We start from the raw sequence: 288,358 nt of genomic DNA, 5'->3' as shown, positions 1-288,358 counted from the left end.
GAGGAAATTTTGGTCCCTGGTAAATACTGGTATGCCAGATCCCAAAGCTGCAATTGAGCCAAATATTGCAGCATCTATATGGGAGGCCCATTTCGGCCAATTATACCAGGAACCACCCCAAACCGATGGTGGGAGCGACATGGTCTCCATTGTTGCTCCTGCCTTAGAACCAGCCCTAGAATTTACTCTTCCCGAGGTGGTAAATGTCATTCTAGCCCTTTCGAGGGGGAAGGCCCCTGGCCTTGACAGGTTGCCTGGCGATCTTTTTCGCTCATACGCAGATATATGGGGCCCTTATCTCCTTACACTCTTTAACGCCATTCTGGGTGGGATGGAGATTCCTTGTACTTGGCTGGGGGCTGAGATAGTGCCCATTTTCAAAAAGGGTTCGCCTCTGCTCCCAGCCAACTACAGGCCAATAAGCCTCATAGATGTCCCCCAGAAAATTTACTCGCGCCTTCTCCTAAACCACCTTATGGAGTGGATGGAGGAAAATAAAATTCTCAGCCCCCTACAAGCTGGCTTCCGGAAAAACACGTCCACCATGGATCAGATCTTCCGCCTCGTACTCCTATACTGGAAAACTGTGACCATTGAGAGGGGAAGGCTGTACATGGTGTTCGTGGACCTGAAGTCAGCTTTTGACCTGGTCCCCAGGAAGAAACTATGGGAGACACTAATGGGGCTGGGAGTTCCACCCCATCTCCTAAATGCCATTACTAGGCTCCATGAAAACAACTTTGCACAGGTCAGGTATGGAAAGACGGGTGCGCTGACATCTAAATTCCCAGTTCGTAGAGGGGTCAGACAGGGTTGTGTCCTTGCCCCGACCCTGTTCTGCCTCTACGTTAACAATGTAATTGCTCATCTTGACAAGGTTCAAGATAATGACGCCCCGTCTTTGGCCGGCAGGAGGGTACCTGCCATTATGTTTGCGGACGATACCCTCCTGCTGTCCAAATCCCCGATGGGGATACAACGGATTTTAGATGGCTTTGGTCTTTTCTGTAGCCAATATGGCTTGGAAATAAATACAGGGAAGACCAAATTTATGATATTCAACCCTTCAGCCAAAACCAGACCCAATCCATCCCTGAGTTCAGTTACACTGGAGAGAGTAAAAACCTTTCAGTACCTAGGGGTAACGCTGCATGAGAACCTATCATGGGAACCTCACGTAGCAATCAGCCGTATGAAACTCGCACAACTGTCTGGGGGAATTTTGAAGGTAGCAAATTCCTCCACCTACAAACCAATTAGCCCGGCAGTTGCAATGTACAAGTCACAAGCTAAAGCAGCCGCATCCTACGGTGGAGAACTCTGGGGCTACAAGGCGGGCACAGGAATTATTAATGCAGAAAACAATTTTTTAAGGCGTCTCCTGGCCCTCCCCCGAGGCACACCCCTCCTTCCTTTAAGAATGGATATGGGTTTACCCTCTATAAAAGAGGACCTGGAACTTATGCCACTAAGGTTCTGGCATAGGCTCTGGTCCACTGTTGAGCTTCTACACTATAGGCAAGAGCTTGCACATGTCATGAATCTGAACTCCTGCGACAAAATTACCTGGCTAGTCTCGATAAAGAAAGAACTCTATAGGTTGGGACTACACGAACTATGGGACTCGCCAGAGCAAGGTTGTCTTGGGGTCTCCCGCAAACGTCTTGTGGGTATATATAGGGAACAATGTTATGCCTCCCTGGTCTCGGCATCTAACAAGGGGTCCTTGACTGACCGATTCCTAACTTTCAAGGACCATTATCAGTTTGAGGGATTTATGGACATTATTTTTCCCATTTTATCCAGAAAATTGTTTATACAATGGAGGCTAGGGACTCTCCCTATTAAAACTTTTACCCACAACTGGACAATAAAGAATGATAAAATCTGTCCAGGGTGTTGCAACCATGATGAGGTAGAAACCCACATTCTGTTCTTTTGCCCAGCATACAATAGACCAAGAAGATATTGGCTAGTCCCACTATGCAGAAACCTGGGCATTAGGAGTCACCAGCAGGTGTACAGAATACTGAAAACGAACACTGATCCGCACATAGTGTTTGCAGTTGCAAAATTTTTAACGGCTATGTGGCACATAAGGTCTATCATAAATAAGAACTGTGTTGGTTAATGAATTCCATTTTCTAGATGCCCGTAACATTTGTATATTGATTTTATTGCTTTTATCATGTTTGCACTTTTTGTGATGTTTTAAATGTCTTGTGTGATTCTATCTTTTATGGCCTAATTGGCCGAAATAAAGAAATTTTGGATTGGATTGGATTGGGGCTGTAAGTGGGTATATGAGGGTCTGTGAGTGGGTGTTTGAGTCTCTGAGAGGGTCTGTGAGTTGGTGTGTGAGTTTCTGAGTAGATCTGTGAGTGGGTGAGAGAGTATGAGTGATTCTGCAAGTGGGTGCATGAGTGTCTGACTGTCTATGAGTGGGTGCATGTATCATTTTTCATTTGCAAGCAGGTGCATGAATGAATGGGTCTGTGAGTGGCTGTGAGAGTGTTTACAGTATTTTGTAAGTGGGTGCATGAGTGGGTTCTGCTAGTTTTCTGCTAGTTTTCTGTAGAGCTGGGCAGAGCTTGTGGCGGTTCACTCCACAGAATTATGCAGAGTTACTGAAAAACTCCACCAAATTCTGTGGAGTTCCATGAGCAAGTGAAGTATTGCTCGGCCACCCCAATGAAGACCCCTTCGCTGCTGAGGGTTGTTGGGGGCCAAGAACCTCTATTGTTGCCACTAGTAAGTCACGCACAGTGGGATTACTGAGACCGCATAATAGGCCCCAACCCCTTTCTCTTCCACACTCCAAACATGCACTCTGTTGCATTACTGGCTGGGCATGAAGTCCCCTTGACTGCTGAGGGTTGTCGGGGGCCAAGAACCCCTATTGTTTTTACCAGTAAGTCCCCACAGTGGGATTGCTGAGACCTTGCCCCACCCTCTTCTCAATCACTCAATGAACGCATCTCCTAGTGTGCTACTGGTTAGGGAAAGGAACTCCCCTTGACTGCTGGGGGTTGTTGGGGGCCAAGAATACATATTGTTGCCACAATTAAGACCCCCACAGTGGGATTGCTGAAACCTCATCAGAGGCCTCACCCCCTTTCTCAACAGCCCTGCAAACACGCCTCCTGGCACACTACTGGTTGGGCGATGAACTCCCCTTGGCTGCTAAGGGCCGTTAGGTGCCAAGAACCCCTATTGTTGTCACAAGTAAGTCCCTCACAGCCAGATTGCCGAGACCTCATCGGAGGCCACATCCCCTTTCTTAAACACTTTGAAAATAGCCCTCCTGACACACTCTTGGTTGGGGGATGAAGTCCCCTTCGCTGCTGGGGATCCTTGGGGGTCAAGAAACCCTATTGTTGCCACAATTATGTACTCCACAGTGGAATTGCTGAGACCTCACCAGAGGCCCCTCCCCCTTTCTCAACCACTCTGCAAAGGGGCCTCCTGGCACACTACTGGTTGGGGTATGAAATCCCCTTGGCTGCTGAGGGTTGTGGGGCCAAGAACCCCTATTGTTGCCATAAGTAAGTCCCCCACCGCGGAATTGCTGAGACTTCACCGGAGGCCCTACTCCCTTTCTCAAGCACTTTGCGAACGTGATTCCGGGTGCACTACTGGTTAGGGGAGGAACTCCCCTTGACTGCTGAAAGTCGTTGGGGGCCAAGAACCCCTATTGTTGCCTCAAGTATGCCACAGTGGCATGGTGAGCACGGGACCCATGTCTGGGCATACCTGTCCCACTTGGGGTGACAAATGCAAAAAGAACAGTGTCAAACATTCACCCCCAGTACAGAGATATGGGCCTAAATCCATCATTTTTTGCTCTCCATGGCATTCCAGATTGGACCCAGCCATATGCAAATCAGTCTTGATCCTGCGGCTTGAGGCTTCTGATATAACATGTAGAACCTTCAGCCTTGTCAGTTCTGGTGTCATGGTGCTTCCCTCAGATTCCAGTACCTTTGAGAGTTGCTGCTGGCTGATGAGAGGAGCACGACGTTGTGAAGAGCTTTGCCTAAATAATGCAAATAACTTGGATGGAAGGCTTTTATGGCCTGTAACTTCACCAGGGGCCAAGAACCCCTATCGTTGCCACAAGAAAGTCCCCCACAGCAAGATTGCTGAGACCTTATTGGAGGCCCCGCCTCCTCTCTCAACCACTCTGCAAACGCGCCTCCTGGCGAACTACTGGCTGGCAGATGAAGTCTCGGGGTGAGCATGCCAGTAAACTCTGCTCCACTGGCAGTTAGCGTTCCAAGCAGGGCACGGAGTGGCAAAACTTCACAAACTCCCCAGGCAGAGCATAGTTTACTGCCCACCCCTAGTATTCTGCTTTTTTTCTGCTCACTTCTTGCCTTTATTTTGCCTCTTTCTGCTTGTTAATTACCTTTATCTTTCCTCTTTCTGCTCATTCCTGACCTGTATTTTGCCTCTTTCTATTCATTTATGACATTCATTCTGCTTCTTTCTGCTAATTTCTGACCTTTATCTTGCCACTTTCTGCTTGTTTCTGACCCTTATTTTGCCTCTTTCTGCTCATTTCTGACATTTTGATTGCCTCCTTACGCTCATTTCTGACCTTTATCTTGCCACTTTCTGTTAGTTTCTGTTCTTTATTTTGCCCTTTCCTGCTCGTTTTTTACCTTTATTTTGCCTCTTTCTGCTCGTTTCGGACCTCTATTCTGCCTTTTCTGCTTGTTTCTCACCTTTATCATCCCTTTTCCGCTTCTGACCTTTATTTTGCCTTCATGTTCATTTCTCACCATTATTTTGCCTCATTCTGCTGGTTTCTGACCTTTAGTCTGCCTTTTTCTTCTCTTTTCACACCTGTATTTTGGCTGTTTCTGCTCATTGCTGGCATTTATGGTGCCTCTTTCAGCTCTTATCTGACCTTTATTTTGCCTCTTTCTGCTAGTTTCTCACTTTTATTTTGCCTCTTTCTGCACATTGTTGACCTTTATTCTGCCGCTTCCTGCTAGATTGTGATCTTTATCTGGCCTTTTTCTGCTCATTTCTGACATTAATTCTGTCTCTTTTTGCTCATTTCTGACCTTTACATTCCCTGTTTCTCATCCTTTCCCCAAGGACCTCTAGGAGAGCCTCATGGCCCTGCGGTCCCAGCCGGTTCCCCACCTCCTGAGGGAACCTGTATTGCTCTCACAGACAGGGAACTGCCTAACATGCAACTCCCTGTCTGTCAGAGGTGCGCACCCTAGAACTTGGCAGGAACCGGCCCTGGGGGGTGGCTGTCCCCAGGACAATTATTGGCTCCAGGAAAGGAGCCGCATGGTCCCCCTCCTTTGATCTGCATGGGCCGGCCCTGTGGAGGTGGTGGTCCCCAGGGCAGTATTTGGCCTGGCAAGGGGGGTCCTCTACCATTGTTTGCTAAATATTTGGCCCCGGGGAAGTGGTGGTTCCCAGGGCTCAGTGGGGTCCACACGGCCCCCCATCAAGCCATTCTTTGAGTCACGGGGAGGAGATGGTCCTCGGGGCTTATAGATCTCATTGAGGGGTGCCCATTGCACCAACCTCCTTTTTTATCAATAAAGCCCCGGCGGTGATGGTCCACAGGGTTCAATGAGTTTTAGAAGGGGGGGCCCCGTGTGCCTCCCTCCTTTAAAAATATATGCCCCCAGGACCTCGCCTACTTAGGGGCTGTATTCTAAACAAGCGTAGGAGCCCTCAGTTGTTTTAAAAAAAATATTTTGCCACAAATTCACTCCTTTGACACGTTTTCACGTCAATTTTTGTTTGAAAAATAAAGTTATTTTTGGCCCTGTTGGTGTCACACGGGGATCTCACCACCACGTCTAGGGGTTCAGGGTCTTCCTACCCTGTACCCTTTCTTTTTATAAATGTTTTTGTTGGCTGAAGGCTAGTCCCAAGATGGCTGCCAACACTTCCTGGTTGAAGCTTTGGCAGCCAATCAGATCTTACTGTGAGATCTGTGCTAAGGTTCTGCCCAGCTATCCTTATTTCTGTTCCCTGAAATTTCTCAACAACTGCTGAATGGATTTACACCACATAACTGAAAGCGTGATCTGCGATCCAAAAGCTACCTTCCTACCAAATTTGGTGTAATTCTGTCCAGCGGTTTGGGCTGTAGTCCTGTTCAAAACTCCTAAGGGAATTAACATGGAAAATCATATTTTTTTTACCCCATTTTGTCTTGGTCCCTGCTTAACAGATCACCCTGAAACTTTCCATGCACAACAAGACTTACTATGACACTTTTTTGGGGGAAATTTCATGAAGATTCGCCAAACGGCGGCAAAGATATAGGCAAGTCAAAAAACACTTTTTCTATAGAAACATGGTCCTAATTATAATATATATTCACTGAAAAAACCATAGGTTTCACACATGTTATAGTTAGCTGTACATTTCACTCGTAAAAAACCAATGAAATTCCCCCATTATAGTTAGTGCAGGCAACTATAACTCACGCGACCGCAATCCTCTGCTGATGCTAATACTGTATTTAGACACTTATTTGCCCATGTCTTCTTCCATTAAATTTTAGCTATACATATATTACAAATATTTTTTTTTCATAAAGACACATATGTCATCAGCAGAAGATTGCGGTCGCGTGAGTTATAGTTGCCTGCACTAACTATAACGGGGGAATTTCATTGGTTTTTTACGAGTGAAATGTACAGCTAACTATAACATGTGTGAAACCTATGGTTTTTTCAGTGAATTTGCAAGGTTTTTTAAATGCTAATTCCTAACTATAACGTGTGTGAAACCTATGGTTTTTTCAGTGAATTTGTATGGTTTTTTAAATGCTAAGTTACTTTACGCCATTCGTGGCGTGCGCGCCCAGTTAAAGCAGTTCGTTCCGTGCGCGCACGGTGCGCTGCGCACCGTGCGCGCACCGCGCGCCCACTTTACGCAGTTAGTGCCGTGCACGCACGGTGGTCACGCGGTGCGCTGCGCGCACCCCGTGCCCACGTTATGCGGGATGGGCCATGTACGCACAATGCACTTCGCGCACCGTGCGCACATGGGGGACATATTATGCGCATCTTTGTGAAATGTATTCTTTGTTTATTTCTTATATGTAATAAGCAATGCACAAATGGTGCCCTTCGGGGACCATTTGCACACGGGGTGGGGAGGGAGTGGATAATTTTTTTTTCAAAAAATTTTTACCGTACGCGTACGGTAAGCGTAATCGGCGAATTTCCGAAAAAAACAAAAAATTTTATTTGGACTTGGGGGTTGTTTGGGGACCCCTATATCAATGCTGGGTGGTTAGGATCTCAAGAAACTGCCTCTTTAGACATTTTTTGGCATCGTTTTTGCTGCCCAACTCAGAGAGCGAGAGAGAAAATGGCGGCCACCGCTTCCTGGTTTCGACCGATTCGAATGTTTACTAAGATCTAACAGCCAATCAAAATCGCGCTCACGCACGCCACCGTACGCGTACGGTAAGCGCACCGTAAGCACACCGTACGCTGGCTCAGATATATATATTGATTTAAAGGCTATTTTATCTGAATCTACTGAACAGATTTACACCAAACCTACAAAAGGCACTTCCTTGACCTGAGGACTACCTCTCTGCCAAATTTCAAGTAATTCTGTTCAGCCGTTCGGGCTGTAGCTGTGTCTAAAGGTCCTATGGAAAAATGCATGGAAAAAACGCGTTTTGGGACCCCCCTTTTATCTCAGCCCCCGCTTGACGAATCCCCCCGAGACTTTCAGGGTAGGAGCGGAGCGTAGCGCCCCACCTATTTTGAAAAATTCGCGAGGATTCGTCAACCGGCGCCAAAGTTATTCAAAATAGAATGTTGCGGATTTCCAATGGAAACATGGTCCTAACTATAACTACCTACTGGCGACCGCCAGTAGGTAATCTATATCTATATATGTTTATATTTAGATATAGATATATATATATGAAGAAATCTCGCTCTTCAACACTTCTCATCCACAGGAGACAAACGAGAGCAGACCCAGGATTAGTGCTATTTTCCGTTTATTGCTTTGAAAATAGTGTCGCCATATATATATATATATATAGATAGGTAGATAGGTATTGATAGAAAAGCAGAGGTTGAGGTGAGCAAATTCAGAGTGTCACTGGTGTTGCAGGGTCCTCTATACAGGAGCTTCTCTCCACCTAAACTTGGGACTACCCAGAGTTTTCTGCCTTTTTTTGCATATAACAAAACAAAGGTTAAAATAACACTATGGTTAGCTGAAATGTTCACTAATGGGCATTTGGCCATGTGCAGCGGGCAGTTGGCCACAGGGCCAAAAATAAATGCCAGCAGCGGCTGGTGCAGGTAAGTGCGGCGGGGTGGAGGGGTGTCGACAGATAACAGAATAGGATTTATTTATTTAATTTTCCCTCTTCTGTCGACTTGACCCCTCCCGCCCAGCACCCACCATGCTTACCTGCACCAGCCACTGCTGGCAAATGCATTTGTCGCCCCCCCTCCCCCTGGGCCCTGGCCCACCCTGGGGGTGGTGTTGACTCTAGTGCTGATCTCGTGCTTGGTTTTTTAAAATATTTGCCCTGAATTTTCTTATCCTCTATATATTTGTGACAATATTTTTTATTTTTTATATGGGCACCAAGCATAAGGGGTCAGGGTTTACCTACCCTGCCCCCTGTGTCTTTTTTGCAGTTTGTGTAGCACTCTTGACTGAGTATCAAGTTTATATTCAGGTTCCCTTGAGCCGATGGGGCTGACGAGCTCATGGATACGCACCTGCGTGCCACGAGCGGTACCGGACCTGAGAACATTTTTTGGCAGCCTACGCAGCAACCCTACACACATGCCTATTCCCTGCTGACGAGAGGCAACAACCTCGAAACACGTGTCCAGGGATGGCCAACGCGACATTGATTTTTGCTTAAGACTCTGGCAGAGGCGTACTCGCTGATGCTCACTTCATGGACCACAATGCTTTGGGGTAACACGCTGGTAGGACGAGCAGTGTGCGACCAATTGGATTTTTTTTATTTTTTTTTATTTTTATCAAGTTCAAAGATGGCTGCCACCACTTCTTGGTTGTTTTGGTGGCAGCCAATCAAATCTCACCTTGAGATCTGTCGAATCTGAGGAGGTTCTGCGTCCCTAGGTATACAATTTTTTTACATTAATTGTCAAAACTACTGAATGTATCTACACCAAATCACAAAAGCACTCTTTGTGGGTAAAGATCTAGCTTTCTGTGAAATTTGGTATAAATCCGTTCAGCTGTTAGGGCTGTATATGTGTCTAAAGTGACTATGAAAAAATTAATGGGGAAAATGTGTTTTGGGACCCCCCCCCTTTTCTCAGCCCCCACTTAATGGAATCACCCATAAACTTTCCATGCAAAAACTAGTTAAATACTAGCACTTATTTGGAAAGTTTCATGGAGATTTGTCAAACAGCGCCAAAGTTATTAACAAACACAAAAAAGATACTAGTGAAGCTCCCATGTTTGACTAATTATGGGAAATATATGTTTAAGAATAGTCACATTATGTCTAGACAGTGCAAGGGAATTGACAGCTGTAACTTTGACATTTTAGAGGTTGTAGTAGCAACAACAAGATATCTTGTACTGTAACTTTAAGGCACAGATCACACATCAGCAAAGTAAGATGAAATATAACATTAAAATATATTGATATTAGTATCATAAATATCATATTTTATCTCCGTATATTAGGGTCTGAAATACCCTTCTGTGAGCTTCCTTCCTGAGAATGACGTATGTTAATTCATTCGTTAAAAGTGACTTCGTGTAAGCTAATCAAATGCACATTCTTTTTCATAATATTCTGTTCCTACACAAATGATAATCAAGCTTTCATGAATATATTCGTAGTATTTAATCATAGCTTTTGAGCATTTATAGGTTTCATCAATATTTGTTGTTTTTCCAAGAGAACATTGTCCGATAGATTGGAAATAGCTGAAAGGGCACTGTGACATTTTTGTTGAATATTTATCCTAAAAGTCTTCAACGAAGCATGGAATAACCTGTAAAATTCAGAAATAGAGATCTAAAAGTCAAAGAGGACGTCAGGGGATAATAGGCCTGTAAATTTACAGGTAGTTAGTTTACAGTCACATGTTATGTGTCCCCACCCCCTAATCTAAGGGGGTTGGAAGTACAGACTCCAACTACTTGGTGTAAATCTCCACCTAAAGTTGCTGAATTGCAAAGAAGGATTAATGCCCAGGTATAGATGTAAATCTATGTGTGCGGAGATCCCGATACCTAGATTTACCCTTTTAAAAAGGCCCCAAAATCAGATAAAATATTGTGGTCTGCTTTGACTGACTTAGCACGGCCATACAAAGATGAAGTCATAGCAGCTCCAGTTTTTAAAAGCCCCAGAAAAAGTGGCCAAGTTGTATATGTTATAGGTGGTGCACAGATACAATCTATGAGCTTTACTCAGAACTTGTGATGCTCACACAGCTTATGATTATTTCGTGAACTCAGGCTGAAAAAAGTCCCTTATTTAAAGGGCAGAATACTTGTTATGAATAGTTGAAAACTAGAAGGAACCAAATTACATTTTCATGTAAGAATAAACATATACTTTTTTAAGGATATATGAAAACTTGATAATTTGTAATACTCATGGCTAACTTTTTAAACATTTCATGTAAAATAGCAGAATGATCACTACTTGGTAGGTCACACATCTACCGAGAAAGATTTAACTAATGATGCTCCTTTAGAATTGTATATAGTTGGGCATATTTTCTAGAAACTGAAGGTAAATTTTAGTTCCATTGGCAGGTTACATTAGAAAAATATTTTTAAAGCAATCATGCCTCTTTCTTTGTGGCTGCTGCAGTTAGAGCATGCATTTTGTGTTGAGGTTCAGGGTGGCCTGTTTTTCACAAACTTCAGTTGATGGAATGCATTTCTGTGCTGATACTTTTGAACTGTAAAACTCTGAGCTGTACTTGTCATCTCAGTGCCTTGGTCCTCCACCAAAACAGAAACAAAGCTTTTTTTATTTATTTTTTATCTCATGTTCGTACCACATCCTGACACAATTTCATATATATTATATCCTCCTTCAGTGTTTGCTAGATAAGAGTTTTTTGTGGGTCTTTTGAGCTAAAATGTGAACTAAAGCAATACTCTAACTAAATGGATAAATGAAATGTAAGTAATTTTACACAGAAGAGAAATGCTATTTAAAAAATAAAGAAATCTAAAGAAATAACTCTATGGGTGGACAATTGCCTTTGATAGTGGTAGGTCTTCCAGAGTTAGTTATTTTCCTATGCCTCCCAAACTCCTTAACATACCAACCGAAAGCTCTCATACATTTATTCTATATACTCCATCAATTTGCATGAACTAATGTATAATGTTTTATAAATGCCTGCTTCCTTAAAAATGGGTTTACCCAACCTGTACTTTGATGACATTGAATTGAAGACAAATGGCACTGATTAGGTGCAGTGGGTTCAATTCCGGTTCCAGCAGTGCAAACAGAAGTTTGCAAAGGGATCTTAATTCTGGCCTGTGCTATTATTATCACAGCCCTCTGTTGTTCCCTCACAGATTTCAGCAAGTCATGCTTATCGAAATTTTTTGGGGAGAAAAGTGCAGGAAAAGGGCTAGAAACGCAGATCAATGTTTTAAATAGCGATTTAGCACAATGCATTTATTTTAATTTTCAGTGTGCGATTTTTTAATGATATTTTTTGTGTGGTCAGTGTTACTCGTTGCAGCACAAATCAAGGTTCTTATTTTGTCTTTTTTAGAAAAAGTAAAACATATGTATTTACTTCTACAAGACAATATTGTCTGTCGCAAAATGAAACATCGCAAAATAGCACACCCATACATCATCATGTTATAATGCACCTCCGTATAAAATAGCACCTCTCAGGCGGCCAGGACTTCGGCCACGTCAGTTCTTGGTACTTTACCGACAAGCAGGTTCAGGCATTTTATTTTCTCACATTTTCCTACATTTACTCCCATTTTTCTAGATTTACTCCTCTTGGCTGGGTGTTTTTTTAAAGGTATTCCAAACAATACTAGTAGGTCCATATGGCACCCCTTATAAAAAGTGATCCGCCTCCACAGATCGCTTTTTTCCTCTCCCAAGGCAGATGTTCGAAAAGTAAACATTCACTGCATTTTTCAGCCAGCTCTTGCAGCAAAGGATGGCGTGGCGCGCGCGCAGAACTTCCTAATTCTTGCTGCTCCCTCTAGCACATTGACCGAAAGAGAGTTACATATTTATCTCACGTCCTGCTCCTTGATAGCTACTCACAGCGGCTGGCATGACCTCCGAAGCGAACACATTAATTTCACCTCAGTATTTCAATAGCATCAATTAATAAAAACTGACGACGTCTTCAACTGAGGAACTTGTACTGATAAATGAGGGTCCTGGCATAATTGCTCTGTAAATTAAGAGCTCAGTGTAGTGACAATGGAAGAGTGGGTTTAATATTTAAAAACTCATTAAATGTGTGTATAGTTTGAATCATTTAATCTGTCGGGCCATTTCAAAGGGCCAATTTGAACATGACTTTAAAATAGATTTTTGCACAACATTCCAGCCCTTTTCTGGCTTCTGCATGAATCCTAGATATTTATTAGTGTAAATATCTTCGAAGACCAAATAAGGTTGCTTAGGTTCTTTTTGATTCATATGCGGATGTGGTCGAAAGAAGGTCATAGTGTAGGGCCAAGCTGCAATTACTGCAGACCGGTCTATGGAAAAAATTTGCAGCCCAAGACCAATGGCCACATGCCATGCCTCTCTTTTCTATGTTATTTCAAACCCGCCATCTTTAAATCCTTTAGATCTCTATCTATCACCTTTATTAGATTTGAATATTTAATGTCTTGGGGAAATCGACTTTTTGTGTTTATCACTTGCAGCTGTACCATGGCTACATTCCACGTACACAACTGTGTCTCATTTGAGAGCGCTTGAAGGGTGTTATGCATCCACAGCTTCTGAGAGATTCTTCGGGATTATATAAAAACATGTCCACAGAGGAAAATTAACTCTAGGGCTTGAACGTGCCTTACAGAATGTCCTTGAAGTGAGCGCCATTGTCCCTCATGAGCACAGGGCACACTACTCTCTTCACTGGCTTTGGAAACAATTCTCCTTTTTATGCTAACGACCACACTTGACTTGCTTGGTTGTGGAAAAGCTCTTTATTTGGAAGCAATCAGATCTCATTTCTGTTTAGCCACATAATCAAGCCACATAATTGTTGTGTCGGGGGTCTTATTCACAGTGCTTTTAGCATCGGTGCACCAACAGAGTCTAACAGCAGCGTGTGGCAAAACTTTGGCCGCAATAATAGGAGCACGGAAAATAGTGTGTTAATCTGTGTGACCATGTTTGCCGGCTCTGACGCTGTGTGCACGCGCACAGTCTTTTATTCAACTCTCTCACGTAATGCGAGCCAAACCAAACAACACTCATACTCTGGGGAAGTTGCAGCTTTCCCTCTGACATTGCATCACAGTGAGCACAACCCCCAACAACTTATCGTGAGTAGTGATACAAAATTCCTTGTTTACCACAGAAAGCTGCTCCTAGTAAAGTGTGACCCTACTACAGTTTATAAACCTATTGAGAGTTAGGACATCTCACAAAAAGTAACGGACTGGTCTCACACAGCACCTGGTGTCATGCTTCATCATTGACCAGTCCTCGCCCTCCAAAACCTTCGTTTGATGGAGGGCGGGCATACACCTGGAGACAGGGATGCACTTCTAAACTAAAAAGTGGGGACCGTGAGATGGAACGCGAAGTTAAAAATCATTATAGTTACCAGAAAGGAAATTTTAATGTGGCCAATAACTATATGATATTAAAAACAAAAGGACGGTGGGTGGGGTGTTTAGTGTCCCCTAACCGTCTCGTGAAAGGTCAACATGTTTCTGCCTTGTGGGCCCGAGCGTGTCCAGGGCATTCATCAGGACCTAAGTTTGAACTGGGGGCTCCGTTCTTACCAACAGGTAGCAAGAAAGTACCACTGCGCGGGTGTGGCGAAGGCCACACTCCGCTTCCTAAATGGCTTCCGAACGTCAAGCCCTGGTTGAAACAACTACTTGCCACATGGGGGGTGGGGAGGGGAAACTCCTGTTCATTTGTCTCAGGAAAAGAATCCCCTGTTCATCCTATGGTGTTGCTCCCGGTCCTCCCTACATCCAGGTGGTGTGTGAGACCAGTCCGTTACTTTTTGTGAGATGTCCTAACTCACAATAGTTTGATAAACTGTAGTAGGGTCACACTTTACTAGGAGCAGCTTTCTGTGGTAAACATTTAAGCAATGGAGGCCGCTAGCTCCTAGAACCCCACGCCTCCCGTTCCCCCTCCACACATTGTGGAGTCTCCTTTGTGATTACATACAAAATCCTTCCCAAAATAAGTCTTAATAAAAATAAGGAAAACATCTCTTGAAATAAGGCATCACAGCATTTCAAATGTACACCAATATAAAACAATATATATCACACATTAGCTCACTCAGGGGTAGTCTTAGCAGTGATGATCTCGCAGTCTACTGGAGGGCTCAGGGTTCTTCCTCAGATTATACAGAGTGCATGTTTCACAACAGTAACTGCTTCCTAGAGTGGTCACAGGAACCCCAGACAACTCTGGGCTACCAACTTGAGAGGGGGCAGGCAACTCCGCACCTCAAGCTTGAGGTGCCTCTGACTCACCTTCTGACCAGTTCTCCGCGTCATGATCACCAAACCCTCCATTGCGATGATCGAAACCAGCTGCAGAATGTCCATGATACTTTCTGAAAGCCGACAAATTTCGGGTGGACAGTTCTAGGCCTCTTTTCACGGTAACTTGTGTACCATGAATTTGAGCAAATGCACCATGGATAACTTTAAATAGGAAGCCTGAATTTGCTGCCCAGATGTTGGTCTCAAATCAGAACCAAATCTCCTATTTTCAGACGTGACACTTCAGCTCCGCACCGCTTGCTGATCTTCTTTGACTTCTTCCTCCGACAGTCAACCGCATGATCATTTATTTCATCAGGAACCCATTGGGGATGGTGCGGGATAGAGTCACTCACTACTCTACCCATTGACAGGTGCCTCGGGGCTCGACCAGTAGAGATATGGGGAGTCTGTCGGTAGTCCCTCAGAAAACAGTATATTGACTGTTCCACAGAATCGCCATTGGTCACAGCTATAAGGATGACCTTATTCAAAGTTCTCTTAAAGCGCTTTGCTTCTCCATTTGCTTGTGGCCATCTTCTTGTGTACAGTTCCTAATGATGTCAAGTAAGATGCAAATACCTGAAAGGGAGGACCATTATCAGTTTTTATCTCTCTGATGAGTCCATGAGTGGCCATCACTTTTTCCAATTTAGGTATCACCTCTCCTGCGCTGAGGGACGACAGCACTTCAACCTCAGGGTACTTTGAGCAGTCATTGATTACTACTGTGGAGTGTTTCCCACCTCAGAGACTCCCGAAGTCCATGCTAACACTCTTCCAAGGGCCGTTCGGCCACTTTTCCATGGCAATTGGTGCTGGAGGATTCGGTTCACCAGTAGCCTGACACCAAGGGCACGACCGCACCACCTCCTTGAATTTGTCATCCATGAGAGGAAACCATACAATGGTTCTTAGTCTTCCTTTTGTTCCTTTTGTTCTGACTATCCCTTGATGGCCTGCATGGGCTAACCCAACCACTCGGTCCATCAGGAATCACCAGTCTATGACCTCACAGCAAACATCCATTCGGATCCGCACTCAGTTCATGTCTCACATGATGTAGGCTCTCGATTACTTTCTTTACCTCAGGAGTAAATGTTACCCCTTAACTTCTAAGGACTTGCCACTTGTTGGTTTTCACAGCCTCCAACGGCTTCGGAAGACAATCATCCAGAGCAGTTGTTTGACACACTTCTCCTAAAGATATGGGCAGCGGACGGGAGTGATCCGATATGTAACAGACGTATTCTTCCATTTCTTCAGCATCCTCTACCTCACTAAGAGTCACTTCTCTGGGGTGATGAGACAGATTGTCCCCCGCATTGCTCGTCCCTGGATGGTATTCAATCTTGCAATCATACTCCTGCAACTGCAATATCCACTTCTCTATGCAAGGGGGGACTTAGATGCAGTTCCTGTGAACAACGGGATAAGAGGGTTGTGGTGGTTACCAAGAACGGTTTTCCATACACATATAAGTGAAAATGCCAGCATCCCCAATGCACGGCAATCGCCTCTTTTTATATTTGTGAATACCTTTGTTCGGTGGCAGTTAATGACCTACTTGTGAAGGCCACTGGAGCCCACTCATCTTCTTCCTTGGGCCGTTGCAAAAGAACAGCTCCTCACCCTTTTGGGCCAGCGCCAACAAAAATTTGGGTCTGCTGCTTCGGATCAAAGCATCTTAGCGTGGTGTTACTCGACAGGGCGTATTTTGTAGCCTGGAAGGCAGTTTCTTGTTCCGGGCCCCATACCCATGGGACAGATGTTTTGGTAAGTTTTCGCAATGGCGTGGTTAGTGATGAGAGGTCCCGAATGAATCTACAGCAGTAGTTCACAACAGCTGGTAAACTGCGCATTTTGTTACATTGGTGGGAGCAGGGACTTTTTTAATGTTCTTTACCTTTTCAGGACCTGGAGCAACTCCTTCAGCAGAAAAGATGTACCCAAAAAACTGAAATCTCTGTTTCAGGAATTCACATTTCTCTCGGTGTAGTGTAAGCACTGAGTCCTGTATCCGTTGTAGCACCTGCCTCAGCCGACTATTGTCTTCAGGTATGGATTTGGCATTGACAAGAATATCGTCACTGATGTTGACTACTCCTGTGAGGTCAGCGAGAAGCTCTCTATTGAGATTTTGGAACACCTCTGCTATGCTCGATATCCCAAAACTCAACCTCCTGTATCGTCGCAACCCGACATGCGTGGAAAATATCATGATGTACCTGGACTGTTCATCGAGGACTAGTTGGTGATATCCAGCCCGGAGGTCAAGTTTAGCGAACCAGCTGGCTCCACTCAGTTCCACTATCAGCTCATCAATGGTTTGAGTTAGATGCCTTTCTCACTTGATTGCGGTATTGAGAATGTGCATGTCCACGCAGATTCTTACTTCCCCTGGCTGCTTCGGCTTTCTGGTGACCACAATTGGGGAGACCCTTCTCTGCAAAATAAATGATCCAGAAACTCAATGACTTTTTGTGAATTTACTTCATTAACTATTTTCACCTCAGGCCATTTTGAAAAATAGTCTATGAGGACAATTCCAAAACTCTCACTATTAGGTAAAACATGAAATGGACCAATGATGTCCAAACCTAACTTCCTCCAAGGGCCAATGGGGAGACTAACAGGATGTGGTTCAGCCCGTAAGGGTACCGCTGACTTGTCACTGATAGAACACTGAGGACATAATCTAACAAAATGTTCAACTGAGGAATCAATGCTAGGCCACCAAAACGACTCTCTGATTCGCCTTCTAGTGAAAGAAATGCCTAAATATCCTTCATGGGCAATACTTATAATTGTATCCCTTAAAGCAAAAGGAGGAACAATTTTGTCATCCCTTATGATTAAACCATTTTCAATAGCTAATTCATTCTGAATCTTTGAAAAACTCAACAATTCTCCAGACAACGTCCTTTGTTCTGGCCAACCTTGCAGAATGTACCCCTTTACAGTATTTAATTCAACGTCTTTTGTCATTTCTGACAACCACTCCTCCTCGCAGAAATTGGGTCTTTCACCATGGATCAAGTTAACATCATGAGAGGAAAAAGCTACCTCACAATCATCCTCCTGAAAATTTTTGTCACAGACAATAGGGAGCCTAGACATGCAATCTGCATGCATATTTGCTTTACCTTGTACGTATTCAATGCGGAAACGGAAAGATTGTAATCTTGAAGAGAGTCTAGCTAATCTTGCAGACATAGATTGACCTCCACCAGGTGACATTAAAAATATGAGTGGTTTGTGGTCAGTTTTGATGATAAATTCTGTGCCCCAAATAAAACTCCTGAAATGCTCAGCACCCCATACGCACGCAAGTAATTCTCTCTCTATCACAGAATAATTTTTCTCAGCTTCCCTTAGTGCTCTTGAAGCATACCCTACAATCCATTCTTTCCCATTATCTTTTTGCATTAACACACCTCCCAATCCCAAATTGCTAGCATCTACCATAATAATGCATTTTTTTCCAGATACAAATGGTTTTAAACATGGAGCATTTACAACAAATTTTTTAAGCTCCTCAAAAGCAACAGACATGTCATTTGACCATAAAAATTTTGCATTTTTCTTCAGTAAACATCTAAAACAATTCACTTTAGCTGAGTAATTGGGAATGAATTTCGCATAAAATTCCATCAATCCTAAAAACGCAACTAATTGTTCCTTTGAAGATGGGATAGGTGCGTGAATTATACTATTGATGTGTTTACACTTGAGTTTAATGCCCTCTCCACTGATGTTGTGTCCTAAATATTCTACCTCCTTGGCTCTAATTTTACATTTGTCCAACCGAAGAGTTAGACCTTTCTTGGACAAAGCGGATATTACTTTATGCAAATTGAAGTCGTGCTCTTCTTCATTTTTTCCATAGACTAAAATATCGTCTTGGAATGCTGTAGAACACGGTAACTCCTAAAGTGTCTCTTCCATCAACCTTTGGAATACTGAAGCCGCACTTACAAGACCAAAAGGCATGCGACAATACCTGAATAAACCTTCAGGTGTTATAAATGCAGTTAAATTCCTTGAGTCTTCCGCAAGAACCACTTGATGATACGCACTTGCTAAGTCGATACAAGAGAAAACTTGCGCCTCAGCTAAGGTAGATACCATTTCATGTAGATTAGGGAGAGGGTGAGCATCTACCCAAATTGCTTGATTTAAACTGCGTAAGTCAATGCATAACCTAAGTTCTCCAGAAGGTTTGACCGAAATCACGATCGGAGAAACCCATGGAGAAGACTCTATGGGCTCAATGATACCCTCCTCGCATAATTTTCTTAACATCTCTTTCAACTTTCCTCTATATGAAAGAGGGACATTTCTCACTTTGTGCCGTATGGGAATTGAATTATCTTGTAGTTTTATAACATGCTCAAACCCTTGATATTTTCCAAGTTTACCACTGAACACATTGGGAAACTCAGAGCTGAATTTACTAATGAGGTTTGAACTTGAACCATCAGGAGAATCGACTACAAAAACTGGTGGATTAGCCCTAGGATCAAGTTTAATGCCCAAATGTTCTTGATTGGGCCAACCCAAAAGTGACTTCCCAGACTTTGCTACATAGATTTTACCAGAAGTGTGTTGCCCAGAAAATCGTAATTCAGCTAAGAAGAAACCTATCAGGTCAATTTTGTGTCCAGTATAGCCCCCAGGAGAGACATCAGGGAAAAAAAGTTGCCTATTCGGCCATGTTTCATAAAAAACTCTGGCAGATATGATAGAGCACCATGCACATGAATCAACTAAGAAATTTAACTCTACACCATCTACATTAATAAAGCATGAAGGGAATTTTGAACAAGTATTATCATCGCAAATGTTAATGACTGTGTTGATCTCATTTTCACTGTAATCACATGGAAGTTCATCACTTTCAGGATATTCAATGTAGTTTACACTCTTTGGTATACTCTTACACAGTCTGTTGTAATGTCCTTTCTTATTACATTTTGAGCATATTTTATCCAAGGCTGCACATCCTTTATAATTTGCTAAATAAGTATTGCTTCCACATCTGAAACAGAGTAATTGTGGATTTCTTTTTTAAATTTTTGTATTGGTATTCTTATTTCTGTTCTCAAATCTATTTGCGTTGTCATTTCTTTGGGTATAATTAGTTTTTCTTTTGGTCTCAGTGTCTTTAGTCTCCTTGTTTACACTGAAAACATCTCCTTTGTCATTGCCTCTAATCTCTTTCACAAACTTTTCTGAGTGTTCAATGGATTTCGCAATATCTATAGCGGCATTCAGGGATAAATCAGAGGTAGACCACAATTTCTCTTGTACTTTCCTACTGTTTGTTCTCATTAATATCTGATCTCTTAATACTTGTTTGTAAGATATATGTTCAAAATCGCAAGAAACGGCGTGAATAAAATATGAATCTTTCCATGACGATGTTCTTTTTTTTACCAAAACGAATATTGAGTTGAGAAGAGGCATATTGATACACATTAATTCTTCCTGGACTGACTAGTGCAGGTAATGTTTTGAATTCCTTTAAACCAAAACCTCCTAAGCAATGTTTCAAAAGTGACAACTTCCTTTCAGGTTCACAGTCATCTCCTTCTAAAACCTCTACGTAAGCAAGAAATACAGGTTCCCAAATATTCCATGGCATAGGAGGCTCCCCTTTTGATGAAAGAAAGGAAGGTGGAGGAACGATTCCAGACATATTGAGAGTAATACCAGAATATGTGATACTTAAGGATTGAGAGAGATAAAAACAATTAAAAAAAATAATAATAAATAAATAAATATATGTTTCAGCACGCTTCCCTTAATAAATATAATGAAAGTGTGTTAAAATGTAATGTGACACACTAAGTGTTAATAATGGACTAGTTAAAGAATTGTACTAAGGCATAAATAAATTATTAATGAATAATTAAATCACATTGTGAGCACAAGGTGTGTGCATCACCGATGAAGAATTCAAAATGAGAAGATCAAAATGAGATTAGTATGGTGTAGTAATATTCAACACAGTACCTTATGGACACACGGTGTGTGTGTCACTGATGACTTTAACCTTACTACTAAGGAAAACATTTATCCTTTGAAGTCCGTTGAACGCCGATAACCATGAACTGTGGATCTCACATGGATCGGAAATGCACGAATCTGCAGATCGTAACAAAAAACTTGTTTTGAGTATAATGCGTTACTGAGAAACGTGATGGCATCACACGCTGGGGATTCCGTCGAGAATATCGTATGGCAAATCGTCTGCTATATGTGGCCAGGAGGTACAAGAAATCAGAGTAGTAGGTGGAAGAAAAATAATTGTAATTATATTCTTCTTGTTTTATTTATTCTTCTTTTCTGAAAGATGTTTCAGACTACCCTGGATCCTTTGCTCCTGTGGCAATTAGCGTAGACGGTATCGATGTGGAAGTTCCAGTGGATAATTAAATAATTAGATAATTATTCTTAAAAAAAAAAAAATATGTAGATTTAAAATGGAACGGAGAGGAGTCCGTGCCCGCTCGTCGCCAGTGTAAGAAATAGAAGTACCGGAGCACTTCGGTAATAAATAACTCGTAGACCTTGAAGTAAGTCGCTGATGCCAGTTTATTGCATCCTCACAGTTCCCTGTTTTCAATCTTCTTCCCACAACCCTTCTCGTTCGCAACCACGAGCCAACCAACCATTACAAACGTAAACACTCCCCCGAGATATAGTCACGAGCGCTAGAAGGAAAACGCTTGTGACAGCAATGGACCTATGTAACACTTTCCATCTCGGGGCCTGAGCAGAAGGAGCCCCCTCTACCACAAACGTCTCGATTACTGGGATCTGAGCCATGTTCTGCGCACTAATGTCTCTGGCGTGGCTTCCTGGACAACACTAGCAGTGGGCCACACTGCACTGCAGTTGAGTGGGTGTCTTTGCGCAGGTTGGCTGCTACTCACAGTTGGCTGTGCACTCCCTTGGGTCACCCGTGGCACCATCCACCAGATCCACATCCAGGGCATCATATAGGCACACCCAGGCAGCCTGGACAGCACTGTGTTTCTCTTTCACCATATTTTCACAGTCAACAGGTGTATGTGGCACTCCAGCAGCACGAGCACCATGCATGTGGGAGAATGTGTGCAGCTGCCGCTTGAAACCATGTGGCCTCCTGACTACCCTCGTCACCAAATGTTGTGTCGGCGGTCTTATTAACAGTGCTTTTAGCATTGGCACACCAACAGAGGCAAACATCAGTGTGTTGCAAAACTGAGGCCGCAATAATAGGAGCACGGTAAATAGTGTGTTAATCTGTGACCTCGTTTGCTGGCTTTGACGCCATGCGCATGAGCACAGTCTTTTACTCAATGCACCCGCAAAATGCGGGCCAAACCAAACAACACGCATACTCGGGGAAAGTCGCAGATTTCCCCTTGACACCGCGTCACAGTGAGCACAACCACCCAACAACTTATCGCGAGGAGCGATACAACAATAATCAAGGCCAAAATAAAATTTTGAACTAGCAGTAAACTATAAGAACTAATGATTTCCATCCTTAACTGATATCTGCACCTTTGTTCTCTTGTACTCTTTTTATCAAACATCAACATTTTAATTAAAAATAACTTGTTCAATTTCCATCCTTTCACCAACCCCTCTTTTTCTTCCTCCTGCCTGCAAGAATACCAGACGGCAACACCTTCAGATTTAAATGCTGCTTTCCCTACTTAGCCTTAACATGTCTTCTCCCGAGTTTTCATGAGCACCCAAAAATCCTCTCTCTTTCGGTCACCCACTTACCACATTTCTACAAACCACCATTCCTTAAGGACCTTCTTCACCTTTAGCTGGCACGTCCTGTTACCCAAAACCGATAACTGAACCCCATTGTGCTAAAATAACCCAGGCAAATTGTGGAGTATATCCAGCCTCAAACCCTTGATGAAAGAACAGGTGTCCTAGAGCATTCCCTTATAACTTCACATACTGTTCACAAACTCTCATTGGGCATATGTCACCCCCGCCTTGTCCAAGTCTCCCATCCATTTTGATAAATTCTGCGGCTACACAGTTGAATGTGCAAATGCCCCTCATCCACCATCACATCTTCCACCCCAAATTCCCTTCCCCATGTAGTTCCTACAACCTGAGTCACTCGGAATGCCCCTCAAAAAACATCACTGCAAATATTGCTTAATTCCTAGATAGATTTGCACACAGATGTAGCCTTGACATTATGCCTCCCAACATCTGTAATGCTATTGCTTTCTTTCCAATCTTCCTTCTTATCTGCTCTCTCGTCCATCCTTCTATAATGTGGCACACAAATTCTCCTCCAATCGGTGTGTATCCCCATATTAATTTTCCATAAGTGCCTGCAATCGTCACTGGGGTCAGTCCCTTCTAAGCTAAGGCCATTACAAATTGTACCACATCTTCTCTTCTTATTCCAATCCTCTCCCATTCGAATTCTCTCCGTCGCAAACTGCTCCTTACAAATTTGTGAAACAGAAAAAGTGAAACAGTCAGTTAGACTACGTGCACTTCTTTCCCTAGTGCCCACAACTACTTCAGCACCTCTTCCCCATGTTATTGTGCCTCTATTGGCAAGCCACAGAATCTCAACAAGAACCAAGACAAAGCATCTGCCAGTTCATTTTCTTGGCCCCTTATGTGCAGTGCCTGAAACAATGCATTCCGCACAATCATCTTGGCATCATTTCCCTCCAAAGCCTGAGCATTTTCCAACCACTGGCCAATTGTGAATGACATTCACCACCGCCTCATTGTTAATAATGGAAAATGTTTATCTAATGCTCAGCTCCTAATCCCACAGCCTTACTGCCAGCAAAATCAGAAAAAGTAATGACGTGTGATGGTGAGGTTCTTTCTCTTTCTGTTATTTGGATAGCTCTCTGTGCAACAGCTCCCATTCCAATACAGGACGAACCTACCAGCATCAGAAGCATCCAAGTGTATGCACACACCCATGAAACTAAGATCTGCTGTCATCCACATTGTCACTCCACTATATTTAACCAAAATTATCAACCGTATCTCGATGTCTTGTTGAACTCATGCTGTTATCCTCACCCTATAGTGGTGCTTTGCGAAACCCTTCAAAGCTATTACCATTTGCCTGCAAAATGCCCTCCGCCGCACAATTACCGTGCACACGAAATTCAGACGACCGAAGCTCTGTTGCATCTACCTCAACCCACACTTCGTCCTGTCACTCATCTCCAACAACAAATTCCTCTAAGTGTCCAGTTTATCTTTTGGCCGTTGAGGCAGTGGTATTTTCTATATTTCAATCTTTGGGTGTAATCATTAAATAAACCCTATGACTGGTCATATAGACCTTTGTTCATCGACAAGGAGAAGTAAGGAGCAATCATCTACATTAATCCAAATGACATGAAATAATTAAGAACTTGTTGTACAGTAAATAAAGAGATTTTTGAATGAATTAAAGAGCTTTGTTCTTAGATCTTTTTTTTTTTAATCATTGTTTCAATAGGTATTAGTCTTTTAAGCATCAGCATAAGAAATTAACATAATCCTATAATTGATATTTCAATATAAGGCAAAATAAAGTATTAGTCGAAATAACAGTGATTATTGTTGTAATGCAGCAAGCCTGTTCCATAAAGGAAGTTCCCTAATCTAAATATATCTGAATGAGGTGAAAATAAGATGTCAGTTCGGATACTCAATAAAGAGTTCTGATGAGAAAAATCAATGTATACGCATAAAGCCTCTGCATGTCAAGTTGGGAAGTATTCTCAGCTCAAAATCAGCACTCAATGAAAAATAGACTAAGCAACCTCTCATGTGGAAAAGTATAAAGCTCAAAGATGAGTCCTGTCAGTAAGACGGGGATGGAATCCAGAATTCCTTATGTGGCTGCTACTCTATTAACACAATATTCTATGCTGCAACATTATTTTCATTTGTCTCCTGCATCCTCCAAAAGTGGTTCAGTAAGCTCCTAGGAATAGGCAAACACCATTTTCACACACTTGTACAATAATCTTTAGACATTAGACCTTGAAAAGTTACATCATTTGCATTCTGTGGCACAAACTGTTCTTCTCATGACTAATTCTTCCTGGTATCTCCTCTCCTCCCGCTGAGAACCTGATTATCACTTGTCTAATACAAAGCAAATGCTTATTCACTAGCTAACAGAAGGCTTCTGGAAAATTACAACATCAGCAACAAAAAGAAGAAAACATCCTGTGCAAACAACAATCTAAATGAGAAAACGGGTGTTTGGATGTTAATGCATTATTTTCAGTTAACATGGCATTGATAGTTAGACTAATCTAAGCCAGCACATGTTTATTTCACCTTTAGAAAATGTAAGTATGATTGCATACTGCAAATCTTTGTGTTAGTTTTATGTGCTATTTAAACATAGGCTTTCCACCTTTTGAATTTTAAAAGAATTTGTCTGCAAATAATATTTGCTCTATATACTGTTGTGCACCATCACCACAGAGTCCAGCTCCACTCCCAAAATGTTCAATGTTTTTGTGGGGCCCTCTGCTTTTTCATTTGCAAGCGGGACTCTCAATTCCTGGGATACCCACAGTATCATCTCCAACAGCCTTAAACATTCCTGAGTTCACCTGCCCTGTCTACAAATAATGAACGATTTTGCTACCGTCTTCACCTCCCATGAAAGTATATAAGCATTCAAACACTGTGCAAGCAACAGACTCCCCACGGGCATTGCCTTGTCAAAGCAAAGCATATTCTTCCTTCAAACTGTATCCCCCACAGGGGAAAGTCAAATGGATACACATGAAGGAGGCAAATGCAGATTGACTGTTCATCTTTTCCATCCCTGCCGCCTTGCCACACTACCTTTTTGTTGCCATTGCTTCATCAAGTCCTGTATAAGTCATTGAACAGTCTTCTTTTCCAATCTAGTTATTAACCAACTCCACTTCTGGTCAAAGCATCAATCACCAACTCATTCTGCACTATGCCCGAAGGGCTAGATCATCAGATTTCGTAAGCATGGTTCTAGAAATTGACCAGCCATCCTATCTGCCTCAACTTCCATGTTCGATTTTTGACTCACACCAACCTCCATTCTGTGTATTGATTTCAAGTTGTCAGTCCAGTGCTTCAAACATGGAACAGTGCATAGTATTTGGAACCCACTAGTAAAACCCCCTCCTAAAGTTTTTCCCACGTCCACATCTAAATGGTAGGAATGGCCCTTTCCCGGCAACCTTTCTGGCTCTCTATTCTCCCCATCCCTTGTTTCCTGTGCTGGGGAAACATAGCTCATTGTACACTTCCCAAGGAATATCGTGGATTAAGTCCCCTTCTTATTCTGCGCACCTCATGAAAACTAGGGCTTCCGGGTTTATTAGTTTTCGAACCTTTCATATGAATGTAGTAATATTTATTTTTTGCCCATCTTATCAATATTTAGCCATATTTATTTTGTGGTTTGTGAGTAAATTAAGTTGTAAAATTATGCGTTTACACGTTTTGTTAACTGATAATCATACACTTATGCTTTGATGCTTGTCGTATTTTAGCAAATTAAGCAGCCACATAGAACATAGTGATACACCCACAGGTAAATATTAAAATGATGCTACAAATGTATATTGACATACACCGTTATTTAAGGAGATCTCATACTGCTTTTTTAACTGTCTGTTCTGCCTGTCTGCTCAGCTCTTGGCCAGGGACTAATTTAGGCAGTATGGAAAGTGACTCAACAGATGCCACATATTCTGTATTTATCCGATTTTGAAAGTAAATGTAGACAAGAACTAAATGTTGGAAAAAAACTGCTATGTATGCCCTAGAAGGCTGCACCAAAATGACAAATAATGAACCCTTGCTGAGAACACATTATTGAACATGTTCTTCCTATAAAAGTGGAAAAAAGGTAGAATTTGCACATCTAGACATTTAATAGGATATATTCCTCGAAAAAAATAACTTATAGAAATCCTAATCTTCTGAGAAAATAACAGCTCTCTTGGTAAAATGCTTGATTCAACCAGGGTTTTTCAGCTGATTCAAATGCCCAAAGATTTGAAACTCTACTGCGAAACCTATTTTGCATGCGAAGTTGTGGTTTGATTCATGCAGAAATCCCACTACCTTGCACATTTTCATAATTCATAATACCATTTGGAAAAGTAGCTGGGGTGTGCACAAAGGAGTGTCAGGGTGGTTGATGAGTTAATTATTCAATGCAAATGAGGTGCACACCCACACAGTCATAGCTTTGTGGGTACTTCCAAACATTAGAGAGGTTGTCTTTTTCGTTGTGGAAGTTGTGACAAAGTGGTTGGAGAATAAGGGTTTGCTCCGCCATCTAGATGAAGCAACTCAGAAATCACACAGACCTTCTACAATATAATCCTATCTCTGGTATTGGTGTTCCTTTCGGAAATGGTGCACCACGTTTTCTTTATTCCCTTTTAGATTGTGAATTTGCCTCTGTGTTACAATTTCTTTGTGATGGTTTTGAGCTTTAGTTTTCTGTTTGTTTCTTTACAGGTCCCATGGGGAGGTATTCAAGCTTTTCACGTGCCCTGGACCATCCCATGGGAAGGAAATGTTTTAGCTGCTCACCTCCTAGAAGCTTTATTATTGTTGCTGCACCCTGTGGCTCATTCATTCAAGAGATCTCCTTTTTACAAGCCTCACACTCTCATACTTCTGACCCTTTAAATTCTGTGAATGTTAAGTTTCTCTGAATCAAAGCGGCATGCTTACTGGTTGTCACATTAGCCTACAGAATTCTGACATTAGGTGCCCTTCTCTGTTGGGATACCTTCTTACACACTCTACAAGATGAGATCATTTTACATCCCGACCTGGGATTTCTAGCAAAATTCACTTCCCCTTTGAATAGAACTCAGGATCTGGGGCTATCTGTTTTATTGCTCCTCCTGTTACCTTAGCAGAGGAATTATGTCATTTATTAGATGCACAATAGGAAATATTCATATACTTAGTCAGATGAGACTTTTGTGTGTTAGATATTTCATTTGTAGCCGTTGGAGAAGAAAGTCAGAAGCAGAAAGCATCTCCTTTTAGTAAAAGTAGACAGATTCGTTCCACCATAGCATTGGGTTATACTTTGACTAAACTTGTGCTCTTTTCTGGGATTCAGGTCAGATTTACAAGGCGTTTTGCTGGTCCTTGGGCAAAGGATGAAGGGGTTCCTTTAGCAAAATCTGCAGAATTGTCACTGGATCAACGGCAAATACTTTTGCTCCTCATTACAGACATCAGGCTTTAGAACTTAATGGAAGCAACTTCGGTGTAGAGTTTCCCAGGTTAATATTCAATTCAATATTCAATTCACATTATTTCATTTGTCATAAAAGCACATAAAAACAAAAGCAATACAATTGCAAATCCATGTCATCAAAACAAACAGGTAACAAAGACACATACTTCATGGTCAGAGCTGACGAGGCTAAATCGCATTGAGATAGTGTAAAAATGTTGCCATATACCAATAAAACAGGTATATCAATTCCTGGCCCTCTAACATAGGCACTTATTACTGTAAAATGTCTTAAAATCAGAGGGCTTAACAGTTATAGTAAAACACTTTATCAATAAAACAACACACTCAACCAGGTCTCAATTTATTGGAAGTTATCAGCAGCCACAAATCATTGTAACCCCATGCAGAAATAACTACCCCCGTAAATTGTTCCATCCTGTTAAAATGATATTGATTTCTGTTTATTGAGGGCCGATTTTAGAAAGGAACAAATGTTGATACAGTTGGATGGGGAGTTTAATTGCTGCAGATAAACTAGTTTCCCAGTTCTACCCTTTCCTAGAAGGTTTTATTTAATCAAGTCAATGAGTGAGCTGCTGTGAGTGGCTTTGCTCTATGTGTGGTTGTTGAACTTGGCCCTTTTTGCAGGGTCATCCCTGAACTTTTTGCCTTCCTCCTATACTTTTTCTGACCTGTCTTTGTTGGTTTTATGACTCTGGGCACTTTACCACTGCTGATCAGTGCTAAAGTGTATATGCTCTCCCTGTAAATTGTTGTAATGGATTAGTGATTCCATGATTGGCTTATCTGATTTACTTGTCAGACCCTAGTACAGTGCACCATGAGTGCCCAGGGCTTGTAAATCAAATGCTGCTGGTGGGTTTGTAGCACTGGCTGTGCCACCAAGAGAAGCAGCCTGTAAAATGTGTATCAGGCCTGCCACTGCAGAGCCTGTGTGCAGTCTGGGACTACCATGTCGACTTGGCAAGTGCACCCACTTGCCAGTCCCTAAACCTTCCCTTTTCTACATGTTAGTCACCCATAAGGTAGGCCCCGGGTACTCCTTTGGGCACAGTGCATTGTATGTGAAAGGTGGGACAAGTCCTGATGTGTTTGGCATGTCCTGATAGTGAATTACAGCCAATTTCGATTTTCACTATTGCAAGCCTATCTGTTTCCATAGGCCAGAATGGGCAGTTTGATTATAACATCTTATGATCCTAACTGACCCTAAGAACAAGATGAGAAAATAAAGTTTAGTATGCCTGAACTCAGAATGTTAAAATACATTTTTTAGCGTGGGTGATTTTTACATTCTGTATTTGAAAATACCACTTTTAGAAAGTAGGTATTTTCTTGCCTAGCCATCCTGCATGTCTCTGCTAGGTTTGTATATTCCATGTCTAGTTTGTGAGTGACAGGGGGCTGTAGAGGGCTTTGGCTCCAGTAGTCTGATGGGTCAGGGCTGGGCTAAATACCTGCATTGAATAGAGAGTTGGGGGAGTTTTCATTTCACTTGTCTGAGCCTTCATAGAATAGAGAGTAGGGGGAGGATATTTCCTTTCAGCTACCTCGGCCAGGTCTGCTTTCAACAATGCTGTCTCCACCTCCTGCCAGGAAGCTGCACCAGGGAGGACAGAACTGGTTTTGGCTTGGCACAGACACTCTCTGCCTTCAGAGAACAAAGGACTTTGCAGTAGAAATATTGGGGCCCAGACCCCAGAACTTTAGATCACTTCTGGGAATCAAGACGAACCCTTTGCCAAGGAGAAGAACTGGAGAAGCTGAAGGAATATTACTGCCCCAGTGCTGTTGCTGTTTGGGGTTGGCCTGCAGTGGTTACTTTATTGCCAAGGAAAGGAGAAAAGGAACTTTGTGTGAACTTTTTACTATCTTGAAGAAGATCTCCATGGGCTTAAAGTTGAGCTTGCCTCCTGTTCTGAAGTCTCAGGGACACAAAGACTTCACCACCAGCTCCCCCTGACTTACCTTTCTGGGAATTCTACCTGCAGTGAGGTGCCTGCTGTTGTTTTGGGCCCTCTGAAGACTGTGTGTTGCTGGGAGCAGGAAGCGCAGCGCAACTAGGAAGAAGCGTGTCGCCACTGCAGCAGTTGCCATCGCATTGCTGAAGAAGCGTGTCTCTGCCGCAGCTGTTTGCCATCGCATCGCCGAAGAAGCATGTCGCATCACCGGAGAAGCGTGTCTCCACCGCAGAGGTTGCCGTCGCATTACCGGAGAAGCGTGTCGCAGGACCAGTCGCGGATCCAAAGTTCATCAATTTTGCCGCACGGCTGTCGGGCGTGCACGCATCACATCCACATTGTCGCATCGCAGCAAAGACGCCATTTTGTCGCATTGCACTGGATCATCGCATTGCAGCGGGGCGCCATCTTGTCGCATCGTAACCGGAACGCAGCAAAAAACCGACACATCACCTCCTCTCTGGGAAAAAACAGATGCATCACCTCCCCTGCGCTGCAGTAAGGAACCGACGCATCACCTTCCCCAAAGCGAGGAACCAACACATCACCTTCCCTGCAACCCTTTTGTTTGTATTGCGCGATGCATCCAAGGTACTTTGAGAGTAAAGTGTCGCTTTTACCATCTACATTGAACTAAGCTATTTCTACCATCTGAAAGTCATATTTTCATTAGTGTATTGTGGATTTTTGTCGTTTGGTCTTGTGTTAAGTCTAGATAAAGATTACTTATTTTTCTAAACTGGTGTGGTGTCCATTTGTAGTGTTTTCACTGTATTACTGTATGTGTTCACAAATGCTTTACACACTGCCTCTGAGATAAGCCTGCCTGCTCGTGCCAAGCTGCCAAGGGGGTGAGCAGGAGTTATTGTACGAGTGTAGCCCCCTTACCCTGACTAGAAGCAAAAGCCCCTACTTGGTCAAAGGTACCTACCTCTGCCATCTGGAGACCCCCATTTCTAATAGTGGTCATTTATGGAGTTGAAGGAGGGTTGGCTTTGGTATTCCTCTCAAGTAATGACTGGAGTGAGGATGATGGAAATAGATGTAACATTTTGAATGCTTACCAGTAATCTTCATTACTCCTAATATAATTCATATTCATCTCAATCATCATGACACGCCATGCCATCCAATTATTGGTTTGGCCTTCATCACAGGCTTTGTTTAGCAGGAGGGCGCAGGGATTGTCAGCCCCATTTTAGACACCCAGTATTAGATGGACAGGGCTTTAATTGCGGCATTCTTTACTGGGATGTTCCTGTCTCAAGGAAGTGAGATTTACCTAATTCTTAATTAACACGATCAGAAAGAGGAGCAATGAAAATTGCTAGTAAGTATTTGGGACATTATTGTGGCCTCTATGAATTCTTATAGTGCAGCTCACAATTTTCACTTTCACTTCTATGGACCCTTGCTAATCTTCTGCACTCTTGTCTTATACCGTGAACAACTGTTATTTTTTATTGTGTTATAATTATCGCTAATATCTTTTATAGTCATTGTTTACATTTTACAAATCTCTCGACCCTAGTGCTTCCATCTTATTGCAACGGCAATGGAGTTTACATATTGCCAAAAAAAGATCCGCCTGCCCAATTTTAACGTGTGCTTACCTTAATTCTGGCTACAGCTGTGAGTACTCCTTCACCGCCATAGCCACTCTTCTCCAATGGCCTGACAGAATAAGGCAGTTGGAGAAGAAATGGATATTTGTCCACCCACCCAATTTGGATGGGCGGACATATAGGCATTTTTTTACAATCTGTCACGGCCACTCAAACTCTGGTGAAAGGGACAGTAAAAAAGGAATATCGCCCCCTTGCCATGAGAAATGACTCCAATGGCAAGGGGACATTTTCTCTTTTAATTTGCAAAGGAAATCATGTTTCGTTTTTGAAAAAGAAAAAGAAAACTGTGCTGCCCAGGGCTCTGTAATGTAGCTAGAGCCCTGCAACGAACAGCGAAGGGCATTGACAGGAGCCTCTGTTTCTTGTATTATTTATCTGCTAGCATGTTTCCACGCTACACCATCAGCTGGATTTCATCATTTTCTGTTGGCTTTACCTATATATATATATATATATATATATATATATATATATATATATTCACTGAATAGCAAAGGTAACTGGGATGTTATAGTTAGGCTCACATTTCACTTGTACAAAACCATAGAATTCAGCAGTTATAGTTACCTGAGCTTCAGGTATAGTTACCTGAGCTAACTATAAATGACGCCCCTGCAATGCACTGCTTATGACCTCACGTTTTAAATCACTTATGACATGGTTAATGACACCACTGACAACATCACTAATGGCATCTCAAATGACATCACAGATGTCATCTTCCACAGAACCACTTCAGTAAGTGTAAGGGTGATATTATTTCTAGTATATTTCATCTGACTCGCTGTGAGACATTCTGAATCTGGCTGTGATTGGTTGTAAGCATTTGTGAGTGGCTGTATAGGTGACTATGTGGGTGTGTGAGCAGCTGCATGGGTGAGTGAGTGGCTGTATTGATGAGTGATTGGGCATGTGAGTTGTATGTATGGGTGACTGACTGGGTGAGGAGTTGTGTGTGTGGGTGAGTGGGTTTTTGAGTAGCTATATGGGTCTGTGAGTGGGTTTGTGAGTGGCTATATGGGTCTGTACAGTGGGTAGAGAAAGGGGGCAGGGCCTCTGATGAGCTCTCAATAAGCTTTCTTATACATTTTCAGAAGTGTATAAAAATACAGAGTTTTTGGGTTGACAGTAAAACGGAATTTCGCCTCTTTTTTTGACATTGATTTAATTGCTTCTGCTTTGGTTATGAGTTTTTAACTTTTTTACAGTTGTTTGTATTGAACAATTAATAGAGTACATCATGCTTAATTGCTTTTCCATTTGCAGAATATACATTGCAAAAGAATGTGTTACAGTGTAGTCAGCATGACCAATAGGACATACAAAAATTTAAATGTGTATACAATAGTAATCAATACATTCAGACATAATCCCAACAGTAACCCCAATCGAGCTCTTATGGTATCATATACCCTTTCGTAGATGTCATCGAGTATGTCCTGTATATGCTCCAGTTGTCCCAGACCTTCTCCCCTTTCTTTTTTTTAGTTACCAGACTACTGATGCTCTTTGACTTGGTGTGCCCTGGGCTCCTGCCAATCAGGTGCCCAGGGCCTGTGTTCCTTCCCTAAAACTGCCTAACAGCCAAAACCCAATTGGCATCTCTGGCCACATGTCAGCCCCTGGTAAATGGTACCCTAGGTACCCAGGGCCCTGTGACCAGAGAAGGCGTCTAAGAGCTGCAGCACTTATTGTGCTACCCTAAGAGGGCCTGTACCCTGACACACACACGCTGCCTTTGCAGGCTGAGTGTCTTGGTGCAGAACAAAACAGAGAGTCGACATGGCATACATCCCTGGGTGCCATGCCCACAAACACACTGCCCTGGCATACCTCAGTCACCCCTCTAGCTGGGTGCACTATGCCAGTGGTGTGGGTACAGGTGCATGAGCCCTGTACCCCTACAGTACCCAGGTCCATTCCGGGGCATTGTAAGTGCAGTGCTGCCATTAAGAGTATATGGTGCTGGAAGGTCGTCAACACAAACTCCATAGCACCATGATGGCTACACTGAAGACTGAGAAGTTTGGTATCAAACCTCTCAGCACATTAAACATATTCTGATGCCAGTGTGGGATTTAATGTAAGATGCAAAACAGAGGGCAACTTAGAGTTGCCCCCTGAACCTAACCTACAGTCCACGTCCTGTCTGAGAGGCTGCCTAGGCTGCCACACAGCAGACATGTTGCTGGACCCCTGGCTAGAGAGCCATCCGCTCTCCTGGGCCTGCAACAATGCACATCCTGGGCGAGGTGCTAGGTCTCCTCCCCCAGGATGGGCAGGGGAAGCTTCAAAGGCATGCCGCCTTTGTGAGCTTCTCCAGGTCACTTGCTGTACTCAGCAACTGGCCCCCACCGGTTCTGACCCCCACTCTGGCGGGAAGACTGGTGGGAAAGCCCAAGGGAGGAAAGGGGATGTGCCAGCCTCTGCCAACCCCACCCCTTAGGTGGGGGAGGAGAGAGAAAGCACATCTCCGGGCTCTCACCATCTTGAAGATGGGGAGCCCTGCCCAATCAGGACCCTCCCACAGGAGAGTGGCAGGATAGGGGTGTACCCACCCCAGGGAAGGGACCCATTGTAAATACCTGTAACACCCCTACATTTGGTATTTAGGGGCACCCTGAACCTTCCTTCCTCAGATCCCGACTCCGAAACAAGCAAGATCAGGAGACAAGAAGACCTGCCGTGCAGCTGCTCACAAGAGGAAGACACCAACTGATTTGGCCCCAACCCTACAGACCTGTCGACGCTTGAACCTGCTCCTGCTAAACCCCGGCCTCTCCAGTGGTCCGCACCCTCAAAAACCCCGGAGGACCTGACTGCCTTGTGACTCTACAAAGACTGGGACTCCCACGAGCAGTGGTCCTGCTCAACAACAAGCAACAACCCCTGGCACCAGCGAGGAACCGCGAACCCTGCACACTCTGCACCCGCCAAGCCTGGACTGTGCCTGAGTGGACAAAGACCACGAGGACGTCCCCCCGGCAACTGTGACCCAGAATCCAGCACCCAAGGACCCACCTCGACTCTCCTGACAACGCCTGCAGCCTCAGAACCAGAGACCCCTCCAACCGTGATTTCCTGACGCCAAAAGGCACCCCTACACCCGGCGCCCTGCGGCCCCCTGTTTCCAACTCCTGGGTGCCTACCTATTCTCCAACTTCCCAACTTGCCTCTCGGAGTGGTGGTCGCACCTGAAGAATCTTCGTCCCCGACCTTGCAGCCTTTGTTCGTCATTGAGCCTCTCCATTGAAATCCATTGAGCGCCCGACAGCTCAAAAGCACACTGCACCCAGCCACCCAAGTGCCCCTGGGAGTGCAACCTCTATCCTAATCTACTTCCCCATTTGCCCTGAGCAAGTGACCAGGAGCCCAGCTCCCACAGCCGTGTGGCCTGCTTGCCAGCAGCCACCAATCAATGGCCCCCTGCCCACCATAGGATAACATTGGGCCTAACTCTCTCTGCACCCGACTGCCCCTGTGCCGCTAAGGGTGTAACTACTGTACCTACCTGACCCTGGGAGACCCCTGAGTGAGTCTATGTCCAGAACCTTAACTCTGTCAGTCGAGTACTTACCCAAAAGCCAATAACTCACTTTTCTCCCATAGGGTAACATTAACTGGTTTCACTTGGAAATTCTTCTAAGTGTTGAGTTTTGAAACTTTAAAATATTCATCAAAAATGGGCCGAATAACGAAAACGGAATTACTCACCTGTTATCAGGAGAGATCCCAGTGCTGGATCTTGGTGCCCAGCACTGACTCTGAAAAGTAATTACAACTGTACTTACCGCTAACTTGATTTTCCTCCATAGGATAACATTGCCTGGTTTTCACCAGAAACTCTTCTGTCGATTTTTGAAACTTGCAAATATTCGTTAAAAATCGCCTGTATAAAAAAAACGTATTCTTTCAACCGTTTACGGGTGATGCACCAGTGCTGCATCCAGGATCCAACACTGAGTAAGAAAAAGTACTGATAACCCTACTTCCCTGCTAAGTGAATTGCCTCCCATACGATAACATTGGTGATATGTGAAAAAGTTTCTGTGTCAACTTTTAAAATACAATTATATTCCTTAAAAATCATACCTGTAACCAAAACGTTTTTACTCACCTGTTTCCAGGAACTGTCCCAGAACTGAATCTAGGATCCAGTCCTGTGGTAAGAATAGAAATCCAAAAAGTAACTAATTGCATTTACTTAGAAATTCCCATTGAGATCAATGTATAATTGTGTTTGAAATTGTGTTGCCCATTGCAACAACTGTAGCTACTGTAATCAAAAGTCTATTGCCCATTGAAAGCATTTATCTAAAGCATCTCATTCTGAGAAAGTATATTTTGATACCTATTGTTGGTTCTAAAATAAAACAATCATATAATTTTATATACAAATCATTGGCCTAGAGTTCAGTTCTTGAGTGTGTGAGACCATTTGCTGACTGAGTGAGCACAACAAATGCTTTACACTGTCCTCTGATACTGCCTTACTGCTCGACCAAGCTACCACTTTAGACAGTAAGGTTATATCTAACTTTAGCCTCTGCCAAACCTCTGGGGACTGTGGACTTTACCTATTTGGGAACAGTATATACAGATCCACTTTCTTACACATAGTAGTTAGGAAGTACACGCTGGGAACTGCACAGAACATGTCTTTTCACTTTCCTCTTTCTACGTAATGGAAAAATCTAATTATTTTCAATCGCACTTACAAAATTTTATATTTTAAATGGGGAATGTATAAAATAATACCAATAGGATGGACTTTAGTGTCATTGGCCATGCACAAGTATCTGTTTGGAAGTTGACGTATTATTATTATTATTATTATAATTTTTTTGTCAATTCACTAGTGCACTGATTCCAGGCCGGAGTTGGTTATGGTAAAGAGCTATAGACTGGATTGGTGCACTTTGAAAAGTTATGGAAAGTTATATCCAATGCCATAAGTCTGATCTGCTTAATATGAATAGTTGTAAAAATGTTTGTTAAAGCCAGTATGCCATTAACAGTGTTTTAAAGTATTAGTATCAAAGGGAGAGTGAGGATGTATTAGAGCTAGTATATATCCCCAAGGTAATTATGTTTTTTCAATGAAAACTAGTCTGTCAAGACGTGGTGAAGAAACTCAAAGCTGTGTGTTCTTGCCAGAGGGAAGAAATCTTCTTTCTTAATGAAGCCCTCACCCACCAACATAGTTGGTGGTATGCTTCATCATCGGGCCCACCTGGTGACACCGAGTGTGTCCCTGGTGTGCTACAACGCCTGTATTACAGCGGAGCAGGTATAATTGCTGAGTGTGCAGTGTGGGTGGCGTGAAAGTGAGATTGGAAACTGTCCAGTGGTCCCAAGAGATTAGTTTTAATGATTGGGCGTCTGGCAGTATTAAAATGCAAGGCAGCGGATGTAGGTGGAGTTGTATTTAGGAAACTCCTGCATCCTGTGAGTGGTCTACATGTTTTAGCCAAACCTTTTATATAAACTGGCTTTCCTCGGGACCTAGAAACGTGAAGTGTGCGATCTATACTCACTCTAGTGTATAGGTCAAAGTATGTGTAGCACATGCTAAGGTGCTCTATCTGTGAGAAGGCAGTTCCTTCTCAAAGCATTCCTTTACATACAACATAAAACATAGGGGACAAGACAAACACACAGATAGGTAGTTTTTAGGCACAATGGTCAGATCACATCAATGATTAATAGTCGTAGTGTTAGTGATGATAACGATGAAAAATCGTCCCGGGTGATGACTACCGGTTATATGCACTATAGTGTGTGGAAAAGCACATGATAGGTGAGAATAGTAAAAGAAGAGATAATTCTCACTATAGCGATTAGCTACGAGTACCCCATGAGATTCCGGCAGAGGTACTGGCACTGTGGTGGGGAAAAAAAGGAAAAAGGGAGGGGACGTGGTTGCCCTTTGTAAAACCGTAAAGGCAAGATGTCTTACCCAGTTCGTTGCGGGAGAGCTGTGCCTCGGGGTCTACTTACTACATGCATGCCCAGGTCCTGTAGAAACACCTCTTGTTGCTGCTTCGGATCTCCGCTGGTAATGGAGCCGGGAGATCTCGATATTTAAGTACCATCGTGGTTGTTCAGTTGTTTCTCGTTAGCCGGTGAATGTGAGTAGCGTCTGTTGAATGAAACATCATAGACAACAGACTACGCGCATTCGGCTGGGCCTGTGTCAGTGACATACTAGGTTGTCAGTGAGATTGCGGCTAGTGTTTACATCTACCAGTAATAGAGTGCGAGCAGTAGCAAAAACATTTGTGTTGGTAACAGATGCAGAGGAAAATTACAGGCATCTGTTGCGTGTATGAAAGCTGCCAGTGATTTTACAGGCATAGGGATAGTAATAGATGCGGGTTATATTGCGGGCATCTGTCGTGTGTGTAAAAAGCTACAGCTGTGTCGGTAACAGATGCGGGTGATCTGTTGCGTGTATGAAAGCTGCCTGTAATTGTACGGGCAATGAGATGGTGATAGAGGCGGTGGTATTGCGGGCACCTCGAGGGGAGGGGGGAAATATCCACTCTTTAATGGGAATGGGAATGGGAACTGGGATGAAGCCTATCAGAGGTGCGGGCACCGGTCTAGGGTTATTAGTAAAAGTGACACCGGACCGGTTCTAAGGGTCCTTTCATGAAGGCAAAGAGTTGGTGTGATTCAGAAACGGTCTCGCTCACCCGTATAGTACGGTTATGTCCCCGACTGGTCTGTAGGTGAGAAACAGACAGAGAGGTGGTAGTTTGTGTCTGTTTATAGGTTGATGCTGTGCCATGGGATGGAGTCATTCAGTCCCTCCTGTTCAGTGGACAGGGGGTAGATCCATCGTTGTTCTTTAGCAAGCAGGAATTTCTCGTTATTCTGGTTTGTATGATCAAATTGCTCCATGACTGTCCATGACGTCATTCGGAGTATGTCCATGTTCTAGGTAGTGCGCCATGAGGCGACTGATGTTTTTTTTGCATCGTATTATGCTCCTGTGTTCGACTATACATGTCCTGACCTTGCGTGTAGTGATGCCTATGTAGCGGAGGCCACATGGGCATTGGATTAAGTATAGCACATTAGATGAGTTACAGTTGGTGTGTTGTAACTGTTTCCAAGTCTTACCTGGTTCCAAATTGAGCGTTTTTGACTAGCATGTGAGGTGGCATACACTGCAGTCATTACAGAGATAATGTCCCGTTATTCTAGGGAGGCCCCATGTGGTTAGTATAGTGTTGGTGGGTTTTTGGGGAGTCTAAGGGCGTGTGGACACCAATCTGTCCTTCAGGTTACTGCCTTGTTTGTAGGCGAACAAGGGTGGTTCCCAGTTTCTGGTGCCTGAGTTTATGATGCGCCAGTTTTTCCTGATAATGTTGGTAACTTTATTAGAGGCTGTGTTGTAGGTGGTGACACAGGTGATGGGTGGGGAGGTTGTTTATCATGTTGTGTTCTCCAGTAGAGCTTCACGATTTTGGTTGCGGGCTCTTTTTTTCGTTTTCTCTATAATTTTGCTGGGATAGCCATGTTCTAGTACTTTGGAGCCGAGACAAGCAGATTGTTTTTTGTAATCTGTGATTTTGCTGCAATTTCTACGGATACATAGATATTGTCCGAAAGGGAGATTTTCCCTTTGGGCTTGGGGATGAAAACTGTCAAAGCACAGGAGGGAGTTTCTGGCCGTTGGTTTGTAATATGTACTGGTGATTAGCCAGTGTGTTTGGGCTTGATGTGCTCGTGAAGTGGAGGTAAGGGTCTCTGCCAATAAACCACATGAGGAATGATGTCAGGGAGTCTGTGTTGCCATCCCAAATCATGAATATATCATCAATATATCGCCACCACACTTTGATGGTGGTGGAATGTGGGTTTGTGGGTGACGATATGTGGGTCTTTTCGAAGTAGTGGACATAGAGTCCAGCTACACTTGGGGCAAACACGCTTCCCATGGAAGTTCCATTGGTTTGTAAGTAGAATTCACCTTCGTATTCAAAGTCGTTTTCTTTGAAGGCAAGTGTGGCACATTTGAGGATGAACTCTCTGGGGGTGTGGTATTCCCATGGTGTGTTCAAGAGTATTTAATTGAGGACCTGTGAGGTGGCATCTTGGGGGAGACTTGTATAAAGGCTCTCAATCTCTAGGCCCACCAAGAGTTGGGTGGTGGGGTCAAAACTCATGTCATGAATGATATTAAGTAGATGTTTGGTATCTTTGATGTATGTAGGCGTCTCTGCACCAAAGGAATGAGGAAAAAATTGCGGTACCTAGATAGGGGTTCCAGGAGATAGCTGATTCCCGACACAATGGGTCGTCCTGGTGGGGGTCTTGTGTCTTTATGAATCTTAGGCACTGTGTAAAAATAGGGTACCTTGATTTACTTGGTACACAGATAATCAGCTTCCTGTTTGGAAATGTGTTGGCTTCCTAAGCCTGCTCCACTAGGTTTTGGATGGTGACTTGTAATGTCTTTGTTGGATCATTCACGAGGTATCTGTAGTTCCTCGGGTCATTGAGTAACCTCCGACATTCCTTGTAGTAGTCCGCTTTGTCTTGTAGCACGATACCTCCGCCTTTGTCAGCCGGTTTGACAATGATGTTTGGGTTGTCTTGTATAGTCCTGATGGCCTCTCTGTCTTTTTTAGATAGATTGTTGAATGTCTCTGTTGTCTCCATTTCTTCAATTTCATGGTAGACTGCTTGTTCAAAAGTGGAGATTTCCACTGGGATACTGGCAGGTGGGGGTATGAAAGAGGATTTTAGTTTCCTTCCCGTCCCGTTGTTATTTGTGTTGGTGTCATCACCGATGGGTTGATGTTTCTCAAAAAAAGGATTTAAGTTTGAGTTTTCTGAAGAACTCGGCGAGTTCCACATGTAGTTCAAATTTGTCCAGTTTATTTGTAGGGACAAATGATAAACCCTTATTCAGTACGGTTTCCTCATTTGGTGTTAGTGGGGTGCTAGATAGATTGAACACCAATGTGGTAGATTCTTTAGGCTGTGGAGTTAAAGATGCCTGTTTTGTTCGGGTTGTTGTTCCCGTGTCCTGTTCCAAGTATTGGCACTCACTGGTTCTTCTTGTTCTGCCCAGTGTACTTGCTCGTTGTTTCTTCTCTGTCCAAGGGATCTGCAGCCCTATCCTTAAAAAGGCAGTCTTGGGTTTCCTTGATAGAAATTAGGTGGTCCAAACTGGTACATGGGAGGCCAGCCAAAGTATGGGTTCTGTGGGTGATTGGCGAAGGGCGGGGTCCAAAATTGAGTCCTTGTGGTGGGCCCTGCCATGGCTGGTTCCAGCGTTGCTGTCTCCCTCTGCCCCGTGGCTTGGAGGACCCTGTGCTGGAGTCACTGGAAATTGAGCTGTTGTCTCCGGATGCATCACTTGATTTGTCCGATTTGTTAGGGGCCGCGTAGTTGTCCTCAGTGTAGAGGTATGTCTTGGTTTAAGAGACTCTTTTCAGGTCTTTTTGAAACTTGCTTATTTTGGCTTGGGTTAGGTATTCTTTTTACTCCGCCATTTCCTTGTTCTGTTCATCCAGTTTTTTCTTGCATGCAGTAATAGTGGTTTTGAAGTGGGATTCCGTTGCTTGGATGTCGATAATCATGGCATCTGACAATCATTTGGTGGTCTTGATGATAAGCACCAGCCAGTCTCTGGTATAGTGCCAAGCGATCTGGGCCCAGTCCCTCCTGAAGGTGGCATTTTCCAGGAAGATCCAGGGGGCATTGGTAACCAGGAGCCCTTGTGGGGTTGTGTTGGTCCGTAGGTACTCAGTTAGTATGAGTCCATGTAGGATGGTTCTTATTCGGTTGCGTTTCTTTTCTGTTATGGTGTCCCAGTCTGTTGTTTGTGCTATAGTGTTAGAGATGTTAAAGTCTGCCAGAAATGAGAGGAGTGCTTTGAGAAGGAACTGCCTTATCACACATAGAGCACCTTAGCGTGTGCTACACTTCACGTTTCTAGGTCCTGAGGAAAGCCAGTTTATATAAAAGGCCTGGCTGAAACATGTAGACCACTCACAGGATGCAGGAGTATCCTAAATACAACTCCACCTACATCCGCTGCCTTGCATTTTAATACTGCCAGAGGCCCAGTCAATAAAACTAACCTCTTGGGACCACTGGATAATTGTTAAATCTCACTTTCACATCACACTCAGCAAGCATACCCGCTCCGCTGTAATACAGGCATTGTAGCACACCAGGGACACACTCGGTGTCACCAGATGGGCCCGATGATGAAGCATGCCACCAACTAGGTTGGTGGGTGAGGGCTTCATTAAGAAAGAAGATTTCTTCCTTCTGGCAAGAACAAACAGCTTTGAGTTTCTTCACCACATCTTGACAGACTAGTTCTCATTGATTAACAGTGTGTTGTCATCATATTGGGTTACAGACTATAGATCAGTCTTTTGTTACATGTATCATAACAGATTAAAATAGTAGGCATAGGTTTGACGTTCGCTCCACCCACTATGACAAACCATGGGAATCTTCCCTGTGATGATTCTTTTTAGGTCCTATTGAGAGGGATTGCATATTGTTTTGCAAAATGTATTTTTCTACATTATTGTTATTTTCTAACTGTATGCATGATGGTTACCAGTTTATGTGCACTTGAATAAGCCTGTGTTTGTTATGGTGTCAAGTCAATAGTAAAGGCTATAGGCCTTAACAGTTTACTCAGAAAGGATATACCAGATTCCATGGATTTGATCTGTGTATTAGGAAATATCATGACAGAACCAGAAGGCTTGACTTATTTATTGCAAAAAACGTGTGTTAAAGGCAATAGATTTTTAAGGATGTATTGATATTAAAATATGCTGATGACTGTACACAGGTACTTTGTTACATGGAATCTCACAGATTGACTTAACAAGCAAGGGTTTTGATATTGGTGAAATCCCGTGGGGATAGAGGATGTGCACTATGATAATTCTTATTCAGCTCTATTAGGAGGGGTTTTATATTACTTTGACCAATGTAATTTTGCATATATTTGTATTTTGCTATGGTATACCTGATGATTGCTTTGTAGGAAAACGTATGCCTAGCACAGTAGGTCTTAATTGGTTATCGTGGCAAGGCAATGATAAAAGTTATGGGCTTGACTGTTTGGTAGTAAAAGTTATGATAAAGGCAGTAGTCCTGACATGAAAAACATATGTTAAAAGCAAATAACATTTAAGGATGGATTGTTATTACTCTGTATTAAAACCTATTGATAGGTATTTTGTTACATGAAATCTCACAAATTACCATAAGTAGAGAAGACTATTGGTGTTGGTTCCTCCCACTGACAAACTCTGGATATAGACGATTTGCACTGTGAGAATCCCTGTTAAGTACTCTTACTAGAGGTAGTAGTTTGCTTTGCCAACAGCAACTTTATATTCATTTGTAATTTAATGACTGCATGCCTAATGGTTGTCTTGTGGGCTAGCTTAAAGTCAGAACAATAGGCCTGAGTTGGTTATGATGACACTCCATTGTTAGCAGATATAAGTTTTATTGTTTTACTAGGAAAAGGTATTTCCGATAGACCTGATCTTCTTATTACAAAAGGTTAAGACCAAGGCAGTAGGTCAAATGTATATACTAGGCAACACAGATATGGGTGAATTGTTTTGCACTGTGTAAATGTTGCACTGTAACAATTGCTGCTAGAATCTTTTTGAACGGCCTGCTAAGGTGAATTGCCTGGCAGTATCTTGTGATAACATTTTTTTAATTAAACAATAAATTCCTCCATATAGATATATGTATCCCATGCTGCACATTATCATGGATGGAAGTATGTCTCTCAGGCAGACCAATGGCTGAATATATATCCATATAGATACACAGAGGTCCTCTTCTGTGATTGTCTGCCTCAGAGAAATAATTCCATCCATGACAGCGTACTGCATGGGATACTGGGTCAGTCCACATCAGTCATTGACTGTCTTACCCTGTAAATGATTGCATTTTCTGATCACATGTGCACATCTGCCTGAATACGAGTGTGCTTCAGTGTGAGGGCTGGTTGGCCAGTCCTTTAGTTCTCAATTTTCTCCTTTAGCAGTTCTTCTTTCATTTCTTTGTTTTTCATCTTTTCTATTGTATTTTTTTCTGAAGAGGGTATTACCACTCTGAGGCAGTGCTAACGGGCTGCTTGCTTTGCCACTCATTTCATGTCAAGTGGGCCATATCCAGCATAGAAACATCCTCTGAACGAGGTGATTGTTCTGGAGTGCTGTGCTCCATTTCAGTATGGTCAATACGCTGGTTCTAAACATAGTAGCCATGTTGGAACTTTAAAACAGCAATAGACTATGTACAATACAACTGAATGACAGACTCCCACTGCTATGTTCAGTTTCCTTATTCCAAACATATACCCACCATATTTAGGTGTCAACGTGCCAACATGCTTTGTTATTTCTACTTGTATTCTCTTAATATTTCTTGCAAAAATTGTTGAGTTTGTATGTGTTTTATTAGGGTTGTGTCAAAGAGTGAATGCAAGAATGAGTCAGTGGATAGATGAATGGATGTATGAGTACAAAGATGAGTGACAGAGTGCATGCATGATGACTTATTGAGTGCCTAAGCCCATCAGTAACTCAAAAGGCACTTTCATTCATAAACCAGACTTGCTACTGCCAATGCCTGGTGCATAGTTGATCAAAATATGCAACTGAACTTTGCTTTTATATTGCGGTACAACATTCCAGTTACTAAACTGAATAGTCACTCCACATGCAGATAGCAGACTAGTGTCCAGTATCATCAGATGCTTAACCTAGACTTTACTAGTCAATATATCTCTATATAGCTAACTAGACACCAAACAAATCCTCTTCAATGAAAATCTTCTTTGTATCCACCAAATAAACACAAGTACTTACAAGATATGGAATCTGATGGATGGCAACATTTATCAGCCTATATGTCTTTATTAGGATCACATGGTATCTGCCTGTTATGGGTTGTTTGTAACCTAGGGCATTTATTAGCAGACTGGAAGACTATTCATTTTGATGATTGCTAATTAGAGGAATTGGGTCCTTTGCTCTTGAAAATGTTTTGAAGTAGAAACCTTTTTAGGTTTGCGTGCTTGCATCTGTGAATGCATATTTGATTTTTTAGAGTGGAATATTTTTTATAAAGAGTGGGTCATATGGGAGTGTCTCACTAGTTGATATGTGCACACCACACTGAGTTTAGGGACAATGGCTATTTAGACACCTCTGAATTTGGTGTAACCCATACAATCGTGATTTAGGAGGCAGTTTGTAAAATGTGTCAATTCTTACCCACCGTCTACATTTGGCAGCCAGCCAAATATAATATAGGGACCGATTCACAAAAGTGATCTGAGACAAAATCCTAACTTTCCTACTAAACTGAGAAAAATCCTACCTTTACGGCTTTCGGTATTCATAACTCCTAACTTTACTACAGTGAATGAGCAACCTGCACTATTGCTGTGGTCCATACAAGGTGTCTGTGCAAGGGTGAGAGAGGCAGAGCGGAAAGCTTTGGAGGGTTGGTGGAAGTTTAGACAGTGGTTGATGTATGCTGGTCCTTGGTCATGGAGGCTTTGTAGACATGTGTCATTATCTTGAATTGACATCCTTTCTTCATGGGGAGCCATTGGAGGTTCACCCAGGAGAGTACAGTATAATGTGACATGTGTATCCCACTATGTTTCCTTACCCACTATATCCTGCAAGCCTTAAACTTTGGCTTAAATCACACATTTTCCTCACATTCCTTTAAAGGAATGTCTCAGAATCAGTGGGGATTCATGCAATTTCAACCACTCCTCAGAGTTCACACACTTTTCGTAATAAAAAAGCTACCCCACTTGTTGTCTTGTGGGATTTCTATTACCTGAGGAGCAATTTGCTCCCAGGAAGCAGAAAGACTGTTGGGCACATTCAGGGGTCAGGCATGGCTCAATGTCTGGACTAGTCACCACCACCCCTTCTTTTTTTACCATTTTTCCACTGGTGTCTTGTGGGTGTTTTGGCCCACAGGTGGCGGGGTTAGATTTAGGGTGATCCCCCTAACCTGCCCCTGGAGTGGCAGAAAGACTATTGGGCCTGCTCTGGGGTACAGCCCAATGCCTGAGCATGCCACCCCCGGCCAATCTATTTTATGGTATTTTTTCTCTTGTGTCTCATAGGCTTTCTGCCATCCTGGGGAGGAGATTGAAGGTAAAACCCCTAATCTGCCACTTGTGGTGCGCAGAAAGACAGTTGGGGTCATTCTTCAGTGGGGATCCACCCGATGCCTAGACAGGCCACCCCACTCCTTCTTTTATTGTCATTTTTCTGTGGTGGCTGTTGGGCTTTTTACCATCCTCAGAGGGGGGTAGGTAGATTGGAGATAAAAACCCCAATCAACCCTCTGGTGGACAGAAAGAGTGTTGGGGCTGTTTGCTAAGGAGGCCCAACCCAATAACATTGTGGACTGTCCACTCCTTCTTTTTTTCCTTTTCCCCCAATGTCTAATGGGCTTCCTTCCCTCCTGGGATAGACAATTGGAGGTAAACCTCCCGAATTCTAGCCCCCACCCCTGGGGTCCAGACAGTCTGAATACATTTTATTCTGGGGTAGCACTTTCCCACATCTCGGGTCAAATGAGTAGACTACTGCTTAGGGCCACACTCCCAGGTTACATCATTGGAGGGGGAGAGTCTCCACTGTCCAAAGATACCTCTCTAATGAAAGTTGGTGCTCGGAGGTTGAAATGTGCCACTGAGCACTGATGGAAGTGAAAGTAAAATGAGCCAATTGACTCATTTTGCTTTCTCTTTCAGGCTGATGATTTCAGTATGCCACACACAAATGCCAATGTAAAAAAAAACTTTTGCCTTTTTGAACTAATAAATTGCCATCTATTTCACTCTTTCAAACAGAAACAACACTGACCTGCAGCAGCTCACATAATTGAGCAATATCTACACTAAGGACCTTATTTAGAAAGGCAAAGTACCATGTCTTCCAAACTCGCGGTAATCCCACGCTATTTCGAGTTTTGGAAACTTATGTTTTTGGTCTGGCAAAACTTCTATTGCCTACTCCAGAGGAAACCATTGACCCAAGGCAGAACAGACTTTGGGCCATTTGTCAATGGATATCAGATCATCCACTCTATTAAAGGAGGATGTTCCATTGTCATGTTTTCCTGTTCAGAACAAGCCAGGACACCTCATGGTGCGGACAGGAGACAGGATAAATGACCCCCACACACTAGGAGAAAACTCCGATTATGCCAGGCACATTTTTTTCTTTGCTTTTCACATACAACCTCCCACATTGGAAGTTTGTTTCTGACAAACAGATATGTTAGATGTGCAGGTGTATTGAAAATAGTGCCCGCAAAGCAGATCTTCAGTGCCTTGAAGGGAGACATCGTAATGGGGGCTACTGTGAAAAAAGCACTGATATCACCTTGTACATGTTGGAGGACTCTAAATATGACAGGCTGTATTTTGACAAGAACACAGTCAGCCGTATTCTAAATGAGGAGCTCAATATTTTATGCATTGCAAATCCTTATATACAATAATATGCTCATGCTTTATCAGTCTAATCACATGTGTAGTTTTTACTTCATCCACCACCTTTAAATCAAACACCCATACATTATCATCCACACAACATGGGCATCCCCTTTAATAGCCTTTTTTTTGTTGTAAATCTTTTTATTAAACATTCATCGACATCTGACATATAATATAGAGGAATCAGTTACATCATACTCAGAGGAAAAAACATTTGACACCTATTATGCCAGAACGTCATGAGAATATACTATGGGTAGAGGGATCATCTGCGCCAACGTTAAGCGGAGGATTGCAGATATGGCCACGGTAGGAGTTCCAGGGGTCCCACATTTTAAACCACTTCCTGGGGCATCCTCGGGCATTATAAACTGTCTTTTTTCTATACATACACCAGTCAAGGTGTTCCTTCCAAGCCTCCACTGCTGGTGACTCCACCGCCCCCCACAGTTGTGCAATGTGCCTCTTTGCCAGCATAAGCCCTAGTGTGACCCACAGTGTGTGGTGGCTATTTAGGTCCGTGGCTTCCCATATGTTTAGGAGGCATCTACGTGCTTCGGGATGAATGACAACTAGGCCTGGGCGGTAAATTTCTTTCCACTCGCGGAATTTGCGATATTTTGACATTTTCGCGTTCCGCGGAGAGCGTGAAAATGTCAAAACTTTCGCAATCTGCCACGAAACGGAAGTATTTTTCTTGTTCGCGCTTTAAAAATGTGTTCTCGCGCACGCGGTCGCGACTTACCGGGTCCCTGTGTTCGCCGACGCGTTTTCCTATCCGTTCACATGCGCCACAAGATGTTGGATTGTTGGTAGCCGGTCGCGCTATCCCGCAATAGTTTGCGATCGCGAACACGTCATTCGACCTGGAACAGGAAATAAGCATCGTGAGCAAGATGGCCACGCCCATTAGCGACCGCATGGGCAAGTTGGAGATATATTTCCCCGCGAGCACGCAAAAATACATCGCGAACAGGCGGAAAAAGCAATCTCCACATCTTCGCGAAAGTTCTGCGTGCTCACGGAGATTTTGCGCAATTTCGCGATAATTTTCGAAAGTCAATTTCGCAAATTTCACTCACCCTTTATGACAACAGAGAGCACTTCGCTTAGTACTGTGTGGATATTGTGCCAGTATGCCTGTATATATTCACACTCCCAAAGGATGTGGAGGAATGTTCCTTCCTGGCCATATTGTCTCCTGCAATCGCCACTGTCCGCCCTGCCCATACGTACCAGACTGGGCCCTGTGATGTACACTCTATGGAGGATTTTGAGTTGAACTAGTTGAAGTATGGCCGAAATTGCTACTACTCTTGGTGAGGACAACGCTTCTTGCCAGTCCTCGTCATCCAACTTGATTCCATCTCTTGCCCATTTCGCACGTAGCGGCCCAAGGGGGTCTGCCCGATTGTTGATTAGCTTTTTATATGTCAATGAAATGGCTTTCTTCTAACGGAGAAGGTTCTGGAGGGGAGGAGCCGTCTGGGAAGTGGGAAGTCAGTGCGTGTCCGATTTGGATGTAACAAAAGTATTCCGTGGCGGCCATTTGGTGTTGTTGCTGCAAGGAAGCAAAGGATTTCACTTCACCCCTTTCCCACATGTCTCTGACCTGGGAGATCCCAATGAGGTCCCATTTAGCAAAACCCTTTGATTTCCATAGGTTGCCCAGTAATTCTGTGCCCCACAATGGGGTTGCTAGAGTCAGCTTTCGCTCCCAGCCCAGAGTTTTTTTTGCGGTGTACTAGACGCAAACCGAGTGATCAGTCGGTCCAGTCGAGGGGTACCTTTTGGGTTTGGAATAGAGTGCTCTATTGTAATTCCTGCCTGGTAGGATCCATTTATCCATAGCATACCCTGGATCATCAGGTCGACCATAGGTGCCCTGGTTGATGTCTGCTAGATGGGCTGCCCAATAATATCGTTTAATATCGGGGAGGCTAATCCCCCCATCGTACCAATTTAGTGTGAGCCTGGTCAATGCTATACGGGGTTTCCCGTCCCACAACAGATCTCTCTGGAGACCCTTGATCTCTCTGAAATACTGTGCTGGGACAGGGTCAAAAGTATTCTGTAAGGCGTAGAGGAAATGGGGCAGAGACATCATCTTGAAGAGGGCCGCTTTGCCCAGTAAAGAGAGTGGGAGGGTTTTCCAGCTGGTTATGTCGCGTTTTAGTCTCTGCAATGGTGGGAGAAGGTTATGGGTATAGCGGAGGTTGGAGTCCAACGTAACATATATTCCCAGATAATTGAAGCTCCCTTTTTTAGCCTTTTATACAAAATGTCTGTGACCTCCGGGAAACTTAATGCTTAAGCAATATAAGAAACTAGTATCTCTCTTTATCATTGCCTATACATATTTTAGTAGGGATCAAAATACACATGTTGTGGATCAATGAGATTGTCAGATCATAAATAAGATAATCATTATAATCTACAATCAAATGTACTCATGTGGGCAGATAATGATCCTTGTGTTGTTGTTTATAGATAAGCTTCTTCATTTAGGGCTCACTTGCTCCTTCTTTATTTGATTCCTTTTTTACATTATGCAATCAACAAGCAACATGCAAGAGCCCTCCCCCACACACACACACATACACACACACACACATATATGCTCTTTCTTTCTCAATCTCTGCGATTGGATTAGGCTGTTACTTGTGATTCACCTACACTATGAAGAAAGTACCCTCAATCTATGTGCCCCTTATATATCTCTTGCATGAATATCCATGAATGATGGCATTAACGCCACTCACAACTTACATGTATGCACAACTTTGCTATTGCTGCCAGGTTCATGCTGCCAGGCTCATTCTTTCTACCAGAAGTGAAGGTGCGATCATGGACAGAGTAGAAGTAATAGTGCTGGAAGCTACGTTTTTCAGCCATGAACCACAGAATCTGAAAATGTATAGCCACATCTAGTTTCCAGTGTTCCACCAGGGTCACTACCAGGTGACCTGCTCTTAATGTGCCTTCTTTTGTGATTGAAGATTGTGGACTTGCCGGGTAGAGGGTTTGAATTAGTATGCCTACAGTCACTTCAGTACCCAATTTACAACCCATACCCCTCAGCAGGAGTCAACAAAAATCTGTAGAGATTAGAAATGGATCTATTGCTAATACCTTCCATGAGGTACATAGTGGCCCATAAAATGTACATAACAAAAGTGATGATTTTTCACAAAATCTCACAGAAGTTGTATATGTTTTTTTTTACTTAGCTGTTTAAATTATGAAAATACCAATTACTAGCCACTCCCCATTTATGGAGTGTTTATTGCTGTGGGTTAGGTGGTTTAGCTCCCTTTGGAATAGAATTTGAAAGGCTGCACGTCATTGTACAGAAAGCCTGTTACATTTAACCATCTTTGCTGAGTGGTCCTCACCACAGTTGGCGGGTCTGTGCCGTTCTCCCCCCACAGCCTCCCCACACTCTGGCATATTTATAAGGAGATTTGCATCGCTCCTGCACCACACTACGTAATCAGGAGTAATCCAACCCAGTGCAAATTGCTGCGTTGCATTACTCTACCATGGAAAGGTGTGCCATGGGGTTGGGTGGGTGTTCCCATGCAACTCCCATTGATTTCAACACATTCCCAGATTTACCAAAAGTGGTAGACCTGGGAAGGAACCAAAATGCTTCACCTTCCCAGGTGAGGTGTAACGAGGAGAAATATTTGTATTTCTCCTTGTTACTTCCTCTTTCTATGTGTGCTGCATTCTGCAGCACACATAAAAAGAGGAATATGCCTCTCAGTATTGTTTTTGAGCAGGAAGAGCACCTTCCTACACAAAACCAATCCTCCTTACAATGCAGGCACCCTTGCACCGTGGTGCAAGGGTGCCTGCATCGGTGCTCGGCTAGAAAACAACTGCACCAGTGCACAAGCAAAGGCAAGAAAGTGCTGTATTCTTTTAAATACAGCACATTCCTGCTCTTTCCTGTCACACAGTGCAACACAGCAAGGTGACTTGCTGCGCTGCACGACTTTCTTATAAATATGCCCCTCAGGATGCTGTTCAATAATGAGATTGCAAAATTAAATACCTTACTCTCCAAATCATTGTGCCTGTTTTTAATTATATAGTTACCAATGATGACATCCCATTGAGGGGGCAGCACTCTATTAGCCCCCTCCCAATCCTGAACATCCAATAAATTAATAAGTGCATTTTGGAAGCTGTAGTCAAGTCAGTGCAGTCGAACAACCTGAAAACAATGATTACTAAAAGTTGGCAAAATAGTTAGTAAATTGAAAGTTCAACACTGAATAAAATGTGTCCCTGGGACATGGGGTCTTGTAATACCTTGTGAGAAAGTGCCCTTTTGGACAGCCATTTAAATATTTTATCGACTGATGCTGCCTTTTTTTTCACTCTGTGCACTGGGACACTACTATACTAGTCCCAGTGCATGTGCGCTGACTTCTAAAACAAGGGTAAATTGGCTTCTAACTGGCTTATTTACCTTTCTAATAAAGCCATAGTATATGGTGCAGAAAGTTAAATGCCACCTGTGAACTGCAGCACTTATTGAATCATCCACTTGTGCGACAAGGAAAACATGGCTTCAGGCCTTCCATTGTAGCCTGATTGCTGCAGTTTAAACCTTTTATGTCACCTCCATGTAGACTTTTTAGCCCAAAAGATAGGGTGTATGGTATTTAAAAGTGGGACATGTAGCAAATGTAATGTTGCCATGTCCCTGTATTGCCAAATCAGCAAAAGCTATGTTCAAGGTCCTGGTTGTTCTATGAGAAAACCAGAGCATAGACGAAAATATTAGTTATTTATGTCAGGTTTGAGACCAGCTAGAAAAATAATTCAACCACTCTTTTTGATATTTCTAAAAGCCCAATTTAATGGTGACATTAGATTATGATTAAATATTAAGGAAAAGTAACTTTAAGAGAGTTACATTTTTCCTGTCTGAAGGTCCTGGAGGCTAGCCTGCATTAGCTCTCCACCAGCTGTCAATCACGTATTTACTCTTAATGAGATATGAAACCTGGTCCCTCTGGCAACTTAGTTAACTTCAAAGGGGCCTGCCCTGTAACAAGTAAATATTAGGTTACACCTGGAAAGCCCCATCTTTTCTTTCCAAAGTCACGCTGGCAACAAACCCAATGGGAGAAAAGCTACCCCAGAACTGTTTTTGAGTGAAAATAGAGTAGGGGACTGCTCATTTCCCTGATCACACTTCCAGGTGAGCCCATGGGCTCTGCACAAGGAGTGAAGGGTTACCCTGTCTTGGAGTTTGCGAATAAGGTGCAATTGGGATTGTTTGCACTAGGGCAAAGAGGAACTGCCACAAAAGTGGGTAGGGTTGCCCCAGGGAACTATTACCCTGTTGGAAAGGAAAGAGACAGAATTGACCCTCCCACTAGCTATTGCCTGGCAAAAATGTGGCACATGAAGGCACCCCCTCGGACACTCTTTTGGTCTGTGGAAGAACAGAAGAAGGACTGCACTGTCTGTTTGAGACGTGTACAGGGACCTGAAAGGCTGGACCAGCTCCCACTTGTACTCAAGGCAAAGAAATGGACTCCAAGGGCCAGGTAGCTGACCTCATGTGTTGCTAGACTGACACAACAAGATGCAAGAGAACTTTTCCCTTAAGTGCCCAGCTGACAAGTAGGGACTGGACCTGGACAGGACTCTGCTTTGGGCATCTCTGTGACACCCTCTGAATCTATTGGGCCTCCCCTGATGACATAGGAGTCTTAGAAGTGTACTTCTTGGTGTCTTGTGAATCAGAAAAAAGTTTGGAAACTTTAGCAACTTTTCCTAGAGAGCTGCATCCTTCAGCAGGATCCGCTGGAAAAAGTATCTGACCGGCAGTTCCTCTAAGTTGAATTGGAGTTTAGCTTCATCCCTAACAAAGTTCGACACACACCTCCAAAAAGCAACTAAGTTCCTTTCTGCTTTGGGACTTAAGGAAAATTCAGTGACGCCAGGCTCCAGAGCACCCACAGGGCCAACCTGCTTCATATTTCCATTCTTTGGTTCCTACAGCTACAGCAGTGGTTGATTTGTAAAAATAAAAAGTGCCGGGGCTCTCTTCAGGCAGAAGTTTGCATCAGCACATTTCTCCTGCTAGTGCCACCTATAACAGAACCACTACTAATCATGAAAGTGGGGAGAGGATGTGGTGTAATGACAAGAGCTGCAGACTTCGGAGCTCGGGAACCAGGTTTGAGTCTTGGCATCGGCTCAACATCCTCCGATTATGGGCAAATCACGTAATCTCCCTGTAAATGAATGTGTCCTTAACTGGTTCTCATGAAAAGCACTAGTGTTGATAATTAAGTGCTGGTGCTGAGCACCGGAAACCATCGGCTCAAATTAAGCACTGGGCTACAGTTTCAGCAGTGACCCAATTGGGGAAGATTTTACTTCACAAAAAGAGATTAATTCCCGTTCCGAATTGGGACCTAGAAGAAGTTTCAACACTTCTCTCCAAAAAACTTGGTGTATCGACTGGCTTTCATTTCGGTCTGCCTCAAATTGTGACTAGGTCCCAGTCTACTGCAAGCATTGACTACTATTAGCGCATTGTGATTTTTGCCGCTTTTTCTAAAAATTAATATCTGTGGTTGTCCTTATTGGAGTTTTATCATTTAGGTGTCATTTAATTTATTTAATTGCTCTTCATTTTTTGATAAATTGTAGTGGCACTTTTATTGTGTTGTGTCTTTGACTATTCAACTGGTTTGGCACTTCAAAATAGCCTGTAAGCTCTGTGCCATAGTTACCAAGGGTTGAGCTAATTTTTAAGTTATTTAAACCTTTGAATATACACGACAGGTTTGGTACTGTATTGCTTGTGGGGACTTCTATCCCCCCCAATTAAAAACTCACTTTCTTACATACCTCATATTGGTTGAAGATGTAAAACATCACGGCCCCAATACAGGAAGGACTATTTAGCATCCTTTCACTAGCAGCACACATGATAGATAATATGGGCGATGCAATAGAAATTCTCCCTAATGCCTATGCTCTACTATGTGTACAAAATACCAGTGAATGCTTAAACTATACATACATAACAAGCATTGGCAAATCCAATATGCCTGGCGTGTATTTTAAGTCCTGACAAAAACATTAAAGAAAAGTCAGCAGAGGTATAAAACAAAACAAAATACATTGCTGTCGGTATGCAATTAATCTATGCGATAAAGTAAATAATGTATGATGGTGCCAAATAGTCCCTCGTAAACACCACATATGAGTCAGAATGATACATCAAACAACCAGTAGCATGAGGTTAGAGAGTAGTACAGCTGTGGGTGGAGCCAAAACTCACTCTAAGTATATTTAAAGAATTGGCATGCATTGGTCCATAGACACCTGCACTGTCAGCCCACACCTAAAAAAGAATGCATGCTATTTGAGCAGCAAACTTTAGATGGGTATACATCCAGCTTCACAAATCTTAGCGCGGGAGTAGGTGTGATTTCCTCTTATAGTACTCCGGCTTCATCATGAACTTCATAGGTGAGGGGCACTCCTGGTGGTCTTCTGGCTTACTCCTAGAAGTCAGAAGTAAACCAGGAGAAAATCTCATTTAAATCTTCGTCAATCTCGTCCATTATATTTCAAAATAAATATTCAATCAGATCATGTTCCCTATAGGCAACAGGGACAGCAACCATTTGTAACAATGAAAGCATAAGTAAATTGTCAAAAAACTATCTGAAAGAACTGTTCCATCCCCAACCAGCGATTACAAGGGGAGCTAGATGGATGATGCCGCGAATTCTGGCAGGCTTTGTCGTGTTCTCTCAATTCACACGGCCCAGCCACAGCAGAAAGCGTCCTTTAGCAGCATTAAAGACTAAACGCTCTTGGACTCCCGAGATCCTTTGAAGCCATGATTTGAAAGCAATGCCTTAGCGAGCTAAACCTGCAAAGTTTTCTTCGGAGCGTCTGCGAGGTGATTAGATCTGTTTCAGCCTAGGAGTGGTAATGGGCGCCTCTCTGTGAAACTGCTTAGCCTCTGCCCCCCCGGCAGCTGGGGAAGCTGGAATTAATCAGCTCTGCTGGGGGACTTCTTCAGCGTCTCCGCAGGCCAGCGACGCCGGAATCATTTACGACAGGATCTTACTGTCAACTCTTTGTCATTACCGCTTGTGATTGTGCGTCCTTTCTTCTGAAAAATGGAAATGGCTGACAGATTATCTTAATGCGGAGTTTCACTAGTAGTCGGCGGAGGCGTCTATTGTCGCCCTTTGTGCTGCTGACAGGAAAAAAACGGAGGAGTGTGCCAGGCACCGAGGGCGGGAGGAGGAGGGGGCACAGGCACCGACGACGAAGTATGTAGGCATTTCATTCTAATCATGGTTTGTTTCCTTCTAATGACCTGAATACATTGGGAACATTTTGCATCGCGCTGCTGCCGGTTTTGCAATTGTTGTCTTCTTAATGGCAACTCAATGGGAGACGCTCCAGAACATTAAGGTGTGAGGTTTTGGTTAAACAATTATTGCTGACACTGCTGGAAATTGGGAAAAACAGTCCAAACCCCCATAAATTAGGGGTCGAGGTGCGCTTCCAGAAAAGAGGGCGGAGCACAAGTGGTGATTTCATGAGAAACAGGCTCTGACAATAAACGTGTGCGCATTTTTAATTCTGCCCCACAGAAAATTACAACACTGACAAGTATAATAGTGAGTATGTTCTGGCTTACTTAAATGGTCATAACTTGGCTCTTTTGTAGTTCCTAAGTCCTACCCTTCATATTTCTTTTGGTTGTCCTCTCCTCTGCATTAGTGCCAGGACACTCCTTGGGGTAACAGTTGCGCTCTTGAAATACGTTACATTCATACATACTGAAATAGGTTGTATTTTAAAATATTATGCCGGGTTAAGACCCCTTGTGAAGCGACCTTTGTCAATAGAGCAAGCTCTGGAAAATAACAGTGGTAAGATAACTCTGATGGCTAATGCACTTGCTGGAGAGATCTGCCTGCAGTTTTGTCACAATTTGACCCTTCATATAGTAGCATCGAGGGTTAAAGTGTCTACTTCAAAGCACAATGTGCAATTTGCATGTCAAGGGTTAGTATTTTATGTAGATAGGTCTGTGGGTTATTACTGTTTTTGAAGAGTCCCTTGTGTTACCTGCAGGTCACAAGTTACAATCATTGTAGTTTAGTGAGTTATGAACTGGCACCATGGAGAGGTATGCAAATTTGCAAGTTATACGTTTAGAAACATACTGCTTTTTTCTCAGTCTTTCTTTATCTAAAAATTGTTTTTTTTGCTGGTAATAAACACTGAGGGGCTGATTCACAAAGGACCACCACAGTCGTGGCAGAAGCCCTGCAGTCGTGGCTGTCGTGTTCTTGGACCCAAGGAAACACGCAAGAATCAGGTAGGGTTACGATATCCTTTATTTGTCGTGGCTTCTGCCCTGCCCACATGCCCTCCTTGTCCCAAACTGTCCCCTCCGCACTCCCTGACCAGATGTGGTGTCCAGTTCCTTACCTTCCTTGTGGTCCGGAGCAGGGTCCTAGTGCCCTTCACCCCAGGCCACTACATCTCCCCCCTTTGTCACAAAGAAATGACGAGAGAAGAGTAAAAGAGAGAAATATAGAGATAGGGAGAAAAAGAAAGAGAGATAGCTCAGAGCAAAATGAAAATGATATGTATGCATCCCCATCTCTGCATTTCTTCAATAAGTCTTTTCGGCCGTCTGCTCACTCTTCTTGGACAAGCCTCTTTCTGTGATTCTTCTGCTGGTCCTTCACCCTTGTCTGTTCCCTCTCCGTTGTGATCCATCGCTTCATTTCCTTCTGCTGCAGTATCTTGGCCATCTTCATTCATGGTCTTCAGTCCTTTGAAGTGAGAACTGTTCCGTGTTATTCAGTGGTGTTCTGACTCCGTTGTAATCAGTGGCCCCTTCACGTTTATAATAGTTAGCGGGTCCTTTGAGAACAGGCTGTCGGACTTTCTTTGCTGTCGCTGACGCACTACCACTGAGTCCCCTTTTTTGAGGTGCGACAGGGTGGCATGTCGCCTTACATCGGCATATGCTTTCATCTTCTCTTTGGCCTCTTTGTCTTTTGCTGCAATGCTGCTGTGCTCTGGTGGCATCGTTGTTTCTACTTGTGGTAGCCTCGTCCTGCTTGTCTTCCTCAGCACTAACTCAGCGGGACATCTTCCTGTGGAGCTATGGGGGGTGTTTCTTTAGTCTCGTAGTACCTGACATAGTGCTTGGCCTATGGAGATCTGCGCCAGCTTCGCTCGTTGGACAGCCTTCATTATGTTCCCCATGAACCTTTCCACCATGCGGTTCGCTTGTGGCCACAAAGGTGTTATCTTCCTGTGCTGAATGCCTAGGTAGGTCATGAATTTGCAGAATTCTTCCCCTGAGAACGGAGGACTGTTGTCTGTCTTTAGAGTTTCAGGGGAGCCCCATTCTGCATATATCTCATCCAATATTGGTAGCGTCGCTGTTGCCGATGTTGATGAGACGTGGCGCACTATGGGAAATCATGAGTACGCAGATAGTTGCCCGTGTCCAGTGGCCCAAGAAGTCAGCTGCCAACGTTGTGCACACCGCCCTTGGAAGTTTCGACATTTGTAGCTGTTCAGGCTTTGCTGGCTGTCCTGTTGTTTGACAGATGTGACAAGTCACGATGGTTTCTTCCACCATTCTATCTAGGCCAGGGAACCATACTTTCTCCCTTAACAATTTTATTGTTGCAACCATGCCTCGGTATGACTCATGTGCCAGATTGACAGTCTGTCACCTTAGTGAACTTGGTATTACTATCCTTGTTCCTCGCATCATTATTCCTGTTTCTGTCTCCGACAGTTCTTCATGTATCTTCTTTAGCACTAGCATTTCCTCCTTGTTTACTTCCTCTCCCCAGGTGCAGTTGATGTTGATGTGTCTCCATCTCTGCAGCTTTGGTGTTTCTTTGGCCATTTGCATGGTGGCATCTTTCACTGTCTCCTGCTCTAGCTCCGCTATTGTTATTGGCGCAGGAGTGTTTTGCTTTAGCACAAAATTGAGATATTCTTCTGCCATTGATGTGGTCTCTGGTGCCTGTGGTAGAGGGTGTCTCGACATGTAGTCAGCCGGGTTGTGTTCTTTTCCTGGCTTGTGCACAATTGTGAATTCATAGTCCATCAACCTTATACCCCAGCGCTCAATGCGAGGCTGCATTTTTGCAGATGGATTGCCATATATTGTCACCAGAGCCTGATGGTCTGTTATGATGGTGAACAACTTCCCGTAGATGAACATGTGATAGTGTTCACAAGTCCACACCACTGCTAGGCTTTCCTTTTCTGGTTGGGAGTGTGCCTTCTCAATGTCAGACAAACTTTTGCTTGCATACAATCTGTCTTTGTGAATCTCTCCCCGGCAGGTGATGTGCTAGTATGGCTCCTAGTCCGACTGCGCTGGCGTCCACCGTCAGCTCAGTGCATAGCAAAGGGTCAAAATAGGCAAGATGATGTACAGTCATCACGGCCTGTCTGATGGCTTCAAACGCTTAACTGCATTCCTGTGACCAGAAGAACTTCTGACCTTGCTTTGTTAGCTCTCGGAGCGGTGTGCTCACCGTGGCGAAGTCCTTGACGTAGCGAGCACAGTAGTTGGCAAGCACCAGAAATTACCTTACTTCTGCGACATCTGTCGGAGGACTTGCGTTCCTCAGTGTCTCTACTTTGCTGGGATCTGGCCTCATTCCTTTCTTGAAGAAGATGTGTCTGAAGAATACTAATTTACTTCTCCCCAGCTCGCACTTGTCTGCGTTCAATGTCAGTCCAGCTTGTTCCAGCTGTCGGCATACTTGACGCAGGGCCCTATCATGTTCCTCATCTGATCGTCCAAATACTAGAATGTCATCACTATAGTTTAGACTGTTCTTCACCAGCCTTATCACATGCCTTATGGTCTCTTGAAAAATCTCTGCAGCCGATGAAATGCCAAAGCTCAGTCGCTTGTATTGAAATAGGCCCATGTGCATTGAGAACGTGGTAATGTATCTTGACTGTTGGTCCAGCTCTAGTTGGTGGTACCCTTTGCACAGGTCCAACTTCGAGAATCGGCAGGCCCAGTGAGACAGCTAATCATCTCATTTAAATGTGGCCCGAGTGGCGCTCTCGCTCAACTGCTGTATTTGGTACCCTCATGTCCACACATATGCTGATCTTGGAGGTGTTCTTTCTTGGAACTGCCACTATTGGAGACACCCATGGCGTCGGCCCATCTGCAGGCTCAATAATGTCTAATGTCCTGGGCCAGTAGACTTTGGATTTCCTCTTCAACCTGTGGTTGTAGGTGTATGGGCACCCGTCGATGATGTTGGGCTACCGGCTTGATTGCCTCATTGATGTGCAAAGTTATTTGTTTTCCTTTCAGTTTGCCTATGCCTTGCAGTATGGCCGGATGTTCCTGTAGAATGTTACGTTTCTCCAACATGTGGTATGTCATCGCTAGTAGACCCATCACCTGCGCCGTGACGTTGCTTAGCAGGCATGGTGCCGGGATGTCACCATTTGGCACATGTATCTCTTCTTGGCAGGACCTGTCCTTGTACTTTAAGGTCTCTGTGAACTTCCCCATGTTCTCTACCGGCGTTTTAGAGCCCCATGTGAACACATCAACAGTGGACGGTGATAGCGGCGGTCTCACTTTCATTTTCTCGTACTCCGACATGCACATGATGTTGCATGTGGCCCCGCTGTTAAGCACGAACCGTGTATTATGTCGCCCCACTTCAATGTCCCCGGTTGCCGTTTTCTTTATTTGATGCTTTTCCACGGGATGAATGTGCTCTGGTCTTCTGTCTTCCTTTGGGCATCTGACATTAGATACAGTCGTGCCACACTCACAGGTGCTGCCATTTCTTCCGACTCATCGGAGGAGCTGCAATTCGCTGTTTCCATGTGTCTGGCATACCTGCTGGTGATCATCCGTGGTCTTGCCGCTCTGCCACGCCCGCTTCTAAACTGCCTGCTCATACAGGCGCTTGAAAAGTGATTGTCTCTGTTGCATTTACTGCACCTCTGGCCCATCGTCGGGCACGTACCTACGTGCGGAAAATCGAGTCCTCTTCGATAGCACGTTTGTTCATTCTTCTTTGTTGGCTAGGGCACCGGGTATTCTTTCTTCTTGCCGTTTCCAGTAACACGATTCTCTTGTTCCACTCTTTTTTCTTTCCCCAGCTCCATCTCTTTGGCATGCTCCGTTGCTCTCGCTTCCGTGTGGGCCATGGTCAATATCTTCTCCAGCGCCGTTGGTTCCTTCAGAACACGTGCACGGAACCCTACAGACTGACAGCCTTAAATGATGATCGTATTGCTTGCCCATTGTCAAGCTTGTCAAACTCACAGTACTTGACCAATTTTCGCAGTGGTGTTGTGAAGTCGTCAAGGGACTACTCTGCTCGCTGACACGCACTGTTGAAGGTGTACTTCTCAAAGTCAATATTTCGTTGCGGGTCAAATTTCGCTGAGAGGCACTGCTTCACCCCTTCTTTGTATGTCGCTGTTTGATCACTGGGAAATGTTATGAGCAGGTCCTCCACTTCATCCCCTGCGAGATTCAGAAAGAGGTCCAGCTGTTTGCTGTCTACGATGTCCGTGGCGCGCATGTAGCGCTCAAATTGCCGAATCCATCTTTCCCACCTGATGCCGGCCTGTGGTTTCGATAAGCTGAATGGCAGTGGTCTGCGAAATATTGCTTGTGGACTCTTTTTGTCACTTGCTGGTTCAACCATTTTCTTTGACGTGCAGCTTTGGTGCAGGCTTTGTTTATGTGTAATTACTTTCTTGCTAGAGTGATAGAAGACTTCCGTATTTTATTTCTTAATTTTCACTTTATCTTTTGCCTTTAATGCTTTTTTCTTTCCTTTTGAATTTCACCTTTGTACTATTTTAGGTGTCTGCCTGGCTTTAAGATGGCCTTCTGGCCTTGAAATTGACCTTTTGTACTATTATAGGTGTCTGCCTGGCTTTACAATGGCCTCCTGGCCTTCCGCTTTGTTTATTGGCTGAATCTGCCTGCCCTTAAAATGGCCGCCGCCGTCGCGCGAGACCGAGATTTCTGGTGCGTACCCCTTTAAAATGGCCGCTGGGCCTTCCTGGATGCTGATTTGCTGCTCCTGCCTGATCCCAAAATGGTCGCTTTGTTAATGCGAGATTTGCCTTCAAATCTACACGTGAAGCGTGCTCTTTTTGATGCGGTGGGCGGCTGGGACACAGTCTGGTGCACCGCTGAAATGCGCGCGATGCTCACACGCACAGACGGGTGCACCGCTTGCTGTCAGGCAGGTGGGGGCCTTTTACTGCGTATTCACTGCGGCCGGGGTGGGCTCCCGCGTCGGTGCTCCGGTTCTCGGCACTCGGACCAGGGTGGGCTCCTGGCTCCGTTTCTTCCTGCGACTGGGTGGGCTCCGGACGTCGCAGCGATTCTTCTCCTGTTCCTCACAGGCGGCAAGCAGACCAGGGTGGGCTCCTGGCTACGTTTCTGAGTCACAAAGGACCCCGGTACACGTGTCTGGTGCCGCCTTGATATCCCACCTTACTCGTTGCCAGTTGTCGTGTTCTTGAACCCAAGGAAACACACAAGTATCAGGTAGGGCTACGGTATCCTTTATTTGTTGTGGCTTCTGCCCTGCCCACATGCACGTCCATCCTCGTGCCCTCCTCGTCCCAAACTGTCCCCTCCCCACTCCCTGACCGGATGTGGTGTCCAGTTCCTTTCCTTCTTTGTGGTCCGGTGCAGGGTCCTTGTGCCCTTCACCCCAGGCCACTACAGTGGCCAGACCTCTGCAATGAGAAATTGCCATGCTGAGGTCCCACCACGACGCAGGGTCCTCCGCCACAAGGGCGGAGGCCTTTGTGACTTGGGCTCTTAGTATGCGCTATATAAATGGTCAATAATGTAATGGGCCCTATAGAAGGAATAATCTGACTTTCTTAGAGGGCAAGTAAACCTCTTACATACAGGACTTGGAAAAGTCTAAATTTGCAGCTAAATCACAGATTTTCTGGTAAGCTCATGTGAAGCTCCAAGGTGAGTGTCTGTTCTCTTGAAGGCCTTGCCATGAAGGTGCTATGCTTCAGCTAGTTCCCTGGCAGAAACTCAAATGAACGGGTGGTGATTTCTCTTTAAGTTAGGCATTTGTGCTGGGCCCTGCTGGAATTGGAAACAGGAGCTTTCTTTTTTTTAGCAGTTTTATACTGCACAAACTCAACCCAAGGTATTTGAGCACTTTACATGAGCACCAGTTATATTACACAAGGACACATTAACTTTTGGTAGTCAACCCCAGATTGTCCAGAATTACAGGAAGTTGAGCCCACGCAGAAACTCGAACCTAGTTCCAAAGTCAGCAGGTCTGGCCCTTATGCCACCTCTTCATCCCTTGCGGGTTGCTGCTGTGTAAGCAATATTGAGAACAAAGAAGGCTTGGGGCCTAAAACCTCCTGGACTTGACCACTGTAAATACAAGAGAAAAGAGTGTGTCCAGAAGGACTAGTTTGCACACTTTAAAGAGAATACCCTAGACCATCAATTCTAGGGTTCTTATTGCTTTATTCTCCACACACACAGAATTGTAGCAGACATCGGGTGTGTGGAGAATGTTCTAAAACAATTTAATCCAGACTAAGTTTAAAGAAGTGTGGAATCGGAATGGGCGTCGCCTGAGCAGCCTCACGGAGTGAAATTGATTCCCCTGGCAGTGAGGCGACAATTACTGACTACAGTCAAGCCGTCAGTACAACTTTTTAAAGTCTCTGTGGCAACTGGGATTTCTAACTAAAGATTTTTCATCACATCTCATGGCAAATTGAACCGTCAGGCACTTAGAAGAGGTTTAAACTATTCCTCTACACACAGGGCGGACGCACATCGCGCCGCTTTTAAGATATCAACCTTGTCCAAGTCCTGAGGACAATCCGTGAATTGTGTGGATTTGAAACGCGTTGGCTCTTGTGAGCCCAGGGCATTGTGTATATATTGTGCCTTAAGGAATGTAGTAATAATTTTTTCCTCTTGTGTAGGCAACATTGGTTTGAAGACATAACCCCCAGTCTCTTGACCTAGGCAGTACAATTAACAACGTCTAGTTAATAATCTAACGTCCGCTTGGTGGCTTATGTAAAAACTAGGACTGGTGTTGTACTTTCAATGTTAATGTTATTTCACACGATTGTCTAAGTTTGTTTCACTTGTCATTTTTGTCTTTGAATTTTTTCGTTTTTAAGTGGAATATAACATTTTGTATGAATGTGTTTTTGTAAATGTGGTGTTCTGTAAATGGAAGGTTTCTTTTCTAAGACATGAAAAAATATTTAATCTAAATAATTATAAATAAGCTAAACAAAGCAATAAGAACCCTAGAATTGATGGCCTTCCAGCATCCCATACATATGCTATTTCTAATCACTGTAAAGAAAGGCTGCTACTATTACTCAGAGTAACTGTGCTCAATGTGCTGACTTCATAAGGGCAGAAGAAAGTGTACCTTGCGAGGATGTGAACTTGTGACCTTCGTATTATTGCAAATGTAGAAGTGAATCATTAGTTACTGTTATCTTGCTGAGCCAAATTGATGGTTAGTAATCACTTCACCAAGAACTTCTCAAATTTATTGACAGATATTTTTTGCAAATTTTTTTGTGAAGTAGCAGATGCTTAAAAGCTACCCATAACCAATCATTTTTGCGCCACTGGGTTTTCGAATGGAATGATTCTTGGAGACATTTCGAAATGTTACAGTCTGGTGAGATGACATGTTTCTGCGTGGAAAGCCAAGGGAAATAAACAGAAATGCAAAGTCTAAGTTATCATTAAAAAAAATGATTTTTGGGGGGGAAGTGTGGGGATGTAGCATTGCAGTGTATATTTGCACAGGCCGGCTCGGAATACAGTAAAATAAATGAAAGTCAAATATGAAAATTGCCTGACACAAAAGCGACCATCAACAAATGGAACGTTATTTATTTTCCTTGCAAGTGATTTCAATTAAAACTTTAATAGGCCACATGTGGCCTAACTGTATCAGTGCCAATAGGCAATATCATGTAACTTTTAGGGATTATGCACAGATAGCAGGAAACGAGTTTAAGCGTTTGTTCATCCTTTTGAAGAATGCAGTTTTCTTTGGATCTTGTACCATTGTATTTGTTGCTCATGAAGAGGTTCCAACTTCCAAATTTACCCGGATGGTACGGTTAGTGGGGCCAGCACCAAGGAGCGACCGTTGATGTAATATCACAAGAATGGCAATGCAGGAAATGTCATCACAAGAAGTGAAGTACAGTGAGGAGGATTACGTCTTATAACAGTAGGGAGATATGTATAAAGGTTGTTAATTCGGGGCTTGAACTAGGACTGAATGGGATGCCTGAAGGCTGATGCTAAACTGAGTTTTTGCAGTTTAAGTCATTCAAATTGATTTTATGATGCCATGTTTTGATCAAGCCAGAGCAGTGTCATAACAATAGCCCCCCGCAGCCCCGTGGTGCAGGGGGGCTGAACTCCAGGTGGTCTCCTATGGGACTGTGCATGGATGGTTCTGAGAGTTTCTGACTGGGTCTGAAGTGTAGAACCCCCCCTCTAAGAATTTTGCAGAGGGGTCCTTACAAGTTTTGTTATGCCACTGAGACAGGAAAGATTTATTTTATGGAATGGCAGGGAGAGATTATGAGATATAAAGTCCCATCACTAGTGGGCAGGGGAAATGCTGAAAAGGGGGCTACCCTAAGTTTTTGAGGATCTGACCAATAGGCAGTTGAAGGGAAGACCTCTTGAAAAGATAAATGCTGTTTGCCTTTACATACAGAAGCAGCACATTTCATTGGTCGCTTCAACAAGACCAAGGCAACTCCATGACCATGTCAAAACCTGCGTTGTAGCGTGGACAGAGAGTCGGGTTTCATTCTGATATAGCATTGTGTGATTCAGTTATGTACACGTTTAGTCACATCTATATGTAGCTACCGGACACATAAGACACAAACACATAGTGGCTAGATGCGTGTAGGTGCTAGCCTTGATTCTGTTTCACCTGCCTTATTTTAGATTGTCTAAAAGTACTCACAGAAGTAGAGGCTATTTCACAGCATTATGTGTGTCACCCAGGCCCTCATCTTCAGCCTGCTGGACTATGACAACGCTGTCTACACAGGGATCACAGCTCACCTCCTCTGATGACTGCAGGCCATGCAGAACACCGCAGCCAGACTCATACTGGATCTCCCTAGACTAGTCCACATCACTCCTTATCTTGGGAAACTATACTGGCTCCCTGTACAGAAAAGAATGCCAGTTCAACCTCCTGACTCATGCATTCAGGGCCCTACATAACTGCGGATCCCCGAATAAAACAACACCGCCTTAACTTTCATCAGCCCACCAGACACCTCCGCTCTACACCCCTTTCTCTAACCCTCACCCCCCTCAACCTATGTAGCAAATGCAGAGGTCACTCCATCTCCTACCTAGCAGCGAAGACATAGAAAGAGCTGCCCTTTCATCTAAGGACCTCCCCATCTTTTCCAGAGCTCCGAAAGTCCCTGAAGACCTGTTTTTTTGCCAATCAACTGGCACCTGCCAGTGCCTGAATAACCTCAGAGATGACAAGTAGCGCTCTACAAATCTACTAAGTGCTTATTGATTGATTGATTATTATTGTACATACAACTTCATTATTGTGTCTGAGAGTGTAATAATATGCAAGGAGCTGGGCAGTTGTTTAATTTCTCATGTAATCACACTTGAAAACCCGACATAGTGTATATGTACCTAAAGTTAGCCTTGAATCTAGGATCAGATATTGGGGGTGTGATTCTGTGTTGCACTTTCTCCTATTTTGTACAAAAATTAACCATCTGAGCTAGTGCCTTATTCATCAGGTTTTATTTCTGGTGCCTAACCCTTTAAAATGGCCGCCGGGCCTTCCTGGATGCTGATTTGCTGCTTCTGCCTGACCCCAAAATGGCCGCTTTGTTGGCTACAACTACTAATAGACTGCGCCTAAAATTGAGCGGAAATATTTCTATTTCTTATCATTTTTAGATAGCAGCGAAATACCGTATATGTTACAGTTCACACATTGTGGATGCTTTGTACAATATCACTGTTTTTAATTCTTGTTTAAACTATGGTCACTTCAGAGTTATGTAATTGTAATGGCTTATGCTGAAACAATGAAGGATTCATTATCTGGGTCAGATATAGACACCACCTCTTCAGTTGTTTTCAGTTCCACCTGGCATGAATTGAACTTGTTACATGAGTGTTAGCATCAATGCAACAACCCCCCTCCTATAACCATTCAACATATATCCCCACCTCGACTACTACCATCAGCCGTGCATTGCAACCTCCCCTAGCATCAGCCTCCACATATATATGTTAGGAATCCATTACTTGTCAATGCGAGGCAGGTTGCAGCAGAGGGTGTGGTTCATATTAGTAACAAATCAGTTGAGGCAGATTATAGGTATTAGTTAAACATATGTTTTATGTGATCAAAGTAGATAGAATTTTAAAGTCCACAAAAAGATCCAAGATGTTATTCGTTTTTCATTATTTATTTTTCTTTCTTGTATTGTCCAAGTATCATTACAAAACATAACAGCCGACACGTGTTTCGTCCATCCGGACTTTTTCAAGGTTTGCTGAAAAAACAGTGTTTCTCCACGTGTTTGTTGGATTAGAAGTACAGCCACTCCTTTTCCCACTAGTTAAATCTTATTGCTAGGCAGGTCAAAATCCCATTATGATGGATATCTTTCTTGTAAGCTGAACAGTTCACTCAGTCGTAATCGGTTATTTCACGGCCGAATTATCGCCGTATCCAGCAGGTAATAATACACCTGTCGGCGGAATCTGTAACCGCGTCTCAACTTCACCAACTTGCACCGACGGTGTGGTTCATATAAAGGCAGGATTTGAGATTGATGGTCCTTATTTAGTGTAAAGTGTTTAAGGGTGTTATTTCTGTCTCTCTCTGTCCTCCATTCCACTCTTTCTCTCTGTCTCCATTGACCGTTCCTTCCTCTCTTTCATCTTTCTCCCTCATTTTATCTCTCTCTTCCTCATCCACTGGCATCTTTTTCTTCATTTCTTTCCTTAACCTGCACCCTGCCAAGTGTTCTCCCTCGTTGCTTTTCCCAATCCACTTTAGTGGTGTGCAAAATTGCATACCTGTTTTAAAATTATTCAAATCTGCACTTTTCCCAGGAAATATGGTTTTCTGGGTCTCGTGTTTTTTTTCACATGAAGGCATACTTCACATGAACAAGTCATCTAAGATACAATCAGGAGAATGGATTGAATAGAAAATGTCCTTTTGTGAGACATTTTCTGCACAAATCAGTTACCGGATCGTAAGAATGAAACACTGTAAAATCTTGAAGTTTTCCCCCTTTTACATAACGTGAAATTGGCGAATATAACACATTTCATTGGCTCAATTTGAATTTCACTCAGGCAAACTGCACTCTCCTCTTTTACTCAAAGACATTATTTAAAGTTTCTGAGAGCCCTCTATAAGCAACTCATCCATTTCTGGGTTTCATTTCATTTTTGTGCTTGAAGTGACAGATTCACTGATCTATGCTTCTGTAAAGCACGCTGCACCCCACCATTAGATGTCCTTGCACTCAGCAGAGGAGACTCCTCCACAATCCGGAGGAGCGCCTCCCCTCTGGTTTAGAGCCAGGAGCTGAAAATTAAACAAACTTTTATTTTCGTTTTATTTTTGTAGCTACTGGCTGAGCCAGCATGTGCAGAGAGGGGTGGGGCTGGGCCATGGGAGGAGGGAGAAGGTGTGTTTGGTGCACTTTTAAGCACACATGTCAGTTTGGCCGGCTGTCTTAGACCAGCCAAAGTGACATGCGCACTTAGGTTTCTCCAACCCAGCTGTATTGTTGGAGAAACAGCACAGACTCCCTGTTCCTGAGTGAGCGTTAATCCAGCCCACTCATGGCAATCCCCACACTGCTCTCATGCTTGATTCTTGGATCTCATGCTCTCATGCTTTGATGGGAGTCTGTGATGCTGTTCCGGGGACTGCTGGGACCAGGAACTGGATGCAGAGGAGCACGAGGTGGCAGGCAGCACCAGGTAAGTCTTTGATTAAGAAATGTTTTATTATTAAACCCTCCCTCCCCGCGCTCCTCCTGCGTGCTCCACCTGCAGACCCACTGCACCCCCTCCACCTGCCTCATTACTCTTTAGCTTTGTCGGCTGCCACTGTCACTTTTCAAAGGATGAAAGTTTGCTATGAAAAAAGGTTGGATAGAAAATATATTTGTTTAATAGTGTATCCTGAAACCGTGATAGATTAAATTGACCAAAGAGATTTCAGAAGCTTGTCCCAAAGCGAGATAGTCAGATATTAGAAAGAACAGCCACCAACTTTAGACTTTTTAACGTGTAGAACCACAACAAACCTCGCTGTTGAGAATTTCAAGTACGGTGAAAAAACATATCTTGGAAATGTGTCTATGAAGTAGCCACGACTTTAGTTAGACTCACTCAAAAGCAGAATTATAGGGCTTTAAAAATACTTATTTTACTAACTGGTAACCACTATAAGTCATAAAGATGTGCAATTGACTCAAAGTTCTTAATAGCAAGTAAAGGTGAGCGGCTGTATTTTAGATTACAGCATTGCTGTAACAAAACTTGAGGGGGCACCCATGCAAGGTATGTAGAGGGGCCCCTCGGGACTCAATCAGGAGCTCTCCAGGCAGAGAATGGTGCTGATGGGGCCCCATGGAGCTTGGGGCCCCCACTGCAGAGGCAGCAGGGGCCTGTGTGACTCCACTGATTTGTAGATTTAGTTTTTCCAGTAGGCCAAGGAACACTGAGTTGCAAAAGTCTAACACAGAGTAAATGGAGGCTTACGTTATTACCTTCCAGCATATCTTTCAGCATGAAAGAAAATGTCTTTTTTTTAAATCTTTGAGTAGAAACCTTCCGGAAGAGGTCAGATCAGACCTGACCCCTAGACAGTGCACTGATCTAGGAGGAGGTGGTATTGTACCCGGAGAAGAGGTCCACTGCTCCGCATTCCAAATAGAATCATCACAAAAGACTAGGGGGGCGCTTTTGCTTTCGTCAGCCACCAAATTGCTTAATGACTGCCTCGCTGGCTGCAATTTATAAAGCTTTAAAATTAACCACGCCACGGTGGTTCCTGTAAATGTCTTTTGCAATTTTGTGCAGGGCTCCATTTACAGGATGGATTCCTGCACCAAACTGTTTTTTTTTTTATTTGATTTTTTAAAAGAAAATGCTCCACTGCCATGTGAGTCCTCCTCCATGATGAGTGGAGCATTTAGCAGTTTTCACTGCCCCTTACTGCCCGGGTTTTCTCGGTGGTGGCAGGAAGTGAAAACTGACCTCTAATGCCACCCATCTAAATCAGGTGGGCAGAATTCTAGGTCTGCCTCTGAAGGCCCTTACTCCGCAGGGCCGTCAGAGGGGTTAATCACAGTGGAGGCCAAGTAGTATTCTCCTCTATTAAACCTATGGTCTGCCCGTATCTAAATCAGCCAGGTGGACCATCATCTTGGCAATATAGAGTATCTGTAGGGTCAAGATATAAATCGGCCCCTAGGACTTCTTTTTTGTATGAGCTATGAGTCAATGAGGTTTCTGATGTTCATTGTGCTATCCTGGTCATACAGTTTCAAAATCACATTTTTAAGGACAACATATCTATATGTAGCCGGATAATGAAGTGATTATCATGTGCATAAGAAAAGTAAAGAAACAAAAATGATTGGATTATGACCGCAAGAGGAGCCACATAATGATTAACCAAAAAACTGTAGGACTCAGCATGAAGCCCTGTAGAACACCACAGGGAAGATTTTTGTAATCAGATTTAAATGGGGAATGGGCACAGCTTGAGTTCTATTCCTGCAGACATTAGTGACGTCGGTTGAGAGTGAGGCTGCCTAAGCTTGGGGTCTTCAGCCTATGTGTCGGTAGTACCACAAGTACAACAAAAAATGCAAACTTAAAAATGCAAGAAGGGTAAAAAGAAACTGGTGTGAACAGCTGCTCATACCAGATTTGTTGCAATATCAGATTGCTTACACCTGCCTCTGTAACCTTAACCCACCCTCTTCTCTTGCTGTCTTATCTTTTTACTGCTCTTCCTCACTTTTTTTTTTGAATTTTATATAGCGCAAACTTGACCTCAAGATAGCAGAGTGCTTTACATGAGCACCATTTCCATTACAGATGGACACAGCCATTTTTGTTAGGCACGGTTTAGAGCACAGGTACTCATAGTACGGCCCGCGGGCCGCCAGTGGCCGGCAAGCCTTTCTTGGTGGCCCACTGACCTTGCAGACATCGTACCTGTGTGTTTTTTATTTTAAAGAGTGACAACAGACACCGCCGGTTGCAGCAGGGCGGACTCCTCGACACTCTGCTTTATGGGGGCCAGGCGATTCCAGTGATAGGCAGAGTGGAGATGGAGGGGCGCTAAGAAGAGGTGAAAAACAACATAGCCTCATTAACATATAAATGGTCTTTTAAAGACCTGTGAAGTATTCGGGCGGCTGTGTGTGTGCCCGGGAAGCTGTCTCGGGGTGCCACACACGGGGGGAGTGGGGATCCGCGTGGGTAAATCTGGAATCTCGTGCAACTTCAAGTGAGGCTGCTTTGTGTTACTGCTCCGTCACGAGATGGCCTCAACCTAGAAATTAATGTTGCTGAAAACTTGGTAAGATCACACACATCCCTACTAAGTATTTTCAATTAGTGCACGACGTTTCAAATTGTGTGATATGCTAATCGTACGTGCAAAGTATCTTTTTTTTTTAATTGAGCCAAGTTACGATTTTGACAGCATTATTTTCACATATATATGCCCACAATGTACATAGATACTGCTGTGTGAAAGTCTACAAAGCAACAACATCATTTTTGGTTTATTTCAATACACTTTCGACCAATGACCTAAAGAGCAAAACGATGGTCGACTGTAGAATGCCCTTCTCAAAATGCTCCCTGTTGTAATGGCATTAAGTTGTTCCCAACAGTCCACTCTATTGGTGTGCCGAGTTATTTTGCAAATATTTTGGAGCCATCTGTTAAACCCGTGGTACTCATAGTGCGGCCCGGCAGGCCTTCCTTGGCGGCCTGCGGACCTTGCAGGTAATGTACACATGGCCCCCCAGAAACCCAATTTTACCAGTGACAGAAGAGAGTGGAGAGAGAGAGAGGAGAGAGAGAGTGGAGAGAGAGAGAGTGGAGAGAGAGAGAGTGGCAAGAGTGAGTGGCGAGAGAGAGAGTGGAGGGAGTGAGAGATTGGTGAGAGAGAGTGGAGAGAGAGAGTGAAGAGAGACTGACTGACTGAGAGAGAGAGACTGACTGACTAAGAGAGAGAGAGACTTACTGACTGACTGAGAGAGAGAGAGACTTACTGACTGACTGAGAGAGAGAGACTGACTGACTGGGAGAGACAGAGACTGACTGACTGAGAGAGACAGAGAGAGAGACTTACCTCAGCAGTCATGGAGTTTGCTCCAGGAATAAAAAGTAAACTTTTGGGAGTCCTCTTGACTTTTTTCAGTTTTTGGTCTTTGCCTTTCCGCCATTGCGTTTGCAAGAAATTGCAGGCTATTGTGGGGTTAAGGGTGGGCCATAAGCAGCGGCGGTTTTCTGTAACGGGCGGGCGGGCGGCGCCCTCCCTTTCGTGATCGCTGCCCGCCCGTCGCCTCGCTCGGCAGCTGCGCTGCATTTCAATTTAAAATCACCAGCGGAACGGTGCGCACGCGCCCAGCCTACCTGCCAGTGCCCAATTACAGCGAAGTCCTGCTGCTGCCTGCTTGCGACGCTCGGAGTCAGACTCCAGCGTCATTGCATCACGCAGGCCAGGCAGCAGGGCAGGCACAGAATTCATGCAGTGTGTGGGGCAAGTTTGTGACACATGCGCTCTGCGCATGTGTCACAAAAAGAAACTTTCGATCTACCGGGCGGACATAATGTCAGCCCGGTAGTTATATTGACAGCCCAGTTAGGGCCCGCGGCCCCTCCCACTTATGACGCCAGTAAGGTGTCAATTCCAGAGCAGCCTCGGGCGGGTACTGTATAAGCCCGAGGCTGCATTAGTCACCACGTTGCCCTGCCTCACCCCTCCCTTTCACCAGTCGTCACTGGATGGGGTGGGGTCAAGCATAACTGATCCCACCCATCTCTATGACGAGTTGGGAAAGGTAGGGTTTTTTTTATTTTTCGTTATTACAATAATGATTTCCAGCATTATTGTAATAACTTAATATAAAGTGATTAAAAAAATAATAAACTCACACACATTTCCTTGTGTCACAGAGTCATGAGACTTAACTCATGACCCTGTGAGGTGGAGTCACATGATACATGCTGCTTTCACTTTCAGTTCCACTGAACCAGCAGCAGCTCTGATTTGAAGGTGGCAGGAGCAGGTCCAGAGACGCACAAAGCACACAGCAACCAGCATCGAGGCCATCAACTAGCTGACTAAGACAGAAGCAGCTGCCTGATAAGGTAAGTGTGAAATAATAATTTTGTACTTTTAATTTTTTGTGCAATGTTTGCATTGTTTAAATATGCTGCTTTATATAATTATTTTAGCATATTGCCCAGTTGGTTGACCAGGTCTAGTATAATGCTCATGAGTGCATTAAAAAAATATAGCAAGGGTTAAATTTGATATTAACCCTTGCAAGTTTTTTAAATGCACTCTATGGGGCAGATTTATGAGGGACTTGCGCCCCTTTTACGCCGCTGCAGCGGCGGCGTAAACCCTGCGCCACGTTGCGCCACATTTACATCGTGACGCATCTATGGAGATGCATCACGGTGTAAAGCCCTGCGCCACGTGAAACCTGCGTCAGGTTTCACGTTGGCGTTTCGACTCAGGGGGGGGCGTTCCGTCGCAGGAACGCCCCTGAAAAGTGACTCAGCGAAATCTATAAGATTTCACTGAGTCACTTTCCCAACGCTGATGCGTCAAAACCCTGCACCTGCTTGAAGCAGGCGTAAGGCTTGACGCACCATGTTAGGGATAGGGTAGGTTGGAACAGTGCTGGAGTTGCGTCGCGCTTGCGATGCAACTTCATCACTGCGCCAACCTTACGCTGGCAGATGCGTCACGTATCTGCTTGCCCTTGCGCCACGATGCACCGCATTGTAAATGCGGCGCATCTGCGATGGCGCATGGGCAAACTTGCGTGACGCATCTTCCCTGGCGCATCCATGCTGATTTGCAGGGATGCGCCAGGGAACATAAATCTGCCCCTATGTCTGATGCAAAGCGGATCATGTAATATGCAGGTGACAATATTTTTACTTTATGTTGCCAGATAAGTGGGTCACTGCTTTTAACACAGAGATAGTTGTTATCGACAGTTCATAAATCGTAATCCTTCTAATATAGCACAGTGAGCTATAAACAACATGCAACTCTTACACCTTGTGTCCCTCACTCACTTATGTAACACAACCTGTACATTCATTTACACACTCATTTTCATAAAGCGCAACTCCTTACCCATAAGTGTTTCAAGCAGTTTGGGGGTGAGGGGAGCGGGTGAGAGGAGCTGCGGTTCAGTCGAAGAGCCAGGTCTTGAGGTCCTTCCTGAATTGGTCCTTCCTGAATTGCGGACATAATGGTGATTGCCGGAAGTGGACAGGCAGGGAGTTCCAGGAGTTAGGAGAAGGATCTTTCTCCAGCAGTGGTCTTGCTGATACGTGGTATGGTGGCCTGGCCCAGTTGGATGGAGTGGAGATGTCTGGTGTATGTGTAGAAGGAGAAGTGGTTGTTGAGGTATCAATCCATCATGTGTTTGTTAAACGCGACTACTCACCAGTAAGGGTCTCAAGGAGGAGGGGATGTGCAGGTTCCAGTCCATCAAGGAGGGGGTCTGTCGAAAAGCCAAGATTTTTAGGTTTCGCGTGAAGATGGGAGTGATAGTGTCTAAGGTGGAGCGGTAAGGCATTCCAGGCTCTGGCCGCGAGGAAGAAGAAGGAGCGGCTTCCCGATCTGGTTTTTCTGGCATGGGGGACAATGGCGTAGGAGAGCTGGGCTGATCGTAGGGCACTTTTGGGTGAGTGGAATTTGAGTCGGCTGTTTAGGTATGCTGGTCCGGTGTTGTGGCGGGCTTTATGTGCGTAGGTGAGAATCTTGAAGGTGATTCTAGCCTCGATGGGGAGACAGTGGAGTGTGAGCAGGTGCTGGGAGATATGGCAGTGTCTTGGCAGGTTGAGGACCAATCTTGCGGCGGCATTCTAGATGTTTTATAGTTTGCGGGAAAGGTTTTTGTTTATTCCGGCGTAGAGTGCGTTGCCGTAGTAGTATCTGCTGGTGATGAGGGCGTGAGTGACGGTATTTCTGTGCTTGAGGGGGATCTATTTGAAGGTCTTAGATAGGAGGCAGAGGGTGTGAAAGGAGAATGCAACGGAGTTGACCTGGCGGTCCATTTTGAGCTCGGAGTCCAGGATGATCCCAAGGTTGCGTGCGTGGTCCATGGGTGGGTGGGCTTCCGAGGGCGGGAGCCACTAGGTGTCGTTCCAGGCGTCGGGGTGTGGGCCCATGATGAGTACTTCTGATTTGTCAGTGTTGAGTTGTAGGCAGCTGCTTTTCATCCATTTTGCAACAGCTTTCATGCCTTCTTGAAAGTTGTGTTTGGCTGCATTGGGTTCGCTGGATAGGGATAGAATGAGTTGGGTGTCGTCTGTGTATGAAACAATGTTAAGTCCATGGGTTCTGACGATGGGGCAAGCGGAGCTATCTAAACGTTGAAGAGCCTTGGGCTGAGGGAGGACTCCTGGGGGACTCCGCAGGTGGTTGGTGTAGGGTCCGAGACGAAAGGTAGGAGTCTGACCCGCTGTGTTCTGCCGGAGAGGAAAGAGTGGATCCAGTCGAGGGCCTTGTCCCGGATCTCTAAGTCATGGTGGGGATGCACTGCAAGATCTTATGAAGTAGATGGAGCGTGCGGAAATAGGAGGTTGAAACGGCGTTGATTTGGGGGTTTATTGAGAGCGAGGAGTCCAGGAAGATGCCAGGGTTTTGCGCGTGGTCAGTGGGTAGTGGTCATTGTGGGCCCCCTCTGTGTGTATAGGGAGGTGCACTGGGGGGTACCATGAGTTCCATGCACCAAATGGCAGGCACTGCACGGTGCCTGCCACGTGGTGCAGGGATATGCTGGGCATGCTCTTTTGACATTGCAGACGGTGCTGCAGCCAGCAGCACCGTCCGCAATGTTAAAAGGCCAGGATGCACCCGCAGTATGGCTGACACATCCTAATTGCACTGGTGGGACTGCCGCACGTCTGGCGGGTGGTCAAAACCATCATAATGAGCCCCTTAGGTCTTGTTTGAGCTAAGCTTGAGGCAGCTGTCCTTCATCCAGGTGGAGACTGCTTTATCTCCTTGTGGAAGTTGCTCTTGGTGGCTGTGGGTTCTTCTGTGAGGGAGAGAATCAGCTAAGTATTGTCGATATAGGAGACAATGTTGAGACTGCGGTTTCTGATGATGGCTGCAAGTGGAGCCCTGTAGATGCTGAAGAGGGTGAGGCTCAGGGAGGATCCCTGAGGCCCTTTGCAGCTGATCTCAGTGGGTTTTGAGTTTAATGGTGGAAGTCTGACTCTCTATGTTCGGCCGGTGAAGGAGTTGATCCATCCAGGGCTTTATCGCGGATGCCAGCGACGTGGAGTCTTGCTCAGAGGGTTTGGTGGGAAACGGTGTTGAAGGAGGCTGAGAGGTCCAGGAGGATAAGGGCAGCTGCTTCGCCTCGGTCGAGGCATTTGCATCTAGGTGTGAAGCTCTAGATAGCTCCCTGGAACAAAAGAATGCCAATGGCCCTTTAAATTTGGCCTGATAGAATCTGATAAGCCCCCCCACCCCCTTTGCACGTTGCTGCTTGGAATGAAAGCAGACAACCTGGAGACGCTGCTGAATGTGTACCTCTTACAAATGGGGATTTTGGTTGGCTAGGGTATACACCTAATCCAGCAATAACCCACCATTATAGTCAGATTAATTCAGATACACATGTAAGATTACCTCTGGTCATCATCTGGTAGCTTGGCGAAGAGCAGGCAGGCTTATCAAAGAGGCAATGTGTAAAGTATTAGTGCAACACATAGTAAAGTAACACAGTAAAAGACACCACAAAAAAACTTCACACCAGTTGTAGAAAAAGAGGCCATCTTTATCTAATTAAAGCTAAGCCTAAAGGACAACAGTCTAATAAGTGTATTAAGAATTATGCCAGTAGTAAAGTTAATTGCTCATTCTCCAGGGCCATCACAAAGCAAAGATGCAGGTGCTCCCTTTGAGGGAGTCATAGTAACATAGTATCCTCAAATGAGTCCACTGGTCACCTCCGCCTCGGAAAGGTCTTCAATGCAATGGGGGTTGAAGTCAGGCCGTGGGCCCTCGAGAGAGTACCTGGGGCTTGGAGTCGCTGCTCTGGCTGTCTGCGGTCTCGCACACGGAGTCCACGGGGCGGGAAGTTGAGTTGGGTACCAGCATGGCCGAAGGAGCACAGTCAGGTCTATGGCCCCATCCTGCTGTGTTGGAAGGCCTCACACATGGAGCCAATGTTGGTAAGAGGCACAGAGGCAGGCAGGGCTAGGGTTCAGCCACAGTAGAGTCACATGAGGTGTTCCCATGACTCTGCTCACTAAACCAACAGGATTCTAGAGTTCATGCACAGCACCACAGGCACTCACTGCAATGCACACATACTAAAACATACACACACATTGTTTCACATATATTCGTTTAAACGTGTATGCACTTCTTTGCAGAAACCAGCAACTTTACACAAAATTACACAAATCACAATGCTTGCAGAGACCCAGGATCTCACTTGCACTCATGCACATTCTATTAAAACCACCTGAATTTATTATCTTAAATGTTTGTGTTTATTTGTTTTGTGTAAAAGAGTATTGTACAGGTAGCACATTTGCTAGAAACATTACATGAATACAGTGCAGTAATTGTTGGTAATAATTCTTGTTTTAATTCTTTTAGCACATGAGAAATTGGAGTTAAGACTGATCGTAATATAATCACATTCAAGATCGGTACTGCGAGATATCGAAAGAAGACACGTGGTGGCTCCGGCCCTGCGGCGACAGAACCTTTATCGAAACTCAGCTTCCTGGTCCTAGACCTCAGGCCAGAAGGTAGGACATGCTTTTGTATTTCCCGCAAAGGTCCACATTCAGCTATGTATGGGTGCCAAGTGTGTGGTCTTTAGGTGTGGAGGCCTGTTGGTTTATCCTAGCAAAACAGTGCAGAGAGTATGAGGTTGAATTTTAAGGGGATAATTTTGTGTTTTTTCATGATTAACTATGAGAAGTTCAAAAATGTTGATTTTTAAATCTTTTATTATTGTATGCTCTCTTTCATTTATCTAACTAGCCTAATAATCCCTTACTATCCCTTAATGCTTACCGTCCCTAAAGATATTAAACCCCAAACTGCCCATACATTCTGTCGTTTCTTGATGCATAATAAATGGACTACTCTTTAATGCTACCCTGATTCATAATAGCCCTGAACTACTCCTTAGTGCTACCCTAAAATCCCGTAATTATCCATTAACGCTAACTTGACCTGAATCATTACAATTCATTGCTAGTCTCCTGACCCTTATTTTAGATGCTCCTGTCTACTTTGGGAGGATGGCCCTTAGCCCTGCTACCAGTACACTTATGTTTCTTGTATAATGCATGAAAGCCACTACTTATTTTCATTCTATTTTTTCAGTCAACAATGTTTTTCACACCAATGTTTTTCAGTCTACTTTTTCCGTACCATGGGGCAGATTTACGTTTCCTGGCGCATCCCTGCAAATCAGCAGGGATGCGCCAGGGAAGATGCGTCACGCAAGTTTGCCCATGCGCTATTGCAGATGCGCCGCATTTGCAATGTGGTGCATCATGGCGCAAAGACAAGCAGATGCGTGACGCATCTGCTGGCGTAAGGTTGGCGCAGTGCTGAAGTTGTGTCGCAAGCGTGACGCAACTCCAGCACTGTTCCAACCTGCCCTATCCCTAACATGGTGCGTCACGTCTTACGCCTGCTTGAAGCAGGCATAAGGATTTGACGCACCAGCGTCGGAAAAGTGACTGCGTGAAATCTCGTAGATTTCACTGCGTCACTTTTCCGAGGGTTTTGTCGACGTAACGCCCACCCTGCATACATTAAACCTGACTCAGGTTTAATGTGGCGCAGGGCTTTACAACGTGACGCATCTCCCTAGATGCGTCACGTTGCAAATCTGTCGCAGCATGGCGCTAGCTTTGCGCCGCCGCTGCGTCACAAATGTGATGCAACGGCAGCGCAAAAGTGGCGCACAGGGCTTGTAAATCTGCCCCAGAGTTTGTACAGTGAGTAGGATATATAAAATCTATCTAATGTGTTGTGACAGTGTGACTCCTGTCCATTTAGTAATAGGATCACTGATATGACTAGCACTGTCTAAAGGATGTAATTATAGTCTGTCTTGTGTGTAGAATACCTCCATCCATATATTTTTTGAATTTGGAAATAGTCTAACTGCAATGGTAAACTCTTAATTGGAAAAATATACATTTATTTTGCTGTGCTTGGTACAGACGGCTGCTGGATATATCAGAGATCTGCCTAGAACTCTTTTAAAGGGTATTGCTCAATGCAAGTCGTGTGCTTTTTACAGAAAATTTCAACATGTTTTGTATTATTTGCCATCTAAAGTCAAGTCCAAATGTATAAGTACTTTGTTTTAGGTTTACTCCTAACATATACTGATTTTATCCTTCTAATAGTAATTCAAGGACCCCATAATTGGAATATACCCTTTAAATTCTAGGCAGATCACTGAATTGACATGCTTAAGCTTTTCAATCGCCACTTGTGTTGTGCATGCAATGGCACCTAGCCTCAAAGCTTACATCATATTTTAATTATTAACAGGATCCCAGGAGGAATTCTGAACTAGTTACAAGGCTATACCGCTTGGGGGACAGCTGTACGTGCTGCTGCAGTTGCATTCCTGTCAGAATGAGGATGGATGACTAATTGCTGTTACTATTGTGTGCATGACAATTCATATTAGTGTATTCATTATTTTGCGTGATTTAGTTTTTGTGTCTTCAACCTAGGGAATATTTAAAAACAGGTTAGGTTTTCTATTTCCAGTCTGATCTATTGCTAGATACAATGAACACAGTTGACAGTTTACTCGTACACCCCTTTTTGGGCTTGACACATGCTGATAAACTGCAAGTGAAAACATTAGGAGCTGATAAACCTGAAATTAAAATTGAGCAGTCTGCAAAAGATAGGGGACAGGGTTATACACGTCGGTTTACCAGAACATGGTATGATAGGATAGAGTGGCTTACTGGTAGCGCTTCTAAAAATGCTTTATTCTGTTTCCCTTGCTTACTTTTTGGAGGTGAAGTTGCCTGGACAAAAACAGGAGTTACTGACCTAAAGCATCTGGCTGAAAAAATAAAAAAACATGATTCCTGTAAATCTCATTTGACAAATATGTTGAAATTATCTCTTTTCGGAAAATCGGACATTGTACAGCAATTGAACGAAGCATACCGTGTGGGAGTAAGAAAACATAATGCAGAAGTGGATAAAAACCGATACATTTTATCAAAATTGATTGACTGTATTCGTTTTTGTGGTGCCTTTGAATTGGCATTACGGGGCCATGATGAAACTGAAGAGTCTCTAAATCCTGGCGTGTTTGGGGGCCTTGTTGATTTTGTCTCCAGCATTGACAGTGCTATGGAAACACATTTAAGAACAGCCACAGTGTTTAAAGGCACGTCTAAAACTATTCAGAATGAATTGCTGGACTGTATGCTGGAAGTGATAAGAGAATATATTACACAGCAGTTGAGAAGCACTGATTATGTAGCTATCCAAGCTGACGATACAACTGATGTCTCTACTAAGACACAGTCAGTTCTAGTCTTCCGCTACATTGATGGAAATTGCAAGGTAGCTGAACGATTTTATTGTTTCACACATCTAAAAGACTCATCTGCAGAAACAATTGCCTCAGCCATTCTTAATGAATTAAACATTGTTTTCCCTGACCAATGTGCTAAAGGAAAACTAATTGCTCAAAGCTACGATGGGGCCAGCGTCATGCGTGGTGCAACAGGTGGGGTGCAAAAGAAAATCAGGGATGTTTACCCAAATGCACATTATATTCATTGCCATGCCCACCAACTTAACCTAATTATGGAACAGGCTTCCTCCAAAATATCTAGAGTTAAAATTTTCTTTTCAGAGATTGGAGGTATAACAGCATTTTTTGCACGTTCCCCGAAAAGGACTGATATTCTTGAACAAATAGTTTCAAGAAGACTTCCAAGAGGGTCTGCAACTCGCTGGAACTTCAATATTCGAGCAATATTGATAATTTATGAATACAGAGACGATCTTCTTGAATGCATGTCAACCATTGCAAACAGTGGTGATTTTGAGTCAAATACTATATGTGAAGCTAAGGGATTTAGTAGAACATTAGATGATAGAGAGTTTATATTCTTTCTGTTTCTTTTTCACCGTATAATGCCCCAGGTAGACATTTTATATAATCAATTGCAAAAGCGAGACATTGACACTGTATATGTCCAGAAAGCTACTACAGACTTTGTGACAAGCATCACCAAAGTACGGGAATCCATTGACAGTTTGGATTCTACACTGCCACAAGAATGTACATTTGTAAACCGAAGACTGCAAATAAATACTTTGACCCAAGAAGCAAAAGAAGTCTGTGACATTATTGTGGTCCATGCCAGAGAGCGCTTTGCATTCACAAAGCATCTTGTAAGTGCAACACTATTGCGAAGTGACCTTTTTGAAAGACATGACAAATCTTTCCCAGCTGAGGCACTCGCAGAAACGATAGAAGCCTATCCTATGTTAGACAAGGCTAGATTGCGTACAGAACTTTCGGTCCTGTATGGAAGACGTGACTTCCGTCAAACTACTGGTGGTGCCATGGCTTTATTTAGCTTTTTGTGTGAAAACAACTTAGAGAAATCTTTTTCTGAGGCCATAAAGCTTTTAAGAGTTGTCATTACTACACCCATGACAAAAGCAGAGTCTGAGAGATGTTTTTCCACACTAAAGAGGGTAAAAACGTTTTTGCGAAACACTATGACTCAAGCTAGACTTAATGCATTGGCTATGCTGTCAATGGAAAAGGAGCTAATAAAGGAAATACCAGAATTCAACAAAAGAACAATTGAAAAGTTTGTTCATATTAAAGATCGACGAGCAAACTTTCTATATAAATAGAAAATATTAATCTGATGTGTAATCATAGTTTCAGGTGTTTATAGCTCGGTTTGTTTTGTTTGATAACATTAGGAAGTACTGTTGGACATGTACTCATTCCATTTAATATTCATAAAACTCCTGTACAGTTGATATGTGTTTATATATGTGTGTTTATGTATCTGTGAATTTATAGATATTTGTTTTCATATTTTATTATTTTTTAAAATATTTTTGTTGTTAGTGTCTAAAAATATGTTGGTTTTGAGGGTATATGTCTTTATATGTACAACATTTAGTTATTTTCGTAATTTATTTTTATTTAACTGTTTTCTACTGTACTAACAGGGACAAGAACCCTTCTACCTGTGATTGACATGCAAAGTATTTAAATATTATTATTATTTTTTTAATTGTTTAAAAATATCATATTGGTTTTGAAAGTTCTTAAAATGTACATTTATTTATTTTCATAATTTCTTTTAATTCAATTTTTTCTGCTGTGCTGGCTGAAGAGCACAAGGACCTGAGTGTGGCATGCAAAGAATTTATATAGTATTATTTAAAATAATTGTGTTTGTGTTTACAAATATCATATTGGTTTTGAAGGGATATTTCTTAAAATATACATTTATTTATTTTCATATTTTATTTTTATGTAGCCATTTTCTACTGTACTGACAGGCACAAGGGACTGAGAGTGGCATGCAAAGTATTTAAAAATAAAGTAAAACGTTTTTACCAAGCCTGCTTATACATATAAAGTTTGTGTTGTTTCTTTCTAAAATAAATTAAAGATTGTTGATGGATATTTCTTATATTTTAAGCAATGCATATTACACTCATTTCATAACTCATTTTTATTTAGTGGTTTTCTAAAATACTGATGGACCCAAGGGCCTCAGAGCGCTATATGAACTATTTTAAGTACAATATTTACTTCATTTTGCAAAATTGCCTCGCTCAAAAATGCAAAGCTTTTGCTGACTTCCTAAGAATTAAATGTTTGTTTCAAATGGATATTTCTTATACTTGTAGCTATTTAATGTCATGAAGATTACTGGGCAATCAACATTGAATAGCTGATGCAGAAAAGGAAGTGGCCAGCCTTCATTTCGGGTAGGATCAAAATTACAAGTGTGTTTCTTTGCAGATGTTTATGCACCTATGTTAGGTGTTTTCTATTGGAATGGGTAGAGACAAAGCGGTTTTGCTTAGTACCCCTAGCCATCTTCAGAAGTCAGACTTGCTTGGCAACACAGAAATTCTCTGAAATTATGTATGAGTTTTCTTTTATGAATGCCTAGAAGAACTGATTTTTCAGTCCATTTATCACATAAATAGTGCTGAAAATTGCACCAAAAAATGCCAATTTTTAAAAAATTTCTTCACGGGGGGAGAACCCCCCCGAACCCCCCTTATTGCCGTCGGGCTCGCTCCCGTACGTTCATGCCTTTTGAAATACGCCCCACCAGTTTAAAATTCCACCAGCCGCCACTGGCCATAAGTAACCCTGTGATGGAATTGGGGTCAAAGTGTGTATGAAGCCATGCAATGCATCTTAAGATTGCTATTGCCTGCTAATAAAAATGTATTATCAAAATGTGCTCTTTGTAGTTACATCTGGTTTTGGAATACAGCATTGTGGCATTGTCTAATTTTTTAAACAGGTTTGATCTTTTTGGCTCTGGTCCCGCCCCCCCACTGACCCCGCCCCCCACTGGTGCATCCCTCAGCCACAAACTACACTGTACTTTTGGCCCCCCGACAGAAAGTTTGTGAGTACCCATGGTTTAGAGATTAGGTGATTTTCCCAGAATCACAGGATGTTGAGCGTCTCTCCCGAGACTCAAACCCGGTTCCCTAGCTTTGATGTCGACCGCTCTAGCCGTGAGGCTACATCCTCTCCCCTGTTACTTGACCCCACATCCTTATGATCCGCTCCTCAGCCTCTCTGCCTCCTCTGTCTGTCTTTCACTCTCCCTTATGTTTGTTCTCAAGTAGTATTCCTTTGTCCCCTGACTCCCACTCCTTCTCCCTCCATATCCCCTCCTTCACATCGTCTCTTCTTCAGTTTCACTCGCTCCGTTCTCTCCCTTGCTGTGTCACCTCTTTCTCTCAAACTCCGCCAATTTTGCGACCATCAGATAGCAGAAATTCCATTTCATCACATGTCAGGGGTGAGTAGCTCATGCATCCCTGCTAATTCTTTGCATTCTCGGACTTTTAGTCCTGGACAATTAGCAAAACTTCATATATTTGACTTCAAAGGGTTAAAGTGGTTACTCACGCCTTGAATGGATAATCTTTCAGCACTAGAACCAGCTTCACTACGTTAATATTTCCTAAGGAACAGTAAAAGTACTTCAAAAGAATTTTGTTTGGAATTGGCATTGCAAGACATAACAATCGACACAAAAGTCGGAAAAGACTCAATGAAGGTGTTTTTTCCATCCATAAAATAACATCACCTATCATGCATTGTTAGATGTGAGAACGGTCATTGATTAAAACACTTTGCCTATAACCCGTAAAAAAGCAGTTTCCCGCGCAAACTTCCCGCAGGAATTGAGTACTGCATTCTGAGTGGTTCCCTCTCCAAGACAACATTTGAGATGATCATTTAAACATACGAGTATTGGCAAAGTTCCTCTTCTGTCTGTCTCTGCTGTGTATTCTGCAGCTGTGGTAACAGACTAGCCATGCCATATCAGCTGAGCAGGGCAAGGTGCCCAGGTAACCTTCCAGAGTTCAACCTCCCCTTCTCATTACCAGCGACCCCCTCCCTTCACCACAGATCCCAAGCTCCCTCCCTGCACATATTTTTCGCAGTACCGTCACAGCCACGAACACTGGGATTTGGATTTCATGTTTCATGCCAGTTTCCCTTGATCGCAGTTTAATTCACTGTGGCCATGCTGCCATGCCAGCTTGGCATTATCCCTTCTAACAATAAGGTATACAGTTGGCAGAATCAACACGACTGCAGAGGGCCATCGCTAATTGAGCTATTTCAGCGAACCTGGATGCAACCCAATAACTGTACCGTGTACATCTCTGTACAGCTTATCCCTGACTGCTCCAGGAAAATAATTATGAAAAAATGGCAAATGCCTCTTGGTTAAGAAGTGACATTAACTTGCAAATTAAAACAGCTATGTGCTTCAGATTTGAGCACAATATTTGTAACTTTTATTACACTGTTTCCGTTGCAAATAAATTGTCACCCAATAAAAAATTCATTTTTGGTTGATCTTTTTTTTAAATTATGAATCCTTAACATTTTCTCACCAGATGCAGTGGATACCTGGATTGCACAAAGAGGAACAGCTGTTTCCTTTCCGAAAATTAAGATTCAGACAATCCTACCAAACCTGTGACGCTTGTGACAACCTCAATTTCACTTGTTTGTGGGCTCCTTAGTTCAAAATCTGTTGTTTTTCACCTGCTCGTGACTGCCTGATTTTCCCTCCTAGGGGCAGATTTATGTTGCACTTGCGCCACTTTTGCGCCGCCGTTGCGCCACTTTTGTGACGCAGCAGCGGCGCAAATCCTGCGCCATGGTGCGGGGTATTTACAACGTGACGCATCTGGGAGATGCGTCACGTTGTAAAGCCCTGCGCCACATGTAGGCGTTCCAGGGCAGGTGGGGGCGTTCCGGCGCAGGAACGCCTCCTAAAAGTGGCTGAGTGAAATCTACAAGATTTCACTCAGTCACTTTTAGGCCCATGCTGCGTCAAAACCCTGCGCCTGCTTGAAGCAGGCGTAAGGATTGACGCAGCATTGTACAGATAGGGCCCCCCAGAACATTGCAGGGGCTGCGTCGCGCTTGCGACGCAACTCCAGCAATGCGCCACTTTTACGGCACAGATGCGTCACGCATCTGTGCCGTTTTTGCCCCATGGTGCGCCGCATTATAAATCCGGCGCATCCATGGTGGCGCAGCTGTGGCGCATAATAATTGGCGCACCCCTGCTGATATGCAGGGATGCGCCAGTTAACATAAATCTGCCCCCTAGTTTCTACCCTACTCAGTGCTCAGACCTGTGTGTAAGCAATCCACCCAGCTCCCTTTTGTCTTAGCAAGTGAATGAAAGAAGATTACCCCCTAAAAACAGACATATTATATGGTGCATAGGCATAATATTGAGTTGTGATTATCCAACTACCTTAATATTGAGTTGCAAATATTGTGATACAAGAATATCAACTGCAAGAATATTGTGGTCCAGAATATCACAGTAAGGTAAGAAATATTGTTTTTTTTAAAAAAATATCGAAGTCAGTAATATCATTTGTCAAAATATCGTTGTCTATAATCTCAATTTTTATATTAGTGTGATGTATTTTAGTATGTATTTAAAAAATACGTGATCTAATTTTTTTGTATAAAGTATTGCTTTTTTTAATCTCGGTGTAACATTTTTAGAAGTGAATAGTTTTATGTTAATCAAATTTTGCGCTTTTTAGTTCTGTAGTGGGTTGTGGGTTTATAGGGGGAAAGGGTGGTACGTAATTTAATTATAATAAGGTAATTAATATTTTTTATTTATTAGTATTTATAAATAATTGTTTATTCATTAATTATTAATTGGTTAATAGTTTCTATTAGTTAGTTAATTGATAATTATGCTAATTGTGTTACTTTTTTAGAAGCGGGTTGTGGGTTTATGAGGGAATAGGGTGGGAAGTAAATTAATTATAATAAAGTAATTAATAATTGTAATTTATTAGTATTTAGAGTTATTTTTATTTTTGTTAATTATTAATTGGTTATTCATTTTTATTAATTAATTGATAATTAAGTTAATTGTGTTATTTATTTTTAGGATCAGGTTGTGGGTTATAAGGGAATGGGATGGAAAGTAATTTAATTATAATAAACTAATTAATAATTTTTACCAATTACTATTTATAATTCATTTTTATGAATTAATTATTAAGTGGCTATTAATTTTTATGAATTAATTATTTGATAATTATGTTGTGTTAACTTTTTAGGAGCGGGTTGTGGGTTTTTAGGGAAATAGGGTGGGAAGTAATTTATTTAAAATTAAATATTAAATAATTGTTGATTAATGGTAATTAATTAATTAAAAAATAAATATGGACATTTTGTAATTAATTAGAGATGTGCGTTGTGGGGTTTATAGTTGTAAAGAGTGGGAAGTTAATTAATTTAAATTAATGGATAAGTTGTTCTTAATTGATAAATAATTTAATAATGTTAAGTTAGTTGTGAAAATTGTGTAATTATTTTTATGTGTGTGTTGTGGGGTTTGTTGGGGTAGAGGGTGGAAATTATTTAAGGTTTTATTAATTAATGAATATTTCCTAATTAATATTGATTTATTATAAATTAATGTTTGTAGGTAACTTTTAGTATTTTTAACATTATAATATGTTTCTATCTTTTGTAATGTTTAATTTTTTTATATAATTGTTATTTTTGTGTTATTGACAATTTTTGTATTATTGTTCATATTTTGTTTCTTCTTTATGTTGAATTTTTTTGGGGAGGAATATTAATTTTAACTCTCTGCTATCCAACACTTTCCCTACTGTTGCACTCACTGGAGTGGGAATAGTAATTTTTTCCCTTACGCTATCCAACACTTTCCCTACTGTTGCACTCACCGTACTGGAAATAGTAATTTTTTCCCTTACGCTATCCAATATTTTCCCTACTGGTGCACTCACTGGAGTGGGAATAGTAACTTTTACCGCTACGCTATCCAACACTTTCCCTACTGTAACACTCTCTGGAGTGGGAATAGTAGTTTTTACCATTCGCTATCCAACACTTTCCCTACTGTTCCACTCACTGGAGTAGAAATAGTAATTTTTTGTAATCACAAAAAGACTCCACAATGTGTGGAGGAGGGAACAGGAGGCGTGGGGTTCTAGGAGCTAGCGGCCTCCATTGTTAAATAATTACCACAAAAGAGCTGCTCCTAGTGAAGTGTGACCCTGCTACAGTTATAAAACCATTGTGAGTGGGGACATCTCACAAAAAGTGACAGACTGGTCTCACACACCACCTGGTGTCATGCTTCATCATCGGCCAGTCCTCGCCCTCTAAAACCTTCGTTTGATAGAGGGCGGGCATACACCTGGAGACAGGGATGCACTTCTAAACTAAGGAGTGGGGGCCCGTGAAATGGAAAATGAAGTTAAAAATCATTATAGTTACCAGAAAGTAAATTTTAATGTGGCCAACATCTATATGATGCTAAAAGCAAAGGACGGTGAGTGGGGTGTTTAGTGTCCCCTAACCCTCTCGTGAATGGTCAACATGTTTCTGCCATGTAGGCCAGAGCGGGTCCAGGGCATTCATCAGGACCTAAGTTAAACTGAGGGCTCTCTTCTTACCAACAAGTAGCAAGAAAGTACCACTGTGCGGGTGTGGCAAAGGCCGCACTCCGTTTCCTAAATGGCTTCCAAACGTCAAGCCTGAAGGGAGATAAAAATGAACAAACATATATACATATATATGTAGAGCTGGGTCAGAAAAAACATTAAATGCGAGACACAATAAAAAGAAACAGCGCATGCGTGAGTTCCTTAAGGTGAGTGACTATTCACGTGACTTGTGCCACTCTATGTGTGTACACAAACAGATCGAGAGTGATGAGAGTGTGGTAGCTCTCATGGGTCTTACCCTAGTTGAAACAACTACTTGCCACATGGGGGGAGGGGAGGGGAAACGCCTGTTCATTCTGGAGGGAGAGAATGTAAACCATAGTGTCCATCAAACAATGTGTGGGAGAGGATTTTCCACATACGTGTGTAGAATACGCTCATTCACACATTAACGACCCGGAAGGGTACAGTTACAACATTCACTGCATTCATACTCTTATTGTCTCAGGAAATGAATCCCACGATCGTCCTATGTTGCTGCTCCCGGTCCTCCCGAATGTTAGAGTGAGGCCGCGGCGTCGGTGTTTAAATAGTACGCTCGTGACTTAATTAGAAGCAGCGCTGAGTGATTGAGCCTGAAGAGTGGCTCCTGGTGTATGGTTTCCGGTGTCCCGAGCGGACGTGGGAAAGATGCGTGCAGTGCGGTGCCTGGTTTGGTAATGGCCGTGGTGCGGGACCAATGGTATTGCTCAGAGGGCGGTGCATGCCCAAAAAAGGAGGTGAAGGAGGTCTGGACACTCCCAAAGGGGTGGTGTCACGTGTAAGCGGGATGAAGTTCCAGGGGGAGAGCGCGTCTGAGGTCGCCCTGGCAACGCGGGGGTGCCGCGGTGAGAGAGATATGATTCACTCACAGGGAACCAGTGTGGAATTGTGTGCTTCAATCAATCAAACAATCAGGACATTGGGAGCGCGCTACTCATCCATGAGGGTCGCAAGGCGCTGGGGGGAGAGGGGGGGTCCGCAGGACTGTTAGCTGAAGAGCCATATCTTGAGGATCTTCCTGAAGATGTTCATGGAGGGGGCGCATCTGATGTCTACCGGTAGCTCGTTCCAGGTCTTGGCTACGATGTGAGAGAAGGATCTTCTGCCTGCTTTGGCTCTGTGGATGCGGGGGATTTCAGCCAGGGCGAGGTTGGAAGATCGGAGGTTTCTTTTGGGCATGTGGAAGGTGATTCTGTCATTGAGGTATTTGGGTCCATTGTTGTGTAGGCATTTGTAGTCGTGGGTGAGGATTTTGAAAGTGACTCTTTTCTCCACGGGGAGCCAGTGGAGTTTTCGAAAGGTGTTGGCTGATGTGTGCGTGCCGGGGGATGTCGAGGACAAGTCTGGAGGCTGTGTTTTGTATTGTCTGTAGTTTGCGGAGCAGGGACTTGTTGATGCCGGCGTAGAGTGCATTTCCATGGTCCAGTCTGCTAGTGATGAGTGCGTGGGTGACTGTCTTCCACGACTCAGGGGGGATCCATTTGAAGGTCTTGCGGAGGATGTGGATGGTGTTGAAGCAGATGGAGGTGACGACATTGACCTGTCGGGTCATGGTGAGTGTTGAGTCGAGTATGATGCCAAGGTTTTTGGCGTGGTCTGAATTGGATGGGTGGGCTGCCGAGGGCGGACGGCCACCAGGTGTTGTCCCATGCTGATGGGGTGGTCCCGAGGATGAGGACTTCCATCTTCTCGGCGTTGAGCCGCAGGCAGCTGTCGGTTATCCAGACTGCGACATCTTGCATTCCTTTTTGGAAGTTGAGTTTGGTGGTGGTGGGGTCTTTGGTGAGGGAGAGGATGAGCTTGGTGTCCTAGTGTAGGATAAGATGTTGAGGCTGTGTTGTCAGACGATGGCTGTGAGAGGGGCCATGTAGATGTTAAAGAGTGTCGGGCTCAGCAATGATCCTTGTGGGATTCCACAGGTGATTTTAGTAGGCTCAGAGAAGAAGGGTGGTAGCCTGAAGCTTTGGCTTCTTCCGGTGAGGAATGATTGGATCCAGACATGGCTGTTCCTTGTATGCCGGCAGCATGTAGTCTGGTGACTAGTGTGCGGTGGGAGACGGTGTCAAAGGCTTCTGATAGGTCGAGTAGGATGAGGGTTGCTAAATGACCTTGGTCAAGGAGAGTGTGGATGTCGTCTGTGGCGGCGAGTAGGGCGGACTCGGTGCTGTGGTTGCTTCTGAATCCGGATCGGAATGGGTCGAGGATGGCGTTATCTTCGATGAATCGTGTCAGTTCCCTGTTGACTGTCTTCTTTGCAACTTTGGCTGCGAAGAGGAGGAGCAGGATGGGCCTGTAGTTCTTGAGTTCGGTGGGGGTCAGCTGTGGGTTTCTTGAGCAGGGTCCTGACTTCTGCACGCTTCCAGTCATCTGGGAAGGCGCCTTTTGTGAATTGTGGTGTTGATGGTCCCTTGTAGTTCGGGTGCGATGGCGGTCAAGGCTCTGTGGTAGATGTGAGGAGGGCAGGTGTCAGTGGGGGCCCCCGAGTGGATGCCTTTCATGGTCGCTGCTGTGTCATTGGTTGTGATTGGTGTCCAGTTGGGGATAGTGGGCTGGCTGGTGTCTGACAGGCGGAGGGGCAGTTGTGGTGTCCGGTGGATGGTCAATGAAGTTGTCGAAGAGGTTTTTGATCTTGAGGTGGACGTATGTTCCAAGCTTGTCGCAGAGGTCTTGAGAAAGGGTAATATCTGTGGCTTCGCTGCGTGGGTTGGTGAATTCCTGAATGACACTGAAGAGTTCCTTGGTGTTGGTGAAGTTGGTGAGGATTTTGTTGTGGATGAAATTCCTCTTGGTGGTTCTGATTTGGTTGTGGTAGTCTGTCATGGCGTCCTTATAGGTGGAGTAGTTTTCGGTAGTCTTGGAGTTTCTCTAGTTCTTCTCCAAGCATCTGAAGGTGTGCCTGGCTTCTAGGAGATCGGTGCTGAACCAGGCGGCTTTCCTGGGGCATTGTTTGTCGGGGTTGCGTAGCGGCGCAAGCTCATCTGTGCAGTTGGAGATCCAGGTGTGGAGTCCTCTGGCTGCAATGTTTGCGTCGGGCGCCCAGGTGTGTTTGTCTCAGGTGAGGGTGGAAATAAGTTGCTCATCGGTGACCTTGCTCCAGTTCCTTCGTGATGGGCCTGCAGCTGGTTTGGGTGCCTTGGGTTTGTCATCAGTGAAGTGGATGCAGTTTTGGTCAGTCCATGGCAGTTGCATTGTGTGGCTGAAGTGAACGCTGTTTTCTGCGGTGAAGATGGGGTGGAGGGTGTGTCCGGCTCTGTGGGTCGGTATGGTAACGAGTTGTTTGAGTCCGATATTGGCAAGGTTGTCCCGAAGGGCGGTGGAGTTCGGGGCGCTGGGGTTGTCGAGGTGGAAGTTCAGGTCTCCAATTAGTATGTAATTCAATGAGGCGACGGCGTGGGGTGCGATGAAGTCGGTGATGTTGGTGGCGAAGGGTGTCCAGAGGCTGGGAAGTCTGTAGACGAGGGTTCCTCGGAGTGTTGTGTTGGGGTTAGTCTGGATCTGGAAGTGCAGGTGTTCGGCAGAGGGGAAGATTTCGCTCGAGGTGGTGAGGTGGAGAGTGCTCTTGTGAGCGACGGCGAGGCCCCCTCCTGGGTGGTTGGGGCGGTCTTTCCTCTGGAACTTGTATCCGTCCGGGATGGCTGTGTTGATATCTGGGGCGGAGAAGGCATTGGTCCAGGTCTCCGTGAAGAAGGCGATGTCGGGCAAGAGAGACTCAAGCAGGTTCCAGATTTTCATGGCATGCCTGTGTATGGATCTATCCAACACTTTCCCTACTGTTGCACTCACTGGAGTGGGAAAAGTAATTTTTACTCCCCCCACTATCCAACACTTTCCCTACTGTTGCACTCACTGGAGTGGGAATAATAATTTTTTCCTCTCAGCTATCCAACACTTTCCCTACTGTTGCACTCACTGGAGTGGGAATAGTAATTTTTACCCCTACCATATCCAACCATTTTCCTACTGCTGCACTCAATGGATTGCAAAATGTAAGTTTAAAATTTTATAAATATTTTAACAATTTATTTAATAATATCATGTTTTTGTTATGAGACTTTCTGTTATAGGTGTATGTATATATATATATTTAATAGTTAATTTTTATATATTTATAATATTTTTCAAAATATTAAAGTTATTAGTTTATTAATTGTTTTAAAGTAAATATACATTTATATATTACATTTTATATATGTATGTTTAAAGTTTTTTAAATTAAATTTGTTTATTATATTTTTTCAGTGTACATTACATCTATTATTTAATTTATTTAACATTATGTTTTTTATATTAAAAAAACTATATGTTTCACATCTATATTATTTTTTCGATATTTTAGTCATTTACATTGTAAAGCTAGGATGTCGATATTTTGACTATCCATATTTTTGCATCGATATGTGTATAGGAAGATATTTTTGTATTCGATATTATGTCAGTGATTCATATTATACATCAGAGGCTAAGAAGAGTGTAGTAATCTGCTCTTAGTGTTTAAACTGTGTTTGAAATGTGATTGTAGCCCTCGTTTGTTTGGCTAGGAGAGTGAGTTGTTTAAGTGTTGGAAAGGCAGCAGTGTTAGAGGCCTAGTTTAGCCCCTTACCTGCAGTACTCAAAAGTGTAGAATGAGCCTAACTGTTTCCAAGGAGAATCTGAATTTTGGAGCAGCTCTCAGCCCCCTGCCCAGCAACTTGAGCTTGTTGATTGGCTCTCTAGCTCCAAAGCAACCCTGAGCCCTCCTCTCACACTTGCCCAGGCCCCTTAAGGTTTGTTGGGTGAACCCCAAGACATTCACTTCCATTTGGTTAACTGCAGCTTCCCTGTGCCTAACATTGCAGTGAACCAAGGACCAGGAGGTGGTAAGAAGACAGACTTTTTGCTATCTATTTCCTGAAACCTTAAAAGTGATTTTCCTTAACCCATGACTGCCTAATTTTCTCCTGTTCTGTTAGTGGGCTTTATAGTTTAAAATGTAAGTTGTACTTGCCTGTAACTGCCCCAGTTTACCTGTTGCATTGTGGGCTTTATAGTTCACAATCTGTCTTTTTTCACCTGCCTGTGACTGCATGATTTTCCCTCCTAGTTTCTCCCCTAATCTGTGCTCAGACCTGTGTGTGAGCAATCCACCCACAGCTCCATTTTCTCTGGGCAAGGGCATTTGCTCCCTGGCATATTCAGTCTTTCTGCCCCTCCAAGGGAGCGGATAGGGGCAATAGCCCCCAATCTGCCCACCTGAGGGGCAGAAAGCACACTAGGCACCGGGGATTTATTTTTTAGACATATATAGGGGTGGAGGCTGCCCAAGATGGCCATGCCAATGCCCCCACCCCTGCAAAATTCCACAATCTTTCTTCACCCCTGGGAGGCAGATGTGGACACTAGCCACGGATCTGCCCACCAGGGTGGGGGGGGGGGGCAGAAACTACAATAGGCACCAGGGATTTATTTTATGTATATAGGGGTGGGGCTGCCCAAAATGGCAATGTCCTCACCCCCCAAACTTTTTTACAGTCTTTCTGCCCCTCCCAGGAGGCAGATGGGGGCAATTGCCTCTGATCTGCCCCCGGGGGGGCAGAAAGCCCACTAGGCACCAGGGATTTGGTTTTTTTTATACAGAGGGGTGGGGGCTGCCCAAAATGGGCATGCCAATGCCCCTAACCCACCCCAAAAAAATGTCACAGATTTTCTGCCTCCCTTGGGAGGCAGATGGGGCAATAGGCCTGATCTGTCCCCCCAGGTGGGGCAGAAAGCCCACTAGGCACCAGGGATTGTTTTTTTTTATATGTAGGGTCGGGGACTGCCCAAAATGGGCATGCAAATGCCACAACCCACAAAAAGTGCCAGCGTCTTTCTCCCTCCCTCTGGAGGCATCTGGGGGCAAACGCTCCTGATCTGCCCCCCCCCCCCACCCTGGGCAGGCAGAATGCACACTAGGCACCTGGGATGGGTTTTTTTTATATGTAGTAGTGGGGGATGCCCAGAATGTGTCAGGGTCTGACCCTTGCACCTGCTGAGTTGTTAATCAAGACGTCACCCCAGGGACTACATCTCCCAGGAAGCCCCGGTAGGAGGGGCTTCAGGGCATTTGAGGCAAGCATGCACGTTAGGCTACGTGCGTAATCCTGATAGTGAGACACGGAAGGTGTTTCTCGTGACTGCATAACTTTGGAGTTGACAGTGCTTATTTTCGGGGCCTACAGCGGTACACTGTTCCTTTCGGCGGCCTGCTGGGCTCAGCAGGTAGAAGCCGCCTTTGGTCAACAAATTCGCGGTCATGATCCAGACCGGTGTTAACTTTCGGATGTGCACCACGGAGAGCGTCCTTGGAGAAGAGACGATGTGATAGGCTTCAGTTTTCATGGGTTTCGCATCTCCTTTCCCAGGTAGCTACTCTAATGGCTGGTGGGGAAGATTGGCTGCTTGGGAGTGAGTGATCGTGTTCGGAGACTCCTCGACAGCGCGACCCCGCCAGTAAGGTACTGTCGGCGAGCGCACTGGTATTTAACTTATTACTTTGGTGACTTTTTCCTGGAGTTTGACATTCAAGACTCCTGGAGATTCCATTATTGTTTTATTAGTCCTCCCAGAGAAGAGATGGAACTTTGGTCTAGGGATACAGTGTTGGCTAACGCTGCAACCTTTAGGAAACTCTGGAGCAAGGACATTTGAGCCTTTTTGCCAAACTTGGAACTTCTTCTATTTTTGCATTAGTGAGGCACTACATCACTTATTCTTCTGTTGGACTCCTATTTTTGTTTGTGGGGAATTCGAATGACAGGGTATGTATTTATAAGGGAGGTGGTTTCTATGGAAATGAAGGTGGTTTGAATGCAGTAGTAATCTTTGTGCTTTGCATCATAGGTATATCCTCCTCCAGCGGTGAGCGGTATCATTGCTGAGTATAGAGAGTTGATAAGGAACACAGTGGATGGTGGAAACTGGCTTTTCAGGTATTACGCCCTTTAGTGAGACCAATTGAGAGTAGTAGAAACGTTTACCATTATCTAATCTATGTGTTTTATGTTTTCAGGTATCCCCTTCCCTGCTGTTCCTACCCTAATTCCTTTCCCTCACTTGATCACCTCAATACTCTGTGCCTCTTGTGTCAGAGTAGGGGATATCGAGAGGGGGACCTCTTTGAGCATCACCTGGGTCCTGTGGAGTAGTTGTGGTCATGACAGAATGGGCATGCCAATGCCCCCTCCCCTGTTAAAATATAACACAGTCTTTCTGCCTCTCCCCTTTAGACAGATGGGGGCAATAGTCCCTTATCTGCACTTCAAGAAAACCCACTAGGCACCAGGGATTTGTTTATTAGTATGCCAGTGAGAAGCCCCATAGGCAAGTGTTGCTCCCTTTTTTTTAGACACACATTGTGGCTGTTTCAGTGATATGTTTAGTCTCATCTGCACCCAAGCGGGGGCAGAAAACCTCAAGAAATCTGGGAAGGTTTGTGTGTGTGAACACTGAAGTTTGGCTGATGGTCTGCGTGTACTGACCTTTGGCTGGCATTTTGCTGGTGGTGTGTGTGGACCTGCACTTGGCTAATGGTGTGGGTGGACCCATGCTTGATGAAGATGTGTGTAGATTGGTGCTTTCCTGGTCTTGTGCATGGAGTGGAGCTTGGCAGGCGCTGTACATGAACTGGTTCTTGGCTGGCTGTGTGCATGCATGGTGCTTGGCTGCAGGGGCGGACTGGCCATTGTGTGCACTGGGTATTTCCCCAGTGGGCCAGAGGGGCGGGGAACAGTTTTCTTGCCGTGGGGACCGGTTTTGTCACTGGTTTTGTAGCAGTGCTGCAACACTGGCCCGAGTCACAGAAGCAGTAGTGTTGCTTTTCACAAGCACGCCCCCCCTCCCAGGGCTAGCCGAGCAGCAATCTGCCAGGGCTGGTTGCTGTTCCCAGTCCATCGTGCTTGGCTTGTGGGGTGTGGGGCTGGTGCTTGACTGGTGAAGTGTGTGGGTGGCGCTTAGCTGGCAGTGTGCGTGGATATTGCTTGGCTGAGAGTATGCATGGATGGCATTTGGCTAGCAGTATACGCGGATGCGCTTGGCTGGCGGTGGGCATGGATGGCGCTTGGCTGGCAGTGTATGGGGATGGCACTTGGCTGGCAGTGTGCATGGATGCCGCTTGGCTGGTGGTGTGCATGGATGGTGGTGTGCATGTAATGACTCTTGGATGGCGATGTGGCTTGCATGGATCCCCTAGCGTTTTCTTACCCAAAATCCCCAGCAAACCTCAAAATTACTTACAAACTCACATTTTCCTCACACTTCTGTGTGGATTGCTGTGTTTCGATTTAGATGCCTGTACATAGGTTTCCCTGAATCATGTCCTTATATAGACACAATTCGCATTGCCCTTATTTAGGCATAGAATCCCAGTCCTTATTTAGGCATTAGCCATGCTATCCAAATACAGGTATGGTCACCTACATCTGTCCATCCCTACGTCACAATGAGTTCTTAGAAACCAGACCCTTAAGCCATTGGGACTTTCCCTAGCTAGGATTATTGATTTCTCCAAGAACTCATCTATTATGCATGAACTACTATTCCTTAGTTGTTCATTCATGACGTCTTCCTCTGCCCGACTTTACGTCAATGCTAGCATTCCTAAGTACCTTCCAGGTATAAATATACCTTCCCTTACCATGGCAAACCACGGCTCGACATGGCTCAGCTCCATACGGCTCGCCACGGCAAGTTCAGAAGGAATTCGAGTCCCCGCCTGACGCACTGACCAGATGCTGTAATCCCTGCTCGCAGAGAATCCAGCTTCCAGTGTTCTGACTCCCTTCGCGGGGTGTTGGAGTTTGAGATTCGGAAAGTGATTCCCATCTCTCTCATTCTAAGGTATGGAGCTGACTAGAAACCTAGAGGGACTCTTGGCATATAAACTTAGTATATACCATACAATAGAAAACAGCACCTACTTCTTACTTTGTACTACACTTAGGTTAGGTACACCAGGGTAGAACTATTTAGAAGCATCAGAAAAGTATTCGCTTTTTAGCCTGTGTTATTTATGTATGTATATATGAATATATGTCATAGCTAAAAGACAATGCTATTGCAGTATTATTTCCTCTTACAGCTTACGCTGTGCGCATTATATCTTGCTTACTGTCTAATGATTGTAACAGCGCATATCTCTTACATGAGAAACAAGACTGTTCAATAAATTCTTTTATCGAAACGCTCGTCTGTCTATTTCTGTCTAACTCTGAAGAAAATAAGCATGCACGATTGACTGAGTGAAGCTGTTATCTATTGTTTCCACGATTCTGAGACACGTTCTGATTCTAAGGGAAACAAAGTTGTCATGTTTATGCGGTTGTCAGAAACTACTCCCTTCTTGTTTATTCAAGAAGTTTCTAGTGACCTCTGAGTTAGCTGGTACACAAGTAATTAAGTTTAATGTACTCGATAGAGGCATACTGACCTTAGTCTTATGCAAAAACTATAGTGTATATTATTCCAATGCGCAGAGCCTATAAGGGAAATAGGAACTACACTACAGCATAAGCTGTAGGATCACCGCACAAAGGACAAATTTACTACTACCCAGCATTCCCCTTGATTTCCCGAGAGAAATGATACCTCACTTGTGTGGGTGCCCAACGTAGCCTCAGCCTAAAAACATATAAACAAACAGCCCTTTTAGACCCGCCTTGTTCCCCCTGCAATCTCTACATGTTTGTGGCCATTCCATTTCATAGGTACTTGCCCATCCACACAAGTAAGGTATCATTTTTATCAGGAGACTGAGGGGAATGGAGAGTGGGAGGAAATTTGTGCCATGTAATGATCCAGCAACTTTCCCACATAGACATTAGAGGGAAATGTGACTTTTTATCTAAACTTGAGGTTTGAAGGGGACTCGGGGTAGGAAAATGTTGGGAGATCCTCACAAGCCATACCTCTCTGGACTTACCAGCGTGTCTAGTTTTCAGAAATATTGGGGTTTGGTAGGCCGCAAGCCCGGGGGCAAAAGCCCAGGTGACCCCCCTTGCAAAACCAGGTCTTTTTGTGATAGGTAATTTTGATGTCTCCACAATATGTTTTGGGCTCTTACCTGCCGCAGGCACTTAGCCCACCTACACAAGTGAGGTACCATTTCTATCGGGAGACTTTGGGGAATGCTGGGTGGTTCGAAGCTTGTGGAGCCACGTAGATTCCAGAACTTTCCATCACAGAGCAGTGAGGAAAATGTGATTTTTTGCAGCTAAATTTGGGGATTGCAGGGGATTCTGGGTAGGATAACGTTGGGGGATCCAGGCAAGCCCTTTCTCCCTGGACTCCCCTGGGTGTGTAGTTTTCAGAAATAACTGGATTTGGTAAGTTTCCCTATGTGGCCGCCGAGCCTAAGGCCAAAAACCAGGTCACCCCCTTTGCAAAACAAGGACTTTTTGTGATAGATCATTATTAGGGTGGGCGGAATTTGCGTAATCGCATTACGCAAATCTTTGCAAAAACATAAAAAATCTCCGCAAACATCGCGAAGGCGCGGAAGTGCTTGTCCCACCTGTTCGCGATGTTTTTTGAATGATCGCGTTGGAAATGTGTTGCCAAAATGCCCATGCGGTCGCTAATGGGCGCGGCCATCTTGTTTTCACTTGTCCTGCCTGCTCGCAATGCTATTTCCTGTTCCGGGTCGCGCAATGCATGCTCGCGCCAGTTCGCGATAAGTATTTCCTGTTCGGGAACGCGTATTACGTGTTCGCAACGCTTTCTGCATGCTCGGGGGAAAAATATTTCATGAACTTGCCCATGCGGTCGCAATGGGCGCAGCCATCTTGTTTTTCACTCTATTGCTATGGTTCTGGGGCCTGCTTTTCAATCCTCCCTCTATCTTTTCAATCCTTTGTTTCTGAAAACTTTTTTTTAAACTTTTTTATTTATTATCTCTCTCTCTATTTTCCTGATTCTATATTTTTTGATTTGTCTACTATTTGTGTGTTTTTTAACTACTTTTTCACTCTTTTTCTATTACCTGCTTTTTTCATTTCTTTTACTTGCTTTTTTAATTTTTACCTTTTCTTTTCCACCCCCGCCTACCCCAGAACCATGGCAAAGGGCCAGAGCAGGGCTCATCATCGCAGCCAGACCACCACAAGGGGTGCAGGCGTGGGCCTTATTTGGGGAGGTGGAGTTGTTTTTTTTCGTGCAGTGCCACGTCCCCTTAACCCTGGCAGCAGGCGGCAGGCCTGGGTCCGGATGCGGGCTCCGGGAGCATCGGCAGTGGTGGGGAAAGGTGCAGCCAGAACCAGTTGATGCACCGGTGGTCCGATATCCTGGACCGGGAGCAGGACCTGCTGGACCTGCTAGGAGTGGAGGTCCCGGGGCTGGTGAGTAGCTATTTAATTATTACTACGTTGTGTCTGTTCTTCTGCTCTGTGTTATATATTGCGAATATATTTTTTTCACGACCAGCTAGAATGCTGCTGCTTACATTACAGGTAAATTACGTTTAAAAGTCTTCTGTGATTGTTATGACACAGGTGCTCTGCGCTACTAATCTTGTTATTTGCAACTTTGCGTTCGCGCTCGTTTTGCATGATTATGTAAAAGTTTATTTTAGAGAACTAGAGTGACTCTAGTCCTTCCTTTGTCCTGTCACTAAGAGATAGGGGTGGATTGGTACTTAGGTTTAGTTACTTATTATGAGTTTGTAATTTTTTAGTATTCTGCGTGATGCCCCCTCTGTTATGTCACATGCTGCTGAGTGCTGCTAGTGCTTATCCCAGTCCCTAGTAGAACCTTTTGTAGTTTGTTCAGTGAGTGGTAATAGGCTTAGCACTAGCAGAACATCAGCATCAACCAACCAACAATTTGGTGTATGCAAAAATGTAGGCATGTGTCCTCCATTATGAATTTTTGAGGACTAAAAGAAGTGTAAAGGCTTACTTAATGTATAATTGGCATGCCTGGAATAGGTGGGCTAGGTCAGGTGGTACGTACTACTTAGGCTTAGTTAGTATTTTGGAATCAGAATGGAACACTGGATTAGTGTTGATAAATAATAACTAGTCGGTCCGCGAATCCCCCGATACTACTTGTCGACCAGATTAGATAAGTCAATTTTATTGCAATTGTTGTTTACATGAATGTTTTTTGACAGTCTTTTACAAATATTTTATTTGTTTCACACCAATCATCAATGTTTGTCTCTTTCTTTCTTATATCTTTCATGATCAGCAGCCAGGGGTAAGAAGACGGGGTCAGAGTCGGCGGGAGCAGTTCAACACCAAGGACAGGAAGACCAGAATGAGGGCTCTTCTGCTGGCCCCAGTAAGTCTTCCTGTTTTTAATATTAATAATTCTTATTCACTAACTTTTACTCCACTGTATTTTTTCCGAACTATTGTTTCCGTTTCCTAATGCTATTTTTTACCAACAATTATCCTTCGATCTAGATTATCTATTTCTAAATTCTTGTTATCCCTGCCTCTAACTGCCTCTGCTATGACTCTCTGTACTACTACTATTAGTCTGTCTGTAGCTAAGCTTGCCCAGTTGGCCACTCTTTATTGAAAAGGTTTAAAATAAAACTCAGATTCACCAGTAGCTCTAGCCATTGAGTCCAGTCCTTTGGGTTGTCCTCTTGTACTCCTTCTAGCCTTCTTAATCTTGAGGCTTTATTAATCTTGATGTTTTTCGACAATTTCCACCAACAAAATGCCCAACCAGATTTTACTATTTTGATAGGATAGGACATACTACTACTGTTGTAGGGATTTTGCACATACAGAACTTTGCACAAGAAAATAGGATGTTGGTGATGGGAGGTTGGACCTTCCTCACACCTCAATCAGAACAGAACCCACCACAATCCCCTGCCCGACTAGTTATAGAAGTGTTTCATTACTATTAGCGCTCCGAACCCCCCCAAGATACCCAATCAGTAGACAACCCAGAACATAACACTCCTGACCTCTCAGTCGTGGAAGCAATGCACATGCACACCCTTCCTTTCGCTCACTCACTCGTGTAAGTCCATCCACACCAAATACCACAGAGTTTATGTAAGTTCAAAAGTTTTATTTGCAACTGACAAGCTCTGTACGTTGTTCTATAATGCAGCACCAACAGCAAAATGCATAAGATTAAAACTATAAACATTGTTACACTTAGTTACACTTACAACTACAAGTCCATAGAACGAACAAAAGAAAAAGCGAAATCATGATAACTGAACAGTGCTTGAAGCACCACCATCCCCTTGGTAGGAATATAGTTTATATAAAATTATAAATGAAGATCTCTGAGCGAATTCTGGGAACCCCTCACCTTAGAAGAACCTAGTACTGGTTACATCATAAACTCGACAAAGCTCTGGTTCGTAGAAGGGAATCTTCCGTCTGTTATGAGAAAAAATTGTGCGCGTTAGTATATTGCAAGCATTTCTCAGTCATGCCAAAAAGTGTAGCATTTTTATGGATAAGCAATATGGACTAAGACCAGAACTCCATAACAAAGTGGCTTGTTTTGTTTGACCTTGTACGCAGCGCTTAGACAGTAGCAGTATGAGCTCATGTGGGCTCAAAGGCGTCTTTATACAACAAGCTGCGAGGTAATGACGAGTGTGCAAAAATAAAAGTCACAAAGGTAAAATGCTTGCATGGCTCGGGCTAACTAAGCAAAGACTAGAATGACCCTAGGGACCATATAACTACTAGTGTCTAATCTACTACTACCTGATTTGTACTAGTGATGTATTTTGTATATGTATGTATTACTATTAACTCATTTTTCAATCTTGCTAGTGAAAAATAGGGGGAGGTGTATATGACACCTAAAAAATGTGTAATATTTTTTCAAGGCGCACTACCAACCCCCAGTGCCGGGGCCAGCAGCGAAGGCGACGCCGCTGCTGACGGAGTAGAGGATGCAGCAGTTGCAGGAGGAGCTGCAGGGGGTGAGCCATCAGCAGTGGCGGGCGGTGGTAAGTTAGATTCCTAATCCTTACTTATTAACATTACACTCACTGCAAGGGTGTACTGTATACTGTACAGTTGAGACTTACTAAGTAAGAAGTTTTTGTGAACGGTTGAAGATACCCTTTACTTAGCATTAGTGAAAGCATTAGCAGCGGGAGTGTTGAGTAACCAATTGTCTCTTCTATCTGATTTCAACTCAGCTTTGAAAGTTTTATGGAGAAGACTAAAAGTCAGATCAGATGACCTTGATGGATGGGTTGAACGAAAAGGGAAAGAAGAGTGGAAGGAAGAAGGACGGGCGAGATTTATTATTTATGACTGGCAGAGAAGGCTACATGGGATGCATGCATGCATAGGTTGCTGATAGGAATCAGATGCATGGTTGGTTGAATGCCTGAAACTCCCACAAATGTTAAAGTCCAAGAAAGTGGGAGGATAGATACATACCACAAATGTTATGTACTGTGCTTGCTAGTGCTACCGTGCCACTATGTGTAGAATTAATTTGTCTTACTGCTTTGCTAAGAGTATATTTTACAATAGTCTTGTTTTTTCTTCTTGATATAGAGCTACTCCTTCCAAGGGGAAACCTGACAGGAAGGAGTTGGCAGCCAAGGCCCGGCGCTGGAAGCTGGAGGCCATACAGCGTGAATACCGTTGGCTGGTGGTTCTGGAAGAGGAGGAGGCAGCAGCAGCTGCAGCCTCCTCCAATGCCCCAGGCCCCAGCCACCGCCCTCCAGTGGTACGGCACCACCGTCTGGCAGTCGCCCGCCGCCGCCCCTCCTTTAACATCACTGCTGCCCCTCCTGTGGATGCATCTGCCGCACATTGAAGCGCCGTGTTGCCCACCCAGAGGAGCAAGTACGTGTCCTCCAGAGTCGAGTCAGCCGAACATAAGACCCTGTTCATTGCCCCTTTTTTAAATTCTTTTGGTGGGTGGGAATCGGGCATTGGGTTTTCTCTTTTCTTTGGACAATTGGACACTATGTTGGACTTTTTCTTTACGGACATTGGTTGGGGTTAGGGAGAGGGGTGGGTCAGGTGTTGTGGGATTTTTTTTACATAGTTTATTTTTGTTAGGGGATTAAATAATATATTTCTACTTTACATACAATGTTGTTAATGTTTTCTGGGTGGGGTTACTGTTTTACATCACACTGTTTCCTTGCTGGTGCAGGGCCGCCCACAGCCAGTGTTTGATTTTAATAATTGGCTGACTTTGTAAGACACAAACAGATAGATGCAGCACCCCTCACTGAGTGACTTGTCCTACTAGTACTGTCAGTCTCTTCTACTCTATGCATTCTGCAACTGGACTCAAAGGGGTGTGTGAAATTGAATTATTGAAAACGTGACCATTATTAATTATGCCTCCCCCAAACTTCTCTTACCTTTGCTTGATGTTTAACTTAGGCACAGCGATGGCTGCATGGTGATGATGGTTTTCTTTCCTAACATGCCATGGTTTTGGTGGTAGTAGTAGTAGTAGACACTGGCAGCAGCATTTGCAAAAAAAGAAAAAGAGACAGTCAGTAGCCTGAGAGAGACTCTTCGAGGAATAGTACATTGAAGTACAGTACAGAACTTACTGCCAAATAATAATATGCAAAAATACAACAAAACATAATGGTGGTGGGGATAGCCTAGTAGTACACAGAGTTATAAACTCTAGTTGTGTCGAGTCACTTGACTAGGCCTACAGTACACGTGACACAAGCGTAACTGTTAGTGCTGAGTAGGAGGATGACAACAAATCCATTAATCCAATCGATGCCGGCAATTAACGCTGATGTATTAGGTTCCTTTGATAAAAAATGAACCTCACAAATATACTGCTCATGGGTGGGCAAGCAGAAGAAGACATCCCCGACCTGCCTTGAAATTGACGTACTGTTGCTTTTGCCACATCCACTCCAGCAAACGTGTGATAAATTATTGGTGTACATTTAATTTAGTCACACCTCAATAAGTCACACAGCCCAGGGGAAGAGGGTTAGGGTTTGTTGAATGGTTGGGAAGGGGGGTTTGGGGATAGGTTTGAGAAAGAAAAACAGTACGCATGGACAAACAACAAACAACAGAATCTTTGTAGACTGCCATATCCATATCAATATGTTAAGGGAGAAAAAAGAAATGCATGCATGATGACGATAAGGAGACCCGGATTACATACAGTTTGTGCTCAGTGTTACCGGACTTACTTTTACAGATAGCAAAGAGCATTTTAAAATATCTGTAGGGATGAATTATAAACAGAGAGCAAACCTAATAATAATAATAACAACAAGAACACACTGTTGTAATGATTGTAAACAAAAAAATGAATAAAATTATTTAAAAGATGATAAAAGTTGATACTGTTACTATGTTATCCTGGTCAAATGGGGAGTTGAATCTCGGCATTCCTCTTGGTGCTCCCTTCCATGGATGCTCCGTCCATCAATCTTGGGTGACGCCACTGCCTGCCTGGCAGATGTAGATTCATTGGTAAGGTAAGTGTGCATTGTTTTCCCACGTATAGCACTGGGTAAGGCCCGGCCTGTAATCGTAGATGGAAAAACAAAAGGGATATTGAGAAACCAAGTTGAAAAAAATGCACAAGTCATGGTGTAGTGCAACAAGAACACTTTCCGAGGCGGCATGGATGCATCATCTCTACTCTAGTCTGTTTCCAGCATTAACCTACAACACCAACAGGACAGAGCAGGCCCATGGTGACGGCACCCTTTGCACATCCTCCATTTAGTGTACATTTTTTGAAAGAGTTGGACAAAGCACATATCCAGCAACATAGCATTTTACAATTTAGGTGACTAAATAAATGCACCGCAGTCATACCACCGCTACACTTGACTCCACCGCTACACAGACATTTAGGTCTGCTGTGGTTGTTGTTTACTTGTTTACCTTTTATACCACTCATGAAACGCCCTGACTTATTCCATCAATTATCTCCGATCCTTGTACTGAGTGACTGTGAAGATACTATGTCGCTCTGGTCATCATGATGGTGTTGTTCAACTCAGTCTGCAGTGTACCGAGTGAGTCCAGATTCCATATTCAAAAATGCAATGGATCGGCCTGCAGTAGAAGTGCAATATTGTTATTAAACAACAAGAGTGGAAATATTGACTTGAGTCACTGTTAGTGTGTAAAGTAAATACTAGTACACTTTGACTTCACTTCATGCAAAACAAACAACAAAAACACAAACACCAATCACTCAGAGTCGGTGTCCAATGCATGCCATTCATTACCTGTTCCTTCTCATCTTAAGTGAAGGGGCCGTCTCTCTCGCCATCATCATCATGGTGTTGTCCTACTCAGTGTGCAGTGTACAGATTGTGTCCCCTTCCTATATTCAAAACGCAATGTATCGGCCTGCAGTAGAAGGACAAATTTGTTATTAAAAATACAAGAAGTGAAAAAGTGACTTGAGTTACTTTTAGTGTGTAGATTATTACATAAATTACACAATGAAGTAACTTCATGCACAACAAACAACAACAAAATCACTCACTCAGCGTCCAATGCATGGCATCATTCATTACCTGTTCCTTCTCATCTTCAGTTAATGGGCAGTCTCTCTCGGATCAGAAAGGAGGATAGCTATAGTAGTCATCATCAATCATGTTCCACTTCTTTTGGAGGGACTACGAAAGATTTTCTTTTTTCTTCTAGTTTGCATCATTTAATCATCATCTGTCTTCTTGAGGGCAATGGATTTAAGGAGATTCAGGAGGATGGAGGAGCAGGATTCAGAGGAGTGTACTGTGAAATGCAGACAGCTGACACTCGTATATGGCAATAAAACGAGTAGAAGACTGTGGTGATGGATTTGTTGTGATTCGAAGTTTCTAACCAGAAAGACAGACACACAAATAAAAGAAAATAAGGGAGGAAGACAGTAGGAAGTGCAAGCCTAATTGTCAGGGAAGTATAGCTTGTCCTCAAACTCCGGGGGTTCAACCAGAAGTAGGTAATCATCATCTAACACACCACTTCCATCACCTGACCCGCTGTCCTCATCTTCCTCCCTTGATTCATGTATTGTGTGATTGAGTGGTATAAAGTGCTGATTCATTTTGATCATGGTTAACCTCTCCACGTTTTTGGGTGAGAGACTGGTCCTTCTCACTGTTACAATGAAACCAGCAGCACTGAAAACACGTTCAGAAGAGACACTTGCGACAAGGCAAGCCAGATAGTTTATCGCCAGCCTGCTGAGCAGTGGCCATTGGCCCCTTTTCCCATACCAATGCCGCAATGGGTTTTGATCAATGTACACCTCTTTTGGGTTGCCCAGATAGGCCTGGACCATCCGCTCAATGTTCAGCGGTGCTAAAAACAATTCGGGTTCTTTTCTCGTTGCATCAGCACTGGACTTACCAATGCTTTGCTGTAAATACCAATTGTGTAATGATTTTACTGGGCCTAATGATCCAGTTCTTGCTGTTGTCGATAGTGTTGGTGAGTGTTCTGAGCCAAACACACTGCCCTCAGGCTCCGAAGTTGAACTTGACGCCGGATGCCCTGCTGCAGTACTTGTTGTGGGTTTATCTAGCGGGCTTTTAATTAGCAGCCGTTCATTTTCCAACTTACTCGCTGACTCAGCTATCCAAGTTTTGTAACGGGCAACATCCATTTCTGAAAAAGGAATTAATGTCTTTAGTGCCCATTTTGTCCGTGTATCCAGAATTGTGGCACAAATGTAATGTTTTTGTGACAAAATCTTATTTTGCACCCTTGTATTGTCAGCTAAGTGACGGGCTAAGCTCTCCACCAACTCATATGCTTCTTTTTTTTCCTCTACACCTTTGTATGCTTCAGACACCTCCTTCAGCTGATGCTCTAGCATTTGCAACAATGGGAGAGCTTGGCTCATAGTACAGTCCTCCTTGCTGACTTCACGTGTGAAGACCTCGAAAGGAAGAAGCATCTCAGTCAGGCATTTAACTAGACACCATTGGTCCATCTGCAGGGTCATGCCTTTCACAGTAGCATCCCCTCTTCGCATGACATATTCATTGATTGGCCTGTACTGCTCAAACAGATGGTCAAGCATGTAATAAGTTGAGTTCCAACGTGTTGCCACCTCCTGGATGAGTGCTTTGACTGGCATTCTATAGTCACATTGAATGATCCTCAGCTGCTTCAGAGCTTTAAAAGAATGGCTGAAATGAGTGCATATTTTTCGGCAGGTGGTCAGTAAGTTGCTGACTATGGCTTCTTTTTTCAGAAAGTCTTGAACTATAATGTTAATGCAGTGCGCCAAACACGGAACCCTGAAATTGGAACCAAGCTCCATGGCCTTAAGTACATTACTGCCATTATCTGTGGAAACAAAACCAATCTTAAGCCCTCTTGGGCGCAGCCATTCAAAAACCTTGCTCTGAAACTCTTCCAATATGTTTACAGCAGTATGAGATTTCTCCATGGCGAACATGGATACAGTTGCATGTTTCTGAGTAGCTTTAAAAATCTCAGTTGTGTCAACAGCACCTACTTCAGATACCTTATCTCTAACCCCCACAAAAGAGACCCAGTGTGCAGTGATGCACATGTAATCAGTGGCTTGGCAACTGGTCCGCATGTCTGTTGTCAGGTGGATATTGTGAACAGCACTCTGCTGCAAAGCTTGTCCACCCAATTTCAGCACATCATGATGTAGTGCTGGTACAGCAACTCTTGCGAAATAGGACCGGCTGGGACCCTTCCATTTAGGGCAGATGGTTGACACAAATTCAAGGAAACCCACCCCTTCCACAAATGAAAAAGGGAGAAGGTCCAGTGCTAACATTTTAGCCAGCTTCGCATTGTACAACTGTGCCGTTGGGTGGTTGCGTTGGTACTGCCCCTCCAACCTAAGCATGCTGTCTTTGGTAGGCTGGATTATTTTCCTTTGTGGTGCAGTTGTTTTCTTTAACCCAGTTAGGCTCAATGACACACTTTGTTTCATTGCAGTACTACTCGGTCGCCTTGGTGTCTTAGCCTGACTCTGACTCTTACTGCGGTGCCACTGAGATGTTGCTGAGGATGTGGGCGGTACCATTACACTACTGGGGACAGGGCTAGAAATGTCTCCCTCTTGTTCACTTCCACTGCGATAATATCGTCCCCTGATTCTTCATGCCCAACAACAATGGGTTGAGGTTTACTTTGTTCTAAGCAAAGTAGGTGAGCCTCCCACACGAGAGTGTGATGTATTTTGAGATGACTTGTTTGGCCTCCGGTACCATAGTTTGTACCAAGCTTACCCCGCCTAACAGCATGTCAACAAATTGAGCATATAGCAATGTTCTCCTCCTTACTGCTAACCGAAAAGAAGTCCCAAACTGGGGAGGAGAACTTTCTGGTGCTGCTGGATGTGCCACTTTCAAAACCAGATGAACTGGAGGGTGTGCTTGGAATGTGACTCTGTGCAGCTACACTGTGACTTCTACCACTACCTACTGAGGTGGTGTTTGAGCTGGATGTAGGTCCCTGCCTTTCCTTTGCAAATGAAAATATGAAAGCTGGAGGTCGTCGTGGGGTTACCTGTGTAGGTGGTGTCCGTGCTACATCCCTTGCAACCATTTTGGATAGGGTAATAATGTTGGTCTCCATCTCATTTGGGCCGGGAGTGATGTCCACGATGATTGGCTCGTCATCATCATCATCCCCTTCTTGTACATCTACCTCCATAACTCTAAGGCTTTCTGGAACCTTCCTTTTCACTAGCCTTGTTTTGTGCAATGCATCACTCTCAGACTGAGCTGGTGGCTTCCAAGTGGCATCAAGATCATCAGAAGTGGGGCTTGAAGAAGAAGATGATGGACTAACCCTCCTTTTTCTTGCTGGGGGTCTGGAAGACAATGGATCTTCTGAAACAGTGGTTTGCTCCACTTTGTCTGCAGGAAGCTCGATTTACTGAAATGCCCCTACTTCAGGAGGAACAACTACTATAGTGGGCTGTTGTTGTGGCTGTTGTTGTGGCTGCTGCTGTTCTTAGGCGGCTGCTGTTCTTGCGGCTGCTGCTGTTCTTGCGGCTGCTGCTGTTCTAGCGGCTGCTGCTGTTCTTGCGGCTGCGCCTGCTGCTGCACACTTATCTGCTGAGTTTCAGCCTGCGTGGATTGTGTACTACTTTGCGATAATGACATTTCAACATCGCTGCTCGTTAGTAGACTGGCTACCTCTGCGACACTCATGGGCTTGGGCCTAGGTTGGTGGGGTTGGCCCGCTGGTGCGGAGGTGCTGCTCCCAGCTTGGTTCCCAGACAACGCTGCAGCAGGCGTAATTTTTTTGGTCCCAAAAAACACATTTGCTGGCACACCAGTCGTGGTTAGTGCCTCTTCCTTTTTCTTTTCCTTCTTCTCACCGGTAACTTTCTTGGTACTGGAGGACCTGGTACCTTTCTTTGGGGCCATCTACTTCAGATGTCAGACAGGACGCAGGTGCACAAGTTGCAGAGATGTCTGTGGTTACACGTGGACGTGATGTGGTGCGCAGCAGAACTTCTGTCTGGCAGTACAACGGATGATGTTGATAGTTACCTCCTCCTGTCTTTTTGTGCACCTAAAAGTAAATAAGCCAGGAGAAGAACATCAGTGAAATGTTGCATTTGTTGTTGTGGTTCAATTACTACTAGTACAAACAAACAAATAAAAGATATAGTGTAGCCATTTGTGAGACTTTGGCAACAAGGGCCATGGTATACTACTTACTGTGTACAGTGTACACACTACACTTTCAGGAAGGATGGGAAAGAATAAGAACAACAACCAAAATACAAATTTAATGGAAGGGAGCTGCTGCTGGCAAAGGGGATGGATGGAAGCAGTAAGCCAATAGGAAAACCATGCAGGCCTATATGGCAAAAGCAGCACAGTAATAACTCCCACCAGAAAAGGCCACCAGCCACATGGACACTCACAAATCACAAGCAACAAGCAGGAAGCCTGGGAACCAATGAACTGACAAAACGCCTATAAAAGAAGCCAGGCAAAAGATGCATGCTAAACCACACTGCTTTGCCTTTTTAATGCAATAAAATGCAAACACGAAATCCACAGGGCAAAACAAGATCTGCAGGGTGCACACCAACACACCAGGCACACAAAACAAAGGCATTTCTTTACCACACACCCAAAAACAGAAATACCCCCCAAAAAACACATTTTCCAACTCAATCCAATGGCATCCATGCCCTAAATGATGTTTACATTCAACAGAACACACAGAAACACTTGTTTAATGCACCTGTGGCTACCTGCTCTGAGCCTACTGGATGAAAGCAGGCCCGTGGGCAGACAGGGCCACACAAGATTGCAGGCCTAGGCTTCAAAATGGCCACCAGCCGCATGGCCAAGCCCACCCGACTACAAGAAACAGAAGACAGACAATGCAGGCCTTTTACAAAAAGCACACTGCCTGCCTTCAAAATGGCCACCAGCCTTATGGTCAGGCCCACAACAAGAAGCCTAGGCCACAAAGGAATACCATGCAGGCCTATATATGGCAAAAGCCTCACACTAATAACTCTCACCAGAAAAGGCCACCAGCCACATGGACACTCACAAATCACAAGCAACAAGCAGGAGTCCTGGGAAACAATGAACTGACAAAACGCCTATAAAAGAAGCCAGGCAAAAGATGCATGCTAAACCACACTGCTTTGCCTTTTTAATGCAATAAAATGCAAAAACGAAATCCACAGGGTAAAACAAGGTCTGCAGGGTGCACACCAGCACACCAGGCACACACAACAAAGGCATTTCTTTAACACACACCCAAAAACAGAAATACCCCCCAAAAACACATTTTCCAACTCAATCCAATGACATCCATGCCCTAAATGATGTTTGAAAAACATTCAACACACACCAAAGGAACAGTTGCTTCATCATGCACCCACCCATGACTAGCTCTGGGCCTACTGGCTACCCCCAACAATTAAAAAAAAAAGAATGATAAGTACCAAAATTGTAGTTGAAGCAACTGCAATGCACCCAATCAAACAGACACAACACCAACTTACTTGTAAAATATCAAATTCAAAAGTCCTCAAATCCAATGATAATGATGCAGCAGACACAAAGAGCGATCCTTCAAGCTCAAAATCCAAAGGCAGAATGAACAGGAGATGGACAAAGCACTGGGAGGTGCCTGCTGGACATGAACAGGAAGTTTTTAAAAAAGGACTCCTTGCACAAAAAAGGACAGTCAAATGTAAATCCGAGGAGTTTTTTTCATCCAAATCATCATTTACAGAAGGTTTTATGCTGCTAGAGATAATATTCTTCTCCAGATTGAAAATTTGGAGTGTTCGCGATCGCGAGCTTCACCGCACTTCCGCCGAAAGTCGATGGCGCGTCCAAAATGACATGTTCGGGATCTCATGCTCTCTGTCGCGCTGGAGATTGGCGTGTTTGCGACCTCACGCTCTGTCTCGTGGTGGAAAATGTGTGTTCGCGATCTCAGACTCTCCCGGTGTCTGATGGCGAGGTAAATGACGTGATCGCGAACTCTCGCGGGATAGCGCGACCGGCTATCAACATCTCGTGGAGCACGCGAACGGATTGGAAAACTCATCGGCGAACGCGGGGATCCCAGTAAGGCGATCGCGTGCGCAAGAACGCATTTTCAAAGCGCGAACATGAAAAAAATCTTTGCAATGCTGCAAATCGTGGAAATGTGGGCATTCTCGCGCTCTCCGCGCAATGCGAAAATGTCAAACGGTATTTGACGCCCACCTTTAGTCATTATGATGTCTCCACAATATGTTTTGGGCCCTTCCCTTTTGGGGGCACTTAGCCCACCCACACAAGTGAGGTTTGGGGAATGCTAGGTTGGGTGTAAGTTTGTGGATCCACGCAGAGTTCAGAACTTTCCATCACAAAAATGTGAGGATTTTTATTTTTTTTGCAAAGTTTCAAGTTTGTAAGTGATTCTGGATAAGAGAACCTGGTGAGAGCCACACATGTCACCCAATCCTGGATTCCCCTGGATGTCTAGTTTTGGGTTGTTTTCCTATCACAGGCACTAGACCTATGCACACAAGTGAGGTACCATATGTATCAAGAGACTTTGGGAAATGCTGGGTAAGTGGAAGTTTGTGGATCCATGCAGATTTCAGAACTTTCCAGCACAGAAATGTGAGGAAAATGTGTTTTTTTGACAACGTTTGAGGTTTGCAAGGGATTCTGGGTAACAGAACCAGGTGAGAGCCACACAAGTCACCCCATCCTGGATTTCCATGGGTATCTAGGTTTAAAAAAGGTATAGGTGTGCTAGGTTTACCTAGGTTATGGCTGACCTACGGTTCAAAATCCACAGCTAGGCACTTTGCAAAAAAAGGGTCAGTTTTCACTGGAAAAATGTGAAGTGTCCATGTTGAGTTTTGGGCTGTTTTCTGTCGCGGGAACTAGGCCTACCCACACAAGTGAGGTACCATTATTATTGGGAGACGTTGGGGAATGCTGGGTGGGCATAAGTTTGTGGATCCATGCTGATTCCAGAACTTTCCATCACAGAAATGTGAGGGAAATTTGATTTTGTTTTCAGTTAAATTTGATATTTGCAGTGGATACTGGATGGGAAAACGTTGGGGGATCCATGCAAGCCATATCTCTTTGGACTCCCCCGGTTGTCTAGTTTTCAGAAATGTCTAGGTTTGATAGGTTTTCCTAGAGGGTTGCCGAGCTCGAAGCCAAAAACCCAGTTGACCCCTCTTCCAAAACCAGGTTGTTTTGTGATAGGTAATTTTGATGTCTCCACAATACGTTTTGGGCCGTTCCTTGCTGCGGGCACTTGGCCCACCCACACAGGTGAGGTTTTATTTTTATTGGGAGACTTTGGCAAATGCGGGATGGGTGTAAGTTTGTGGATCCACGCAGATTTCAGAACTTTCCATCACAGAAATGTGAGGAAAATGTGTTATTTTTGACAAAGTTTGAGGTTTGCAAGGGATTCTGGGTAACAGAACCTGATGAGTGCCACACAAATAAGCCCATCCTGGATTCCTCTGTGTATCTAGTTTTCAAAAATGGATAGGTTTGCTAGGTTTCCCTAGATGCCGGTTGAGTTAGGGTTCAAAATCCACAGCTAGACACATTGCAAAAAAAGGGTCAGTTTACAGTGGAAAAATGTGATGTGTCCACTTTGTGTTTCGGGCTGTTTCCTGTCGCGGGCACCAAGCATACCCACACAAGTGAGGTACCATTTTTATCGGGAGACTTTGGGGAATGCTGGGTGGGTGGAAGTTTCTGGATCCACACATATTCCAAAACTTCCCATCACAGAAATGTGAGGAAAATGTGTTTTTTTTTTTACAAATTTTAAGATTTGGAAGCAATTATGGGTAACAGAACCTGGTGGGAGCCACTTAAGACATCCCAACCTGAATTCACCTGGGTTTCTAGTTATAAAAAAATGTATAGGTTTGCTAGGTTTCCCTAGGTTCCGTGTGAGCTAGGGTCCAAAATTTTCACTGTAAAAATGTGATGTGTCCACGTTGAGTTTTGGGCTGTTTCCTGTCGCGGGCACTGGACCTACGCACACAAGTGAGGTACCATTTTTATCAGGAGACTTTGGGAAATGCTGGGTGGGTGGAAGTTTGTGGATCCATGCAAATTCCAGCACAGAAATGTGAGGAAAATGTGTTTTATTTTTACAACGCCGCGTCGACTGTTGCAGTTTTCTGATCAATGACTGCTGTAGTTTTCTGTGTCACAAATCATAAGTTTTTTAGTAATGAAATGTATGTTTTTAACATGTATGATTTGTTTGTGTCTTATTTTTAATCATTATGAATAAATTAGTACTTTGAATTTGATATGTTCTTGCATTATTGTCTTTTTATAAAAAATGTTAGTTCTTGTTTGAATTGGTTGCTTAGAAATATCATATTGTCACATTATATGCTTGTAATCAACACATAATCCGTAGACTTGGTTAGGGACTTTCTTTTTTCACTATATTACCCCGTCCCTATCCTTTGATAGCAGGGTTCCTCCCTCCTTTTTTTGACCCGCATATTGTGTTTATGGCAAATGTCATGCTTTGATGTTTATGTCTAATGTGAGGCAGACATAATGCGTTTATGATGCTTGTGATGATGCTGAGTACAGTATCTTACCAGCAGTTACTGATTGTGTACCTACCTGTTCTTATGGTTCTGACAGTGGCCCGATTGGTCCTGTCATGTATATAATCCTCTGTATATTACTACCTGGTGCCAGTTGGCACAGTGTATATGTGTGGTTATGATCTAATGTGTTTATGATAATACAAAAGCAATTTTTTATATAATCTTGCCTGCAGTTTCTTTTGTAGTGTGCCTAGTGTGTCACTGCTTTGTGTGTGTTGCGCAAACGCTTTACACATTGCCTCCAGGATAATCCTGACTGCTCGTGCGAAGCTACCAAGGGGGTGAGCAGGGGTTATCATCAGCGTGTAACTCCCTTGCCCTGACTAGAGTGGTGGTTTCTGCCTGGCTTAGGCGCTTGTCCTAGTCAACCAGAAATCTAATTTCTAACATTGGTTGTCAGCGGTGAGGATAGGACTTGCGTTTGCGTAGTACCACACCGACAACTGGTTGCACTACAAACTCTACAATTTTAGACTAATCACATGTTTGAGGATTTCCCCTGATTTTATTATTTCTGCTCGCAAAAGTCATTTTTTTATTGTGTACTCCTGATGCAGCTATGACTCCTAGGTCTCTTGTGTTGCACTTGTGTCTTAGTGCCTTGCCAAAAATGGAATATGCCTTTATTGCACGTGATCTGTTTGAATACAATGTGTTAGAGTTGAGGGGGTTGTATGATGAGAGAGGCTTAGCAGTGAGTGGGGAAGACACCCAGCTAAACCTAATGAAAGTCCTGCTCCAATGGCAAGAGGATGAATGGAGATGTGAGGACTCTGAGTGGAAGAGTGCCTGTGCCGCACACCAAGAGTGTGGCTGGTCTGAGGGTGGCTCTGAGGAGTCTACACAGGAGGAAAAAAATGACAGGCAGGGATGCCAGTAGATAGTGAGGACCACATAGAGAGGGAGTCCCTTGCTGGGTCCAGTGCCGGGGGCAGTGCCCCATCACTTTCCCTGTACCCAGAGGAGTGGGTGGATAGGAGGGAAGAAAGGGAGCACCAGCTGCCTTTGGAAAGACTCAGGTTGGAGCATGCCAAGGAGATAGTGCAGCTGGGTGTGGAGCAGAAAAAGGCCTTATTGGCTCAGGAGTTGAGACTCGAGGAGTTGGTCCTTGAAGAGAAAAAGCTAGAGACTGAGAGGGTCTTAGTGCAGGAGAGGATGGCAGAGGCAGAGAGGGCCTTCACCAGGGAGAAACTAGCACTTGAGGATATGTCCCCTGAGTGCAGTTTTAGTTGTCTGTATTCACCAATGAGGGTGGGGTCCAGTGGTGGCAGCAATATGGAGTTCAGTGCAGGAAGTTCCACTCTCAGATCCCAGAGTATGGTGCCTGGTTCCCGGGAACAGGGGTACAGGTTGGGTTTCAGGGGTAGTAGAAAACTGTCTCACCAGTCTTGGGGGGAGTTTGTGGATGAATGTCGTGATGCACCGGAAGATTGGGTGATGGGTAGCACGGCAAATGATTTTTAAGGGCTGTTCAATCTGGTTGTCAGAGAGCACATGTTCAGTAATTGTTTTCCGGGGTTACGCCAAAACCTGTTGGAGTGTGAGTTCTCTGATCCCAGGGCACTTGCACAGGATGCAGACCTCTGGGTGAGTGCCAGAGGGTCTGAGGAGGCATTGGGGAGTGATCCTAAGAGGAGTGGCTCAGGTATTTCCCAACCCAGAGTGGTGGGAAAGGTTCGTAGTAGCCCACTAGGTCCCAGTGTAGTGGGAGGGGCGTAGGGGCTCATGTCCTATCTCTGCGGAGAAGGATTGAGAATGGGATGCGTCCCAAGGTGCCCGAAACTCAGTCTCAGGGCCCGGAGGGTACCTAAAGGGAACACCAGGGGTGGAGCCTAAGCTGTACCGGTAGGCCATCTGTTGAGGGAGATCTCCTAGTGTTAGGACAACTTGGAGTGTCTGTAAGCACACCTCCATCAGTTCTAGTGTCTGGCGGTGCCACTCCTAAGTGGAGGGTGCAGAAGTCCAGAGAAAGGGGTGAGAGGGGGAGAGAGTCTCCAGTGGGAGAAGCAGTGGGTCAGGGGCCAGCCATAAGGGCGGAGCCTCCTAGAAGTGACCATGGTGGCACCACTTCTGTTGTGGGGGATCTCCACGCACTGTCAGATAGACAGGGGTCAGGAGCTCAGTGCCAGGCAGACTGTCACCCAACATATTAGGTATGTATTACCCTTGGAGGGGGCATGCGTACTCCCTAGGAAGTCCTGGTGTGCCAGGCAGGTGCTCGGAGAATGACCTTTACAACGCTTTTGTTACACCGCGATAGCTTTACAACGCGGTCATTACAACACAAGTCGTTACAGCGACTTGCGCTGGATGGCGCTCTACACTACGGAATAGTATGATTTACTATTCCAACACTTTCCCTACTGTTCCACACACTGGAGTTGGAATAGTAAATCATACTATTCCTAAGTCCAGCGCTTCTAGCTCAAGTCGTAACGACTTGTGTTGCAACGAATGTGATGTAAACTACCGCGTTGTGAATGTATGCGATGTAACATCATACATTCAGTTTCTCAGCTGCATGGTTTAGTCCCTGGGTTGGGAGGCCAGTTCAGTGTCTGCCTGACCTGGAGGGAAGGATATCTGTAACCAATGTACCTACCGTTTTCTCTTCTGGAGGTACCACTCCAGGTTAGAGGGTGAATAACTCTGGAAGGGGGTGCAGAGGGAGGGAGTCCTCACCTCTTACCCCGGTGCAACCTGAGGGTTTAGATTCTAGGTTGGGAGACCAGTTGCAGGAGAAAGGTCCTGAACTGGTGGGAGAGTCGTGTTCTGAGGGTGCTTGTCCTGGGAGGAGAGTGCAGAACCCCAGAAGGAGAGGTAAGGGGAGGAGAGCCTTGCCCGAGACCTCTGGTCAGCCTGAGGGTGCAGACCCTAGGTCGGAGGATCAGTGGCAGTTTAGAACTGCACTGATGAGAGGTAGAGTGGAGAATGGGTACTATGTATCAGGGGCTACCCCCACTCTGTGTGATGGCAAGGACCAGAGACATCTGGATGGCCTAGGACCTGGTCCTGGCCGCGGACAGCTAGGGAGTACCAGTGGGGTAGCTTTGTTGGTCCTGAGATCTTTGACAGAGAGCACCACCTGGGTTCAGTTTGGTGTAGAACTGGAGTGTGCCCGTGCAGTTGCAGGCCTGCGTCCGTGTTCTATCGCCCTAAGCAGGGAAGCCCATCAAGGTAATGATTGGTCTACCCTGGCTTTTGGCTGGAAGGGGGTTGTGTTGGAATAGGCCCTTTTTACAGGGTCATCCCTGAACTTTTTGCCTTCCTCCTAGTCATTTTTCTGATCTGATGTTGGTGGTTTTAGGACTTTGGGCACTTTAGCACTGCTGTCCAGTGTAAAGTGTGTGTGTTCTCTGTGGTAAACATGGTAAGATTGGTATACACCTGTTTGGCGTATTTAATTTACCTATCAGTCCCTTGTAAAGTGGTATCTCAGATACCCAGGGCCCGTAAATTAAATGCTACTGGTGGGCTTGCAGCGCTGATTGCATCACCAACGAAAGTAGCCTCTCAAACCGGTCCCAGGCCTCTGTCATTGCAGAGCCTGTGCGCGCAGTTGACTGCCGCTGTGACGTGGCACCTAAAGTGGTTTCCACATCTATGACCCCCCTTTTACTGCATGTCAGTCACCCCTAAGGTAGGCCCTAGCTAGCCCTGTTGGCAGGCTGAATGGTAGGTAAAAGGTAGGACATGTACCTTAAGTGCCTGACATGTCCTGGTAGTGACAAACAGCCATTTTGGTTTCTCACTGCTGTGAGGCTGCGATCTCATAGGAATGCAATGAGGATTCCCTGATAAATGTTTCAGTGGTAATTCCTGATAGGAGAGTAGCAGCGTGGTCAAGTTTGGTATGTTTGGAATAGTGATAATAAATGCTGTGTAATGGTGTGCCCAGATTTATGATCACTATTTTAGAAATGCTACTTTTAGAAGTTGGCATTTCTGTGTGCTATGTGTCATTGCCTGCCTGATGTGTATTACATGTCTGGCTCTGAAGTGAAAGGGGCTGGTGAGGTGTGTGGCTCCTGAGGGGCTGGGTGAGTCAGCGCTAGGCTGAATGGGCAGATCTGCATTTGGAGTAGTGGAAGGAGTAGCCCCTGACCCTGAATAGGTCTGTGCCTGCCTTGTTTAATGCTGGCTCCGCCCCCCAGTGGTGTTTCTGAGCACGGAGCCCAACCTGACAAAGGAGGGTGTGAGCACTGTAAACAAAGTGCTTCAGAGCCCCCCAGTACCAGTTGTGACTGGTTCCCCAACCCCTGTGCCAGGGCTGAACAAAGACAAAATGTAGTATAAATATTGGGACTGTGACCCCATGTAAGATGTGCTGTTGTGGGTGCTTATTGTGCCTGCTGGGCCCCAGGAGGAACCGCCACGAGGGATTGCCCCACTGCTGAGGACCCTGTGAGCTGGCCTGCCTGGGCCCAGCTCTGCCCCTGATGGCCTTGGGCTACTTATCCTGAGGAGCGCACTCGGCGCGAGGAAGGCCCCAGGGATCTTGAGGCCAGCAGCGCTGAGCTGCACATTGTCCCTGCTGCTCCAGGACAAAAGGAGAGTGTGTCCCCTGCAGCGCTGGGCTGCCAAAGTGCCCTGAGGGAATCCCGGCATTGGGATTCCCCCGCAGTGCATCAAAATAAAGCGGGAGCCTACCCCACATTTTGGTACTTCCAGAAAGGGAGCGGAAGTGTCAGGCATTGAACAGGTCGCGCCTACGGAGCATGCAAAAAGAACGTCCGCACTACAATACCCAGAAGGCCTTCTGGGGGAGGACCTGACGTATTTAATCACGCACAACGCAAGGAGCGTTGTACGTGATTCTTACGGAGTGCTTGCTTCTGGAACTGCGTTGCTCGAAGCAACTTCGTGAATTGGACCGCGTCCTCCGTTGAAGCACGGAGCAACGTTTTTTTATCGGATTGTCAGGCTCGTTTTGAACCGCCACTTGCGTTGCGCTTGGCTGAGCGTGAGCTCCTTCAGGGCGGTGTTCCTATTCCCGCTAGCAGCGGCCGTGGGATTGCTCGGGGCGTCCGCCCCTCTTCTACCGCCACCTTTCTGCCTCTACTGGTCGGCGGCAATGGGGACAAAGAGGTAATCCAGTCAGAAGTGACGAACAGGAAGCCTCTGAAGGGTCCCTCACGCCGCTGGAACACCGGACAGAGACCTTTACAGTGCGGTAAGCCTCCTGGGTTCTTGGTGCAGAGGTCCCGGCTCGAAGGCCTTTCCTTCTTCGGTTGTATCTGCCTTTTCCGGAAAGTCAGAACTATTTAGCTGGGGCAGCTGATTTTTCTCGGGACCTATTTTGGCCTTGTACGTACTTTGTGTGTTTGTTTTGGAATATTCATGAAACAGAGATCTCCAGCATTTCGTTTTTCCTTTTTGAGTATCTGGAGTATTCTGTTCTGGTGCTGGAGTTGGCCTTATCATTTGGAGTAAAGGGTGTGTGACAGTGGGTATGTATGGAGAACAGTAGCACATATGTAGGGTTGGAATTTGATGTTGGCGGTGAGCGTAATATCTCTTTGTGCTTGCATTATAGATGTATGTGAATTCCATACGGAAAGAGAATTATCTTACCAGTGAAAGAGGAAGGGTCCACCTCAGGGAAGGCTCTGTTTATGGTAGGTTAACAAGGCTAGTGAGACTAATCTGAGAGCAGCCAGAGAGTTATGCGGTATTAACCCTTTGCTTATGTTGTTACAGGTCTCCCTTTTCCACCGCTGTTCCTACCCTAATCCCATCCCTCGCTTGATTGCCTTTATACTCTGTAAATACTTATAGCCAGAGTGTGGGGACGTCAGGAGGTGGACCCCCTGAGCATCGTCCTGATCCTGAGGAGCTCAGTAATCGTGACAGGAAGTCCACCACGCAATTGTGCATGCCGAGAGGTGGCCACACCACGGGCAGCAACCTGGAAGTCAGGCAAGCTGCCTGGTTGTAGGCGGGGCCAGGAAGAGGGAGTTGCTGTCCGGAAGACAGGCAGTGGAAGGCCTGATCGGGGCAGGGCTTTGCCCAGGAAGCCAGAGCCCCGTGTGCTGCTACCGGAGAGTGAGGCGGGAGCCCTGAAAGAGACAGAGCCTTGAGGGCGTTTGCAGCAGACCCAGAGAGGGACCGGAGCCTTGCAGGCTCCATGCCGAAGTCCTGTGTACAGGCAGAGGGGACCAGAGGAGGCAAAGGAGAGCCCCGGTGAGTGGGGACCCACAGTGCAGTGTTGATTAAGCCTGGGCATAGTGGGCGTAGTGGGGCTATGTGGAGCAGCGCGTAGTGTGCCCAAATCTACACACACTCATGCGCTCCGCGTAGCCCCATTACGCGCCGCCCGCCTCCCGCCCACCCTCCTTTTAAAATAATATCATGCATGTTAAAATAATTAAATGTAAAGACTTACCTGCAGCGCGGCGTCTCCGGGGCTCCCTCTTCCTCGTTTCCAACTTCTTGTGACAAATGCGCATGCACGGACGCCCGTGAATGCGCATTTCTTGCGAGCGGTCTTCGTAAGCCATGTCCTCTTTCTCCACCACTTTGCAAACGTGCCTCCTGGCACACTACTGGTTGAGGATGAAGTCTCCTTGGATGCTGAAGGTCATTGGGGGACAAGAATACCTCCTGTTACCTCCAGTAAGTCCTACACAGTGTGATTGCTGAGAGCTGGTCTGAAGCCCCCTCCCTTTCTCTACCAGTCTGCAAATGCACTTCCTGGTGCACTACTGGTTGGGGGATGAAGTCCTCTTGGATGCTGAGGATCCTTGGGGACCAAGATGCTCTCCTGTTACCACCACTAATTCTGACACAGCAGGATTCCTGAGAGCTGGTTGGAGGCCACGTCCCCTTTCTACACATCTCTGCAAATGGGACTACTAGTTGAAAAACCATAGAAATTCACATAAAAAATCAAAGGTTACAGACACGTTAACGTTAGGAAATAGAATTTGAAAAACCTTAGAAATTCACTTAAAAAAACCAAAGGTTACAGGGGCGTTATGGTTAGGGAATACAATAAAAAAACATAGAAATTCACTGAAAAAAACAAAGGTTACAGAGACGATATAGTTAGGCTCAGATTTGACTCGTACAAAACCAGTGAAATGCATCAGTTATATGTAAATTTACCTGAGCTAGCTATAGCTTACACCCCCACAATGCACTGCGTATGACCTGACATATTATATCACTTATGACATGGTCAGTGATGTCATCCCTATTGACATCTCAAATGACATCACTGATGACATCATCCACAAAACCACTTACACCCCCATGTCAGCCCTCGTACACTCACTCAAAAACCCACACAACCACTCACATACCGATTCACATACCCATCCCAGTACTCACATACCCACTCACCCCTCCACAGAGCTCACTCACTCATACAGCAACTCACACAACCATTCACTCACCCATACAGCCACTCATACAACCAGTCACTCACCTGTACAACCATTCACATAGCCACATACTCACCCACACAGCATCTCCCACTCCCACTTATTTACCTCCAGTTAGTGACACAACCACTCACTCACCCATACAGCCTCTGAACACATCCATTCACTCACTCATGCAAGCACTCGACACTAACTCACACATGCAAACAACTATTTATATTTGCATTTACACATCCATACAAGCACTCACATATGCTCTCACTCACCCATACAACCATTGACACAGACACTTACTCTTCAATACAGCCACTCACACTCAAACTCACTTAACCAAACACCCACTCAAACAGCCACTCACTCACCCATACAGCCACTTACACACCCATTCACTCACTTGTACAGCCATTCAGACTCCCAATCACTAACCCATAAAGTCACTATACACCCACTTACCTCATAGAGTCACTCACAACACTACTCACTCACCCATACATCCACTGACACGCCCACTTATTCACCAATACAGCCACTCACAAAGCATCTCACTCACACACACTGCTACTCACACACCCACTTATATACCCATACATACACTCGCACACCCATGCACACAAGGATACATACAGTCACACAACCTCTCACATAATAGATGTAAGAGGTAGTATCTCTCAGTAGTAGTGCAACTAGCATATCAATCTATTTTTTGTAGTAGGTCAGTATATATGTTTAACACCCACAAACTCTTAAAAACACTTTCACTCACATGACGATGTCATCAGTGATGTCATCAGTAATGTCACTGACCATAACATGAGTGATGTAATGTGTGAGAACATAAGCAATGCATTGCAGGGGCGTAAGATATAGTTAGCTCAGGTAACCATAACTGCTGAATTTCACTTGCTTTGTATCAGTTAAATCTGAGCATAACTATAACTCCTCTGTAGCCTTTGGTTTTCTCAGTGAATTTATATATACACCAAATTTGGCAGAAAGAAATTGTTGGTCCAGAAAGCGAACTTTTTGTGAATTGGTGCAAATCCGTTCAGTAGTTTTGGAAATATTAAGGAAAATCCAAATTTGAATATATAGGCATGCAGATCCTCCAAGGATCTGACAGTCCCCGTGCTCAAATCGGATTGGCTGCCAACACTTCAACCAGGAAGTATTGGCAGCCATCTTGTGACTTGGCTTCAGCTGAGTTAAAAAAAAATACAAAAAAAGAGAAGGGGGCATGGTAGGAATATCCTGACCCTATAGTCCTCTTGGGGGGTGTCCCACAGGGACCCCACCTGGAACAAAAAAGCATATTATATTTTTAATTTTTCAGCAGGAGCCACCCTGGATCCGTGGCTCCAGCTGAACTCTTTTTTAAAAAGACATGCAAGCTCCCATGCTACTCTATTATTTATATATATAAACACACGAGGTGTTGAATAGCCCCCCTTGGACAATTGAGAACTGTATGATCCCATTGCGTCGTGTCCAATTCAGTGCACATAGTGAGAATTCCTATTTGGGTTAAATAATGTGCAATACTGTTCCCGCTGCTCATTTCGCAAGTCGATACCGGCACAATTTTACATCAGTGCTAAAAAACACGGGTTGATGTGACAAAATGCTCTGAACAATATACTCAGCGTGCTTTTATCATATGTTTTTGTAAGCTAATGAAGGCTATATTGTTTGTGGGCATTGACGTCAAATTTAATTTTATTTAGCTCAAGTACACTTCGGACTATATATATGGTGTGCGCTTTAAGAAACAGGCTGGTGACTTTGAATTTTTGCGCTAAGCGCAACAGGCTCATGACGGACAATCTTTGGCATATGAAGGCAGTTTCAGTATTATGCTGATATGTGTACTACATTGTGTTGCATTATTGTTTTTATTGCATACCATGAAATTGTATATTTTATCAGCCACATTATTTTAGTGCACGATAGTGCTACTAGATAACAATGGGTTTACGTTATGTTACTGCCTTAAAACCAAAGTATGTCTTCCATGTCCATGCTTATCTAGAGTGGAAAGCGATATAAATACTTACTAGGTTATGGCGCCAAGTAGATTGCTAAAGGCTGCAGCGCAGCCGAAACACACCCCTCTGGTCGCAGGGTCAGGGGAGACCCAAGAAAATAAATAGTGCCGTTTCTTGACAGCCTTGTGTACATGCCTTCTTCATTTGGAGCAGGATTTGGTGTTCATTTAAATTCAGCGTTAGCGGTTCAAATGCTGTCCACGTAACACCAGTTGTTTGTGGCTCTCCCCTTTGACTGCATCTTCTTGGAGGAGCATGGGAGTGCTAGAGGGGGAGCTCCCAAGGAGTATGCCGGGAAGAGAATTAGGATGACAGCAGTGGGAGCCATGCATACCAGAGACAGGTGGTTTTGTCGACTGCCAGTACGGGGTCTGGGGGCCCAAGCCTAGAAAAGCCTAGCTCAGGAGACTTGCTCCCCTTGATGACTGGGCACCGCGGAATGCTGATGCAGATGTGGTGATGACTGTCTGGTTTACTTAATTTTGGTTATCGGTCTTCTCCGACCCTGCGTTTTGTGCCCATTTTTAATCTTTTTTCAATGCTGTGTTTGATGGGCGACATAAAGACATTAAGTCATTTTCCCGTTTTTTTAATACAACTTGTGTTCATAAATGACTTTCTCCGGTTCTAGCGAAACAAATTTAGGGAGCTTTGTTGTTTTAGACTCCTGCATCGGACTTCAATGCACATAAGACTGTCAGGAGGCACTATAGAATTTGTAGTTTTTTCGAAAAGCAATGGTAGGCATTCATGCTGGAGTTGCAAACACACGCAGCATAGCTGAAATGCGTCTCTCTGGTCGCAGGGTCGGGGGAGACCCAAGAAAATAAATATTGCCATATCTTGACAGCCTTGTGTACGTGCCTTCTTTAGTTGGAGCAGGATTTGGTGTTTATATATATATATATATTCACTGAAAAAACGGTAGGTTTTACAGACGTTATAGTTAGGAATTAGCATTTAAAAATCCTTTGAAATTCACAAGAAAACCATAGGTTTCAGGAACGTTATAGTTAGTTGGACATTTGACTCATATAAAACCAGAGAAATTCCCCCGTTATAGTTAGTTGAGCTAACTATAACTTGCGCGCTCACAATGCACTGCTGATGACATCACATATTACATCACTCATGACATGGTCAGTGACATCTCAAATCACATCACTGATGACATCACTGATGACATCATCCAGTGTATGTGTGTTTCTGTAAAGTTCAATTATTTTTCATACATATCTATGCCAAGGTGTATTGAAGAATGAGTGGATTTACAAGTGCCTGAAGGGATTATTTAGTTGATGCGTGACTGACTGTATAAGTGCGTGATTGAATGTGTCTTATTGAATGCATGGGTTAGTGACTAAACTCTGTGAAAGTCTGTATTAGTCTCTCAGTTGGTGTGAAAGCAACTGCATGGGTTGGTGAGTAGCTACATGAGTGTCTATATGGGTTGTTGATTTGTTGTCTGAGTATCTGTATGGGTGCCTGAGTGTCTGTGTGGGTGGGTGTGTGACTCTGTGCTTAGATGTCTGAGTGGGTGATTCACTGGTTGTATGGATTCAAAAGTGCATCTGGGAAGGGCTGTATGGGTGAGTTAGTGTGCGTATGGGTGTGTTGGTGAGTGAATGAATGTCTCAGTGATATATGTGTGACTATACATATGCTTTATGGCAGTATATGTGAATGTTGGAGTATATAAATGACTATACGTGAGAGAAAGTTATTTGAAGAGTGGATGTATAAATGAGTGTCTGCTTGTATCAGTGATTGTATAAGAGTAAGTATGTGTTAGTATCTGCATAAATAAGTGATGTGGTGTGTGTATAAATAACGGAGTTGGTGTGTATAACTGTATACATGAGTAAATGGGTATGTGATTGATTCTTTGCATTACTGACTAGGTGTGTGAGTAAACCCATGGATGAGTGGCGGAGTGTGACTGTATGTATAGGTGTATGAGTGCATATTGTAGTACAGTATTGATGAGTAATTGCATGTAGAAGTGAATGAATGTGTGCGTAGACCTAGGAAATAGTCGGTGGTATGTAGTATTTGGCATTGTTGTGTGTATGGTTTCAAAAATAGTAGTCTGTATTTTAGAGTGGGTGTATCAAAGTTTATATTAGGGCATCAGTATGTGCATCAGATTATCACGCGGATGTCATCTGTGATGTCATTTGAGATGTCATCAGTGATGTCATCAGTGATGTCACTGACCATGTCATGAGTGATGTAATATGTGACATCATCAGCAGTGCATTGCGGGTGCGTGAGTTTTAGTTATCTCAACTAACTATAACGGGGGAATTTCTATGGTTTTATATGAGTCAAATGTCCAACTAACTGTAACGTCCCTGAAACCTATGTTTTTTTTAGTGAATTCCGAAGGTTTTTTAAATGTTAATTTCATATTTTAATATTTATAAAACCTATATTTTTTCTATTTTTTTTGTAATATTTTGGAACTCTATTATCCTTGTTTTTTTACTTTAAAAATTATGTAATGTTTTATATCTTCAAAATAAATCTGTATATCTTTTTGTACCGGTAGTGTACCAAGCTCCATCAGCACGCGAATCCTATCTGCCATATTGCTAAACTCGTAAATGATGCGCATTTCGTATCCGACGGATTCGTGGCACCGCGTAACATCATATAAGTATGAGGTCGCGCCAGCTGCTACTTTGGTATGCGATGGGTACGCAGTACCAAGCCGCGCATTACGTCATGTACGTATGGGGTCGCACCCGCTGTGCATTGCGTATGCGATGAGTGCACGCTGCGAGGCCCTGTGTTACGTCATAGACATATGGTGTCGTGCCGGGTACGCCATTCCCTCATTTTTTTTAAAGTCTCAAAACTATATCTAAATAAGTTTAAAGTGAATATGAGAACAAGCAATAATCTAAAATATTTTAAACATTTATATATTTCTAACTGTAATAAACTTATATTATGGTAAATATATTTTCTCAAAATCACGTCGGGTGCGGCCTCCTTGCGCGCTTGGTGCGCGATTGCCATGTGTCCATAAAAAAAAGCATTTGATTGGTTCATAACATTTCCCATTGTAACAGTTGGAGGACCCCACCCATTTTAGTCATTCTCTCTACAGCGTTTGATGAGAGACACCTCTTCTGCTTAGAGAGGTTTTTTGAAGAGTTTTTTGCTGTGTACACATATCTTATACTACACACAACATGCAACGATAATCTTGATCAATATTCTTGGTCTGTACAGTAGCCTTCCACATGTGATAGCCATGCATCTGAAACATTACATTACAAAACAAATGTGTGTTACACGATGCCCCTGGTGTGTGTGTGTGCGCATTCTTGTGCTGCCTTTCGGCCTGGGTATTGGTGGCACAAAGGGGTATCATCAGCCATGGGCAGAGTGCACATCCTAGATCACATGTGACAAACAGTAAAGAGTAATGTGTATATTTGTGTTGCAGTATGCTCTGTTGTCAGGCTTTACTAGTATAGTAGTGTGTCATATGTGAGACTTTCAGATTCCCGTTTGACATGCATTGGTTGACTGTAATGAGCATTATCACTGTGTATGACGTAGCCTCACTGCTGATCCTCCCTCCATCCGAGCACATTCACATATGTGCGCTTCGCGATAGCAACACTTTCAGTAATACCGCACACCATTGACATGCGTGTCTGCGCATATCCACAAGCTTGACAACGACATGTCATGTTGGCCATTCAATGTTTTCGGACAGCATCTCATTACCAATAGTTGCTGCCCTCCCGGTACATGCTACATTAATGTAAATTGCGGATTGTGCGACGTCAAAACTGCAACAGGGAGACACACATAAGTACATTTCCTGGCCAGGCAGGAACGGAACAATAACCAGGTCCCCGGAATAATTATTCATACCCCTACGCTGGCCTGGTGTACCCAAGCCCAGCCCAATTTTTTGTACGTATAAATAGGATAACGACGACACCACATGTCCCAGTTCTTCCACACTGCCTCAGGTGATATGGCCGCATCCACCTTGCATTTCACAATACGCAATAAAAAAAAGGGATCCAGGAGGTGTACACCATCCTCGCAATAAAAAGTCCATTTGAATTGTGAACCCTGCTGGCCATCGTGTTTGGACACACAACAATGACAGCAGGTGAGCAGTGGGGCCTGGGTGCACAGGGGCTGCAATTGAGCACGGTACTGCGGGAGGGGTGGTGGGCATCAGCCTGGGTGCGCAGGTGCAAACAAGCGATGTTTCCGTGTGTAATGATGTGATCTCTGACCTCATTCAATCACATCTCTGTCTAATTTTAAGGACCTGCTGGACCGTACTGTAGGCCTGAGCCAGCGGGCAGCGCTGCCCTACAGACACGTAGCGTTGGCTTTTGGGGCACAGTAGTGAGCTGATTACTAAGTGTACATGCACACAGGCTTCCGCCACTGTATTACACGTGCACATTATGCTTCGAGCATGCGCTCTGTTCCTTTGTATGTGAACATTGGCATAACATATTATTATTTAACCTTGTATATTCTCCTACACTCCAACTCCTCTTTGAACCATGATTACCACTAACAGTTGGTAGATCGTACTTCAAGAAGGAAGGATGCACTCAACTGGTGTACTCTATTAAGCTTGAAATAAACCTTCATTCACCTCAAGACGCTTCCAGCATTATATTATTTCTCCCTTTTCAGACACTGAGTTAGTTGCACCAAAATGCGCCTAGCAGGTGCTCAGCCCGTGATGATGCCCTGGGCTTTCTGACACCTTCCATCGTGGTATCAAGACACTGTTCCAGACCGGAGACCTGCTGTGCCACCCTGAGAGAGGCACCCCGGAGTCGGAACTTGCACCGGCACGTCGTTGGACACACCAGTGGTGGCAGGTGAGCAGTGAAGCCTCGGTGCGCAGGAGCTGCAATTGAGCACAGTGCGGGGGAAGGGGCTGGTGAATACAGCAGCCTGGGTGCACAGGTGCAGGCAAGTGATGTTGCCGTAGATAATAATGTAATCTCTGGCCTCATTCATATCTCTGTTTCATTTTAAGGAGTTGCTGGACCACACTCTTTCTCGTGGACCCCAGCGTCCCAGACACACGGGTGACGGGAGGTGAACAGTGAGGGCTGGGTGCAGTAGGCCGACGCTCTGTCTCCTCCTCCCTCTGTTCTTTTGACTCTCCCTCCTCTTCTACCTTCCACCCACTCGCTCTCTGTCCCATTCTCACTTTCTTCCTTTCATTCTGACTACCTTCCTTTTTCTCTTGTACATGGCACACATACTTAATATGTTTTTGTTATTTAGGGCAGAGACACTGTGTACATTAAACACACTTAATATTTGTAAATATTTGTATTTAGTAGAAAGCGCGCAGGCTGCTTCGTTTCTTGTTTTTATCTGAACTACGAACAGGAGGGTTCTGGTTGAATTGATCGAATATAGTTTCAAGATGGCCGATTCGTTTAACCTAGGAGAGACCGGCATGGCGCTGGGTTTATAATCTCGGAGCCAGCGCGCGTTCGTTGCTCGACTGACTTGGCGAGTGAGATACAGAATTCGAAGCTGCTAGAGTAATACGGAAAGAAGTAAGTTAATGGCGAAACGGTTCCTTCCTTGGGATATAACTATACAGGTTAAGTAGAACTGGTGGCTGAAGGACTTGTATTGTTATTTTCCTCAGATTACAACGGGAGAGACGAGTGGTGCCGTCTTGTCTGCAAGTAGCAGCCGGTATGTTGAGTAGGAGTGTTCATATAACACGTTGATTGAATAGGATTTCATGCAGTTTTTAATGTATGACTAGTAATCGTGGTCTCTCTTGGATTTCTGAATCCAGTGCTTCGCTCACTGCAGAACGCTGTTAAATCCTAGAACAGGCTGAAATTTTCGACTTCTCAATACAGTGAGTTCTACGTTACCATATGTTTGGTGGTTATGATGTCTGCTATTCACGGGAGATTGTCCTTTTTTGGTTTTCTACACTTTTTGGCTAGTGTTGAGGTGTGGGGTTCTTTCAGACTGGCACATCATTTCGGGTGGTTGGAATAGATCACACCTGTTTTCCTTTCGTGTATAGTCAATATAAATTTGTGAACTCAAAAATTTGTGAACTCAATTAACAGAATATATGTACATATTTTAATAGATTCATGGTGCAACTTCGGTCCTGAGGATGGTCTCTGTGATTGTTCTTCAAGAGTGAGACCGAAACGTCGACGCTACGACATTTTTTTGCATAACTAATAGGCATTTGATGCTGTTAAAAATCTATCTGTTTGTATGGATTAAGTTCAACACATGGCCAAATGTGTGGTTGGCTTTAATTTGTTTGTAAAAAATGTCATTGACTACTGCTAATGTGATTCTAAATAAGACAGTAGTTTTATGTTGCCGTACATGAAATATCAAGTGGATTATTTCACTCGTTTACTGAATAAAAATATTGAAAATATAAATTGATTTTTGTCAAAAAAAGTACTAAAGATGAACTTGGGTCATTTTTTGAAAGTTTACTTTGTGAGTTTCTTTCTTCTTTTTTGAGGTCGTGGAAATTAAGATCACTATTGTGACTGTCTAAATCATTAATCTTAACTGAATAAATCCTCAAGGTTTCTATTGTTATTTGACTGCATCTTTTAGACCAGCACTGACCCTGAAAAGTAATTCTAAGCGTACTTACCAGTAACTTGTATTTCCTTCCATAGTAATCCATTGTGTGGTTTTCCGCAGAAAAGTTTCTGTCTATTTTCACAAACTAAAAATATGCCTAAAAAATCGTCTGTATGACTTAAACACATTCTTTCAACTGTTTACATGAGATTCACCAGTGCTGGATCCAGGATCCACCACTGAGTAACAAAAAGTAACCATAACACTACTTACCTGCTAAGTGAATTTTCTGCCATAGGATAACATTGGTGATTCTATGTGAAAAAATGTCCAAGTGTCAAATTTTAAAATACAATATTATTCCTTAAAAATCACCACTGTAACCAAAACGCTTTTACTCAACCTGTTTAAAGGAGATGTCCAAGGACTGAATCTAGGATCCAGTCCTGTGGTTAGAAAAGTAATCCATAAAGTAACTAATTGCATTTGACTAGAAATTCACATTGAGCTCAATGTTGCATTGTGTTTGAAATTGTGTTGCCCATTGCAACAACTGTAACTACTGTACTTAAAAGTCGATTGCCTATTTGCGAAGTATTTACACTAAAGTAATTCATTCTGAGAAAGTATATTTTGTATTGTAATGTATAATGTAATTATAATGTAATTAAAAAAATATCTGAAACTAAATAGTTTAAAAAATGTAGTAAATCAGTATCAAAAAAATCAGTATAACAATTAATACATTAAAAATTGTCATTTACAAAAGCTTTTAAATTCACAGAAAAAATCATATGTTTCAGGCCTGATATAGTTAGGAATTAGCATTTAAAAAACCTTTGAAATTCACTGAAAAAAACCATAGGTTTCAGGCCTGATATAGTTAGGAAATAGCATTTAAAAAACCTTTGAAATTCACTGAAAAAACCATAGGTTTCAGGCCTGATATAGTTAGGAATTAGCATTTAAAAAAACCTTAGAAATTCACTGAAAAAACAATAGGTTTTAGGGGTGTTATAGTTAGCTGGACATTTCACTCGAACAAAACAATTGAAATTCCTCCGATATAGTTAGTTGTACTAACTTCATCTCGCGCGCCCGCAATCCACTGCTGATGATGTCACATATTACATCATTCATGACATGGTCAGTGACATCACTGATGACATCTCAAATGACATCACTGATGACATCACTGACGACATCATCCACGTGACAATCAGATACACTTCTTCATACACTAGTATAACCTTTCATCACTCATTGTAAAATACAGAGTGCCAGATTTAAAACCATTGACACACCATTACAAGTTTCTAATCACTCACTCAGTGATTCCTAGATCTATACACACATCTAATCACTTACCTATAGATTCACTCATACATGCTGTCAATGATCAATAGAACACTATCAAATATACTTATACACTATATCGACATTACACACCAGCACACATCCTAATCACTTATGAAGTCATCCTACTCCCTTATGCAAACAATGGATCCTACTTACTTTTACTTAGCTATGCACTTATAAAAACACCACTTCATCTATTCATATAGATAATAACTCATACTTAGTGTGTGATAAAAACACTATTAAAAGTATACAGTTATCCATACAGTCACTCATACAATCACTGAGTCTTATGTATACTCATTTATATACAACAACTGACACATACACTGGCTTTTATTATTCTAGTTTGTTGGACATGTACCATTGAGACATATATCGGCTTATCACCACACCCATAAAGATATTCACTCACCCAAACAACTGTTATAACGTAGTTTTAACTGTATATACTTACTGAATCAACTATTCACACATCTTTGGGCAGTCACACCCCCCCACCGAACCACATACACATTCACTCTCCCATACAAATACTCAGTTAACTAATCAATAAATAATATAGACTTTCACGTAGCTAGTAACCAACTGGTGCAGCAGTTTACACAACAACTGACAAAGTGATACAGATATTCACACAGTTGAGTCACTATCCAATATATTTAGTGAGACACTATAAATTAGTCAAGTAAACAGTCAATCACACTGCTACTAAATCCTCTATCCAGATATTTATATTTATATATCCACCAAACCACATTCACTGGATGATGTCATCAGTGATATCATTCGAGATGGCATCAGTGATATCACTGACCATGTCATGAATGAAGTAATATGTGACATCATCAGCAGTGAATTGCGGGCGTGCGAGATGTAGTTAGTACAACTAACTATATCGGAGGAATTTCAATGGTTTTGTTCGAGTGAAATGTCGAGCTAACTATAACACCCCTAAAACCTATTGCTTTTTCAGTGAATATCTAAGGTTTTTTTAAATGCTAATTCCTAACTATATCAGGCCTGAAACCTATGTTTTTTTCAGTGAAATTCAAAGGTTTTTTAAATGCTAATTCCTAACTATATTATATAGTTTGTTCAGTGAATATATATATATATATATATATATATATGCATGTATGTATGTATTTTTCACTGAAAAAAACACAGGCTACAGGGACGTTATAGTTAGTTAGGCATTTCACTCATACAAAACCACAGAAATGTGGCTGTTATAGTTAGTTCAGCTAACTATAACTCGTGCCTCCGCACTGCACTGCTGATGACGTCATATATTACATCATTCATGACATGATCAGTGACAACACTGATGACATCTCAAATGACATCACTGATGACATCATCCAGTGATAGTGTGTTTCTGTAAAGTTTAAATATGTTTTATATATATCTATGCAAAGGTGTATTGAAGAATGAGTGGGTGTATAAGTGTCTGAATGGATGATTTAGTAGTTGCATGACTGTCTGTTTAAGTGAGTGATTAAACATGTTTTACTGAATGCATGGGTTAGTGACTAAACTTTGTAAAAGTCTGCATCACTCTGTCAGTTGGTGTGTAAACGGTTGCATGTGTTGGAGAGTAGCTAAATGTGTGTCTATATGGGTTATTGATTGGTTGTCTGAGTATCTGTATGGGTGCCTGAGTGTCCGTGTTTGTGGTTGGGGGGTGTGTGACTCTGCGCATAGATGTATGAGTGGGTGTTTCACTGGGTGTTTGGCTTCAAGAGTGCATCTGTGATGGACTGTATGGGTGGGTGAGTGTGTGTATGGGTGCGTTGGTAAGTGAATGGATGTCTCAGTGGTACATGTGTGAGTAATTACATATATAAAAAGCAGTATATGTAAGTGTTGGAGTATATAAATGACTATGTGAGAGTGAGTGATTTTGAGAGTAGCTGTATGGACGAGTGTGTGCTTGTATTAGTGATTGTATGAGAGTGTAAGTATGTGTTAGTATATGTATGAATAAGTGAGGTGGTGTGTGTATAAATGTATAGGTGAGTAAATGGGAGTGTGATTGATTCTTTGTATGACTGACTAGGTGAGTGAGTAACTCTATGGATGAGTGGTGGTGTGTGAGTGTATGTATAGGTGTATGAGTACATATGATAGTGCCGTATTGTTGAGTGACTGCATGTAGGAGTGACTGTATGGGTGAATGAGTGGATGTGTGTGTAGACCTAGGAATCAGTGAGTGGGTATGTAGTAACTGGTATTGGTGTGTCTATTGTTTCAAAAATGATAATCTGTATTTTAGAATGGGTGTATCAAAGGTTATGTTAGAGTATGAGGAGGTGCATCAGATTATCACTTGGATGATGTCATTTGAGATGTCATCAGTGATGTAATCAGTGATGTCACTGACCATGTCATGAATGATGTAATATGCAACGTCATCAGCAGTGCATTGCGGGGGCCCGAGCTATAGTTAGCTGAACTAACTGTAACAGCCTAATTTCTCTGGTTTTGTACGAGTGAAATGTCTAACTAAATATAACGTACCTGAAACCTGTGGTTTTTTCAGTGAATTTCAAAGGTTTTTTTAATGATACTTTCTAACTATAACGTCCCTGAAACCTACGTTTTTTTCACTGAATTTCGAAGGTTTTTTAAATGCTGATTTCTAACTATGCCTAGAGGGTAGGACATGTGCAGAATGAGGAGGAAAAGCTCAGAAAGAAGCAAGAGCTATGCAGAAAGAACCAACAGAGGTGCAGAAAGAGGCCTTGTTGTAAAGTCATCCCGTGCCCCCAACATTTTGCTGACTGGTACTGGTGGTAACTGACTTTGACTAAACAAGCCCGGAGCCAGTGATATGCAGAAAGACACTGAGAATACAGTGAAAACACCTACATACACTGGGGTACACTATGGTTTGGGATACCCCTGTGATTGATATTAAGGCCCTAGTACATAATAGGGCAGGGGGATTAAAACTACCTCTAAGTCAGAGGTGCAGAAAAAGGCAAGAAAAGTGCAGAAAGAAGCAACAGAGGTGCCGAAAGAAGAAAGAGAGGTACAGAAATAAGCAAGAGCAGTGCAGAATGAACCAACAGAGGTGCAAAAAAAGGCAATAGGGGTATAGAAAGAGGAACGAGGTGTGCACACCGAGACAAGAGAGGTACAGAAAGAGGCAGGAGGAGAGCAGAAAGAAGGAAGAGAAGTGTGGAAAGAAGTAACAGAGGTGCTGCAAGAGGTGCAAAGGGTGCAGAAAGAGGGAAGAGAAGTACAGAAAAAAGCAACAGAGGTGCCGAAAGAGGCAAGAGAGGTGCAAACAGAAGCACGTGAAGTGCAGAAAGAGCCAACAGAGGTGCTGAAAGAAGCAACAGAGGTGTAGAAAGAAGCACGGGAAGTGCAGAAAGAACCAAAAGATGTGCAGAATGAGGCATGAGACATGCAGAAAGAAGCAAGAGATGTGCAGAAAGAACATAAATATGTGCAGAATGAGGCATGAGACATGCAGAAAGAGGCAAGAGATGTGCAGTAAAGGAAGAAGGGTACAGAAAGAAGCAAGTGAGGTGCAGAAATAGGCAAGAGAAGTACAGAAAGAAGCAAGAGAGGTACAGAAAGAGGGGAGACAAGTGGATAAAGAGACAACATGGGTGCAGAAAGAAGCAAGAGAGATGCAGAAAGAGGCAATACAAGTGCAGAAAGAAGCAACAGAGGTGCAGAAAGAGTCAAGAGGGGTGCAGAAAGAGGAGAGAGAAGTGCAGAAAGAAGCAAAAGAAGTGCAGAAAGAGGCAAGAGGGGTGTAAAAAGAGGCAAGACAAGTGCAGAAAGAACCAAGAGATGTGCAAAATAAGGCAAGAGATGTGCAGAAAGAGGCAAGAGAAGTGCAGAAAGAGGTGAGGTGCAGAAGGAGGCAAGAGAACTGCAGAAAGAAGCAAGACAGCTACAGAAAGAGGGAAGAGGGGTACAGGAAGAGGCAAGAGAGATGCAGAAATTTGCAACAGATGTGCAAAAAGAAGCAAGAGCAGTGCAGACGAACCAACAGAGGTACAGAAAGAGGCAAGAGAACTGCAGAAAAAGGCATGAGAGGTGCAGAAAGAAGCCAAAGATATGCACAAAAGAGGCAAGAAGGGTACAGAAATAGGCAAGAGAAGAGCAGAACGAAGCAACAGAGGTGCTGAAAGAGGCAAGAGTGGTGCACAAACAGGCAAGAAAGGTACAGAAAGAGGGAACAGGGGTGTAGAAAGAGGTAAGAGAGATACAGAAATGTGCACAAGAGGAGCAGAAAAAAGCAAGAGCAGTGCAGAAGAAGCAAGAACAGTACAGAAAGAAGGTATAGAGGTGGAGAAATAGGGAAGAGGGGTGCAAAAAGAGGCATGAGGGATGCAGAAATTTGCAAAAGAGGTGCATAAAGAAGCAAGAGAAGTGCAGAAAGAACCAACAGAGGTGCAAAAATAGGCAAGATGGGTGGAGAAATAGGTAGGAGAGGTGCAGAGAGAGGCAAGAGGGGTACAGAAAGAGGCAGGAGGGGTGGAGAAAGAAGGAACAGAAGTGCAGAAAGAAGCACGGGAAGTGCAGAAAGAACCAAAAGATGTGCAGAATGAGGCATGAGACATGCAGAAAGAGGCAAGAGATGTGCAGAAAGAACATAAATATGTGCAGAATGAGGCATGAGACATGCAGAAAGAGGCAAGAGATGTGCAGTAAAGGAAGAAGGGTACAGAAAGAAGCAAGTGAGGTGCAGAAATAGGCAAGAGAAGTACAGAAAGAAGCAAGAGAGGTACAGAAAGAGGGGAGACAAGTGGATAAAGAGACAACATGGGTGCAGAAAGAAGCAAGAGAGATGCAGAAAGAGGCAATACAAGTGCAGAAAGAAGCAACAGAGGTGCAGAAAGAGTCAAGAGGGGTGCAGAAAGAGGAGAGAGAAGTGCAGAAAGAAGCAAAAGAAGTGCAGAAAGAGGCAAGAGGGGTGTAAAAAGAGGCAAGAAAAGTGCAGAAAGAACCAAGAGATGTGCAAAATAAGGCAAGAGATGTGCAGAAAGAGGCAAGAGAAGTGCAGAAAGAGGTGAGGTGCAGAAGGAGGCAAGAGAACTGCAGAAAGAAGCAAGACAGCTACAGAAAGAGGGAAGAGGGGTACAGGAAGAGGCAAGAGAGATGCAGAAATTTGCAACAGATGTGCAAAAAGAAGCAAGAGCAGTGCAGACGAACCAACAGAGGTGCAGAAAGAGGCAAGAGAACTGCAGAAAAAGGCATGAGAGGTGCAGAAAGAAGCCAAAGATATGCACAAAAGAGGCAAGAAGGGTACAGAAATAGGCAAGAGAAGAGCAGAACGAAGCAACAGAGGTGCTGAAAGAGGCAAGAGTGGTGCACAAACAGGCAAGAAAGGTACAGAAAGAGGGAACAGGGGTGTAGAAAGAGGTAAGAGAGATACAGAAATGTGCACAAGAGGAGCAGAAAAAAGCAAGAGCAGTGCAGAAGAAGCAAGAACAGTACAGAAAGAAGGTATAGAGGTGGAGAAATAGGGAAGAGGGGTGCAAAAAGAGGCATGAGGGATGCAGAAATTTGCAAAAGAGGTGCATAAAGAAGCAAGAGAAGTGCAGAAAGAACCAACAGAGGTGCAAAAATAGGCAAGATGGGTGGAGAAATAGGTAGGAGAGGTGCAGAGAGAGGCAAGAGGGTTACAGAAAGAGGCAGGAGGGGTGGAGAAAGAAGGAACAGAAGTGCAGAAAGAAGCAACAGAGGTGTTGAAAGAGGCACAAAGGGTGCACAAAGAGTCAAGAGAAGTGCAGAAAGAAGCAAAAGATGTGCACAAAAAGGCAAGAGGGGTGCAGAAAGAGGCAAGAGCAGTGCAGAAAGAACCAAGAGATGTGCAGAATGAGGCAAGAGACGTGCAGAAAGAGGCAAGAGATGTGCAGAAAAAAGAAGAAGGGTGCAGAAAGAAACAAGAGAAGTGCCGAAAGAGGAAAGTGAGGTGCAGAAGGAGGCAAGAGAACTGCAGAAAGTGGCAATAGAGTTGCAGGTAAAAGGGGTGCAGAAAGAGTGAACAGGTGTGCAGACAGAGGAAAGAAGGCTTCAGAAAGAGGGAAGAGTTATACAGAAAATGGCAAGAGGGGTGCAGAAATTTGCAACAGAGCTGCAAAAAGAAGCAAGAGCAGTGCAGAAGAACCAACAAAGGTGCAGGAAGAGGCAAGAGAACTGCAGAAAAAGGCAAGAGAGGTGCAGAAAGAGTCAAGAGAGGTGCACAAAGATGCAAAAGTGGCACAGAAAGAGGTGAGAGGGATGTAGAAAGAAGCAGGAGAAGTGCAGAACGAAGCAACAGAGGTGCTGAAGGAGGCAAGAGAGGTACACAAACAGGCAAGAAAGGTACAGAAAGAGCAAACAGGGATGCAGAAAGAGGTAAGAGGGATACTGAAATGTTCATGAGAGGAGCAGAAAGAAGCAAGAGCAGTGCAGAAAGATGTATGAAAAGTGCAGAAAGAAGGACAAGAGGTGGAGAAATGGGGAAGAGGGGTGAAAAAAGAGGCATGAGGGATGCAGAAATTTGCAAAAGAGGTACAGAAAGAAGCAAGAGACGTGCAGAAAGAACCAACAGAGGTGCAAAAAGATGCAAGAGGGGTTGAGAAATAGGTAGGAGAGGCGCAGAGAGAGGTAAGAGGGATATAAAAATAGGCAGGAGGGGTGCAGAAAAAAGGAAGAGAAGTGCAGAAAGAAGAAACAGAGGTGTTGAAAGAGGCACGGAGGTTGCAGAAAGAGTCAAGAGAAGTGCAGAAAGAAGCAACAGAAGTACAGAAAGAGGCAAGAGAGGCGCAGGAAGAAGGAAGAGAGGTGTAGAAAAAGGCTAGAGATTTGCACAAAGAGTAAAGACGGGTTACAGAATGAGGCAAGAGGGCTGCAGAAACAGGCAAGAGAAGTGCATAAAGAGGCAAGAGAATTGCTGAAAGAAGCAACAGAGGTGTAGAAAGAAGCAAGAAAAGTGTAGAAAGAGGCAAGTGAGATGAGGAAACAGGCAAGAAAGGTAGAGAATGCGGAAAGAAGAGTGCAGAAAGAGACAACAGGCTTCCAGAAAGAAGCAAGACAGATGCAGAAATAAGCATAGAAAGTGCAGAATGAAGCAACAGGGGAGCAGAAAGAGGCAAGTAAGGTGCATAAATCGGCAATAGTTGTGCAGGAAGAGACAAGAAAAGGGCAAAAAGAGGCAAGTGAGGTACAGAAAGAGGCAGGAGAGGTGCAGAAAGAGGCATGAGAAGTGCAGAAAGAGGCAAAAGAAGTACAGAAAGAAGGAAGCGAAGTGCAGAAAAAGGCATGAGAAGTGCAGAAAAAGGCTAGAGGGGTGCAGAAACAAGCATGAAAAGTGCAGAAAAGAGAAAGAGAAATGCAGAAAGAGGCAAGAGAAGTGCAGAAATAAGAGGGCGAGGTGCAGATAGAGGCATGAGAACTGCAGAAAGAGGCATGTGGGGTGCAGAAAGAGGCAAGAAAAGTGCAGAAAGAGGCAAAAGAAGTGCAGAAAAAAACAAGAGAAGCACAGAAAGAGTAAGAAATTAGCAGAAAGAAGCAAGAGAAGTGCAGAAAGAGGCTAGAGAAGTGCGGAAAGAGGCAAAAGAAGTACAGAAACAGGCAAGAGATATGCACAAAAAGGCAAGAGATGTGCCGGAAGAAGGAACAGAAGTGCAGAAAGAGGAAATAAAAGTGCAGAAAGAGCCATGAGAAGTGCAGAAAGAAGCAAGAGAAGAAAAGAAAGACGCAAGATAAGTGCAGAAAGAGGCAAGAGAAGTGCAGAAAGAAGCAATAGAAGTGCAGAAAGAAGCAAGTGAAGTGCAGAACGTGGCAAGGGAAGTGCAGAAAGAGGCAAGTGTGGTGCTGAAAGAGAGGTACAAAAGAGGCAAGTGATATACAGAAAGAGGCAAAAGATGCACACAAAACAGCAAGAGATGCGCCACAAGAAGGAACAGAAGTGCAGAAAGAGGAAATTAAAGTGCAGAAAGAGCCAAGGGAAGTGCAGAAAGAAGCAAGAGAAGAACAGAAAGACGCAAGAGAAGTGAAGAAAGACGCAAGAGAAGTGCAGAAAGAAGCAAGTGAAGTGCACAAAGAGGCAAGAGAAGTGCAGAAAGAGGCAAGTGAGGTGTGGAAAGAGGCAAGAGATGCTCACAAAAAAGCAAGAGATGCGCCACAAGAAGGAACAGAAGTGCAGAAAGAGGAAATAAAAGTGCAGAAAGAGACAAGAGAAGTGTAGAAAGAAGCAAGAGAAGAACAGAAAGACGCAAGAGAAGTGCAGAAAGAGGCAAGAGAAGCACAGAAAGAAGCAAGTGAAGTGCCGAAAGAGGCAAGAGAAGTGCAGAAAGAGGCAAGTGAGGTGCGGAAAGAGGAAAGAGAGGTACAAAAGAGGCTTGTGAGGTGCAGAAAGAGGCATGAGAGTTACAGACAGAGGGAAGTGAGGTGCAGACAGAGGCAAGAGAAGTGGAGAAAGAGGCAAGAGAAGCGCAGAAAGAAGCAAGAGTGATTTTCACACCATTAGTACCAATTTAAAACCCATATTTAGCAATAAGTAACAGTTGACCATTCCAGCTTTGCAAAGGACCTTCCAACACGCCGCAACACTTGTCGCTGCATTTTTGGTAACGTTTGAGCTCTTTGAACTAGAAACAAGATTTTTTGTTTAAGTCTGCAGATTATACAGCAGATGATGGATTATGCGGCAAATGTGGAAAATTGATAATTATGCGAACATCAGTGCAGTCAAAGAGTCGCATAATTCCAGTGGCCTTGCTCATACCTCTGATTAGGTCCAGAAGTGCTCCTCAGTGGTTCCTTCTTTTTTTGTCTCATTGAGTTTATAGTTTAACTTCTATTGGGACGAGGAAGACTAAACCTGAGGTTACCACTCCACAACACAGACTACCATACCACTTATTTACTCACTTTAACACATAATCCCACTCTATATAATTCCTATACACTAAATACCACATACTTTTTTCCACATAATTTCACTGCACACCATACCACCTAATTCCACCTCATTCAACATACATTCACTCGACTCCAAAAAACATTAGTAAAAATCTTTTACATTTACAACACCAATAGCTCTAACTCTTGCAAATTCGAAATCTATTACATTGCAACTGCTTCTTTAACTACTAGTGGCGTTTGTAGAGTGGTGGAGAAAGGGGGCTGGGCCTCCGACCAGTACTCAGGAATTCCGCTGCAAAGGATTTACAGAAGGTACCAGGAGGGCTTCTTGGCCCCTAAAGTCCCTCAGGAGTAAAGTGGACTTCATATACCAACCCATGGTGTGCCAGGAGGCACATTTGCAAAGTGCTGGGAAAAGGGGGCATGGCTTCCAAAGACCTCTTAGCAATACCACTCTGCGGGACTCACTGGAGGAAATAGGAGGGGTAGTTTGCCCCCAAGGACAACATAGGGGCCAACTTCCCCTCCTATTACCTCCAGTAAGTCCCATACAGCAGCAATGGTAAGTTCTCAAAGCATGCCACGCCCCCTTTGCCCACAAGCCTGCAGACACACTCCCTGGTGCACTCTTAGATGGAGATTGAAGTCCCCTTCGCTGCTGGGGGATGTTAGGGGCTGAGTAGCCTACCTGACACCTCCAGTAAGCCCCAGAGAGTGGGATTTCTGAGAGTGGACACAGGACAGACCCCCTTTCATCGCCACTCAGCAAACGCACCTCCGGGCATGCTCTTGGTTGGGGATGAAGTCACCTTGCTTCCTGAGGGTTCCTGGGGGCCAACTAGCCCACCAGATACCTCCAATAAGCACCACAAAGCTGGATTGCAGAGAGGTGGTCCGAGGCCATGCCCCCTTTTCACACCACTCTGCAAACGTTCCTCCTGGGGCTCTGCTGCTTGGGGGATGAAGTCCACTTGTATCCTGAGGTCCTCAGGACACAAGAGGACCTCATCACCCCACCAGCAGTGCGCCAAGAGGCGCGTTTGCAGAGTGGTGTAAAAAGGAGCATGGACTCGGACCACCTCTCTGCAATCCAGCTGTGTGGTACTTATTGAAGGTACCTGGTGGGCTACTTGGCATCCAGGGACCCTCAGTATTCAAAGGGACTTAATCCTCCAACTCAGAACGCGCCAGGAGGCACGCTTGCAGAGTGGTACAGGGAGGGGGCGTGGCCTCCGGCGAGATGCCAGCTTTTTTCTTTTTTTTTATAGAAGGGGGCTGTGTGGCCCCTTCTTTTAATATTTTTGGGGCCCTGGTGACCCCATCCCCTCAGGGCCTGACCCCTTTTTTAAAAACAAAATGAAAAGAAAACAGGAAGGGGGCTGCACGGCCTCTCTCCCGAGGCTGATTTCGGCCCAAGGAACCCATCCCCTAGGGCATGCCCTCCTTTCTTTATACATATTTAAAGGGAAGGGGGCCACTTGGCCCCCTTCCCTGGGCCACTTTGGCCCAGGAACCCCATGCCCCGGGCATAGCTCTTACCTGGGTCACTTTTGGCCCTGGGATCCCATCCCCCGGGCTTGGCCATCATATAATTTTTTTAAGGATGGGGCCACGCCGCCCCCTTTCCCAGGCCGATTTTGGCCCCGGGGACCCCATATCCCAGGGCCGGCCCTTTGCATTCGGGACCATGGGGGAGCCCCAATGCCCCCACGGTCCCTGCCAGCCCCCCCCCCGGGAGCCAGCACTGCTTTTGAGAAAGAGGAGCTGCTGACATGCAGCTCCCCTTGCTCAAATGCAATCCTGCTTTGCTTTATTGAAACAAGAGCAGGTTTTCCAGATCTTGCTTCAACAAAGCAAAGCAGGGTTTGCTGCCACAGGGCAGGAGTAGTGCTCCCACTCTGCCATAGCAAACAGCAATGTCCCGGGGTGGGCACCCCAGGACATTGCAGTAGCCAGCCTTGGGGGGTGGTGGTCCCCAGGTCCATTGAGGAGCCCAGGAGAGGGGCCACGCAGCCCCCTACCTACATTTTCAAAGTGCCAGGGAGGTGGTGGTCCCCGGGGCTGGGAGTCTGCAACGGACACCCGCATTCAAATAATTAGTTCCCTGGGGAGGTGGTGGTCCCCGGGGCGGTGTGGGGGGCAGGAGCCCCCCAACACATTTATAAAACAAAGCCACGGGGAGGTGGCGGTCCCCAGGGCTGCGGGGGTGCCACGTGCCCTCCGGCATATAATCAAAGAAAGCCCTGAGGAGGTGGTGGCCCCCGAGGCTGTGGGAGCCCCTGCGGCCCCTGCAGCCCCGACTAATTTATTAGGCATAACCCCCAGGACCTGGCCCACCCAGGGGCTTACGAGGCGCGGAAGCCCGTGCTTCACTTTTTAAAATTTCCTCTGCAGGATTCGCGCAAATTCTGACGATTTTTCATTTTTTTAAAATGCTTTTTTGGGACCTGGGGGTCCCCGTGGGACCCCCTGACATGGTCTAGGGGGTCAAGGGGTTTTTACCCTGCCCCATTTTCTTGTTTTTTATCTTGTTTCCACTGTTTTCTTGTGACTCGGTTACCAAGTCACAAGATGGCTGCCAACACTTCCTGGTTTGGAGTGCTGACAGCCGATCAGATCTCATGATGAGAAATGTGGTTAGGCTCCGCCCAGATATCAGTATTTTTTCATTTTTGAATTTCTTAGGAACTACTGAATGGATTTATACCATTAAAAAAAAAAAAGCAAACTTTCTAGACCAAGACCTACCTTTTTGTCAAATTTGGTGTAATTCCGTTCAGCAGTTGGGGCTGTAACCTGTTTCAAAATTCCTATGGAAATTAACATGGGGAAAATGCGTTTTTGGACCCCACTTTTTCTCAGTCCCCGCTTGTCGAATCACGCCGAAGCTTTCAAGACAGGAGCGGACCGCTCCGCACCATTAGTTTTGCAAATTTCGTGAAGATTCGTCAGACAGTGCCAAAGATTTTGGTAAATCAAAAAATGCTTTTCCTATGGAAACTAGGTCCTAACTATAACTACCTACTGGTGGTCACCAGTAGGTAGTTATGGTTAGGACCTAGTTTCCATGGGAAGAGCGTTTTTTGTTTTGCCAATAACTTTGGCATTGTTTGAAGAATCCTAGCAATATATTTAAAGCTAGTATGGTGCTCACTTCAGCTGCTGTCTTGAAGGTTTCTTGGTGATCTGACAAGTAGTGGTTGAGAAGAAGGTGGCTTTCAAAATGTGATTTCCCCATGTTAATTCCCATGGAGATTTTAGACATAACTACTGCCCAAACTGCGGAATGGAATTACACCAGATTTGACAGAAATGTAGCTGTAGGTCCAGAAAGTGACCTTTTTGTAAATTGCAAAAACAACAATTGATGGACAGAATGCAGAAAAATGTCATACATTCCCCCCAGTACAGAGATCTGGGCCTAAATCCATCTTTTTTTGCTCACCATGCCATTCCAGTTTGAACCCAGCCATATGCAAATCAGTCTTGACCCTGTGCCCCATGGGAACAGTCCAGCCCGTACTGCCAAGCCAGGTCCTCCCTGGACTGGAAACAAGCATCCTAGGACCGGTTTCGGGCTTTCAGCCCTCGTCAGCCAGGATAGCTTGATTCCAGTGGCATGGAGAGCACAGGACTCACGTCTGAGCATACCCTTCCCACTCGGGGTGACAATTGCAAAAACAACAATTGATGGACAGAATGCAGAACAATGTCATACATTCACCCCAGTACAGAGATCTGGGCCTAAATCCATCTTTTTTTTGCTCACCATGCCATTCCAGTTTGAACCCAGCCATATGCAAATCAGTCTTGACCCTGTGCCCCATGGGAAAGGTCCAGCCCGAACTGCCAAGCCAGGTCCTCCCTGGACTGGAAACAAGCATCCTAGGACCGGTTTCAGGCTTTCAGCCCTCGTCAGCCAGGATAGCTTGATTCCAGTGGCATGGAGAGCACGGGACTCTGTCAGCATTCCGTCCATCATTTGTTTGTTGTAACGCTTTTCGCCCTAAATGGGATGGGTATTCCCAGACGTGGGACCCGTGCTCACTACGCCACTGGAGTCAAGCTATCCTGGCTGATGACGGCTGAAAGCCAGAAACCGGTCCTAGGATGCTTGATTCCGGTCCAGGGAAGACATGGCTTGGCAGTTCGGGCTGGACTCTTCCCATGAGGCACAGGGTCAAGACTGATTTGCATATGGCCATGTCTAAACTGGGGTGGTGTAGTGGGCAAAAGAACGATGGATTTAACCCAGATCTCTTGACTGGGGGAGAATGTATGCATTGTCAGCATTCCGTCCATCATTTGTTTGTTGTAACGCTTTTCGCCCTAAGTCGGATGGGTATTCCCAGACGTGGGACCCGTGCTCACTACGCCACTGGAGTCAAGCTATCCTGGCTGATGACGGCTGATAGCCAGAAACCGGTCCTAGGATGCTTGATTCCGGTCCAGGGAAGACATGGCTTGGCAGTTCGGGCTGGACTGTTCCCATGAGGCACAGGCTCAAGACTGATTTGCATATGGCCATGTCTAAACTGGGGTGGTGTAGTGGGCAAAAGAACGATGGATTTAACCCAGATCTCTTGACTGGGGGAGAATGTATGCATTGTCAGCATTCCGTCCATCATTTGTTTGTTGTAACGCTTTTTGCCCTAAGTGGGATGGGTATTCCCAGACGTGGGACCCGTGCTCACTACGCCACTGGAGTCAAGCTATCCTGGCTGATGACGGCTGATAGCCAGAAACCGGTCCTAGGATGCTTGATTCCGGTCCAGGGAAGACATGGCTTGGCAGTTCGGGCTGGACTGTTCCCATGAGGCACAGGGTCAAGACTGATTTGCATATGGCCATGTCTAAACTGGGGTGGTGTAGTGGGCAAAAGAACAATGGATTTAATCCAGATCTCTTGACTGGGGGACAATGTATGCATTGTTAGCATTCCGTCCTTCCTTCATTTGTTTGTTGTAACGCTTTTCGCCCTAAGTGGGATGGGTATTCCCAGACGTGGGACCCGTGCTCACTACGCCACTGGAGTCAAGCTATCCTGGCTGATGACGGCTGATAGCCAGAAACCGGTCCTAGGATGCTTGATTCCGGTCCAGGGAAGACATGGCTTGGCAGTTCGGGCTGGACTGTTCCCATGAGGCACAGGGTCAAGACTGATTTGCATATGGCCATGTCTAAACTGGGGTGGTGTAGTGTGCAAAAGAACGATGTATTTAACCCAGATCTCTTGACTGGGGGAGAATGTATGCATTGTCAGCATTCCGTCCATCATTTGTTTGTTGTAACGCTTTTCGCCCTAAGTGGGATGGGTATTCCCAGACGCGGGACCCATGCTCACTACGCCACTGGAGTCAAGCTATCCTGGCTGATGATGGCTGATAGCCAGAAACCGGTCCTAGGATGCTTGATTCCGGTCCAGGGAAGACATGGCTTGGCAGTTCGGGCTGGACTGTTCCCATGAGGCACAGGGTCAAGACTGATTTGCATATGGCCATGTCTAAACTGGGGTGGTGTAGTGGGCAAGAGAACGATGGATTTAACCGAGATCTCTTGACTGGGGGAGAATGTATGCATTGTCAGCATTCCATCCATCATTTGTTTGTTGTAACGCTTTTCGCCCTAAGTGGGATGGGTATTCCCAGACGTGGGACCCGTGCTCACTACGCCACTGGAGTCAAGCTATCCTGGCTGATGACGGCTGATAGCCAGAAACCGGTCCTAGGATGCTTGATTCCGGTCCAGGGAAGACATGGCTTGGCAGTTCGGGCTGAACTGTTCCCATGAGGCACAGGGTCAAGACTGATTTGCATATGGCCATGTCTAAACTGGGGTGGTGTAGTGGGCAAAAGAACGATGGATTTAACCCAGATCTCTTGACTGGGGGAGAATGTATGCATTGTCAGCATTCCGTCCATCATTTGTTTGTTGTAACGCTTATCGCCCTAAGTGGGATGGGTATTCCCAGACGTGGGACCCGTGCTCACTACGCCACTGGAGTCAAGCTATCCTGGCTGATGACGGCTGATAGCCAGAAACCGGTCCTAGGATGCTTGATTCCGGTCCAGGGAAGACATGGCTTGGCAGTTCGGGCTGGACTGTTCCCATGAGGCACAGGGTCAAGACTGATTTGCATATGGCCATGTCTAAACTGGGGTGGTGTAGTGGGCAAAAGAACGATGGATTTAACCCAGATCTCTTGACTGGGGGAGAATGTATGCATTGTCAGCATTCCGTCCATCATTTGTTTGTTGTAACGCTTTTCGCCCTAAGTGGGATGGGTATTCCCAGACGTGGGACCCGTGCTCACTACGCCACTGGAGTCAAGCTATCCTGGCTGATGACGGCTGATAGCCAGAAACCGGTCCTAGGATGCTTGATTCCGGTCCAGGGAAGACATGGCTTGGCAGTTCGGGCTGGACTGTTCCCATGAGGCACTGGGTCAAGACTGATTTGCATATGGCCATGTCTAAACTGGGGTGGTGTAGTGGGCAAAAGAACAATGGATTTAACCCAGATCTCTTGACTGGGGGAGAATGTATGCATTGTCAGCATTCCGTCCATCATTTGTTTGTTGTAACGCTTTTCGCCCTAAGTGGGATGGGTATTCCCAGACGTGGGACCCGTGCTCACTACGCCACTGGAGTCAAGCTATCCTGGCTGATGACGGCTGATAGCCAGAAACCGGTCTTAGGATGCTTGATTCCGGTCCAGGGAAGACATGGCTTGGCAGTTCGGGCTGGACTGTTCCCGTGAGGCACAGGGTCAAGACTGATTTGCATATGGCCATGTCTAAACTGGGGTGGTGTAGTGGGCAAAAGAACAATGGATTTAACCCAGATCTCTTGACTGGGGGAGAATGTATGCATTGTCAGCATTCTGTCCATCATTTGTTTGTTGTAACGCTTTTTGTAAATTGGCGTAAATCTTTTCAGTAGTTTTGGAAATATTAAGGAAAATACAAATTTATATATATAGGGACGCCGATTCTCCGAGCATCTCACAGTCCCCGTGCTCAAATCTGATTGGCGGCCAGCACTTCAAACCAATAAGTATTGGCAGCCATTTTAGGACTTGTCTTCAGCCGAGTCTAAAAACAAAATGTATAAAAAAAAAAGAGAAGGGGGCAGGGTAGGAATACCCTGACCCCCTAGGCCCCTTGGATGTTGCTTTTTTTTATTTTTCAGCAGGAGCCGCTCTGGATCTGCGGGTCCTGCCAATTGTTTATAAAAAAAGACATGAGGGCTCCCACGCTTCCCTAATATTTATCCCACAAGCGGGACAGACCCCGGGGGCATGTGCAAAAAGATGCAAAAAGTGACATGTGGGCTTAAATGAAATGTAAAAAAGGGGGTGCACTTTCCCCCCTTGTGCCCCTGGGACTGCCACCTCACCAGGGCTAATTGAAAAGAAATGGGGGGTCTTTCAGACCCCCCCATGCCCGAGGGACCACTACTTCTCCAGGGCTAATTTATTTGTCATAAAGGGGCCTCACAGACTCCCCTGAGCACTGGGGATCACCACAGTCCTGGGCCCAAATGCCATTTTTAAAACGGGAGGAGGGCTCTTGGGACCCTTTCCTGGCTGTTCTCAGCCCTGGAAACTTCCACCTCCCTGGGACAGGCCTTACTGAATCAAAGGAGGGGGGCTGCGTGGCCCTCCTCTTGGAGCCATAAATAGCACAGGGGACCGCCACCCCCCTGGACTGCCTCCTGCTATGTCCCTGTGTTTAACGGCTTTAACCGCTCCAGCCAAGCCAAAGCAAACACTTTACTTTTAGCAAACGAGAGCAGTGAAAATGCTCTTTCTTGCTGGAAGCAGAGCATTCATCTGTTTCCCTGCCCGCTGTCAAGTGAGCAGGAAAACAGACAAATTGCTTTCACACACGGAGCTGCTTATTTACGAGCTCCATGAGTGTGAAAGCAATGCCTGCTCCAGCAGGAGGCAGGGAGCCCACAGGGTTCGCGGGGGTCTTCAAGCTCCCCCTGCAGTCCCAATGCAAAGTGGGTGCCCCAGGGCACCCAGAGAACCATGGTCGGGCCCCAGGACTTAAATAAGCCTGGGGAAGGGGGCTTTATAGCCCCCTTCCTCATTTCTAAATGGCCCAGGAGATGGGGTCCCTGCAGCACGAAATCACCTGGGGGCGGGGGCCCCCTCGACTATTAAAAAATAAATTGAATTAACGACCGGGCCCCCTGGAACGGGGTCACCAGTGTCAAAATCAGTCATGCAAGGGGGCCCCCTGGTCTATTTTTTTTTTAAGGCTGTCCATGGGGAATGGGTTCTCCGGGGCCGAATCTGATAAGGCAAAATAGAGGTCAGAATCTAGCAGAAAGAGGCAAAATAAAGGGCAGAAAAGAGGAGAAAGAGGCAAAATAGAGGTCAGCAATGAGCAGAAAGAGGCAAGATAAAGATCAGAAATGAGCAGAAAGAGGCAAAATAGAGGTCGGAAATGAGTAGAAAGAGGCAAAATAAAGGTTAGAAATTAGCAGAAAGAGGCAAAATGGAGGCCAGAAACAAACGGAAAGAAACAAAATAATGGTCGGAAACTAGCAAAAAATGGCAGAAAATGAGCAGAGCACGAGCAGAACCCACTCACAGAACAGCCCAGACACTTTCACAGTCACTCTGAGACATGTACACCCACTCACAGACCTAGCCAGAAACGAATGCACCCACTTAATCATACTCTCGCTCACCCATTCGGAGACCTACTCAGAGACTCATGCACTGACTCACAGACCAACTCAGAGATTCACACACCCACTCACAGTGCCACGCAGAGGCTCAATCAAAGACCCACTCAGAGACTTACACGCCCCCTCACTGACCCACTTAGACACTCACACACTCACTTACAGACCCACTTAGACACACATGCATCTAATCGCAGACCCTGTCAGAGACTCACACACCCACTCACAGCCCCACTCAGATGCTCACACGCTCACTCACAGACCCACTTAGACACTCATGCATCCACTCACAGACCCAATCAGACAGTCACACACCCACTCACACACCCAGTCAGACACTTATGCATGTACACCCAAACCCACTCAGACACTCACACACCTAGTCATACACCCATTGAGACACTCATGCACTCAGTCACACACTCACCGAGACACTGGTCCACTCACTCACACACTCATTTTCAAAGGTTACAGATTAAAGTTATGAAATAGAATTTAGAAAACCTTAGAAATTCACTGGAAAAAACAAATTTTACAGAGATGTTATATTTAGGAAATTGAGTTTAAAAAAACCTTAGAAATTCCTTGGAAAAGCAAAGGCTACAGGGACATTATAGTTAGGAAATAGAATTTTAAAAAACTTTAGAAATACCAATGGCCCTGCCCGTCTCCTACTCCCTCTTCTACCCGAAGTTCAAACTTAGGTTATAGGCTTAGGCTGATAGAGTCTGGCAGATGGGACACACTTGGCAGATAATGGATATCCTATCTGCCGTATTACAGTGAACAGTGCATTGAATATAATTGATTAACTCTAGTACAGAGAACAGGATATTTTGTCACAGAGTAAATCCCATTCACCAAACTCTACATCAGGTCCTTAGTCCCACATTATAACCAGGCCTCCAAAACAGATTATTCTCAAGAAATATCTTCACTTGGCAGTGGGACAAATTAGTCCACAGGGAGGTAAGTTATAGGGACTGGGCTAGGGAGAGCTTTACCTACGGAATAGTTAGGTGTCCCTAATCATGTACTACTCGTTTGCTTAGTCACATTGATTGATAGAAGGAAAAATATTGGAACATTCAATCCGTAATGGAAGCCATGAAATGTGACTTCACTTGGACAGAAAAGTGTGGCACAGACATGACATGCAGAGATAGAATTTACTTTTTATGTCTGCTGGGCCAGAAAGACAGAATGATTGGGTGAAGCACTTGAAGGTGACTGAGTCGGCAATGGAAAACACATTTTGTCTTTGGTTTGTGGATTGCAGAATTAGGGCCTGATTGAGAGTATAGCGGATGGGCTACTCCACACACAAACATGATGGATATTCCATCCGCCGTACTACAAGTTCACTAGGTTAAAACAGAATTGTATTACAGAAGATGGGATATCCATCACGTTTTTGACAGATTAAACACATCCGACAACCTCTAAATCTGGCCCTTAGTCATGTCGTACCTCTGTGCCGCAGCAGACATACATGAAATCACCTCCTGCACTGCAGCACCAAATTACGCCATGCTGCGGCTTTAGGTGGCTAAATGCAGAATGTAGGGACTGGACTCTGGAGGTGAGGGGGGTATATCTGCCTCATGTAACAAATACAGTATTGACAATAAGAGAGCAAGGAGACTTACCACTTGTCTCTGCCACCACTGGGACTTCTCCCTCTCCCTCGACTGACTGGGCCTCCTTCAACATCCCTACACTTTGGACAGCACTGCTGGTAGTCTGTGCACCCAGAGAAAAATATAATGCACCCATTTTAGATATCAGATAGCCACCTAAGCAATTATTTTGCATACGGTACAACAACAATACCTCACTGCAGTTAGGTTAGCCATTTATCAGTATCTTCTTCTAGAAAAAGTAATTACTTTGGGAGGTTTGTGTTACTTTGTTTATTGCTTGTCAACATTTTAAACAAGCACTGGCATAGCCAATAGGTCGTGCGTTTAGGTCTTCATAAGTGTTTAGCCAGAGCTAGTGGCTCTGCCAATGTTTTTATGATTTGTTGTAGAGCAGTGTGGCTGCTGTGCAGCATGTTAAAAAGTTGCAATAAAAATTGTTAGAAGTATTTTTGTTACTGTAGATATAACACAGAAGACATTATGTACAACTAAATAACCCTATTAAAAAAAGAATGAACATTAAAAATGTAATCTATTTTTTTTTCTTTCCAATTCTTGCAGCGTCTTCTTGCCTTTTCTAATGCTTGTTATAATTTTTTTTTTTTATATATATGGGGAGGCGGGGGAAATATAAACATTGGGAGTGTCGAGGTTGGGAAATAGCACCTGAATTACAACACGAGCAGCAGATGGACACTAGGTGAGAATCAATAGATGCCAGATTCCGAGGGCAGGCTGAGGTGGTGTGGAGTGATGCTGAAGTAGTGGTGTGCTGGTACGTATGTGCACAGTCAGCAGGGTGTTTATAATATAAACAAAGGTCTGTGTATGCTTACGTATTCTGAAAAATTCATGGCCTCGATTTCTTGAAATTAAAGAGAGACGAGGGAGAAAGAAAGGGTCCAGGCAGACCGATGTACAAAGCATTTGACTTATAGCCAGATGTAGAGTTGAAGGGAAAAGAGAACAGGGGAAGAGAGGAGAAAGAAAGGCAGGATTCTGAGGAAAGAATGCTGAAAAGGGGTAGAGAGGGAACACAAGAGAACAGGAGGGAGAGCTCAGCAACACTGGGGGGAGGGTGGAGTGGATAATGACACAACGATGTCAAATAGAACAAGCCTGGCAGTGGTGCGTGCTTGCGAGACCTAAAAAGAGGCAGGGCTTTAAGCCACAGTGGACATTATTACAGGCAGCATGCCTCGCAAAGCAGAGCATGCACTGCCCAGGTTCGACCTAAAAAACTGGTCTCTACGTCTCACACCTCAGGTTCACAGTGTGCAGGGTCGGAAGAGCACCATCTCAAGACTTCCCAGTCAGTTTCCGTCTGCCTTCCATGGCCTTAAAGGCTAGAGCGGAGAGCTTTGAAACTAGGGAACCATGTTCGAGTCTGACAGGGAAACTAAAACATCTGTGATGCTGAGCAAATCACTTAATCTCCCCATGCCTAGCAATGAATGGGTTTGTCTGTAATGCAACTGGTGGTGCTCGGGTACCTTCGGGTCGAGGTTGCGCTATATATAACTAAAATAATCGATCGTGACACCATTTAGTTTGAGGGATGAAAAGGCGGGATGTTTGGGGTCGTGTACCAACTGGGTGATGAAGACAACCCAAGCACGGACAGTACTACATAAAACGAGACAGCTGGCAATCTAATAGCAACATTATTAGAATTCCCTACTTTGTTTGATCTCCAAGCACCTGAGACAGAAACAGCAAGTGAAGTTATGCAGCTCTCAAGAAGGGAAATAAAGCACCACAAAAAAAGTTGTACTTACCTTGACTTCTTTCTCTTTGTCTTGTTTCCCATTTCTCTTCATATTACTGTTTCCACTCACCGACATGTGACTATCTCACAAGCGTGGAAAGCCAGCTCATGGAGTCTGGAAAGAGCCGCCGAACACTCAAACCTGCTCGTAGTAAACTACAACTCCCATGAGGAAATGCGTTGAAACTACACGTACACGTCACGTATAACGTCACGTTATAGTTACAGCTGAATCTGCAATATTATTCAGCGGCCTTAGAGATAGACAAATGACTACACACTAAAGGAGCATTAGATATGGACTGGGATCGTATGGACTTGAAGCAGCCATCACTTTTTGCCAGAAGTGGTGAATGGAATTGATCACAAAAAGTAAATATAAAAGCTTATTAACAACTTTGGTGCTACAAGATGAATTGCTATGAAAATGTTGTAAACAATTATAAAAAAATAAACACAGAAAACGTTTTAATTGTCTCCAAATGGGCTATCTAAAGGTTGCAACAAGTATGCTTTTCTAGTTGCTATTCATGTTTTATCTTGTTTTGGGTATTTTAAAATAGTGGCACAGTAGGTAAGCTTGTCCAAAGGGCTCTGAATTTCTCGGAATTTACGGCTGCGGAAGTGACGTTAGTGGTTAGCAACCGTCGTTTGGAAAGAAGACGAGAAACGCCGAGCGTGGTTAGGGTCAGGGTTACAGTGGGTGAGTGTTGGGCTTTCTTGTGGGAAAACATTGCTAATGTGGGAGTCAAAGATTAAGCTCCCTTCATTTGAAGTGGCACGTGCGGTGTGTGAGTTTTCACTTCCCTGGAACATGAGAGAACAGGAGGGAGAGCTCAGCAACACCGGGGAAGGGGGAGTGGATAGTAACACAACGATGTCCGCAATTAAGCATAAATTATTGAGTGGGCTGCATATAAGAAAAGCTTTCTACATATGAAATTGGTTCTGATACAGCCTCAAATAGGCAAACTCATTAGCGGTGTGGCAGCAAGCAATAACCTACTACATGCACTTTATGATAGTAAACAGTAACCAGTTTTAAATGCTTCTGGGGCTGATACACGGCAATTCTACTGCACCTGGGGGTGATTGTTAGGCCTCCCTCTGAGAGAAGGGACTGGTGGGTGAGCGCAGTAGCAGCTTGTTTAGTGATGGGTGCGGCTTGCGCCCCCTACAGGAGCGCCCCCTACAGGCTTGCCCCCCTCATAGCGTGGCAACGAGAAAGCAATGAAGAGGCTGTCAAGGGATAGGTCAGCCAAGAGTCGTGAAGTCACTAATTTAACCTGCAGCGCAAAACATCGCAAACGCATATCCTCTGTAAAGAGAGCCGGGCCTAATTCAATCAGATGAGATTCTAGGAGTTGCTCCCCTGATGATAGGATCGGGTAGGAGCCCTATCCTGAATTCCACATACTAACAAGCAATAGCTGCGCGGCCGTGAAAGTGACACGGCTGCGCAAAAGTGAATGGAAAAACAAGGCTAAACACTCAAGAGCAAAGCCACAGATGTGAGGTGAGAGGAACCTGCAGAGATGGAAACCCTCAGGGGAGGTAGGGAGAGGCGGTGAGATGTGGTGGAAAAGGTGCTTGTGAAAAACAAAGGAGGTCATTGTAGAAGCAGCAACAGATGCTTGGCCGTGCGCGAAAGTGAAAGTAGCGCGGCGGGGAGGGGGGGGCGTGAAAGTGATAAGACGCGCTCTGTGGTAATCACGCGAGTGGTGCGCGCACAGCAGTGTTCGCGCTGGAAGGGAGGCAGATGGCGGCTGCGCGCGTTGATGCTCACGTGAAAACCCGTATACAAAATGTCTCTCTGAGCAGCGCATGTGCTGGCTCAGGCGAGACCTAAAAACAGGAAATCACTGGGTCAACCAAAAACTATTTTCTCCTCATGGAGGGATAATAATGGAAGGGCATAAGGTAAGGCCACAAATGGATAAGGGATGCAAGGGAATGCAAAGGACATATGGCATTGGTTGTGATATTTCATTCCTGCCATGCTGCACTGGCATGGACACTGCTAGTAGAAGTCAACAATGGGGGTCCATGGCCATTATGACTAGGCCTGCCAGTTTTATGGTATTTATTTTTTACATTTCCATCTGTATTTATCCATATTCATTTTTTTGCAAATTTTATCTGTATTTATCCATATTTATTTGGGGTTGTGTTGAGAAATTAAGCTGAAATTAATATTTTTCCACATTTATTTAACCGATAAATATGAACTCATGCTTGAATGCCTGCCAGGTTTCAATGCTGTGAACATCAACAGAAGATAAATCAATGCACTTATATGAAAATATGCAAATTTCGGTTAAACCTTGTGCATATCTACTGCTGTTAAATCCTCTTTACTAAAATGCCTTTCTTTTTTAACCCCCTTATCTATCAATCCACACAGCTATTGGCCTGGCAGTCATGGCAGACAGTATTTAGATTTACTCAGAAAGCAACCCAATTTCCGTTTTTATTCACATTTTTTTTAAAATACAGACAAGAAAAAAAAATTCTGTCTGTATTTATCTGTAAAAATCAGTAAAAAGGGACAACAGGGAGCCTTAATTATGACCACTCTATCACTGCCCCTGTACTTTTGATAAAGAAAGCCACCAGCATGTTTGGTGACTAGAGTACTTGGGCCTGACTTCACGATCCTCTTTATATCACTAAAAATCCTTTCCCCTCTTAGTACTACACAACAAGACACATAAAAGAGGGACAAGGGGACGCTTACAATAAAAAGGAGCAGAAGAAACACACCGGCAGGAGAAAGTCAGCTGCAGAAACAGGAAATATAGAAAAATACAGAGAAATGCAAGGATAACAAACAACATCCAGTCGGAGCTGAAAGAAAACTAGCAAGTATACATAAGGGCATAATTTTAGTAGTGGGGATAGAAATGATTTACAGGGGGCAGCAGAACCATCTGCTGAGGTGCTGGTGGTGGTGATGGTAGTCGCACCGGTTAGACCCGCGCGGCGCTGGTGGTGGCAAGTACCCCGGGTGCCCTCTTGCCCTTCGGTTTTTAAGAAAAAAGATAAAAAACGATGATTGGTGTTCTCTGTACAAAAAAGCATTTTGACAGGCACAGCATTGTACTTTTTAAATCAGATAGCTTATTCCTTGTTTCACAATCCTCAACCTCAAAAAATAACATTTTGAACTATTCATGCATTCCAAAGAATGATCTTTGCTTATTCGTCTACTTTTGATGAGTCAAGTCAGTCCACATTTGCATACTGCACATCTGGGAGATTGGAACTATGAGCTACATAAAGTTACAGAGAAGAACTCAAGTTACACAACACCGCAGATATAACACCATTGTGAGTGAGTGACTTTAGTTGAGAAGCATACCTTATATCAGACCCAGCGAGCGCCTGCCTAGTTCACATTGGAACAGAATCCTGACAGTAGCAATCACTTGACTTCCACTCCCCTCCTACATTCTTAACTTCCTACATCCTCCCTGTCAGTCTGGCACCATTCACCTCTACTCTATCATGGGTTTGTGTTGCTCTTGCAGCTATGGATTGTTTTTGTGCAGGGAGGTGTTGTTTCCTGCACAAAACAATCCAGGGTCTGTGCGTGTAACGTGGCACCCTTGACCCCTCATGGCGCATGGGTGCCCACATTGGCGTGTTAGGCAGCACTTAGTGTGACAGCACAGGGAGAGATCAGGAATGAGTCATCTTAATAAGTAAATGTCACATTCCTGTTCTCTCCCTTTGACACAGTGCAGCAAATTGTCTTGCTGCCCTGCATGAAATTTTGAAAACTCTGGACCCTGGCCACTGATGCACTCAGCACTGTATTGATAAACCCTGGCTTGCGCGCTGATCGCCATGTCACAGAAACCAAACACACAGCCTCTGGAGCTGTGGAAGCCATTCCCCAGCTTCTGAGGTTGTTTGGGGGGAACAAGAGAATCCCTTCGGAGCCCTGTGCTATGTGATCAGATGGCCGGGGTGGTACGACGCACATGAGCACTGGTGCGTCAGACGGCTCCCGGCCGTCCCAGGCACCAAAGGGGTTAAAAACAAAAAATTAAAAGTTTTCTTTTCATTTTTTAAGAGCAGGTAGTAGTTTATGGGACCACTGCCTGCTCTGAAAAAATGTTTGTACTACCATTCATAAAGGGGAAGGGGTCCCTTGGAGACCCCTTCCCATTTGAAAAGGGTTAACACCAACTTGAAGTTGATGGTAAAATGCGACTGTTTTGCAACTGATTTTCAGTCGCAAAACGTCCTTACATACCCCTGCAATTCGGTATTAAGAAAGGATGCCCTAAATGCGCCCCTTCCTAACACCAAATCGCAAACTCTATTGTGATTCAGTTATAGGTTACCGAATTCCAAATGGGGTTTGGTACATAAGAAAATTCTTCTTTCGGGTTGCAAACGGTTTGATTCTGCGAATTAGGCCATTTGCGAGCAGAAAAAACCTTCTTACATCTATCTGTCCCTAAGCGTCGGCCAGCAGGGCCCAATTTGGTGCATTCATTGGGTGACCCTTGCTAAATCTTATGTTGTGCTGTTCAGGCAACGCAGCACTTCATTGCAGTAAATCTATGCCCTTGTGCGTAGTGACAAACATTTGCACTTCTCTTCTTACACCTCTTTCAAGAACGAGTTAGAGGTGCAGTGGATGTGGGAAAGTGCCCAACGCCCCGACAATTATTCTCAGGGGCTTTAACAAAACAATGTCTTCATAGGAATGAAATTGTGATAAAATGACAATGTTTTCCTATGCTCTACAAATACAACTCTGGATTTCTCTCTTTATTCTTTGCATAGGGCATACCACTACAAAGAACACTACAAAAGTCGTAGAATCACCTTTAACACAGCCAGGTGCGTATGTAAATCACAATAAAGGGGAGAATCTACACAAAACATTGGCTTATTTTTTACTCTTACGTGAAATTCCATTTTTGTTAGGAATGAGACAGAAGATAACTGCAATAAACCTAGAGCTATTCATGAGGTTAGTTTTCTGCCAGTAGTCCTTCTACATTCTAGCTCAAATCGTGCTAGTGTTCAAGGCTGTAGTACCATAAATGTCGACAAGACCGCTGGCTTGCCTACTTCTTCCAATATCTCCTTTTCAATGAATGGTGAAGAGCGTGCTCTGAAGTAGTTTCTCCAAATGCTATATGTTTACATGGCCAGTCTATTGCAGCCGTTGCACAAAACGTTTTCAATGCCTTAAACAGGGTGTAGTGCAAAACTGCAGGATTTCATGTGTGCAGTGGTATCTCTACAAGAGAAAATACCGCGTGCGATTCCACGTTTTCCGGGGGGCGGAGTAATGCACCTGATAGTCCTATTGATTTCTCAAGCACCATTCTCCGCCTGAACAAAGCAGGTGGTACATGTCTGAGGACAAAGGCCTAGTCTCAGGAAACGACGAGGCAGATTTACAAGCCCCTAGTGCCTCTTTTACGCCACCGTTGCGACACAGCAGCTCGCGCAAAACCAGCGCCATGCTGCGGGGTATTTCCAAGTGACGCATCTGGGAGATGCGTCACATTTTAAAGCCCTGCACCAGAAGTAGGCGTTCCTGTGCAGGGGGGGTGTTCCGTCGCAGGTACGCCTCTTAAAAGTGGCTGAGTGAAATCTACAAGATTTCACTCAGTCACTTTTGAGCCCATGCTGCATCAAAACCTTGCGCCTGCTTGAAGCAGGTGTAAGGATAGAAGCAGCATTGTGAAGATAGGGCACCCCAGATTCTTGTTGGAGCCACGTCGCGCTTGCGACGCAACTCCAGCAATGCGCTGCCTTTACGGCACAGATGCGTCACACATCTGTCCGTTTTTTGCCCCATGGCGACGCATCCATGGTGGCGGAGCCGTGACGTACAATAACTGGCACATCCCTGCTGATATGCAGGGATGCGTCAGTTATTGTAAATCTGCCCCCACATGTGGGAAGGACCTATCAATTCTGGGACGCTCATATTTTGTCCATTCTAGGCCTGGTACCCATGATGGAGATACCGTCTCTGAGCACGGTATCTGTCCCTCCAGGTACCGACCATATCAGAAGGCTTTATATGTGATACGCAAAGAATTCCTTGATAGTCACAAATCGATGTGTTCCAGTACACCACAACAAAGCATATGTTTCATTGCACTTTGGTGCAATTTGCTTTACTAACTCTTTTGTAATATAGGTAAAGCCGTCACGAGGCCGACAGCTGGCGCCTGCCAAGAACAAGGGCACATTTGAAGGACAGGGGAAAAACAAGGAGTATCCGGAAAAGGGGTAGGATTTTCCAGTCTTAGTGGCTTAGGCCCAATGCTATATAAATCGCACCTCCCATAGGCTAGGCCAGGTGGCAGAATTCACAATGCAGCAATTAACCTCATGAATATTAATGCTGCACTCTGGAAGTACATGCATGGACAGTAGCTTTTTGAATAAATATTTGTAAATCTTTGTTATGTTTCTTTCAAATGCATGAGCATATTATTATCCCAGCATGCAAATGTTACATACCAATATCAAATAGCTTATGTGGAGCAGAATAAACACTTTATAGATATAGAAGAGAGCGAAGTTCGATTAAACAATTCAGCTTCCAATTTCACAAAACATCCCATGCGGTGTCCCCCAAGGTTCTATTTCAGGCCCAACCTATGGTATCAAGCAGGAGCCTATCACAATTCATCGATATGCAGATACAACCCCAGTTGTAGATTAAAATCTAGATGTTCCAAGACATCTGCACTTTGAAAACCTGCCTAATGAAAGCAGAAGTCCCAAAATCCTCTGTCCTTAGCCTCCCTTGACTCTTGGTTCCTCCTTCTCCTCTTGCTCCTATTCTACATATTTTTATTTTATTCATTGGCTACTGTATTTCTCTGTCTGTGCTCCTTGTTCTTCCTTCACCACTTCCCATTCCATATTATCCCTTACACCTGCTACCACTTGGATCCATAGATACTGCTTGGATTGTGTTCTCCCTCCTCAGTGCTATCCCCTCCCCTCACAGTTTTCTACTTCCATTTTATTCCATCTTGCTTCTGTGTTAGTGCTACCTGCTTTGTCCTCACGTTGTCACCAAATTTCACCCTGCCAATTCCAATTCAGACATGCTTTAGATTTGTTTGCCAATTGTTTACTGTTTGTATTATGAGAGATATATTTCTCAACGCTGATTAGCTGTACAGTGACCTGGCACTCTCTTGGTAAAGCTGCGTTTTATACAATCAATCAATCAATCAATCAATCAATCAATCAATCAATCAATCCATCAAGGGTTTGTAAAGCACACTACTCACCCATGAGGGTCTCAAGGGGCTAGGAGAACAAGCATGTAAGAAGTAAATAAGCAACAACATGGGCCTCTGGAGTGCATGCAAGTGTATGTACCAGCAAATTAGCCTGGACAGATAACATTCACTGTTTCTAGGAAGCAGTCCCAGAGAACTGCTGTGCCAGAGGTCGCATTACATTCTCAAGACACTGACAGAAGAGTGGTGACATTGAGGATGGCATTGCTTGTTTGCGGTTATACAAGGATGGGGTTTTCCTTTTGATGGCCATACTGCAGAATATGAGGTCAAATTACAGCTGGCACTCGGCCTTCATGGGGTGGACTTACATTTTATTCTGGAGCACATACATGAACCTCTGTTTGAGACCTCCGAGAGAGCACTTCATGGTGAACTGTTCCCAGACATGTGTCTTATATTTCCTCCATTACCTAGTACTTGAGTGTTTTTGGGTGGTATTGAGCATACTTTAAAGGGAAAGATGCTGCTACCTATGTAGGGAAGAAGGAAATATGTATCATGTATTTTTGGCGTGGAGTGTGGATGCCCTGTGCTGCAAGTGTCTGGATGCACAACTCACATTGTGAGGCGCAGTTCCTGGATCTCAGTTGTTATGTTCGTGGTGAGACTCTACTGGGATCTAGGATGGCTGCATTATCGTAGGATTTGTGGAACCATTTTGAGCATCCTTTGAAGCATGGCTGTCTGCCACATGGTAACTCTCTGATGAGTGAAACTGAATGTATGTGTATTGTGCACTCCAATTTCTATCTAGTGTACTGGTTCTAGCTAAAATGTATATGTGGTGTGTGCGGTGCTGAATCGTGTGCTGCCAAGCATATGTAAAATGAACGACAACAAAAAAGGCCAAGTACCACTGGTACCTTGGATTCAGTGTGCACAGCATCTGAATGTATCCTACAACATAAATCAAACTATCCGCTTATTGCACATTCTCAATTTTTAATATTTGTTCTAGCAGTAAAGTGGTTTGACCGTTTACTAATACACAGACCAATCCTGACCTAATAAACCTGGGCAAATTAAGTACCGATTAGTGATGTTACAGATCTGTAAATGTAAGGCTGCACTACTCCATTAAATTGTGAACTCCCACTTTTGAAGTGTAACTTCATGCCCAAGATTACATTTAGTAAGTACTTTTCTCATAATTAGCACTTTTACTGGCACAAAATTCCATGTCTGCGCTCTCTGTTAAACTATGATCACTTTTTGAGTGTTGGCTTTTGGGTGGGTATGTTTATAATATGTAGTGCTCACTTTCCTTAGTGGGGATGGTCAAGCCACCATCTTTATATTCATAAGACTATGGGTCTTATTTAGAGTTTGGCAGGCCGTCTACTCTTTTAAAATATAGAAAATATCAGTCTGCTGTATTGCGAGCTCAATAGGGTACAATGTCCTGTAGTCTCTTGTGTACTTTGTAAAGAGTGTGCAATTGCCAACAAATGCTTTATGTGTCCAATGTCATGTTCACGTTCTATGGGCAGCTATAAAGGCTTTCTGGCTGGGCAATTGAGACACAATATTGTTGTTGTTTTGGATACATTTAACACATATGTTTTTAAAACAGTGCTCAGTTATTAAAGACTTTCTGAAGTTTCGTGTGTGTACTGCAAAGTAGGACTATCTCTATGGCTTTAATAATCAGCTTAAAGTACAATGAGTACTTCTTATTCTTCCAACTTTGGGGAATAGAGCAAGTTGTCAAGAGGGTCTCTGCTGATTTCCAAATGAACAGAGAACCAGAATCCCAGAGGGTTATATGCATCAATGTGCTAAATAAATAAATAAACAATTTGTGGGGGTAAAGTCCCATTCAATCAGAAATGCGATCTGGTAACAACAAAATGCTGCCACTAGTGTATAAAAAATAAAGGGCTTGGTTGTGGAAGATTGCAAACATTTTTACTTGGGTTCACGTGCAGAGGTTGCCCATAGTTATATAAGGTTGGTGTTTACCTTGTATGTTTGTGGAGGCCTTGATGTAATCCATAAATCCTCCTGGTCTTGCACCATAGGCAGGCAGGCAACACTCAACATTAAGAAACTCCTTGCATGCCACTTCCCACTCTCTTCAATTGAGTTTGCCATGTTCTGCTTCTCTACACTTCTCTTAGAGAAAGTTAAGAGGTCGTAGATGAATTCTCAGGCCTTCTCATGACCATAACCATCCGAAATGTCCACACTATGCACCTTAATGACCAGAACCTTCCCAAATGAATAATGTCTAAAAAATAATAGACACTCTCCTACACCTAAAAACATACTCAGCATTACTCATCATGTCACCCAACAAACATACTACAAAGGCAATATGTTCAGCCTTAACTTCTCGATATCACAGACCACAAATGCAAACCTCCTATGTCCCTAGACCTGACTGACTACATTTTAACCCCCATCACCCTGCTCAGCATGAAAGCAACACATGAAGGTAATTCCAAGACAGATCTTCAAACCTTCAGATTCTTCAAAGAATGGCCCATTTACTACCTAAAGCTCAAACTCATCTCTCTCCCTGCCATCTACATATCTGAAGTCAAGAACCTTCTAAACAACTTCAACTCAGTTCTGGAAAACCATGTGAACATTCCAATCAAATGCAATCTGAACATATTACTGTGGTACTACAAACACCTTGCTGACAAAAAAAGGTTCCTTCTGCAAACAGGAAAGAAAATGGAAAAAAGCAGAACCCCTGACAGCCTCTTGCTCTGAAGGCCCACTGTGTACATGCAGTCATCTCATTACATCTGCCAAAGCCAAGTACTATGCAAGCACCATCAACGAAGCTTCCAACAGATTCAGAATGTTCTTCAAGACAATCAAGGAATGCATGTACAACTTTTATGACCCTCCTATCTCTCACTCTAGAGAAAGGTGCAATGCCATCAACGTCTTCTTCAAGGAAAAAGCACAAAAAAATTGAACACCACCCCAAAAACACCAAGCCTGCTTCTCTAATGATACCTACCCCACTGCGATGTATTTCACAACGGTCATCCTTCAAACTCCTATCTCTCAAAGGCCTCAAAAACATTCTCAGCTACCTCAAAGCCCCATCCTATGAAATCCCACATATGTCCTTTATTAAAGATCTCTCTAGAGAAGCTCCTTCAGTGCTACTCACTAATGTCAATACCTCCTACACTCAACAAATCTTTCCAGAAGGCCTCAAGACTGGCCAGATCCCCCCACTTCTGAAGTAGCTCATACTAGACACTAATAATATCTGCCCTCACTTATATCCGTTTCATCAGCAAAATTAGTGAAAAAAAAGATTAGGCATAATTCCAATATCCCACCAACATTAACTATACCATATATGAATAAAAATCTGGCTTCACATTAAGTTCCATCATAGAGACAGCTACCTTACTAATCATAGCTGACACCCTTCTACCTACAGACAAAAGTGACCCCTGCCACCTGATATTGATGGACCATTCAACAGGCTCTCTCTCACAGTTATGTATACTCTGAAGTTTCAAATAGAACTTACTGGCAACGTCTTTCAATGGTTGTCTTCCTACCTATCCAACTGAAACCACTTCATTCATGTGGGCACCTCCAGGAGCTAGGACACATCTATTATTTGCTGAATTCCCCTGTGTTTATATCTTTCCCAGTCATCTTCCACATCTACATGGATCCCCTTTGGCATCATTTACAGCATCAAAATTCAACAATTCACCTAGTGATGACATACATCTCTACTTGAAAATGCAAGCTACTCCAGACATTCTGCACCTCAAACAGTGCTTGCACCTCATACAAAGCTACCTTTCTTCTAAGCTTGTGTAATACTCATTCTTCATCCATACGTAATAGATACATACATACATATAAAACCTAGATGTCCAGCACCTTCTTGAAATTCACTCCCAGCATAAACAAAATTGCTGCTATTCACCAAGAAAAATAGTCAGCAACTGGCCTAAATGTGGTTGAATTATGTGAATATGAATGGATTTGAACTCCCACTTTCATCTAATATCAAAGTACATGGATTCACACACTCGACCTTGAATTCACCATCATGGAACACAGGACCAAGAAGGCTAACACAGCCTGTACCAACTCTCACTACTAAGAAAAGTGAAACTATTCCTCCCATAGAAACTACTTTAGAACTGCTACTCAAGCCTTCACACTGTTGCATCTGAATGGTGGCAATGCTCTGCTTAACAACTCTTAAACTCCCCACTGGCCATCATTAGGGGCAGTCTACATGGAGCTGCATGCCTCATGAAGGGCATATATGACCACATCACCCTGTCCTTGATGAAAAGCTACTGGGTTCCTTTAGCCGTCTGCACATCTTCATAACCAGCTGCACTATCTAGAAATTCATCAACACTCACAAAACTATCTATGTGGTCAACAAGTGCACCCTCTTAGGGACTCTTTGCACACCAATAGCCAGGAGACCATCAGATTGGAGATGAAGAAGTGCAAATGACAAACCAAAGCCACCAGCTTTCTTCACCTGTGCACCCCGAATCTAGAAATACATCTCTGTAGCCATAAGGACTGTCCCAACCTGGTTCCAATTATTAGAGAGCTAAGGATACTTGCCTTTAAAGACCAATTCATCACAATGCAACAATAGATCACTTCCTCTTTCAGAAACCAACAAATCCTCAAATTACTTATTCACAGTATTGTTGCCTTTAACCCTGTGCCGTGCTCTGCTATCTTTCTGCTAAGCTTGTGTAATACACATTCTGCATACATATCTATCTATCTATCTATCTATCTATCTATCTATCTATCTATCTATCTATCTATCTATCTATCTATCTATCTATCTATCTATCTATCTATCTATCTATCTATCTATCTATCTATCTATCTATCTATCTATCTATCTATCTATCTATCTATCAATCTATCTATCTATCTACTATCTATCTATCTATCTATCTATCTATCTATCTATCTATCTATCTATCTATCTATCTATCTATCTATCTATCTATCTATCTATCTATCTATCTATCTATCTATCTATCTATCTATCTATCTATCTAGCTATCTATCTATCTATCTGTATATATATATATATATTTACTGAAAAAACCATAGGTTTCAGGCCTGATATAGTTAGGAATTTGCATTTAAAAAACCTTAGAAATTCACTGAAAAAACAATAGGTTTTAGGGGTGTTATAGTTAGCTGGACATTCATCCAGTGAATGTGGTTTGGTTCGTTATTTAAATATGTATTATATATATATAGCAATTTGCATTGAAGAATGAGTGGATATATAAATATAAATATCTAGATGGAGGATTTAGTGGCAGTGTGATTGACTGTTTACTTGACTAATTTATAGTGTCTCACTAAATATATTGGATAGTGACTAAACTGTGTGAATATCCTCTATCCAGATATTTATATTTATATATCCACTCATTCTTCAATGCAATTTGCTATGTATATATAATACATATTTAAATAACGAACCAAACCACATTCACTGGATGATGTCATCAGTGATGTAATTTGAGATGTCATCAGTGATGTCACTGACCATGTCATGAATGACGTAATATGTGACATCATCAGCAGTGAATTGCGGACGCATGAGATGTAGTTAGTTCAACTAACTATATCGGAGGAATTTCAATGGTTTTGTTCGAGTGAAATGTCCAGCTAACTATAACACCCCTAAAACCTATTGTTTTTTCAGTGAATTTCTAAGGTTTTTTAAATGCTAATTCCTAACTATAACAGGCCTGAAACCTATGGTTTTTTCAGTGAATTTCAAAGGTTTTTTAAATGCTAATTCCTAACTATATCAGGCCTGAAACCTATGGTTTTTTCAGTGAATTTCAAAGGTTTTTTAAATGATAATTCCTAACTATATCAGGCCTGAAACCTATGTTTTTTTCAGTGAATTTCAAAGGTTTTGTAAATGACAATTTTTAATGTATTAATTGTTATACAGATTTTTTTGATACTGATTTACTACATTTTTTAAACTCTTTATTTTTAGATATTTTATGTTTTTTAATTACATTATAATTACATTATACATTACAATACAAAATATACTTTCTCAGAATGAATTACTTTAGTTTAAATACTTTGCAAATAGGTAATAGACTTTTAAGTACAGTAGTTACAGTTGTTGCAAAGGGCAACAGAATTTCAAACACAATGCAACATTGAGCTCAATGTGAATTTCTAGTCAAATGCAATTAGTCACTTTATGGATTACTTTTCTAACCACAGGACAGGATCCTAGATTCAGTCCTTGGACATCTCCTGTAAACAGTTGAGTAAAAGTGTTTTGGTTACAGTAGTGATTTTTAAGGAATAATATTGTATTTTAAAAGTTGACACAGAAATTTTTTCACATAGAATCACCAATGTTATACTGTTGCAGAAAATTCACTTAGCCGGTAAGCAGTGTTATCATTACTTTTTCTTACTCAGTGGTGGATCCTGGATCCAGCACTGGTGAATCGCCTGTAAACAGTTGAAAGAATGTGTTTAAGTCATACAGACGTTTTTTTAGGAATATTTTTAGTTTGTGAAAATAGACACTTCGAAACTTTTCTGCTGAAAACCACACAATGGATTCCTATGGAAGGAAATACAAGTTACTGGTAAGTACGCTTAGAATGACTTTTCAGGGTCAGTGCTGGTCTAAAAGATGCAGCACTGGGTTTTCTCCTGATAAAAGGTGAGTAAATTGGGATTCGCAGTTCAGCTGATTTTAGAGGAATATTTGTACGTTTCAAAAATCGACACTTAGAAACTTTTCTGGTGAAAACCACACAATGGATTCCTATGGAAGGAAATACAAGTGTAGGAGAGTAGGATCTGCACTTATGTTGCCCCCACTTTTTTTCTGATGTTTACACTGGTTTCTGGCTATAGTCTGGCTGGGTCCCTGCTAATCAGGGCCCCAGCCTCTCTGTTCTCTCTAAACAACTTACTCGGAGTGCATATTAGATGCACTAGTGATTGGATACTGTGGTACCTTATGAGCCCCTAGTATATGGTACCTTAGGTACCAAGGGCATAGGTACTTCACAGGCCTACAAGGGGCTGAAGCATGTATTATGCCACTCCTGGGAAGCAGACTAAATCTGACACCACAGGCCTGCTACTGCAGCCTGGGTGAGGTAGTGTTAGCACTCCTCACTAAGGTATAGGTTCCCTATATCTCACCTTACACACACACATATAAGCCTATCAGTCACCCCTAAGGCAGGCCCTATCAATCCTGAGGGCAGGGTGCTTGGTTTACATGTGAGGGGGTGCCTCTGCCTGAGCAGGGCCCCTATGCAGCCCTCAGAGTCTATTCTCTGTAGCTGTTTGTGGATGCGGTTAAACCATATACTCTTAAGTGCATTATAACCTAGCGGTAAATGCTAACTTTGGCATGGCTGCATCAAAACATGTCGTGTTTGGTGTCAAACGCTTTGGAATCATTCCCCCACACCAGTAACTGGTGTGGGAGTATGATCTCACCCTTCTAGAGGGATAGACATGTACCCACTGTGGAAACACGGTAGAATCCTGAAGAGCCCAGGCATCACAAAATGGATGCCACCAGCACAGACACTGGGCTGCCCTCCCACTGCTGACCGAAACTCGCAGTGGAGGAGGCCCAACAATAGGCATCCTGTCACAGGGAGGTGTAACCACCTTCCAGATAAGATTTAGTGTATTGGGGCTGGGTGGGTGCACTCCTAGAGTGCTTTGAAGTCCTGCACTGGGGGAGCAGTAGGTTCCTCTGTGCATATGCCAGCTCAAACCAGTTCAGGGGCTACCAGCCCCTGCTCTGGCACAAAACTGGACAAAGGGAATTGGGTGTAGCCACCCACTCCCCTGACCCTCCCATAGGAGTGGTCATAGAGCTATTCCCCCCCTTCCTTGTAGTATAAGTTAGGGAACCCTTGGCATTGCAAACTAGATATCCCTGGACAACTCTCTGAAGAAGAATCCTGGACCTTCGACATTCCACTACCTTTGGAAGACTGAAGAATCTCCCTTGGAGTCAAGGAGTGACTCCCCTGCTTGGCAGGCACCAAAACTTTGCATCAATGGTCGCAAACTTTCCCGCTCTCGCCAGAGTCCAAAGTCCCTGCAGCCCTGGAAGTAGATTTCCTGACTTCTTGATGGCCATTGTGAGTCCCCAGCAAAACTGAGGCAAGTGGACCCCACTAGTGACGAGGAATAGCAATACCCGGGTACCGTGCACTATTTTCAGGTGCAACCCCTTCACGATGTTCTACGAACTTGTACTTTGGAAAACATATGGCCCAAGCCTCCATCAGGATTTCCACTGAAAATTAGAGGCCTACCTTGTCCCGAGTGACTGTGGGCTCCTGTGAAGTGAATCCTCCTGAGGCGTCTTTGCAATCCCTTGCTGGTTGGCTTGTGGGTCCCCTGAAGACTTTTCTACAGAACCAAATAGCTCTCTTGGTTGCTCCTCGCCTGCCCTGACTTACCCTTGCTGGGTGAGTCCCTCAGACCTTGCTGGTCTGCACCTCTGACTTTATTCACATTCCACAAGACTTGCTGTTGCCAAGGCTTGTTGGCACCAATCTGGTTGCCGACACCTCAGTAAGCTGCAGACTTTCTGGGACACTCTGAATCCAGCTCCTGGTCATCATTGACACCTCCTGGACCTCATGGCTGAAGAGTCAAGACACCTTTGATCACCTGAAATCACCCGACTACTGTGGGCATCCAGCTTACCGGCCCCGGGTCACTGGCAAGTGACTTTGAACACTGTCTCCTCTGCTTTCAGGTCTTATTTCTTCTGAATCCAGCCTTGGATTCCACCGGACACTTCTCCTGTCTTCACAAGCAGAAAATCTTCTTTGGCTTCCATTGAAAACGACGCCGCAACCCGACACCAAAAGACACCTATGCACCCGGCTTCCCTGGGTGAGGTAACTCGAGTACTCCAGTGCTCCCGTGTGTGTTGGCTCTAGAACTACTTACCCTGTAAGTGATTTGCTTGTAGACTCTCCCGCAGTATCATAAAACTTTAAAATTCCAACCGCGACTTGCTCCATTGAAGTCTATTGGGATCCGCGGCTGTGTTCTCACACTGCATGTGTCTCCCGTGGGTCCTTTACCTATCTGCCTTGGGTGGATTAGTGAGGCCCTAGCGCTTCTGAAGGCCTTAGGTCTTCTTCCTTCTCGAGTCGTTCTTCTTATACCTCTTTTTTAGTATATGGTCTGGTACGCCCCTAGGGCCTCAGCCATATAAGTGCTTAACTTGTTGTGAAATGTTGATTTGTGCATATGTCCTTGACTTCTAATCTCATAAAGAGATTAGTAGAGTGTGTCTAGTAATATATACATATATATTTTATATCTATATACCTGTGTGGTGTCCTTTCATTTAGTGATTTAAGAGATTATAAGGTAAAACAAGCTGATTTACATTCCTCTGAGACTTAGCCTGAAGGCTGCTCTCCACAGCTACCACTAGGATAGCTTTCTTTAAAAGGTTGCCTTAAATCTATCTACCATAAGAGTCGAATTGTACTGGTGCAAGGTGGCCACTTTAACTAGTGACCAGCATATATCTGGCCAACTTCTCACATTGGTGGGCAGCGTGTGGAATTACAGCCTGTCATTGTTTTACCAGAAAATCTCTATTTGAATTACTAACTGAAAACCACAAAAGGTTCTCAAGGTATATATAAAGTCAAGCTTAGTATCAATAGGTTCTACTGAACTTAGAGCTGTGAGTGAAGGGATAGCACACCCTTGCTACAGCTCAAGCTAGGATCAGTAGGCCACAAACTAGTGTAGGTAGTACAACACTGCACAACACTAGAATGTCCTTAAGGGTTGGAGCCAGTGGGTTCACCCAGCCTCAGTATAAGGACATGACTTTATTTGACTTGAAAGCCATGTGTGCTGCAAGGCACCTGAGGATAGGACAGATTCCCTCCACACTACACCTGATAGATCTGCTGACAGCAGATGATCTTAAGTTAGCTCTAGGAGCTAAGGGGTCTGAATCAGGGGGTGGGTCAGCTATAGTCTTTGGGTCAGATGATGAAAATCAAGATGACCTCGACTCTGTGGTTGAAGGGTCAGATCCACAGGGATCTGAAAAGGACAGAGGAATTCTCCCTAAGAGAACTGACAGAGTGGAAGAGAGGCATAGGTCCCCTTCAAGGGAATCTGACCACTCATATCACTCTGTCAGGGAATCTGTCCAGCAGAGGAACTTATATCTTCCTAGAAGAGAACCCTCCTCTGAAAGAATGTACAAACTGCTACAGTATGAGGAAGCAAGAGTTGCCCTCAAGGCCAAGCAGTTGGCATTGGATAGAGAAGCCTTTGAGCTCCAGAGAGCTTCTGGAAAAGAGGGGTTAGAACCCCCTGGTGGCAGCAACAATGTCCCTAGAGTCAGAGATTACATTCAAGACCATAGGAACCTGTCCAAGGTTGTTCCTCCCTACCAGAGTGGGGATGATATCCACAAGTGGATAACTGCTAAGGAGAGGGCCTGTAGAGTACAACAGGTCCCCCAGAAACAGTGGACAGCAATCTTGTGACTCTCCTTTTCTGATAAAGGTAGAGACACGTTCCTCACTGTTAGAGAAGAGGATGCTGATGATTATGAAGTCCTGAAGAGTGCATTAATAGATGAGTTTGGCTTAACCACTGAACAGTACAGGTTGAAGTTCAGAGACACCCAGAAAGCACAGACTGAGGACTGGACTGACTTTGTTGATTGTGCAACCAAGGCTCTGGAGGGTTGGCTGGTTGGTAGTAGAGTTACTGATTTTAAGGGATTGTATAATCTTATGATGAGTGAACAGATCCTTAATAATTGCCAAACACAGTTGTTGCATCAATACTTGGTGGACTCTGATTTGACCTCTCTCCAAGAATTGGGAAAGAAGGCAGACAAATGGGTCAGAACCAGGGTGAGGCAAAAAACCCAGACCCAAGGGGGTGACACTAAGAAGCAGGATCCTAAAGGCTCTGAGAAAGGTGGGGATAAGTCAAAAGACCAGAAGTCTTCACAAGGGCCCCAAAAATCTGCATCTGGTGGGGATGCACAGTCTAACAAAGGGAAAGGCTAAAAGAAGCCCTGGTGCAAATTCTGTAAACAGAAAGGGTACTGGACTTCTGACTGTAACAAGTCCAAAGACCAAACCACCAACACTCCTGCCCCTAAGCCACTGTTCCCCCTAGTACAGCTACTGGTGGAGGTGATAATCTGAATAAGGGTGTAGTAGGGTTGACCCTGGGCTCTGAAGTGGACTCTGGCCTAGTCAGAGTACACACTCAGGCATTGCTGATTTGTGATGGAGACATTGATATGTCTTTCCTGGTGAGCCCCAGTAATCTGGGCAAATACAAACAGCAGTCTGTAATAAATGGCAAACAGGTTTTTGCATTCAGGGACACAGGTGCTAGTATCACCATGGTGGCAGAGGATCTTGTGGACCCTGGGCAGATCATCCTGGGTGAAATATACCAGGTTACCAATGCAAGCAATGTCAGGACCAACCATAGTCTGGCAGTTGTGAATTTCTCCTGGGGAGGGGTAACTGGCCTCAAGAAAATTGTAGTCAGTGCAGACCTCCCTGTCGAATGTCTATTGGGCAATGATCTAGAGACTTCAGCCTGGTCTGAAGTAGAGTTATGGACTCATGCTGAGATGCTGGGCGTACCTGCAGAGGTATTTGCTGTGACCAGGTCACAGGCCAAAATTCATAAAGCTGAACCAGCTCTGGATCTTGAAACTATGGACCAGATGCTATCCAAGAGGAAGAGCAGTAGGGTTAAGGCAGTGCCTTTTCCTCTGTCTCAGATCACAGATTCCCCTCCTGAGGGAGGAGAAGCAGACCCTGAAGAAGGAACTGCCCCAGAGGGACTTGAGCCTGATCAGGTTGAGTTATTGGGGGCAGGGGGCCCTTCTAGGGAAGATCTGAGCAAAGAGCAACAGTGCTGCCCCTCTCTTGAACCCCTCAGACAGCAGGCTGCTGCTAAGGCTTCTGGGAGTGCTAGTGGGTCCCATAAAGTTTATTGGGATGAGGGACTCCTATATTCTGAGGCTAGAGATCCTACCCCTGGAGCCACCAGGAGGTTGGTAATACCTCAGAAGTTTAGGGGGTTCCTCTTGACCCTAGCACATGACATCCCTTTAGCAGGTCACTTGGGCCAAAACAAGACCTGGGACAGGCTTGTTCCACATTTTCATTGGCCAGATGTGTCAGAGGACACCAAGGAGTTTTGTTGCTCCTGTGTCACTTGCCAAGCCAGTGGCAAGTCAGGTGGCACAACAAAGGCCTCCCTGATACCACTACCTGTGGTGGGGTACCCTTTGAAAGGGTAGGGATTGACATTGTTGGTCCCCTTGACCCTCCAACAGCACAGGTTTATCATGGTGGTAGTGGATCATGCCACCAGGTACCCAGAAGCAATTCCCCTGAGGACCACCACAGACCCTGTGGTGGCAAGAGCCCTCATTGGAGTGTTCTCCAGAGTGGGTTTCCCAAAGGAGGTCATATCTGACAGAGGTACCAACTTCATGTCAGGATGTCTAAAAGTGATGTGGAAGGAGTGTGGTGTAAATTATAAATTCACTACTCCCTATCACCCACAATGCATTGGGTTAGTTGAACGCTTCAACAAAACCCTAAAGGGAATGATTAAAGGCCTCCCAGAAAAGCTTAGGTGAAAATGGGACCTGTTACTTCCCTGCCTTCTGTTTGTATACAGAGAGGTTCCACAGAAGGGGGTTGGTCACAGCCCTTTTGAACTTCTGTTTGGGCATCCTGTAATAGGTCCATTATGTGTTTGTTGAAGGAGGGCTGGGAGTTACCTCTCAAACCTCCCAAACAGGATGTGATGGACTATGTACTTGGTCTCTGCTCCAGGATGGCCGAATACATGAAGAAGGCAACTAAAAACCTGGAGGCCAGCCAAGAACTACAAAAAACTTGGCATGACCAAAAGGCTGTGCTGACTGTGTACCAGCCAGGACAGAAAGTGTGGGTGTTGGAGCCTGTGGCCCCAGCAGCTCTCAAAGACAAGTGGAGTGGCCCCCATACAAATGTTGAGAAAAAGGGAGAAGTCACCTATCTGGTGAATCTTGGAACTCCCAGGAGCCCCCTTAGGGTGCTCCATGTCAACAGATTAAAACCATATGTTGACAGGGTTGACATGGGCTTGCGCATGGCAACTGATGAGGAACAGGAGGAGGAGAGTGACCCTCTCCCTGACCTGCTCTCACAGAACCCTGATGATGGGTCAGAAGATGGTGTTGCTTTGGCAGGCAGCCTCACTGATCATCAGCAAACTGAGTGCAGACAAGTTTTGCAACAGTTTAGACATATGTTTAACCTGATCCCTAGTCAGACTTCCTGGTGCACCCATGAGGTGGACACTGGAGACAGCCTGCCTGTCAAGAGTACAATCTACAGGCAACCTGACCATGTCAGGGACTGTATCAGGACTGAATTCCAGAAAACTTTGGAACTAGGTGTAATTGAGCCTTCAGATAGCCCTTGGGCTAGTCCAGTTGTCCTTGTGCCTAAACCTCATACCTAGGGTGGTAAGAAAGAAATTAGGTTTTGTGTAGACTACAGAGGCCTCAATGCAGTCACCAGGACTGATGCCTATCCAATTACCAGGGCAGATGAAATGATTGATACTTGGGCCTCAGCCAAGTATCTGAGTACATTTGACCTAACTGGCTACTGGCAGATCAGGTTAGCTGAGGATGCCAAGGCCAAAACAGCATTTTCAACCCCTGGTGGGCACTACCATTGTGTGGTGATGGCCTTTGGTTTGAAAAATGCACCTGCCACTTTTCAGAGGTTGGTGAACAAAGTTCTGACTGGTATGGAAACTTATTGCTTAGCTTATCTAGATGATATTGCTGTCTTTTGTTCCACCTGGCAGGATCACTTGGTCCACCTCAGAAATGTTTTGGAGGCTCTGCAAAAAGCAGGCCTCACTATCAAGGCCACTAAGTGCCAGATAGGGCAGAGTCAGGTTGTGTACCTGGGCCACCTTGTAGGTGGAGGCCAGGTTCAGCCTTTACAGAGCCAAATCCAAACCATCATGGAATGGGTTGCTCCAATCACCCAGACACAGGTGAGAGCCTTTTTAGGCCTGACTAGGTACTATAGGAGGTGTGTTAAGGGATATGGATCTATAGTGACCCCCTTACATGATCTTACCTCAAAGAAAATGCCAAAAAAGGTTCAGTGGACAGCTAGCTGTCAGAAGGCATTTGAAGACCTAAAGCAGGCCATGTGCACTGCCCCCATCTTACAGAGTCCAGACTACACCAAAAAGTTTATTGTCCAAACAGATGCTTCTGAGCTGGGTGTGGGAGCTGTACTGTCTCCACTGAATGATGAAGATCAAGACCAGCCAGTAGCTTTTATAAGCAGAAGGCTGACCCCTAGAGAGAAAAGTTGGTCAGCTATAGAGAGGGAGGCCTTTGCTGTGGTATGGGCCCTGAAGAAGCTGAGGCCATACTTGTTTGGCACTCACTTCATAGTTCAGACTGACCACAAGCCCCTCCTATGGCTTAAACAGATGAAAGGTGAAAACCCAAAACTTTTAAGGTAGTCCATTTCCCTACAGGGGATGGACTATACAGTGGAACATAGACCTGGGACCCAACATGCCAATGCAGATGGACTCTCAAGGTATTTCCACTTAGAACACGAAGACTCAACTGGTCAAGGTTAGTTTAGTGTCCCTGCGTTTGGGGGGGGGGGTTGTGTAGGAGAGTAGGATCTGCACTTTTTTTCTGATGTTTACACTGGTTTCTGGCTATAGTCTGGCTGGGTCCCTGCTAATCAGGGCCCCAGCCTCTCTGTTCTCTCTAAACAACTTGGAGTGCATATTAGATGCGCTAGTGATTGGATACTGTGGTACCTTATGAGCCCCTAGTATATGGTACCTTAGGTACCAAGGGCATAGGTACTTCACAGGCCTACCAGGGGCTAAAGCATGTATTATGCCACCCCGGGGAAGCAGACTAAATCTGACACCACAGGCATGCTACTGCAGCCTGGGTGAGGTAGTGTTAGCACTCCTCACTAAGGTATAGGTTCCCTATATCAAACCTTACACACACATATAAGCCTATCAGTCACCCCTAAGGCAAGCCCTATCAATCCTGAGGGCAGGGTGCTTGGTTTACATGTGAGGGGGTGCCTCTGCCTGAGCAGGGCCCCTCTGCAGCCCTCAGAGTCTATTCTCTGTAGCTGTTTGTGGATGCGGTTAAACCATATACTCTTAAGTGCATTATAACCTAGCATCAAAACATGTCGTGTTTGGTGTCAAACGCTTTGGGACCATACCCCCACACCAGTAACTGGTGTGGGAGTATGACCCCTCCCTTCAAGAGGGATAGACATGTACCCACTGTGGAAACACGGTAGAATCCTGAAGAGCCCTGGCATCACAAAATGGATGCCACCAGCACAGACAATGGGCTGCCCTCCTGCTGCTGACCGAAACTCACAGTGGAGGAGGCCCAACAATAGGCATCCTGTCACAGGGAGGTGTAACCACCTTCCAGACAGGATTTAGTGTATTGGGACTGGGTGGGTGCACTCCTAGAGTTCTTTGAAGTCCTGCACTGGGGGAGCAGTAGGCTCCTCTGTGCATATGCCAGCTCAAACCAGTTCAGGGGCTACCAGCTCCTGCTCTGGCGTGAAACTGGACAAAGGGAAGTGGGTGTAGCCACCCACTCCCCTGACCCTCCCATAGGAGTGGTCATAGAGCTAGTCTCTCCCTTCCTTGTAGTATAAGTTAGGGAACCCTTGCCATTAGAAACTAGATATCCCTTGACGATATTCTGAAGAAGAATCCTGGACCTTCAACAGTCCACTACCTTTGGAAGACTGAAGAATCTCCCTTGGAGTCAAGGAGTGACTCCCCTGCTTGGCAGGCACCAAAACTTTGCATCAACGGTCGCAAACTTTCCAGCTCCCGCCGAAGTCTGAAGTCCCTGCAGCCCTGGAAGTAGATTTCCTGACTTTTCGATGGCCATTGTGAGTCCCCAGCAAAACTGAGGTGAGTGGACCCCACGAGTGACAAGGAACAGCAATACCTGGGTACCGTGCACTATTGTTAAGCGCAACCCCTTCACGACATTCTATGAACTTGTGCTATGGACCACATGTGGCCCAATCCTCCAGAAGGATTTCCACCAAAAATCAGAGGCCTACCTTGTATTGAGTGACCGTGGGCTCCTGTGAAGTGAATCCTCCTGAGGCGTCTTCGCAATCCCTTGCCAGTTGGCTTGTGGGTCCCCTGAAGACTTTTCTACAGAACCAAAGGGCTCCCCTGGTTGCTCCACGCTTGCCCTGACTTACCCTCACTGGGTGAGTCCGTCAGACCTTGCTGGGCTGCACTGCTGACTTTCATCACATTCCACAAGACTTGCTGTTGCCAAGGCTTGTTGGCTCCAATATGGTTGACGACATGTCAGTAAGCTGTAGACTTTCTGGGACACTCCGAATCCAGCTCCTGGTTATCCTTGACGCCTCCTGGACCTCGTGGCTGAAAAGTCAATACACCCGTGATCACCTGAAATCACCCGACTACTATGGGCATCCAGCTTCCTGGCCCCGGGTCACTGGCAAGTGACTTGAACACTGTCTCCTCTGCTTTCAGGTCTTCTTTCTTCTGAATCCAGCCTTGGATTCCACCGGACACTTCTCCTGTCTTCACAAGCAGCAAATCTTCTTTGGCTCCCATTGAAAACTACGCCGCGACCCGACACCAAAAGACACCTATGCACCCGGTTTCCCTGGGTGAGGTAACTCGAGTACCCCGGTGCTCCCTTGTGTGTTGGCTCTAGAACTACTTACCATGTAAGTGACTTGCCTGTAGACTCTCCCGAAGTATCCTAAAACTTTAAAAATTCCAACCGCAACTTGCTCTGTTGAAGTCTATTGGTATCCGCGGCTGAGTTCTCACTACCGTGGGTCCTTTACTTACCTGCCTTGGGTGGATTAGTGAGGCCCCAGTGCTTCTGAAGACCTTAGGCCTTCTCCCTTCTCAAGTCGTTCTTCTTATACCTCTTTTTTAATATATGGTCTGGTACGCCCCTAGGGCCCCAGCCATATAAGTGCTTAACTTGTTGTGAAATGTTGATTTGTGCATATGTCCTTGACTTCTAATCTCATAAAGAGATTAGTAGAGTGTGTCTAGTAATAAATACATATATATTTTATATATATATCTGTGTGGTGTCCTTTCATTTAGTGATTCAAGAGATTATAAGGTAAAACAACCTGCTTTACATTCCTCTGAGACTTAGCCTGAAGGCTGCTCTCCACAGCTACCACTAGGATAGCTTTCTTTAAAAGGTTGTCTTAAACCTATCTACCATAAGAGTCTAATTGTACTGGTGCAAGGTGGCCACTTTAATTAGTGACCAGCATATATCAGGCCAACTTCTCACAACAAGTTACTGGTAAGTACGCTTAGAATTACTTTTAAGGCTCAGTGCTGGTCAAAAAGATGCAGCACTGGGTTCTCTCCTGATAACAGGTGAGTAAATCGGAATTCGTAGTTCGGCTGATTTTAGAGGAATATTTGTATGTTTCAAAAATCGACACTTAGAAACTTTTCTGGTGAAAACCACACAATGGATTCCTATGGAAGGAAATACAAGTTACTGGTAAGTACGCTTAGATTTACTTTTCAGGGTCAGTGCTGGGCTAAAAGATGCAGCACTGGGTTCTCACCTGATAACAGGTGAGTAAATCGGAATTCGTAGATCGGCTGATTTTAGAGGAATATTTGAACAATGGTGAAGGAAGGGGGCGGGGCGCCCTGTGGCCCGTTTTAAGTTGGGGAATTAATTCCTCTTCAATCCTGCGGTCCCCTGGGGGCCAACTAGCCCACCAGGTAACTCCAGTATGCGTCAGGGAGCTGCATTGCAGAGAGGTGTTCAGAGGCCATGCCCCTTTTTACAACACTCTGCAACGCAGCTCCTTGGTGCTTACTGGAGGCACCTGGTGGGCTAGTTGGCCTTTAGGGGACCTCTGGATTGAAGAGGAATGAATTCCCCAACTTAAAACGCGCCACAGGGCGTGTTTGCACACATATCACCTCAGGCCACACCCCCTACCTTCACCACGGTGCAAACGCGCCCCATGGCATGTTTTAAGTTGGGGGATTAAGTCCCCTTGAATCCTGAGGTCCCCTGGTGGCCAACTAGCTCATCAGGTACCTCCAGTAAGCGCCACGGAGCTCCGTTGCATTGAGGTGTCAAAAGAGGTGTGGCCTTATTACACCTCTTTGCAATGCAGCCCCCTGGCACATACTGGAGGTTCCTGGTGGGCTAGTTGGCCCCCAGGGACCCCCAGTATTCAAGGGGAATTAGTTCCCCCTCTGTAAACGCGCCAGGGGGCGTGTTTGTAGAGTGGTGCAAGGAGGGGGCGTGGCCTCCAGCCCGATCCGTTTTTTTTTTCTTTAGAAGGGGGGCTGTGTAGCCCCCCTTTTTTTTCTAATTTATTGGCCCTGGGGACCCCATCCCCCAGGGCCTGCCCCCAATTCTTTTTTTTTTTTTTAAATCAGGAAGGGGGACGTGTGGCCCCCCTCCCGAGGCCATAATTTGCCCCGGGGACCCCATCCCCCTGGGCATGGCCCTTTGTTTTTTTTATTTTGAAAGGGGGCTGCCTTGCCTCCCTCCTGTGGCCACTTATGGCCCCGGGGCCGTTTCTTTTTTTTTGTGCATTTCTTTCTTTCTTTTTTTTAGGAGGGGGGCCACATGGCCCCCCTCCCGGGCTACCACCAGCCCTGGGGACCTTATCCCCGGGGGCTGGCCCTCTTCGTTGGGGGCCATGGGGGGATCCCCAATCCCCCCACGGTCCCAAGCCTTTTCCCCGCGTCCTGCGGGAGCCGGCATTGCTTTTCCACATGGGGAGCAGCTAACATGCTGCGCCCCATGTGGAAAAGCAATCTGCTTTGCTTCATTGAAGCGAGAGCAGGTTTCCCTGCTCTCGGTTCAATGAAGCAAAGCAGTTTGCAATGACAGGGCGGGAGCCGTGAGGCTCCCGCCCTGTCATTGCAAACTACAGTGTCCCGGGGGTGGGCACCCCGGGACACTGCAGGAGCCGGCCCTGGGGTGTGGCGGTCCCCAGGGCCTATACAAGGCTACAGGAGGGGGGCTGCACGGTCCCCCTCCCACATTTTGAAGTTGCCCTAGGGGGTGGCAGTCCCCGGGGCTGGGAGTCCAGAGAGCCCCCCCACACCAAATGTTTTCAAGCCCCAGGGGTGGCGGTCCCCGGGCTGGGGGGGCCTGAGAGCCCCCCACCCATTTTAAAGAAACCCAGGGGGTGGCGGTCCCCGGGGCTGCAGGGGGGCCGTGAGCCCCCCGCCTATATTATGTTAGGGGGGCAGTGTGGGGGGATTGGGGCCCCTCACATTTTTTTTTCATTATGCCCCCGGGATTTGGCCCCCCCGGTGGAAAATTAGCATATTTAGCGCAGGAGCCCGCGCTGAATTATTTTTTTCTATCGGCAGGAAGCGCGCATCCAGCGCGCATCCTCCCGTTTTTTAAAAAAATGACAGGATTTTAAACCAAAAATATTTATTGTGGTCAATCCAGCATTTGTTAAAAAAGGGGGGTGATAATAACTAGTTACTAGATCTGGTTAGTTATCCCTTAAAGTGCAAAATAAGGGATAACTAACCAGATCTGGTAGCTAGTTATTATAACCCCCCTTTTTTAACAAATGCCGGATTGACCACAATACATATTTTTGTTTTAAAATCCCGTAATTTTTTATTCACTTTGCACTCACTTTTTTGCACTTACACATTACACTCAATCACCAGCTCCACTGTAATCAGGCGTAGTAGCACACCGGGGAGGTATTAGACCTCCCTGGTGGGAGCCCAATGATGAAGAATGTCACCAACCAGGTTGGTGAGTGAGGGCTCTTTTAACAAATCTGATTGATTCTTTGTGTACTGGCTTTGCTTACTCTCTCTCCTCCCTCCCTTTTTTGATTTGCCCATACCCTTTTTTTGTTTAATTGTATCTTCCTAGGGGGACCAAGAGTGTGTTCTGACCCTCTCTCTCTTGTTGTGAATTCTATCTAAGATATTCATAAAAATAATATATTTCTACTTATAATAAACTTATATTAATTTTAAATATATTTTCAGGAAGTCGTGTCGGATGCGTGCTTTGTGAGCGCAGAGTGCGCGGATCCCATGTGACCTCAAAAAAAAAGATTTCATTGGTTTATAACATTTCCCACTGTAACTATTCAAGGACCCCACCCATTTTAATCATTCTTGCTGGAGCATCTTTTGAGAGACATCTCTTTTCCTACAAGAACCCTTTTTGCTTGTTTTTTTGGTGTTTTTCAAAAAATGTCAAACAAAATGGCATCTGGACAGCAGCAGGAGAAAGTATTCTGAAGAATAATTGTTGCAGGAGGCACCACGTCCACAGTGGCTGGAATCTGTCGTGTCGAAATTCTTCACTTTTCCACCTGGAGAGAAGAAAGTAAATGCGAGATAGGTGACGTGCAAAATTTGTGACCGAGTCCTGTCAAGAGGCAGTGAAAAAAAAAACTCTTGTGGCACTGCTTCTATGTACAAGCATCTCCGGACCACACATCCTCTCAATCTTGCTCGGGAGGAAATGAGGCGAGCTGCTTTGAACCCCTCACCTGCTGTGGCAAGTACATCTGGAGCGTCCTCGGGAACACCTGCAATGGACATTAGGCCAGAATTTGCCTTTCTCGTGCAACAATGCATTAAGTGTAAGAAGCTTATATGCTTCGGTGAGCAGTCGGTGGATGCAGTTTGTGCTGCGCAACGCAACCATCGTTGTTAATTTTTTTGTTTTTGAAATGATAAGTAATTCCAAATGTTTCCTGTTTTATTCGTTCTTTTTTTTGTTCATTTTTTGAAAAAAAAAAATATACAAAATTGTTAAAAAAAATGAACAAAAATACAAAAGAAAAAAGAAGAAAAAAAAATTCTTATCAGAACTACCTTATCTGGTTAAAGAAAGAACTATAATTGCAAGGTAATGTATGAAAGTTTGGTTGAATATATGTATACAGCATGGTTGACTGAAAGAATGCATTAGTAGTGTATGGTGAACTTATAGGTGAAGATTCATGAGGAAGTACTGCAGCGTGACACTGCAAGGTCTTTAGCTGCACTGCACTGTGGCACTTCCGAAGCACAGGGATGTGACATATGAACATGAATATGTTGCAATTCTGTGCTTCCCTCTGCACTGCTGCACAAACTGCAGTCATGCGGTGACACAGGCACCCTTGCACCATGGTGCAAGGATGTCTGTGTCGTGTGGAAATAGTTTTTGTGCAGGAAGGGACACCTTCCTGAACAAAAACAATCAGTAAAGGCATTTTCCTCTTTCAATGTATGCTGTGGAATGCAGCATGCATTGAAAGAGGAAAACATGAGGAGAAATTAAAACAATTCTCCTCGTTGCGCCTTGCTAAACCAACTCTAGGATGGCGCAGCATTCACACACATCTCCAGATTTACGATTTCTCATAAATCTGGAGATGTGTCTTGTTCTATGGGTGTTGCATGGGAACACCCACAGCAACACCTATGGGACGCCCCTTCAATGCAAAGTTCTGTGTATGAAGGGGTCGTATTTACAAGGAGAGGAAAAACCACGCAGGGTGGCTTTTCCTCTCCTTGTAAATATGGAGGAGTGCCTGGCGCCATCACTACGTTACAAAAAGTGATGTACTGGTGGCGCATGATGCTTGTAAATCTGCCCCATAAGTGCTTAGGTATTGGCAGACTGATACAATAAGAACATAGTGCTGGATGGGTGATTGAAGAATTGCATAAGACTGACAGGAGGTATTCTACGCTGCATGGGTACTACTTCAGTATTTAATGGAGTGGACCAATAGTATGTATCTGCTTAGAGACTTGTAGGGATTATGCACAAAATAGTTTATGTGTACTTGTGTTGGTGCCTAGGCCATTTTATAAGAATACCACTAGTAACTGGAATGATGACAGTGCTGCAAACAGAGTGAACACTTAATTTATAAGTGCTTACGTATTGGTGGAGTGATAGGATAAGTAGATAGTGGTAGATAAGTGATTAAAGAAGTGCATGGGACAGACTGGATGATTCCTACACTGCATGAGTACTAACTGGGTATTTAGAAGAGTGTATCAATAGTATGTAGCTAGTTAGAGGTCTGCTTGGATAGTGCACAAAATATAATAAATGTACTTGTGTTAGTAGATAGGCCATTCCATAAGTTCATGACTAGTAACTAGAATAATTAAAGTATTACAAACAGAGTATATAGTGAATTTATAAGTGCTTAGGTATTGGTGGAGTAATAGGATAAGTCGATAGTGCTGGATGGGTGATTGGAGAAATGCATGGGACAGACAGGAGGATTCCTATACTGCATAGGTACTAACTGGGTATTTAGAACAGCGTATCAATAGTTAGTAGCTGGTTAGAGGTGTGCATGCATAGTGTACAAAATATTGTACCTGCACTTGTGTTTTTGACTACGCCATTCCTTAAGTATACAACTAATAACTGGAGTAATTTCAGTGTTGCAAAGAAAGTGCGTGCTGAATTTATAAGTGCTTAGGTATTGGTGGAGTGATAGGATACGTAGATAGTGCTGGATGGGTGAACGGAGAAGTGCATAGGACCGACAGATGTTTTCCTAGACTGCATAGGTACTAACTGGGTATTTAGAAGAGCGTATCAATAGTATGCAGCTGGTTAGAGGTCTGCATGCATAGTGTTCAAAATATTGCACCTGCACTTGTGTTAGTGGCTAGGTCATTCCTTAAGTATATGACTAATAACTGGAGTAATGTCAGTGCTGCAAAGAGAGTGCATGCTAAATGTATTAGTGCTTAGGTATTGGCTGAGTGATAGAATACGTAGATAGTGCTGAATGGTTGAATGGAGAAGTGCATGGGACAGACAGAAGGATTCCTAGACAGCATAGGTACTAACTGAGTATTTAAAAGACTGTATCAAAGCTATGTAGCTGATTAGAAGTCTGCATGCATAGTGCACAGAATATTGTAGGTGTACTAGTATTGGTGTGTCTATGGTTTCGAGAATGGTAGTCTGTATTTTAGGGTGTGAGGAGGTGCATCAGATGATCACGAAGATGATGTCATGGCATTTGAGATGTCATCAGTGATGTCACTGACCATGTAATGAATGATGTCATATGTGACATCATCAGCAGGGCATTACTTTAATCCAAAAAGCTGGCGGCCATATTGGCCTGGTCACGATGTGAAAATTCCGGAATTGATACAATAAAGAAAAGAAAACAAGTGTTAATATGCACACAATGTCATTTCAGCATATCATGCCCTGTGACCGTCATACCTGTATGTTCGTCAACGTGACATATTCAGAATAAACATACTTAGAATTGCAAACATCAACATAAACAATGGACTACACATTACTTTAAAGTGAAAGGCTATCGGTCATATTAATCTGGGCACGTTGCGTATTATAATGGTTCTTACACGAAAGAAAAGGAAAAAAAGGGGTGTTAATATACACACACTATACCTAAATAAAGTTCTAGCGATTATAGTTCCATTCCATTCACAGCTCATTAGAGACGTCATGAGTGATGTAACTGACCATGTCATGAATGATGTAATGTCTGAGGTCATTAGCAGTACATTGTGGGGGAGTAAGTTATAGTTAGCTCAGGTAACTATAACTGCTGAATTTCACTGGTTGTGAATGAGTAAAATCTGAGTCTAACTATACCGTCCCTGCAATCTTTGTTTTTTTCAGCAAATTTCTAGTTTTTTTTTTAACGTTAAGTGAGATGCATATCACAATGGATGGTGGGGGGTTGGAAGCAGGGCCTGGCATTGTGCTGCCCCCACCCAAGCCAGCAGCTCCTGCCTTCCCTCCTCCTAGCCATCCATTGTCCATGTCCGTGTCCCTGCTCCCTTATTACAGCCCTGTGTGGTCGTTGTTCTGCCACAGGCCTTCCCGCCTTCTCTGAACAGTTAGCTTGCTGCCCCATCCACCTCCTCCCTATCCTCTGTTGTCTGAATCCATGGACTAGCCTCCTCCCTCCTGCCATGCATGGTCTGATGTGCTGCCACTGCCCTCCATTTAGCATGATGTACCAGTCCACTCCTCCTGCCCTCCATTGCCCAATTCTATGCCCCATCATTGACCTCCTGCTTAGCCTCTGTGCTTAGCTTGCTGCCCCTATTCTCCTTCCCCCTGCCCTCCGATGTCTTTGTGCATGCCCCTGCTCTATCCTATTTGCCCACCATGTTCCATGGACCTGCCACTCTTATCTACTATGAGTGTTATGTTGAGCTGCCACTCCCCCCCACCTGCCTAGCATTGTCGGATGACTGTAACCTGTCCCTGCCACTTCCACCCCGTCTGTCCACATTTCATGCCCCTATCTCCTTCCTCCTGTCCTCCATGGTCCATTTTACTGCCACACCCTTCTGCCCTTCCTGGTCTGTTGTGTTGCAACTGCTTCTCCTGCCTGCCCCGCGTGGTCTGTTGTGAGGCCCCTTCCTCTGAACTCTCTTGTCTGTGCCCAGGTCCTGACCCTCCCTTCTATCCTCCATGGTCCTTTGTGCATGCCCCTGCACCCTTCTTCTTGCCCATCATAGTCATTGTGCTGCCACTAACCCTCCCACTTGCCATGCATGGTCTTTTGTGCTGCCACGGCCCCTCCCACCTTCCCTGTGTGGTCAGCTAGCTGCCCCTGACCCCCTCCCACCTTCCCTCCATGGTCTGTGTGTATGCCATCATAGTCTCACTGTTGCTCTCCGTGGTGTGTCTTGCTTCTAGTGCCCATCCTGCCTGACCTTCATGGTCATCTTGCTGCTCCTGCCCTGACACCTTGCCCCCAGCCCTCTGTTTCCATGTGCAGATCCCTATTCCGCCTCCTGTCTTGTCTGTTACATTGTAATGCCTCTGATCCATCCCTCCTGCCCTTTATGGTCTGTTATGCTGCCGCTTTCTCTCCAGTCTGTCCATTATGGTCAGCTAGCTACCATTGCCTCTTTCCCCTTTGTTCTCTGTTGTCCATGTGCATGGTCCTGTCCCCTCCCTATTGCTTTCTATGGATTGTTGTGCTGAACTCCCATCCCGCATGCCCTTTGTGGTGTATTGTGCTGCTGCAAACCCTGATGCCTGCCCTGTAGGGTCAGTTTGGTGCACCTCTCCATGTCACTCCTGTCCTCTGTTATCTGAGTCCATGTCCCTACCCCAATTCCTCCTGCCTTCCATGATCCAATGTACCATATTTGCAAACATTTTGAACTTGGTAAGAGGGAGATTTTGAAAAAAAACTGGGATATTGATTTTCCCCTTTGAGTTACATTGAAAAAGAGGAGATTGTAGACAGGAGACAGATCAAATAAAGCCCATTTGAGCTTAAAAACATTGGTCGTTTCCTGGCTGAATCGGGTCTGTTGGCATGTATGGTTGTACTACCACTGCCTCTTCCTTCTGCCCACAATGGTCTATTATATTGCTGCAGCCTCTCTTGCCAGTCCTGTATTGTTGATTTGTTGCCCCTGCCCCCCTTTCCACTGCCCTCCATAGTCTGTTGTGCTGCCACTGCCCTTCCTGCCTGCCCAGTGTGGTCAAATTGTTGCCCCTGCACCCTCCTACCTGCCTTCAATTTTCAGAGTCCGTGCCCCTGGCCTCTGCCTCCCAACAGTATCCTAATGAACAACTAGATTGCTAACATTCAAAATTTATTACAAAAGTGTGGAACGCCTGACGTCATCTTGATGTAATCAAAACTATAATACCTAGAGCATTACCTTTAGAAATTACATATATGAGAGGGTCTTATTTGCATCAAAATTATGGTTAGTGCTCTAAAAAAACTAAAATGAGGACATATTTTCTGAGTTTTCAAATAGCGACAAAGCACTTTTAAATTATTTGTTATCTTTATGTTTTTTTATCCAGTTGACCACTTGATTAAATGTTGCATTTAGGGGAGAGGATGTGGTGTTGCTTCCATAGCTGCAGACTTTTCAACTGGGGAACCAGGTTGGAGTTTCTGCTTCAGCTCGACATTCTGTGATTCTAGTCAAATCACTTAATCTCCCCATGTCTACAACCAAAATGAATTTGTTCTTTTGTGATGTTATCAATCCTCATGTAAAGCACTCCAATACCTGACAAGTCTGCACTATATAAAACTGCATAAACACAAAAAAAGTGTTTTGCACACTTCTGTCATTGGGCTATACTTGGGCTGCATCTGGGTGATATTTGGGCTACATTTGGGCTCTTTTGTCTCTGGTGGCCATCTTGGGAGATTTATTTGTTATGAAGTTTCCTAATTTCCTCATTTACTGCAGTCTCTTCAGTAGGAAATGCTTTCAGTTTTTTACTTTGATTCCATCAAGAAGGTATTCAGATATGTCACACATTTGCAATAACTTCTGAATGTTAGCACTCTAGTTGCTCATTAGATCACTGTAGTAAAGCTACTGCTCACCAGGGAAGTCTGCTGCTCGTATTCAAAGTGCATGTTTCAGTCTACATGTCAGAATGTTTTAATGAAATAGAAGAGGATTTGAGAAGTCAAAATGAGTCCTAATTTTTCTTTCTGCAGCACTAATCATAATTTCTATGGCAACATGAACCCCCTCATTTTATTCCTTTGCAAATTAAATGTTTTAAGTGTTACCACGTTATTCCAATCAAGATGGCTTCATGTGTGCCATACTTTTGTCCTAAGTAAAACTGTTAGCACTCTAGTTGTTCTTTAGAACACTCTGGGACATTCTGTAATTGAGGTATACTTGGGCTACATCTGGGTGATATTCGTGCTACATTTGGGCTCTTTTGTCTCTGGTGGCCATCTTGGGAGACATATTTGTTATGACGTTTCCTAATTTCCTCATTTACAACAGTCTCCTCAGCAGGAAATACTTTCAGTTTTTTACTTTGATTCCATCAAGAAGGCATTCAGATGTGTCACACATTTGCCATACATTCAGAATATTAGCATTCTAGTTGCTCATTAGATCACTGTAGTAAAGCTACTGCTCACCAGGGAAGTCTGCTGCTGGTATTAAAAGTGCATGTTTCAGTCTGCATGTCATAATTTTTTAATGAAATAGAAGAGGATTTAAGAAGTCACTCAAAATGTGCACTAATTGTTCTTTCTGCAGCACTAATCATACTTTCTATGGCAAAATGAACCCCCTCATGTTGTTCCTTTTTAAATTAAATGTTTTAAGAGTTACCACTTTATTCTAATCAAGATGGCTTCAGGTGTGCAATACGTTTGTCATAAGTAGGACTGTTAGCACTCTAGTTGTTCCTTAGAACACTCTGGGAAGCTGCAGTAGGACATAAAGGAATCAACTGACAGTCCCTGCCCTTGTTGGATGTACATGTTTTACTGAGAATGTCAGACTTCATTCTCACATGACTGAGAAAGATAATGTGAATTTACAGAAAATATGCTCTCAGTTTAGCTTATAGATCACCTTCCAAACCTCTGTGGGAAAAGCATGAGAAAATAGTTTTCTTTCAAACATGATTCATGATATCCCAGCAGAAGGCTTTTTCACATGGTAAAATCACCTTAGAACACACCACAATTCCTCAAATGAGTATGGTACCATCAACAAATTATTTATAATGTAACTAAAGTCTTAAAACCTTCTGTTGACTGCAATGCTTTTTAATGAGGTGCTATCATGTATATTGGTCCCAAGATGGCTGCCAACACTTCTTGGATGAAGTGCTGACAGCCAATCAGATCTCACGATGAGCTGTGTGGTTAGGCTCCGCCCAGATATATATGTGATTTTACTTTTGATTTTCCCAGGAATTACTGAACAGATTTACACCATTTAACCAAAAGGCACGACTCTGAACCAAGGGCTACTTTTTCTCCAAATTTGGTGTAATTCTGTTCAGCAGTTCGGGCTGTAGGTGCGACTAAATGTTCCTATGGAAAATTGCATGGGGAAAACACCTTTTGGGACCCCCCTTTTTTCTCAGCCCCCGCTTTATGAATCACCCCGAGACTTTCTGGATAGGAGTAGACCGGAGCTGGCCAAAAGTTTTGAAACTTTTGCGAAGATTCGTCAACCGGCGTCAAAGTTATTGGGAATAGAATGTTGCGGATTTCCTATGGAAAATAGGTCCTAACTATAACTACCTGCTGGCGACCGCCAGTAGGTAATATATATATATATATATATATTTTCACTAAAAAAAACATAGGTTTCAGGGGCGTTATAGTTAGCTGGACTTTTCACTCATACAAAACCATTGAAATTCCCCCGTTATAGTTAGTTCAGCTAACTATAACTCGCGCGCCCACAATGCACTGCTGATGACGTCACATATTACATCACTCATGACATGGTAAGTGACATCACTCATGACATCACTGATGACATCTCAAATTACATCACTGATGACATCATCCAGTGAATGTGTGTTTTTCTGAAAATTAAATATGTTTTATATATGTATATCTCAAGGTCGATGGAAGAATAAATGGGTATAAAAGTGTCTAAATGGATGATTTGTTTTTGAAAAATTGATTGTATAACTGACTGATTAAGTGTATCTTAGTGAATACATGGCTTAGTGAGTAATGTTTAAATATGTAAATATCTGTATCAGTCTTTCACTTTGTGTATAAGTGGCTGCATGGGTTGGTGAGTAGCTACATGAGTGTCTAGGTAGGTTATTAGTTGGTTTTTTGAGTATCAGTATGAGTGTCTGAGTGTCTGTATGGTTCGGTGAGGGGTATTACGTAGTGCATAGGTGCATGAATGAGTGACTCACTGTTTGTATGCGTTGAAGATAGCATGTGTGCAGGACTGTATGGGTGCATGAGTGTGTGTATGGGTATGCTAGTGAGTGAATGACTGTCTCAATAGTGTCTTTATGAGCAACTACATATGTTTTAAACTAGTATATGTTACTATTGGTGTATATAAGTCAGTATATGTGATAGTGAGAGATTTGAAGAGTTCCTGTATGAATAAGTATGTGTTTCTATAAGTGATTGTTTAAAAGACTAAGTATGTGTAAGTTTCTGTAGAAGTAAGTGTGGTGGTGTGTGTATAACTGTATATGCAAGTAAATGGATGTTTGATTCTTTATTAGCATGAGTGACTATGTATGTGAGTAACTCTGGATGAGTGGCGTTGTGTAACAGGACGTTTAGGTGTATGAGTACATATGATGAGTGAGTGCATGTATGAGTGACTGTATAGGACTGTTGGTGAATGAGTGGATGTGTATGTGGATCTTAGAATTACTGAATAGGTTGTTGTAACTGGTATTGGTATGTCCATTGTTTTGAAAATGTTAGTTTCTATTTTTGAATGTGTGTATCAAAGGTTATATTAGGGTGAGAAGAGGTCTGCCACTCTATCACAAGGATGATGTCATCAGTGATGTCATCAGTGATGTCATTTGAGATGGCATCAGTGATGTCATGAGTGATGTCACTGACCATGTCATGAGTGATGTAATATGTGACGTCATCAGCAGTGCATTGCGGGCGCGCGAGTTATAGTTAGCTGAACTAACTATAACGGGGCAATTTCAATGGTTTTGTACGAGTGAAAAGTCCAGCTAACTATAACACCCCTGAAACCTATGGTTTTTTCTGTGAATTTCTAAGGTTTTTTAAATGCTAATTCATAACTATAACGTGCCTGAAACCTATGTTTTTTTCAGTGAATTTCAAAGGTGTTTTAAATGCTAATTTCTAACTATGCCTACAGAGATAGGACATGTGAAGAAAGAAGAAAAAATGCACAGAAAGAAAAAAAAATGCAGAAAGAAGGAACAGAAGTCCTCAAAGATGAGGAAAAGTGCAGGGAGAAGGATAACGTGCAGAAAGAACAAACAGAAGAGCAGAAAGAAGCGTTGCTGCAAAATCATCCTGTACCCTCAACTTTTTCAGACGGATACTGGTGGTAACTGAGTCTGACTAACCAGTCCTAGAGCAAGTGCTATGTTTAAAGACACTTAGAATACAGTGAAACCCCTACATACACTGGGGAACACTATGCGTTGGGGTCCCCCTGTGATTAGCATGACCTCCTCTGTAAGCCCCTAGTATATAATAGGACAGGGGGATTAAAACTACCTCTTAAAACGCGCCACAGGGCGTGTTTGCACACGTCACCTCAGGCCACGTCCCTTCCCTTCCCCACTGTCTAAACAAACCCTGTGGCCGTTTTAAATTGGGAGATTAAGTCCCCTTGAATCCTGAGGGTCCCTAGGATCCAGCTAGACCACTGGGTACCTCCAGTAAGCGCCACAGAGCTGCGTTGCAGCGAGATCTAAAAGGGGGCACGGTCTAGACCACCTCTCTGCAACGCTGCACAGTGGCGCTTACTGGAAGCACCTGGTGAACTAGTTGGCCCCCAGGGTCCCTTTGGATTGAAGGTGAATTATTTACCCAACTTAAAAATAAAAGACCGGCATCCCGCCGGAGGCCACGTCCCCTCCTTGCAGCACTCTGCAAACGCGCTAAGGGTCCCTGGGGGGGTGGAGGGTCAGGGGGTGTTTCTGCCAAGTGAGCCCAGAGTCACAGTCACAAAAGTGAGATTATGCTGCATACTTTTTAAGTAGTTCGCACAGACACACGTTTTAAAAACAATAAAGTTCCTAATACCCACCTTCTCTGAACAGTTAGCTTGCTGCCCCATCCCCCTCCTCCCTATCATCTGTTGTCTGAATCCATGGACTAGCCTCCTCCCTCCTGCCATACATGGTCTGATGTGCTGCCACTGCCCTCTATTTAGCATGACGTACCAGTACACTCCTCCTGCCCTCTATTGCCCAATTCCATGACCCATCATTGACCTCCTGCTTAGCCTCTGTGCTTAGCTTGCTGCCCCTGTTCTCCTTCCCCCCTGCCCTCCAATGTCTTTGTGCATGCCCCTGCCCCATCCTTTTTGCCCACCATGTTCCATGGACCTGCCACTCCTATCTACTCTGAGTGTTCTGTTGAGCTGCCACTCCCCTCCCACCTGCTTAGCATTGTCAGGTGACTGTAACCTGTCCCTGCCAACTCCATCTTGCCTGTCCACATTAGGCCTGGGCTAAAATTCCGTTCCGCTCGCGGAAATTGCGATAATTTGACATTTTCGCGTTCCGCGGAGAGCGTGAAAATGTCAAAATTTCCGCAATCCGCATCTTACCGGAAATGTTTTTCTTGCTCATGCTGTAAAAATATACATTCTCGCGTGCGCACGATCGCCTTACCTGAATCCCCGCTTTCGCCAACAAGTTTTCCCGATCCCGTAGCCTTCTCCACGAAATGTTGGATTGTTGGTAGCCATTTGCGCTGTTTCGCGACAGTTCACGCCCGCATTAATGTCATTTGTCGCGCAATCACGTCATTCTTCGCGTGATCACATCTTTCTTCTCGCGATCAGGCACCATGAGAGTATGAGATGATTGAGATCTCGCGCCCGTGAGCAACCGCATGGGTAAGTAAGAAAATACCGCGAATGGGCGGGAAAAAAACTTCTGTGTCTTCGCGATATTTCTGGGTGTTTCCGGAGATTTTTAACATTTTCGCGATAGTTTGCGAAAGTGAATTTCGCAAATTCCGCCCACCCTAGTCCACATGCCATGTCCCTATCCCCTGCCTCCTGTCCTCCATGGTCCATTTCACTGCCACACCCTTCTGTCCTCCCTGGTCTGTTGTGCTGCAACTGCTCCTCCTTCCTGCCCCGCGTGGTTTGTTGTGAGTCCCCTTCCCCTGAATTCTCTTGTCTGTACCCAGGTCCTGACCCTCCCTTCTATCCTCTATGGTCCTTTGTGCATGCCCCTGCACCCTCCTTCTTGCCCATCATAGCCATTGTGCTGCCACTAACCCTCCAGCTTGCCATGCAGGGTCGTCTGTGCTGACACATCCCCTCCCACCTTCCCTGTGTGGTCAGCTAGCTGCCCCTGACCCCCTCCCACCTTCCCTCCATGGTCTGTGTGTATGCCATCATAGTCTCACTGTTGCTCTCCATGGTGTATCTTGCTTCTAGTGCCCATCCTGCCTGACCTCCTTGGTCATCTTGCTGCTCCTGCCCTGCCCCCTTGCCCCCAGCCCTCTGTTTCCATGTGCAGACCCCTATTCCCTCCCTCCTGGCTTGTCTGTTCCATTGTAATGTCCCTGATTCGTCCCTCCTGCCCTTTATGGTCTTTTATGCTTCAGCTTTCTCTCCTGTCCATTATGGTCAGCTAGCTACCATTGCCTCTTTCCCCTCTGTTCTCTGTTGTCCATGTGCATGGTCCTGTCCCCTCCCTATTGCTTTCTATGGATTGTTGTGCTGCACTCCCGTTCTGCATGCCCTGTGTGGTGTATTGTGCTGCTGCAAACCCTGATGCCTGCCCTGCAGGGTCAGTTTGGTGCACCTCTTCATGTCCCTCCTGTCCTCTGTTATCCAAGTCCATGTCCCTACCCCAATTCCCCCTGCCTTCCATGATCCAATGTACCATACTTGCGAACATTTTGAACTTGGTAAAAGGGATTTTTTGAAAAAAAAACTGGGGTATTGATTTTCCCCTTTGAGTTACATTGATAAAGAGGAGATTGTAGACAGGAGACAGATCAAATAAAGCCCATTTGAGCTTAAAAGCATTGGACGTTTCCTGGCTGAATCAGGTCTGTTGGCATGTATGGTTGTACTACCACTGCCTCTTTCTTCTGCCCACAATGGTCTAATATATTGCCACAGCCTCTCTTGCCAGTCCTCTTCTATTTCATTAAAAAATTCTGACACGCAGACTGAAACATGCACTTTCAATAACAGCAGCAGACTTCCCTGGTGAGCAGTAGCTTTACTACAGTGATCTAATGAGCAACTAGAGTGCTACCATTCAGAATTCATGGCAAGTGTGTGACACATCTGAATGCCTTCTTGATGGAACCCAAGTAAATAAGCATTGAAAATGCAATAGGTCTCGCCCTCGTTTAAGTTAAAGCAATTCTGTTTGAAATTAGGTGTTTTTTTAGCTTTGCTTTTATTAGTGTAGAGAGGTAGAGGTACAGAGGTAGAGAGTAGTAGAGAGTGAGGTAGAGAGAGGTAGAGAGGTAGAGAGTAGAGGATGATTAATAGAGAGTAGAGAGAGAGAGTAATAGAGAGTAGTAGAGAGTAGTAGAAAGAGTAGCAGAGAGTGAGTAGTAGAGAGTAGTAGAGTGAGTAGTAGAGAGTGAGTAGTAGAGAGTGAGTAGTAGAGAGTGAGTAGTAGAGAGTAGTAGAGAGTGGGTGGTAGAGAGTGAGTAGTAGAGAGTAGCAGAGAGCAAGTAGTAGAGTGAGTAGTAGAGAGTATTAAAGAGAGTGAGTAGTAAAGAGTAGTAGAGAGTGAGTAGTAGAGAGTGAGTAGTAGAGAGTAGTAGAGAGTTAGTAGTAGAGAGTGAATAGTAGAGAGTAGTAGAGAGTGAGTAGTAGAGAGTGAGTAGTAGAGTGAGTAGTAGAGTGAGTAGTAGAGAGTGAGTAGTAGAGAGTAGTAGAGAGAGAGTAGTAGAGAGTGAGTAGTAGAGAGTAGTAGAGAGAGAGTAGTAGAGAGTGAGTAGTAGAGAGTGAGTAGTAGAGAATTAGTAGAGAGAGAGTAGTAGAGAGTAGTAGAGTAGTAGAGAGTGAGTTGTAGAGAGTGAGTAGTAGAGAGTAGTGGTAGAGAGTAGTAGAGAGTGAGTGAGTAGTAGAGAGTAGTAGAGAGTGAGTAGTAGAGTGAGTAGTAGAGAGTAGTAGAGAGTGAGTAGTAGAGTGAGTACTAGAGAGTAGTATAGAGCGAGTAGTAGAGAGCAAGTAGTAGAGAGTGAGTAGTAGAGAGTGAGTAGTAGAGAGTAGTAGAGAGTGAGTAGAAGAGAGAGTAGAAGAGAGTGAGAAGTAGAGAGAGAGAGTAAGAGAGAGTAGAAGAGTAGTAGAGAGTGAATAGTAGAGTGAGTAGTAGAGAGTAGTTGAGAGCGAGTATTAGAGAGTGAGTAGTGGAGAGTGAGCAGTAGAGAGTAGTAGAGAGTGAGTAGTAGAGAGTGAGTAGTAGAGAGAGAGTAGTAGAGAGAGTAGTACAGAGTGAGTAGTACAGAGTAGTAGAGTGAGTAGAAGACATTGAGTAGTAGAGAGAGAGTAGTAGAGAGAGAGTAGTAGAGAGTGAGTAGTAGAGTAGTAGAGAGTGAGTGGTAGAGAGTAGTAGAGAGTAGTAGAGTGAGTAGTAGAGAATAGTAGAGAGTGAGTAGTAGAGAGAGTAGTAGAGAGTAGTAGAGTAGTAGAGAGTGAGTAATAGAGAGTGAGTAGTAGAGAGTAGTAGAGAGCGAGTAGTAGAGAGTGAGTAGTGGAGAGTGAGTAGTAGAGAGTAGTAGAGAGCGAGTAGTAGAGAGTGAGTAGTAGAGAGTGAGCAGTAGAGTGAATAGTAGAGAGTGAGTAGTAGAGATAGAGTACTAGAGAGTGAGTAGTAGAGTAGTAGAGAGTGAGTGGTAGAGAGTAGTAGAATGAGTAGTAGAGAGTAGTACAGAGTGAGTAGTAGAGAGTGAATAGTAGAGAGTAGTAGAGAGAGAGAAGTAGAGAGTGAGTAGTAGAGAGTGAGTAGTAGAGAGTAGTGGCGAGTGAGTAATAAAGAGTAAGTAGTAGAGAGCAGTAGAGAGAGAGTAGTAGAAAGTGAGTAGTAGAGAGTAGTAGAGTAGTAGATAGCGAGTAGAAGAGAGAAAGTAGTAGAGAGTGAGTAGTAGAGTAGTAGAGAGTGAGTGGTAGAGAGTAGTAGAGAGTAGTAGAGTGAGTAATAGAGAGTTGTAGAGAGTGAATAGTAGAGAGTGAATAATAGAGAGTAGTAGAGAGTGAGTAGTAGAGAGAGTAGTAGAGAGTGAGTAGTAGAGAGTAGTAGAGAGTGAGTAGTAGAGAGTCAGTAGTAGAGAGAGTAGCAGAGAGTAGCAGAGAGTGAGTAGTAGAGTAGTAGAGAGTAGTCAGTCAGTGTCAGTCAGTCAGTGTCAGTGTCAGTCAGTCAGTGTCAGTCAGTCAGTCAGTGTCAATCAATCAGTATCAGTCAGTGTCAGCCAATCAGTATCATCAGTCAGTCAGTGTCAGTCAATCAGTGTCAGTCAGTGTCAGTCAGTCAGTCAGTGTCAGTCAGTGCCAGTCAGTCAGTGTCAGTCATTGTCAGTCAGTCAGTTTCAGTCAATCAGTGTCAGTGTCAGTGTCAGTCAGTGTCAGTGTCAGTCAGTGTCAGTGTCAGTCAATCAGTGTCAGTCAGTGTCAATCAGTCAGTGTCAGTCAGTCAGTGTCAGCTAGAGCAGCTCTGCTGACCTGGTTCTCTGGCTCTAAAGCAGCTCTGCTAACCTGGTTCTCTCCCTCTAAAGCAGCTCTCCTGACTTGGTTTCTCTGGCACTACAGCAGGTCTGCTGACCTGGTTCTCTGGCTCTAGAGCAGCTCTGCTGACCTAGTTCTTAGGCTACTGAGCAGCACTGCTGATCTGGTTCTCTGGCTCTACAACAGCTCTGCTGACCTAATTCTCTGGCTCTAAAGCAGCTATGCTGACCCGGTTCTATGGCTCTAAAGCATTTCTGCTGACATGGTTCTCTGGCTCTAGAGCAACTCTGCTGACCTGGTTCTCTTCCTCTAGAGCAGCTCTGCAGACCTGGTTCTCTCCCTCTAAAGCAGCTCTACTGACCTGGTTTCTCTGGTTCTACAGCAGCTCTGCTGACCTGGTTCTCTCCCTCTAGAGCAGCTCTGCTGACCTGGTTCTTAGGCTCTAGAGCAGCTCTGCTGATATGTTTCTCTGGCTCTAAAGCAGCTCTGTTGACCTGGTTCTATGGCTCTAAAGCAGCTCTGCTGACCTGGTTCTCTCCCTCTGAAGCAGCTCTCCTGACTTGGTTTCTCAGGCACTACAGCAGGTCTGCTGACCTGGTTCTCTGGCTCTAGAGCAGCTCTGCTGACCTAGTTCTTAGGCTACTGAGCAGCACTGCTGATCTGGTTCTCTGGCTCTTCAACAGCTCTGCTGACCTAATTCTCTGGCTCTAAAGCAGCTATGCTGACCCGGTTCTATGGCTCTAAAGCATTTCTGCTGACCTGGTTCTCTCCCTCTAGAGCAGCTCTGCAGACCTGGTTCTCTCCCTCTAAAGCAGCTCTACTGACCTGGTTTCTCTGGTTCTACAGCAGCTCTGCTGTCCTGGTTCTCTTGCTCTAGAGCAGCTCGGCTGACCTGGTTCTTAGGCTCTAGAGCAGCTCTGCTGATCTGTTTCTCTGGCTCTAAAGCAGCTCTGCTGACCTGGTTCTATGGCTCTAAAGCAGCTCTGATGACTTGGTTCTCTTGTTCTAGAGCAGCTCTGCTGACTTGGTTCTCTCCCTCTAAATCAGCTCTACTGACCTGGTTCTCTGCCTCTAGAGCAGCTCTGCTGACCTGGTTCTATGGCTCTAAAGCAGCTCTGCTGACCTGGTTCTCTGGCTCTAGAGCAGCTCTGCTGACCTGGTTCTCTCCCTCTAAATCAGCTCTACTGACCTGGTTCTCTGCCTCTAGAGCAGCTCTGCTGACCTTGTTCTATGACTCTAAAGCAGCTCTGCTGACCTGGTTCTCTGGCTCTAGAGCAGCTCTGCTGACCTGGTTCTCTGGCTCTAAAGCAGCTCCGCTGACCTGGTTCTCTCCCTCTAAAGCAGCTCTGCAGGCCTGGTTCTCTGCCTCTAGAGCAGCTCTGCTGACCTGGTTCTCTGGCCCTAAAGCAGCTCTGCTGACCTGGTTCTCTGGTTCTAGAGCAGCTCGTCTGACCTGGTTCCCTGGCTCTAAAGCAGCTCTGCTGACCTGGTTCTCTCCCTCTAAAGCAGCTCTGCTGACCTGGTTTCTCTGGCTTTACAGCAGCTCTGCTGACCTGGTTCTCGGCCTCTAGAGCAGCTCTGCTGACCTGGGTCTCTGGTTCTAGAGCAGCTCTGCTGACCTAGTTCTTAGGCTACTGAGCAGCACTGCTGATCTAGTTCTCTGGCTCTACAACAGCTCTGCTGACCTGGTTCTCTCCCTCTAAATCAGCTCTACTGACCTGGTTCTCTGCCTCTAGTGCAGCTCTGCTGACCTGGTTCTATGGCTCTAAAGCAGCTCTGCTGACCTGGTTCTCTGGCTCTAGAGCAGCTCTGCTGACCTGGTTCTCTGGCTCTAAAGCAGCTCTGCTGACCTGGTTCTCTCCCTCTAAAGCAGCTCTGCTGACCTGGTTTCTCTGGCTCTAAAGCAGCTCTGCTGACCTGGTTCTCTCCCTCTAAAGCAGCTCTGCTGACCTGGTTTCTCGGGCCCTAGAGCAGCTCTGCTGACCTGGTTCTCTGGCTCTAAAGCAGCTCTGCTGATCTGGTTCTCTGGCTCTACAACAGCTCTGCTGACCTAATTCTCTGGCTCTAAAGCAGCTATGCTGACCCAGTTCTATGGCTCTAAAGCATTTCTGCTGACATGGTTCTCTGGCTCTAGAGCAACTCTGCTGACCTGGTTCTCTCCCTCTAGAGCAGCTCTGCAGACCTGGTTCTCTCCCTCTAAAGCAGCTCTACTGACCTGGTTTCTCTGGTTCTACAGCAGCTCTGCTGACCTGGTTCTCTCGCTCTAGAGCAGCTCTGCTGACCTGGTTCTTAGGCTCTAGAGCAGCTCTGCTGATCTGTTTCTCTGGCTCTAAAGCAGCTCTGTTGACCTGGTTCTATGGCTCTAAAGCAGCTCTGCTGACCTGGTTCTCTCCCTCTGAAGCAGCTCTCCTGACTTGGTTTCTCAGGCACTACAGCAGCTCTGCTGACCTAGTTCTTAGGCTACTGAGCAGCACTGCTGATCTGGTTCTCTGGCTCTTCAACAGCTCTGCTGACCTAATTCTCTGGCTCTAAAGCAGCTATGCTGACCCGGTTCTATGGCTCTAAAGCATTTCTGCTGACCTGGTTCTCTCCCTCTAGAGCAGCTCTGCAGACCTGGTTCTCTCCCTCTAAAGCAGCTCTACTGACCTGGTTTCTCTGGTTCTACAGCAGCTCTGCTGACCTGGTTCTCTCGCTCTAGAGCAGCTCGGCTGACCTGGTTCTTAGGCTCTAGAGCAGCTCTGCTGATCTGTTTCTCTGGCTCTAAAGCAGCTCTGCTGACCTGGTTCTATGGCTCTAAAGCAGCTCTGATGACTTGGTTCTCTGGTTCTAGAGCAGCTCTTCTGACTTGGTTCTCTCCCTCTAAATCAGCTCTACTGACCTGGTTCTCTGCCTCTAGAGCAGGTCTGCTGACCTGGTTCTATGGCTCTAAAGCAGCTCTGCTGACCTGGTTCTCTGGCTCTAGAGCAGCTCTGCTGACCTGGTTCTCTCCCTCTAAATCAGCTCTACTGACCTGGTTCTCTGCCTCTAGAGCAGCTCTACTGACCTTGTTCTATGGCTCTAAAGCAGCTCTGCTGACCTGGTTCTCTGGCTCTAGAGAAGCTCTGCTGACCTGGTTCTCTGGCTCTAAAGCAGCTCTGCTGACCTGGTTCTCTCCCTCTAAATCAGCTCTACTGACCTGGTTCTCTGCCTCTAGAGCAGCTCTGCTGACCTTGTTCTATGGCTCTAAAGCAGCTCTGCTGACCTGGTTCTCTGGCTCTAGAGCAGCTCTGCTGACCTGGTTCTCTGGCTCTAAAGCAGCTCCGCTGACCTGGTTCTCTCCCTCTAAAGCAGCTCTGCTGGCCTGGTTCTCTGCCTCTAAAGCAGCTCTGCTGACCTGGTTCTCTGGCTCTAGAGCAGCTCTGCTGACCTGGTTCTCTGGCTCTAAAGCAGCTCTGCTGACCTGGTTCTCTAGCTCTAGAGCAGCACGTCTGACCTGGTTCCCTGGCTCTAAAGCAGCTCTGCTGACCTGGTTCTCTCCCTCTAAAGCAGCTCTGCTGACCTGGTTTCTCTGGCTCTACAGCAGCTCTGCTGACCTGGTTCTCGGCCTCTAGAGCAGCTCTGCTGACCTGGGTCTCTGGCTCTAGAGCAGCTCTGCTGACCTGGGTCTCTGGTTCTAGAGCAGCTCTGCTGACCTAGTTCTTAGGCTACTGAGCAGCACTGCTGATCTAGTTCTCTGGCTCTACAAAAGTCCTGCTGACCTGGTTCTCTCCCTCTAAATCAGCTCTACTGACCTGGTTCTCTGCCTCTAGTGCAGCTCTGCTGACCTGGTTCTATGGCTCTAAAGCAGCTCTGCTGACCTGGTTCTCTGGCTCTAGAGCAGCTCTGCTGACCTGGTTCTCTGGCTCTAAAGCAGCTCTGCTGACCTGGTTCTCTCCCTCTAAAGCAGCTCTGCTGACCTGGTTTCTCTGGCTCTAGAGCAGCTCTGCTGACCTGGTTCTCTGGCTCTAAAGCAGCTCTGCTGACCTGGTTCTCTGCCTCTAAAGCAGCTCTGCTGACCTGGTTCTCTGCCTCTAGAGCAGCTCTGCTGACCTGGTTCTCTGGCTCTAAAGCAGCTCTGCTGACCTGGTTCTCTCCCTCTAAAGCAGCTCTGCTGACCTGGTTCTCGGCCTCTAGAGCAGCTCTGCTGACCTGGGTCTCTGGCTCTAGAGCAGCTCTGCTGACCTGGGTCTCTGGTTCTAGAGCAGCTCTGCTGACCTGTTTCTTAGGCTCTAGAGCAGCTCTGCTGACCTGGTTCTCTGGCTCTATTGACCTGATTTATCTAGCTCTACAGCAGCTCTGCTGACCTGGTTCTCTACACTCACGATGCATGCACCCGACTTCGCGAAAAAATATAAAAAAATAGTATAGGTTTATTATAAGTACAAATATATTATTTTTATGAATATCTTAGATAATTTAGATTTTTCACAGCCTGGTGGGCAGAAAATCTGGATTTTATTAAGGACACAGAGGCCAAGATTATGCAAATTCTCCTTTGTTGCCACAGCTCAGCAGTAACAATGAAGAGAATATAGAACTTCAGTAACATTCCAATAATCCAGATTTTCTGCCCACCAGGCTGTGAAAAATCAAATTTTAAGGCACGACACGGAGTCCAACATTATGCAAGTTCAAAGTGAAGCAAGTACATTATCAATCACATTATTGATTGGTCTGAAATAACAACTCTTAAACATGTTTTCATTTGACCAGTCAGCTGCTCTAAGGATATCCCGTAGTCCTCCACCTAGCATAAAAGCATTAGAAGCAGAAGTGCCTCTTATGGAGTGCGCACCAAAAATAGAAACATCAACACCACTTTCATTCATCACTTCTTTAACCCATCTAGCAAGCGTGAGAGAAGAAACTCCCTTATGAGGAGATCTGTAAGAAATCAACAGTTGAGATTCATTACCTCTAAGACTTACCGTCCTTTTTTTATACTCTTTGAGACAATTAACGACACATAGACTTTCATTAAGAGGAAAGAAAGGGTAGAAAATAGAGGAAGACATAGTTTTGGTTCCCTTCTTAAGTTAAAAACAAACGCCCGAGGTTGGTAAGACCTGTTAGAAACATCTAAAGCCTTAACATCTGATGTTCTTCTGAAAGAAACCAAGCAAAGTAATACAGTAAGTTTATAAGAAATGCATTTGAGAGAGAGGTTAGCGTTATCTCCCCAAGAAGAAATAAGTTGTAATACCAATTTAACATCCCATAACGCTGAATATTTTGCAGTTGGAGGATTAAGAATTCTCATGCTTCTCTTAATCTTTTTTGTTAAAAGGTTTTGCCCAACTGAGACACCATCAACTAAGGAATGACCTGCAGCTATTGGTGATCTATAGACATTAACAGTTCTATAACTTAGGCCAGAAGTGAAGAGTTCAGATAGATAATTAACCACGTGTATTAAATCAGTTGAAACGGGATCGTAGTGTCGTTGAAGACACCAGCGAACCCATTTATTCCGAGCCAATTGATATGCTTTCCTTGTTCCAGATGCCCAAGACTCAGATATGAGTTGGAAAGCATGTGCCGAAATGCCAGGGATTTGCCATTGTCGTCTGAAATCTTCCAGGCCGTCAGAATCAGTAGACCTTGGTCTATGTGAGGGTGAGATTCGCTGTGAGGACCCAAGAGTAATTTCCCGAAGGGGGTAGTAGAATAGGGAAGTCCACAGCCATCTCCAAGATGAGAGAGAACCATGCCTGAGACCTCCAAAGGGGGGTTATCACCACCATGTTCTGCATGTATCGGCGAGCGTGTAAAAGAAGATGAGGAAGCTTGACAAATGGCGGTAAGGCATATGGCTTTAAGCCCTCCCAGTCCTGGAGGAAGGTGTCCACCCCTATTGCTCGAGGGTCCGGCTTCCAGCTGAAGAAATTCATCAATTGAGTATTCATTCGGTCTGCAAAAAGATCTGTGTCGAAGGGACCCCAATGGTCTTGAATTGTCATGAATATCTCTCTGTTCATTTTCCAGTTGCTGGAATCCCTGAAATTCCTGGAGAACCAGTCTGCTACTCCATTGTTCAAACCGGGGATATGTTCCGCTGTGACGGACAGTCCCCTGTTCAGACAATAATCCCAGAAGACTTCTGCTACTTCGGTAAGACTCTTTGATTGTGGTCCCCCCATCTTGTTGACGTATCTCACTGCAGAGAGATTGTCCATGCGTAACATTATTGAGCACTTGAGTGAGTTCTGGGTAAAACTCTGAACTGCAAATGAGCCTGCTAGGAGTTCCAGGCAGTTGATATGAAGTTCCCTCTCTTCGGGTGTCCAAAGACCTCCCGTTGAAAGGTTGCCACAAGTGGTACCCCAACCATCTAGACTCGCATCTGATTCTATCATCAAATCTGGGGACTCCCCAAAGATGGCTTTGCCATTCCAAGCTTCTGCATTTTTCTGCAACCAAGATAGTTCCATCTTTGAGTCTTCGTCCAAGGAGGTCATCTGAGTGTAAGAAAGAGACGATTTCAGAGCTTTCGCTTTGAGTCTCTGGAGGGCCCTGTAGTGTAAAGGGCCTGGAAAGATCACTTGAATGGTTGAGGATAGGAGACCCAGGATTCTGGCTAAGAGTCTCAAAGGAAAGTTTTCCAAAGAAAGTATCTTCCTGAGTTCCTTTCGAAGTTTCTTGATCTTTTCCCTTGGTAACTTCAGTTCTGCGGAGACTGTATTTACCATGAAGCCCAGGAATTGACTTTCCTAGCTTGGTATAATGCAAGATTTCTTGGCATTTATCACGAAACCTAGATGTTATAGGACGCGAATAGTAAGATTTGTATGGCACTCGAAAGTCCCGCTTTTCAAACTGTGAACTTCCCTCTATTTTCATGCCTCCGCGGAAGCACAGGGCTACAACAAACGGAAGCCCAGGCGGGAAGGGTCTACTTACTGCCAGCGTGATGCCGAGAAGTGTGCATCCCTGTCAGAGCTGACTGGATAAGCAACAAACGCCGAGGACGCTACGCTGCTTGTGGGGCCCTTGAACTGCCTAATACAACGGGACTGCGAGGACCTGGGAGCATTGCGCTCCGTTAATCCAGCTCACCTGTTCCTCTTCCCGCTGGTCATTCCGACGCCACGCCTCGCGGCCCCCGCTGCGCGGGAGCCGCTCGCAGGCTCTTTCACCACCACTTAAAAGCTCGGCTGGCGTGCTGAAGGTTGGGTCTTCCTTTTGCTCTTTGTGCCCAGGACGCTACGCTGCTTGTGGGGCCCTTGAACTGCCTAATACAACGGGACTGCGAGGACCTGGGAGCATTGCGCTCCGTTAATTCAGCTCACCTGCTCCTCCTCCGGCAGCCCCGCCCTCTTCACTACTTAGTCCCGTCTACGCGAATCCGCAGCGCGGATCGCAGCGCGGGCGAAGCCCGGGCCAAGGGCGGGCCCGTTGTAGCCCGTTCGAGCCCGCAAGAGTCCGGTCCGGGCCACGTCCCTTTCATTCACGGACTTGGGGGCAGGTTTGATTTGGCCTCTACATCCATATTGTCGTATTGCATGCGGGTTGATAGAGTTTAGTGGGCACAGTGGGTGTTAGGCTTTGCCTGTCATAGCTGCGGGTACTCTAACGTTCCAACGCAATTGTTTCCCCCATACTCAGTTTAGCGCAATGGCCTCTAAAACGGGCAGGATTCCTGCTCGCAACGACAATCTTACGGGCACCTTAGATAATTTCATCATCAGAGCCAACTCAGTGATAGACCAGGGCATAGTTCTTATGGAACGAAGGGTTTCGCAAGAACTTGCCCAGGCCAGACGGTCTTCCCTGGGTCCCATAGCTTCTGTTTGTACTCCTCGAGCAATTGAGGGTATTTCTAATTGTACAGGCGCAAAATCATCTGCACTCCCACTGACCCAATTTATTGATGACACTCCACAAAGTGACACCTTGAGCTGCGATGAACTATTAACTTCATCGAAAATTAGTCCCCCTCCACCGCCGTGCTTAGGCCCTATCCTGCGCAATAAAAAGGATAAAACTCTGATAGCGCCCCCAAAGAATAAATCTAAAGCACCTAGGGGGAAAAGAATTCATTCTGGGGGTAAGAAAACCCCAAATCGCCGGGACAATCTAACCATGGAAGTCCCTATCAGGTTAAGTGAAGTTCTTGAGTTATGCTCCCCGCACTCAGTTCCCCCCACTGATATGGTCGATGCAGGCGTTTCATCCAACATCCCGCTGCAAATTGAAGGGGTTGTAACACCGCTGCAATTTAACTCAATGCTGCACACCCTACTCGATCCCATTCTTACTAGGTTAGATAGGATAACAACTCACCTGGCACAGCTTGAGATCATTATCAACGGAGCTCAGGGAAACGTCCATAACACCTCACAATTGCAACGTCCCTGCAAATGCAATCACAATAACAGGCCGGATGGGATAACCCCAGCTACACCCTTAAACAACCTAATTAATTCAAACATTCAGCAACTGTCTAATCACCCTATTATAGATCAGGCAGCTCTTGCCCACATTGTCAACCCAGCACCCCTCCAAACTGAAGTCAGGGCCATTAACATCCAACCATCTGCTCCCATTATTCCAGCACCTGCTCTGGTGGCAAAAGGCAGTGTCAGTGGAAGTTTGACAAGAAGGGGAGATCTGGGAGAGGCACTTGGGTCTTCTGTGACAATTGATTTACCTCCCGAATCCTGCCCCCTTGTGGTCGTTCTCACAGGAGTCCCCGAAATAAGTGAAGCCATCACAGAAGATTACATCTCCCTAAAGAATAAGACGATGCAATGGCTGTGTACCCACAGGCCTTTGCCCCCCCATGTCAACAGTGAGATTATTATGGTTAGAAGGGTGGGCTGGATAGGGCATACTCGTAAAACTATACAGGGTGATTGTGTCCTAGTCAATTTTAGGGACCCCGAAACAGTGGAGTATATCTGCAGGGGGGGATTTTCTCACCTTGAAACAAAAATTGCAACATGCCCTCTTTCTCACTTCTATCCTAGTCAATCCACAGATAGTCAAGAAACTGAATGGTCCCTTGTATCTCATTCCCGAAGGGGGCGTGTCGGGCATCCAAGGCGAGAAGCTCATACCGTGTCCCGCACTTTTATCCCCCTCTACAACAGGTACAGCCAGTTAGATCAGGTTGACTGACTGATATGGTCGCTAGACGGGACTCAGGCTTCCCCACAGGTTGAGTCAACTCATGAAGGCAATATGCTTCCCTGTAGTAGGGAGGTACCTTCCCCCCCTGAAGCGATCAGCTCTGGTCACTCTCTTGAGAGTATTGGTTGTAGTCTAATCGAGCAACACCCCACACAAAATCTAGCCAATGACATCATTGCCCCCGAGGATCCCATTGAACTCAACCCATCGCAGAGTCTACCCCATTCAACTGTTTTTCCATCTCTACCCAATAGCCACGTCCAGCAAATGTCCATAATATCATGGAACGTGGCGGGAATAAGCACCAAACTTAAGTGCCCTGAATGGGGTTCCTTTGTAGACACCTACGATGTGATTTTATTCCAAGAGACTTGGGCTAGGGAGGGAGCCCATAGATTGGGGTTTGTAGCCTTTAATACCATGGCACGTTGGGGTGGCATTGGGAGGCCGTCTGGCGGCCTGTCCACGTGGGTTGGTATCCACCTGGGTTGCAATGCAGAACTAATAGAGACCAACTCAGCTGACATTTTATGTGTCTTACTGACATGGCAATCCTCTTTTAAACTAGCCCTAATCAATGTTTATTCCCGCCCCACAGCATTGGCTAGAGAATCTCAAACCATCAGAGAACTTTCAGCTTTTCTCGACTCTTTGAATCGGGAGATCCAGTTTATTATTGCAGGTGATTTTAACTGCCATTATGAGCCCCTACCAGGGATGGACGAGGGAGCCTTGTTGGAAGAGGATGAGTTCTGGGGAATTCCTCCATGCAACTCTGCTCCTGCTAAGGCCTGGTCCCCACTAGCTACACAGATTATGTCTCTTACCCTTCACAATTCAGTTAGGGCGGTTAACGGTAGGAAACCCTCGGACATTCCGTCTAGATGCACGTACAACAAAAAAGATCACGAATCTCATCTAGACTATGTTATGGTCGAGACAAGGCTTTGGCCAAAGATCGTGGATCTGGAGGTACTGCCCAGGATTGATAGCGATCATAACGCTCTGGTGCTAAAGATGTTATCTCCTCTTGCTTTAAAGCGACATCCCGAACTGCCATCTGACCCTGGCCTTATTCTATCTAATAACAGGCGGCGTGTCAAATGGGCGAAACTGCAAGATAAGAGGGATGCCCTCCCTAGATTATACTTAACTATTCTCCCCTTTCTCACCAAGGCACGGGATATCCTGATCGCGGAAGAGCATTCTGCTCCCTCTGTGAACTTGCTCACTCTTCACCAGGACTTGGTGGTCTCATTAGCCGATATTTTTAACCCAGTTGTAACCTCCAATAAACCTATGGTGCCCCGCCCTTCCTCCTGGTATAATGCGGCGTGCAGGAAGTCAAAAACTCTTTTGGTAAATGCAATTAAGGATGGCACGGATAGTTCAACTATTCGTGCCCTCAGACGCTCCTACAAGGAAATAATGGAACAGGCAAAAATTGCCTGGGATTGGGAGCGCTGGCACGATCTTGCCTCTGCACTTACTAGTAAGGATTCGCGGAGATTCTGGGCAATTGTAAACAATGGGACTGCAGAACCCAGCAAGGCTATAGAAGTAAATTTAGATCCCGGGGTTTGGGAATCCCATTTTAAGTCTCTCTATGCAGGATCTTCTGATCTAGATGTTCTGCATTTTTATCCACTTGCACTTGGAGTTGACGAGGTTGAGACCTTGGCCTTTACACACGAGGATACTATCATTGCCCTGGGAAAAATGATGTGGGGCAAAGCCCCAGGTTTAGACAAACTTCCAGGTGACATGTTTAAGGACCAGCCCCTGATTTGGGCACCGTATCTGTGCGCTCTATTTAATAACATCTTGCGAGGCGCTGAAGTTCCCGGGTCGTGGCTGGGAGCAGAGATTATACCTATCTACAAAAAGGGGTCGCCTCTGCTCCCAGCAAATTACAGACCTATCAGTCTCATTGATGTCCCCCAAAAAATATTTGCGCGACTTATTTTAGATCGCCTGCAAGAGTGGATCAATGAGAATAATATTTTGTCACCCTACCAGGCTGGCTTTAGGAGTAAAACATCCACCACGGATCAGCTATTCCGCCTAGCTATGCTATACTGGAAGACCGTCACTGTAGAGGGTGGCAGCCTCTATATGGTGTTCGTTGATCTCCGTTCAGCATTTGACACCGTGCCTAGGGGGAAATTGTGGGCTGTTCTCCGGGACATGGGAGTACCTAATGCTTTGTTGAACATATTAGTGAGATTGCACACTCAGAATTTTGCGCAAGTCAGGTGTGCGAGGGGAGGAGTTTTGTCCGCAAGGTTCCCGGTAGACAAGGGAGTTAGGCAAGGGTGTGTCCTTGCCCCCACTTTGTTCTGCCTGTACGTGAATGGGTTGATCTCTCGCCTGGATGCAGTCTTAAACAACGATGCACCCAGGCTGGCAGGTAAGAAAATCGCGGCAATAATGTTTGCCGACGATACTCTCTTATTAGCTAAGTCACCCATGGGGATACAGCGTACATTGGTTGGGTTCCACGAATTCTGTATTGATCATGGTCTACAAATCAATGTAGACAAAACTAAATTCATGATTTTTAATCCCCCACGACGCACCAGACCCCCTCCTATACTGGACACAGTTTCGCTTGAGAGAGTGCAGACCTTTCAATACCTAGGTGTCACGTTGAGCGAAAACTTTTCCTGGGTGCCCCATCTCTTAAAATCCCAGCTTAAACTGACCCAAACAGCGGGTGGAATATTGAAAATGAACAATGCCTCAACATATAGGCCCATAAGCCCAGGTTTAGAAATTTATAAAACCAGGGCTAGATCAGCGGCCCTGTATGGGGGTGAACTATGGGGGTATGTTGTGAGTCCCGAATTAACTAAAGCGGAGAACAGATTCTTGAGGCAGCTGCTCATGCTCCCGCAGAGTACCCCCCTTATTCCTCTTCGGCTTGACCTGGGCCTACTCCCAATCCAGGAGGAATTGTCTCTTAAACCCCTTAGATTCTGGAGGAAATTATGGCTAACTCCTGAACTCACACAATATAGAACCGAACTGCAGGAAGTATTAAACCTGAGCAAAGCTGCGCACATCCCCTGGCTCTCCTATGTCAAACAGGAATTAATGTTAATGGGTCTTGCGGATTTGTGGTACCAGCCAGCGATTGCCTGTAGTGTGATCTCAGGAAAACACCTTACCCAGTCATATAGAGCTAGATGCACTAGTGTTTGGCTGCATAACTCACACATTGGTCCTATGGTAAATTCATTTTTAGAGTACAAATCTGTATACTCCTTTGAGGACTATTTAAATGTAATCTACCCTGTGCTGGCCAGAAAGTTATACATCCAATGGAGGTTCGGCTGCCTCCCCCTTGCATGTTTCACAAACAAGTGGTCTAGCTCCGGGGTTTCCAAATGCCCTGGCTGTGGCTCGGATCTAGAGAATGAATGCCACATTCTTTTCTTCTGTCCCATGTATAGCAGAGCTCGGAAGCACTGGATTATACCTGTTTGTAGGAACCTGGGCTTTCGTAAATGCAGATGCACTTAGAGTCTTTAAATATAATACAGCAGCTCACATTGTGTTTGCACTTTCCAAGTATCTCCATGCATTCTGGATAAAAAGGAGTTTTTTAATTCGAAACAGTGCCTAGACTAATCTGGGGTGTTAGCTGAAAAATGTTTGTCTTTTATTAACTGATGATGTTTTTATTCTGTATTTTATTGTATTGTGTTTTTATTGTTACTTTTATGGCCGAAACAGGTCGAAATAAAGTATTATTGAATTGTATGGTGAGAGACTGTCGCTTTGGATTGAGCCATGATAAGAATATCATCCAGATAAATTATTAGTCTTACGACCCTCTCTCTTAGCCACGCTACTACTGGACGAAGAACCTTGGTGAAACACCAGGGGGCTGATGATAGTCCGAACGGGAGAGTACAAAATTCCCAGAGTTTTCCGTCCCATGTAAATTGGAGGAACCTTCTGTTTGGGGGCCAAATTGGGATTGTCAGATAGGCGTCCTTTAGGTCTAGACGTGTTAGCCAGTCTCCTTTTCTCAGGACATCTCTTAGAAGCTGTATTCCATCCATCTTGAAATGGTGGTAGGATACCCATCCATTTAGAGATTTTAAGTTTATGACAGGTCTCTGTCCCTTGTCTTTTTTCTCTGCCAAGAAAATATTGCTGATAAAACCTTTTCTTGAACACTCTATTATAGCCCCTTTGGCCAGTAGATCCTTCACCTCTTGAGAAACTAGGTTCTTGAGAGAAGAATATTTTGCGAGGTGCCTTTGATTGGAAGGGAGTGTCTGTAAATTCTATTTTGTAACCCTTCACGGTTTCGAGATCCCATGGGTCTTGTGTTACCAAGGGCCAATTCCCAGAGAAAAGGGCTAGTCTCCCTCCCACCTTTATGAGGGTATCTGAATGGTCTTCCAGTATTCTTACCTGTTGAGAAAGTTCTACTCTGTCTTCTTTCACCTCGAAATGGTCTACCTCTGCTTCTTTGTCTTTGGGGGAAAAAGGTTGATTGTGGTAAAAGGAAGACTGTTGATATCTTGATCCACGTCCCAGAAAGGGTCTAGAGGTGGTTTGTCCTCGGCCGGGGAATCGACCCCACATTCTCCTGGCCCTTCCAAAAATTCTGTGTTGGAAAACCTTTTTAATATCATGTTGTGATTTCTGAATCGAGCTAAATGCGACAACATACTTAGCCATATCTCTAATAACATCTTCCCCAAAGAGGAGTCTTTGAGAGGATGCTCCTCCTTCCTTGTTTGCCAGTTCGATTTAGGGGCGATCTTAAGGAGAACGCCTTTTCTGCGTTCATTCGAAATGGCGGAATTGGCATTTCCGAGGAGGCGGATGGCGCTTTGGACCCATTCGCGCAGTTCCTTAGGGTCGATGGTGGTCCATCGATATATGCACTTTCGGCTAGGTCAAAAAATTTAGTTAGGGGTCCAACAGTGTCGAGGAGTCGGTCTTGTCAAGATTTAAGACTCTTATCTATCCACTTTCTTGGGTCTTTGGCACCTTTGGCGATGAAGGCAACAACCTTAGGGTCAAGTTCAGGTGTCATTGCAATTTTGTCCGGGAGAGATGGGCGGGGGCATTCAGGCCTCAGTCTGGATCTCACCTCTTTGGGAATCTCACTTCTAAGCCAAAAGCTAATGTAGTTTGCCACATGTTGGGAGGGTTGCCATTCTGGCGAAAGGGGATGTTTAATTAAGAGAGGGTCGAACATATAGTCCCGAAGGGATCGGTAATACCCATTTTTGGGTCTGAGGCCTTGTCTGCCTCTTCAATATTTTCCACAGGTTCCTCTCCCATCTCTTCTGAGTCTGTATCGGAGGTTGAGGAGCATGAAAGATCTATTTCTGCCACATCATCACTATCAACATGTATAGGTGTTTCAGGGCCTGATATATGCCCTATTGTGATGCCCGAGGCATCCATCTGGTCACCGCCTGAAAAGCGTGAGTGAGCTGCTTTAATCTTTTTTTGCATTTTTTAGCACCTTTTTCGGCCTGTCTCAGTGCAGCTCTCTTCTTTGGGGCCTTAACTGCCCCTTCTTTTGTGCCCATAGGATGTGTTGTAGTAGTAGTGGGCCATGCCTTTGATAGCATTTCGAATTTTTTATTTATTGTCTCATTGAAACAATTCATAGCCTTATCCATGGCCTTAGAGACCATAGACTCAAGCTTACTTTTGATGTTAGAGTCTGGATTGAGAGACATTGTTGGGAAAAATAAAAAGGTAAATGATGTAGTAAATTAGGTAGGTCATTTTATCTTGTTTCTTCTCTCTTTTTTTTTTTTTTGGTACAGAAGGGAATTAATGGGTAAGAAGGTTGAGAGAATCCCTTTTTTTTATGTAGAATTGAGGAAAGGGTTAAACCTGTAATTGTATCCGAGGCCGGTGAGGAAAAAATCGTGTCAACAGTTGCACTCAATCGATCGCGTGTAGAAGCAACTGCCAAGTGTTGCTTGGATGAAACTATGACAACCACGCACGTTTCCTATGTGCGTGGTTGTTTCTAACGAGCATTTCTCTAATTTCCCCCTCCTCGCGATGCGCGACTGAAAGCGGGCATCGCGGTGGAGGAAAAGCACTGCTGGTGTTTTGTAGGAGCCGGGAAAGCACCCACAATGACAGCGGGAAGACAAGGCAAGACCGGAAGGTCTGCGCGGTATGTGGCAGGGCTTGGAGTGAAAGAGGCAGGTGCACGCAAGAAAATGCGGGCCCAAATCGCGTTCAGAGCATCGTTAGGCAACGCTTAGCGCTCGCATCCACATTTTCAAAACGCGCATAAGAGAAAGCAAGAGGAAGGCCCATTAGACGAAATTGGTGCGGCAAGGAATCAACAGGGGAATCATAATGATATCAATTAAGAAGTTCTTGAAAGAGACATTGACGTAGAAAGGTCACAAACATGGAGAGCTCATAGGAGAGATCCGATGAGAGAAAATAAACGCATGATAGGGTCAATAGGTCCCAGTCATGAGAGGCATAAAAATGTACACGCATCAGTTACATAAAGAACCATAAAAACTCCACTAAATACATGAACGTATTAACAAATGAAATGAGGGTACTTATCTCTGTGAGCAGCAGCAACAAAGAAGGGAGATGGCTGCCTGTTCACAGACTTTATACTTATTGGAATGTTACTGAAGTTCTATATTCTCTTCATTGTTACCGCTGAGCTGTGGTAATAAAGGAGAATTTGCATAATGTTGGACTCCGTGTCGTGCCATAAAATCTCTTGCCCTAATATGTATATTAAAGACACATACATATAATTTTGGAACATACTTTTTTTTGCAGGAGTCGCGCACCTAGTGCGCCCCAGCAAGTATAGGATGTCACGCGGACCCGCAACCGCGCAAGCATCTCGTACTGTAATGCGCATGTGTGGCGAATGTGCGGGAGCCGGAGTCGAGGACTGGTCGCATACCAATCTTGCACATCACGTAATATTAAATGTATATGATGTAACTCAAAAACACTCAGCCGTTGCACACCGTACGCATATTCTTCACGACTTTTCTAAAATGGCGGCTAGAATGCGCGCACCCACCGTGATGTGTACGCTTTGAGTGCGCGACTCCGAAAAAAAATTGGAATTATTTTTAAAGAAAATAATATAAATATATTAAAATAAAAAATGAAAACAAGAAAATTGATCAATATTCCAGTTTGATTTAATTTTTTTTTGTGAGCAATTTTCAGAAAAATATATAATGTTATTTAATGAATAAAAAATATATAAATAAACAATTAAAAACTGTAAAAAATCAGTACAAAAAATAGGTATAACTGCTATCACACTTAAAAATTAGCATTTAAAAAACCTTTGAAATTCACTGAAAAAAAACATAGGTTTCAGAGACGTTATAGTTAGAAATTCGCATTTAAAAAAGCTTTGAAATTCACTGAAAAAACCATAGGTTTCAGAAATGTTATAGTTAGAAATTAGCATTTAAAAGACCTTAGAAATTCACAGAAAAAAACATAGGTTTCAGGGGTGTTATAGTTAGCTGGCCATTTCACTCTGCTAACTATAACTCGCGAGCCCACAATGCACTGCTGATGATGTCACATATTACATCGTTCATGACATGGTCAGTGACATCACTGATGACATCTCAAATGACATCACTGATGACATCATCCACGTGACAATCTGATACACCTCATCATACACTAGTATAACCTTTCATCACTCACTATAAAATACATTGTACCATATTTGAAACCATTGACACACCAATACCAGTTACTACATACCGAATCACTGATTACTAAGTCTACACACACAACTACCCATTCAACAACAGAATCATTTATACATGCAGTCACTAATTAATAGAACACTATCAAATGCACTTATACACATATATAGACATTGACACATCAGCAGTCATCTTGGTCAGTTATGCAGTCATCCTACTCACTCATGAAAAAAATTAATCACACTTACATTTAATCACTTACACAATTATCCAACAACACCTCATTTATTCAAACACATAGTAACTCATAGTTAATATGTTAAAAAAATCACCATTACAATTATACACTCATTCCTATAGTTACTCTAACAATCACTGATTCTTACACATACTTATTTATATACACCAACTCTCACATACAATGCCTCTTATTTTTTTACTTTGTTGAAGATGTACAACTAAAACATATATTCGCTCACCAACACACAAATAAATACACTCATTCACCCAAACAACTGTTTCCACATGCACTCTTAAACCTATACACCTAGTCAATCAACCAGTCACACATCTCTGCATAGAGTTACACACACACCATCCAACCACACACAAACTCAGTGTCCCATACAAATACTCACCCAACTAATCAATAACTAATATACACACTCACGTAGTTAGTGACCAACTGATGCAGCATGTTATAACAACAGAGACAGTGATGCACACATTCACATAGTTTAGTTACTAATCCATGTATTAAGTGAGACACTTTTAATTACTCACTTAAACAGACAGTCAGACAGCTACTAAATCCTCCATCCAGAAAGTTAGATATCCACTCAATCTTCAATACAGATTGGTATGTATATAATACATATTTAAATTTCAAACTAAACCACATTCACTGGATGATGTCATCAGTGATGTCATCAGTGATGTAATTTGAGATGTCATCAGTGATGTCATCAGTGATGTCACTGACTATGTAATGAATGATGCAATATGTGACATCATCAGCAGTGCATTGCGAGCACGCGAGTTATAGTTAGCAGATATATATACATATTACCTACTGGCAGTCGCCAGTAGGTAGTTATAGTTAGGACCTATTTTCCGTAGGAAATCCACAACATTCTATTTGGAATAACGTTGGCGCCAATTGACGAATCTTCACGAAATTTTCAAAACTTTTGGCCAGCTCCGGTCCGCACTTATCCTGAACATTTCACGGTGATTCGTCAAGCGGGGGCCGAGAAAAATAGGGGTCCCAAAATGTGTTTTCCCCATGCATTTTCCCATAGGACCTGTTGACTCAGCTACAGCCCGAACTGCTGAACGGAATTACACCAAATTTGGCAAAGAGGTAGTCCTCAGTTCAGACTCGTGGCTTTTGCTTAAATGGTGTAAATCCGTTCAGTAGTTCCTGAGAAAATAAGAGTTAAAAAGATAGATATATCTGGGCGGAGCCTAACCACACATCTCATCGTGAGATCTGATTGGCTGTCAGTACTAAAGCATTGCAGTTAATAGAAGGTTTTAAGACTTTAGTTACATTATAAATCATTTGCTAATGGTACCATACTCATTTTAGGAAATGTGGTGTGTTCTAAGGTGATTTTACCATGTGAAAAAGCCTTCTGCTGGGATATCATGAATCATGTTTGAGAGAAAACTATTTTCCCATGCTTTTTCCACAGAGGTTTGGAAGGTGATCTATAAGCTAAACTGAGAGCATATTTTCTGTAAATTCACATTGTCTTTTTCAGTCATGTGAGAATGAAGTCTGACATTCTCAGTAAAACATGTACATCCAACAAGGGCAGAGACTGTCAGTTGATTCCTTTGTGTTCTACTGCAGCTTCCCAGAGTGTTCTAAAGAACAACTAGAGCGCTAACAGTCCTACTTATGACAAAAGTATTGCACACCTGAAGCCATCTTGATTGGAATAAAGTGGTAACTCTTAAAACATTAGATTTAAAAACGAACAAAAGGAGGGGGTTCATTTTGTCATTGAAAGTATGATTATTGCTGCAGAAGGAAAAATTATGGCACATTTTGAGTGACTTCTCAAATCCTCTTCTATATCATTAAAATATTCTGACATGCAGACTGAAACATACACTTTCAATACCAGCAGCAGACTTCCCTGGTGAGCAGTGGCTTTACTACAGTGATCTAATGAGCAGCTAGAGTGCTAACATTCTGAATTTATGGCAAATGTGTGACACATCTGAATGCCTTCTTGATGGAATCAAAGTAAAAAACTGAAAGTATTTCCTACTGAGGAGACTGTAGTAAATGAGGAAATTAGGAAACTTCATAACAAATAAGTCTCCCAAAATGGCCACCAGAGACAAAAGAGCCCAAATGTAGCACAAATATCAACCAGATGTAGCCCAAGTATAGCCCAATGACAGAATGTCCCAGAGTGTTCTAACGAACAACTAGAGCACTAACAGTCTTATTTATGACAAAAGTATGGCACACCTGAAGTCATCTTGATTGGAATAAAGTGGTAACACTTAAAACATTTAATTTACAAAGGAACAAAATGAGGGGGTTCATTTTGCCATAGAAATTATGATTAGTGCTGCAGAAAGAAAAATGAGGGCACATTTTGACTTCTCAAATCCTCTTCTATTTCATTAAAAAATTCTGACATGCAGACTGAAACATGCACTTTGAATACCAGCAGCACACTTCCGTGGTGAGCAGTAGCTTTACTACAGTGATCTAATGAGCAACTAGAGTGCTAACATTCAGAATTTATGGCAAAGGTCTGACATATTTGAATACCTTCTTGATGGAATCAAAGTAAAAAACTGAAAGCATTTCCTACTGAGGAGACTGCAGTAAATGAGGAAATTAGGAAACTTCATAACAAATAAATCTCCCAAGATGGCCACCAGAGACAAAAGAGCCCAAATGCAGCACAGATATCACCCAGATGTAGCCCACATGTAGCCCAATGACAGAAGTGTGCAAAACACTTATTTTTTGTGTATTTGCAGTTTTATATATTGCAGACTTGTCAGGTATTGGAGTGCTTTACATGAGCATTGGTTACATCACACAAGATCAAATTCATTTTGGTTGTAGACATGGGGAGATTAAGTGATTTGACCAGAATCACAGAATGTTGAGCTGAAGCAGAAACTCCAACCTGGTTCCCCAGTTGCAAAGTCTGCAGCTCTGGAAGTAACACCACATCCTCTCCCCTAAGTGCAACATTTAATCAAGTGGTCAACTGGATAAAAAACACATAAAGATTACAAATAATTTAAAAGTTCTTTGTCGCTATTTGAAAACTCAGAAAATATGTCCTCATTTTAGTTTTTTAGAGCACTAACCATAATTTTGATGCAAATAAGACCCTCTCATATATGTAATTTCTAAAGGAAATGCTCTAGGTATTACAGTTTTGATTACATCAAGATGACTTCAGGCATTCCACACTTTTGTAATAAATATAGAATGTTAGCAATCTAGTTGTTCATTGGGATACTGTTGAGAGGCAGAGGCCAGGGGCACGGACAATGAAAATTGAAGGCAGGTAGGAGAGTGCAGAGGCAACAATCTGATCACACTGGGCAGGCAGGAAGGGCAGTGGCAGCACAACAGACTATGGAGGGCAGTGGAAAGGGGGCAGGGTCAACAAACCAACAATACAGGACTGGCAAGAGAGGCTGCAGCAATATAATAGACCATTGTGGGCAGAAGGAAGAGGCAGTGGTAGTACAACCATACATGCCAACAGACCTGTTTCAACCAGGAAACGTCCAATGTTTTTAAGCTCAAATGGGCTTTATTTGATATCTCCTGTCTACAATCTCCTCTTTTTCAATGTAACTCAAAGGGGAAAATCAATACCCCAGTATTTTTTCAAAATCTCCTACCAAGTTCAAAATGTTCACAAGTATGGTACATTGGACCATGGTAGGCAGGAGAAATTGGGGTAGGGACATGGACTCGGATAACAGAGGACAGGAGGGACATGGAGAGGTGCACCGAACTGACCCTACCGGCAGGAATCAGGGTTTGCAGCAGCACAATACACCACACAGGGCATGCGGGACGGGAGTGCAGCACAACAATCCATAGAAAGCAATAGGGAGGGGACAGGACCATGCACATGGACAACAGAGAACAGAGGGGAAAGAGGCAATGGTAGCTAGCTGACCATAATGGACAGACACGAGAGAAAGCTGCAGCATAACAGACCATAAAGGGCAGGCGGGACGGATCACGGGAATTACAATGGAACAGACAAGCCAGGAGGGAGGGAATAGGGGTCTGCACATGGAAACAGAGGGCTGGGGGCAAGGGGTCAGGGCAGGAGCAGCAAGATGACCATGGAGGTCAGGCAGGAGGGGCACTAGAAACAAGACACAACATGGAGAGCAAGAGTGAGACTATGATGGCATACACACAGACCATGGAGGGAATGTGGGAGGGGGTCAGGGGCAGCTAGCTGACCACTCAGGGAAGGTGGGAGGGGCCATGGCAGCACAAAAGACCATGCATGGCAAGCGGAAGGGTTAGTGGCAGCACAATGGCTATGATGGGAAAGAAGGAGGGTGCAGGGGCATGCACAAAGGACCATGGAGGATAAAAGGGAGGGTCAGGACCTGGGCACAAACAAGAGAGTTCAGGGGAAGGGGCCTCACAACAGACCGCTCGGGGCAGGCTGGAGGAGCAGTTGCAGCACAACAGACCAGGGAGGGCAGAAGGGTGTGGCAGTAAAATGGACCATGGAGGACAGGAGGAAGGGCATAGGGGCATGGCATGTGGACAGGCAGGGTGAAGGTGGCAGGTTACAGTCATCTGACAATGCTAGGCAGGTGGGAGGGGAATGGCAGCTCAAAAGAACACTCAGAGTAGATAGGAGTGGCAGGTCCATGGAACATGGTGGGCAAAAAGGATGGAGCAGGGGCATGCACAAAGACATCGAAGAGCAGGGGGAAGAAGAATAGGAGCAGCAAGCTAAGCACAGAGGCTAAGCAGGTGGTCAATGATGGGCCATAGAATTGGGCAATGGAGGGCATGAGGAGTGGACTGGTACATCATGCTAAATGGAGGGCAGTGGCAGCACATCAGACCATGCATGGCAGGAGGGAGGAGGCTAGTCCATGGATTCAGACAACAGAGGATAGGGAGGAGGTGGATGGGGCAGCAAGCTAACTGTTCAGAGAAGGTGGCTATTAGGAACTTTATTGTTTTTAAAATGAGTGTCTGTGCGAACTACTTAAAATATGAACAAGTATTCAGCATAATCTCACTTTTATTCAGGACGAAGAGGACGTTTGGTAATGTGACTCAGGGCTCACTTGGCAGAAACACCCCCTGACCCTCCACCCCCCATCGCAAAATGTAATATCCGTGAAAAGGGTAGGTGGACGCAGTGTTATATAGGACATATTCCTGAGAGCACGATTGAAAATGAAACCTAGATATAGTATATGGTATAAACTATGCACCAAAAAGTGTGATATAAGATGAACCGGGGCGTGAAATATAATATGCAATACATTGTGCGCAATGACAGATTCATTGGAGAGCGCGAGATAGCACAGGCACTAGCGCGTGCTATGCAATATTCGCCTTGGAGTGTAATATGCACAGGGCAATGTTGTGTAACCTATCTAGTCTCTAAAGTTGTAATATAAAATATGTGCCGAGGAGTGTAACGTTGCCTATGCACTGTGACAAAGATATGGATCCCAGATTGTAATATGTATGGCATAGCGCAGTGCGAAGGCAAGTGTGGCATGACATATTCACGGGGTGGTGTTACAGTGCACATGGGCTAGAGAGTGTCATAGCATACGCACTAACTGGTGGAATACAACACAGAGGTGTGTGGCACTCGGCGGGCACTGGTGGGTGTAACACAGCATTGAGCTCAGCCAGGAGCACGCTGTGACTCTCAAGTGAGGTTTGTCTCCTTTCCAGAGAGTAAAATATTAAGTATTACACATCCGGCGGTGGATGTGTGTTTTATTAACCATGAGGGGTGTTTCTTGCATAGTTTGGTCGAATTTTTGTCGAATCCCCTTTGAATGGCTTGGTGTGCGTGTGTATTAAATGTGCCCGTCAATAGCTACCCATGTTTGTATAAATAAACGGCAAGGGTGTCTACTTGGAGAGTACCCACCGGCGGGGGTGCCGGGATTAGGCACGGTAGGGCGTCAGACACGTCAGAGCTTCACTAGCGGTGTAAATAAATTCCACATGGATTCATTGTATGCATAGTCGCCTTTTAATAAATATCATGCAAATCATCATGGTGATAGGTACATACGGTTTGTCCAGCATGTCCTAGGTGTTCCTATAAATATATATTTTTTAAAAATAATAAAAAACAAAGGCCGGCCCTGGGGGATGGGGTCCCCGGGGCCATAAGTGGCCTGAGGAGGGGGGCAACGCAGCCCCCTCCTAAAGAATAAAAAAAAAAAAAGGCCATGACCCGGGGGTTGGGGTCCCCGGGGCCGATTAAGGCCTTGGGAGGGGGGCCCCCTTCCAATTTTTTTTTAACAAAACAAATTAGGGTGCAGGCCCTGGGGGATGGGGTCCCCAGGGCCAGTAAATTAGAAAAAGAAGGGGGGCCACACAGCCCTCCTTCTTAAAAAAATAAAATAAATAAAAGACCGGCATCGCGCCGGAGGCCACATCCCCTCCTTGCAGCACTCTGCAAACGCGCTCCCTGGCCAGTTGTAAGTTGGGGAATTAATTCCCCTTCACTAATGAGGGTCCCTGAGGGCCAACTAGCCCAACATGTATCTCCAGGATGCGCCAGGGAGCTGTGTTGCAGACAGGTGTTTTGAGGCCATGCCCCTTTTTACACCTCTATGCAACGCAGCTCTGTGGCTCTTACTGGAGGTACCTAGTGGGCTAGTTTGACCCAAGGGACCCTTAGGATTCAAGGGGACTTAATCTCACAACTTAGAGCGGCCACAGGGCACGTTTACACAGTGGTGAAGGGAGGGGACGGGTCCTGAGGTGACGTGTGCAAACACGCCCTGTGGCGCGTTTTAAGTTGGGGAAATAATTCCCTTTCAATCCTGTGGGACCCTGGGGGTCAACTAGCCCACCAGGTGCTTCCAGTAAGCGCCACTGCTCTGTGTTGCAGAGAGGTGGTGCAGGCCGTGCCCCTTTTTACACCTCTCTGCAATGGCGCTTACTGGACGTACCTAGTGGGCTATTTTGCCCTTAGGGACCCTAAGAATTCAAGGGGACTTAATCTCCCAACGCTAAACGGCCACAGGGCGTGTTTACACAGTGGGGAAGGGAGGGGAAGGGGTCTGAGGTGACGTGTGCAAACACGCCCTATGGCACGTTTTAAGTTGGGGGAATAATTCCCCTTCAATCCTGAGGGCCCCTGGGGGCTAACTAGCCCACCAGGTGTTCCAGTAAGCGCCACTGAGCTGCGTTGCAGAGAGGTGGTCCAGGCCGTGCCACTTTTTACACCTCTCTGCAACGCAGCTCTGTGGCGCTCACTGGAGGTACCTAGTGGGCTAGTTGGACCTTAGGGACCCTCGGGATTCAAATGAACTTAATCTCCCAACTAAAAACGGCCACAGGGCGTGTTTACACAGTGATGAAGGGAGGGGATGGGGCCTGAGTTAATGTGTGCAAACACGCCCTGTGGCGCGTTTTAAGTTGGAGAAATAATTCCCCTTCAATCCTGAGGGACCCTGGGGGCCAACTAGCCCACCAGGTGCTTCCAGTAAGCGCAACTGCGCTGCGTTGCAGAGAGGTGGTCTAGGCCGTGCCCCTTTTTACATCTCTCTGCAACACAGCTCTGTGGCGCTTACTGGAGGTACCTAGTGGTCTAGTTGGACCCTAGGGACCCTCAGGATTCAAGGGGACTTAATCTACCAAATTAAAACGGCCATAGGGCGTGTTTACACAGTGGGGAAGGGAGGGGACGGGGCCTGAGGTGACGTGTGCAAACACGCCCTGTGGCGTGTTTTAAGAGGTAGTTTTAATCCCCTGCCCTATTATATACTAGGGGCTTACAGAGGAGGTCATGCTAATCACAGGGGAACTCCAACGCATAGTGTTCCCTAGTGTATGTAGGTGTTTTCACTGTATTCTGAGTGTCTTTTAATATAGCACTGGCTCTAGGACTGGTTAGTCAGACTCAGTTACCACCAGTATCCGTCTGAAAAAGTTGAGGGTACAGGATGATTTTGCAACAAGGCTTCTTTCTGCTCTTCTGTTTGTTCTTTCTGCACGTTATCCTTCTTCCTGCTATTTTCTTCGTCTTTGAGGACTTATGTTGCTTCTTTCTGCATTTCTTTTTTTTCTTTCTGTGCGTTTTTTCTTCTTTCTTCACATGTCCTCTCTCTGTAGGCATAGTTAGAAATTAACATTTAAAAAACCTTTGAAATTCACTGAAAAAAACATAGGTTTCAGGCACGTTATAGTTAGGAATTAGCATTTAAAAAACCTTAGAAATTCACTGAAGAAACCATAGGTTTCAGGTAGGGGTGGGCGGAATTTGCGTAATTGCGTTACGCAAATCTCCGCGAAACGGTAAAAAATCTCCGCGAACACGCAGAAATTCCGCGAACACGCGGAATTGCATGTTCGCGATGCTTTTTTCCTGTTCACAATTGCTGTTTGCGTGCTCGGGGAGAAATATCTCGCGAACACGCATTTTGAGAACGCGAACAAGCAAAAATTTCGCAAAATCGCGGAAAGCAGACTTTTGAGCAATTTCGCGCTCTCCGCGGAACGCGAAATTACGCGAATTCCGCAAATTACGCGAGCGGAACGGAATTTACCGCCCAGGCCTAGTTTCAGGGGCATTATAGTTAGCTGGAGCTGTCATTTGGGATGTCATCCGTGATGTCCCTGACCATGTCATGAGTGATGTAATATGTGACGTCATCAGCAATGCATTGCGGGCGCGCGAGTTATAGTTAGCTGAACTAACTGTAACGGGGGAATTTCAATGGTTTTGTACGAGTGAAAAGTCAAGTTAACTATAACGCCCCTGAAACCTATGGTTTCTTCAGTGAATTTCTAAGGTTTTTTAAATGCTAATTCCTAACTGTAACATGCATGAAACCTATGGTTTTTTCAGTGAATATATCTATATATCTATCTATCTATCTATCTATATATATATATATATATATATATATATATATATATATATATATAATATATCTACGAAACAACCAAACACGCCAAGTCGTGTAACAATGGAAAGCACTCAAAGAGATTCAAAGCATCGGTGCTTTTATTTTGCGAGCCCCCCCTAATCCCAAACGCTGACAAAAAAAAAAAATATATATATATATATATATATGTATATATATAAATATATATTACCTACTGGGGCTTTAATTAAATAATTGCATAGCGGGGGCAAACGTCCCCCCACTGCCCCGGGGCACTAAGTCTTTAAATTTGGGGGTCCTTAACGGACCCCCAAGCCACCACCCCCAAGGGCTTTGTAAATGTTGGGAGGGGGCCACGCGGCCCCCCTCCTGGAGCCCTTGATGGCCTTGGGGACCGCCATCCCCCAGGACTGGCTCCTGCAGTGTCCCGGGGTCCCCGGGACACTAGTTTGCTATGGCAGGGCGGGAGCCTCGCGGCTCCTGCCCAGCCATAGCAAACTGCTTTGGCTTTTGGCTTGGCTTCTGGCTCTCTTCCAAAAACCAAAGACAATTGCTTTTCCACATGGGGAGCTGTATCATAGCAGCTCCCCATGTGGAAAAGCAATGCCAGCTCCCGCAGGATACGGGGAGCCGGCGGGACCGTGTGGGGATTGGGGACCCCCCACGGTCCCCAACGGATAGGGCCGGTCCTGGGGGATGGGGTCCCTGGGGCCATAAGTGGCCCGGGAGGTGGGCCACGAGGCCCCCCTCCACTATTATAAAAAAAAAAAGGAAAGGCCGTCTCAGGGGGATGGGGTCCCCGGGGCCATAAATGGCCTGAGGAGCGGGGCCACGCAGCGCCCCTCCAATAAAATTAAGTTAAAAAAAATGGCAATTCCCCGGGGGATGAATTCCCCCGGGGCCGGTTATGGCCTCTGGAGGGGGGCCACGCGGCAGCCTCCTTCCAAATTTTTTATTTAAAAAAAAAAAAAAAAAATAGGGGGCAGGCCCTGGGGGATGGAGTCCCCAGGGCCAATACATAAGAAAAAGAAGGGGGGCCACACAGCCCCCTTCTAAAAAAAAAATATATAGACCTGCATCGTGGCGGAGGCCACGCCCCATCCTTGCAGCAGATGGTGAACTAATTCCTCTTGAATACTGAGAGGTGTTATGAGGCCACGCCCCCTTCTACACCTCTTGGCAATGCAGCTCTGTGGTGCTTAATGGAGGTAGCTGGTGGGCTAGTTGCACCCCACGGACCCTCAGGATTCAAGTGGAGTTAATCCCCCAACTTAAAACGCCCCACGGGCGCATTTGCCCAGTGGTGAAGAGAGGGGGTGGGGCCTGAGGTTACATGTGTACAAACACGCCCTGGGGGCCAACTAGCCCACCAGGTACCTCCAGTAAGTGCCACGAAGCTGTGTTGCAGAGTGTTGTAAAAAGGAGCGTGGCCTCTGAACACCTCTCTGCAACGCAGCTCTCTGGCGCATACTGGAGGTACCTGGTGGGCTCTCTGAGCATACCAGCAACTTGCTGAAAGCCATCAAGAACTTTAACAGCTGGGTCACCGCATGTGATGACCATCTGGCTTACCCTCAAGCACAACCCAATGGCAAGAGCCTGACCACAGGCCAGCTGGTAGACAGAATGTCACTGCAAGCAACTGGAGCACAAAAGGTGAACAAGTTAAGACACCACAGATAAAGGCATCTTCAAATCACCTCTAAGCTGCTACCACTAACAGATATGGAACACCAAGCTCACAACTCTCACAGATAGCATCAACGCCAGCACTAACAGGAGTAAGGATATCTTTACTATCATCACAAATTTTCACTGTGGCTCCCGCCGCCTCCAGCAATATCAGCCCCTCAAAAGACCTTTGCAACAAGCTCTTGGAATTCTTCTGTAACAAAATCACATCCACAAGCAGCAACTTCGACCCTCAACCAGGTCCATCACCATTGCAACACAACTTCCCATTACTGCCGATGAATTAACCCTGACCTCGTGGCCTGCCCACTTCATTGTCAAAATTATTGCTACCATGAAGACCATTCACTCTGAGGTTCCATCTGACTCTTACCGCTACCACACCTTCACCAAAGGACTCATACCAATCAACAAAGCACCAACACCTATCCTCCATGCCTCCGTCAAGTCATTCACATTCCCGGACACCTGGAAACATGCCCTGGTCATGCCCCTGCTCAAGAAACCATCCACTGACCCAACCACATTTTCCAACTACAGACCCATCTCCCTCCTACCAAACCCATCAAAGTTCTTAGAGAAACTAATCAACCGACGCCTCACGAACCAACTCAGCAACCACCAGCTCCTTGATGCCACGCACTCCGCACTCAGTCCTAACCACAACTGGAAACAGCACTCATCACCATCACAGATGACATCCACATGATCTTTGTCAAATGAGAGACTGGGTAGCCCTCATTCTTCTATTCCTCATTTGACACAGTCTCACTCCTCATCCTGATCAGGCACCTGCATGAGATTGGCACTCAAGGACCCGCTCTCAGATGGATCTGCTCCTTCTTAACAGATAGAACACAAGTTGATTGCCTGGCATCCTACTCCTCATTTACGGAGTGCCTTAAGGTTCAATGGTCGTCCCCACCCTCTTCAACGCACACATGATCCTTCTGGCCAACGTCATATGTGCACAAAACTTCAATATCATCCCCTACGCCACCAATTCATACTTTCCCTCTTACACAAGACCCCCAACATAAGAAACAAGATCATTGAAGTTTCTAACTGGATGAAAACTAACTGGCTCAAGCTCAACACCGACAAGACAGATCAACAGCAAGTACGCATCATCATGGGACTTGAACTGGTGGCTATCTGAACTCCGACTTACGCCCACTCCCAGAACCCATGCCAGGAACCTCAGAATAATCATTGACAGCAAACTGGGCAAGAATTCAAAAGTCAATGTTATTACTGCATCCCCCACCCACACCCTGATGATGCTAAATATATCTTCAAATGGCTTCCAAGCAACACTATAAAAATTGCTGTTCATGTCTAGTCAACAACAAGTTGGACTATGGGAACACCCTCTACACCGAGATCGCCCAGCAACTCACCAGAAGACTATAAACCATGCAGAAATCTGCAGTCAGATTCATCCTCAATCTCCCACGAAGAGCACACATCACACCATGCCTAAGGGAACTCCACTGGCTACGGGTACACAAACGTGTTCAATTCAAACTCCTTACACACACATTCAAGGTAGTAAATAACTCACCTGAACATTTGCGTCTCCTTTCACCAACCACCAAGAAACCTCCGCTCACCAGGACTTCTACTCACATATATCCCAAGCATAAACAGAACCATATTAGGAGGATGGGATGGGCGGGATTTCTCTGACATCACTCCTAAACCTTGGAACAACCTCCAACTTCACAATCAGAATCTCCTCCTCTTTTATTGAATTATGATAGAAGCTTAAGACTTGGCTTTTTGATTAAGCAACCTAGTATAGGTAGGGCTACCACACACACCTGCCTGGCACCAGGATACTCTTCCGGGTTATAGTGCACTTTACAAATAAACAAAACATGACATAACATGACATGACATAACATAACATAATATAACATGACAATGCATGCTCACTACTGAAAGTCAAGTGCGGAAAGAGATGTGCTTGGCCCAGTTTGCAGAGCTATATTAGGGAAGGCCCTAGGACCGCAGTGGTAAAAGGCCTCAACTCCCACCTTTGTGGCCCAGTAACACCTACTTGTCCAGTATCCTCCTGTACAGGGCCTGACAAAGAATATTGCAATTATACTTTTTTCCCTCAGGGTTAAAGCACTTGCTTTAACAATGTTTGGGGTGATATCTTCCTATTATGACAAAGAATAAAGATTTACTCCTACTCTGTTTGTGAATGCCTAAAAACTTACACAGTTGTTGTCATTGCCTACCTTACAATCATTTCCCCACTGGGTTGTACCTTCCTCATTCCTGTGAGTAGGTTTGTTCTTATATAATATTGCACTAAATTAGCACTCTTTTGTGAGTGGTAGCTCATTTGTTGTAATTACAAAACATGAATTTATGTTAGTGAAATAAGCCATTTGCATACCTCATCCAGACATAGGTGAGTAAAAGGCTTTGGGCCCCATGCATCAAACTAAAAACCGGTCGCAAACAGGCAGATTCTCAGAATCTGCCCCTTTGCGACCGGTATTTTTGCATTTGGGGTGCATCAACCTGATAGAGCGTCATGATATTCTGAAAATTGTAGGGGTGCATCATAATCATGGATAGTCCGCACCCACATATATTCTCATGTTGTATTAAAAAGTGATCATTAGAAATGTATAGTAATAACAATGTGTAAGTGTAATGATAGAAAATTAGTTTGTGCCATTCAAGAAAATAAAGTGGTATTTAATTAGATTTATGGAATCCTCAATGTTTATTGTAATGCCTAATGAAGTAGCTCATGTGTAATGTAATGCCTTAGATTTAACCGTGAACCATAATGAAGTCTACACATGTAGAAATGATTAAATGTGCTTTAACGTGATGAAGTGAATAAGTACTTGCAGATGCAACATTTATTAATGCGTATAATTCTCGATGTGTAAAGGCCTAAATGAATGTTCACATTTTGCTATGAAAGGCCTATTCGTTTCCTAATGTTAGCTGAATTATGTAGGCCCGAAGTGTATTTTCCCTGGTCGAGCTCTCATTTGAAGGCAGTCAGCGAAATTTATGTGCGTGCAAGGTTATTCTGTTCTCGTGCTTCTGTTGTAGGTGCAAGGACACCGTCTTCGTTGGTTGGACTGACCCCTTTTGTGTTAGGAGTTAGGTATTGAGGAGAGCCGCAACAGTGTATCTTGGATTGTCGATAATTGGAAGCCAATACTCTTGGTTGCTGAAGAAGCCTGAGACTCAAGGACATACCAACCATTGCTGGATGAAGTACAAGTTTTGGTGAAAAATTACCTATGAGAGGTGCCTGGCCAGAGGAGGTGTTTCAGAGGCGTGTCCTACCTATTGTGCATTTGGTATTAGGGACAGTGCCCTGAGGGATGAGTTAGCAGGAAGCCGTTAAAGGGTACAAGGAAAGGATCGATACTGAGGACTTAGAAATAACACTGGAGCTTTGGCTACTGACCCTTACAACGCGAGTGTACTTCTTAAGAAGTCTTCACGAGCTGACACCTTTTCTCGATCTTGCCTGAGAAATGCTAAGTAGGGATGCCACTTCAGTAATAGCGTAGGGAGAGATTAATGGATTTTCTTTGCAGCCACTAATGAAGACTAATTTATATGTTGGGGCAGTCATTGCTAGCTTAATATTTTTGGAGTTGCTTATTCTCCTTTTGCTTCACCGGATCAGACTGGTGCATAGGATGAACTTTGTATTAGTGCCCTTGTATTTCTTTAACCTCGTTATGAGGTGTTTGTATGCTCAGTTATTCTTGGCTTTGTAATAAAACCCTTAAATTTGAAGTCAGAGTCAGTGATCCTTTCCGAGTCTAAGTTCATTGGTCCTCACTGTTTAGATTTGAATGTATTGGTTTTCTCCCCTTTACACTTTTCAGCAGGTAACAAAGGTCCAGTCGGCCGAGGATTCTTAGTAAGATTTTAAGATAGAATTCGGCACAATCTGTTGGTAGCAGAGTAGGATGGTTACCTCTGTCGTAAGGGGAGACATAGAGAAGGATAGATATTGTCCCCATAGAGCCCAAGTGGTGGTGATCCAGTGGACCGTGAGCAGAGGACGACGGTGGTTGATGGAACCCGGCGGAAGCAGCAGTTCGTGGTAGAGTGAGTATGAACAGGGATGTGTGTCTGTTAGATTGCGGTGTTGTTTGATTGTATGATATCTTGCAGAGTTGGAATGAGAGTTGAGTGAATGTGGTTTCGGGCCGAACGCATGTGGTCCATGACATTTGATTCTGATATCCCGGAATAAGAGATTGTGGTGTAGAAGACACCCAGAGTTGAAATTGTCTGACCATTGATTGTGGGAGTCATAAAACATCGTTGACTGACCCACCGGTGATAGGGAAACGTGTGCATGAGTTTGTGAGTAACCGACACAGGTCATGGGTTACTGTATGTGGGACATCGAGTGTTTGGATCCTATCGATTCGTAGACAGACGATTGCTAGAGTTGAGGTTGACAATTGTATGAGACTGTCCGATCGTTTGGTGGACAGATAGTCAGAGAAGTGACTGTTCGGTCGTTTGGTGGACAAACAGTTATTTCATTGTATCAAAGAGGTGCGTGAGTGTGCGAGAGACGAATTGTAAATGCGGGAAACAGCTGCATGCAGAGGAATAGTAAAGACAGAGGGTGCCATGCTGCGATAGGTCGGTTAGTGTTAAGCCGCGCTGGTATTGGTGGATTGACATCAGGAAGTAAAACAAAACGTCGTGGGCAAAAAGAAGGTTGCTTTCATCATGAAATATTTTAAAGTTTTACGCGATATGTGTAGAGGAGATAGAAGGGTGGTTACTCACGTAAGAGAAGATGCCCCACCTGAGGATACCGCAGCCCATTACAAGGCTACGAATGTGGGATTGCATACCATAATTTGGCTCGAAAATTGGCATAAAATGACTGAAAAGGAGGGAGAATTGGCTTTTCGGTGTTATGGCACTTTCAGGTTGGAGGTGTTGTATCAATTGAAAATCAGTAATGTCTTCATTGCGACCTTTACCCAGACCGACACAGTTTGAAGTGCTACATGCATGGATGAGAGCAGCATATGACATGAAAAGAGATCAAAGTCAGGAAAGGGTGAAAAAGACAATCAGGGCATTTCAAGAAGCGCATTGGGATGCATTGGGGTAAAGATAGATTTTGGAAACTATTGATGGGGATAGGTTATTCCCGTTGATGGTGAAAGTAGGAGATACCCAGCAGAAGTGTGGTGAGGAAGATGATAGTGATACAGATGACAGCTTGTTAGAGAGACTACTATCAGAAAGACCACCTCCATATAACCCAGACTCAGAAGAGGGAAAATCAGTACCAATGGAGGGGAATGGAGAATCGCAAACTCAACCTAGTGCGAGAGTATTTGGTAGAATCTCAACAGGAACAGAAGGAAGGGGAACACAGACTCCAGGAGGTACTGAAGCAAATGGAGTTACAGGTGGTACAAGGTTACCGGATGCTCTTACAGTGCCGGTTACTATTGGTCCCATAGTGTCAGTGTATGACCCAGAGCAGGCGAGAAATGGGAGTTTGGCACCATTAGTAGTAGGAGAAGGGACTAGCTCTGGAGGGAATGGCACAGTGAGTGGAATAGCTCACCTTCCGAGACCCATAAAATCGAGAACGCCATTGCCAGCCACTGCAGACTCCTCTAGAGGACAGGTGGATGTGAGAAAGGTGAGACCAAAGTCTTTGGCCAACTCAAGGTCCGACATAAGGATGTGGGAACCACCAGTAAGAAATCAAAATGACAGGATGACAGGAGATTGAAATCACGGAAAGTCAGAAAGCCGACCAGTCCTTAGGAATATCGCGGAAGAGAACCGATGTGGAGATCAGAGCAGTGAGAATGAAGAATCAAGTGGTGGATCTAGTCAAAGGACAAAACAAGTACTGGGCACACATATATGATAAACAGTTGCTACAATAATGAAATTATATGGAGGTCGACACCGGTAGTTCCATGAAAGCTGTTTTATGTAAGAGGTATTCGTAACAAAACAACACCAGCCGTCATGTGTTTCGTCAACAGGTCACTGCCTGTGACTCTTCAGGGCTGATAAATGCGCTTTGCGTATTTTAATGAACCAGTGATACTTCCGACCCGGTCTACGGGTACAATTGGGAGCCGGGGATATGGCAGTCAAAAGCATGCTCGATAAATGGGAGGGAAGATGGTCCAAAAAGAAGAGCACCAAAAAGAGTGTAGGAGAGACACTGCCTCCAGGAGTGGGAATGATAGGAGTGGAGAACTATCCTTTGCGAGAGGTACAGAATGGAGGGTATGTGCATGTGCCTTGGAGTAGAGGTGATATGGCAGCATTTATGAATGAATTTCCTCGGCTGGGGGAAAAGCCTGTCGAATGGTACAAGCAGGTTGATCATTTTGTCAAAATCTCGAAAGTGTTGTGGGTTGACCTGAATACATTGTTTGATATTGTAGTACCAAGTGATTTGTGGGCAGCTTGTAAAGTTGCAGTTGATTGGCCAACTTCTGAACCAGACAGGGATTCTGTTACCAATGGTCCTTCACCTATTGTTATGAAAAAGTTTGAGCAGGTAATCACATGGCTGAAATCCAAAATCTCACCACAAGATATTGATTAGGTTAAGATAGATCAAACTGTAAAGGAACCGAAGGAGTCCATCCATGAATATTACGAAAGGCTTATGCAAGCCTTCAAGCAGTACAGTGGGCTAGACACCTTAGACCCCCAAAAACATGGGACAGTTTGTTTCCAAGTTCATCTTGGGTCTGAGACCAGAAGTTAGTTTCATGATTCAGCAACATTTGATCTGCTGGCAGAACAAGTGAAATACTGCGGTATGCCAGGTACTGCAGCGATGAAGTGGACTCAAAACACTGGAAGCTTAAGAATAAACTGATGCTGGTCCAAATGCAAACCACTGACTGGGAACTCCAGACACAGCCAAGTGGAGGGACGCCAGGGAGAAGACAGGGAAACAATCAAGGAGGGACCCAGAATGCACAGGGTCAAGGGAAAGGGAAACATGTAGACCCCAAGACAGGGATGGATGTGGCAACACTGAAAATGACCACTGCGTGTCACCTTTGTCACAAGATCAGGCATTGGAAGCACGAGTGTAGATTGAACCCAGCAAACCAGATGCAACCAGAGGAAGAGATAATGCAGGAACCTAACCTCTGAGAATCCCACAGGGAAACCGGACATACCAGCAGATGCCCCTTTTCGAGAACTATGATGAGTACAGGTCAGACCCGTTGAAATGACGGTGCCTAAGAGGGGAGGAAGACTGCACTCTTGGGGCAGTCTTAAAGGTAGACCAGAGGGGACCGTTTGTAGAGGCGGATGTTGACGGACACCCCACCACCTTTTTGGTTGATACTGGTGCTACCCGTTCTACTGTAAGATCTGTAGTAGTTCCCAACCTACCTCTCTTGGGACAATCAATCCAAGTTGTAGGAGTGACAAATAGGAAAGTGACTAATCCATTGACTAAGCTGATTCCTGTGAGAATAGGAACATTTTGAGATGGACACCAGTTTGTGGTGTGCGATTCAAGTCCAGTTTGTCTGCTAGGACGAGACCTTTTGTGCAAGTTGAATTGTACCATCTACTGCACGCCCAAGGGAGTGGAAGTACAGACAAAGAATGATGATGCCACCTTTAAGGTTGCGAATCAGCACTTGTACATAGAGATGTATCCTGTGTTGATGGTGGAAGAGCTTCCACTTGACCCAAGAGACTCTGTTTCATTGGACGTGTGGGATTTTGCAGGAGAAGAGATAGGGCTGATCAAAGGTGTTGAGCCAGTTAAGATCCAGATTCAGCAGAATATTGAATTCCCGAGAACACCCCAGTATAATCTGTCACCTGAAACGATCGCAGGGATTAAACCTGTAATCAATTCCATGATTAAGCAGGGAATCCTGAAGGAGATAATGGGCAGTCCATGCAACTCACCCATTATGGGATTACAGAAACCAAGCGGGAAATTCAGAATCATGCAGCACCTGCGAAAAGTCAACACGATTGTTGTTCCATGTTTTCCAGTGGTACCGAATCCATCAGTGATACTATTCCAGATTCCATGCGAGGCCGGGTGGTTTACTGTGATTGACTTGTGTCAAGCATTCTTTTCGATACCTGTCCATGAGGAAAGCCAATTTCTGTTTGCTTTCTGGCTGGAAGACCGTGTTAATGTGGTGTTGTATCCCTGAAGGGCATACCAAGAGCCAATCGATCTTTAATCAGGTCTTGTAAAAGAATCTTGAGAGTCTTGTATTGCTGGAGAACTCCGTTCTCGTGCAGTACATCGACGACCTCCTCATTGCGTCCGAGACGGAGGATGCTTTAAGGATTGACACGATTGCCTTACTGAATCATTTGGCAGAGAATGAACACAAGGTCTCCCCAAACAAGTTGTAGTACTGTTTGAGTGAGGTACAGTACTGGGGCCATCGAATTGAGAAAGGCAGGAGAAAGGTGTCACCAGATCAAATTGAGGCGATCATGAATATGGCTGTACCTACCACTCAGAGGGAAGTCAGAATGTTCTTGGGGATGGTTGGCTACTGTTGCAATGGATTCCCAATTTCTCCTTGAAGGCAAAGCCTTTGTAAAGGCTGACGCACAAGGATGTGAGTGATTCGGTACCATGGGACCACGGCTGTCTGATAGCATTCTTGGAGTTGAGAGAGGGCCTGTGTCGTGCTCCGGCTTTGGGAATGCCTGACTAGAACAAGTCCTTTTCATTATTCTGTTGTGAATGAGAAGGTTGTGCATTGTCAGTCCTGACTCAGAGTCATGGAGGTGTTCGTAGATGAGTTGCCTATTTCTCAGCTACTCTAGATCCGGTAGCTTCAGCGTTGCCCGGATGTCTCAAATCTGTTGCTGCAACAGGTGTCAGCATTGAGAGGTGTGAAAGCATTGTCATGGGTCACCCTTTGATAGTCTATGTTCCGCATTCTGTTGAGCTGTTGATGACGAGGACTAAAACAGAGCACCTGACAAATAATAGACTCACACGCTACGAGCAAGTCATACTTGCTGCGGACAATGTGACTCTGAGAAGGTGTTCTGTTTTAAATCCTGCTACACTGATGCCCTTGGCAAATGCAGATGATGAAGATTGTGAAGACCATGACTGTCTTGATGTGACCGAACTTTGCACCAAACCGAGACCTGACATTGTTGATGAACCTCTGCCTGACCCTGATGAAATTTTCGTTGTCAATGGTTCATGTTTAAGAGACGATAAGGGTCAGTTGAGAGCAGCATTTGCTGTATGTACCATTACGGGAGTAGTTCGACTGCATTACTTAGAAGGAGTACACTCCGCACAAGTAGCCGAAATTATTGCCTTGACTCACGCCTGTTTGGCCGCTGATCGGATTCGAATCACCATCTACACCGACAGCCAGTATGGTTTCGGTGTGGTTCATGATTTCTGACAGCTATGGTATGAGTGGGGTTATAGGACATCATCTGGTTCTCCCATTAGGAACGGAGAATATGTACGACAAATGTTGGAAGCTTTACAGTGTCCAAAGGAAATTGCTGTAGTAAAGTGTGCAGCCCATGGGAGGGGAACTGACTTTGTTTCTCTTGGCAATAAGTATGCCGATGAAGTTGCAAGTTTTTGCGCTGAACAGTGGTGTATTTTTACTGGAGGTTACACAGGAGAGAGCCAAGAAAGAACCGAGCTCAACATGATGTTAGCCATGGCAGACACTTGGGATGAACTCAAGTGCCTGCAGGAAGAGGTTTCAGAGCAGGAAAAGGATGTATGGATTAAATCAGGATGTGAGAAAGGGGATATTGACATTTGGGTTTCAAGTGATGGTCGAGCAGTGTTACCAGATGACATATTGAGCCCGATGGCAAGGCAGATCCATGGTGCCATGCACCATGGAAGGGATGCGATGATGCGAGTGTTCCGGCAGATGTGGTATAACCCACGATTTCGTACGATTGCTGAAGTAGTGTGTCAGAGGTGTGTTACCTGTCAACAAATGAATGCTGGAAAGAAGACTGTGGTTACGTTGCGTCACATTGGGGGATCGGGGGGACCTTTCAATAGAATGCAGTTAGATTTTATTGAGATGTCTAAGTGCAATGGATTGAGGTACATTCTAGTGGTGGTGTGTGTTTTTTCACGGTGGGTGGAAGCTTACCCAACACGAAGGTGTGACACCCTCACAGTAGCAAAGCTGCTATTGAGGGAGTTGATTCTGATATTTGGCTTTCCAACCTCATTGGAGTTGGATAGAGGATCACACTTCCACAGCAAAATTATGAAGTTGCTTTGCGCTGCTTTGAATGTTGGTCAGACACCCCATTGAAGCTATTGACCAGAGGCTTCTGGGATAGTGGAGCAGATTAATGGAACTTTGAAAGCACGGATGGCGAAAGTGTGTTCGTCTACATCTCTGAAATGGCTTAAGGCTTTGCCTTTGGTGTTGATGAGTGTCTGCAGTGTCCTAGATAGAAGAACCGGCCTTTTCCCACATGAAATTCTTATGGGGAGGGCGATGCGATTGCCAGTAGTACCATCCACAGCTTTGATTAACATCACTGATGACTTGATCCCTGATAACTGCAAAGGACTAGCTGATGTGGTCCGTTCTGTGTCTCAGCAGGTGCAAGCTGCCGCTGTTCCAGCTTCAAGTGATCTATGCTGCGACCTGTGCCCGGGTGATTGGGTACTTCTCCGCAAGCATGTGAGGAAGAGCTCCCTGAATGCTCGGTGGCGAGGCCCTTACCAGGTGATACTGGTAACAAACACAGTAGTGAAGTGCAGAGGATTGCCAAACTGGGTAAATGCCTTCCACACCCATAGAGTCTCAGCACCCTTGGAAGAAACAACTCCTCTCACAAATGAAAATCCAGCAGTGGTGGCAGGGCCACGAGAGGGGACAAGTCAAAGTGTGAGAGTTGCTGACAAAGCTGGTTACTCACCAGACCAGGCTGAGGATGGTTACACTACACACAACCCTGATATTGACTCTGAGGAGGAAGATCACGTTGTGAGTGGTACGGCGTCAGATTCAGCGGAAGGAAGTGTTGTGCAGAGTGTTCGGGAGGAAAGTAGAAGGCCTAGACGAGCAGAAGAAGTGTGGCTCGAGAGACAAGGAAGTCTGAATCTGAGACTGGCTCCAGAGAGAGATCTTGCCCCTGTATCCAAGACCTCTGAATTGGAAGTGAGTGAAGAAGAACAAGCTCAACAAGGCCTGAGAAGATCAAAAATGACAAGAGTGCTTTGCCAAAGATACGCTGCCCCGGAGTGGACTTACGCAGTAACTGATGCCGGGAGTATTGAGTTCTGGGAGGCTGAGGTCCGTGAAAGTGATCAGCAGGAGTGTTGACAATCACGGTTCCGCAACCTCCAGTTTTGAGCAAAGTGCGAATCCTGATATTGCACAAATTAGTTTTTCCATCGTTTGGATTTGAACCATCACCTCATAAAATGGTAGATGTTCGACTTGAAATTTTGCAACATGTTTTAACCGCATTTGGATCTGAACTTATTGTGGATTGCGAATTAAATGTGTTTTGTAAATAAGTGCTTTAAAGAAGATAACCTAGGCCCGAGAGGAAGAAGAAGAAATTTAAAGACTTTCCGTAGAAGAAAAAAATGAAAGGGTAAAGGAAGTCTTTTTGGACTGTGTAAATAAAGAACAAGAGTACGGTAAAGGGAATTTCCAGCACTTCCGGAGTGGTGTTTGAACTGGGTAAACAGCAACTTGTGACGGAGAAAAAGGACTCTAACTCTTGTTTGCTGAAAAACAAACCGACAATGAGAATGGAGGCTGGAAATCCGAACCGTGGGTCCAAATGTCTGATAGGTACACTCGTAGTAGGAGTGATAGTTTCAATAGTCGTAGTTATTATAGTGTCAGTAGCTATTCCACACGAGGTAGAAGTCGGAGAGGTGAAGGGAGCACCTACACCTAGTACTTCAACCAAGAAAGAGGGTGTCATAGGAGCTGGAAAGGATTTGTCTAGAGGTGATTAATGCGTATGCCAAGCTGCTATACGAGTATGTCGAGGTGATGGATGCGAAAGATTGTTATGTGTGTATGCAGTTGCGTGCCTCAGTGGATGAGGGTATTAAGTATCACCATCTTCCACTGACTTATGGGATTTCGTCTAGTTTGTCGCTTAGTATGTTCTATGGAAGAGGTAATTATGAGTACTTCTTTTCCAATTATGATGCTGTGCTTTCAGAGGTACCAGCTTACAAGCACCTGAACAAGTATGACTATTATAAGCAGGAAGATAGGATTGGGAAGTATTTCATACCTACTACGACGTTAGATACAGACTATGCCCATAAACTTAACGTGCTCATTAATAAGTGTAGAGAAGAAATTTGTAGATCAAGTAGAAGATAGATATAGACAGCTAACACAAACATGTAACACCGGAAAAAGTCCAGTAGATTGGACAGAGGAGGAGAGAGCTCACAGAGCGAAGGGGAGCTATGGCCCTATAGCATTGTATCTGGTGCAGAAGGGGAAGCTGTGTGTGAAATGTGTACAGACCTAATATGATAAGGCCTATGTGGGACAGAGTACGTGTGATCATATTTTCACCATGGAAGAGTCAGCAAAGAACTTTTGCAAGGTCCCGTGCAGGTGGTGCCAACAGTGTATTATGTGTGTGGCAAAAATGCTTACGTGAGATTGCCTGCAAATTGGTATGGTACTTGTTATCTGGGAATTATTTTCCCTAAGATATACCACGCAGAGGAACTAGAACGTTTGGAAGGTGAAAGGCATTCTAGAGCAAGGAGAGTTGCAAGTGCAGGAGTAGTGATTGGAGATATCTGTGGAGCAGTACTACCAAGTTTGGGAGTGATTCTGAATGATGTGAAGATTAGAAAGTTGTCGACTGCTGTTGACAAGTTGTCGACTAATACAGCTAGGTCTTTGATACTTGTTGATGGGGAGATGTTGTCAATAAGGATGATGGTGATGCAGAACCGTCTTGCTTTAGATGTGTTATTGGCAAAAGAGGGCAGAGTCTGTAAAATGCTGAAGGTTCAAGAGTGCTGTACTTACATACCAGATAACAGTTAAAATCTGGATAAATATATAAGTAACATCACTGTGATCCATCATGAGATCCAGGATTTGACTGAAGAGGGTGTTTTGGAAAAAGTTGGTAAAGGATTTGGCAGAGTGGGAAATTGGTTTGCGAATTTGGGAAAGGGTATTTTTGGTTACATTCTGAAGCCCATCATTATAATCGTGGTCTGTGTGATTTGCTTGTGGGGTTTTGCTAGAGCTTATCAGTGGTACAAGGCGAACCAAGTCGAAAGATCCCTTAGAGAGCAAGAGATAAGGATGGCTAGACTGCTGGACAGTCACTATGAGAATATCAAGAACCTAGAGAAGTTCCAACAGGGAAGGATGGCTTTGAGTTCTATTTAGGTCGGTTCTTTCTCCAGGGAGCTGTAAATTTGTAATGACACTAGTCATCAAAGGGGGAACTGATAGAGTGCCATGATATTTTGAAAATTGTAGGGGTGCATCATAATCATGGATAGTCCGCACCCGCATATATTCTCATGTTGTATTAAAAAGTTATCATTAGAAATGTGTAGTAATAACAAAATGTGTATGTGTAATGATAGAAAATTATTTTGTGCCATTCAAGAAAGTAAAGTGGCATTTAATTAGATTTATGGAATCCTCAAAGTTTATTGTAATGCCTAATGAAGTAGCCCATGTGTAATGTAATGCATTAGATTTAAACGTGCACCATACTGAAGTCTCACATGTAGAAATGATTAATTGTGCTTTAACGTGATGAAGTGAAGTACTTGCAGATGCAACATTTATTAATGCGTGTAATTCTTGATGTGTAAAGGCCTAAATGAATGTTCACATTTTGCTACGAAAGGCCTATTTGTTTCCTTATGTTAGCTGAATTATGCAGGCACGAAGTGTATTTTCCCTGGTCGAGCTCTCATTTGAAGGTATTCATGTAAGTGCAATGTTATTCTGTTCTCATGCTTCTGTTGCAGGTGCAAGGACACCGTCTTCGTTAGTTAGACTGACGACTTTTGTTTTTTGGAGTTAGGTATGGAGGAGAGCCGCAACAGTGTATCTTGGAATGTCGATAATTGGAAGCCGGTACTCTTTCTCGCTGAAGAAGCCTGAGACTCAAGGACATACCAACGTTGCAGGACGAAGTACAAGTTTTAGTGGAAAATTACCTACGAGAGGTGCCTGGCCAGAGGAGGTGTTTCAGAGGCGTGTCCTACCTATTGTGCATTTTGTATTAGGGGCAGTGCCCCGAGGGATGAGTTAGCAGAGAGCAGTTCGAGGGTAGAAGGAAAAGATCGATACTGAGGAGGAAGACTTAGAACAAAATCTGTAGGTTTGGCTACTGACCCTTACAACATGAGTGTACTTCTTAGGAAGTCTTCACAAGCTGACACCTTTTCTCGATCTTACCTGGGAAATGCTAAGTAGGGATGCCACCTCAGTGATAGCGTAGTGATAGATTAATGGATTTTCTTTTTAGCCACTAATGAAGGCTAATTTAGATGTTTGAGCAGTCATTGCTAGCTTAATATTTTTGGAGTCGCTTATTCTCTTTATGCTTCACCGGATCAGACTGGTGTGTAGGATAAACTTAGTATTAGTGCCCATGTATTTCTTTAACCTCGTTTTGAGGTGCTTGTATGTTCAGTTATTCTTGACTTGTAATAAAACCCTTAAATTTGAAGTCAGAGTCAGTGATCCCTTCCGAGTCTAAGTTCATTGGTCCTCACTGTTTAGACTTGAATGTATTGGTTTTCTCCCCTTTACACTTTTAGCAGGTAACAAAGGTCCAGTCGGCCGAGGATTCTTAGTAAGATTTTAAGATAGAATCCAGCACAATCAATCCCAAATGCAAAAATCGCAAATTGTGATTGCATTTAAGGAATCGCAAATTGCGATTCCTTAAATGCAATGCACGAAGCAATTTAAAATAGCGATTTTGCTATCAGGGGTCGCAAATTACTGGAAAAAAAAAACTGGTCAATAATTTCCAAAAACTTTGAAAAATGCACTAAAGTGCATTTTTCGAAGTTACATGATACACACACACATGCCCTTGGGGCATGTGTGTGCGCAACATGGGTGCACATTACAATTTCAGGGGTGCAACAGGGTATCCTTTTGACACCTTTGCACCCTTGAATTTGCATGAGCAATTTGCGAGTACCTAATGGGTACTCGCAAATTGGCCATGCAATTCCCATTCATTCCTATGGGCCTGTAGGCCCATAGGAATGAATGGAAAGCCATTCCTTAATTGCGACTCACAATTTGCGAGTCGCAGTTAAGGAATTTGCAGGAATTGCTATTTTTTTTCGCAATTTCTACATGCATAGCCTTTTGCAATTCCTTATTAGCAAATCCTTATTTTTCGCTAATGAGGAATCGCAAATGGCATTTTTGATGCATGTGCTAGTTTGTCTATCAGGCTATTGGTCCTAACCACATGAAATTTTTATGTTCATTCAGGTTATTCTTTTTATTTAGTGTAACATGTAACCAACTGAACCGTATGGGAACCAGTAGACAAAGAGATATAACAGTAGAGAGGGACCTAAAAGGAGACATGGACGGGGGAGAGGAACACAAATCATTTTTGAGTGACACTGTTGTGGTAGTGCTTCCGCTAAACACCTTTTACCATCATAATATGAGAACAGGGTTCTGGAGTTGGTAATGCAAGAAAAGAACCTTTGTGCACATTTGTTGTGTGGCACTTTGTTGTGCCAGTGATTTGTTTTGTTTTTTGTGCTGCTGTAATGTTCTACTGTATTATTGCAATGTGATTTTGTTTTGTTGTACTGCAGTATATATGTTATATTCTGCACTGACTGTATTATTATGATGTGCCATGTTAGGTTTTTATTATAATGGTATGCTGCTTCATGAATATTATTGCATTACGATTAAATGCTTTCTTTTTTTTCTCTGTTTTTATTGGAATTTTTGTAATCTTGCCATTTACATTATACAGTAATTTGTGGCAAAACGTCACAGGTCACGCGTTGGAAAGCACATCTGACCCTTACATAGCATGAGAGTGTAGTATCGTTGCCTTCCCAATGTAAATATTTGTAGTAAATAAACAGGTAGGAACAACAAATAATGTGCAATATGACACGTGCAAAATTGAGAAAGAAAGAAAAGGGGGTGAGTTGTTAACAATTTTAACCCTAACTCATGTGGCCCTTGTGCTCTACTTCTCAGCCCAGTTACATGCTATTGTGTATGACAACAACTTAAGTAAGGGAGATTTATGGTCCATTCAAGGGGCTGAACGGTGCGGGAAGTTGTGCTCTGAGTGGGGGTGTAGAGGCAGGGTTGTCTCCTGTGCGTCCGCCCCGGTTGCGTAGGGATCCAGTGAGTAGGCTGGTTCATCATGTGTGGGCTGTGTAGCAGATTTAAAATCGACCAATATGGCGTCCCAGTTGATAGCTATGGGCTATTTGTGGAGCTCTTTGGTGTCTTCCTTATGCAGTGCTATGCTCTCTGCCTGCACCCATGTGATGGTGGATAGAATCAAGGCTGTGATTGCAGTGGGTGTAGGTGATTTTTATTTCCTGGTAATTAGGCATTTGGCCAGCAGTAACACCAGGTCTATGAAGCGGGAGGTAGTCTACACTTTTTCTCCCTGTGATAGATGCCCAGGAGACATGCCTCTCAGGTGTTGAAATGGGGACAGATAGATATGTGGTGACTCCTTTCCAGTACTGATATAAGGTCAGACATGCCTATAGCATGTGTAGTAAGTCTGCGTCGACTAGGTTATAGTGGTGACAGGTGGTGTTCACACAGTAGAAATAGCGGTTAATCTTGTCAGAAGTAAGGTAAACTCTGTGGTTTATTTAGAATTGGATAATTTGGAAGTGGGCGTTCTGTGGGACATGAACAGGGCTTTCTAGTATGGCAGACCATTCCATGTCAGTCCAGGGTTGAGTCAAGTCTGTGTCTTAACGTCTGTGCAGGGTTGTGAGTTACGGTAGCGCATGTGTGCACAGTGACTCAACAAGCCAACAGGTCAGTTGTCCACCTGTCCCAACCACGTGCAAGTATTGTAGTGTTAGGTGTGGTGGTAGTTCCTGTGTCAGGTCACCGCATTTGCTCCGCACTGCAAACATTAATGAGTTATATAAGAGGAAGTGATCTGGGGGAGCCCCTTGTCTTCTGTCAGGGAGTCGAATGGGATGAGGGTCCAGTCTTGGAACAATTCCGCCAGAGTGTGAACACGCAGTTCGTGCCAGGGGGTCAATTCTTTAGTGGAGGTGACCCGATTACCCATGGGAGTGCCCAAAAGCGCCATTGCTGGAGTGTACGGAGTGGTCAACCTGGTGATAAAGAGGGCTAGGCAAAAAACATTGGTGTACTACAGTAGGATTGGGGGTGTAGGCCCCACTACTTTCGAGCAAGGATAGAACAGATGATGGATGGCGGTCAGGGACCAGGACAGGGTGGCTGTAGTGATATCAGTCATCTGCTGGCCCACCAGCCTCCTGGCCACCCATTGGAGTTGGGATGCCAGATAATAGTGCTCAAGGTTTGGAACCTTCAGGCTGCCCCCGTCTGTGGGCGAGTAACATTTTTAACTGTCTTGTTAATAATTCTAAGGAACGGAAAAAGGGATGTGAAATGTAGAGGGGTAGTTAGGCGAAATAATATAAAAGACGAGGGAGCATGACCATTTTGGTGAGAGCTACATAACCAGCAAACGATAAGGGCAGTGTTTTCCAAAAATTGACACATGATCTTAGTGATGTCAGTGCACAAGAGAGGTTACCATCAAACAGGTCCTCAGTCGAATGGTAAATTCAAATGACTAGGTACGGGAACAGGGTGGGTTGCAAGGTTCTCCTGACTCCGCTAAGGGCGAGAGTGGTGTCCTGTGTTGTGGAAGTGAACGGGAAAAGTCAGGTATTTGTTCAATTCACCATGAGGCCTGACAGATCAGCAAACCTGTTCAGTGTTAGTGCCACTGGCGTTGGGGTTGTGCTTAGATTCCTAAAATACAGGAGTAGACCTTCAGCGTATAGGGAGATTATGTCGAGACTTTCTCCTAATGGTATCCTCCAGGGCCCTCCTTGCAAGCGTAAGGCAAGTTTGGGAGGTTCTATTGGCAAGGAGAAGAGTAATGGGAAAGCGGGAAGTCGTGTTGGGTACCTCTGTTTATCTGACTAGGGTCTGAGATGAGTCACCCGTTCTAACTTTGGCAAGTGGCAGGGTGTATAGTAGTTTCACTAGCTTGACAGAGCGACACCCTCTCAAATAGAAAGATCCACTCTAGTGAGTCAAAGGCTTTCTCCAGGTCTAGCACCAGGCAGCCAGCCTGTGGTCACTGGCGAGGAGCATGTTCCAAGACTCAAAAGAGCCTCCCCAGGCTGAGGGAGGTACTGCAGGCTGGCACTAAACCATATTGATCTGGGTGGACCAGCGTCAGTCCCATCGGTGCTAGTCTGTTTGCCAGTATCTTGGCCAGTACTTATAATCTGTTTTAAGGAGTGCCAGTGGCCTGTATGTTAAGTTGTCTTCTTTATCTATCTTAACAAACACTACTATCCATCCAGCCAAAAGAAGCGCTTGCCTTGAAAGTTTATGTGACATGCAGCTATTTACCACTTTGCTAAAATGACACTTCTTCAGCTTTTAAAACACTTAAGATAGCCGTCAACTCAAAACTGTAATAGCTGCTGGTGCCACTTTTGAGGGTCAAATTTACAAAGAAATCCCAAGATGCGGCGCTGTTTTCCTCTCTCCCTGCACTGGTGCACTTTTGGCTGAATGGACAAATGCAGACAGTCTTGCGTCATAGAACAAGGATGTCTGTGTTGAGGTTAGCATAGTTTTTGTACAGGATCGAATCCCTTTTTGTACAAAAGCTATACTTTAATGCATTTCTCTGTTTGTATGCTTGTTGTGGAATGTAGCCCACATGCAAAGAGTGAAAAGCGAGATGAAATGTCAATTAGTCTCCTTGGTATGCCTGCCTTTTGGAGGCACAGAATTTGGCACAAATACCCGTCGACAGTTCTTTGTAGTTAGAGATTTGCATCATAACCCAGGGGTGGTTGCATGGTAATGGCCATGCACCACACATGGAAATCCCCCTTCATGCAAAGCAATGCAAGGCAGCGAATTATGCTGTGTTGCGTTACTTTGGGTTACAATGCAACACAAATTTTGATTTGCTCTGGATTTTAAATATCACCAGTAGACTTTCTGTTAAAAAAACGGAATACAAGCCTGAATAAAAGCCCAAATTAATCTTGGCTTGTGTGACACTCTAGTCTCGGCCTACATTGGAAGATGTATCACAAAAACCAACTAGAAAAAGTGAAGCGGTCCTTTTGTTGTTTGTTACGCTTCATGACATCATGTTATATCTTAAAGGTATAATTATTTTCTTTACAAATAAAAACCTAGCCTCTTGCAGAGGTTTTTCTCAAAGTTCATGACATAATTGCTGAAAAACTGCTTCACCTAAATTTTGTAAGTTTTACATCAAACAGATAGTAGAAAAAAGGATATATTTTCCTGGATTTAGTGAGTAAAAAGAGAGAAAACATGGTTTTAAGTCGAATAAACAAAGGCTCAGTTGTCAAAACTGGACTAGCTGTAGGAAAGGTTGAACATGTGCCATGTGCCGGAGACGAAAGCACGCAGGTCTCTCTGCAGGACACTGGGCTAGTATTGAGCCTACAGTATTATGAACTGAGGCAGTGCATATGTGGTGAATGGTACTGTCCTTGCAGGGCTGGACTCCTTTTTCCCGCTTGGTTTTAATAGTAAAAGACAAATGGGAATGAAACACAGACCTGTACGCCTGTGCTGCCAACAAAAAAGTAGCAATTACAAAGGGTGAGGTTTCAACCTCTGCGTCGTCTCTGTGCCTATCTGGGGAAAAAAAGGCAACTGTAAAACAGCTGCAGAACGGAAATTAAACAGTTTTTGGTTTTAGGTTAAGCGCACTGATCTGTTTTATATCATAATTGGCTGTTGCTCAGCCATCAAACTAAATCAACCTCCGAGTTAAAATGTCAGAAGTTTACAGCTGAACGATTTGCAGAACACAGGTATTCCGACCTACCACAGAGCAGCGCCTGAGACCGGATGCATTTGTGATGTTTCTGTTCACAACTTCCGCCCCCTGCAAATCACTCGGCCAAGGGAGAGAACAGACAAGGGCATGCGAGTACTCCGAGCTCATCAAAACACGAGACACAATTATTTTCTACAGGACATGGTTCATCTTTGATAAATGGGTATTTTTAAGCTAAGACATAACTGCTTACTCCAATATGTATTATTATAGGACGGGATAAAAACCATCCTGCACAAAAAAACATCCTGCCGGTAACGCACGCGACCTTGCACCATGACGCAGGGATGCTTACGTCAGCGCTGGGCTGCCTGAAGTGCACCAGTAAAACGAGAGAGCGGAATAGCATCTCCTGTCGCTCCCTCTCATACAATGCAGTGCAGCACGTTCGCTTGCAACGTCGAGTTGTGTGGAAGAATAGTAAATCTGGCCCTTAGTGGGTGGAATAAGTACTCTGCCTAAATTAACTTTCTGACACAGCAGTGGTGTTGGTGGACAGAGCATCATGTAATTAAGTTGGTGGTGGCAAACTATTTGTGGCTAAAAATGATAAAAACGACCTGGCTGAGAACACATGCCAACAATAGCCCAGTAGACAAGTGGATCTGTAGCTCACAACCAACCCCTCAAAAAGGAAAAGGTCCCACTACAGTTACAGGCCCTCTATTGGCATCATCTTGTGTGCATTTTGAACTATCTTCAACTTCCAGGCATAGAAAGCAAGGTGACTGAAGAATGGAAAGTCAATATCACCTTTTGCCCACCATTGGAAAGAGTGCAAAAATGGACTGAACTATAAGAATAAAACACAGATTTGCCGTGAAAAATCTCAACTTTCTCAGTCAGGGTGGCGTGGATAGGTAGCTAAAGATCCGTGTCCAAAACTCAAAGGGGCAGATTTACAAGCCCTCTGCGCCACCACTACATCACTTTTCGTGACATACTGGTGGTGCAGGGAGCTCCTCCATATTTACAAAGAGAGGAAAAGCCACCCTGCTTGACTTTTCCTCTCCTCGTAAATATGGCCCCTTCACACACAGCACTTTGCGTTGAAGGGGCGTTCCATGGGTGTTGCTGTGGGTGTTCCCACGCAACACCCATGGAACAAGACACATCTCCAGATTTATGAGAAATCGTAAATCAGGAGATGCGTGTGAATGCTACGCCACCCTAGAGGTGGCATAGCGAGGCGCAACGAGGAGAAATGTTTTCGACTTATTACAAAGCTGTTCCTTTCCAATCCAGGCTTAAGGCTTCACCTCATGTGAAATACTTAGTCCTTCTTTGTTACATCAAAGTCTGGGCATTCTGGGTCATCTGTCAGCCAGTGGAATGTGAAGGAGGCTTCCACTCCACTTGTAGATAGTGGTTGGTTACTGTGTCTTTAACATTTATGGTCATCCAAGATTTCAGATTCACCTCAACTTAGCAGTTTATCAGGATTATTTATCAGCATTTTAAATGGGTTGTCCATCATCGGCGTCATTTAGGGGTTGCCAGGAGTCGCAGCTGTGATCCCTGGCTTGCCACTTATAACCCCTGGCACTGCCTTTGTGTTCCCTAGTCTCAGATGTTGCCAAATCCGTGGCAAGAACACAGTGGCAGCTCGTCCTTATGGACAGCATTTGGGACTCCACTCTCTTTGTTTTTCATCAATTTTGTTATTACACTATCAGTGATTAATATTACTTTACGCACTACCAGTGGAATTACACATAAAGTGCAATTGGTAATGCATACACAGACAAAAAGTGGCAGGGTAAAATTCACGCACAATCGTTTCTCAAAATGTCAAAGATTGATTATTTATAGATGGTGCTCCAAGGAATGGAAGTGGCCAGTCACCCTCTCCAACACGAAGACAAGAATCGCCTCCAAATAATATTCAATGATATTCTGAGCATCAGATCCTTGTCCAAAACTCAAAGGGGTAGATTTACAAGCCCCCTGCGCCACCACTACATCACTTTTCGTGACATACTGGTGGTGCAGGGGGCTCCTCCATATTTACAAGGAGATGAAAAGCCACCCTGCGTGACTTTTCCTATCCTCGTAAATATGGCCCCTTCACACGCAGCACTTTGCGTTGAAGGGTCGTTCCATGGGTGTTGCTGTGGGTGTTCCCACGCAACACCCATGGAACAAGACACATCTCCAGATTTACGAGAAATCGGAAATCAGGAGATGCGTGTGAATGCTACGCCACCCTAGAGGTGGCGTAGAGAGGCGCAACGAGGAGAAATGTCTTCATTTCTCCTCGTTTTTTTTCCTCTTTCAATACGTGATGCATTCTACAGCACACATTGAAAGAGGAAAAAAGCCTCTTGTGATTGTTTTTGTGCAGGAAGGTGTCCCTTCCTGCGTCTCCCCACGACGCAGGCATCCTTGCACCATGGTGCAAGGGTGCCTGTGTCAGCGCATGGCTGCAGTTTGTGCGCCAGCGCAGGGGAAGGACAGAGATGTGACATATTCTTGTAAATATGTCACATCTCTGTGCTTTCCAAACTAACGCAGCACGGCGCAGCAAAATTATTTGCTGCACCATTCTGCATTACTTTGTTGTAAATCTGCCCCAAAATGTCCACCAGACGTCATTAACACTTCCACTTTATATTCGATCTTCATATATATCTAACCAAAGTTCAATATGAAGATGCAGCCAACACGTGTTTTGTTCTAAGTTATATCAACCAATGACTTTTTCAGAGCCATAAGGGAAACCAAATTCATCGTTCTGTGTATTTTCATCCTAAGTATCCTCAGGTCTCATAGGGGCATATTATCAAGGACGGCGTTAAAAATTATCACCGGTTTAGCGGCAGAAAAGTGCCGCTAAACCGGCGATAATGGGCTTGATAATATGCTGTATGGAATTCCCATAGAAGTCCATGTTCTGGTGTGAACATGGGCTTCTATGGGAATTCTCCAGGGCATACTATCAAGCCCATTATCGCCGGTTTAGCGGCAGTTTTCAGCCGCTAAACTGGCGGTAATGTTAACACCATCCTTGATAATATGCCCCTTAGTCTCTTATTGTAGCACCATCCGTCACAACTGACCAGTATGCATCTTTACATTTCAGTTAAGATTTTAAATGGTACAGAGAGTACTCTGACACCCACAATCTCGGCGTGGTAGCGCGCCAAGATTGTGGGTGTCAGAGTACTCTCTTAACCGTTTAACATTATAAGTGCAAAGACAGCATCTGGCAGCAAAATGTGCATGGCTGTGTCTTTCAAGTGTTTAGATTTTATCTTTAATAATTTGTTGTTGCTTAGCACATTCAGACCATTAACAGCATGAGGTGCAAAGTCTGCATGAAACATAAGGCTATGGTCATCAGCTTCATTCAACTGACTAGGGCAGGTATGTCCCTTTTATCTCTGTTGTCGCCTAGTTGCTTGGCTTTACTCAGCAAGGTTCTTGCCTCCGAAATACATTTTCCAAATTTGGCATAATCCGAGGGGGCAGAGGTAGAGAAAAGAGCTGACACTGCCTCGGCACATGTCCATGCCCCTTTGGACTGAGAGACCTATCTAAGTAATTTGCGTCGTTGTTGTAGCCATATTGAGCAGCAGCATATGAGATGCAACAGGGACTACGCTCTATAGTTGCAAAGTTCGCATCCAACGATGCCTGATAGTGATTTCCACTCTGGATTTAACTCTTTTGTCTGCAGAGGCACCAACCTGGCCCACTGGATCTCTTTCAGACCTTTCCCAGGACCAAGCTTAGATGTGGCTATAATTTATTGGCCTCATGGGATACAATAAGGGCTGACTGACCTTTTTTCCCCTATTATCTTGTGATGTCCTCTTCCCACGATAGCTGGTGAACTTTTTTTTTTTTTTCACTCTTAAAGGCCATGTAACTTATACCACCTGTTGTCCAGTTTTCGACTGCCAAATAAAGAGACTCCACTGCTTTTTGCAGAAAACTGTTCCAGGGGTTATTCTTTGCTATGTTGATTGGTTTGAGCACTTCCTTCATGAATCCTACTGAAGTATTCAGGACCTGATTATAGCATTTCGCCCAGACATTCATATTTTGACTGAGTAAGGATGAACTCCAGGTGGATCAGGGTGTTGCACGTGTATTTTGGTAGCCAGAAAATACGCTTGTAGCTCTGGCACTGGGATTTCTCCAGCAACACATGAATTTGGCCTGGAAATGCTTGTTTGTGTATCCTGCTATGGCCAGTAGTTTTGCTTTAATGACTCTCTTGATTATTACCGTTGTTAGGCTGCATAGCTTTCCATAGAGTTTGCACAGGTTGTCCCTTGGGCTTCCATGTTCATCTTATATTGGTGTGTTATCGACTTCCCTGTGTTGCGAAACATGCCCCCAAGGTAGTTTTTAGGTTCTTACGGCTGCTATGGTCTGGGTTCCCAATCTCCATCTACGTGAAGGCGTTTTTGCCTAGCAGCAAAAAAATCACCACTTTGGTCTTGTTTGGGTTGGCTACCAAATCATGGATTTTGTTTTCGCTGGCTTAGATGCTTTGGGCACTTTGCCACTGCTGATCAGTGTCAATGTGCAAGTGCTCCGTGTATAAATTGATATTGTGATTTGTCCTCCCTGATTGGCATATTGGTTTGCCAGTAGGTCCCTAGTAAAGTGCACTACATGTGCCAAGGGCTGGTAAATCAAATACTACTATTGGGCTTGCAGCACTGATTGTGCCACCCACATGAGTAGCCTAAACAAGATGTCTCAGGCCTGCCACCGCAGTGCCTGCGCGCAGTTTGTTAACTGCCATTTTGACCTGGTCAGTGTACCCACTTGCCAGGCCTTACCCGTCCCTTTTCCTACACATAGGACACCCCTATGGTAGGCCCAAGGTACCCCCCTGGGCAGGGTGCAGTGTATGGGAGAGGTAGGACATGTACTGGTGTGTGTAACATGTCCTGATAGTGAAATACTGCCAATTTCGATTTTCCCTATTGAAAGGCTATCTTGCCCATAGGACAGAATGGGGAATGCTTTGTAACATTTTACAATCATATCTTCCCATAGGGATGAGATAGAAAATTGGAGTCTGGTATCCCTGAACTCAGAATGGTGGGAGGAGTAGCACCTGTACCTGACTAGGGCTGTGCCTGCCTTCCACAAAAGACTGGCTCCACCCCCTGCGGTATGGCTGAAGACCCTGGCCCACACTGACAAAGGAAGACGTTGTGCACTGGCAGAGTGCACCCAGAACTGGTTTGGACTGCGTGCAGGACCTCTTACACAAAGAGAACAAAGACATTTGGGGGTATAAATATTAGAGCTGAAACCCCTGAATTTCAGATCATCCTGGATTCAAGAGGATTCTCTGCCACGGAGAAGAGTGGAAGAAACTGAGAAGAAGGACTGCCCTTGCTGTGTGTTCTGGGGCTAACATGCAGTTGCTATTCTGCCAAGGGAAGGAAGGGGACTTTGCTGTGTGCTGTGTCCTCTGCTTGAAAGGAAATCTACAAGGGCCTGAGGAGCGCTGGCCTCCTGTTGTGGAAACTCAAGAACACCAAAGTTTCCAAGATCTCTGCAACGCTGTGTGCGTGTGTCTGGGCACAGCGAGTAACCTTCGTGAAGTCCGCATTGCCCAAGAAGTGCTTTGTTCCAAGATCTCTGCAACTCTGTGTGCGTGTGTCTGGGCACGGCGTGTAACCCTCGTAAAGCCTGCCACTCCTGAGAGTGCTTTGACCCCCAAGATCGTTTCTGCAATGCTGTGCGTGTGTCGATGCACAGCTGGGAGCCGTTGAGAAGTGGACAGAAGCTGTGATCCACTGAGATGCCATCACCGCAGCTGGCCTGAGGCGTCAGCGAGATCGTAATCACCAGAAGAAGAAGCCGGTCAGGAGCAAGATCAGCTGCGATGCATCTTCTAGCAACCGGCACACCTCCAACGCTTGACCGCCCAGCAGAACGTCAACTTCACTGCAGAGTGAGCGGGGCGGCGCTCCCACCAGGAAGAAGCTACCACCATACAGCAGAGAGAGGATCAGCGAGCCGAAGTCCTGAGGAGCCTAGAGCCGGTGTTCATCTCGTCTCCCAGGTAACGCTTAGAGCCGCGCGCTCGAGCCGCCATGTGGGGTGCTGCCGGGGACTGTTTTGGAGCTCTTATCTTGATTACGGCCCGTATCGGCAATGGAGAGTTGCGATACTGGGGCCCCTTTTCCTGACACTGTTGTTTGAGCATCTGGGAGGCATATTCCTTTGATAACTGACCCCAGAGTCGTCCAGATCCATTCAATAAACAGAGGAGGCACCACAACATTGCAAGAGAGATCGGTGCCTATGAGGTTACAAATCGCATAAAGAAATACAGAGACCTCCAGTCTTTTTTTAGTAACAACCATTTTGAGAGAAATTCTACTGAAAACCTTTTTTTTGTGTATGTTGGTTTTTTGTCATTTTGGTCTTGTGAAGCTTGGATAAAAATACTTTATTTTTCTAAACCTGCGTGGTGTCCATTTGTGGTGTTATCACTATGTTACTGTGAGTGTTGGTACAAATACTTCACACATTGCCTTTGGGATAAGCCTGTCTGCTCGTGCCAAGCTACCAAGGGGGTGAGCAGGGGTTATCTAGAGTGTGTTTCCCCCTTACCCTGACTAAAAGCAAGGGTCCCTATTTGGTCAAAGGTACATACCTCTGCCAACTAGATACCCCATTTCTAACATTTGTTGTAGCTCTGTAAAGCGTCTAACCCTTTCTGGAGACCTGTTTTTGTGTGGTTGAATGTTGCCAGTTCATCTGCATACTGCAAGAAGTACACATTTTTCTGACCTGTCTTCGGGATGGCTAAGTTTGCTCTGCACAACTCCTTGCCCAGATCAGCCATATATAGATTCAAAAGTGTTGGGGCAAGGACACAACCCTGTTTTAATCACCAATCTGGGTGGAGGTTTGAGGATACTGTGCACCCCAACCAGTTTTACTCTCTCCCAAGTCCTGCTATAAAGTGAAGTGATGGCATTCAGGAGGTTGTCAGGGATCTTCCAGTTGCTATGTTTTCTACATAACTTGTTATGTGTGACCCCATAAAATGTGGTGGAGTAATTTATGAACAAGCAAACACTAGCATGTTGTTTTTTGCATTGGCTTGAGGTGCGATGAAGGATAGAGCAACTATGTTATCAATTGTTGATCTGCTGTTACGGAATCCGGTTTGGTAAAAGCATTTTTCCATGTGGTTTTTGTGCATTCATGGCTGTTGTTCTTGCCACCTACTTCAAATTGGATGTTGAGGAGGTCTTCACTAGTTAGTCCTGATAATGAGGGGATGGGTTGGATTAGCTTCAAGATATTACCCTATTAAGTATGTCTTATCTACCCCATGATCTGTATTGCAGCAGGAATATTACTTTCTGTGATGTTTGTTCCTCTACAAGGTGGTCCGCCTCTGTTTTGTCAATCGGGCCGACTGTGACTCCTGGGTAGCTGACCCCTGTTTCCATAGTTGACAGGTTCTCCTTTTTTTGAGTTTGAGTTTCCCTGCACCCTAATTTCTGCTTTGACTCATTTGTGTATTTCTTTGTGCTATGGGGCCTTCCTGAGTTTCTAGGTGTTCTTTACGGCAATATGGCGCTGGTACACTGGAGCTTATTTGTATGGTGTCTTGGTGTTGCCCTTGCATTTTGGTCTGACCTAGTGGGTTGCCAGTGTGGTTGTTTCCTGTGGTTCTGTACTTCCATAGTCATTTTGTAGGTTTTTCTTTTTCCCAAATATTGTGTAGAAGTTTTTATTTGCATTGACTTCCTCCTTTGGTGTAGGAGCACCTGAATACAGTGATGGATCATGAGGCTGCTGACCCCAACTCCTTATTATGCGTACGTTTCTGCTAATATTATGCCTTTTCTTCAGGCTTTTTTTGGCCCATCTTGTTCGTGGTTTAGTGCCAGGGTTTGCTACCTCTTCTTCTTTGGGGGTATGATTCTGACCTTCCCGGCTCGTCTCCTGTTAGTTGTCAGTGATGCAGACTGCATTTGTGGTGTTGTCTTGGACATTCTCTAGAGTTACTTCCCATTTTGTTAGGTCTTTTTCACCCAGACCTAGCAAGGTTTGAGGTGCTGTTTTTGTTCTTGCATCTTCTATTTGTGTGCCGGTGCAGACTTTTACTGCCCCAGTTTTTACTGCACTGTTCGGCTTGATCCTTCTTGATTCCGTTATCATTGTTGTTAATACGTTTGGTAAAGTTGACAGTTTTTTCACAAATTCTGAGCAGTGGCATTCATTTGTTGTGAACTTTTTATCAATGTTATCTAATTTGCTTGTCATGTTTGCTATAGTGAGAGCTATAGTACGCATGTGTTCATTTTGGTCTCTAATTTCTGCTACTGCCATGTGAGTGCATTTATCGCCACCATCCAAAAGTTTTGTTCCAAAATTGCCATCATAAATGTTGTCATGTGACTTATCTACTGCATATATCTTGCTAGCCTGACTTTGACCTTGATGTGGTGCATCTGTCCATGAAATTTGAGTACTTCTGCTGCAGTCATCTTGCTCATAAACCTGCAAGTTAAATGGATCATTTTCCATCAATACCTCCTCTGTGTATTCAACGTGTTCTTGCACAGTTGTCCCATCATTCCTTGGTTGTTGAGAGCCAATGGTGCAGATAATTAAATCTCCCTCTGGCTTGTTGTGGAGATGTCTAGGGTGGTTTTTACTACCAAGACAGTCCAGTGAGATAGAAAACAACTCAATGATAAAGGATGCACCCCCCAGTTTAGGACGTGAGGTGGTCTGTTCTCTCTTAACCCCCTTCTGGGGGGTCTTACTGGGAGTTAGTGTCTCACATGTGCCCGATCCTGTTCTGGGCAGGGGTGGGCGGACTTGGAGTATACTCCCTTGTTGACCTGTGATCCTTAGGGTGGCCTTCCCCCAAATGTTTTGGCTGCTTACCTCCTCTTTTTGTTGTATCTTTTTGTTGCCTTTAGGTCTCTTAGTATATTACCACTGCTAACCAATGATAAAGTGCATGTGCTTCTCCCCTAATCATGGTGCCATTGGTGTATACTAGATTGGCATATTAAGTTTACTTATAAGTCCCTTGTAAAGTGAAATACCATATACCCTAAGCATGCAAATCAAATGCTATTAGTGGGCCTGCAGCACTGGTTGTGCCACCCACACAATTTGCCTTTTAAATCTGTCTCAGGCCTGCCATTGCAAGGCCTGTGAGTGCAGCTTTCCGCCACTTTGATTTGGTATTTAAAACCACTTGCAAAGCCTCAAGCTCCCCTTTCTTTACACATGCGTCACTCATAAGGGCAGGGTGCTGTGTGACAAAAAGGAAGGACATGAACATTTAAGTTTTACATGTCCTAGTAGGGACAAACAGCTAAATTAGTTTTTCACTACTGTGAGGCCTACTACTCTCATAGGCTAACATTGGGAATTCCAGAAAACACTTTTAAGCTGTAATTCCTGGTTAGAAAGAAATAGCTGCACCATGTCTCATATGTTTGGAATGGTAATGATAAATCCTCTTTACTGGTAAAATTAGATTTAACATTACTGTTTTAGAAATGCCCCTTTTAGAAAGTGGAAATGTGTCTGCTCTTACTGCTCTGTGTGCCTTGCAGCCTGTCTCCAATACATATCTGGGATGGGTGACAGCTACACTTTGTGCATTCCCTCTAGGCAGCCACAAATGCAGGAGTGTGGGCATGACAGAGAACTCATTTCATTCATCTACATTCCGAAAGTTCTTCCTGGGCAGGAAGAGGTAGAGGGAGCTGACACTTAGACTTGAATAGGCAGTGTCCTCTGTCCCGTACAAAGGGCTGATTAGCCCCTAGAACTAGCCCGGTAAACAAGGCTGGTATGAAAGAGGACCTGTGTACTTCTAGGGTCTGCTTTGCAATCACCCCCACCACAAAGGCACGTTTGGATATCAGTACTGGGACTCTGACCCTACCAAGACAGTACACCTCTGGACCTGTGAATAATTCTGCCAGGAGTAAAGGCTGCTGTGCCACAAGGATTGCCACTTTGCTTGACTGCTGCCAGGCCCGGACTGACCGTAGCGGGCACCGGGCAATCCCCCGGTGCGCCGCACAGGTGGGGGCCGGTTTTGGGCCCCTGGGGGCCGTTTTTGTTACAGGGCCGTTTTTGCAGCATAGCTGTAAAATCGGCCCTGTAACAAAATCGGCCGAAAACCGGCCCTGGCAAAGAGCTCGGCGGCACCCTCAAGCCCCGGGGGGCCGGCCGAGCACTTTGCCAGGCCCGGTTTTGGTTCCCAGTCCGGCCCTGACTGCTGCTCAGAAAGAACTGCTTTCTGCTTTGGTGAGCTGCTCTGCTGTCTGCTGATATCTGTACCCTGCTGGGGAAACGGACTTGACCCATTTAACTTGAACCTCGAGTGGTTCCAAGGGATTGTGGCTTGACTCCTGTTCTGAAATCTCAGGGCCATCAAATACTTCCTGCAACTCTTCAACAGCACCTGGACTCTGTCATCTGTGAGTCCTGCTCTGCCAAGTTTTGCATGCCAATCCAGTCCTGGGCCCTTGAAAGGTGGTTTCTGCTGCCCAGAACCATAAAAATTGATGCAGTGATGACTTTGCTCTGATCTGAACCGACGTAGTGCCAATCCGAGGACATCCCTGAGAGACTCAACGATGATGCAGGACTCAACTGCAATGTTCAGTGACATCAATGCAAAACCTGACTGCGAGGCTCGACGTCGACGCATTCACCCGACTGTGTGGATTGGAACCGACACATTGAGTCTTCAATGCTGATGCTCGCTCCATCCAAGGTACTTTCTCAGCGGGACATGCGTGAGTCCTGTAGCTGGCCTGCCCTCCATTGCAGTCAGCCTGAACTTTAGATTTGCTCTGGTCCAGCGTGGCCTCAAGTAACCCTTTAGTGCTATTGACTTCTAAACACTACTTTTTGAGGTATTCTTTAAAAATCCATAACTCCTGTTCTCCTTATTGGATCTATGCCATTTTGGTCTGGTTTCTTCATAAAATGAGTCTCTATTTTTCGCACCCTGTGTGGAATATTTTTGTGGTGTTTTCGTTGTGTTACTGTGTATGTGTGTTTTGCACAAATACTTTACACATTGTTTCTGTAGATTAGCCTGACTGCTCTGTGCCAAACAATCAGAGGGTGAGCGTGGGTTATCTTTCAGTGAGTATCTCGCTTATTCTGACCTGGATTGTGGTCCCTACTTGGAGAGGGTGCATACCTCTGCCAACTGGAGACTCAATTTCTAACACTCCCCAATCGTCGTGGAGGAGTTTCCCTTTAATATTCTGGGGATCTCCTCAGTCAAAGTCATGTTTTTTATTTCATGTTTGTCCCCCTGCTTTTCCCTTTGCCTATCAGCTGTAAGTCACAGTGGTTTGCACAGTTTGCTCTGTATCCCACGTGTTTGTTGAAGATGCCCCTGGGTGCTCACTGACTCCTTCTGAGGGGTCTGAAAGGTCCAAATGGTCCAAATGGTCTGCCAGGCTTCTCATCTCCCCAGCCCTTGAGGCCCCCTCAGTTCATTCATTCTTGGTTGGATCTTTCGCTTGCTTACTCTTGCCATAGCCATTGTCCTCCTTTTGATAAATACCCTGTTGATAACCATCTAGCTGGCTACAAAGCTGGGACTCAGCCTAATGGTCTTATGTGCGAGCTTCCGTTTGGGGTCCTTGGCTTCTCTTCCAGATTGTCCAGATGTTTCATCAGTCCCTCCTGGTGGCCGTGACTATTAACACACTGCAATGAACACCGAAACACTGTGCAAAAAAGACACCAGTCTGTCTCTTGCCTCTTCTGTGCAACAAGTGGTCCCGCGTCTAGTGCCTGCTGCTGCCTCCCACAGTCTTCTGCTCATTCTGCTGCCAAGGCCCTCGCTGAGTTCTCTTTCCACTCCTTCTGCTATATCCCTTTGATACTTCATTAATTCATGCTGTATACTATTATCAGGCAGGACTGTGATTGGTAAACTAGGAAGATGCAAGTTTACTGCACCCAAACCTGGTCGGGCCGCTTCTGCAACTGCCTGGGCCCAACCAGATGAGAAAGAAAAAGGCACACAGTTGATGGACAGAATGCAGAACAAATCAAAACATTCACCCCCAGTCAAGAGATATTGGTTAAATCCATTATTCTTTTGCTCACCATGCCACCTCAGTTTAGACCTGGCCATATCCAAATCAGTTTCGAACCTGTGCCTCATGGGAACAGTCCAGCCCGAACTGCCAAGCCAGGCCCTCCCTGTACCAGAAACAAGCATCCTAGGACCAGTTTCGGGGTTTCACCCCTCATCTGCCAGGATAGCTTGAAACCAGTGGCACAGTGAGCCCGGGACCTACGTCTGGGCATACACGGCACACTTAGGGCAAGAAAACAAAAGACACACAGTTGATGGACGGAATGCAGAACAAATCAAAACATTCATCCACCGGTAAAGAGATCTGGGTTAAGTCCATCATTCTTTTGCTCACCATGCCAACCCAGATTAGAAGGATGTATGACGATGCAATGCAAACAAACACAAAGCACACCATTACATCGCATTCCTCACATCGCACGCACCATTATATCGCATGCATTCACCACGCAAACCATTACATCGCACTGCGCCCTCACATGCCTGCAAAAGACCTTTACAACGCACACAAAGACCACACATTCTATAACACCGTAAAATTCTCCCTAACGGCCCCCCAAACACAGTACAACACCCTGACACTTCCCTCAACCCTAAGGAGTAAACAGTAAAGGCAAAACAGTACCATACACTAACATTACCCCTAAGCTCTAACCCTAACGCCTAAAACACTACCATATACGACTCCTAATCCTAAGCCCTAACTCTAAAGCCTAAAACACTCCCATATTCGACTCTTAACCCTAAGCCCTAGCCCTAAAGCTTAAAACACTACCATATACTACTATTAACCCTAAGCCCTAAACCCCAAGCCTAAAATACTACCATATACGACTCTTAACCCTAAGACCAACCCTAAAGCCTAAAACACCTGCATATTCGACTCAACCCTAAGCCCTAACCCTAAAGCCTAAAACACTACCATATCCGACTCTTGACCCTAAGCCCTAACCCTAAAGCCTAAAACACTACCATATACTACTATTAACCCTAAGCCCTAAAGCCTAAAACCCTCCCCTCCACTACACTCCCCATAAACTAACCTAAACTCTAAAACAGTCCCCTCCACAACACTCCCCACCAACTACCCTAAACCCTAAAACAGTACGAGGACAGCGTCGTCCTCACCTGTCTCTCGTCGTGGTTCCACCGTTGTCTCCCTGCCGTCCGTGTCCCGGCGCCTGTTTTCTAAAAGCACCCGCGATGTAATGGTGCCCGTGATGTAACGTCGTGCGCAGTGAACGCACGCGTCATAACGTCGCGTGCGTTGTGACGGCACGCGACGTAAACGCATGCGATGTGATGCATGTGTTGCAATGGTCGTTCGTCATTTAGACCTAGCCATATGCAAATCAGTCTTGACCGAACTGTCAAGCCAGGTCCTCCCTAGACCGGAAACAATCATCCTAGGACTGGTTTCAGGGTTTCACCCCTCATCAGCCCGGATAGCTTGAATCCAGTGCCACAGTGAGCCCGGACCCACGTCTGGGAATACCCAGCACACTTAGGGCGAGAAAACAAAAGCACACAGTTGATGGATGGAATGCAGAACAAATCAAAACATTCACCCCCAATCAAGACATCTGGGTTAAATCCATCATTCTTTTGCTCACCATGCCACCTCAGTCTAGACCTGGCCATATGCAAATCAGTTTTGACCCTGTGCCTCATGGGAACAGTCCAGCCCGAACTGCCAAGCCAGGTCCTCCCTGGACCGGAAACAATCATCCTAGGACCGGTTTTGGGGTTTCACCCCTCATCAGCCAGGATAGCTTGAATCCAGTGGCACAGTGAGCCCAGGACCCATGTCTGAGCATAACCGAGAAAGCAAAAGACACACCATTGATGAATGGAATGCCGGGTGCAGAAAAACGAATCACTGCTACCCCCCTGCTTTGACCTGTTCGCTGCTCAACGCCCTCCATTTTCTCTGCACATAGCCACCTCAGACACCACTGCCGAAGCCACAACCACCCACCCACCTCGCAGCTGTTCCTGTGCTGAGATGGGTTCTATGACCTGTGTGGTGTGATCGCTGAGTTGAAAACCACCTCAGCCCTCCGTGGCAACTTGAGTACAGGAGTTGGGCACCATCTCCAGGCTCTGCAGGACTCAGACTAGAGCAGGAACAAGAGCTGGAATGTGCTGGAGCCGGAGCCTCTGTGTCTCTGCGCCTAGCTCTCTCTGCAACTTTTTTCTCGTCTGGAAATGGTCAGTCACATGAGAAGGACTCTATATCCATATATGTCCAATAAGTATCATAATCCACAACGCCAGACAGAAGAGTGGAAGGAGTATTGCACTAAATCTAGTAAGAGCCAGTGGTCCTCTAGCTCAGTTTGTTAGAGTAGTGGAGAAGAGAGCAGGGACTATCACAAAAACAGACAGAGGGGCAGACTTTTTGGTTACTACCAATCACAGACTATGCTCCAATCACATCCATATCCTTTTGGGTCAGCACCCTCTTTATCATCACAACCTTTTCCACTACCACAGTGTCAACTTTTTTTGCACAACAGCCTTTTTAGGTCCAGGGTGAGGAAGGAGACGTGGAAAGCAAAAAAGGACAGAGATTGCAGTGAGAGGACAGCAACCAGAGAGTTACCCGCAGTATGACAAAAGATCAAACACCAAGCCCCAGCAAGAATACAAATTATTGGTGAATCAAGTTGTTAAAAAACAGATACTCAGATGCAGGTCTTAGAGAGAGGATTAGTCTTTGTTCCCGAGACCAAAGTAAATAAGTTTGATTTACGAAGTGAGTTCCCATATTCCTTCATGAAGATCGGATTCAAAGTAAATTTGTCTAAGAGGGACGTACTGAGGGAGGAGATTTGTGATAAGGATCTTTGTAGAAAATTGACTTTACTGCCTCCCACGCATTTGGTGCCAGTGGAGATGGTTGCTTTTGGGCAGGCCATCATACATGAGGTAGAGGCTTTAGAATTTGATGAAGATCATTTTTTCTACAACCTAACCAGGTTAGAAAGAGAAGCCTTGCAGGAACTGAAACAAAATCCATAAAAGTAGTAGGTAAAGGGGCGCCATTGTTGTTCAAAATAAAACTGATTGTAACAAAGAGTATCTAGTGTTGTTGGGGAATACAAGGAATTACATTAAAACTAACAGATATTCTACACATGAAATCCAGAAAGAAATCAAGAAAGAAATTGATAAAGGCAGAAAAAATGGGTGGATTACTGAGTGCAAGGCACATTTTCAGACCCAGACTAATCCCAAGGTCCCATATTTTTACACCATCCCCAAAATTCATAAGGGGGTGACCCATGTCCGAGGGTGACCAATAGTGTCAGATATTGGCTCGATCTTGGAACCACAGTATTGCGATTATCATTTATGCTCCTTAGTTGTGAAGATGCCGTCCCACCTTAAAGATACTAAGGTAATGCTAATCTTTTTGGACTATCTGACATTTGACAATGAGTCAGATATGTTAATTTCCCTGGGTATTGAGTCATTATATACCAGTATTCCTCAGGAAGAGCCCTTAAGGGTAGTTGATAACCTATTCAGTAATGAGGCGTGGAATTTCCTGGCCTCCCGAGGCTATATATCAATCAATTAATCAATCAAAGCTATATAATTTCCTTGACCAAGATGGATCTCACCGACTTTGTATTTAATGGGGATTACTATTACAGATCTGAAGCACTTCCATGGGAAATACTTTTGCTCCCAATTTGGCTTGCCTTTATGTCCATCGATTTGAAGAGGAACACATATATTTACTAGGCAACCAATACAGAGACAAGCTAAAGGTCTGGAAATGCTTTAATGATTACATGGATTTGATTTGGCATGGCGCGGAGACAGAAGCAAATGATTTTGTGAATGGTTGAATTCTCGTAATCAGTTCTTGAAGTTCACATTTACCATAACTAGGACTGATCTCCCTATTTAGATCTGGATATTGGACCCAAGGACAAGAGACTCAGTACACAAGTGTTTCATAAACCAACCGATAGTAATAGCCTTCTTCTGTTCAGTAGTTTTCATCTGAGGGCATTGAGGGAGAACCTTCCGGTAAGTCAATTTTTGGAAGGCACACCGCAATTGCACGTCACTAGATGAGTGCGACCATGAGGCACAGATTCATGTAGGATCCCATGGTATCATCACATTTTTGTTTTAATCCTATCAGGACATCCAACGATATAAATATTTTAGGATAGTTCTAGGTAGTTTTGAACAGTTTACATATTTTATCTCTGGTTTGTGTGGAGTGTTAACTCTGCAAATAAGAAATAAAAAACCTTGCTCCAACTCATAGTGGAAGAGCCCACCTTGAACTCATGTGGGTCCAGGGTGTGGGAAGACCAATGTTGAGGCATGTCACATTTCAGTGTGGGTGAGGGCCTTGCAATTCCCAGAGAAAACTTGCCTAAGGGAAATGGATATACAACTATAAGAAACTGGATCTTTTTGAAGTATATTGGTTATATTGGGAGGAGGAAGATCCAGGTAGATGACTTCTCACCCCTCTATTGTGTAATTGGCCCCATTAGCACCATCAGAGAAACAGTTACATTTGTCATGTTACTAATACTTTACATTTAGATGAACCTCCCAAGGACTTTATTAGAAGCTGAAAAATTCTATATTGCTCTTGGTAACACCTTCTGAATAGAACACTCTGGTAAAATTCTAAGTAAGTTATATCTCACATTAGAGTATCAGAGTATTTCTATGTGCTTCATGGCAAATTGCAGCTAGGTGACCCCTTTCTTACCTCTGTCAAGAAATGTATACCTGTTACTGGATAGAGGTGGCGGATGCTGGTAGTAAAATGATTCTGTATTTTGCTGACGTATTGGCCAACAATGCACTGTAGGCTAATTCATCTTTACATTTATTCATGTACGTTCTATCAAATATGTAACCTAAACTGGAATAGTAACTTATATCTACGATTAAGTAGCAAAAGCTGGCTAAGCCACTCCTAAAAGCACTATCAATATCATATAATAACGAAACCAATAAAATCTCACAGACCACTATTGAATTTAAAATAAGTATCTATTTATTTTAATATAACGTATCTAGATTAGTCCATCAGTAAATATGATTTTCCCAAATACGTTGTGCTTCTGATACCACTCCCATGTAGCTCTAATATACTGTGGGATTTTGTTCATGTTGTAACCGGGTGAACCTCAAAGGTGTTGGAGATGGGGTAGGTCGCGGTGGGCATTCCTCTTGAATGAGCAGTTCAGCGCGCTCCTCCGGACACCACTGAGGAAAAGCACGCACAACCCAGACTAGGTCGTCCTCGTTAGGAGCAAATCGGAGAAGCCTGACCAGGAATTTATGGTATCAATGCATATTTGTACCTCAAGTTTGTTGCATGGACCACGGTGATGACACTTCTGGGCCCTGGCACTGTGTAGATGCTTTGATTAATTAGTTTTCCATATTGGTCCTGATGAATTGCCACAGATCATTTATTTGACAAAGATAAGGCAAGAAACATGTCGACCTTACACTAAATCAGCCACCAGAGATCATTGCCTCTGCCGGTAGCACCTATATTTTTAATCAGACAGGTGGACACACAGAAATATCTTTTTTAATCACTTGCCACTTTTCCTTAACACCAGCACACATATACACCTAGGGCCCTAAACAGGCACCTCACAAAACGGCCTTGGATTAAAGACCTCCGCTAAAGAGCCCCCTTGAGAGTGCCCATTGAGGATTGCAGAGCCGTCTCGACAAGGAGCAAAGGCCCTATGGTGAAGCATGACAACCTGTAAGGGTGTGTGAGGGCTCTAATTCCAAAAGTGAACCACCTCCTGGCTCCGTACACTACTCGACTTGTTAAGACTTCTCTACATGTTACTTTTCTTTTCTACAGGAACTGCATACCTATGAGCCTATTAGCACAAATACTTTACACATTACCTCTAAGTTAAGCCTGACTGCTCTGTATCAAGCTACCAGGGGATTGAACACAGGTTAATTTGGAGCTTGCTGCCTTACCTTGACTGGTATTGTGGTTGCTGCTTGACTAGGGCTCACACTCCAGTCAACCAGTAATCCAATTTCAAACAGATGTTTTTAAAAGTAGCACTGGTTCTGTTAAGGAATTTGGGCTGCTTTATATAAACTAGTTCCTCATTTGAGAATGCAAACACTGGGACGGTGTTCTTCTGTTCCTTTCATGTCCGTTTTTTTTAGCCAATCACAAGGGGTCGCAAATAGCAAACTGCTTATTTATGTCATCAGTAGGCATGTCATTCTGTGACACCCTGTGGCTTGACATTTTGTGATGTGACCTATTGATACCTAGGTTCCTCAACAATTAAAGACTGGTTTCAAAAAGTCAGTGCTCATTTTGCGCCCATTTTTTGTGACCAATCTTTTCATACATCTGGTCTTCAATGTTGTAAAAGGGAGAATAGAACAAAGTTATTACATCAACACTTGCTCAATTAAGGGGTGATTAAAGGTGACAAGATCAAGTATATATTAAACATATTGGGATCACGAGGAAAAAAGATGGGTATGTCAGAGCAGGAGGAGAGATCATAAACAGTTTCTGCAAGACAGATACTCTCTATTCAGACACTCACTCCAAGCCTAGACCTCTTACTAATTCAAGTGAAAGCGCATTCCCACATGAGGGAACCGAATGATAAAGCATACCACACGTTGCTGGTGACGGTACAACATAGATAATCACAGCAAAATTCCCACATGCCGACACTTACCTTAGAAATGAATGGACAATCGTTTAGAAAAAAGTTGAGTGAGGAAGTAATGCTGCATGTAAATTCACAGAAAAAGGCTTCGAGAAGGTTGCATCGCTCCCACAAATAGCGTTAGTTGCGCGTAAAGGGCAGCTATGGATTCGCAGGTCAGCGGGCTGGGTACTATGAAGGATGTGGGTAGAATGGGTGGGTGCCAGGGGTGTAACACAGGTGCGGGGCCCCCAAGCTCCAGGGGGCCCCCTCAGCACAGTGCTCCGGCCGGAGAGCTCCTGATTGAGTCGGGAGGAGCCCCTCCACATACCTTGCAAGGGGGCCCTTAAGTTTCGTTACACCACTGGTGGGTGCCAGAGTGTTGCAGTGCTGGTGGGCAGGACATGTGATGGGCTTTGAGTGGGTTTGGTCAGTTTAGCCAGAAAGTTCAGTGTTGATATAGAGTCACCGCAGGGAACAGGGGTGACAGCTGCAGTTACATTTGTCCCCATGTTTTCTTCGGAGGAAAATAGTTTAATTTCACCCACCCTTACCTTAAAACCTGCACCTTAACTGTGGAGCCATTTCCCACATACAGTGTTCACCCTCCTACATGCCACGCTAATAAAAATGTATCCTTATGCACATATCAACAAGTAAAATGTTTTAGACGCTTTTAATATGTTTAACCACAAGTTATTCCTCCATACAGTAAACTGTACAGAATGCTTGTGGCACTCCTTTTGCAAAACGTTGGGCTGTACCATTTTCATGAGTGATATGTTGCCTCATATTTTCTCGTTAGGGGGGTGTACGAATATGGGTCCAGTGACATGGTATTTGCTCTTTCAAGGCTATATTATTTTCTGCTATATTGTAATGGGAATAATTGCAATATACTCCGCAGAACACCGAGGTCAGCGTATATATTGGCTACGGATTAAAAGAGGAAAATAGGCAGCTGTGAAAGGATACGACGCGCCCGCCTTTTGCACTTTCGTATAAGCTCCATTTACTGCACCAAGAGCGTAATCAAATATACAGGCACCCAATTATCTCAAACTGTTCTCGTTTAGTCAGGGAATTATCCTGGGGGCTTTCTCTTTGTCCCCACACATATTCCTACAGGTCTGTACTTGTTACCTAAACATGCTCGCCACTTTCAGAGGGAAGGTTAGTTTCTTTGATTATCACACAGAGGGGAGCATGAGTCAGGTTAGTGAACCAAATTGGCGAAAATTGTAAAGTAAAAAAACCTCTCAGTCTACTGGATATCTGTGGGCGCGTTGGCTTGTAAGCCGTCTTTCATTTCTTCCAGATTCGAGTGCCGCAATTTGCACAGTCACGTCCATGCTGCATTGCTTTAAAATAGCAGACTAGCACATGTTTTGGTTTCTCAGCTCAGGGTTATAATTTTAATCGTATTCTATTGAGGGTTGGAGAATTTCGATCTTATTTTGCTGGAGGATGAAGTGATTTGTGGGCAGAAAAAATTCACACCATCAGGGCACCTGCAGTCAGCGGCAGCTGGTGACGTTTGAAAGAGGTAGGCGTCAAAGTTTGACTAAGGACATCAAAAAAGGACACACTAAGGAATGGATGTAAGTAGATAATATTGAGCACATTGGCCATAGATAAGGTGATCTTAATTCAATTCCAACACATTTTGTGTGCAGATTAACTCAGACAAAACTTTCTTTGGCCATAAGGCCACAAAACTCAATAAAATATACATACCTAAATTCTAAGATGTTATGCATTTAAAATTATTTACAATAAGATAAAAAATTCACTATCAAATACTGAATACAATATTGCACCAGGTAATGGATTGAATGGCATTGTCTAAAACACAACCATATAAAACGGTAAAATGATGCATCAGCAGAGATACACCAACTCCGAAAGATTCATGAGTGCAGCAAAATCATAGTGCAAACACTACATATTTTTTCCTTAATTCTAGGAAAACCTGGTCTTAAACAGGCGAAACAAGGAGAAATGCTTTATTTCACCTCGTTTTTGCTGAGTCCATGGGTGCTGCATTGTGCTGTACACATAGAAACAGCAAATTGCCATTGATTGTTTATGTGACGCTTCCTCCACATAAACAATCCCCAAAATAATGACGTTTTGCAACTTCTATGTGTGCTGCATTAAGCAGCACAAATTAAAGTTACAAATGTAATTTAAAGATTGTTTATGTGCAGGAAGGTCTCCTGCACATAAACAATCTTCCCCTCAACACAGACCTTCTTGCACTACTGTGCAAGAGTGCTTGCGTTGGCGCTAGGCTGCTAAGTTTAGCGCCATAGCATTGGGAAACACAGGGCTGCACCATATTGTTGTAAATATGGTGCAGCCCTGCCTTTCTGAAGTGGTGGTGTGCGGCATTAAGCCAGAAAGGCTAACGCTGCACTCTGTCACTTCGTTGTAAATATGCCCCCTTGTCTCTTGAATCAGTTCTTTATGTGCATAAGCCCATTATTCAAGTTGAGTTGTAGAAAAATGAAAGTTTTAATCTTCACTTGGCCTGGCACTATATTGATGACTAAAGTATTGTGGAAGAAAATCTGCTGGTGTGCCACTCAAAGCATAGTATAAACTAGGATACAAACCAAATATGTCAAAAAAAATTAAGACCGTTTAAAAAAAAAAAAAAAAGAGAGGTCAAAAGGAGGGTAGTAGGAAATACTAGTCTGAAAACTACAAATAATCTTACCACAACAATCTTCTTTTTTAAACTGTTACTGCCATGATGTTCGACACTATAAAATAAACAAGCACCGCTCCTCCTGGCTGTGATGATGTGTATGATGGGCTAGCAGAAACTAAGCACCACACATTCCAGACAATCCAAGCACTGCTCTCATGCTGTTTACAACAGTTAGCAGCGCAAGGACAGTGCCAGTATTGGCTGGGGCAGGCAAACAAAGTGCTTAATTTGATACTGTGGGCTGTATCTCTGCTTTCCCAGCTACCTGGCAGCTTTGTGGAAGCCTGAATTGAGCATGTTGGGCTGGCCACAGCAAAATACCGGTCAATCTGGTATGTGCAGTTCAGTTACACAGCCTCAGCTGGGAGCCCCAATCAGAAACACCTACACCTGCTCCTTGTAGAGACAACTCCCTGGTGGCCCCACCCCCTCCTTAAAGGAAGAATCAATAAATGACACCAAGTACGGCGGCAAGTCATTGGGAACATTATTAAATAAAAAGTGTGGGAAGGTAAAGAAGGGGGGCAACACAGGTCCACCCCTATGGACGAGCCACCACTGTCTGCAGTGCCTAATCTCTGTTGGTGGTTGAAGATAGTGGTCACTGGCACTCAACAGGCCTTTTTGCCATCATCAGGTTTCGAGCAAGAGAGAAGAAGTCAGCAAAAGGAGAAAGAAGGAGGATAAGAAAGATAGTAAAATAGTGATAAAGGGAAAAAGGGAAAAAGCATAGATGAGGAAGAAACTGCAAGAGTGAGATAAAGAGATAGTGTTGAGTGGTAACATTAACAGTAGTGAGATGGAACCAAGATAGGCAGTTTTGGTGCAAGGTAACCAAGGCATTCAGCACTGCCAACGGAAGGCTCCTATAAAAAACCATGACCATCTGCATCTGTTTTTCATCCATTCAAAAACTAAAAATCTGAGACCTTTCAACATTTTGTGCAAGGGAGCTAACAAGGATAATCGAATAGGGGGGGTATGGCTTAGGAGCCAGGGAAGATGGCCGCTTTGATGCGGAGCTCCGGATCGGCGTGAGAAGCCGAGTCTTCTCCAGGCGTCATTTCACTGCTCCCGGACCTTCCAAATGCTGCCGGGACATTATAAGTGCTAGCGCTATCGATTGCGCCTGTTTCCATCGTCCAGGGTGAGCGCTTTTGTAATTTTTAAGTGCGTTTTTGATCGCGCTCTTATTATACGGCCACCATTTTGTTTTTGTTTTTTCTGTCTTCTCTTACTGTGGAGTTATCGGAAACGCTCCCCTCATGGAGCGCTTTTCTCACAGATGCTCACCTCACAAGCTGCATCCATGATTTTTTCCCTCATGTTGGTTGTGCTGAGCAGTCTCCATGGAGAAGGACCCAATTAAGATAAACATTTTTGTATTCCTCAGCCTTTCAGTGAATGATTCTAATGCTGGCGCCTACATTATACAACCAACTCATTAAGGGGAATTCACGTGCATATTAATAATAACAGTGCAGTCATAACATGTGCACTCTTGAAACAACTTCAGAAACGAGGAAAAGTTTGCTGAAATTGCACAGCGCATCTTCTTCTCCTTTTTGGACGCACCCAAGAATCTCCCTCATTTGTGACTGTTAATGCAGAGCCAATAATGACTAGTGTACTACAATATTTTCCTGTTGCTATAATGCTTTCAGTCAGCCAAGGGAAGGTGTTGTAAATCAAGATGAAGTGTGTCATGTACAAATCTATGCAATGCCTTTTCAGTCCGTGGTAAAATTTATTTAGCTGGCTGTTATAAATTCATTTCCTGCTGTGGTGTCAGGCAACCAAATGTTTTTGTTTTACATGTATTAGCCAGAGCTGTGTTATTATATCTGTTACTCGACCCTGTGCACATCTCACAGATACTGCTGCTGGTGCATTGATTCATCCTTTTCATATTTATCATTCACTTTCGCTCCAAGGGGATTCCTTCTGCTCATTCTATTATCTTCTCATAGGAATTATCCTTGACAGCGAGCTGTGTTATGACAAAAGCACATTCATCTCGCAACAGCTCTATTCAATACTTCAGTGGCTGATTATAACCCCTTTAGCGTTTTACAGGAAAACATGGATAATTCTGATCCTGGTCAACCAATCGCATGCCCTGTGACGCCTATCATTCCTCGTAGTAATTCCAAACAGCCAACTAAAATTCCTTCTTCCTCAACTTCTGTTTCTACCAAACGCGTCAAAAAAGACCCACCATCACCAACTAACACTACGACGTCACTGACTATGGACTTACTCCTTCAGGAAATTCGCGCTCTCAAACCCCACATGGAGGAAACAAATAGCCGTCTCCAACATCTTGAGGACAAATGGTCCCAAATGGAACAACAAACTTTGCATCTGACACAACGTGTTGACACTATCCAAGCTGTCACTCACTAGATTCCTCCTCTACAATCGGAAGTTTTCAGCTCATAAGTCAAGAAAATGATACTGAAGGTAGATGGGTTGCGGTATCTTTACTGATTAACAAGATTACCCTAACAGTTTTTAACATATACGCCCCCACCAACCTTGATAAAAAGTTCTGGCCACAAATTCTTTCCTCTTTGATGCAATACTCGGATGATTATTTAATTTTGGGTGGTGATTGCAACATGGTTATGGATCCTTTTTTTGACAGACAATCTAATTCTAGATTTTCCTCCTCTTCCATGCATACTCAATTTACCTCCACTATCTCCCAGAGATCTCTTGTGGACTCCTGGCACCTCTGTCATCCTACCTTACTAGAATACACCTATTATTCACCTGTTCATTCCTCTCAATCATGCATAGATTATCTCTTTATTTCCAAAGCCCTAACTCAACACATTTCCCACTCTGACATAGGCTCTATCTTAATCTCCCAGCATGCTCCAGTTTCTTTAGGTTTAGATTTACTCCCTCCCATCAAAGGTACCAGAAGATGGAGATTCAACAACTCCCTTCTGTTTGACTCTAAGTTTACATTGGCCTTTCTTGATTTTGCAGCCACATTTTTTGCGGAAAATTAATCCCCTCAATCATCGCCTCACCTTATTTGGGATACCTTTAAAGCTGCCTCTAGAGACTTCATTATTTCATTTGTAGCTCAAAAAATACAAGCATCTTCTCATTCCATACATCTACTTAATATGCAAGTTAAAAAATTAGAACACTCTTATTATTTAACAAAGACCCAATCTGATTTGAATGACCTTATTAAAGCCAACCTCTCTTTCAATAAACTTTCTACCGAATCTGCGAATCTATATCTTCTTAAATCTAGTGCTAAATACTATAGTGCACAAAATAAATCCGGCAATCTTCTTGCCAATTACCTCAAAATTAAAAGGGAACGCACTAAAATTCAATCTATTGTAACTTTTTCTAATATTACAGTCCATAAAGATGAGGACATTTTGTTAGAATTCACTAACGTCTATCAAAAACTTTATACACCTGAATCCACTCCGCAATCAACTCATATTTCACAATATTTATCCTCCATTTCCCCATCCTCTTCTACAGATGTAGATCTCTCTTCTTTAGAAACTGATATACAAATCAAGGATATTCTTAAAGCTATTCAAGCACTTAAAAAAGGGAAAGCTCCTGGGCATGATGGCTTTACAATAGAATTTTACACACATTTTTCTAACCTCCTCACTCCCAAATTACATCAATTATTTTTATACTTTATAACCTCCCAGAAATCTGAAGGTTCTTTTCAAGAAGCTTTGATCTGTCTTCTCCCTAAGGACAATAAGGATCATACATTATGTAAGAACTATAGACCCATCTCTTTAATTAATTTAGATTATAAGATATTTGCAAAAATTCTTGCTCTCCGTTTAGATAACATCTTACCATATTTAATTGGCAAAGAACAATGTGGTTTTATTAAAGGCCGTCACTTATATGATAACACCCGACTCTTTTTTAATGTTCTTAGTAAATCTCAATCTCATTGTCACTCATTGGCAGCTGTTGTGCTGGACAATGAAAAAGCTTTCGTTAGAATTAACTGGCAGTTTATCTTTTCAACACTTGTTTGGTTTGGTTTTGGACCCAAATTTCTTTCTTATGTCTCATTACTTTATTCTTTTCCCAGGTCCTTTATTCTTGCTAATGGTCTTGTATCTTCCTCTTTTCCTCTCTACAGGGTCGTCCGTCAAGGTTGTCCACTTTCTCCACTTTTATTTATTTTAGCATTATAACCCTTTCTCATCAAAATTCGCCTAAATAATGATATCTCAGGTTTTCCATATGGCGATAAGCATCAAAAACTCTCATCTTATGCAGATGACATCCTCTTATTTATTTCCAACCCTCAAACGTCCATACCATCCTTTCTATCAGAAGTCTCAGATTTTGTTTTAGTTTCAGGATACAAACACAATGTTGATAAATGCGAAATCCTCCCTTTAAACAAGCATTGTTTCCATGCTGACTTTCGGACTTCCTGCTTTCATTGGAGTCCAAGTAAGATTAAGTACTTAGGTTTATGGTTCATGCCCTCTATTAATGACACCGTAGCTTTCAATTTAAAAAATCTACAACTAACCTTAACTAATTTCACATCACGCTGGCATCCCTTATTTTTATCATGGTGGGGTAGATTAGATTCCATAAAAATGATGCTAGTACCAATAATTTTCTTTTTATTATCTAATCTACCAGTCAATATCCCCAAATCTTGTTAGGAAAATATATATTCTGTTTTATCGAAATTTTTATGGCAAAATAAAAAAGCTAGAATGTCTTTTTCTAAACTTAAACATCCTAAACATATGGGTGGAGTCAACTTTCCAGATTTTTCTGCTTATCACACTTCATTTTTTCTTAAACACACTTCCTCTTTGCTGTCTGTGAATAGAATTGACTCTTACTGCCAACCTTTATGGGTAGAAATTGAATCCTTTTTCTTTCATCCTTTCACCTTCGAAGAATTCATATCATTATCTCATACTCCAGCAAAATTGTCTCTCCCCATTCTTAAAAACGTCCTTAGAGTCTTCCATCCTCTCATAGTAGATGGCCTAGATGATCGTGCCCGCTTTTTGCAATCTCCAATTTCGTATAATAAACATATTAAAATTAAAAATAGGATTCTCTTTTGGAAAGATTGGTTGGAGTCCGGTCTTAAATGGACTCATCAACTTTTTCATGAAGATACTTGTATACCCTTATTTGTAATTCAGACCCGCTTCTCTCTGCCATCCTCCTATTATTCCAAGTATATTTTTTGATTACAGCCGCTCAAACCTCCTTTAATACTTTTACATCTCCTTCTTCACATACCAATTCTTCCTCTATTACGCTTTCATTATTGAGTACCTCCCCATCTGCGTCTCAAATCTATACGAAATTATGTGATTCCTCTGCTAATCATGATAAATCTATGTGACTGGGAATTTTATTTAGGTGAGTCTTTTCCTTTTTTAACGTGGGATAAAATTCGGTCAAAAATAAGGAAGTCTTCTAGAGCAGCGAATACTACACAAACTTTGTTTTTCATATATAATAGACTCCTGATCACTCCTGCTAAACTTCATCATATAGACCCCTCCATTCCCTCTACCTGTTGGCCTTGTCCAGCCCCTACAGCAGATCGTAAACATAGGTTATTCACTTGCCCATCTATTCATGATTTTTGGGTCAGAGTATGGAACCAAATTAACAACATTCTCCTTGTTAGTATCCCTTTCTTTTTTACTCATATTTTTCTAGGCAATGTCTCAGAGACGTGGCCCTCCTCCGCTTCTAACATCGCCATTGTTGACTTACTTATAGCTGTTGCATTTCAACAAATCACTAAGTCATGGAAAAATGCCTCAAATGTTTCGTGTCAGTTCTGGTGGTATGGAATATGTTATAATCATAGATTGGACAGGGCTTACGGTTATCCTAGTACACTTGCTATTAAACAGGATTTATTAAGGTTACCTGTTACTAACTCTCTAAATACATCCGCACACTCTGTACCCCTACATAATTCTAGGATTGTATTTTATTGTCATTATGCTATATATTCTTCTTTATTCAATAAACTTTCTTTTCAAACTCAAAAAAAGTAAAATCGAATAGTAGACAAGGGATAGGTGACAAAGGCAATGAGGCAACTTTTTGGGGAAAATAGAACATTTCACAACAGTGATATAAAAATATATTCACATGGCCAAGTTTTTTGTATGGATACAAATTATTTGTAATTGAATCATAGAGCTCAATTTAGGGCAGGATCATGTCAAATCTTCTATGAGCATCACCGCAACTTCAGCCTGAAGAAATGTGCCAGGTTCTTCCTACGGACACAGTGGACCTAAAGCAGGATTGCACCTACAACTCTCTGGGTAATTAAAGTTTTGAGTTCCTTTGAACTTTAACGTCACTTATCATTACTTATCATCATCGTTATCATTAACACCATGTCAAAGGGCCATCTGAACACACACTCTGTTATAAAATACAGAGGCAGATGACAGTCAACTATGACATCATGGTTCAGTCTTTCATTCATTCAGTCATTTATTAATCTTTATTTCGAATTTGCTTAAACCATAAAAGATACATAATAACAATTCATATATATTGATTGGTAAAGCACAGTTAAAATACAAAACATTCCAGTGGTGCCTCTTTAGACAAATACAAATGCTAAAATAATCACAATTTGAATAAAAACCGGCAATCGATCTATCAAGTTAAAATATAATAAAAGTGCTAAGCTTACAATCCAATATAATTCAAATGTTGAGAAGAATATACAATTCAGGTTGGGTTAGGAAGAAGCGAATGCTAGAAGAGTATGTGTGATGAATGAATCCTTCTCTCATAGAATCTGAACAACTACAAAAGTGCAAGTGCTTTGAAAGTGCTTATGGGCTACCATGAGCGGGACGTATCATGCACAACAATACGTTCTACCTGAGCGCTGGGCAATTCTAAATTGCAAATGCAGAAACGTCCATATTAAGATTTGAGATGACACATACAATTCAGAACATCAAAATGTCAGACCTTTTTTTCCTCTTATTACACCCACAGCAAACAAGTATCTGCTAACACTAAAAACAATTTTCTGGAAGGTGTCAGTATTTCTAGGCAAGACCTAGTTCCCAAAATCCGATAAATGGTTTTAATCCATTTTTGCCTAGGCATGGCATATGCTGGGCAAAAGAATAATACGTGTAAATCATTTTCTTGTGCATTAGATTGACATAGTACACAACAATCCTCATTATTCTCATCTGTATTTTGACCCCATTTCGCTGTGATTGAGTTAATTTGCAAAACACCATAGCGAAATTTCATATATAAAGATTTTGGCAACTGGGGCTGTACTGCATCCAGATACTGCTCAAAAACCGGGGTTGGTTTCATAAGAAGGAACTGAACCGCTAGTCTACCAGTATCTGGGATATGGGACACACTGCTTTGTATGTACGCCCAACAAGCAGTTTTCAATGTTTTTTTGTAAACTGATGTCAATAGGGTAGGTGCTTCCCAGAAATGCTTCAACCCAAGTTTGCAAAGCCATGTCTATCTCATTAGTACAATAGTCATGTGCCTTGAAATAATGACAATGTGTGCGTCTGTGTGCATGTTTGTGTGTGCATGTGTGTGGGAGAGAGGGAAGTACTTTAAGTCTTTCCTGGAACCCAAAGTAATTGAGCCACCCACAAATTCTGTCTTCCGCAATGACTTTGGAAAATGAAACATGATGCAGTCACAGCATAAATACTCTCCCCTTTCTCCTTGCTCCAAGTTAGCAAGTCATAGTTATGCATCCCACTAACAACACTGGGTGTTCCAGCTATTGTAAAGAACAGTCACATCATTCTTTTTGAAGAAGCACAATGTGAGCCCATTGAACAGTACCTATTACTATTATAGTGATAGGATTCCAGGATTTAGCATGTTTCTGTAGCAAATTATTAAATGGTCAGGATTCCTTTGATAACTTTCTTTCTTTGCCAATGATCTATGAGAGCCCAACTTGGCCCTTGTCCATAGAAACCTCAGAGACATGTGCTGAACTTTAGTATTTGCCTCTGTTACCTATCTAATTTTATTTTATGTTAAAGCCCTTCTATTTCTGATCACTGGTTGGAGCCTAAATTCCAGTTATCTATTGGTAATTGACACATTATGATCAGGACGCATGCATCCCATATCAACATGTTTGGTCTATGTGGGCACAGAATAACTGGGTTTGAGTTTGAGTTTAAAAGCACTTATAAAGCGCACGTATACCGGCGGTTTCTTGGCGCTGTAGCTAGTGGGGACTGAGGGTTAAGAACAGGGAGAAAGGAATGGGCATTTATTCAAAAGATTTTGTGAATAGGTAGGTTTTAAGATTTTTGCGGAACTGGGGATAGAGGGTGCTGGCACGAAGATGAAGGGGGAGGGAATTCCAAAGGGTTGGTGCTAGAATGGCAAATTTGGAGCCGCCCCACTTCTTTCTCCGGAAGCGAGGGATGGTGAGGAGGGACTGAGAAGAAGAACGTAGGTCCCTAGAGGGGACATAGGGAACAATCTCAGAGGAGATGAAGGCAGGTGCCAGGTCCGATCGGGCCAGGAAAGTGATGGATGCGAGTTTGAATTGAATTCTAGCCCGCACTGGGAGCCAGTGAAGAGATTTTAGAAGTGGGGTGGAGTGGTGGAATTTAGGAAGGTTGAAGGCTAGGCTGGCCGCCTGGTTTTGGATCTGTTGTAGGCGGCGCAAACTGTATGCAGGGATGCCGGCATACAGAGCGTTCCCATAGTCCAGGCGGGACACCACCATGGCCAGAATAATAAGTTTGAGAGCAGAGAAAGTAAAAAAACGGGACACCTTGCGAATAGTACGCAGTGAGAGAAAAGAAGAAGATACCACAGAGCTAACCTGGGAGTGAAGGGTGAGTTGAGAATTGAGCTTAATGCCTAGTGTTTTGACAGAGGAGGAGGGGACAGGAGGGGAACCAAGAGAGGGAGGCCAGCAAAGGGGGGACCAGGGGCTGGAAGAACCGCCCGTCAATACCAACTCGGTTTTGTCCGGGTTAAGTTTGAGGTGATTGTGGCTCATCCAGTCCCTGATGTGAAACATGACAGTGTGGAAGTTGAGGACAGAGGAAGGAGAGGAAAGATCAAAGACCAGCTGGAGGTCGTCCGCATAATTAAATACGGCGACCTCCATCTGTTGGAGAGAAAAGATAAGTGGGGCGATATATAGATTGAACAGAAGAGGGGAGAGAGATGAACCTTGAGGGACCCCCGCACTGAACTTTCCGGAAGTCCGCTGTGAAGTCACCCAGGCGAACAGCCTGGGTGCGGTCGCTCAGGAAGGAGGACAACCAGACCAGGGCAGTCCCCTCGATCCCCGCCGCCCTGACACGGGAAAGTAAGATGTTGTGGTCCACCGTGTCAAAGGCGGCTGAGAGGTCGAGGAGCACAAGGGCCTGGTGATGATTAGTGTCCATGCCCTCCCTGAGGGTGTCGAGGACCGACATGACCACGGACTCCGTGGAGTGTGCGGGGCGGAAACCAGCTTGGCGGGGGGCAAGGGCTCCATGTTTCTCCACAAAGGAGCTCAGAGCGCAGGTGACGTGGCGCTCGAGCACCTTAGCTAGAAATGGCAGGAGGGAGATGGGGCGGAAATTGGCAGGGACAGAAGGATCTGCCCCAGGTTTTTTCAAGATGGGCACAATTACCGCAGACTTCATGGAACTAGGAACTATGCCTTGCGCGAGGGAACTGTTGAGGAGGTGAAGGGGGGGATCTGGACAGGAGACAAAGATGTGGCGGAGGATATGGGCAGGACAAGGATCAAGAGGGGAGCCAGATTTGATCAGAGGCACCAATGAGGTCAGGTTTTCCCGAGTGATAGGGGGAAAGGTGGTTAGTTTGCCTTTGGGAGGGGGACATTGGGGATCAACGAAAGAGGGGGGGGTGGGGGGATGTTGGCCTTAATGGTGATAATTTTCTGGATGAAATAATTATTAAGAGAAAGACAGAGGTCATTCGACGGGGCAGGTTTAAGCGTTGTTCTGTCCGAGAATGCCAGATTGTGAACGATGGAGAAGATCTCCTTGGACTGGTTCTCCGCTGCTAAGATTTTGGAGGAAAAGTAAGCTGTTTTGGCCTCCAGGATGCTTTTTTTGTACTGGTTAAGGATATTGATATATTCCAGTTTCAAACTGGCTTCAATGTACTGTGAACGATAGAGAAGTGATCATCTCATGCTGCTCTGAACACAATATATCAATTGCAGCAGGCGCTCTTTTGCCATTTTTCCAGCTACAAAGTGCACAACAGTCTAGGTCAAAACACTATATATTTTAGATAAACAGCTACTTATCACAAAGCAAACAAATTTACATTCACCTCTTTCTTTTGAGAACACAAGTGTATGGAATCCTTGATTTGTATGGAATGTATTTTCATTTCCAGGCTTGATTATCAATACAACAGGGGCCTGATTCACAAAAGTAATTTGCGACAAAATCCTAACTTTACGACTATCGGAATTCACAAAGGGCTTAAAGAGTAGTAAAGTTAGGATTTTGTCTTAAGTTTGTCTAAAGTTTTGGTCTTAAGTTAAACTTAAGCTACATTTCAGTTAAACTTAAGTTAGGATTTTGTCTTAAGACCAAAACCTAAGACAAACTTAAGACAATATCCTAACTTAAGTTTAACTGAAGTTTAACTTAAGACCAAAACTTAAGACAAACTTAAGACAAATTCCTAAGTTAAACTTAAGTTAAACTTAAGTTCGGATTTTGTCTTAAGACCAAAACCTAAGACAAACTTAAGACAAAATCCTAAGTTAAACTTAAGTTAGGATTTTGTCTTAAGACCAAAACTTAAAACAAACTTAAGACAAAATCCTAACTTTACTACTAAATGCCCTTTGTGAATACCGAAAGTCGTAAAGTTAGGATTTTGTTTCAGATACTTTTGTGAATCGGGCCCCAGGTCTTCTTTAGGCTAGCACAAAGTTGAGGACTTATGAAATTGAGAGGCTTGTGTCTGATACAGAAATCAGTTCACAAAACAGCTCCTTTATATCAATGAAATAACAAAGCAAACCCCAGAATGCAATTGGAAAAGCGAAGGTGGCACTGGTTGCAACATATTCCCAGCAAATTACTAAAATATTGCAAAATGATTTGCACTGCTAGAAGGAGGACAGTGTTCCAGTACAAAAAATAAAGAGTGGATGTCAACTCCCTAGAGCCAATATTTTACCCATGTCTATAGACTTTGTCAAGACAAAAGGATCAGGTGACATTCTTTTTTTTTTTTTTTTTTGAAACCTTTATTACAGAATGCAAAAGATATACAAGGATGGGCCTACAACCTTCCGGCCGGCCGCTAGCAAACAGTGGGAGCATAGACACAATTATTAAACACAAGCGACAAGTGATAAAGGTCCCAGCAATCGAAGAAAGCGTTGGCGGCCACACCGTCCGGAGCCCCTAACTGGCGGTTCCATTTTTTATAAGAAACTACAAACAAATCCACAAGGCAGCAAAAGTCAAAGCAGCATTATGAGCTCCCCTGGGGAGGACCCTACCGATCCACAGGAATAGGGGGGGGGACGGGCCAGGACAGAGACAAAGTGAAAACGATACCCAGAACCAAGGTAACAAGCAGGCTAGGGAGACTGGGCCACTTCCAAGTCAGGCGTCAGCGGCGGGGTACAAATCCCGCCACGATAGGAGTTCCAGGGGCCCCACACATTCACCCATTTCCCAGGCTTACCTCTCGCCACATACACTACCTTCTCCCAAAACATACACCAATCCATGTTGTCCTTCCACACCGAGACCGTTGGTGACCTCTGGACGCCCCACAATTGGGCTATGTCACGCTTGGCCACCATATATCCCAGAGTCACCCACCACGTCTGCGGCACCGTGTAATCAGTCGGCTCCCACACGTTTAGCAGACATCTCCTAGCCTCGGGAAACAGCGTCACATGCGTGACCGCTTGCAACACCGCATGTACACCACGCCAGAATCGCGCCACCTCCGGGCATTCGCACAAAGTATGGAAGAAGGTCCCTAGCGAACCACACCCACGCTTACACAGCCCATCCACGGCATATCCCATACGCATCAGACCCGGCCCCGTAACGTAGACCCTGTGGAGTATTTTGAGCTGGACGAAACGAAGGCGGGCCGGTATGGCCACCTCTTTCGGGGAGGCCACCGCAGACACCCAGTCCTCGTCATCCAGCTCCAATCCATCGGCAACCCATGCCTCACGAAGGCCAGTCAGCAGTCCCGAGCGATCGTTGATGAGCTTTTTATAAATCAATGAGATAGTGCCATCCGGTACATGCCCATCTAGCACTCTATCTTCCAGAGGGGAGCACTCCGGGATGGACGCCACATCCGGGAATACAGAACACAGCGCGTGACGAACCTGTACATACCGGAAGTACTCCCTGTCCTGCAACTGGAATTCCGCCTGCAGCACATCGAACGTTTTGAATCCCCCCCTCATCCAGAGATCGCCCACCCTACTGATGCCTATCGTGTCCCACTTCTCAAAGCCTTTCGAGGTCCACAAGCAGCCCAATCGCTCCGATGCATACAGTGGCGTCGCCCGGGTCAACCGATCCTTCCACCCCATCGCCAAGTTTGCCGCGTGCCACACCCGTACCGTGACCCGCGTAGGACCCGTCAGGCGTGCGTCGAGCGATCTAGAGTATTTATATTTATTTATTTTATTTTAGGTTTTTCTAAAGCGCGTAGTCACCCAAAAGGTATCCCAGCGCTGAACCTCTTACTCACAGGGGGGGAGAGTAGGGAGAGAAAAGAGAAAATGGCTCAGGGAAAGAGTAGGGTTTTGAGAGATTTTCTGAATCTCAGGAGATTTGGTTCTGCTCTGAGGCTCAGGGGGAGTGCGTTCCATTTTTTTCCCGTGTTGACCGAGAAACGGCGGCCACCTACACGGGCTTTCTTTACCTTGGGGATCGTGATGAAGTTTCCATGTTCGGAATGAAGAGCTCTCGTGGGTCTATAGGGTTTGATCCAGTTATTTAGGATTGGGGGGCCCGAGTTGTGAAGTACCTTGTGGGCCAGGCAAAGGGCCTTGAAAGTTACCCTTTCCCTGATGGGGAGCCAATGCAGCGTCCTCAGTGCGGGCTTGGCAGATGTTCTGGCCGGGGTGTTAGTTAGAATTCGGGCTGCGGCATTTTGAGCTTTTTGCAGAGTTTGGAGAGTGGATTCTGGGGATCCCAGGTAAATGGCGTTGCTGAAATCCAGCCTAGATAAAATTAGGCCTTGGATCAGCAGGAGACGAGACTGGAAAGGCAGTAGAGGGATTACCTTCCTGCAAGATCTAAGTAGTCCGTAGCATATGCCGGCCGTCTTTCTTGCCTGTGTCCTAAAGGTGAGATCAGTCTCCAGCCACACTCCGAGACTCTTGACCTCCGTCTTGGGGGTGGGGGGTTCACCCAAGCAGGCGGGCCAGGTGTTATGGGGGAGGGTCGTGGTGTTATGCCCTAGGAGCAGAATCTCTGTTTTGGAGCCGTTTAATTTAAGGGCAGAGTCACTCATCCACTGATGTATGTTGGAAAGGCAGTCGTGGAGATTGGAGGGCTCTAGCTTGGGGTGGGAGAGCGTCACCACCAGCTGTGTATCGTCGGCGTAGCTGACGATGGTGACTCCAAAGGGTGAGACCATTTTCTCCAGTGGGGCCATGTAAACGTTAAACAACGTGGGGCTCACGGATGAGCCCTGTGGCACACCACTCTGGAGAGGAATGGAGGGGGAGCGGCTTTCACCTTCCCAAACTTGAAAGGAGCGTTGGGAGAGGAAAGACGAGAGCCATTTCAGCGCCATGTCTTTTACCCCGATGTTATCGAGGCGTTGGATTAAGACCTGATGACTGACCGTGTCAAAGGCCGCGCTCAGGTCTAGGAGGACCACTGCCACTGATCCTCCTGTATCGATAATTTCCCTGGTCTTTTCTACTGCTACGAGAAGAGCAGTGTCCGTACCCTGACCTGGTCTAAAGCCTGTCTGTGAGTCATTGAGAAGTTGATTTGACTCCAGGAAGTGCGACAATTTTTTATTTACAAGTTTTTCGGCGACCTTACCTATCCAGGGGAGGAGTGAGATAGGTCTATAGTTGGATAGATCTGCCGGGTCTAGAGAGGGCTTTTTGAGGAGCCCTTTTACGACAGCCTCCTTCCAGTTTGAAGGGACCTCTCCCTGTGTCAACGAGATGTTAATGAGGGCTGTCAATTGGGAGACTATGGTCTGAGAGATGTTTTTGACGAACCGTATGGGAACTGGGTCGCTAGGGGCTCCGCTCTTGGTTGATGTGAGTGTAGCCATCACTTCCTCTTCTGTAACTGGGCCAAACGACGCTAGATAAGGCTTGTCGGGTGGGGGCGGCTGTTCCTTAGCTCTCTCTATGGAATCAGGGTTAGCGGCAGGAAGGGAGGTGAGGATTTTTTTGATTTTTTCGTCAAAGAAGGTGGCCAACTTGACGCATTTTTCCTCCGCTGCTTGGGGGTCCATGGGTTCCTGCGGGGGGTCAGGGACATGGAGGAGCTCTTTGAGAATGGAGAAAGTCTCCTTGGCTGAACAGGAGGAGCTTTTTATTTTTTCCTCGTAGAAGTCACATTTTGCGTTGTGGAGGGCACGTTTGTACGTTTTCATGGAGGATTGGTAAGCACTTTTCTCTGCCGTTGACTTGTTTTTCCTCCAGGTACGTTCTGACTTTTTGCATTCCTTCTTAAGGGCGTTGAGGGCAGGTGTATACCAGGGAGCGGGGTTGATTCTTTTGACATGTTTTAAGGTATTGGTAAGTGGGATGAGACTGTCTAGGGGGTGGGCTAGCCAATTGTTAAATTCTCTGTCCGCGGTGTTCGGGTTCGTGGATAGAGGGCAGCTAGTTTCACATAATTTGGCTTCCCATTCCTCTGGTACTAACTTGTACCACCGTCTAGTTTGGATCCTAGTTTTCTGTTTGAGTGCTGGTGTCGTTTTGAGTGACCAGTGCATAGGGATTAGCATATGGTCTGTCCAAGGTAGAGAGGTGGGATCCTGGGCATTTAGGTTTTTGATGTTGGTGAAGATTGGATCCAGGAGTTGTCCTTTCTCATGGGTGGCCTTAGAGTTTCGAAGATGGAGATCAGCCAGTAAGTTGGCTGCGGCGTTGTCCGCGGGGTCAAGAAAGTGCATGTTAAGGTCCCCTATGAGGAGGAAGTTAGAGACTGAAATAGTCTTGAGTGAAATGTAATCCATCAGAGTACTGGTGAATTCTCCTAGAGAGCCTGGCGGACGGTACACTAACAGTCCCGAGATTGAGATCGATGGTGAGATCTGGATGGTGAAATTACAGTTTTCACAATCTTTGACGGTTCCACATTCAATTCTACATTTGAGATGGTCTTTGTAGAGTATGGCTAGACCACCACCTCTCCCGACTGGTCTATTCAGGCAGCAAATTTGGTAGCCGGGGGGTGTTGCATTGACCATGTCGAAGTCACTGTGCGGGGTCAGCCATGTTTCGGTCAGGAACAATATGTCTAGCATCAGATCCTGGACGAGGATGTTGGTTTCGTGGGCGTGTTTTACTAGGGATCTGCAATTCAGGAGGCCAAGCCGGAGGTCTTGGTGGCGTTCCGTTTCCTCAGATTTGTGACAGAGGATACATCCTGCAAAGGGGGCGTCTTCCTTGAGGATGTAATTGCACTGGGGATGTTTTTTTGGATTCCAGGCAAGCAGTGTATCTTGGGTGTAAGAGCTACGTTTCTGCGGTTTGGGCATAGTGTCTAGGCCTGAGGCCGTCTGGGCCCGGACGGGCCCAGACGGGCTTGCCTTTGGCGCGCCTTCGGCGCGCTGACGGCGCGCCCGCTGCGCCCGTCCGCTGCGCGTCCGGTGATTGCACATCCTTATAGGTGGGGAAGGGGGCGGGTGGGCGTGGCCTAAGGTAGGCGTGGCCTCGGTTCCTCGCCGTCAATGGCGGCAAAAAGTGAGTTTTTGCTTTGTTCGTTGCAGCGAAGGGGTCGCTGTTTGAGCGTTTCTCGAGCCCGCTGCTGAGGTGCCTGCCGGGTGAGTGCGCTTTAAAATACAGTTTTATCAATGGTGACACAAGAAATAATCAATTTTTTTTAAAAACGGAGGTCTCCCGGCTTCCGCCTCAGGAGATTGCAAGGTTCTGATTGATGTGCGCTGTCAACAGCGTTTTTATATTGTGGCGGGTGGGCGTGGCCTAAGGTAGGCGTGGCCTCGGTTCCTCGCCGTCAATGGCGGCAAAAAGTGAGTTTTTGCTTTGTTCGTTGCAGCGAAGGGGTCGCTGTTTGAGCGTTTCTCGAGCCCGCTGCTGAGGTGCCTGCCGGGTGAGTGCGCTTTAAAATACAGTTTTATCAATGGTGACACAAGAAATAATCAATTTTTTTAAAAAACGGAGGTCTCCCGGCTTCCGCCTCAGGAGATTGCAAGGTTCTGATTGATGTACGCTGTCAACAGCGTTTTTATATTGTGGTGGGTGGGCGTGGCCTAAGGTAGGCGTGGCCTCGGTTCCTCGCCGTCAATGGCGGCAAAAAGTGAGTTTTTGCTTTGTTCGTTGCAGCGAAGGGGTCGCTGTTAGAGCGTTTCTCGAGCCCGCTGCTGAGGTGCCTGCCGGGTGAGTGCGCTTTAAAATACAGTTTTATCAATGGTGACACAAGAAATAATCAATTTTTAAAAAAACGGAGGTCTCCCGGCTTCCGCCTCAGTAGAGCGCACGATTATAGTCGCCACCCGGCAGTAACAATTTATCCATTTCAAAAGCCGGGTTAAGGGCGGGCCCGTAAAGCCCATGGTTTATCGCAGCCAGCTGGGAGGCCCAGTAATACCGTTTGATGTCTGGGAGGGCGACCCCCCCATCATACCACGGGAGCGTCAGCTTCGCGAGGGCGATACGCGGCCTCCCATCCCAAAACAGGTGGCGCTGCAGACCCTCCACCTCCCGAAAGTATCGTGCCGGGACGACGTCCATCGTGTTTTGTAGAGCGTATAAGAAACGTGGCAATGACATCATCTTAAACAGTGCCGCACGGCCGAGCGGCGAGAGCGGCAAGGGCCTCCAACGCGCCACATCCTCCTTCAGGTGCTGGAGGGGGGGGAGTAAGTTCTGTTTATATCGGGCCGCAGCGTCGAGGGTAATAAAGATACCCAGGTACTTAAATCCCTGCGGAGCAACCTGGATAGGACAACCCCGCGGAAGGATAGGAGCCTCCCCCGAGAGGACATACACACAGGATTTAGCCCAGTTGATGACTAAGCCGGAGTTGCAGCCAAATGAACGCAACACATCCACCAACACAATCAATGATTCACGTGGGGAAGCAAGGTACAAAAGAATATCGTCCGCGTAAAGGGAGACGCGATCCTCATACTCGGGGGTCCATCGGAGACCACGAATCGAAGGGTGCCACCGCAGCCACTCCGCCAGGGGCTCCAAGGCAAGCGCAAAGAGGAGCGGCGACAGTGGGCAGCCCTGCCGCGTGCCCCTGCCCAGTTCAAAAGGAGCCGATACTCTACCATTCACAGCCACCTGCGCCAGCGGTCCGGAGTACAACAATTTCACCCAGCCAACGAATCCCGGGCTAAACCCAAACTTAGCCAGCGTCGCCCAAATATATGGCCACTCAAGCGTGTCGAACGCCATAGTGGCGTCCAAGGACGCCAAAATGGCTGGCTCTCGTATGAATGGGACCCTCTCGAGCACCCCATGCAGACGCCGCAGGTTGAGCGCGGTGTTGCGATGAGGGATAAATCGGACTGGTCTTGATGGATCAGATCGCACACCACGCCAACCAGCCGATTAGCCAGCACCTTGGTGAGAATTTTCGGCTCCGCATTCAACAACGAGATGGGCCTGTAAGACGTGACCCGATCCCGCGGCCTCCCCTCCTTATGAATAACCACAATCGTGGCAAGACGCTGGTCCAGCGGGAGGGAACCCGCCAACCGGGCCGCGAGGAACATATCACGGAGATGCGGAGCCAGCGTATCCGGTCGTAATTTGTACAATTCGATGGGAAGGCCATTAGGACCCATGGCCTTGCCAGAGGCGACTGAACGTATGGCGAGGGCAATCTCATCAGATGTCGGAGCCGCATCCAACAACAGTTTATCCTCCTCCGAGAGGGAAGGCAGCGCAATGTCTTTAAGCAGGTCATGGGAATCCTCTTCCGAGCGCGAAGATACCGGGGAATACACCCCACGGAAATACTCAGCGAAACAGTCAACAATTTCCTCCGGCTCAGTGACACACACACCATCCAGTCTCTCAATCGACGGGACCACTCGACTCGCTCTCTCCTTTTTATCCAGCCACGCAATCAGTTTACCAGCCTTATCACCCACATCATACAGCCGCCCCTGTTGCTCTCTACTCAGGCCCCTGGCCGCCTCCGTGACTAGGGCCCTGTAGTCCGCCTGTTTGAGTCTGAGAGCATGCAGTTTGTCGTCCGCGACCCCACACTCCAGATCACCCTCCAACTTAGTTATCTCAGATTCGATACGGGTCACCTCCTCCCGCTCGCGCCTCCGGGAATGGGAGATGAGGGATAGGGCCTCCCCCCGGAGTACCGTCTTGAACGCCTCCCACAAAGAAACAGCAGACGACACAGACCCCACATTGTCTTCAAAATATCGCTCAAGAGATTTAACCAAATCTGCGCGAATTCTGGGGTCACGCAGGTACCAGGGGTTGATCGGGACCACCCTCCCTTCCCCCCTCGGGACAATGTCGAAGTGCAACAGGAGCGGGGAGTGATCTGAAATACCCCGAGCCAGGTGTCGCACCTCCCCAACCCTCCCCGCCTGTGCTGCTGGCATCAGAACATAGTCAAGCCTCGAAAGACTGCCATGAGCCCCAGAATGAAAGGTGTATTGTATCTGTGTAGGGTGTTTCAGCCGCCAACAATCCACCAGCCCCAGGGTATCCAAGAGGCCAGACAACCAAGCCTGGGCGCGGGGGAGATCCCTGGGCGGGTGACGATCCTCAGTTCCGGAAATTACCGCGTTAAAATCCCCCCCAACCACTAGAATCCCCTCCGGCAGGCCAAGAAGGAGGCGCCCCAAGTCAGAAAAAGTAGTCGTCTGCAACCCTGGCGGGACATAAACAGAAACCAAAACAATCACTTTACCCTCCAGTCTACCCACCAGAGCCGTATATCGTCCCTTATCATCATGGAGCACCTCATCAACCTCCAACGGGAGCGAGGCTTTAACCATAATGCCCACACCCCTCGAACCAGATGTGAAGCCCGAGTGGGCTACAAGGCGATAGCCCCGTCTGTTCATGGCGCGAAAGGAATTTCCAATGAGGTGGGTTTCCTGCAGAAATACTATATTGGGTGAAATCCGTTTTAAGAACTGCAGGACCACCCCCCGTTTTATCCTGTCCCCCAGTCCATTAACATTCCAGGACAAAAGGCTCAGTCCCCTAACCCCCATCATGGCCAACACCAATCAGTCTCCCCCCAGAGAGCACTTTAAAGATAGCACAACAATACTCCTGCCTTGTGGTACAAATAAACAATATCCAACCCCAACCCAACATCCCAAACAAAACTCCCCCCTCCCTGCACCCCTGCATGAGCCCAAACAGCCCCCCCAACTTGCAGTGTGCCTGTCGCCCCTGTATAAACTAAACTACAAAGACCCCCTAGAGGAGGAAAAAGAACCCCCTCGAGACACAGCACAACCTCCAATGGAGGGGGAACAAGACACAACAGTCAAGAGACCCTAAGCTTGGCCGAAAAGTGGCATCATCAAGAATGAGCCCCAGTGTCAATACCTCATACCCGGTCCGGTGGGCACTCTCCTCCCGCTGCCCCCATCCCATCCCGATCATGTCCCCCAGACAAAGTGTCCAACCAGTCCCCGGCCGTCTCAGGACGGTCAAAAAAGTGAGTGCGACCATCAGCCTCCACACGCAGCCTGGCCGGGAAAAGCATTGTGTATTTTAAGTTCATGTCTCGAAGCCGCCGCTTGACGCCCATGAAACTCAGTCTCTGCTTCTGGACCGCCTGCGTGAAATCAGGATAAAAGTTCACCTCCATGTTCTCCAGCTTAAGCTGCCCTTGCAATCTGGAAGCTTGCAAAATCGCATCCCTGTCCCGAAAGTTGAAGATACGGGCAATAAGAGGCCACGGGGGAGCTCCGACCTTCGGTCTGCCGCCAGGAACCCTATGGGCCCTCTCCACCGCAAAGAATTTACTCAGTCCTCGAGGCTGGAGATGGGTAGAAATCAGGTCCTCCACAAAGAGATCCGCCGCCGAATCCTCCCGTCCCTCAGGCACTCCGATAATGCGGACATTATTCCTCCGGGCCCTGCTCTCGGAGTCCTCCAGGCGCCGATCCGTGAGTGCACTTGCCTGCCGGAGCCGGCGCACCTCCGTCTGGAGGGCCGCTACCTCAGTCGTGAGGCCCGACGCGGTATGGGCCAAAGAGTCAACCCGGTCATTTGTCTTAGATAGATCTGCTCTGACAAGGTTGACATCGATGAGGACCGCATCGATTTTGTGCGCCAAGGTGTCAAATTGTTGGCCCACTGAGGTCTTCATCTCGGCAATGGCGCCCATGACGTCCTGCAAAGTCAGATCCGTAGGCAAATCCGGGGCATCCGAGGGGCACTCGGAAGACTTTTGTGATCCGCCGGGAGACCCCTTCGGGAGGGTGTAGCGATCCATAATGTTGACTTGAAGTGCGGTGCCACGCCGGGTCGATGTGGCCGTCGGCCGATCTCCATCCTGCTTCGTGGCCATCGTCGTGTATCTCGCACCCTCACTAGTCACGCAGTGGAGAGAAAGCAATCAAGGCCGGAGGTCACCTCAGGAAGGCGGAGCGGGACCCCGCAGACAGGCAGGCAGGGTCCCCCAGCGAGGCCACCACCACACAAAGAAGCGCCGTAATCCCACTCGCGATGACGGCAAGGGGACTCAAAAGCGAAAGTGAAAGTGTGGGGTACATGACTCGCCGGGCTCGTCCTGCCGTTGTTATTCACTTCTCCACTGGATCACCCCCAAACTCAAGTCCGGGGTCAGGAGAGAAGCAGGCCGCAAACTTCAGTCGATGCTCATTCCGGCACCCGGGGTCCGATTCAAAAACGGAAAACGGGAACCACCTCGGCTCAGGTTCACCGACACAGTCCCCTCAACCGATTCAGGGTGAGGACAGGATAAACGTAGGAGGTTGCGGAGGTCCTCGGGAGCCTCGCACCTACGCGGCCATCTTGGTTGCGCGCTAGGCTCCTCCTCCCATCAGGTGACATTCTTGTACTTATATAGACATAGCCAGTCAATATTAGTTGTCATTTAGTGAAGTGAACAGGTAGTGTAGGAGTAGTGTGAAAGCACATACATGCATTGTGGAGCTATGAGACCCCTAACTAAATTGCATGAGGCAAACATTTCAGCTACAAATAGCCTATATAGGTAAAAATTAAGTGCAAGTTAATAAAATATCTAACTCTCTCAATGGTTTAATATATAAATACATGAAGCAGCGGACACTAACTTTCACCATAGCCTCACCAATAAAGGGTTACATAATAAAAACTGAGTAAAAAAGTCACAGATAGGAAGCAAGGGTATTGATTATTTCTCTGTATTTACAAATAGCTATGAATAACATAGCTACTGGTATCTCTAGCATGAATTTATATGCAATGTTATTGCCCCAATGAGAAATTGGCTTGTTGGTTGAGGAGGGTGTGAGCACTTCTCAAGCAACAGCCACAATGCCCATCATGATGAACCACTAAAATCACTAACTTACCTTGTGCTTAACCCTCTAGTACTTAGACACAAAAGCAGTGAGGCTTAACTTCGAGGCAATGTGTATTGTAATTATGCAGCACACAGGCAGTAATAAAGTGAAAACACAGCACCAGAAAAATCCCACACCAATTTAGAAAAATAGAATACATTTTCATACATTTTTAAACAACAAAAATCCAATTGTAGAACAGGAAATATGCAATTTCAAATGTTTTACAAAAATCAAGCAAAAAAGCACCAAAGTGCGGTTTTCTGGTGATGGTAGACCGAGTCCAAGTGACAAGTTCAGGCTGACCGTGAGGGGACGTGGGCTGGATACATTACTAAGCTCAGTCCGCTGAAAAAATACCTTATGACCAGGGCATCAAGATGTGAAATTCTTGTATCAAGCTACATCGAAGAGTCATCGACGAGGAACTGAAATGAGGGGTCCAGCAAACTGATGCATTGCACAGCAGCAGAGCTGATGAGCCGTCGACCGGAGCTTTAGATGTGGGGTCCTGCATCATCGTTGAAGGAGCATGGGCTGTAAAGACTGGAGCTGTGATACGTTGATGAGGGAGAGAGATGTGTCACACTAGGCCAGCTTCATTGTCGAGCTGCGTCGACATTGATTGAGCCACTGAGGTTTATGAGGACTTGAGCTGCAATGCATCAATGCAGGGGATGACATGTATCATGCTGTTCTGGCATTGGTGTCGAGCTGCGCTGCGTCAAAATGTGTAGAGTTGCGTTGACATCGAATCAGAGTGTTATGTCCCTGTAACTTGAACAGAGGGGTGGGACAACCAACTGACTCATGGAGATTTCCTGGATTCCTGGATCCACACAGGCAAGCTGGTCTTAACAGGGAAGCTCACACAGGCAGAAGAGTTCTGGTGCCACAAAAGCAGGCTTCGGGCAGTAAATCAGGGCTTGGGCAGCAGGGCAAACTTCACAGCTACGCAGGCTTTCCTCCTGGTAGAGTCCACAGGTCCAGAAGTGATCTAAAAGTTGGGTTTGAAGGTCCAATCTTTATAGCTAGTGCCTTCTTTGAAGTGAGAGAAGTTTCTAGAGTTTTCCCCTACAGACGTGTGTGGAATTTCCGGCCTCTCTGCCCTGGTCCCAGTATGTCTGGGTCACAGTAGGCTAGCTAAAGTCCTTTGTGTGTAACCAGAGCCAGTGTAGTAGGTGATTGCTCCACTTCCCTGTCAAGTCAGAGGTGACCAGTCCTCCCAACAACCAGACCTTCCTTTGTGATACTCTTTAAGAGGAATACACAAAGGCCAACTACCAGCTACATCTAGTCATGTGACCCAGGAACAGACTGCAGGCACCAAATAGTTAGGACAAGAAAATGCCAGCTTTCTAAAAGTAGCATTTTCAGAATTGTGACCTAAAATCTGACTTTACCATCAAAGAGGGCTTTAAATTACAATTCTTCACGTACCAAACAAGACTTTCTTACCTGTTCCCAAGCCCAATCAAAAGTTAGCTCCTATCAAATGTAACAAAGTAACCCAATGTTAACATATGGGTAGGTAGGCCTGAGAGTAGTAAAAAACGAATTTAGGGATTGTTCACTACCAGGCCATGTAAAACTTAAAGGTGCATGTCCAACTTTTTAATCACAATGTTCCCTGCTATATGGGTTGTTTAGGACCCACCTTAGGGGTGACTTATATATGATAAAAAGGGAGTTTCAGACTTGGCAAGGGAGCCATTTTGCCAAGTCGGATTGGCAATTAAAAGCTAATACCAGGCTGCTGTGGTAGGCCTGAGACATGTTCTAAAGGTTTATTTCAGTAGGTGGCCCAATAAGTGCTACAGGCCCTCTAGTAGCATTTAATTTACTGGCCTTTGGTATATGGTATACCACGTTAGTAGGGACTGATAAGTAAATTAAATATGTCAATCAGGTGTAAACCAATTTTACCATGTTTTAGGCAGTGAGCACAAGCACTTTAGCTCTGGTTAGCAATGGTAAAGTGTGCAGAGTCCTAAAGTCAACAGAAACAAATTCAGCAAAATTGAAGGGGTGAAGGCAAAAGGATTAGGGGAAGAACACTCTAAGGCTGACAGGTCTAACAGCTCTATTAACTCATCATCACAACATGTACTTATATATGCACCAAGAGTTAAAAAAAATAAACTAGACCTTCATCATAGTTTAAAGCAGTCTCTTGGTGGCCAAAATGATAATGATTCAATATTTCAATTGTCTCAATCTTAACTCTCTATCACCTCCACTTAGACTGAGTCTTTGGATTAAATGCCCACAAAATTAATTGATCTGTAAGTAGAATTGTGGCATTCTGTGAAATCCTGGGTGACTGGAGATTTATTTTAATTT

The 288,358-nt window shown here is 44.7% G+C and overlaps 1 protein-coding gene across 1 annotated transcript; it reads left to right on the top strand.

The window, feature by feature from the left end:
* Window positions 1–79,700: 79,700 nt before the first annotated feature.
* LOC146805386 (zinc finger MYM-type protein 1-like) lies at window positions 79,701–200,287 on the top strand. Its single transcript, XM_085623796.1, has 3 exons — window positions 79,701–81,433; window positions 84,142–84,194; window positions 200,220–200,287. The coding sequence occupies exons 1-3, from the start codon at window positions 79,701–79,703 to the stop codon at window positions 200,285–200,287; spliced, it is 1,854 nt and encodes a 617-aa protein (XP_085479922.1).
* Window positions 200,288–288,358: the final 88,071 nt, after the last annotated feature.

Source organism: Triturus cristatus, chromosome 8 (assembly GCF_964204655.1).
Source record: "Triturus cristatus chromosome 8, aTriCri1.1, whole genome shotgun sequence".
Lineage (NCBI taxonomy): Eukaryota > Metazoa > Chordata > Amphibia > Caudata > Salamandridae > Triturus > Triturus cristatus.
The sequence above is the reverse complement of the archived record's forward strand: the minus strand, read 5'-3'. Positions and strand labels throughout refer to the sequence as shown.

Coding starts and splice junctions, on each gene's coding strand:
- LOC146805386 (XM_085623796.1), top strand. CDS start 79,701: ATGTTGAAATTATCTCTTTTCGGAAAATCGGACATTGTACAGCAATTG. Junction 81,434..84,141: donor AACAAAAGAACAATTGAAAA/GTTTGTTCATAT, acceptor TGTATTCTGCAG/CTGTGGTAACAGACTAGCCA. Junction 84,195..200,219: donor GAGCAGGGCAAGGTGCCCAG/GTAACCTTCCAG, acceptor TTTTGTTAAAAG/GTTTTGCCCAACTGAGACAC.